The sequence below is a fragment of the Myiozetetes cayanensis genome, unplaced genomic scaffold, assembly GCF_022539395.1.
Source record: "Myiozetetes cayanensis isolate MyiCay16 unplaced genomic scaffold, myiCay2020 scf27, whole genome shotgun sequence".
In the NCBI taxonomy this organism is placed as follows: domain Eukaryota; kingdom Metazoa; phylum Chordata; class Aves; order Passeriformes; family Tyrannidae; genus Myiozetetes; species Myiozetetes cayanensis.
This window is the reverse complement of record NW_026087488.1, coordinates 7,135,606-7,408,915: the sequence shown is the minus strand read 5'-3', so window position 1 is coordinate 7,408,915 and position 273,310 is coordinate 7,135,606. Positions and strand designations below refer to the sequence as shown.

General features: G+C 50.1%; 10 protein-coding genes across 14 annotated transcripts; 7 read left to right on the top strand and 3 right to left on the bottom strand.

The window, feature by feature from the left end:
• The first annotated feature begins 24,159 nt into the window (after positions 1-24,159).
• Positions 24,160-74,110, top strand: ATP2A3 (ATPase sarcoplasmic/endoplasmic reticulum Ca2+ transporting 3). Of its 4 annotated transcripts, none has more exons than XM_050321921.1 (22): positions 24,160-24,356; positions 42,547-42,564; positions 43,001-43,083; positions 44,252-44,356; positions 45,086-45,224; positions 48,014-48,094; positions 48,480-48,565; positions 49,082-49,546; positions 54,094-54,182; positions 56,794-56,896; positions 57,102-57,233; positions 58,034-58,159; positions 59,234-59,452; positions 59,887-60,222; positions 60,305-60,525; positions 61,251-61,453; positions 61,557-61,642; positions 62,256-62,389; positions 62,811-62,928; positions 63,573-63,721; positions 65,619-65,691; positions 69,599-74,110. In XM_050321921.1, exons 1-22 carry the CDS (start codon positions 24,239-24,241, stop codon positions 69,620-69,622), a joined length of 3,108 nt encoding a protein of 1,035 aa, XP_050177878.1. In that variant the 5' UTR covers positions 24,160-24,238; the 3' UTR covers positions 69,623-74,110. The 4 variants fall into 4 exon arrangements, with proteins under 4 accessions (XP_050177878.1, XP_050177877.1, XP_050177879.1 ...); XM_050321920.1 differs by having other exon boundaries at positions 24,161-24,356; positions 63,573-63,690; XM_050321922.1 differs by lacking the exon at positions 65,619-65,691 and having other exon boundaries at positions 24,161-24,356.
• Positions 74,111-79,833: 5,723 nt separating this feature from the next.
• On the top strand, positions 79,834-91,183 carry P2RX1 (purinergic receptor P2X 1). The gene is given in 14 exon segments (XM_050321934.1): positions 79,834-79,976; positions 82,974-83,121; positions 83,621-83,692; positions 84,117-84,186; positions 84,735-84,831; positions 85,072-85,127; positions 85,130-85,151; positions 86,403-86,544; positions 87,535-87,665; positions 88,304-88,394; positions 89,106-89,171; positions 89,778-89,870; positions 90,386-90,433; positions 90,733-91,183. Coding segments are annotated over 13 exon segments (1,170 nt in total). The 5' UTR covers positions 79,834-79,839; the 3' UTR covers positions 90,431-90,433; positions 90,733-91,183.
• A 7,827-nt stretch (positions 91,184-99,010) lies between these two features.
• Positions 99,011-188,653, top strand: CAMKK1 (calcium/calmodulin dependent protein kinase kinase 1). The gene is given in 17 exon segments (XM_050321927.1): positions 99,011-99,304; positions 134,562-135,103; positions 142,880-142,927; positions 144,601-144,654; positions 151,596-151,647; positions 152,176-152,309; positions 152,901-152,937; positions 154,242-154,263; positions 156,157-156,245; positions 167,032-167,192; positions 167,194-167,232; positions 167,909-167,962; positions 168,877-168,950; positions 173,031-173,118; positions 174,911-175,039; positions 175,346-175,449; positions 183,463-188,653. Coding segments are annotated over 16 exon segments (1,599 nt in total). The 5' UTR covers positions 99,011-99,304; positions 134,562-134,662; the 3' UTR covers positions 183,536-188,653.
• Positions 188,654-191,776: 3,123 nt separating this feature from the next.
• MIS12 (MIS12 kinetochore complex component) lies at positions 191,777-192,951 on the bottom strand. Its single transcript, XM_050321932.1, has one exon. It carries the CDS (start codon positions 192,781-192,783, stop codon positions 192,151-192,153), a length of 633 nt encoding a protein of 210 aa, XP_050177889.1. The 5' UTR covers positions 192,784-192,951; the 3' UTR covers positions 191,777-192,150.
• Positions 192,952-193,225: 274 nt separating this feature from the next.
• On the top strand, positions 193,226-197,491 carry DERL2 (derlin 2). The gene is made up of 7 exons (XM_050321933.1): positions 193,226-193,342; positions 193,788-193,853; positions 194,120-194,193; positions 194,614-194,707; positions 195,123-195,318; positions 195,860-195,950; positions 196,629-197,491. Exons 1-7 carry the CDS (start codon positions 193,250-193,252, stop codon positions 196,732-196,734), a joined length of 720 nt encoding a protein of 239 aa, XP_050177890.1. The 5' UTR covers positions 193,226-193,249; the 3' UTR covers positions 196,735-197,491.
• A 1,185-nt stretch (positions 197,492-198,676) lies between these two features.
• On the top strand, positions 198,677-208,615 carry DHX33 (DEAH-box helicase 33). The gene is made up of 12 exons (XM_050321926.1): positions 198,677-198,911; positions 199,565-199,725; positions 200,816-201,043; positions 201,962-202,132; positions 202,772-202,957; positions 203,599-203,710; positions 204,122-204,281; positions 204,671-204,759; positions 205,041-205,168; positions 205,727-205,930; positions 206,556-206,642; positions 208,119-208,615. Exons 1-12 carry the CDS (start codon positions 198,719-198,721, stop codon positions 208,425-208,427), a joined length of 2,028 nt encoding a protein of 675 aa, XP_050177883.1. The 5' UTR covers positions 198,677-198,718; the 3' UTR covers positions 208,428-208,615.
• A 1,054-nt stretch (positions 208,616-209,669) lies between these two features.
• C1QBP (complement C1q binding protein) lies at positions 209,670-213,812 on the top strand. The gene is made up of 6 exons (XM_050321928.1): positions 209,670-209,907; positions 210,548-210,698; positions 211,055-211,142; positions 211,715-211,810; positions 212,616-212,738; positions 213,389-213,812. The coding sequence occupies exons 1-6, from the start codon at positions 209,670-209,672 to the stop codon at positions 213,536-213,538; spliced, it is 846 nt and encodes a 281-aa protein (XP_050177885.1). The 3' UTR covers positions 213,539-213,812.
• A 195-nt stretch (positions 213,813-214,007) lies between these two features.
• RPAIN (RPA interacting protein) lies at positions 214,008-216,945 on the bottom strand. 2 transcript variants are annotated; one of them, XM_050321929.1, is made up of 7 exons: positions 216,835-216,945; positions 215,924-216,106; positions 215,369-215,432; positions 214,793-214,907; positions 214,589-214,652; positions 214,349-214,483; positions 214,008-214,225 (listed from the first exon to the last, which is right to left on the bottom strand). In XM_050321929.1, the coding sequence occupies exons 1-7, from the start codon at positions 216,910-216,912 to the stop codon at positions 214,196-214,198; spliced, it is 669 nt and encodes a 222-aa protein (XP_050177886.1). In that variant the 5' UTR covers positions 216,913-216,945; the 3' UTR covers positions 214,008-214,195. The 2 variants fall into 2 exon arrangements, with proteins under 2 accessions (XP_050177886.1, XP_050177887.1); XM_050321930.1 differs by lacking the exon at positions 216,835-216,945 and adding an exon at positions 216,690-216,715.
• A 146-nt stretch (positions 216,946-217,091) lies between these two features.
• Positions 217,092-226,239, top strand: NUP88 (nucleoporin 88). Its single transcript, XM_050321925.1, is given in 18 exon segments — positions 217,092-217,200; positions 217,203-217,327; positions 218,055-218,224; positions 218,817-218,942; positions 219,132-219,218; positions 219,480-219,656; positions 220,567-220,750; positions 221,151-221,301; positions 221,900-221,998; positions 222,127-222,217; positions 222,555-222,656; positions 223,386-223,544; positions 223,955-224,080; positions 224,571-224,636; positions 224,735-224,815; positions 225,085-225,211; positions 225,565-225,683; positions 226,045-226,239. Coding segments are annotated over 18 exon segments (2,163 nt in total). The 3' UTR covers positions 226,109-226,239.
• Positions 226,240-226,463: 224 nt separating this feature from the next.
• Positions 226,464-271,537, bottom strand: RABEP1 (rabaptin, RAB GTPase binding effector protein 1). The gene is made up of 18 exons (XM_050321924.1): positions 271,334-271,537; positions 254,322-254,450; positions 252,279-252,482; positions 250,919-251,079; positions 245,625-245,744; positions 244,151-244,286; positions 243,283-243,461; positions 242,232-242,357; positions 239,990-240,457; positions 237,971-238,075; positions 237,146-237,262; positions 236,224-236,322; positions 234,712-234,852; positions 233,837-234,026; positions 233,482-233,537; positions 232,950-233,048; positions 232,102-232,218; positions 226,464-230,266 (listed from the first exon to the last, which is right to left on the bottom strand). Exons 1-18 carry the CDS (start codon positions 271,365-271,367, stop codon positions 230,165-230,167), a joined length of 2,583 nt encoding a protein of 860 aa, XP_050177881.1. The 5' UTR covers positions 271,368-271,537; the 3' UTR covers positions 226,464-230,164.
• Between the last annotated feature and the right edge of the window lie 1,773 nt (positions 271,538-273,310).

Genomic DNA, 273,310 nt, shown 5'->3' with positions numbered 1-273,310 from the left:
TGTTAAGATTGTTTTTCTTTCAAAAGATGAGGCTGCAGGCTACTTTGGAGGTGGGTGACTTCTTAAAATCTGCTTTTAGGGCAAGGCTGAGCTGTGTTTAAAACACAACTGGCCCCATCCCTGAGTTTCCCCAGGCCTTGCACCTCTGCAAACACAAGGACAAGCCCTGCCCTTTTATCCCATTTCAAAGCTGGAATGACCATCCCCAAATCCTTGGGTTGCCCTGGCAGGGTCAATTAAACCTGGGCAGGGTGGGGCAGAACAAAGCCCAGCAATCTGATTCAGCCCCTTCCCTTTCCAGTGATCCATCAGCCACAGCTGAGTTGTGTTGGGAGTCTGCTGGCCAGGCCACCTGGGGCCAAAACAACCCCAACCATGGCAGCCTCTAAAACCGTGACCTGGCCTTTAGGTAGAGCTCCAGAACGTTGGAAAACACATTAATAAATGTAAAGAGGATGGTTTTCAACACTGGCACAGTTTGTAGGAGGTCAGGCTGGGTAATGACTGGAACAAGGAATGAGTGTTGGTAAAATGGCCTGGAAAAACAGGAACTGTGCTGGGATCTGGAGGGGGAAACCAAAATCTGGCCCATCTCACCCCTGAATTTAAAGCAAAGAAGTCAATTCCTATTCAAGTGAACACAAGAAATCCACTGTGAATAAGGAAGGAATTAAGTAAGAGATGAAGGAAGTAAGATTAAAGCTCATTCTTTCCATGATGGTCAGGTCTAATTTAATCAGGTCTGTTCTGCAGTAAAACCTTTCCTGGTTTTTACCTAAGAAAGAACAAATAATAAAAAGCTGGTACCCAGCTCCAGGTTACAATGGTGAGGAGCTCAGATGTGGGTATGCAGAAATAAACACTTTAAAAAAACCCCAAAACCTTATTTCCTCTAACTGGAAACATCAACAGGCTCTCCTGATAAATAGGTGGAAATCTCAGGCAGTTTTGTAGCATTTAGAGATTCATTCTTTTTATATGCAAGGGCTGGGAATGTTTGGATTTAGGAGCATGGGGAAAAGAAGTGGAGAAGGGATAAGTGGACTGTCTTGGAGACAGAGCCCACCCAAGTGCTGGGCAGTTGGATGGGGAGTTTCTCCCACTAAAGCTTTTCTGACAGCTGTGATGAGTTTTTTTTAAGCTGGTTTCTTCCTTCCATCCCCCACTTTACTGTCTGACTTTCCATCATCTTTCTGCACAAATCTTTACTGCACTTGTGGTATTTTTTTCCTTAATATTTGCAGTGCAAATAACAAATATTTAAACTTGGGTTGCATGGAGTGTGTGGGGAAATCAGTTTTATGAAAACTGCAGAAATGTGACTGGAAGTGCCTGCAAATATTTCTCAGCAGTATTTTCTCTCACGGGCTTGTTTCCAAAACACTCTGTTGGCATCTCCTCACAGCTGGATCATCACAGCTGGTGGCTCCAAGCCATTTCCATTACCTGCACCTCCTCAGGAGTCAGTGCTGGGGGAGATGCTCCACTTCACAGGTTGGTGTGGGCCCTGCCCAGCAGGGAATCCTTCTCCTCCCTTCACAAACATCTGAAAACAACCCTTGGCTGCTCTCAGATGGTGTCTGAGCTCGTCCAGGAGCTGTTGGTGAGGTCAGTGCTGAACATCCCACCTTTGTACTACCTCATGTCCAGTATCTGACACACTGAATGCTTTTTAGTTCTTTATAACCAGTCATTCCCCTGGCACAGGTTGCCCAGAGAAGCTGTGGCTGCCCCAGCCCTGGAAGTGTCCAAGGCCAGGCTGGAAAGGGTTTGGAGCAACCTGGGTGTCCCTGCCCATGGCAGGAGGTGGGATGAGATGAGCTTTAAGGTCCCTTCCCCCCCATATCATGGTGGGATTCTCTGATCTCTGACACTCTGTGGAGGTGGGTTGGTACCTCAGCTCTCACCTCAGGTTTTAACCTCCTCAAGCACATAAAATTTCTAAAAACCAACAAAACACCTGAGGAATCCCAGGAAATGCTTTTCCCTTATGAGTTCATATTTTCTAATCAGTAAAACCACCCTCTGCAGATTCTTCTCTCTCCAGTGGATCCCATCCTACGGTGTGACCCCTACAACAGCACTTCAGTATGTGGCTAAACATCTCCTGGGGCTTCAGTTCATCCCTGTGCCTATCTTAGACCAAATTAAATATGGAATTAAGGTGTAATCGTAAGCACATCTCGTTCAGCATGGAAAGGTAGGCTTTAAATTGGTTTTGTTGCCTTGGAGCCTAAACAGACCGTGCTGTTGATGGGAAGTACGTAAATTGTGCAGCTTTCCCTTGCATCCAGCAGGATCTGCACAGGCACAAAACAAAAAGATGAATTCTTGAGTCAGGAGAAGTGTTGAGTCAGGAGACCTTTATTCTCATCATCTTGCTTGAGAACAAGTCATGTCTGCGTTTCCTACCCTTCTCTCTACATCAACCACCCACAGAAAGCTCATTAATCAAAAATGTCAATGGTTTCACAGAACCCCCCTCTCACACTTCAGGGTTTATGTTCCTCTGAGTAGCAGGTTGGGCTCTTTTCTCCCCACCAATGCTATTTTTCTTTTTTTTTTTTTTTAATGTTTTTGTTCGTCACACTGTGTTAATATTTAAAGAGAAAAGAGCGTTCCATCCCCCGTGGGGTCAGTTTTGGATGCGCTGCTGGATTTTAAATGACATTTTTTTTCTTTTTTTTTTTTTTTCCCTCTCCACTCGTTCTCCACTTTCAAAACGCCCCGTGATGCGTTCGATCTTTTGGCACCTTCTTTCCTGCAGAAGATGCCTCAGCCTCTGCAGAGCTGCTGGCACCTGGGAGGGTGTGCTCTGTGCTCCCTCCCCACCCTGGCTCCTCCTGCCTTTACCTCCGCTCCAGGGACTCAAACCTGCGCAGGCAGGACCTGGGCAGCTGAAAAGAGTTGTTTTATTTACCAGAAACTCAAAGGCTCGCTGAGAGTAAAGCAAATCCCTCCCGAATTTTGCACTGATAATGCTGAGCGCCAGCAGAGCTGCTGCTGAGAGGTTATAGCTTCTTGTTTATTAAACCCCCCCGAGTCGAGGGAGGGTATCCGTGGATGAGGAGCGTGGACTGATGTTCGGGAGGTCCCAATGCCTGTCCTTGTGCTTGCTGTAGCAACTGGAGATGCTGCTCTGCTCCACGAGGCCTCCTCCCATTCACAGCCAGTGTTAGAAGGGCACAAGAAAGATGCCTCCAGTTCCTGGGGGATTTTCCCTGCTTTTTCCCCAAACTCTGCTGCGAGGCTGCTGCAGAGTCGGAGCCGTCGGTGGCCTCGCCTGCCGCAGGGCGAGCGGCTGCTTCTCTTGGAGCAATAAAATCCCACTTCCTTCCCAGCTCGTTGCCTCCAGCGCTCCCCTCGCCAGGCAGCCGAGATTCCCAGCTGGGAACGGCGAGTCCCGCCGCGGGAAGCGCCTGTTCTTGGCACCCATCCCCGGCGGGGCTCTCGCCCCCGGAGCGGCTGCCGGCTCTGCCCGAGCTGCCCACGGAGCGGGGAGCGGGGAGCGGGGTCCTGCCCGGCTGCCGGGGGCCCGGCCCAGCTGCAGATTGCTCCAGCTCCACGGCCGAGAGCAGCTCTGCAGCTCCTCGGATTGCAAACCCCGCGTGTGACACGGCGGGGACAGCTCTGCCTTTGATTCCCGGGCTCCTGAGCCAGAGGAACTCGCGTTCCCCGGGGCAAGTCCTGCTGTCTCCCGGAAAGCAGCTCACTACCCCTCTCCTCCAGGAGCGGCTCCTGCACACGAGTGACCCACCAGCCCTTTACTGCCCCGATGGACACAGCCACGATGCCACCATGGGCTGTCGGTGCTGGTGGCCCGTTGTCTTCCCCAGGCAGCCTCTGGCTTTTTTTCCTTTTCAGACTGTTCCTCCTTGACGTGGCTGTACACGAGGTCACACCGATCTGTGGCTTTAGGTACAAATAGTCCTTTGGATGAGTTAAACCAGACGATTGCAGCTCAGCCCCAGCTGCTGAGAGGTTCACTGGACGATTCAGGAGCCCTCACCTGGAGCAAAACTTGACCTCAGCGTGAATCTGTCTGGACAAAGACTGGTGTTTGTGTCCCACCACCCATCCCACACTGGCATCCCGAGCCTGCCCCCTCTGTGGTGCAGTTTGGCCCTCTGAGCTTCTCCTCTGGTGGCACAGCCAAACTCCTGGCTCAGATGTGCCTCTTCTGGCTGTGCCAGATCTCCCAGGAGGATCTGGCTGTGCCAGAGCCCCCCTTCCTGCAGGGGATGTAGAAGAAACAAGGCAATTCAGGGGGCTGGGGCTGTTTGGGGATGCTGCACCCCCAGACACCGTGTGATGGGTGTTGTTCTGACCTGCTGCTGCTCATGGGTTTGCTTTGGGTGCTGCCAGCAGGGCTCTTGGAGCAGCTTCTTGCCTCTCCCACTGCAGGTGCCTGGGATGGGAGCGAGTGAGCCTTGAGGGTGTGTCCAGCTAAAGCACCGGGCAGGGCACCAGCCTTTGCAGAGCTCTGCAAGCCAGGGAGCACAAGCCCCAGGCTGCAGCTGCAACAGGTGACACTGGAAGAGCAGCATCTGGCAAGCAGGGCTGGGTGATCCCCAAAATAACCCATCCCTTTGGGGTTCCTGCTGCAGAGCCGGGACCCTGCCGTGCTGCTGGGAGTGACGGAGCAGCCCTGAGCACAACCAGCCGTGTCCATGAACCCCCAGCCCAGCTCCAGCCCCGGGGGACGCTGGAGGGGACAGGTTTATGCTCAGTGCAGGTCCCCCTGTCCTGATTTTCCAGCAGTCGCCTCCCACGGCCGTGATCCAGCCCCGGCGCCTTCCCGGGAAACCCTGCCAGCTCATAAACCACTTCCAATCTCTCAAGAAGGTCCTTTGTGCAGCCTTTTGTCAACAGGGCCTGTCCCATTGCTATAGCTACGGCCCCTTTGCTGCCGGACACACCTGTTTGTTTTTCCAGCTCCTTTCTGTTGCCCTCAGATTTCTCTGCCACCCAAACAAAAACACTGAGAAAAGCCCTGCCCTGGTCCCGCGCCCTCCTCGCCCTTCCCGGGTACGGAAACTCCGTGCTCCCCTGGGACCGAGGAGTTTTCTGCAGGCAGTGGCCCCAAACCAGCCCGCTCAGCCCCTCAGCAAAGCTTTGTTTGCTGGTTTTTACCTTCAAAACCCCTGTTCGTGGTGGGGCAGAGCTGGGGGGGGGGGGTGTTTGCAGCCAGATTCCTTGGGCAGGGTCAGGAGTGGTGATGTCCCCAACGCTCATCAGCAGGAATTCGACAGACACACCACAGGATTTTCTCACTGAATACTTCCCCCCTCGTGCAAAAACCTCCCCAAATTAGTGCTTTTGGAATATCCACCTCATGTGTCCACTCGGGCAGCTGGAGCTGCCCCAGCCCTGGGCTCAGCACGGTGCGGAGGCTTCTCCCCCCCCGGACCCTGTGGTTTCCCTGGCACCAGGAGCCTTCCCAGGGGTTTGCACTGCCTTTCAGTGAGCCTTAAAAGGGGAGAATATTCCACATCCATGAGGTGTGGTTGCTGTGTGCCCAGAGAGAAACATCCAGCTGTGGAAACGATCCCAGGGGAATTACCCTTCCTTTGCAAGGTGTTTCTCCTGCCCCAGCCTGGGTTTCAACAAAAAAACTGAGGGCAAAAAAGGCTTATCATGACCTTTATCAGGGTGACCTGACCACAGGGATCCTGCTCTTCTTTCCCCATGTTTCATCCTTCCCCTTCCAGATGTTGTCCCTGGCACTGGGGCCATGGGATCCACTGTTTGGGCACGGCCGAGCTGCCGGTTTTTGCTTCCCTGCTCCCTCCATCCGACCTCGTGTGCGTGGCTGAGTCAAACTCTCCGCTGCTGGATGACTCACCAGGATCACCAGGAGATCTCTGGAGAACCTCTGGAGCCGGGAAGAGAAATCCACCCCCGGGGCTGCCAGGTTTAATCCCAGCGTGCCAGAGTTCCAGCGCTTCCCGCTGGGACCTGAAGCAATGTTGAGAAGGAGCAGGGAAATTCCTCGGGATGCAGAGCCCCAGCTGGACATGGAGATGTGATGGTCCTGGTGACACGGGTGGGCCGAGGCAGGGAGCAGGTGGCCAGGATTTGGCCCTACTTTTGGGCAAGCTGGCAGCGAAATAATCAACCCAAACCTCTTTGTTTCACCCAAACGTTTGTGCTGTTTGTTGTCCTGCAGCTTTGGTGTCACTTCTAAACATTTAATGTGCTGGAAATCATATTTTTGATTAACAGGATGCATTTGGGGTGTATGGGGGGGGGGGTGTTGTCATTTTAAAAAGCAAACAAATGACCTTTAATGCTCTTAATTAAAGAAGGCTGGGTCACAACACCACTGAGGTCTTGCACCTCATCTGACCCTCACCCCCTGTGCAGGAGCTGCCCCTGGCACTGTGTTACAGCTGTCAGGTCTTGCCTGAAATGGCAGATATTTGGGATCTGCTCTGCCAGGAGCCGTGTCCCCGATCCCAGCCCCGTGGGGACTCTCTGCACATCTGGAGCCTGAGCACATCTGTGCGGCTGCTCCGGGAGGGACGGAGCAGGGCTTGGAGTGCACAAGCAGGAAGCTCAGCAGAACAGCTGGAGCATTTTGGGGATGTCCCAGCTCTCCCAGCACTCGTCACCACGCGGGGAAGACAAAACCAAGCTGCTGTGGGGTGGAAAACGAGGTTTTCGGGAGGAGATCAGTCACGCTCGAGCTGGACGTGCCTCTAACCCAGGGCAGGCGGCTGCTCCTGCCCCACGGTCCCGTTTGCCTCGGAGGAAAACATCCAGTTTGGATATTTAAGGTTTCCAGCAATGGAAAATTCCCCGTGGCTGCGGGCTGGGGAGCCAGGCGCTAATCGGCGGAACTTGTAGGAAGAGCGTCCCTCCAGCTCTTTTCCATCGGAAAATCCAAGAGCTTTCTCCAACTGTTGATTCCTCGTAAAAACTAAAGCAAAACATGCTGGGTGGGGAAGCAGGGGGTGAGGGAAGATCTTGACAGTGTTGGAGCAGCCCTTTTCACTCCGTCGGGGCAAATATTTACATTTTTTGGTTGTAAAGTTACTCTTGTTTGGAAATAATTTGTTTTATTTTGCCCTCTGTTACCAGCTTTGACAAATCACAAAGAAAACAAAGTGACTCTGCAGAAATACAATGTTTTGGCTGAAGAAGAACAACTTTTTTTTTTTTTTTTCCTAATTTTCCCTGGGAACGTTGACGTTTTGGGGCCTTTTCCAACTGGGAGAGCTCTCGTCCCCCTCTGTCCAGCTGTGTCAGACAACAGAATAAAATAATTCTTGAAGGGTTAATAAATCTTTTAGTGATTTTTTTTTAATCCATCCTGCACTGCCTGGTTCCTGGGACTGGAGCCATCTGTGACACTTCCTAGTGCTGTGCCCAAACCCACCCGCAGCATCTGCTGCTCCCGGCAGCGGCATCGCTGGGATTGAGTAAATCAATTAGAAATCATTAACGAACAAGCACTACAGGTACCACCCAGAGATCAGGCAAACAGCACTTGAGAAAAAAAAAAATTTTCTCCTTTTTTTGCGAAAGCGTCTCTGGCTGGGTGGGCACAGCTGTGTTTTCTCCCTGGCCAGAGGCTGGAACAACCCTCCAGGTGTGGGAATCCCTGCAGGTTCAGGTAATTGGTGCTGGGAGTACAATCCCAGCTAATGGGGCCAGGTGAGGGCTGTGGGGGTCGCATCCCTGCCCACAGTGGGAGTGGGTGCTGTGTCATGCGTCTCATGGAGCAACGGGTGATAGGGCAGGGATGGGAGAGGTCCCGGGAAGGCTGCGGGCTCAGATGCGGCTTTTAATCAACCATGTGACATCCCATCACGGCAAAATCCAGCCTTAGCTTGCGGTTTTCCTGTGGAATTGGATTTGGGACCCACTGAAGCACTCCTGTCCCCACAACCCTTCTGGGCGTGCAGCAAGGTGGACAAAAGCACTTCAAATCCAGCACTGCAAATCTTGCCATCCCTTTCCTCCCCCAGAGCTCCCTTGGCTCCCGCGTACCTGAACTCCTCCAGCCCTGCCATCTCCCCGCTGTGAGCAGAGCCTGTTGTGATGCATCCCAGCACCCATGGGTGCAGAGGGGCTCCGTCCCCTTCATCCTGCAGAGCCATTCCCACTGGGAGCTTTGCTGCAGGGGTCTGCAGGGCTGCCAGCCCCTTCCCAGCGGCATGGAACGCTCGGGAAGAGCCCCCATGGAGATGCTGGGCCCTTCCCACAGGCAGGAGCACAGCTGGGAGTCACGGCTGGGGGTGCCCCGTGCTCCCCAAGGCTGCCCAGCTCCCGAGGAGGCTCCTTGGCTGCACAATTCCCTTGTCCCAACCACGGGCAAACTGGTCCTGACAGCAGAGCTGGCTCTCGGCTCACCCCTCTCCCAGAGCTGGGGGGTTTGTGTGGGGTGCAGGGGGTGGACTGGGGGACAGGCACCTCTCTATCCACGAGCTTTCTGCTGGAAAATGTCCCTTTTGGTGGCACTGTGGCCGCTGTGCAGCAGGTGGGGAAGCTAATCCGGGCTTGCAGGTGTGTGCAGTTGGTCCAGGTGTGTGCAGTTGGTCCAGGTGTGTGGACCAGGGCTAAGCCCTGCCTAATCAGTCGGGATCAAAAAGGGCCAGGTCCTCCTTTCAAAGCCCTTTGCACGGCCTGGGTGAGCTCTCCCTCTGCTTCCAGCGGGTCCAGCGCCCCCTCCCACCCCGCAGCTCCCGTTCCTGCTCTCCCGGTAAGCAGAGGTTGTTCGGATTCTCGGCCGTGCCCCTGCACTGCTGGGGGGCACCCTCGTGTCCTGTGGCACCAGTGCTTGGGGCAGGGACAGGGGCTGCTCCAGCCCCCCTTTTCAGCCAGGGCAGAGGCTGGAGGGGACACTGGGGTGCCCTGGTAGCACTGAGGGAGCTCGGCTCGGGCAGGGCTGGCAGCTGCCGCCTGTTCCCCGCTCTCCTCTGGCACATCCCCTCGCTCAATCACTTCCTTCCTCCCGTCCCGTTTTTCCAGTGATGCTTCTGCCGCTGTCTCCCGTCCTAGCAGCTGTTTTGTAGCACCAGCTCTGTTGACTGCTCAGTTAACTGTTTATCCAGAGGGAGCGGGGCTGTTGTCGTGAGCCTGCCGTGTTTTTTCCATATACAAATTCTGTGTCAGAGCAGAGAGGACAAACCCCTGCTATCTCCGGAGCGTGGGACGTGTGTGCTTCGGCCACCCTGAGCATCCCCAGGTCCCAGCTCTTCTCCAGCCCCTTCAGATCAAATCTGGGGGGGGTTTGTCCTCCCCATCCCTGCTCTTTCCCTCATCACTGGACCTCGCCCTGGCCCAGCTGCAGTGAGGAACTGGCTGCCTTTATTTTCCTTGCACTCAATCTTAATCAAATGCAAATCCCAAACACTTTGGGAGCCCGGTGACCTGTGCAGATGTCAACTGCTCTGCCTGGGGGTGCTGTTTGCTGCCCTGGGACCCCAATCCCGGGTGGGGATGGAGGGGTGAGGTGGCCCCATGGCCATTCCTGACTGTGCCCAAAACTGAGGTCCCACAGGGTGCCCAGCCTCCCATGAGGGGGCTCAGGGAGGATTTTGTGCATCCTCCCAGAGCCCAAACGCTTTGACTGGGCTTTGGAGCTGTGTCTCTGCAGCCCCTGTTATGGCACAAACCCTCTCAGCTCCCAGATGTGCAGCTTTTCCACCCATTTCTGCTGCTGCATGAGGACTTTTGGCTTACAGCTGCCCTTTCCCCAGCAGGGTGGTGCAATCACCTCTGGAGCCCCCACAGCTCCCCATCTTCACTAGGGACAAGAAATGGCTTCACCTGAGCATTTCCCTAAGCAAATTCCTCGGGGGATTTTTGCCTCCATCCCATCCTCCAGCTGGACTGAGGATTTCCCCAGGAGCCAAACCCGTGGCCTGCAGAGCTGAGGGTGCCTGTAACCCCTCCAGTCCTCTGGAACACTCCAGAGCCCAGGTTTGGCTGCTCAGCAGCATTTGCATTGAAAATCCCAACTTTGAAATGCAAAAAGTGCCCGGATGCCACAGAAGCCGTTGCCACGAGGGAGTTTGCAGCAAAGCATAAATATTTATCAGAAAACATTGTTTTCCCTCTGCTTGTGAATCTCAGGATAATTATTTCCTTTGCTCCCTCCTGAGTTGGGGACGAGCAAGGGGATGAGCAAGGGCAGCCCCAGCTCATGCTGGAGGGGACATTTCTCACCATCTCACAGAAAAACCAGCTGAAATTCAGAAAACCATCCCAAAACTTGCTCTTCTGGCAACGTTTCTTTCCCTTCCAGCTCTTTTCTTTGCAGGGAGGCTGAAGTTTCTGAGTGCACTTGTTGCTCGGAGCATGAAAGGAAAGTTGGCAGCAATCTGGGCTATTGTCAGGGCCCCTTCTGAACCTCAAGGATTTCAGTTACGTTTCCTCCACGCCATCCTTATCGAGGTTTTGCATGTTTTTGGCTTTTCTTCATGTGGTTGCAGGGTGCAGAATACTGAGAGCACCAGGCACCTGGCCCCGATGCCTCCAGCCCCGCTGTGAGGGTATTTTAATGGAGGTAAATATCTCCCAGCACAATTTATTTAGTCAATCCCCTGTTATTTCCATTCGTGAGCTCATCAGCCAAGGTTTGTTGAGGGGTTTGAGCTCATGTGTGGTGCTGGTTGGTTGCTGGAGCCTTTGCAGCTTGGGGTGGGAACTCAACTATCAGACCTCACGCGCGGCCGGGGCGCTTGGCGAGGGTGTGCCCGCCTGGAGTTGGGTGATGTAGGAGTGAGATCGGCTCAGAAATGTTTATTTTCAGTCTGTCCCTGGGGGGTTGTGCTGCCACCCCAGAGGCAGCCCCAGCCAAGCCCCGCGTGCCGTGGTTGTGTCAGGTGGGGTTGTGTCCGACACGAGAGCGCCCTTGGCCGGCGGCCACCGAGCAGCAGCACGAGGGTGTTCAGCTTCCTCCAGCCGCCTGGCCCTGCAGATAAGTGCTGGGGCAGGAAATGTCTCGCTCCGTGCTGGGACAGAGACAGTCTCGGCCTCCCCCAGCATGAGGGGGGCTGGGGCTGGGAGGGGAAGATCAGCACCCCAGCCCCTCACCAGTGGTGGGGATGCCCCTGGGGTTTGTCTGGTGCTTTCCTGTGAGATCCTTTCCTGAGGGTGTCCCACTGTGGGTCTGGTGGGATTGGAGGGTGCAGGAGGCAGGGCAGCACCTGCCAACATCCCCATCCTACAGCCACATAACACCCTGGCTGTGACCCTGTAGGTCACATCGTGGCATGAGCACCCCATGGGCTGTTCCACACTCACCCCAACAGGAAAAGCTGGGGGTGACAAGGGAGAATGGCTCTAAGTGGAAAGAGAGAAGACTTAGATGGGATATTGGGAAGAAATTCTTGAATGTGAGGGTGGGGAGGCCCTGGCACAGGTTGCCCAGAGAAGCTGTGGCCACCCCATCCCTGCAAGTGTCCAAGGCCAGGTTGGACAGGGCTTTGAACAGGCTGGAACAGTGGAAGATGTCCCTGCCCATGGCAGAGGCACTGGGACAAGTTTTGGTTGGAAGGGACCTTAAACACCACCCAGTCTTTGATTCCATGAAGTCCCCCCATTTCCCAGGGGAATTCTGACCAGATACAGAACCAGGGACCTCTCCATGTGCTCGGTGTCCTCAGAACTGTTGTTAGAGCCCATCTGCCTGGGGAAAGGGAGCCTAATCTGGCTCAAAAAAAAAAAAAAAAAAGCAAACCAGCCCAAAGTTATCTCCACAAAGCAAGCCTGGAAAGGCAGGAAGAATTCCTGCACCCTCTGCCAGCAGCGTGTGCCCTCCTCCTTGCCGGGGATAATTGCTCCATCTCCCAGCAAGCTGCTCCTGGCAGGGCTTGGCTGGGACTCAGTGTCCCAGGGACCGGCTGCTTTCCTGGGGCTGTGAGCGCTGCAGCAGCCCCCAGGCATTTGCTCGCTGCCATTCCCTGGGATTTGCTTTGGGAGAGGGGCAGGCAGGGAGGGGGATGGAACAGTCACTGGGGCTGGAGGCTGCTGGATGGTTTGCAAAATAAAGCTCTTAATAAGGCGCCCTAAATATTTCATAGGATCCTAAAATCGTGGGCTGGAAGGAACCTGAGGGACCATCTGGTCCAACCTTTCTTGGCAAAAGCGTGGTCTAGACAAGATGGCCCAGCACCACATCCAGCCAAATCTGGAGAGTCCAACGTTGGGGAAACCACCACTTCCCTGGGGAGATTATTCCAATGGCTGATTGTTCTCATTGTGAAAAATTTCCCTCTTATGTCCAGTTGGAACCTCCCCAGGAATAACTTGTACCCAGGGCAGGGTGTGATTTTTTCCTAAAGGGTTCTTGCACACAAGCTTTTCCTGGAGGGAGAGGGGAAAAAAAAATTAATGAGATTAAAAAAATGAAAGTAATTGGAGTAATCAGGTGGGGGTGCACATAGGGCTGGGCATCAGCGAGCCCAGCATGTCCCCCAACAGCAGCTCTGCATCCTCTTTTCTTTTTTAAATGTGGGAGAGAGCAATGGTTTGGCTCAGCAGAGCCAGAACGATTCCAGTTGTGCCTGGGGTTGGATCAGCGCTGAGCTCCGGGAGAGGGACCCGGCTCAACCAGTCGCTAGCGGATCGTTGAGGAGTTTTATTTCTTTACTGGTGATTAATGGCAGTGTTTCGTTTCTAATGGAAGGAAATAGGGAGGAAATGGTTTCTTGCCTTCATTTGTCAGGGGTTTGTTTAAACGGGCGCTCGTGTTCCCTGGAAATAGGTCAGGGCTGTGTATTTTCAGGGACGAGGAGCTGCTCAGGCTGGATGTCAGATGTTTGGACGATGGAACGCTCCAGGTTTTCCTGTGCAAAGCTGTTCCCCCTGCCTTCCCCATCCTCTCGGCCCCGCGCCAGGGACGCCCCCTGTCCTGCTGCTGGGAGAGGGTTTGCAATTCCCAGCTGGAGCAGCCTCGTCAGACAGACCCCCTGTGCTCCCCCTGCTCACCACTAACCCATGTCCCCAGTGCCACATCCACCCAGCTTTTAAATCCCTCCAGGAATGGGGATTCCACCAGTGCCCTGGGCACTCTGAACCAGCACCTGAACACCCTTTCTGGGAAGAAATTTTCCCTAAAATCCAGCCTAAACCCAACCCTTACTGATGCCCTGACTTTGTGGCTGGTCTGGCACTGGGAGAGAGTTTTAGGGGTAGATAAGGATGTCTGGTGTTTTATAAATACAGATTTCTGATTGTTTTGTGCTTTGAGGTTGAGATGTTTCCATGAGTTCAGGGCTTGGGGACTGGGGCACAGCACACTTGGGGCACTGGGTCACTTGGGGCTTCCCAAACCCCTCAGCAGACCCGTGCTGGCACCTCCAGGAGCCAAAAGCATTATTGATAACTGAGCTCTGAGCCATTTCAAAGTGCATTTTGTGCACTGAGAGGACTCAGCCTCAGAGCAGTTACTCATCTTCCTCTTCATCTGAAATAACACCGCTCCTGGTGGCCGTCCTTCCCCAGCACCGCCGTGCGCTCCCAGCCTGGCCAGCCAGCCTGAGCCCAAAAATCCTAGCAACAATGACATTGTTTTCTATATTTGCATCAGTCAGGGCTGAGCAGGAGCGATGACACACCGTGGAGCTGGCAGTGGAGCCGGCACTGATGCCATCTGCAGAAGCCGCCTCCTCACCCTCTTCGGATGACGCTTTCTCCGCTGTTTGGTTCGTGCTGCTCCAGGGCCGGTGTGTCCAGGGGTGCTCGTGGTGGGCACCACAGAGCCCAGGGGTGCCCCAAACTGGGGGGTTGCTCTGTGCATCTCACCAAGCTTGGGTGCTGGAATGTCACATCTTCCTTGGCGCACACTGTGTGCACAGTTCCTTCCAGACATCCCGCCCTTCCCAGGAGCGGTTCCAGCAGCAAATGTTCCTGTGATTTTTCTTTTTTTTTTTAATTAATTTTTTTTGAAATCTTTTTATCACAAGCTGCTTTTGATGTAGGAGACGAGGGCCCAGCTCTGCTCCATCTCCAGAGACGTGCAGCTCGGTGCCTTGCAGACCCTCTTAGTCCGGGTGCACCTGTGGGTGCTCGTGTTTTAAATGTCCATTTGGCTCTTTGTGTTTTCCTCAAAGTGCACTTGGGGACTCCTGAGCTCGTGTGATGGGGTTGGCTGAGGGGAGAGAGCTTCTGGCTTCACAGGGAGGCTGGAAAACAGGCACGTGTCATTTCACAGAGTGGGATGAAGGAAGCCAAATCCTGCAGTCACCTCCCACGAGCCCCAGGAGATACCCTGCATTGTCCTTCCTCCAGAGCTGTGAGTTTGGGCCTTAGAGCAATGATTTCTTTTTTTTTTAAATGAATGATGGATTCTAAATATATGAATTCTGGGTTTTATATTTGGAGAGCACTTAGTGCATGTCTGCAGCTCGAAACTTGGAGTGTAAAAATAACGTAAGAGCCAAGATTGGTGTGAGAGACTCCAGGAGATGAGGCAGGCACGCCACACACCTACTGCCCTGAAACCACTCACCCCACACACACAGGGGACACTGTGCAGCCCCAAAACCTTGTGGGGGCTGTGGGAATGGGGACAGGAATGGCAACAACCAGCTGGGAGGGGGAAAGAACCAGGAGGTTGGGTCAGCTCTGTTAAACCACTGGGGTCGTGCTCAGTAGCTGCAACACCGTGGGCAAAAGGAGAGCCTGAAAATCACTGACTGCCCCTTGCTGCTGGGAAGGGTAGCTGGGCCAGCCAAGGGGGCATTTCCCTGCCTTGTGCTTAGTACATGGTGAAGATTTGTAGATACTAAAAATAATCCCTGTAATCCAAAGCCATTGTGGCCCTTGGGGTCCTGGGGCAGGCAGCCCTGGGTCAGGGCAGCCTCAAATGAGCCCATTTTCCTTTGACAGCATTTTCCTCATTCCTCAGCCTGGTCCTGATGCTGGTCATGCCATTGGCTTGCTTTTCCTCTTTGCAGGTTTGCCCAGCACTAAGAAAAGTGGCTTTGGGAAATGGGTTATCCCAAGGAGCTCCTCTTTTTCCCTTGAGCTGTGGGGTTTATTTTCCTCCTGAGCCCAGCACAGTGATGGGTTGATGGGCAACTTTTCCCATGGCCACCTTGGAAGCAGAGGCCATCCCGGCCCAGTGACATTCTGAACCCCATTGGGATTGGCTTTCCCACCCCACCAGGTCCGTGCCCAGCAGGGGAGCCGCTCAGCATCCGCAGATTTGGGGTTGAGCAGGATCAGTGGCATCCTCGGTGATGGAGAAGGTTTTCTCGACAGCGGGTGTTTCTGCCACCTGGGCTGAGTGTGGGAGAGTCCTGCTGGCTCTGTGCTGATTGGCAGTGGCTGTTGTGCCCCACGAGGACAGGGCTCAGTTACTGCTGCCAGTGTTTTACAAGAGGGTCCTTTTTCCGCTCCTGCGGCGAGGGCAAGAGCCAGGAGAAGCCTCCACGTCCGTGCCAGGGCTGAGTCACCCTGGTCGTGAGGAAAGGAGCGTGTGTGTGGTGGGGGGGAGGGAATTAAACAGTCAATCATGCTTTCAGCAGGCCTGAAATCATCGGTGATATTTTTATTTTCAGATTCCCGGCTTCGATTTTTGTGGGAAGGTTGTTCCCGACATCCCGACCGCGGCGACGCCGCGCCGAGGGCAGTGCCGGTGCCGGGGGCAGTGAGCGAAGCCTGGCTCCATCCCACCCACCCCAGAGCTCCCCTCAGCCCTGCCCTGTGAACTGGGGGCACATTTCAGCAGCCACTTTGCTTTGCAGCCCCTTGATCGCCCAGGGCAAGGAAAGCACCTTTTCCCCTCGGCCTCCAGCTCTTCCCTTTCATCCATGAACACCCCAGGGCTGCAGCACCTCAGGGATCCCTGGGAGCCACTTGCCATGGCAGGGAATGGTGTGCAGATGAGGACTGTTGTTTGGGAAAGCCTGGGAATGGAAGGAGCCTGATGGGATGGAGCAGCCACATGAGCCCCTGTGCTTGGGTGAGGAGATCAGAGCAAGCTGTGCCTTTATAAAAAAAATACCTACAATAAATAAAGTGCAATAAAAGCAGTTGGCTCATGGCTGGAGAAGGATGAGATGTGGCATTTCCCCTTAGAGAATCTGTGGCTGACCTATTCCTGGAAGTGTCCAAGGCCAGGTTGGACGGGGCTTGGAGCAACCCGGTCTAGTGGAAGGTGTCCCTGCCTGTGGCAGGGGTGGAATGAGATGAGCTTTTAGATCCCTTCCAACCCAAACCATTCCATGATTTTAAAATTTCAGGAACGTGTTTTCTCCCAAACCCTCAAAGAGGAGAATTTCAAAAGGTTGCTTTTTTTCTGGGTTGTTTTCTTTATCTTTGCCTCCTTAGTCCCTGGTTTCTGGCCACAGGCACAGCCTGAACCCGCCTGGCCCAAGCCCAGCAAAGACAACTCAAGCAGCTTGATTTGGAGCGATGCTCAGGCATGATGTCTGAGCTGGGAAACCATCACCAGCTCCTCAAGCTGGGGGGAAAAAAAGCTTTACATCTCCCACAGAGGCCTTTGGTGTGAACATCCATCAGTGATTCCGGGCTCGGGATCCAAACCGAAACCAACTGAGCAGTCGCACTCGTCCTTCCCTCCTGGAGCCAAAAAGCTGTTCCTGTCAGGGGATATATTTGCTCTCTGATTAATATAGGAGGTTTTCTTTCTTTCTTTTTTCTTTTTTTTTTTTCCCCAGGGTAGAGAAATGGAGAAGCCGACAGCAGCATGTGAAGTATTTGGCAAACAATTTCTTTTATGTTGGGCGTAGGTAGCGCTCGATATATTTGCGAGCTATTTATAGCCCGATACTTTATGTATCTCCCTCCACATAACGTTTCTGCTTTTTTTTTTTGCAGCCTACCTGCAAAACACAGCCACCCTCCCAGGCTGTAAAGACAGTCATTACACCGACAGACAGCCCGCTCTCTAAAGGGTTTTTTTTTTGATGCAAAACACCTCTGTGTTTTCCAGGGAACTGGAATGTGGTTGCCCCCCGGAGGGATAAGGTGTCCCCGAGCTGTAGGTGTGTGGTTGGTAACTCGTGGTGAATTTTCAGATTGGTTTAGGAATTTGTTCTTGGTGGTGGTGGCTTGGCTTGGCTTCTCCTCCCCAGACAAAAAAAACACAGTAAAAATTCTGGGAAAGGGGATCTACAAGAAGTAAACCCTTTCAGTTTGGCCCCTCCAATTCAAACCATGCTATGGTTCTATGATTTTTATCGGTTTGGGTTCCTCCACGTGTTATCTAGAGCTAAATGTGTCTCTTTCAAGGGAAAAAAAAAATCCCATTTATTTTTTTCTTCCAGCAGTGCTGGAACACTACTGAATCCCCCTGGGATTTTGGAGGAAAAAAATGCTGCTGCCTTCTATTCCCCCCACACACACACACACAAACCAGTCCCTTTCATGCCTGGTTGCGATTTTTTTTTGCTAAAAACCCACCCGTGTTTTCCCAGTTCTCAGCCTGAACTGTCCAGCCCGAAGCTGCACAGGAATGTGCTGGCTTACCCTTTTTTTTTTTGTCTCTCGAGGGCTTCCCTGCCTCAAAGCAGAGGGTTGGGGGAGGTTTATCTGGGTTTCCTTTGTTTGGTGCTCACCAAAGAGAAAGAGGAAGGAAACCCTCCAGGCCCGGCCTGATGCTCAGTTAAAAATAGCAGTGCTGGGGCTCCCGGCCTGCCCGAGGGTCACTTCCCTGAGCCCCATCGCTGAAAACATGCCACAAACTGCCCATTTCGGCACATTTCTGATGGTTTGGAGACAGGGAAGAGGCTGGAGGAAGGTGGGGTGCTCATGGCCCTGCACATGGGGGGTTATTTCTCGTCCTGGGTCCCCTCTGGGAGATCAGGATGTGACAGCTCTGGTGGGATCTCCACAGCTGGAGAGATGAAGCTGGAACATCCTGACTCTTCCTTCACTGCAGGCTGGTGCACAGGGCCCAGCCACCCAGAGGCTTTTAATTTTTTTTAATTTTTTTTTTTTTAACGCTATAACATTTTTAAATTTTTTAATTTTTATTTTTTAAAAATATTTACGTTCTAATTTTCCTTTATAAAAAGTTTTGAAGTTTTATTTTCAAATTATGTATTTTAAAATATTTATTTATTTGTTTATTTGTTTGTTTGTTTGTCCCTGTGCAGCTCAGCTGCTGCCCGAGATCAGGGCACTCCCAGGTCTGACCCTGGGGACTTGCAGGGGGAGATGGTGCAGGACGGGGCACCAGCTCCAGTCCTGCCTTCAGCACGGCTCAGTGTGGGCAGCCAATCTCCTAGGAAACTGTGGGAAGGACTCACGCAGACAGAACCCCCCCAAATCCCCCTTTTCCCACCCTTCAGACCTGGGAATCAGCCTCCAGAAGGAATGCCATGGTGAAAACCAGCTGCAGTGAATTATCCCCCGCGGCGTGCCGGGTGCCGATGTCCCCTTGGATTCCAGAGAGGCTGCTCAGTGCTGGGATGGGAATCCTGCTCCTGGTCCCACAGCACCCACCCCTCCACGGACCTGGGGCGCGGGAGGGAGGAGGGATGAAGCTGCTTTGCACCACTGGTTCCATCCCCACCTCCCGTGGGCATTTTTGGCCTCAAAGCCCCGGTGCTGTTTGTCCTCTGTCAGGGCAGATGAGCAGCCGGAGGGGGCGGGGGCCTGGAGCTGTGATATCCTGCAATTCCTGCTTGGTAAGGGAGGAAGGGGCTGTGGATGTGAGAGAGAGGCAAACCCTGGTAATGCTGGTCCAGCACCCAGCGTGCTACCAGCCCTTCCCCTCGCGTTGGTGAACATCACATCTCCATGGAGAGCCGGAATCGTTCCTTCTGCCTCATTAAAACCAGACGTTTTTCCATTCGGGGCTCGTGCTTTTGCTGGAGGGAAACGTGGAGTGAAATTTTGCCTGTAGTGAGAGGGCTGAATGAACCACCTCAGACATCAGCCCAGCCCCAGGTGTGTGCAGGACTCTCCCTGGAGCCTCCTGTTGTGTTGTTTGTTTTTGCTGTTTCCCAAACTCCAGCAAAATCCTGGGAACGGCACGCCACAAAGGCAGGGTGTTTTTTTTTTTTTTTTCCAGCAGGCGTTTTGCATCAGGGAAAATCCCATCTGAGTGTCAGAGCGAATGTCACGGTGTTCCCCCTTTGATGGATATTAATATGTTTTCCTACCTTTGAAAGGGGTTGGAATACAGTTTGAAAAAAAAAAATAAATAATGGGCCAATATAGGTCTGGGTTCATAAAGAGAAGCTCCTGAGTGTGCTGCTGGGGGAAGATGCCAGGGAGTTTGGAAATACCATAGGATCTTTGCTCGAATGCAGTTTGGGCAGCCATTCCAGACACTGCACTCAGGAAAGCCCCATTTCCAGCTTGGTTGTGGACAGAGCCGTGGAAGGAAAGGCAGCCTCAAAACATGTGCTCTGGAGCTGCTGCTGTAAATGCCTGGCATGGAGAATCCTATTTCTTGCAGCCATTTGCAGTGGGAGCAGAGCTGGGAAACGGGGCAAGTGCCCTGTGCATCCATCACCTCCCACAGAAAAGCCTTGTCCGGAGAGACCATTCCTCTTTATTTTCCCTGGATTTAACATCCTGCCTGCCTCAAAATCCTCTGCTGGCCACGTGTTCCCAGGATCTCTATCTCTCTGCATTCGTGGCTCCAGGTGGGCTCTGCAGCTTTGCAGCCCCCGTGCTGCAAATCCACATCATCCCCTGCGTCCTGGTGGGATGCGTGGCAGGGCTGGGGCTTCCCTGCCGACCTGCATTTATGCTCCGAGAAGCCAAATCCCGATGGTAACCACACTCCTACACCACCTGAAGGTGCCCAGGGCAGCACAGGATGCACAGCCAAGGGTGTATCTTTCCAGGAAGGATGGAAACACCGGAGCTCTGGCCCTGAGCTTTGTGGCAGTGAGGATTGACGTTTGAGCCCTCGGGGAGCGGGACTGACCCGCAGCTGCTGAAAGTCCCGGCTGGAGGATTAGAAATAAAACCCCTAAGCCCGGCTCCAAAAGGTCAGCTGGTGTGTAACATTTAGAAGAGCCTCAAACTGTTATTTCACGAGTATTATTTTTTATTTCTCCGTAGGAAAAGCAAATATCTAAGCTGCTGTGGAAAAAGAAAAAAAAAAAAAACCCACACACCAACAACCAGCCATTCCTGAGTCTCCCCTGTGCATGAGGATTTGCTGCCTGTGAGCCGGGGTGTGCACTGTGAGGTAGCCTGGCAGCGGAATGGCAAATGGCAGTGGCACTGTCACCTCTAATTAATTAATGCCCCCGTGTGTGACAGCCTCGCGGCCGGGGGACGGTGTTGGAGCAGGACACGGGGCAGCTGCGCGTCACCCGGCTTCATTTAGGAAGGTGAGAGCTGTTGACAGAAGAGATTTGCACCTCCTGGTGCGGCGTTAGCCGCTCTGTTCGGGGTGGTTAACCCTGAATTTGCTCTCCTTGTGCTCACAGCTCCTCTCCTGGGGGCCGCCACTGCGGGTGTGCAGCCGCGCTGAGCTCGGGGGTTGGCAGAGATCCCCAAAAGGGTGTAAAATGAACACCCACGGGCTGGCTCCTGCATCTCTCACCCACCCCTAACTCCCTTCCGAGATAAACTTGACCCGAGCGAGGAGGGCAGATGTGGACCCTAAACCACGTTGGGGCAGAAACAAAGAGGATTAAATAGTTGACTGAAAGCCCTGTAGGTTTTTTCCTCCCCCCCCCTTCAAGCCCTAATTGCCGCTGACAGCCCCTAAACCCGTGGTTTGCCCGCGCTGCGTTATCCATCGGTACTTGGCGTGCCGGAGCCTGGGGCTGGTTACCAGCACGCAGCCTGCTCTCGCAGCCTTTCCAGCAAACATAATTTTTTCCCCCATCTCAGAGGAACAAAGTGGAGACAAAAGATTAATCTTCCGCGGACTGTAAAATCCTTGGGGTGAGGAGCGTGGCGTCGGTTCAGCGTCTCTGGCAGCCTCTCTGCTGACTCCGACAGACTCTGGGGCGGCTCCAGCCAGCCCTCGCCCCCAGCCCGGGAGCACAGCAGTGCAAATCCACAGCTTTTGGGAGAATTATTCCCAATTTCCTTTTGTAGAAACGAGGTCAAAATCAAAACTGGCTGTGGAGTTCCCCGTCTTGCCCAGCGCTCACTCAGCACTGGCTGGGTCCTGCTCTTCCTCCCGCACCGCAGCCTGGGAGGTGTTAAACCCTCTCCTTTCTTCTTTTTATGGCCTCTTAAGCTTGTCTACCTCCAAAAATTATTACCGCGGGGGAAGCCAAGGTAAATAAGGAGGTTTATGCTTTGTGTCAGGGTTGACCTGCTACAGAAGGGAATCCCCCAAACTCAGGGGCTGCCAGGGATGGAGCCCCACTCCCCCCTCCCAGTCCAGCTTGCTTCAGTGTTTGCAGACTCTTTGCTTGCAATGTTAAAGGTGCTTTCACTCCAGTCCATTTTCCCTCACTAATTTACTGCTCCCAGTCACTAATGGTTTTCATTGATTGCTTAATTACAGGTAGGGTGAACGGTGCTGCCTGTTACCAGGGCTGCCAGATGTCCTTTGGAAACTGTTCTCAATTGCTCCCAACTTTGTCAAACTTTAACCTCTGGAGCTGCTGGAGTGGCTGCTTAGAGGGCGGTTCCCAAGTTTTGGGGATGATCTATTGCACCAGGTCCTCTGTGCCCCTTGTTGAGAGCACATGATGTTTTAATGTTATCAGATGACATCAGTTCTCCACAGGCACCTGGTGGAGATCTCTCTTATGAGGACAGGCTGAGGGAGCTGGGCCTGTTCAGCCTCAAGGAGAGATGACAGAGAGGGGACCTCACCAGTGTCCATAAGTACATGAAGGGGGGATGCCAAGAAGATGGAGCCAGCCTCTTAGTGGTGCCAAGAACAGGACAAGAGGCAATGGACAGAAACTGATGCCCAGGAAGTTCTACCTGAACACAAGGAAGAACTTTCCTGTGCAGTGACCAAGCACTGAACAGAGACAAGAGAAGGTGTGGAGTCTCCCTCACTGGGGATATTCCAGAACCATCTGGACACAATCCTGTGCTCTGGATGACCCTGCTTGAGCAGGGAGGCTGGAGCAGATGACCCTCTATGATCCCTTTCAAGCTGAACCATTCTGAGGTTCAGTGAAATGCTCAGCCCTGTGACCCTGGGGCAGACCCTGGCTGAGGGCAGTGCTATTGCCTGGGGGCTCAGCAGCAGAAACACCACTTTTACCCCCCAAAATACTCATGAGAGGCAGATGAATACGATGACAGAACTTGAAGAGAGGCCAGACCACAGGGCTGGGAGCGGTGCTTCCTGCAGGAGGGCCTGGGCTGCAGCTCCGGAGCACCCCTGCACCTCCCACGCCCTCAGCTGCGGTGAACCGAAAAAAAATGAGTTTATCAAACGCAAAAAAATGAACCTGCACTTCCTTCAGGACCTCTGCTCCTTGGGGGAGCTGCAAACCACTTTCTATAAATGAAGCTACATAGGAATAAACAAGCCAGAGCTCCTCCCCGAGATGTCTGCTGTCACTTCCTCGTGCTCGCCGCTGTCTCCGGGTTCTGCTTTGGGGACATTTCCGTAGAATTTGGGTGTCTCACCCCCCAGCTGTCTCGCCTCCCCCCTCTCAGCTGGAGAGCAGTGCCAGTTGCCATCAGCCACAGGCTTCTTCTAGCGACAGTGGGAAAACTGGAAGTACCTGAAAAGTCAGAAGTTGGTGTTCACACGGGACAGTCTTTGGGAGCAGGTTTGAGCTGGGTCGTGGAAAAACTGCTGGATGAGGAGCCGGGTTAGGTGCACTATGTGGAAAAGTCCTGCAGATGTGGGTGGTGTGGTTACCCTCAGCTATGTTGTACAGGGGATTTTGGGGGCAACCCTCCTTCTCCAGATCAGGGTAACCCCTCAGGGTGCTGCTGCACGAGGGAGCTGCTCGAAACAGCCATTGTGCTTCTAGGAAACAGTCAACAAGTGTTGCAAAGAATGATGTAAAGCCCCTTGTGTGGAGCAACAGGGCAGCAAGATGGCTCGAGGCCAGTCCTGCTGTACTGGATCCTTGCAAAAACATCAGTGCCTCCAGAATGAGCCCATTCCCTGAATACAGATGTTCTGCCTTCTGTGTGGGGACGAGAAGCACTAAGCAGTGAGAAGTGTGATGTCCCAGGGTGTCCAAGACATGCACAGTGAGACTGGTGGTGCTCGGGTTTTACCCCACATGAGGTGCCTTGGTTCCTTCCTCCATCTCCCTGCAGGGACATTTCACGTTTCCAAAGCACAGCTGCCTCTCTCTGGACACAGGGCATTGATGAGAACACTGTTGCTGGTTTTCACAGATGTCAGGCAGGGATTTGTAATTCCAGGGCTCCTGTTGCCATCATACAGTGCCCCTGATGCCACCAAGGTCCATGAACATGGAACTGCTCTGCTTCCATCAGGGTGTGAGGAGCAGGGATGGGGCATGCTCATCTTCCAGCTGAAAGTGGAGTGATGGAGGGGAACCAGAGAGCATCACTCTTTGGTCCCCTTAAGCCCCTCAGCTGAGCTGCACCCACGCACCTTTCCCAACTCCTTCTATTACTCCTAATATTATTTATATTATTTTTGTGATGGAAACATTACCTCTCCTCTTAACTGCCTAAGACACAGCTATTTCCTCTGGACTGTTTCCACTGCCCACAAACCTGCCCACTCCTCAGCCTGGAAATCTGCTGGAACACGGACAGGCTGGGAGAGCTGGGGTTGTTCAGCCTGCAGAGTGGAAGTGTCTGGGAGACCTTAGGGACCCTCTGAGTACCTAAAGGGGCTCCAAGAAAGCTGGAGAGGGACTTGGGACTAGAGCCTGGAGTGACAGCACAAAGGATGGCTTTAAACTGAAGGAGGGGAGATTTAGACTAGATATGAGGAAGAAACTCTCCCCTGTAGGGTGTGCAGGCCCTGGCACAGGTTGCCCAGAGAAGCTGTGGCTGCCCCAGCCCTGGAAGTGTCCAAGGCCAAGTTGAACGGGGCTTGGAGCAACCTGGGACAGTGGAAGGTGTCCCTGCCCATGGCAAAGGATGGAACCAGATGAGCCTTAATGTCCCTTCCAGACCTCGTCAGAGGGGACGGTGCTGCAGCCCGGGGGTCCCCGCTCTGCCCCGCACCGCGGTCCCGGTCGTGCCGGGGGGGCGGCGCTGGGCGCGGGGCCCCGGGGGAGGCGGGGATGGAGCGGGGCGGTGCCGGGGGAGGCGGGCCCGGCGCCGGGCGGGCGGAGAGGTGCCGAGGCGGTGCCGAGGCAGCGCCGTGCGAGCGGCGCCCCGTGTGCCTCGGTGCGCCCCCGGCCAGCACCGCCCGGGCCGGGGCATGGAGGCGGCCCACAGCCTGCCGGTGCTCGACGTGCTCCGCCGCTTCGGCGTCAGCGAGAGCTGCGGGCTCAGCCCCGAGCAGGTCCGCCGCCACCGCGAGAAGTACGGCCCCAATGGTCAGTGCGGCGGGACGGGAGCGCGGGGGGATGCGGGATGGGGCAGGGCTAGCGGGACACCGGCATCTCCAAGGGGACTGCGGCATCCCGGCTGGAACCCTCCGTCGGGACCCTCCCCGCCCGTACCGGCACTGGGACCCTCCCCGCCGCCCCCGGGATCGAGATGTGTTCCGGGAGCCTCCCCGCCAGCACCGGGAAGGTCCGGGGTACTGCCCTGGGTCCCCTCCGGAGTGTCCCCCCACCATGCCCCGGGCGTGCGGAGGATCGGTGGGGATGTGCCGCGGGACACCTGTTGATTAGGACAATATTTGTTGGCTTTAATCGAAGGCTAATTACTGCGGGGACGGGCGGCCCGGGGCGCCGGCAATTAGCGGGGTGTTAATTCCGCTGGCGGAGCGTCTGAAAGCCGGGAGGGATAGCGGAATGTCGCCAGGAAGGAGAGGGGGAAGGTCCCATTGCCTGTGCGTGACAGAGGGAAACCCCAAAAGCGGGGTGAGGGGTGTTGTAATGGGGGGACCCCACTCTCGGCTCGCCGCAGCTCTGCATGGGCTGCGGGTACTGCTGTGGAAGAGGAAGGGGGGGTGGAGGTACATGGGGTGACAGGCCGTGTGCTGGCCTGGCTGTGTGTCACACTGACACAGGGGACCCTGTGCGGGCAGCTGGGCATCTTCGTGGGATTGGGGAGGGAAATTTTTCCCTTGTGTTTTGTGAGTGTTCAGTGTAGCCGCGGTGTCTGAACCTACCCAGGTGATTTCAGGGTGACTGTGACCGAGGTCGGTCGTTAACTCTGAACACGGAAACAGGAGGGTTTAGGGTGAGTTTGCTCCAGTGCTTTGGAGTATCAACTCTTTTCTTGAACTCGTGCAAGGTGATAAGTGTGTAAACTCTCTTCTGGGTTGGAGCTTGTTGCATCTGCTTTTTGCTTGATGCTCACGGCTGAGGCTAAGGAAAGCCTGAGCAGATGCTGACAGGGTTGCTGTCTGCATCTCTGCTCCCTGGCAGGGTTGTGTTAGGTAGGATCAGAGGGCTGTGACTCCTCCAGACGAGCCCTGCGAGCAGCCCTTCTGTGCTGGGCTGTGCTCGGGTCCCCCACCCCCTCCTGTGCTCCCTGTACTTCAGCTCCATCCCCTGAGCCGGCATGGTCAGGGCTGGGCTTGGGAACTCTTGCAGTGGAGCATCACACCTGGCCCTGTTTGCCCTCATTTTGGAGAAGGGCAGCTGGGGAACTGTGTGGTTAACTGGGAGGGGAGGGAAACCCTCTGCTTCGGGGGCTGAAGGCAAAATACATCCTCACTGCAACATCCTCATCAAACAGGTGCTCGGGCTGCTTTCAGGGTCGAATTGCTCCCAGTTTCTGTGCTGTCCCCTGGCCCCACGGGGAGCTGGGGATGGTGGGTGTTCTGTGCTGTGCAGCAGCGTGGCACTGATGGGGCATCGCTGTCGTGGGGCTCCTGTTTGCCCGAGTGAATCATCGTCCCTGAGGCAGGCACGGCGGCTGCTCGGTGGCACCGGGCTCTGCCTTGGACAAGGTACCTCGAAGGTGTGACGCAGGTGCAGAGCAAAGGGTTAGTGGTGGCAATTGGTTTGCCTTTTTATTTTTTTCCTTCTTCCTTCCTCCTCTTGCAAGCAATGGCTCCGTGCTCGCCTCGCTCGGCAGTTCTGCCTCCCGTCCAGCCCAGCGCTGGGTTTCTCTTGGTTCACAAGAGCTTCTGACTTTGGGATGTCCCGTGGCTTTTGCCTTCCAAGCAGAGCTGTGCATCTCCTGCGCAGCACAGCTCACAGTGATGTGCCTGGACTGCCCATGTCACTGTTCCCATCAGTGAAACATAGTTGAAGATTTTTAGGAATTCTGAATTTTTTGCAATCTCCGAGCGGTATTTATGTTTTTCTCATGGTGCAGATGAGATGTGGACAGGTTAGAACAGCTTTAACCCGTGCAGAGTGGGGGTAGGAACTTGCAGGTTGTGTTGTGGCAGCAGGCACTGACTGAGCTGCTCAGCTGTGCTCGGGTGCCCCGTTTGGGAGAGCTGCTCTGGGTGAGGGTGCTGTTCTTGGACATAGCCTGTATTAAACTGCGTTTTAATTTAGGCTTAAATTAAACTCTGCCAGCAGAAGTGGGGGGCAGTTTGGTGACTCGCTTGAGCTTGCACAGAAGGGGAAGAACACTCAAATCTTGCGTGGCTCGGAGCGCAGAGCAGACCTTCAGCTCCAGCTACTTTCATTTTCGCACCCTTGCGTCTCACATTCATTCATTTCCTTCTAAACCTGAACTCCAACTGCCAGTGTGGTCGTGAATCACAATCTAAAATACATCATCTTTCTGAAAAACTGCCTCCTGACACACTTCAGAGAGCTGCTGGCTGCTGCTTTTTTATTGCATTTAAAAAAATATGAGCTGCAACGAGCTCTGATGTTAAGTGAGAAGCAGCAGCCACTGGTGTGCCTTATATATATAAAAATATATATTCTTTTGGAGCCTAAAATTGGGGTTTTTTTTCAGTTCCAGTGCCCACATTTACATTTGCAGGAGGAAACAGAGAGCAATACTGATTATTTAGTATCTCCAGTTTGTGGCTTGGGAGCCAAGCAGTGCAATACAGATTAGTGGAGTGGAAGAAGATATTTCTCCGTTAGGAAGAGCCCGTGTTCTCCTTTCAGCTCTGTCATCAGTGCTGTCAGCATGGCCTTTCGTTTGCCAAGGAAACTGGAGAAGCCACAGAACATTTAGGTCTCACCATGGCGATTCTGAATCTCCAAAGCCGATTTTAATTAATAAATGCTTTGGATGTTCCACGTGTACCGAGCGGGTCCTTCCCTATCCCTCATCCCATCCCCAAGCTCTGAGCTCCACAGGTGGCTTTTAGACCACAAAACTTAAAAAAAAAACCAAAACAAACCCAAACAAACAAACAGCAGTAAGCAAATGCACGTTTGTTATTTTATATTACACTGAGCTGGAGGATATAGGGGTGCAAACATTTGTCTTCCTAAATGCAAAACCAGGGATGCGATTTCCCCCGAAATGATTTCAGTTTTGCCAGGGAATGACAGATGTAAACAGGAGTTGCCTCGCGGACAGCCAAGTGATTTTTCTGTTTTAAATATAGCTCTGATTTCTCCCTTCTAAATGGATTTCTGAGTGTAAATGAGCATACATTTCAGGCAGGATATTGCCAGTGTTAATGCATATGCATAATTTTATTTGCTTCATCCGTAACCCAAATGGGCTGTGAATGTCAGTGGAGTCAAACTCGGTGGCTGCAGGATAGGGGTGTTTATCTCCTCGTGCGTTTCATCTCTTCTGACTCTGGAGCAGAAGCCCTGCTGCCGGCTGGGCTTGGAAATGCTGCTGGGCAAGATCAGACCCTGCCCATCCTCCCTCCTCAGGGGCTCCCCCATCCTCTCCTTTACCCTCCCCGCTCCAGGGGCTGACCCCCATGCTCTGCAGACCCTCCTGTGCCCCTCTGCAAGGTGCAGTGGTAACAGTATTCACAGGGTGACTGGTTTGGGCGTTGTTCAAACCATCTTTGGCCCCGGGTGAACTCCGAGCCCATGTGCAAATTTGCTTGTCTTTTATGACACCCCTCCCTACGTCTCCATAAGCCTTATTTCAGGATCCCCGAGTCCTTGTGTGTATTTTTCCATGTGTGTGCCCCAGCCTGCCTGAGGGGAAGCTGGGGAGGAGGAGACATCCCCAAGCCCAAATCCAAGACGGGATGCGCTGCTGCTCTCCCAAAACCCCACCAAGGCTCGTCCTCAAGGGAGCTTTTTGCTCTTTGGCTAGAAAAATCACCAATACTTTATTACTATTATTATATTTATTTCCATGCTCTCCCAGCCTGTCCCAGGGCTGCATGTGCGTGTGCATCCCTCAGCACACGCGTGTTCCCGTGCGTACTCCCGGCCGCCGAGCGGGGCTTGACGTCGGAGGAGCTGCCGGCGGTTGCTAACGAGCCAAGGTTACGCTCCAAGCTCTCTCTCTCTCTCGACAATAATATGAAACACCAAAAAAAGAAAAAGAAAATAAAATTCCTGTTTCACGCTGAAATATTTAAGATGCCAGCAAGGAGAGGAAAAGCGGCGTTTTCTGACTCATCGAACTCTGCGCTCTGTTCCTCTGCGCATCGCCCACCTTTTCCACCCCCGAAACACACGCTGAACAGGCTGATTCATAAACATGCTACGGGTTGTGGGGCTTTTTTTTTTTTTTTTTTCCCCTTCCCTCTCCTCCTCCAAATCCTTTTCCTCAGGAGAAGTGCTGAGGCATTCAAACCTTGTGAGTGCCTTCAGGTTTGGGGAGAGACTACACAAAGTTTTCCTTACTGATGAGAGGAAGCTCGGGATTTTCATCCCTGTGCTGTCCTCTGAGGTTATCTGCATTCACACCCACCTCTAAAAAATTTGTGAGTAGAGAGGAATTGATATATGCTCTCAAGATGCTGCAGGAAGCAGGGAAGGAAGATTTCCAGGGCAAGGAGAGGGGCAGAGGCTGTGCTGTGGGTAAAGGGATTTTGCTTGCCCTGTTTCCCCCTGGGCTCGGCCTTCCTGTGGTACAAGTGTTATTTCATGAATATTTTTATTACATTGCTGTTTTTAAGGCTGGGGGTGCTGCAGAACACTTGATTTAAGAGGAGCTGGATGCGCTGTGGATGCCCAGATGTTGGCTTGGGATGTGCTGCTTCCAGTAAGGGGCTGGAGCCGCTCCTCCAAATACACCATTAGCAGCAAAATATCCCCCTTCTCCCAGGCTAATCCTCTCCCTCAATAATTTAGGTGTCTCTTTTGATCTCCTTACTCCAGCCAAGCCATCCTAGTGCCATCCTTGCCATCACCACACAGCCACACATCTGCCCTTTGCCATTTTAGTGCTGTTGGTCTTTCTTCGTGTCTTAAGCCTTTTCTTATCTCCAGATCTGATTTGAAGCTCTTGAATCCCATTTCTGTGGTCATCTCCCTCCAGGGTAAATCCCTGAAAAATCCTATTGATTTGGAAGTTTTCCTCTTTAAAGCTTCCCTCAAGCCCTTTTTTTCTTGACTAAAAAGCATCGCCCAACGCCTGGTGTTGCTTTTGCTTTCTTCCTCCCGAGGAGAATTTTAATTTTTGAGAAGCGTCCAAGTCGCTGCCTTTTTGCTCTGCTCTTGATCTGCTCCTGCAAGAAGGGATGGTGTGAAAACAGGAGGCTCCTGGCTGTGGGTTGGGTCTGTCCTGGCACAGCCACAACCCCAGGCAACGTTTCTGGCACGGACTCCGTGGGACATCCCTGCTGGAGGCCCAGAATTGCAGATGCTGGCATGGAACAGGGCTGAGCATGGGCAGCTGAAAGCAGATGGTTATTTCTGGTGCTGACAGCTGCCCTCTGCAGCACTCGAGACCTGGGCTCACCCCTGCCCTCCTGGGTGCACAGACCCTCCCTGGAGAGCGGCGTTCCCTGGTGATTTGCACCAGGGGTCTGAACTGGTCACCAGAAGGCACCAGAAGCCTCGTGGGCCTGCACACAGCCCTGGGATGCTCCTGTTTTCACAGTCCTGAGAAATTAGGTTGGTGTGATGCTTTTTCGTGTGTTCAAACCTCTGGAGGAGCCAGCTTTGATTTGTCTCCCACACACAGCATTCGCAGAGTCAGTCGGGATGCTGATACCCCTACAAAATGGTTTTTGTGGTTTGGTTGTTTGGTTTTTGGTTTTTTTTTAAGGTTGTTTTTTGTAAGCCATGAGCTGCATGTGGAGTGTTTGCACCCTGTGCCTTTTGCCCAGCTGGTGCAGCCCCACTCCTGGGGAAGGGGCTCCTCCTCCCTGAGGCATCGCTGTGTCCACACCTGCCACAAAACCCTTCTCTTGGTCCATCGAGCTCAGGTGGGGGGTCAGTGGATAACCCATCCCTGTTAATGTTTTCAGGGCTGTTAAAAGAAGGTTTGAGAAGTTATGAGCAACACCTGAGCTGTATTCCATGGGGACTGGGGCAGTAAAAGCAGAATAGCAAACCTCTTCTGTCAGGTAATGCCGGGTGTCTGGGTGCTGGCGTTGCACAAGGATGCTCTAGAACTCCTACTTAATTTTTTCCCTGGGAAAAGCCCATCAGGACTCTCTCTCTGCTGATAGATGAGGCTGGCTGGGGTGATGTGGGTTAGTGCAGTAACCAGCTGCAGAGTGGTTCAGAGGGGAGGCATTGGGAGTGGGATGTGGACCAGGAGTTGAGCTGCTGGACTGATGTTTCCTGGCAGCATTCCCGGCACTCGCAGTCTCAGTTACAGGGTGGAAATATTAAGGCAGGTCATGATTATCAGGAGAGGGATGGGGTTTTCTGCTTGCTATTTTATATTTTCTTTCTTTTTTTTCCTTTTTCACCCTTCTTTTTCCCCCCTCCCCTTCCCCTGGTTCTCATGTGGCACACATGGATGAGCTCCCTTTGCATCTCAGATGGGGTAAAGGCAGCCCTTCCTGGTTAAACCTTGGCCAGGAGAAACAGCTGATGCTGAGGAGACTGGGAGGAGTGGGATGGGGAAGTGGAAGGGATGGATGGATGGAGAAGAGTGGCCTGTGCTGGGTGGGTGGGTGGCAGCAGGACTGAGCTCTGTGGGGCTTCAGTCCAACCCAGTGCAATATTAATACCCAGAAAGAACCAACCTCCCTAGCCCACCTCTGTTTATTATTCTGCATCTGATAATTAATTTTTTTTTTTTGCCAGCCTTGTGACTCGTGATCTTTTTTATATCTCGGTGTCGGTAGTAATTGGGAGCAGAAACTATAACAGTAACCTATATTAAAAATAAATTCCCAGCTGCTCAGCGGAGCTGCTGTCGGCACCAATTACCTCGCTGGAAAACAGGTAGCAAGAGATCTGGGCTGGAAGTGGAGAAATGTTGAAAAACCGGAGCCAAAAAGCAATAGAGAAAATTGTGGTTACTTGAGTGTTTCCATGACGTGAGTGTGCGCCAGAGGCTCCTCCGTGGGCGGTTAACCCCTCACAGGCAGGGCTGCAGGCAGCTGCCTGCTCTGCCAGCACCCAGGAGCAGAGCTGGGACAGGAGGCTCCTTATTCCCGTGGGGATTGATGCTGATGGCTCAGTGGGTGACTCGCCTGAGCCGAGCCAGTCTCTGTCGGGTGTGAGTCCAAAGGGTTGCTCTTTTGAAGGCGAGTTGAATTAATCCTTGCCAGCGATGAACCTTGTGTCTGTAACTGGTATTTGCTGGTTTTCTGTGGGAACCTCCCAGTTTTTGAGGTTTGGCTGCTCGTTATCACTCTGTAAAAGCCTTTTCTCTTTCTCACCCGCAGAGGTGGCGAGTGCGAGGTCAGGCTGTGGTTTGGTGGGGATCCCATGTGCAAGCCTGGTCCAACACATCCCCAGGCATCAGGTGCTTCAGGGCATGTGATGGCATCAATTTGTGACCCGTGTTGGTGGCTAAAATCTAAAATGTTGCACCTCTTGTTGAAGTCTAGACCTATAGTAGCCCTAAATGTAGGTTCCACTGCTCTGAGCATCAAAATCCTCCTAAAATTTAAATGTTCAGAAATCTGCTGGATGTGCTGATGCAAGTCCTGGCTTCTACCCTGGTGGTCCTACATGAACCCATTTGAGATTTTATATATTTTATATATATATAAATCCCCATCTTATTTGAGATTTTTTTAATGTATGTATCATGTCCCATTTGGGATTTTATATATATGTGTGTTCCTCTGAGATTATATATATATATGTGTATGCCACTCGAGATTACACATATATGCTCCATTTGAGATAATGTCTTATTTGAGATTTTTATATATATATATATCTCCCATTTGAGATTTATATATATATATCTCCCATTTGAGATTTTTATGTCTTTATATCCCATTTGAGATTTTATATATATCTATATATGTCTTATTTGAGATTGTACATATATATATATATAATCCCCCCATTAATATTTGCAAGTTACCTTTGCACAAAAGACTCCTTTATGGGGGAAAACGAACCACAGACAATAAAACTGTTTTCCCCATCCAGAGCTGAGGGGTGAAGGCACTCGAGGACGGTGACACTGTGCTGGTGGCCCGGCCCAGCCGCGCTCCGGGGTCACCGTCGCCGTCGGAGGTGCGATGTTTTGGGGAGGAAATCCGCTTCTTGCTCTTGCGTGTCCCCTGTGCCCCTGGGTTCCTGCCCGCGGTATTTTTGCTTCGGGTGTTTCCTGCTATTTAAGCACTCTGCGCGTTCCGAAGCGGCGCGGGGGGAGGCGGGGAAGGGACGGGAGTTCGTGCGGCCCGAAGGGCTGGGCTGGCTCAGGGGGGATGCGGGGCCGGAGCAGCCCCGGCGCTCCCGGGTTTTCCCCATCCCACCGAAACCACGTCCCGTGGTCCCCAAAGCGCCGGCCGTGGCTGTGCCGCGCCCAGGAGATGGGTGGGAAAGCTGTTCCTTGTGCAGGGACCCGTCCCCACGGCTGGTCCGTGTCCTCCGTGAGGGACGAATGGCCAAAATGCCTTTTTTTTTATCCCCCCCCCCCCTTTTTTTTTCCCCTTGTCTTTCTGGAGCGCTTGCAGCCTGTGTGTTTTTTGTGTTCGATATTTGCTTTACTATATCGGGGGGTGCGGTTGGGGGTTTTTATTTAGTTGTTTTTCTTCTTCTGGTTTGGAAACAGTTTTTCTCGCGCTTGTGGCTGATAAAATCAGTTGTTTTTTGGGAAGGCTGTGTGGGTGGGGGAGATTCTCTCTTCTGCTTCCTTTGCCGCGGGGAGCGAAAGCTCAGAGCTCCTGGAGGAGGAACTGAGCCGAGCGGTGACTCCAGCCCCTCTGGCAGTGGCCGAATCCCCAGGGATTGTCCCTGTAAAACATCGGCTCAGCTGGAGTTCGCCGAGCAGGCACCGCCTGTTCCCGGGAGATGACGGGCAGCCGGGGTCGGGATAACCCTCCCTTTACCTGCCTGTTTGCACTTTTCCTTTCTTTTTTTTTTTTTTTTCCATTTTGCAACCTCCGAGTCAACAGAAGGGCTAAATTAAGGGATATGCGGGGAGTGAGTGGAAAAATAAAACTGAGAAAGGCTGGCTCAGCAGGGCAGGGCGGGAGAGGGGAAGTGATGGAGCTGTGCTCCTGGTCCTCCTGCTCCGGCCACCGCAGAGGGTTCCCCTCAGGTCACCGTGTCCTTTGGCATTCTGGGCTTTTCCATGTTTAGGAGGCCAGGGATTTTCTCTGCTTCCCTCTGGAGGGGGGTCCTGCATTGACCAGGGGGAGATGGGGCTGCTCTGCTGTGCTGGCTCAGACCTTTTTTTTGGGTTCCTCTTCTATTTACAAAAGCCTAATTCAAATTATTCTTCCCTTTTCCACCCCTTTTTGACATAAATATATATAGATATCCCTGTGTGTATACATATATAAAAGATTTTGTCCTCATACACAAGAGTATGTAGGTATCATGCATACATATATATATATGTAATATTTCATCCTTATAGACTTGCACACAGATATTACACATATTTGGAAGGAGATTGTGGAAAAACCCTAGCTGGGACTCATGTTTCCAGGGATCCCTGAGTATCTCACTCCAGGAAAGGAACTGCTTCAGTTACACAGAGATGTGTGACCTTAGAGAGTTCATCCATGAAAAGTATTAATTGTCCAACTCACCCCTCTTTCCCATCCAGAAGAACAGATCTTTTCTATCCTACAGAAATTTTTTTCTTCTGATATAATCTAAACTAAGGGCAGTGTAGACTTCATTTTCCATGAAAACCCATCCAAGAGGATTGCTGAAAATAGACTGTGCTCTGAGAACAGATACCAGAAAAAGCAAGGGGAGGGGTGGGGGCAGGTCAGCTGGGGCAAGGAGTTCTGTGAAAGAAATTAATGATGATTATCTCAGTTTGAGTTAAAAGCAGCTCATTAGCACCGTGAGGGCCGGGAGATGCACTGCCCTGTGGATACACTGGGTATGTTTTATCACCCTGGTTTTATTTACCAGCAGATGGGAGATGGGTTGGGACGTGATGCCACGTTCAAACTTCCCAGTTTCCCACAGGTCTGCCGTGGCAAAGGCATTTCCTCCAGAAAACAAACCAATGGAAAAAGGACTCCAACCCCCTCACTCCTCTGGCACTTTGAAGGTGGAGTTGGGTCCCTTCAGCCCCAAGCTTGGGGCAGTGAATCCTTCCACCCCAGTGGGCAATATTTGGGTTTTCCTGATCCATAAATACCCAGGTGGTAGCAGGATTGATTAGAACATATTGATTTAAACAGAGCAATTAAAATATCAGCTTTTGGAGGGGTCAGAGTGAGCAGATCCCTCATCTTGGCAGGAAGGGAGAAGATGCTGTTTGGGTTTAAAAGCAATATCCTGCAGTTCTTTCTTTTCCTTTCTTAATTGTTGTTACAGGTTTGGGGCTTCGCTTCAGCAACTTTGGTTACATTTACAATAGAACTTATAATTTATTTTTCTTACTCATGTTTATTATTTATTGGTTTATTTTCCATGCCATGCAAGTGTGATATCCTTGGTGATTGCTTACAGCCTCGTGGAAAATGCTTCTCTCAGTGTAAAGGGATGTTGGAGCTGGTCCTCAGGGAGGCAGTTTTGGGGGATGCTGTTCCGCCCACTGAGCACTGGAGGGGTCACAAATCCACCATCACACCTTGCCCTGGCCTGGCTGGAGCTTTTCAGCCACTCTGCTGGGTCGAGGTGGGTTTTGGCTCAGGATGGCATCGGGGCATCTCACCTGGGATGTGGGGAGCAGCCAAGGGCTGCAGCAGAGCCCAAAAGGATGAGAAAACATTACTGGCCCAAAATTCCCAATTTACTTAATATTTACAGTGGGAAATTTGGTGAAAAAATAGGCTTAGGGGAATGAAGCAAATGAAATGATATCTCTAGGGTGGAAAAAGAGAGTGTATTGAAGTTGGGGTTGTGGCAATTCTGCCAGAAGGTTCCCAAACATGCCAGTGTCACTCCCTTGCCTTTCCCTGTGGTTATGGAAAGGGTCTGCTTGGAGCAGAGGTGAGGAGAAGCTAAAAAACCCCAACACAACCCCAAAACTAAAAAAACCCACCCCACCTTTAGCTTTGTTTTATTCCAACTCCTGTAGTGGTTGTGGGGGTTTCGGTTTGTTTTCTTCTTTTTCCAAAACCGTTACTATTTAAATGCAGATTTTTAGCTTTTCCACCCGGGAGCCGGAGCTGGAAATTCTTTCCACTGCGTTGGTGCAGGAGGGAACAAACCACTGCTTTTAGTTTGCTCAAATAATCCATCCCTGGCTGGAGCCATGGGTTTCCTCCGTCCCGCTCCCTCCCACTCCCAAAGCGATCCCGGGATCCACTGCGGGTGCTGATGGGGACAGGGATGAGAGGACACCACTTGCCAACCCCATTTCCCCAAGTTTTTCCTGCAGAATTTCCACAAGACTTTATTTTTCCCAGCTCCAGGTGGGCACTGGAGTGGCAAGCCTGGGTGGCAGCTTCGTTTTGGGGGGCAAGACGGGTAAAATCTTCTCTCCTTATTTTCCTGGCATTAAGCGAAGGAGGTGGGATATTGGCAGGGAACTGATGTGCTTTTCCTTGTGTTGTGGGAGGAGGATGCTCAGAGGGCCAGCCAGGGTTTGTGGCCCCATGCTGGGACCCCCTGCACCACTGCAGAGGAAAACTTGTGTTGTCCAGTGATTTGGGGATGAGCCATTTCCAAGAGAAAGGAAGGGAAGTTCCAGGTGGGATTGGTGAGGTTTTCCTTATTTATTTCCCACAGCTTCTTGGACCGTTGGTCTGATGCCACACTCCCACCCCCATTCCTGATTCCCTCTCCCTGGACAGTGGGACATGGTGGTGGTGGCTCAGCCTTCAGCATGGGGACATGCTGATGTTCTGGGGAGAAGGAGATGGCACTGGGCTGGATTTGGGTGGGTCTTTGTCCCAGCTGAGGGGCACATCCAGGATAACCCTGTTTCCTATTCCCTGACCTGCTGAGATCGGCTCAGCTGGCCAGAAAAGGAACAAATGAGCCTTTCAAGCGGGGCTGTGGGTGCCTGGTGCTCCTGTTCTCCCCTGGCCCCTGTCCCTGTCCTGGAGGTGGGGCTGGGCTGGGTTCAGTCCTGGTGGGTTTGGAAGAGCAGCGGGAGGGCAGGACGAGCACTTGGCCCAGAGCCCCGTCTGCCACGGGAGGCCTCGTGACCCAAACCAGAAATGTTTGGGGCTGGTTTTGTTGCCAGCTATTGACGGTGTCCAGGTGCCAGCAAGGAAAATGGTTGGATCATTTTACCCTAAAGCATGGCCTGGAAAGCAGCAAGGATGTTTCTGGCCCTTAAGCCTCTGCTATCCGTCCTCGTGTGTTGCTCACCCACCCCAGGCTGTTACCATCCCCTGTGCTTCCTCTGGCCCGAATTTGCTTATTTTGGGGGCTGTGGATCCCCCAGCCAGGAGGATTTGGGGCTTTTGCAAAGGGCAGGGCAGGGCTGGAGCAGGGATGAGCGCCGGGGAGTTACGGGAACAGCACAGTGCTGGTGTTTGCCATGGGAGGGGGGTTGTACCTCCTTCCTTTTATCTTCCTGATGCCTTTTGAAGCAGCCCCAGTGAGAGGCTGTCACTGGTGTACCCAAACCTCACCTGGCACACAGGAAAAGCAGCTGTGAGGCAGTAGGCAAATAAGGTGCTGGGGCTGGAGGTGCCTCCCCCACCCATGGCACACCCAGAGCCACCACTGCCTTTGCTCCAGAGGGGAAGGCACAGGAGGAAAAGCACTCATGGCTTTGGGACCAGCTCACTGGGGGTGCTGGAGGACATGGGAAGGGCTGGATCATCTGGGAGCAGCTTGTGGTGCAAAGCAGAGCTTGGCTGTGGTCACCCAGCACAAGGATGGGGATGGATGCCCCATCCACTGGCAGAGGAAAGGTTAGATGGGATATTGGGAAGAAATTCTTCCCTATGAGTGTGGTGAGGCCCTGGCACAGGTGAGAAACTGTGGCTACCCCATCCCTGGAAGTGTTCAAGGCCAGGTTAGACAGGGCTTGGAGCAAGCAGGTCTAGTGGAAGGAAGGTGTCCCTGCCCATGGCAGGGTGTTAGAACAGGATGATCTTTAAGGTCCCTTCTGACCCAAACCATTCTGTGATTCTTTGCTCCCAGTGCTGTGCCTGCACTCAAAAGGTGCTTTTTAATGCAGGGTTAACTCCTATTTTCCTTGGGTTGCAGGGGCTCACATGGCACACACTGACCCACTGCAGCTGTGCCTGCCCGGGGATGACATTTCCATGCGTGGGTGGTTGGGGGCAGTGACCCCCCTGCCGTGGGGGTGCCCCGGGGCAGTCCCTTACCCTGCTGGGCTCCAGGTGGCTGCCTGGCTGCTGGGCTTTATTGTATGGGGCTCTTTGGTAAAAGGCTAATTCAGCTCTGGGCTGTGTTTGACCCCATCTTGGTGCAGTTACTCGTGGTGGCTTTGGCTCCAGCGGGCAGGGGGTGAGTGAGGCTTGGGCAGGAGCTGAAGCAGGCTCAGCACATCCCTTCAGCTGCACCCTGAGGGTCCTGCTCTTCCCAAGTGGAGCCACCTCTTACCCCAGTGTGTGTCTGGAGCCCAGGTGAGGCAGGAGGTGCAGGACAGGCCCCAGGGGTGCAGCGGTGTTCAGGAAGCTCAGGGATGGAGCTGTGGATAAACCATGTGGGTTAATTTAAATCATACACAGCCACAGACACTTAGCTGACTGTGTTTTGTCCTCTGGGAACACCAGGGAGCATGAGCACTGTTAGGCTTTGAGAGTTTATCATCCCAGATGACGCTAAAACACCCAGGGTTAATTCACAAACGCTGGTTTTCACCCTCAGGCAGCTCCAGTGCCACTGTGCAGGGTGAGGAACATCTTCACACCTTCATCCCTGGAGGGATTTACACTGAGCAGGTGCTGGGCTGCTAAAACAGCCTGGCAAAGCCTGTCCTGGTGGTGCAATCCAATCCAATCCAGCAGTTTTGTGGAGCACTGGTGGTGTGTGGTGCTGGCTGTCACCAGGGATGAAGCAGAGCAGACACCCCTCCAGGATGGGATCCTTCCCGTGCAGCCGGCCCTGGGAAAGGCAGCCAGTTAAAATAACAGTTTATCCTGCCTGGTGTCTTCCAGGATGGTGGAAAGATCCCAGAGCAGCCCTGCCTGGGTTCCTGCTTTATGTCATGGAGCGGGGGCTGCTCTCCCAGCTGGGGTTGTTTTAGGGTTTTTCTTCCTCTTTTCACTACTTTCTTCCTGCCTGTCAGCAAAGTCTGGGAATCGGATGCGTCCCTTATTTTGCACATCCATTTCTTCTTCTTTGCCTATGGGAAAAGAAATTAAAGGCAGGGAAAAAAATTTAAATGAGTTTACAATGTAGAAGTGTAGCTTGAAGGGAGTTACCTGGAGCAGAAAGCTTGGCCTGGGTGTGATGCTCATCATTATCCCCCCACTGGGCATCGTGCTCGTACCCTTCCCACATTGCTTGGGGCAGAAGTGTTTCCCATAAGGGAAATCTGCTTTTATCCCAAGGAAGCTCCTGAAATTATGCAGGGAAATGGTATTTCAGTGCTCACCCTGCAAGATGTTTGCTGTTCTGGGTTGCACCAGGGTTTGATTTGCAGTGCACTGGCCCTGGAGAGTGTCACCTCGTGCCTCAGTTTCCCCCAAAGCGGAGTGGGATGCAATACCTCAGGGCATGATGGAGGAACACTGTCTGCTGTAGGGCTGTGCTGCTCCAGGGATTTTTGGTCCTGTTACAGCAGGAGGAACTCAAACATTTCCTAAAAGCGCCCCCAGTGCCACCCTGTCCCAGTCTGAGTGTTTGCTTTGGCCGGGGCAGCGGGGCCAGCTCTCCCTGGGGACACCGAAGCTGTCACAGCGCCCGGGGGCTCTCGCGCCACCTCGCTCGTGGGTGGCACCCGTGTTTATTTACCTTTTCATCACCTGATTACCGTGCCCTGCCATGTTGCAGGCGCCAACCCGTGGGCTGCCAGCCCTGTTTGAGTTGGCAGGAGCTGGAGATTAAACCTCCTGCTAAAATAGCCCGACGCCAGCCCCGCGTCTGCCCGGGGTGGCCAGGGCTGGTTGTGTGCCCTCAGAGCATCTTGGATTGGTATCTTGCAGCCCAGCATGGGCCCATGGCACCATGTGATGGCACAGTGAGGAAAGATGTTGTGATGTGACAAGCTCAGAGCGAGTTGCAAGTGTTCAGCATTCCCTGGAGCTGCGCTTTGTGCCCCCACAAGGCAAAGCCCTGTGGGGTGGTGGAGCTGGGGCTGCCTCAGTAACCTGGAGGGGACCACGCTCTTCTGCTGGTGGGAACGGCCCTGTGACATCCAGGCACCTGGTGCCCTGTTGGGGTATCTCCACTTTCTTGGCTCTGCTCTCCAGAGCTGTGATGCAGAAGAGCAGGAGCAGAGGAACCGCAGATTTTGGGACACTCTGAGCAGCCACCATCACCTTCTGCCCTTGATGGTGTCACTGCGTTTGTGCTGCAGCATCAGGGAGCTTGTGCCCAGGGCAGAATCTCCCTGCTGAGCCCTGAGCCACTGGCCAAAGAAAGGGGCTATTCAGGTGCCAGCCAGGACTTTCCATTTCAGCTGTTTGCGCTCGCCACGTTGTCCGAAGGGAGTTGCAGATTTGGAATTTCTCTGGTTCCCTCCCTGCGGTTTGCGGTGGGTTTCCCAGACGGATGGGACATGGCACCAGCTCTGCTGCCCTGCCTGGTGCCACGGGGCTGACTCACACTGAACTTGGGTTTTGATGAGTAGCAAACCCTCTTATTTCTAGTGACACTTTGGAAGTGAGAGGCGTCAGCCCCAAACCTTCCTGTTTTCTGTTGGGTTTTCATCGACTCAAACCCCAAAATGTGGGTCCATTGTGACTTTCCACCTTATTTCTTTCGGCATTTGTTGCAAAATGGGCACTGAGCTGCTGCGTGGCGGTGGAAGGAGCCGCTGATGGCAGGAACTGCCTGATTCTCACCATACACACACAGAACTGGGGTTCTTTGGGAGGTGCCTGCTGTTTGGGGTGGCAGCGGTGGTGTCACCGTCCCCCGTGGTGTTCCGGCTGGCTGCCCCACAGCGCACGTGTTTCCTGAGTTCACAGAGCCTGTGTTCGTGCTTTAATCAACACCTCATGCAAAGCCCCAGCTCTGCAAGCGGTGCTGCTCGCCGTGCAAACGCAGTGTGGGAGAAGCGCTGGGAGGACCCCACCGTGTTTCGGGCACCTGCTCGGGGGGAAAAGTCACCCCTGGGCACCCCCTGGTGAGCCAAGAGCTGTGGGAGCCCCAACCACCTCCCCCGGGGCACCCACCTGCCCCCAGCCCTCTTACCTCACACCGTGGCACCCTTAGAAGCAGAGCCTGGATGGAAATAGCAGCAGCAGATCTCTTCTGCTTTTAATTTCGGTGGCTCTCCGGGCTGGGGAGAGGAAGCCGGGGGTGGAGAGGAGCTGGCTGGGAGAGGGACAAGAGCCACCCTCCTCTGACACCCTCTCTAGAGCGATTTGAAGCGCTGAAGCTGCTCCAAGATTATATATGTTATCTTTGCTGTGAGAATAATTATAGGCATTACGTCCCAGTCTGTTTTTCAGGATAGCAGGGAATCAGGGTAGCCTTCTCTAGGAGGACGTGGGTTTAAAACAACTCCTAGTGAGTGTGTCTGTGAGCACTGAGGAGCTTGTGCAGTCTGAAGCATAAACATGATCAGGCTTCTTGTTTTCACTGCTTTGTTCAGTGAAGGTGGGCTAGGTTTGTTTTTTTTTTTTTTTTTTTCATTTCTCTGAATGAAAATAGGTGATGGAAAACAGCCGAGCAGGTTTCACTTCCTGCTCTTGCTCAGGGCCCCACGGTGGAGGTGCTTGGAGACAGCCACATGTTTGGTCCTGTGATGGGACACCTTGAACTTCATCTGGTCCCTTATTCCCTCCCAGGAACAAAAAGAGTTGGAGAAACATCTCGTTTGTACAATCGTTAAAGTCAGAAAAGACCTCCAAGATCATTGAGTCCAACCATTAAACCAGCACTGCCACCTGCCTGTTGCCACCCCATGGGGTGCAGAACTAGGCTGAGAGAGCTGGGGCTGCTCAGCCTGGAGAAGAGAAGTCTCCAGGGAGTGCCTAAGGGGCTCCAAGAGAGCGGGAAAGGGACTTTGGCAGGGGTCTGGAGTGACAGGACAAGTGGGAATGGCTTCCCACTGCCAGAGGGCAGGGTTAGATGGGACACTGGGAAGGAATTCTTCCCTGGGAGGATGGGGAGGCCCTGGCACAGGTTGCCCAGAGAAGCTGTGGCTGCCCCATCCCTGGAAGTGTTCAAGGCCAGGTTGGACGTGGCTTGGAGCAACCTGGGATAGTGGAAGGTATCCCTGTCCATGGCAGGGGGTGAAATGAGATTGTCTTTAAGGTCCCTCCATCCCAAACCATTCCCTGATTGTAGTGAGTGCAAATGGAGACAAGCACCCATCAGCTGCCAAAACCAGGGTGGTCACTCCTGAGCCCTCCCTGCAAGCAGGACCTTCCAGTGCTGGGCCCAGCCTTGCCCACAGCAGGGCCAGCACATCCATTGATTCCCAGGTGAGGATGCAGGAGCGATTCCCATGTGGATTCCAGGGTTTGTGCTTTGCCCAGTGGCCGTGGGACCCCACGGTGCACGTGGTGTGTGAAGGTGATGGTCACCTCATGGGGATGTGGGAATCTTGGGGGTTTTGCAGGTTGTGCAGGTGGCTGGGCTCAGCAGAGTGAATGGAGGCTCTGCACCCACCGAGGTGGATTCAGGAGGATGGCTTGGAACAGCTGAGCATCAGCTTTGGAGTTCTTTCCTGGAGCATTGCAGGCTGTAAAGTGCAGCTGATTAAGAGGAAATGTGGTCTGAAAGTTACAGTCCCCAGCGGGGCCGTGCTGGGTTTCTGGCAGGGCATTTTATGGGATGGTTGGACTTCTGTGTCCTGGATTTGGAGAGGGCAGCTGCTGAGGAGTATTTTTTTAGGCAGGCTGAGTGCAGGAATAAATGCTGCTGGAGCCACTTGCAGCAGGGAAATGATGTTTCCAGGCTGCTGACTTGGGGTTGGACTGAGAAGCTCGAGGCCAAGCTGCCTTGATGTGGGAATACGTGCAGAACAAGTTGCATTTTGGGGTACTGAGTGGAATGCTGGGCACAGGGGGAGAGATTACTCATCAAAGCCAAAATCAATAATTAATCTTTTATTTTTTCATTTTTTTTGCTGTGTTGCACTCGTTGTTCTGTCAATGAAAACCCACAGAGCTCCCTGCAGAAGAAGGTAAGTCGTGGGCTGGAGGTGAGAGCATGTGCCTTGAGCGTGGGTGGAGGGTTCTGGGGACAAGGAAGGGGGAATCTTTAGGGTCTTTTAATCCTGGTTTTAATCCCAGAGAAAGCTGGGCTGACAGCAGAGCTTTTCTGGGGTGGTGAGGCTACCGCTGTGAGTAGAAACACAGAGGATTTGGTTTCTGTAGTTAAAATAAGGCAAAGTAAAACCAGGGCAATGCCAGAAATGAAAGCTTTGAATATTAGAGGGACCCCCCCAGTGCAGTGCTGGATGTCCTCACCAGTGCCCACAGCCAAGGGGCACTGGAGCAGCCCTGAGGCAAGCAAGGATTGGGTCCAGTGGGTCTTTGGGCCTCGGTGGTCTAAATTATCTGCCTTCTGGGTTTTTGTTTTGAGCACTGACTTTGCTTGTCTTCGTGTTTTCCCCCCAGGAAAGTCCCTCTGGGAGTTGGTGCTGGAGCAGTTTGAAGATCTCCTCGTCCGCATCCTTTTGATGGCAGCTTTTCTGTCCTTTGTAAGTACCCTGGGCTTGAGGTGGGCGTTTTCCAGGGCACTTACAGTCCCAGGTGGCATCCAAACAGCAAAGGAACTGGGAGAAGGTGCCTGTGGGATGTAGGAGATGGAGCAGCAGTGCAGTGGTTTCCAGGGCACAATGACAATATCACTACATTTGCTTAAAGAGGGGCCTGGAGGATTTTTCTCTAATGCTGATCTAAAGTGATGTAAAGTGATACAGAACAACTCCCTGGGCTTCTTTCTGTTCACCCAGGGCTGTTCCAGGCTGATGATTTGAGCCTGGTTTGCAGTGCCCCAGCACTGAGCTGTCAGCTCAGTTTTGCCCACAGTCTACTCGGGGAGCACCTCTGCATGAGGAGACGTTTCCCTCGGAGCTGCTGGGGAATGACTGATCTTCTGAGTGCAGTGGGATGGCAGGGCTGAGACTCCTGCTCCCTCCTTTCAGATAGGACTCATGGGTAGATGAGGAAGGAAGGCTGGTCCCTTGTGGGGTTTGAAACATTCCCAAAACAGCGTGCAGTGAGGTGGACGCAGGTAAAGCAGGAGTGCAGCCCTGTGCCAGAGGGCCTCGTGCTGGTGCCCCTGCAGAGCAGAGAGGTGTTGCTGTGTTGACACAGCACAGGTCCATGAGCAGTTAGATGGAGTGGAAATACTTGTGTGTGCTTCATTTGTGTTACGGTATGAGATCTCAGTGGGATGGAGAAGGGGCTCAGGGTGGTAGAATCTGGGAAGTCACTCCCTGCTCTGCAGAGCTGCTCTTACTGCATCCTTTACTCAGGTGGCATTGCTGGCCTTCTGTCCAGGAGGGGCTGCAGTGCTGCCTGGTCTCCCCCCTCATCTGCTCATGGCCTTGGTGTCCTTGTGGATGCACTACACAAAAATAGATGTTTTCCTGGTGCAAACACCCCTGCAGGCATTGCATGGCTCATTGCTCCAGCCCTGCTCGTTTGATGCCTTGGGTTATCCCAGCAGAGGAGTGGAGGCACCTGAGTTAAGCACCAGCACTGGGATATGGCAGTTCCACACTTTACCCAAGCCGTGCGGGTCTGGCCCCCTCCAGGTTGTCTTCTCTCCAGCAAACATCACGTGTTGGTTGGCTCTTGTTTCCACTCTTAAAACGTTGGTCCTATTTGAACCCCACAGTGTGCTCCTTCTCTTGCCCCCAGATCCTGGCCTGGTTTGAAGAAGGAGAGGAGACCACGACGGCGTTTGTGGAGCCCATTGTCATCATTATGATCCTGATCGCCAACGCCGTGGTGGGCGTGTGGCAGGTGAGGCTCAGCCCCCCTTGGCACCCCCAGCCCTCTGCTCCACGTGGCTGGGACACTTCATTCAGAGGCAGTTGCTTCCTGCCACTGGAAACTCATCTCCCAAAGGCTCAGTTTTCATGTTGGCCCTGCTGCCCCGTGCCCCTGCATGGAGCTCAGTCGTTGGCTGCCTCTTGGCTCGTTCCTTCAGTCTTTCTTTGGCCACTTTTGCAGTTTGAAGCTTTATCTTGCACTTATCCAGGCAAATACTGCTTGTGTCCTGGCCAGGGCCAAATGCATTTGCCAAGGGAAGTTTTTTGCCCCCTCCACCAGAAAGCCATGGTGGCTACTGGCTCTTACCTCACTGTGCCCCTCCTGGGGGAAGAGCAAATGCCTCAGCCAGAGGTGCTTCTCTTTTGTGTACATTCACTTTAAAGCCATTTATTTATCTGCAGCTTGATCTGAGGTGGGGTTGCTGGATGGGGAAAAATACATCTGGGTGGGATGTGCTGCTTCCCAAACCAGGAATGAGAAAATCAAGCCCAAAGGGCCATGCACTGTCCAGGATCTGGTGTGGTTTAAGCCAGTGGGGAACGTTTTGCAGCAGCTGAAGAAGACACAGCCCTTGCCCCATCCACGGATTCCAAAGCTGGGGCTGGGGTTTGGGTGCTCCTGTCTTTGCACTGGGTGGGGAAGGAGCCTGCTGGCACCAACAACTCCACCACCACCAGCTCTGCCCCTCTCTGCTTGCAGGAGAGAAACGCTGAGAGCGCCATCGAGGCCTTGAAGGAGTACGAGCCCGAGATGGGGAAGGTGATCCGGGCCGACCGCAGCGGGGTGCAGCGGATCCGCGCCCGCGACATCGTCCCCGGGGACATCGTGGAGGTGGCAGGTAAAGCACCGTCACCCCAGGGCTCAGGCTCGGATGGGGAGGTGATACTGGCTCGGAGGGTCCCAAAACTGAGGCTTATCAGTCTGTCAGGGCTTCACTCTGATCATCAGGTGGTGGAGAACAGCAGAAAAGAGGGGGGAAAAAGCGCGTACATTTCTGACGCAGGTTCCGTGTCTCGGGAGGGTTTCCCCGTTTTCTGGAAGAACTGGAAGAACTTTTAATTTTCCGCCAAGATTGCCTCTCTCTGGAAGCGGCTGTTCCACACACAGCCCCGGCCGAGGCGTGGGTGAAGGGCTGGAGCTGGGTGCTCTGCCGTTCCGTGCTGTGTGGGAAGGCTGCCTTGGGAACTGGGGCTGCTCACCCGGGGAGGGCGAGGAGTGGAGAGGAACAGCTGTAGGGGGCTTTTACCTCCCTGGTTGGATTTTACGCCCCAGCCCTTCTGTTGGGATTGTTCATTCAGCACAGGATTCCTGGGGATCTGCCTCCTGCCCCACCGGAGCTGAGGAGGATGCATTCCAGTTATCCCATTTTGTTTGTTCCTTAAACGATGCCGTAAACCCCCAGAGCCACAAAACTAATCCTCTCCTTTCCTCCTCGTGGCCCTGCTGGTGGAAACATGCTGCAATCCCTCCTGCACCCGGCCAGCTCGCTGTTATTTATGTCTTCCAGTTGGGATTCAGCTGGAAGATGAACATAAAAATAATGCAGGGAGGATCAAGCGGAGGAGAGCCGGCCAGATCCTCAGCTGGGCGAGCTGGCAGTGCTCCCAAACCAGCTCCAGCAATGCACTCCAGCTGCTGACCTGGCCTTCAATTAAATTAATGAATTATTAATTCAATTCTGCCATCTCTCCCCAAATGGAGTGCACCCAGCCTGCCCATCAGCAGCCCGATATTACTTTTTAATGGCACAGTCAGCATCGCGACCGGGAGGGAGAGAGCTGAGCTCTCTGGAGGGGTGTGCAAATTATTAGCAAATTAATTAGCAAATTGTGGGTTGAGGAGCTTATGGCAAGTGGGGAGGATGCTGTCGGGTGCCAGATAGGAAAGCACACCTGGAGCAAAGGCTTTGAAGATGCGGTGGGCGTCCAGGTGACACCCTGGGGACAGTGTGACAGCGCAGGCAGGAGGGACTGGCTGCTGTCTGTTTGCATGTGCAAATGAAATAAATTTGGCAGCAGGGAGCAGGAAACCTGCTGTGTTAAGGCAGGGAGGGGAGGGCGTTTGGAAGTTGGCAGGCTGCTTAAACCCAGCTGGGTTTTGCCCTTCGGTAACAAGGCGGTGGAGGTGAGTCCTGCTGCAGGCAGCTTTTGCCTGCCCACCAAAAATGCAGGCAGGGCATCACCAGGGGAGCTCCATTGGTTGCTGCACCCCCTGCCTGCTCCTGCAGTGCTTGGGCAGTGCCAGTGGCTGTGGCCATGCGGTGTTGCCTCCTGTTTTCCTCTCTTTCCCTGGTTTTTTGGCATGGGGGACACTTGCAGTGCTCGGGGGATCAGCTCGTGTGCCGTAGCTGGTAATGGCAGTGCCAGGTCCATACCAGGACATCTGTCCTGTGCCATGCCCACCTCTTGGGATGCTATGGCACTGTCTTCCCTGGAGCAGGTGCCACCCCCATGGCACTGCTGTCCCTGGATGTTGCAGAGTCCTCCTCTGCAGGTTTAGCTCACGTTTTGCAAACCCTCCTGCCTTTCCCAGGGAAAAAGCGGAGCTCTTTGCTCCCATCAGCATCATCCAGCTCCCTTGAACAGATGCAAACTCTGAGCCTGTGTGTGAAGTGAATATTTTGGGAGGGCTGTGGGTACCTGTGCTTAGCACCCCCCAGCTCAGCCCCCCCAGAAATCGGTGTGAGGAGCAGCGGGGCAGGTCTGGCCGGATGGCAGCTGTTGCCTGTTGCATCCCGGAGCGCTGGGATGTGCAGCTGGAATAACTGGCCGGGTGGTGGAGCAGTGCCAGCCCCCTCCCGCTGCTCTTGGGGGGGGGGGGTTTACAAGCCCGAGGAGGAAGCGCTCGTTAAAGTGTGGGATTTGGGAGGATTGTTAGCAGCCAAGCCAGCGGTGTTGTGTAAGTGATGCGAGGGGCTGCGAGCCAGGGCTCGCTCAGCCTCACTGTTTCCGAAGCGTCGGAGCACGGTTGTGTCCAGCCGATAACAGAGCAGGAGGAAGAGCCAGCAGGAAGAAACCCAGCGGGAAAAGCAGCTTTAAATTGATTTTTTAAAGGAAGCACTTGTGCCTCGGAGGGTGCTGTTGAGTGGCTGGCAGTGGATGGAGAGGCTTTCACCTGTGCCCACTGTGCTGTGCCAGGAGACACAGGGATGGCTGTTTGTCTTGGACATGGAAGGTCTTCCACTGTCAACAGCTTTCAGTCAGCCCAGAGAACTCTGAAACAGGGTTAAAACTGGTATTTTAGGAAGCTTGGGCTGCTCCAACATGGGGATGTTTTGGTTTTTTTGCAGGGAAGAGGCAAGATGAGAGTGCAGGTGGAGTTTGCAGGGAAGAGGAGAGATGGGATTGTGGCAGGGCAGGTGACACTGGGCAGCAGGCAGGTTCTGCCTGGGGTTGGCTGGGGGAGGGTTATAAATTATAGACAGACAAAAATATGCTTTAATTAAGCTTTAAATGCAGAAAGGAGGTATCCCAGGGCAGGACCCTGCTTTGCCAGGGGATGGACCCTGGGTGCTGCCGTGCACCTGCACATGGTGGGTCTCTGTTTGGGGTTGGCTGTCCCTGCTCCCGGGCTGGCAGGTGCTGCCAGTCCCACCTGATGGAGCTTGTTCTGCTCTTGCCCTTGCAGTTGGTGACAAGGTGCCAGCGGACATCCGGGTCATCGAAATCCGGTCCACCACCCTGCGGGTCGACCAGTCCATCCTCACAGGTGCGAGTGGGCACAAGGGAGCAGGGGCAGCTTCCTTCTGCCATCCTCCTGGAGGCAGATTTTGGGCCTGATAGTGGGATAAGTGCTTTGCTGGGGTGGGAAAGCGGGTGGGAGAGCAAGATTTAGATGATGCTGGGGCCTGTCCAGGCCCTCAAAGTCACAGCACAGGTGAGGTGCAGCCGGTGCTTGGGCATCCCTCCTGCCAAACACAAAGCCTGGGGCTTTCCTGTGCCACATGTGGGGTTTGGCATCCCCGTGAGGGATGTTTGGATGGTTTGGTGATGAAGTGCTCTCTAGAATGCAGTGGGGGTTGTGACCTGGGCTCGTTGGGTGGAGGCTGGAGAGGAAACACAGGTGGTCCATCTGTCCCCTCTTGTCTCTGCAGGGGAGTCTGTGTCAGTGATCAAACATGCTGACCCCATCCCCGACCCCCGGGCTGTCAACCAGGACAAGAAGAACATGCTTTTCTCTGTAAGTCACACTCATCCCCACCTGTCACATGATTTTCAAGGTTTAAGAGGCTGATGGACATGGGAGATCTCTGAGCATGCCTGAGTGCATGCATGAGAAAGACCTGAATTCATTAAAAGGGCCCCAAATCCACAAAAATAAGAACCTGCTTCATTTGAACTTCGTTTTGGCTGTGGCACATGATGCCCTTAAATACCTTGGGCAATTAAAACAGGTTTTCCTTCAAGTAGGGTGGATGAGGAGAAGGTTTGTGGTTGAGCCTGGAGCTATTGCAAGTTTGGGTTTCCTCCTTGCTCGTACTCTTCTCAGGCAGAAGTCAAGCGCTCGAGGGCTGAGACCTCTCAGGAGGGGTCTCCTGCTCTTCAGAGTGGGCTTATATAAAACCCCAGGATGTCCCATTTTTTCCCTTAACCGGGATCTCATGTTCTCCTTTCACATCAAGCCCCCCCGTTTCCCTGCTCAGGCTGAGAGGTTTCATTCCCACATATCCACTCTGGCCCTTTCCTTCCCTCCCAGGGCACCAACATCGCAGCTGGGAAGGCCGTGGGGGTCGTCATCGCAACGGGGGTGTACACCGAGATCGGCAAGATCCGGAACCAGATGGTGGAGACCGAGCCCGAGAAGACGCCCTTGCAGCAGAAGCTGGATGAGTTCAGCCAGCAGCTCTCCAAGGTGATCTTCCTGGTGTGCATCGCCGTCTGGGTCATCAACATCAGCCACTTCAGCGACCCCGTCCACGGCGGCTCCTGGTTCCGGGGGGCCATCTACTACTTCAAGATTTCGGTGGCGCTGGCGGTGGCCGCCATTCCCGAGGGCCTCCCGGCCGTCATCACCACCTGCCTGGCGCTGGGCACGCGCCGCATGGCCAAGAAAAACGCCATCGTCCGGAGCCTGCCCTCGGTGGAGACCCTGGGCTGCACCTCCGTCATCTGCTCCGACAAGACCGGCACCCTCACCACCAACCAGATGTCCGTCTGCCGGGTGAGTGCCGGGGCCCTTCGGTGTCCGGAGGGGCAGTGGGGATGCTCTGAAGCCCCTGAGGACTCTGGGCTGCTCCATCCCCATCCTGGGGGTGATGGGCTTTGCTGCGCTCACCTGGCTCGTGTCAGGTTAGGAATGGGAAGGTGGGCAGGGAAGATGGTTTTTAGGAAGCCCCGAGGTTCCTCGCTGCATGGCCAGGCTCAGTGAGGATCAGAGGCTTCTCTTGGTGTGGTGGTGATTAACAAACCCATCTTTGTCAGCACGCCGGTGGACAGGTGCCGTGTTGCAGAGTTATTTCAGGGGGCCCTTCCAGGGAGTGTTTCCTCCTGCTGGAATGTGGTGTTGAGACAGATCTCCTGGCAATACCAACACAGTCAGTCTCCTCTGCTTCTCTTGCTCTTTCCCCCCTTATTTTTAAGCAAACCAGTGAGAAATCCATGCAAAATTACAAAGCTTGGACTCAAGAAAAGCGTTTCTGATGGAGGGAGCCCTGGGGCATTTTGGTGAAGAGAGTGAAGGCTCCTGGTCTGCCGGAGAGCTTTGCTCCCGTGTGCCTGGCCATGTGGAGAGGTGACTTGTTAGGAAAGCCTGGACCATCTGAGTATTTCTCAGTTTCCCCATTAATCCACAAGTGTCAGGAAATCTTTTTTCACGGCCTTGGCGTGCCGGTTTTATAGGAGAAGCTTGGAAAATGTGTTGCTGTGGGAAAAAATGGACCTGGCCGCCGGCCCTCCTCTCTGACACTCGGGTAGCCTGGTGGGAAGCTGTGACAGTGCTGCAAGCTGGCCATGGGCTTTGGCCACTGGTCTGCTCAGCACAAACTCCAAGTGACTGGAAATGTCTGGTATTTCTGCCCTGTAAATGATTTAGAACGAGACAGGGCTGGAACGAGGAGGTGACCAAGCTACCCATGTCTCGCACGAGGAGGAGCTTCCCACCAGCCCCATTTTCTGAGCCAGTGATTCAGGGAAGCAAGGAAAGGGTGACCCCAGTGCTTGGGATCTCTTTAGCTCTGCAGACTGCAGAAGAAGAGGGAGGAGTGACCATTTCTTCCCAAACCATTTCCTACCAGAGGGTCTGCTCGTTGAACTTGGGAAGAAGTGCCATCACCCCCCTCAGTGTGGCAGAGTCGGGAGAGGCAGGGTGGGTGATGCTGAGATGAGGCAGAGGGACAGAGTGGGGCAGTGGCACAAAAGGGTTTTGGCATCAGTCATCATCTTCAGAATGAACTCAGCAACTTTGCAAAAAAAAAAAAACAATTAAGAATTCAATGTCCCCTCCACCCCATCTCCCCACAACCCCATTCAGATATCTGTGTTATTCCCTTGGCTGAGTCCTGGCTCCCAGGGAATGATATTGTGATCCAGGCTGGCCCCAGGACACACAGCCAGGGCTGTTAATGTTTAATGGGCAGGGATTCCCGTGCTGACGTGGGCAGGATGAGGTAAATATTTGTGCTGGGCGGCCGTTGGCGTGTCCGGGACACGCTCCTGGGCTGAGTGTCTGGCCCAGGGGGTGAAACAGCCACCAAAACCCATCAATAACTGGGGAAAATGCATTAATTGAGTGTGATTTAATGAACTTGCACATTAATTTGGGTGAGCACAGCCTCTCGACTGCAGGGTGGTGCCTGCCACTGCTGGCATCAGGTCTGTGGAGCTCTGAGGTGACTCCTGAAAGGCTTCAGGCTCCATGGGACAGGAGAGAAGGAGTGATGGCTGGAAGTCCTTTAGAGCAAGGGGCACTCTTCATGAGGAGTGACATTTTCCTTCCAACCTCTCTATTGTAATAAAACCCCCGATCACTGGTGTGGTTTTAAAAGGTTCAGGGCAGGGGGAAGCCCTGGGGTGCTGCTGAAGGGGTTCCCCTTCTTGGATGCTGGAGCTGTGGCACTGCAAGAGGTCAGGCAGCCCCTCTGGGAGCATCATTTGTCAGCAGCACCTCCCCCCCAGCTGAGCTGCACCCACGCACCTTCCCCACCTCCTTCTATTGCTCCTAATATTATTTATATTATTTTTGTGATGGAAACATTACCTCTCCTCTTAACTGCCTAAGACACAGCTATTTCCTCTGGACTGTTTCCACTGCCCACAAACCTGCCCACTCCTCAGCCTGGAAATCTGCTGGAACATGGACAGGCTGAGAGAGCTGGGGTTGTTCAGCCTGGAGAGGGGAAGGGTCTGGGAGACCTTAGGGACCCTTGAATACCTAAAGGGGCTCCAAGAAAGCTGGAGAGGGACTTGGGACTAGAGCCTGGAGTGACAGAACAAGGGGGAATGGTGTTAAGCTGAAGGAGGGGAGATTTAGATTAGATATGAGGAAGAAATTCTCCCCTGTGAGGGTGGGGAGGCAAAGGTTGCCCAGAGAAGCTGTGGCTGCCCCATCCCTGGAACTGTCCAAGGCCAGGTTGAACGTGGCTTGGAGCAACCTGGGAGAGTGGAAGGTGTCCCTGCCCATGGCAGGGGAGTGGAACAAGATGATCTTTAAGGTCCCTTCCAACCCAAAGCATTCCATGATTCTCTGATCACTCCAAAGCCCTGCAGACACCTTTGCAGTGCCCCGTCCACCCCCACGCTCAGCCAGTCACGCAAGCTGCGAGCAGGCAGGAAATTTGATATAACCTCTGGTTGCTGTGGGTTACACAGCACCTTTTTTTTATTTTTTTCTAAATAGGCATGGAAAAATAAAGGGCTTGGAATGATTTTTTTAAATTTTTTTTTTATTATTATTTTCCCTTTTCCCTTTTTTAATAAGAACGTCGCTATTGTGAAAGTAATAATTGTTTTGTGGCCGTGAGCATTTGAAAACAAACAGCCCCATATCAGGCAAAACCATCAGTGGCTGGGGTGGGTGCTTTCAGATTTGTTAATGAATGAGCCTGGTTGTTGTTTCTGAGGGCAGGAGTCCACTTTATGAAGAGGTCAGGAGATTTTGGCTCTCTGGAAGGCCGATGGCATTGGATGTGTCAAAAAGGGATGAAGGATGTTCAGCCCTCAAAGATCTCTTTTGGTGTTGTCTCAGACTGGGTGTCCCACCTCACCTGCGGGTTCTGGAGTCTCTCAGCTCAGGGAGGTTCTCCAAAGGAGATAGGATATGTTTTGACTCTCTTTATCAAGTTCCTTCACACTTCAGTGTGAACTCTGGAGGCACTGGGCTCCTCTGGCATCTCCTTCACACTGCAGTGTGAAGGAGATGCCAGAGGAGCCCAGTGCCTCCAGAGGACCTGAGACATCTCTTCTGCAGCCCTTTGGCTCATGATTTTCTTCAAAACCTTCCAGGGATGCTCAGAATTATTCCTGCAGGAGATGTACGCTTTGAACCTGCTCTTTTGATTTGCCCAAACCTGTAAAATACGGCGGTGAGAAACCCCAGTGAGGTGTCCTGGTGCCCTGAACCTGCTTTCCTGAACGTGACCTTTATTGCTTGGCTTGGCCCTAAGCTTGTGCCTTCTGCGTGGGGAAGGCTCACACCCACCAACCAGTGCAGCTGCACTGATAAGGTGTCCTTGTGTTATTAACACTAATTAATAATAACGGTAAATTAACCTCTGTTTGTTGCCGGAGGAAGTGTGGAGGGGAGAGGAGTGGGTGGTACCTGGAGCTGATGCATCTCTGGTGCTGAGCTTTGCCTCCTGATTCCTCCAGCATCTACTGCTTCCCCCTCTCCTGGGGAACATCTCAAACAACCAGAGGAAAATAAATAGGGGGGGAAAAAAAAGGAATTATTTTGAGGCAGGGTGTAGGGGGACAGTTGTCCTTGCACCCACTTTCTGGAGCCACCAAGCAAGTTCATGGAGCTGAGGAGATCATCACCTCCCTGCAGCCAGGGCAGTGCCTTTGCCAAACTGAATTTATTTGTTTATTGTGTTACTTTTTGGCTTTGGTGTGGGTCGTAAATAGCGAGGAGCAGAAAGGAGCATCGCGGAACTGTCGGCTTGGCTGGGGTCGGGCACTGCTCCTGCTTCCAAGGGAGGCTGCCCTGAAACAGGGGGGACGGGGAGAGCTTGGGGAGAGGGGAATTTTTATTGTATTTTAAGGTTTAGGGGGGGTTGTTGCTCTCATTGTAGCAGCAAGAGAGAAACTGGAAGGAGCTTGAAAGGCAAAAATCACTAAAAATAGAGCACGTGGGACTTTTTACAGCTCGCTGGGCTGAGCTGTGAGCCCAGTAAGGCACAAGACTGGTGGCTGAGAGCTGGCTGGGAAGGGGTGGCAGAGGCAAATGCTGGGATCCTACCCCACAGAGGCTTTCCAGGGCAGGAGGGGAAACCTGGTCCAAGGTCCTTCTCTGCTCCAAGAAAAACACAGGCACCTTCTTAGGAGCGGGCTCAGCATCACTGCTGTCTGCTGGAAAAGAAGAGCTGGAGGAGGCAAACACGAAAAGGCAGGGCAGAGCTGGAAGGATCTGGGGACAGCCAGGAGTGGTGGGTGACCAGGGAGGGGCTGAGCCTGGTGCCAGCAGGGCCAGCTGGTGGGTTTCCAGCCTGGGCATGTTGGCTGTAGCAGAAATTTACTGCCTAATAGCTCTGTCTCCACCTCTCCCCCTTGCAGATGTTCATCATGGAGAAGGTGGAGGGCAACCAGTGCAGCCTGCACGAGTTCAGCATCAGCGGCTCCACCTACGCCCCCGAGGGACAGATGTGAGTGAGGGTCCCCTCTGCTTCACGGGTGACATGGGGTGGCCCTGGGCTGGCAGCACAGCTGGGGGAGCTGGGAGGGTCGAGCTCGTGGCCATGGCTGGGGAGAAAGAGGATTTTCTGTGGTGGTTTGCAGCCCTCCTGAACCCTGTCCATGGGGAGACACACTGGGCACTGGTTTTTGGCCACACTGGGCTTGCAAGGGTCAGGCTGCTCTTCACTGTCCATGGGGGCCAGGGCAGTTGTTTCACTGTCCCCTGTTCTGGCTCCTGCCTGGCACGATGTGGGAGGCTCTGCCTGTGCCCTCCCACTGCTCAGCAAAGCTCATGCTTGGCTCTCCCTTCATTAGCAATCCCACCTGTGGAGCAGAGAAGATGGCAAGTGTGGGAATAGTGATGAACGAGGCTTTTCATGGTGCATGAAGGCTCTCCAAATTTCTGGAGCCTACACAGTTTTGGTGTTGATCAGCAACTCTTGTTCTCACCCCAAGCACAAACATGGGGCCAGCAAAGGGACTTGCAAACAGCTGAAAAGCCCATCAGGAAGGTGCTCCCTGAGCGCTGTGTCCTTGGCAGGGATGGCTCCTGTGGCTGCTGTGCCCAGGGCATGACCCTGCTGATGGCAGGATGTGTTCTGGGGGACATGGGCTTTGCAGAGCTGCAGCTCAGGGCAGGAGTGGAAGCTGGGGGCTTTGCCCTGCTGTGTTACCACACACATGGGGTTTTCTACCCTTGTATTTGTTTATTCCCTATCCTTTGAAAGGAGGTGATGATGCTCCCCAGCATCCCCAGCAGTGGGAAAAGTCTGGGAAGGAGGAAGATGAGAAGCTCAGCTGGTGGTGGGAGCACTCTTCACATCTCTTCACTCTGTGATCCCAGACACATTCTTCACTGTATCCCTTCTGCTCATCTGTGGAGCAAATACAATTCATCCCAGCCTCAGACTTAATGTCATGAATATTTATAGAGCCAATTTGATCCTTGGCTGGGAATCTCCATTAAAAAGTGAGCCAGGTCATAAGCTGGTGTCCATCAGTGCATTTCAGTTAAAATTAAGGAGGACTCAGGGGCTGAACTTGTGTCTGCCAGCCTCTGAAGCTCAGTGTCCCCTCTCCTCTGGGGACTGCCTGCAGGACAGGGTGCAGTTCATGTTGTTTTTGAGTTTGGCTTCAGCCCCGTGCCTGTCTTGGGTATTGAGAGGGGTGTGAGGGCTCACTGAGGTGTAATGGAGGGTCCCACCAAGGGTTGGTGGCACTGAAATGCTTGTCTTGCCTCAGCCTGGCCTTGGCAGGGGCTGTTGCATGCTGGACCTTGGCTTTGCTCACATCCCTCCCAGCACCCAGACAGCAGCACCTTTGCTGATGTTTTCCCCAGCACAGGGGTCTCACCTGGCTCTGTGCAGGGACAGCCAGCGATGGGGCCATATCCTCCCATCCCTTCCCAGTGATATCCGGGGGACCACACGCTGCAAAAGCCATCCTTGCTATTCCCACCTTATCAAATTATTATTATTATTATTATTATTATTATTATTATTATTATTATTATTCCCACCAAATATCAAAGCCCATCCCGTGTCTGCAGCTCCCTGCTCCACCCCCTGCTGTCCCTGTCTGTGAGCTGGGGCTGGGCAGGCTCCTCCAGGCAGGAGGCAGTGGCTCTCCCTTCCCACTCACAGCCCAGTGCAGCTCCTTGTCCCTCAGCAAACAGATTTTTCAGATTTTCTTGGCTGCTCCCCGTTTTCCGCTCCTGAGCTGTAACAAGGGCTCCAAAATGTTCTTTCCACTGGGAACCAGCAGTGGAATAAACTGATCCTAGTAAATGCCTGACAAATTATTTTTCCAGTGAGCAGATGACCGGCTGGGTTTACACAGCTCTAACCTGCAGTTACCTCTCCTGGAACCGGGATAATTTTTTATTTCCTTTGAAAGCCACTGCTGCCATTCCTGCCACCAGGCAAGGAGCGGTATCTGGCTCGCCTGGAGTGTTCAGGGCTGCTCCTTTCCAGGATGTTTGTGCTCCTTTCCATAGCAAAGGGCTGCTATTTAGGAAACAAAGGCCACAGTTCACCACTTGGTTGGAAGCAGCCACAGCAGTGCAGTTGTTAAAGTTGTCTGCTGCTCTTAAATGCTCCCTTGGGTTCCCTAAGGAGTGCAAAGCAGCACTGCAGGGAGGGGAAGAGCTTGCTGCTGCTTCCACAGCTTCTCTGGATCCCCAGCAAATGGAAACCCCTGAGGAGCAGCCATTAATGTGAATTTCTTTCCCCCTTTTCTGGCCCATCACCTTCATCATCAGCCTATTGGCAGCCCCTGTTTGCAGGTCCACTGCTCCTTTGAACTCCTCTGCAGCCCCCTTTATTCTGGGCCACTTTCAGAGTTTATTATTTGCCTCCTGGGATGTTTTATTTACAGTTTAGTCCTGTCCTGTTGCATAAAGCACACAGTGTGAACCCAGGAGTTCATTGCCAACCCTGGGTGTTTAGCTGGGCTCTTTCTCCCACTTGTACCAGAGTGACTTATAGGATACACATCCCCCTACAAGGGGTATGGGATAAGCTAAGTGTTATTTGAAGGTGTGAGCTGATGGGAGGCTGTGGGGGGGTGTTCTGCCCACAGCCTGAAGGACGAGCAGCCGGTGCAGTGCGGGCAGTACGACGGGCTGGTGGAGCTGGCCACCATCTGTGCCCTCTGCAACGACTCCTCGCTGGACTACAATGAGGTACAGGGGCTCCAGGGCGGGGGGGATGCTCTTCCCTGTGCTTTGGGACAGAGCCAGCAGCAGAGATTTGTCCCTTGGGATTCCCTTCCCTGGCTTCAGCTCGTCCCAAGGTGGGGCAGTGGGGGACAGCAGGCTTGGTTGGAGCAGCAGCTGGAGGACAGACCCTAAAGCTTAAGCTCTTATTTTTCCCCCCCCTGTCCTCTAGTCCAAAAAGGTCTATGAGAAGGTGGGGGAAGCCACTGAAACAGCCCTGACGTGCCTGGTGGAGAAGATGAACGTCTTCAACACGGACCTCAGCAAACTCTCCAAGGTGGAGAGAGCCAACGCCTGCAATTCGGTGAGCGGGGGAGGCCCCTGCGAGCTCTGGCACGGGGGGTTAGGAGGGAGAGGAGGGCTTTGGGATGGCTGTTGCTGGAGGAATAACCACTTGCAGTGATCTAAGGGACAGATGTGGCACAAGGATGCGATTTCCTGGCTCACAGGGCGAGAGCTGTTTTTGGAACGGAGGGTGCAGGGGCCTGGGGAGGAGGGTGCTGGGGCCGTGGGGGCCGAGCTGGGTCCACGTGAAGCTGTGAAACAGGTGATCCCTGAGTCTCAAACTGCTCAGCCAGGAGAGACTCCCTCAGTGATGGCCAGAATTCCAGCTACAGGTGAGGAAGTCTGGAGTTATCTTTAGGTGCCCAGTTTGCACTGAGCAGCTGCCCTCCAGCGTGAATCAAAGCCATGCCTGTCTGAGTGGCACTTGGAAACATCTAATTTTAATGTGAAAATATCCCATGTTGGCAATTCCCCTGCTCCAGTGTTTCTCTAGAGTTTCCCTGTCCTCCTGGTGAAAATACACTTTATTTCATACTTGCATTTACTCAGCTTTGATATCATGCTGTTAGATCTTATAAGGTCTCAAAGCTGCTCGAAGCTGCTCTCTGTTCTGGCATTTCTTCCCCAGATGGGTCTGAGCAGGTCAGAATAAATCCCCTTTTTGTGCTGTCCCATCCCCTCCTGGCTCCTGGGGCTGCCTTTCTGCTCACATCAGCGGTGCTGTGCTGGCTCAGCAGGGTTGTTAGCTAAGGTGGAGAGCACTGGTGTCCCTGTCACGTCCTTGTTGTGTCCTGGCTCAGCCCAGTGCTGTCCCCACAGGTGATCAAGCAGCTGATGAGGAAGGAGTGCACCCTCGAGTTCTCCCGTGACCGCAAGTCCATGTCTGTGTACTGCACACCCACCGGCCCTGGCAACAATTCCACCGGCAGCAAGATGTTTGTCAAGGTAGGGGAGAAGGTCCTCAGCACCCCCAGTGTCCTCTTGGCACATCCCAGCAGGATTGGGCCCTTACTGCAGCAGGCAGTGATGCTCTGCTGTTCCTTCCCCCTCTCACCTGTCTGGTGGTCCAGGATCCAGCAGGTAGGCTGGTGGGGTCAGGGTGGAGGGTGAGTCTTTGCCATATTGATAGGAAAAAAAGGAGATAAAATGATCTAGAGGGTGGAGAAAGTGCTGAGTGGGCTGGGGCTGGGGCAGGGGAGAGCTGCCCCTGTGCAGAATTTGGGCACTTGCCTTTATTAAAGGCTTGGACCCTCTGGATACCAGTAATGCCCAAAGGTTACAGCTTTCCACTGTAACCAGAAATAAAATAGTGTTTCAAAGGGCATTTTCTTCCCAAGAGAAGAGATGTGGCAGGAATTTCTCCCCGCTGACTCTGAGAAGATTTGTGTATTATTGTTCCCACTGGGAGATGATCCGGGTGGGTGAACTCTGTCCTCCAGATCAGGCTGGGACCTTCCAAAGCCACCAGATCTGTAGCCCCAGGCAAGCTTTTTAAGAGGTACAAGAGAAGGATTGAAAGTTTCACATTAAAAAGCAATGTCAGGGTAATTTGTAAGGTCAGAAGGGCTGGGGTGAGATGCTGGGATGCTGAAGGACATGTTTCCCTGAATCACAAAAGCATTACAAGCATCTGCTGAGCATCCCACGTTTTTTTCCATCGGACATTTACAGCCCCCATTCCTCCTGAGAGGTCTGAGAGGGATCTGTGGGGTGGGAGTGTGTCAGACAGACCTGTAGGTTTTGTGGGAGTCAGCTGGATCCCCTGCAGAGCAGATCCTGCTCTTGGTGACCTGCTGTGGGTCCATCCTCCCCGGTGTGATCCCGGTGCTGTCGGTCGGAGGCTGCCATCTAGTGCACTGAGCCGCAGGGCCGGGATGTGCCAGCTGCAGTTTTGGGCACATTTCCTTCTCTTTTGCCCGTACTTGGTGCCTTCCCTCCCTCTGGCACTTCCCGTGGTGCTGGCAGGAGATGCTCATCCCCCGGGTCCGCTCCAGCCCCTAAACCCTCCGTCCTCCCCAGGGCGCCCCGGAGAGCGTGATCGAGCGCTGCACCCACGTCCGTGTGGGCACTGCCAAGGTCCCGCTGACGGCCCCGGTGCGGGAGAGGATCCTGGGCAGGATCCGGGACTGGGGCATGGGCATCGACACGCTGCGCTGCCTGGCCCTGGCCACGCACGACTCGCCCGTCCGCAGGGAGGCCATGCAGCTGCACGACTCCGCCGCCTTCGTCCACTACGAGGTACAGCCCGGGGGAGGGCTCTGTCTGGGAGCTTTTTTCCTTATTCCCAAGGTTTTCCCACACTCTTCCAGCTGATCCAGCAGTGTCATCTCTTTGGTTTCTCTGTGGGCAGTGTAATGGCTCAGCTGCTCTGCAAACCCTGGGAGGTCGGTACTAAGGATAACAGCCCCATCTCGCTGGGCATCTGTCCCTGTGGGGTGACTGCTGAGAGGGGCTTGGGGACCACTGAGAGGGACAGGGAGGAGGGGAGCGAAGCGAAAAGGTTTGAGGAGCAGCAGAGGGAATGGGAGCGTCCTGTTGCACTGGGGACGTAGAATGTGTCCATGGGGCTGTGGGGAAGAAACCTGAAAGGTTCCTCCCAGGGGAAATCCCAGTGCCCAGGGTGGTTTCACAGTGGGGTTAATATGGCTCTGGGACACGTCCTCCCCTCCCAGAACAACCTGACCTTCGTGGGCTGCGTGGGGATGCTGGACCCTCCCCGCAAGGAGGTCACCTCGTCCATCGAGATGTGCCGCAAGGCCGGCATCCGCGTCATCATGATCACCGGCGACAACAAGGGCACGGCCGTGGCCATCTGCCGCCGGATCGGCATCTTCTCGGAGACCGAGGACGTGGCCGGCAAGGCCTACACGGGCCGGGAGTTCGACGAGCTGTCCCCCGAGGCGCAGCGCCAGGCGTGCCGCCACGCCCGCTGCTTCGCCCGCGTGGAGCCCGCGCACAAGTCCCGCATCGTCGAGTACCTCCAGTCCTTCAACGAGATCACCGCCATGGTGAGCCCCCTGGCAACACCCTGCTCCCCTCCTCTCTGCCCAGCTCAGCCCCTTACACCCTGCTAATCACGGCTTCGTGCAGACGGGTGACGGGGTCAACGACGCCCCGGCCCTGAAGAAGGCGGAGATCGGCATCGCCATGGGGTCGGGCACGGCCGTGGCCAAGTCGGCCGCTGAGATGGTGCTCTCCGACGACAACTTCTCCACCATCGTGTCGGCCGTCGAGGAGGGCAGAGCCATCTACAACAACATGAAGCAGTTCATCCGCTATCTCATCTCCTCCAATGTCGGGGAGGTCGTTTGGTGAGAGTCCCCCACGCCGGGGGAGCGGTGGGGACGGACACACATCCCCTGGGGCAGGTGACCTGCAGTCCTGTCCCTGTGCCCCTTGATCCTGGCAGCATGTGGTGTCCACACTGGCAACCTGAGCCACCCAGCAGAGCAGCAGTGCCTGGTTGTGTTCCCAGGGGCAGGGGGAGTTTTCTTTTATACTTTTACAATCCTGCCATCCCCTAGGACTTGTTTTGTTAATTAATTGCCTGTTTAAGCTCACACCAATGCTTAAGACAGATGCAGGTATTTGTTGACACCAGATCACAGTGGTGCCCTTTGCATCAGGTCCTGGGGCAGCTCTGCATGCCCATCTCTCCCAGTAAAGCAGCACCATCCTCAGCAACATGAGCATCACTTGGGCATCCTTTCCCCTTTGCATTTCAGCAGCATGTTTGTGCTGGGAACTGGAACCTGCATGGCCATGGGGACATCAGCGGTTGGGTTTCAACTGCAAAGCCAATTTTAATAGCAGCAGGAACAAGTTTTACCTGCAAAATTCAGTGCTGGGCTTCAGATTCCTGATCAGGGGCTCTGCAGGTTCACCTGCAGGACTTTGGGTGAATATTCAGTTTGGGGGTTTGGATCCAGGTTGCCTGCTCTCTCTCCCCTTATGTGACACAAACCCTTTCTCTGGCTGCCCAGAGCTTGTCTGGCAAAGAGAGATCATTTGGCATCTCTGTTTTTGCCCCCCCCAGCATCTTCCTGACAGCCATCCTGGGCTTGCCCGAGGCCCTCATCCCTGTGCAGCTGCTGTGGGTGAACCTGGTGACGGACGGGCTGCCGGCCACTGCGCTGGGCTTCAACCCCCCCGACCTGGACATCATGGAGAAGCAGCCCCGCAACCCCAAGGAGCCCCTCATCAGTGGCTGGCTCTTCTTCCGCTACCTGGCTGTTGGAGGTGAGTCCCGTGGGCGGAGCTGAGGGTGGGCAGGGGGTGCCCTGGGGTGTGTGTGGGGGTCTCTTTTGGGTGCTGGGGGTAAGGGTGTCTCTCTCGGCCGCAGTGTACGTGGGCCTGGCCACGGTGGGAGCAGCGACCTGGTGGTTCCTGTACGACGCCGAGGGACCACAGGTGTCCTTCCACCAGCTGGTGAGTCGGGAGGGGAACAGGCTGACGTGCTGACAGATGGGCGAGGGCATGGGTTCAGGTGCTGGGGTGTTTTCCTCTACCTGTCCTCTGTGGTGGTTATAGCGTTCCCAGATTCCTGGTGGAGAAGGCAATAGTTTAAACCAGAAGCAAATTCTCTCCCTCAGGCTCGTGCTTCCAGTCTTGCTTCTGCCAGTCACCAGCATGGTGGGGAGAACTTGACTCAAAGAAGCTGAAAGTGGCTCCTGTGCCTGATCCCACATTGAAAGGGATCTTTTGTCACATTACTGTAGGTCTGAACAGGGTGGTGGGAAGGTGGGTGCCATCCCAGCCCAAGGGCATGTGGAAAATGTCTTTTTGATGGACATATGTGTGCTCAAACACCTTGTTAACTGCGCTTGGAAGTCCCAAAGCCACTCTCTGGCCATAACCCTGAAGCCCAACCACAGCAGGACTGGGTCCCTTTAGACAGTTTGCTCAGTTGCTGTGAACTGTGGGATATTTAACAGCAACCCCAGTTCATCACGTGCCCCCCCAACCAGCCGACTCTTCCTCCTCTCTCCTGCCTTTCCCGCTGCTCTGCCGTGTATTTACCAGCGGTTTCCTGTGCCGACAGAGGAACTTCATGAGGTGCACTGAGGACAACCCCATCTTCGAAGGAATCGACTGCGAGATCTTCGAGTCCCGATACCCAACCACGATGGCTCTGTCCGTGCTGGTGACAATCGAAATGTGCAACGCTCTGAACAGGTGAGGTGGCTGCAGGATTGCTCTGTGCCTGACTGAGTCTGTGCAGGGTCTCTTTGAGCCTCTGTGGGTGGGCTGAGAGCTTTGCTTTGGCTCAGCAGAGCCATTCAGAGCATCCTCACAGGGGATCACTGGGTTTTCCATAATCAAACTCCTCCAAGGCAGCTGCTGCTGCTGATAGCAGTGGAGGAAGGACTGGATCCACACTCATTAGTGATTTGGTCATTAGTGATCGGTCCTAATCCACAAAGGCTGGTTGTGTTGGGTGTTCAGATGGAATTTGCAGCAAAGCCTGAAGCTGAGCAGTGTGGAATACAGGGATGCAGCATGTGGCCCTGCACCTTGGAGTGGAATGGAGCTCCCAGCTTGGGCAGGTGTGGGAGCAGGAGGTCACTGGGGCTGACGCTGTCCCTGTGCCTTGCAGTGTCTCTGAGAACCAGTCGCTGCTGCGGATGCCGCCGTGGCTCAACATCTGGCTGCTGGGGGCCATCATCATGTCCATGGCTCTGCACTTCCTCATCCTCTACGTCAAGCCCATGCCTGTGAGTGCCCTCTGCCACCTCCGCCCCCTGCCCAGAGGGATCCTGTGGGCAAGGACATCCCTGGGGCAATCTGTGGGTCTGGAAGCTTTTTGGGAGCATTGTCCCCAAAAGGTGCCCTCAGGTCCAGGTCCTGTGACTCAACCCAGCTTGGGAACCAGGAGTCACCCTGCCATTACCTAAGTCAGAAGCTCTCCTTACGGGCAGTGCAAAGGGTTGTTGGTATCTCCAGAAGGTGGTTCAGCCCCTTGTGGTGTGATCTCCTCCCTTTGCAGTCCAAGGCTGGTGGTGCCTCAGTTAATGCCCAAGGTGCTAAAGGTGAAGTGTGTCTCTGTGCCCAGGTGACATTGTCCCTTGTCCCCTGCTAAGCACCTGTGAGCACACAAACACACAGTCCTGGCTCGGCCTCACTTTCTCCATCTGCAGGAGAGGGGAAGGACATAACTTTTGACTCATCTTGTCCAAGAGCCACTTGGGGATCACGACAGACCTCAAAGAAATCCTGTTCTTTGGGCTGTCGGGATCCTCCCTCCTTGCACCTGGGACGACCCTTTCTCAACCTGTGCCATCAGGCAACATGCCCCTTAAAACAACAAAACATCCCCCCTCCTCCCCTCCTGACACGTCCAATCCCTTCCACCTTGCAGCTCATCTTCCAGGTGACCCCCCTGAGCTGGCCGCAGTGGGTGGTTGTGCTGAAGATCTCCCTGCCCGTCATCCTGCTGGACGAAGGACTCAAGTACCTTTCCCGCAACCACCTGGACGGTGAGCACGGGCTGCGCCACCCTGGCTTTAGGTTTGCTCCATGGGGCTTTGCCTGGGGGTCACGGTGGCTTTGGGGACACCTCGCTCACCTCCTCTGCTCGTGTGATGTCTGCACCTCTGTGCCCACCCTGCTTTTCCTCCTACCCAATTCCTTCCCAGTGCCACGCCTGGCAGAGCGGTTGGTGCTCACACTTGCTTGAAATGCTCCCTTGGGAGCTGGAGCACCAGGTAAACTTGCCAAGGATTGTTTATCCAGCTCCTCTCGAACCTCCAGGAACTGGATCCCTTCACTTATAAAGTAAAATAAATCAAACCCTGGTTTCTAACAGGATGCCTTTCTTTTTTCTCTCAAGTTTTCCACCCCTCTCTGTCCATCCTTGTCTTGTCTTGGCTGCCTCTGTGCTAAGATCAACTGAGAGCTGAACACCTTATAAAGTGGTTTTAATGGGGCTGCCCTTGGCCGGCACCGCTCAGGATCTGCCCCGTGGCACACACAGAGGAGAAGCAGTTCCTGTGACACCGGGGCAGAGATTCCCCTGTGCTCCTGGGCTCTGTGCTGTAAATCACAGCAGGACTTTAGGCAGCCCTCCAAAGAGATGATATCATCTTTCCTTTCATTTCTTGAAAAAAAACAAACCAAACCAACCACTTGCTGTGGGGGATATCTCAGTGCTGAGTTAAACCTGCAGGTTTTCCCAGCAGTGGCTGCGGGCCCAGGGCTGCCTGGTGGTGCTGTGCCTGCCACGGGCTGTCCCCTGTCCAGGAAAACATTTTTTGGGCTGTGCTTGCCCTGACAGTGATAGCAGGGAGAAGAAGGGCAGGAAAGACACCATATTTGCCTGGGGAAGCTCTGGGGGCAGATGAACAATCTCAGTGTGGGGACTGGATGTCCTTCCACAGCATCACCTTGCTCAAACCTTTTTTCACCCTTAAGGCAACTGGTGTCCTATCAACCCCCACCTTTTACCTTCCCCCTGTAATAAGGATCCAGGAAAACTCTGCAAAGCCACTCTTGCCTTTCAGGGCTGAAGGCAGGTCTGGCCAGGCCTGTCAGGGAGTTGTAGCAGCTCTGTTTGGTTTCTCATGGAGCAGAACCCTGCAAAAAGCTGGAAATATGGGACAGGAAATTATTGCAAGCAAGAAATGATCCCAGACTGGCTGCCTTCCCCATTGATGAGTCCTGGTGTGGCATGGTGCTCATGTCAGCCTTCCTTTCTGCCTTGAGCTGATGCATAAACACAGTGATTGCTCAAACAGAGGTGCAGGGGCTCCTGCTTTTACAGACCAGATAGAAATTGGTTCTAGCTTATTTTTATTTAATTGTTGTTTCTCTCACCAGACACCCAGGTCTGTTTTATCCCACAATTACAAGCCTGTAGCAACAATTCCATGGTGTGGCACCTGGCTGGGGTGTAGGAGAGCTGGTTGATTCCTGCCTGCTTTGCATGCCATGCATGCCCTCAGTCTTCACGTCACCATCTGTGATCTGGGGACGAGTCTGTCTTTCTCCCACACTTCATATTTCTCTATAAAATCTCGGCACTGTTGGAGGAAGGGCTTTTCTTTGGCTCTGTCCGTGCAGCTCTGAGCACAGCGAGGTTCCTGGTAGGCATGTGATCCTCCCAAGTGCCACCCTGCCAGCTCAGAGTGTTTCCTCCCAGCGTGCTGGTTCCTCTGAGCTGCCCTCATGCCCACGGTCAGGATGCTGCCGATGCTCACGGGTTTGCTCTGTGCCTCACCCAGCCAGGGTTTCCCCTGCAGTTACTCAATCTCAGCTGTGGGCCAAAATCACGCTTAAATCGTCGGATTTGAAAGAAGTAATTGAAATTCTTCATCTTCCTAATTCCTCTGGGCTTTGAAAAGCAAAGGGTAAAAAACCTCCAAAAGCCACTTTTACGTGTGGTCTTGTGATTTTTTTTTTTTACCAGGCATTCTCAGGACAGTAAGACCCGAGTGCAGCGGGGAGCACCAGTTGAAAACCTGCGAGACTCCAGAGCAAGGGTTGGCTTCCTACATGTCTCATCCCTGAATGCAGTATCCCTGTGCTTCCTACAAATCCTTGCTCGTGTGTGGTGGGGACCTGCTTGGAATGTGTCTGGGTGAACGTGGCTTAGAAAACCAGCCAGTAACAGAGCCCAGGGACCCTGTACCCAGACAGGATCCCCTTTCCCACAGTGGCCTCTGTGTTTTGCTTCAAAATAAGGTCTAAAAAGCCTGTGAAGTAGCTTTTTGATGGCAGTTTTGGCCAGGGGCCAGGCTACTGCTTGATCTCTGCGAGGCAGCGCTTGGGGATGGTCTCCAGCCTGGGACCTTCTGAGGGATGGCCAAGGGTGCTCAGCTGAGGAGTGCAAATGTATAGCTGTGAGCAGAATGTATATCCTGCTGATTCAGGTTTTGTGTGGAAAAGTTTCTCCTTTTGATGAGATTTAGATAAGTTGTGTTTCCATTACGCTGGATTTTCCTCGTCCTTGAAGTGGCCGAAAGCTGAGACTCTTCAGCTTTCACAGTGGTCTCAGTGCTGTACATTCCTCTCCCCATCACCCTGGTCATGTCCAGCCTTTGATCTCACATGCTTTGCATGTCTGGCTGCCCTCTTCCCCTCCTGCCCTCCCTCTGAGGTTTCTGCTGTCTCAGTTTTGGGAGGCGATGGGAGTGTGAGAGCAAGTGAGTGTGCACAGCTGAGCTGGGCTGGCTTGGTGGGAGCTGCAGATGTTCTGGTCAGGAACATGGAGGGTCTGTCACACAGATACACACTGGCAGGCTCACAGAGGCTGACCACCCTCAAGTACCTCTTGCTCTGGTATCTTTAATATTTTCCATGCTCTATGCATTGAAGTGTTTGTTCTTTCTGAATCCTGTGGCATGCAGGGGGATGGTTTCCAGGCATCCGTGCCAAGACCTTGCAGAAATCTCTTTTCTGAGTGGTTCTCAAAAGGTACCAAATGTAGAGAGGACACTGAGATAACCCTGCTGCTCCTGTAGCTCTGTGCACCCTCACCCCACTGCTGAGGCCACACTGCTCCCCTCCTGCACCGTCCCTGGGCCTGCTCATCTTCACCGTCTTGAACCAAACCCATCAGAGCTGGTGGCGTTGCCACTGTGGTTGTTTTCAGCACATGAAGCATCAGGCTGTGCCTGGGTGCTCGAGCATCACCATTTCCCACCTGTGCTGTGATAAAAGCAGGGGCAAATCATGGAGCAGGTGCTTTTTGCAACACGACTACGCACCTGCCCCAACAGCAGCAGCATCACTAAAAATCGGGAGTTTTGATGCCCAGGAGTTGACTTTGGTGTGTTTTGTGGCACAGTGGCATTTATGCAGCCATTTGTCCTTGCACCTAGTGAGCACAGAAGCCCCTGGGGTGATTTTGCAGGAGCTGCAAGTGATGACTGCCCTGCTTGGGTCTCTGTTCCCTCCCTGCTGGGCAGCACAGTGCCCCACAGCCTGCATCCCAAAACCCACCAGCAGCAGTGAAATAGAGCTGCTCACCCTCATCTTCCTTAGTGCACCAGGGGATGAAGGAACCCCCTGACACTCCCCCAGGAGCAGAGGGGCTGCTGCCTGCCCGTGTTCCCTGCAGAGGAGGCAGCATCCCTCTCCCTGGCGCGGCCGAGCCGGGAGCGAGCGCTGCGCCCGTGGCCTGCCCTTGTAGGGTAATCTCTGCCTGGAGCTACCTTGGCTGGGCGCTGGCAGAGGAATGTGTCCCCAGGGGCCAAGTCGCTCCCTTGAGCTGTGGGATGCTCTGCAGGAGAGCAGCGCTGCACCTTTCAGTGCTGGAATCTCTGCTGGAATCTCTGGCAGCTCTGCTGCCTTGCTCTTTGGTTTTATTTCCCCCTCTCTCCTGTTTTATTGTGTGTGGCAGTGTGCCGTGCTTTAGAGATGGAAGAGCAGAGGGAAGCTGACAGCGCTGCTGCCCCAGGATGGGAAAGGGATAGGAAAAGGATTTCCCTTTTAGTTTTCTCCTGGGGTTTGGGCTCTCGGATGAAGCTGGGGGTGCCCTGGTGCGATGGATGAAAGGTGCAGTTTTCAGATCTACAAGGGCTGTTGGTGTTTCCTTTGGTGGAGGAAGTGATCCAGGCTGGCAGCTGGAGCCTGCATCCCTCCAGCAGCACCTTCTACGGGAACCTGTTAAGAGGAAAGTCAGAAGCAATAAGGAAAAACCTCCACAAAAGCCTCAGCTGTGCTGGGGGGAGTAGATCTTGCAGAAGCTGAGCTTGTGTTGTCCAGTTGCTGGTTTGCAGGTGTTGAAGGGCTGTGACTCCCCTGGGAGGTTTGGTTGTGAGGTAGGATCCAGATGGATCACCACTGCTCCATTATTCATCATTCCTGCAAACAGGTCCTGCATCCCCCTGCTCCTGTCACCAGTGTGAGGGGAGGACAGACAGACACTGGCATGCAGGGACCTGCATCCTCCCAAAGCCGAGTGGGAGCCAGACCCCCAGCTGTGGCAGAGCTCATGGAAACACCTGACTCGCTCTGTGCCAGGATTGTGTTATTTAGAGGCCTGAGAGTAGCATTTTGAAGAGCATCCACCGTGGGTAAACACTGCAGCCATGTCCCTTCCCTGTCCCTGTCTGTCCCATGTGTGGTGTGTCACCTGGTGGGGACTGTTCAGCTGCTGGAGCTGCTGAAGGGACACCCCTGAAATGGGGAGGAGATGAATTCTGATCATTGCAATGAGATTTAATGCAGTGCAGTCACCAGCATCCCTGCTGTGCACCGAAGCCCACGGTGCAGGGGTTCTCTGGAGGTGTGGGGGTCACCCACAGGGATGCTGCCATTGCAGCAAACCATTCTATCTTAGTGCAGCTGGGCTGGGCTCTCCAGCCAGCACTGCAGAAAGTTTTGGCAGAAGTTGCAGAAAGGCTTTTTCCCTCTCTCTCTCCCCTGTTATTTATTAATTCCCCTGGAAGCTTGTCGGCACCAGGGTTGGCAGCGGGCGCGGAGCTCGGGGTAACCCCGGGCAGGACCCCTATTTATCAAGAGCACAGTAACAGCAGTCCCCTGTGAGATGTGTTTGGTGATATGTGCGGCGATGAAAGAGAGAGAAATGCAGCTGAAAGATTCCTGATAAGTGATTTCTTAGGAAGTGCTGCTTGTGGGTGGGTTTTTTTAAGAAACAAAACCTGTTTCTGGGCAGACTGAGCTGCCCAGGGCTGGAGGGCAGCTGCTGCCTCGGGGGGTCAGGGACACTCCTGTCAACTGCTTGAAAATTGAGGATCTGGTTGATGTGAGTCAAGCTCTGGCAGGGATTTTGAGGCTGCTCACATGGAGTTCAAGCTGAATACTGTAGCTTTCCTTCAGGCCATGTGTTGCCTGTTACCTTCCATGTCCAACCCCATCCATCTGGAGGGAGGGAGAAGGGAGGAGGCAGCCCTGGGGCTGGAACGGTGGCTGTGATGAGCAGGTTGGTCCTTGCTCATTGTTCTATGTGTACTGTTTGTAAGTGGTGTCAGCCCATGGAGCAGCATCCACATATATCTGGCTGTGGCAGGGACAGGGCTCTGGAATGGCTGATGGGATGCAGTGACTTTCCTTTCTCTCTGAGTCACTGCCTTTCCCAGGGTCATGCCTCATTAGGAGCAGTAGCAAGGCATCCTGCCTGCTCATCTTCCCACTGTTCCTGTGCCTGCATGGCTCTGCCTCATCCCTTTTTCCTGCCTCCTGCAGGCTGAGTGTGCTAAGCCCTTCCTCACCCAGGGACCGGCATCCTCCTCCTCCTCACACAGCCTGAGCTGCCGTGGCTGCAGTAGGATCATCTCTGTGCAGACAGGATCCCAGGTCCCTTTCTGGGATCATCCAAGAGCTGCCACTCTTGATGACAAAACCAGGGAACTGATTTGCTTTGAACCCTCACCGATGCTTTTCCTTCTCTTTTTCTTTTTTTTTTTTTTTGCTTCGTTTCAGGAGAAGAGGACAAGAAGTGAATGACACGAAGGCAACGCTCCGAACTAAAGGATCCCTCACTTGTAACTCGGACTGAAGTCTTGCATGTGTGACCATCACTAGAAGCCAGCGGGACATGCATGTGTCCGACTATCAGACAAATGCGGGTGAATCGTCGAAAAGAAAAATACCGATTTTGTTCTGTTTCGTAGCTTTCTTTTTCCTGTACATACGAGTGCAATTACTTGACAGCTGGCGGTGGGTTTGGGGATGGAGCTGTGTGGACCTGGGTCGTTGCAGCGTGGTTCCTTGGGGATTTGTTCCTGCCAAAATTTGAGATCCTCTTTCCGGTTCTCGCCCTCGCCGGGTGAGCTCAGGCAGGGCGTCCTTCGTGGAGGGGGGGATCGGGATTTTAGGTGACACGCCGAGCACAGACGGGAGGCTGCATCCCCCAAGGGGATGGGGTGGATGAGGGCAGCTTCTGGGGCCAGGAAGGGCTTGGCAGGGGGTGAGGGCAGGGAGAGAGGTGAGGGGGCCGTGTGTTGGGGTCACTGACCCTTGATGATTTCATCACTGCTGCTCCGCTGGCCGCTCCGGTGGGAATACCTTCCGAGTGTGCCTGACGGTGGTGTGGATCTCACAGACGTGTGTTTGTACATTGAGATCGGGTGCCTGTGGTGGAAGGCAAAGTTCTCCCTATTTATCATGCTGTCCTGTTTGATCCCTGCGTTGTGGAAAGCCCAGCACCTTCTCAGGCTCATCCAACACCAAAGCATGAGGAAGCCTTGTCTGTCCTTCTCCATCCCACATCTTCTGAGATCCCATCTGCACTATATGAACCACCCTCCTCCCAGTAGGGGCAGCCATGCAAAGCAAAGCATGGGGACACCCACCTTTGCAGTCCTCACATCCACCACTCCCTCCTGGTCACACTTTCTTCCCTCAGTGGATTTTTAACTACTTCCCTAGAAGGAGTAGAGCTTAAGTCTTTAGGAGTGTGTCCATGACTTCTTGTCCTCTGCTTTGGAGAACATCTCTGTCTTGCACGGGGCATCCTTGCCGAGGGATCACGATGGGAATGAATGTATGCTTGTACATAACGTGGTCTTTCTCCGTGGGTGGTGTTTGTTGTGGCATCCCTTTTTGTAAGGCACCGAGTTTATTTTGCCCTCTTGGGATTTTTCCGCAGCAGGAGCGAGACCGGCTGCAGTGAGGGTTGGTAGATCAGGAGGGGATTTGGGATGCAGGAAATTGATCTGTCTCCATTGAACCACATCAGCTGAGAAGCTGACAGTGGGTGGTTTCTTCTCCAGCTCTCCAAATCCTCCCTCCTGTTTTCCTCGTGGTCCCCTGGGATCCATCCTGGTGATATTTAATTAGCCAGAGCCTGCATCTTTCCTTTCTCTTACATTCCAGCAACAGCACTAGAGCCAGGGTTTGGGGTAGCATTTTGCTCCTTTGCTGTCGGGTTTTTATTTCTCCTTTTTGCCTCTTGAAAGCTTCCAGCACTTTTCTGTTCCACCTGGGCAAGAGCTACTCTTCTTCTGTACAGTAGGTGCCAAATATCATCCCTCCTTTCTTTTCTCCATCACCAGCATTGAAGATGAGCAGAGCCCCCAGACCAATGGGAATGTACAGAATTGTTATACTACTGAGCTGATTTATTGTACAGAAAACCTTGCATGAAATGTTGTTACTGTATTTAATATATAATGTATTCAAGGAATTTTAATATGGAGCTCTTTAAAAAGATCTTTATAGATACTCTGTGGTTAGAAGATTGTTGCTGATTTTTTTTTTAATCTTATTATACTTTGTCTTGAAGAAGTTTTATTTTTCAAATGTGTTCTGTCTAATTGATTTAATTAGTTGATCCCATGGGACAACCAATTCCTCTGCAAAGATTTTCACCGTGGATGAGGTTCCCCCTGGTGCAGAGGACCAGGGTATGACCCAGGTACTGCTCAAGCCTTCAAAATAAGGCTTCAGTAAGACTAGTGCTGTAGACATGTGATTTGCCCTTCCCCAAAAAGGTGGATTTCACCTTATTTTAATACACAATAGAATTGTTTAGGTTGGAAAAGAAGTCCAAGATGATTGAGTCCAGTTCCGTCTCTCCGTGCAGAAAAATAACCAGTGGGAATTTAATCCAGTACCAGCTCGGGGACATCAGAGGAAACAGCTTCTGTGTTTCCCTGAGGCTGAAAATCAGTTTGGGAGAGTCTGGTCTGGATTCAGAGGCCAGACTGGATTCAGAGTGTCCCAGCCCTGTTGGGAGGGTCCAGCAAAGCCTTCAGCTGCCCGATGGCATCTTCCTGGGACACTGTGCCCACAGGAACCTGCTTGGCCCATCCACTGCACCTCCTGAGTTGACACTGTTTTCCCTGGACTTGAGGTGCGCTGGGGGGTTATTTATTTTACCCAAATTTGTGTATGATTTGTGTGTGGAGGAGTTTGTGGTGTAAAAGCCTGGGCAGTGTCAGTCTGTTCGTGCAGTTGTTGGGTTCCAAGTGTGAGTTATCAAACCCTGAGCCTTCGAGGGCAGCAAACCAGAGCTGGGTCCCAGCAGCAACAAATTCCATTTGGTTTCTATTGTGAGCCTTCAGATCTACCTAGAAAATAGCACAGGTAACCTGCAGGAGTCCCCCTTGCTTGGAGGGACCATTTTGTCACATCCTTTCCCCTTCTGAATGGTTGAGCACATCTCTCTTCCCCCCCATCCTTTAATTACTTGGAATACAGGTTTCACTCCATTCTCTTTGATTGTTGAGGCTTGTCCTTCAAATATCTTAATGAATTAGAAAGATATCCATAGATGTAATTATTTTTTCCTTTATTCTTCAGTGAAGGGTTAGGATAAGTCACAGAGTAGTTATTTATTGCATGTGTGCCACCAGCAGCCTGCTGGGCTGGAGCACTGTTCTCGTGGAAACGTGGAGATCCTAAAGCCAAGACCATCCCTTTGGGATCAGGTGTTCGGTCTTACCAAGGCATCTGAATGTGCAATACAAGGGAGATGGGCACTGGGTGGCTGCTTTGCCAAGGAGTTTGTTTAAAAAAAAAGCAGCTTGGGGGCAAACCTCTGGGCTCCTTGCTTTTTTTGGCAACGGAGTTTAGGAATTATTTCCTTTTTAGTTTTACTTTGATGGTGCTGCCTGGCATATTCGAAGGCTTTAAATAACACTTGGGTCTTGCCAGCAGGACCTTTAGCATCGGTGGGCTGCTGTGGCAGACCCTCCACGAGGTGCAGGGCATAGGATGTGCTGGGAGGGCAGCATGGGATTGTCCATGAGCACTTTATACTCCTTCCTCAGGGGCCAGGCACCTGCTGGGGTACAGCCAAGGTGGGAGGGGAGGGTCCCGTGTCCCCGGGGGATCAGCTTTGGGCAGCGGCTGTGGAAAGTGTTTCATGCTGTTTTGGGATGTTGTGTCATTGTGGGCAGTTGCTGGATGAGCTCTTCCCCCTGTGGTGTGTGATCCCACGGGGAGGCAGGTTGGAAAAGGAAAAAGAGCAAAGTGCTGCACCCTGTGTTTTGTTTGTGTTGTGTGGCTGCCATGGGGCTCAGGGTCTGGCTGAGGTTTGGGATTTGTGTGTTGGAGGCTTTGGCACTGTGGAGATGCCGTGTGGGTGTTTCTGATGCCAAGGCTGGATGGTACCACCAGGCTCTGGAGAGGTCAGTAGGAGGGACAGGCTCTACTGGAGGGGACTTTGTTCCTGTAAGAACATCAAATCTGGGATGGAACCAGAGTTTCTGCTCACGGTGGGGATGGCAGAAGTAGCCAGAGGAGCAATAGGAAAACTCAGCATTAATTTTTGGTTCTTTTGTGCAGCAGGTTGATAGTGCTGCTCCCCAGGCAGGGTCCTGCCCCACCAAAAAGCCCTCAAATAATTTCTGTGCAGGGGCTCAGGCTGGGAGATGTTCATGAGGTTCAGTGGCATCACATCACTCCTGAACCTCAAACACACCAGAGTCCCCAGTACCAACTCCTAAGACTTGTTGTGAGTTTTGGACCATACCTGGCATGGCCATCACCTTCTATAAATGATGCCAGAGATTCAGGCCCACCTGTTTGTTTGGTTTTTTCCCCACTTCTGCAGTGGCATTTTCTGTCAGAGGAAACAGCGTGGACTCAGGTTTTTGGGACCAAGGAGAAGGCTTCACCCTGTGCAGAGCTGGGGTCAGGGTTTGCAGGGCTGCAGGGAGGAAAGGGACACACAGGGTAAATTGTGCTCCCTGGACCTGTCCTCGTGGTGCCATTCAGCTTTTGGTGTGGGTGGGGCATTAAATGAGCCAAAATCTGTGTGTGCCTGGAGCGGTGGGGCTGTGGGTACCTCCGGGGGTGTCTGAGCTGGCTCAATCCAGGCACTTGGGACCAAGAAGAGGGTGATCACTGCACTGCCAGGGGGTGCCCTCAGTGGCTTGGGTCTGGGAATATGTTGATTTTTTTTTTAATATGAGATGCCTGAACAGCCAAATCTAGAAATCTCTGAGTTCGTGCTTCGTAGCAAAAGATAAATCGTTATATCTTGGGGGAGGGGGGGAATGGGGGGGTGGGAGGGTGTTAACTGAGGGACAGAACTGCAAGAAATGAGGTTTCCTATTTTATTATATGAGAGATATTTTTCCACTAAATTACCACTTCCTAAATCGTGTCCTTTGTCTGACTGTAAATAGCCAGGTGTGCCGGGAAGACGTGGGAAGGCTCCTCGTGGTCACATCCATACAATCCACTCTGTTCACACAATATTGGGCTGATTTGTTTTATACTTAGAAAATTACAGAAATAAAAGAGATTTTACTGGATGACTCTTGGTTTTTTTTGTCTAGTTGTTGTTGTTGTTGTTGTTTTTACTACTTTTTTTTGCTTTTCTTGCCCTGTTTGTGGCTAATTTGGGGGACATTTGGGAGCCCATGGAGCTGTATGGGAGTGCCTGAGGGCATTTTTCATCCGTAAAAGGAGTTGTGCTCACCAGATCAGGATTTCTTGTGGGTTTTCAGAGGAGCCAAACTAGAAATGGAGCTGAGCTTGTGCCTGGCATGGGATGACAAAGGCAAAATGAACGGAGTGGCATGATGTGACTGTTGGGAATTTTTTAATTCACTCTTGGGGCACAAGAATACAAATAACAATGCTAATTTTGACCGTGTCCAGAATAGTCATCACCTTTTCTCCCCCAGCTGAGAGGGGAGGATTAAATAAGCCCTGCAATGACCTCCACAAGCAATAATTATGAAATAAATGATAATTAAGTAACTTGGCCTCCTCTGGGAGGATGGCACAGGGCTTGAGGCCGTGCATTCCCATCTCTGCATCACCCGGAGCTCTGCCCGTGGTGATGTTGTGAGTGGAAAATCCTGATGCAGCTGTGGATGGTGTTTTGGAGCAAATCTGTGTTCATGGCAACGTCCGCCCTTGGTGCGTTTTTGCCGGGATGTGGCCCCATGTGCCCCTTCCCAGTGCTGGGAGCAGGGGAAAGCTGCTGCAAACAGGGAAAGCCAAAGGCTCTGTAACCCACAGTGGGTCACAGAGAGGCACACGGGATACCCTGGCATGTGCTGGTTTTGGGAAAGGGCCATTGCTTGGCCTCCTCTTTCCAGATGTAGACCGTGTTCTTTCCAGTGTCGGAGTGTGAGGATCACCCCTGCCCGTGGCTGAACGTGACCCTCAATGGGCCCCCAGACCAGCCACCCCTGAGGGTGCAGTGCTGTCTCAGGACACAGCTGTGAAGGTAAAACCACCCCAAATTCCCCACCTGATGTTGCATTGGTCCCTAGACCCCTGGGGACCATCACCACTGGAGCCATGATTCAGAAAACAGGGATTACCCTCCCGAAAAAAACAAACCCAAGGGTCCCTGTACCCCGTGGCAGGTGTCAGCCATCCCATGGGATGTGCATCCACACTGCCAGCGGCCTCAACGGCCACAGGACCACTGAGGCCCTTTTCCCCCAGCATCTCGTGTTCGTGTTTGCTTTGGCGTTGGCTAAACCACCACTGAAGTATTTCCAGTTGTCACAGCAAGTGGGGGTGGAAATGCCACTTCTGAGGGGTGAGTACCTCCAAAAACATCTGCCTGTGCCGGGGCGTCGCAGCACGGGACAAGCACAGAGCAGAGCCAGCCCTGCTGGGAAGGAGCGAAGAAGGGTCAAGGACAAGTTAAAATTGGAAAGAAAACTGAACATGCTGTTTTGCAGGACCTTGCTTGCTCTCAATTTGCCAATTTTTTTTTCCACCCTCCCCTTCCCGTTGCCAGCGGGGCAGTGTCACCATCTCCCGTGGCTGGTGAGGGCAAGGGGTCAGTGCCAGCCAAAATTGTTGGGAAGAGCCACCAGCTCTCGGGGGCTCTTCTTGGCAGCCTCAGCCACAGCAGGTCCCCTTTGCACCCGCTGTCATATTTTAAATCTCCTTGCCTCTGTGTCACTCCTCCCCAGCCACAGATCTGAGCGTGCCGCACATTTTTGTGCTGAAATTCAGAGCTCTGTGCTGGACTCTGCCAAGCATGAGTCTGGGTTGTGTAATGAGCTTCATCTCTTATTTTTGGGTTTCCTATCCACCCCCCCGCCCTCCTCCCCCAAATAAGATTTTGGAAAAGCAACGTCTGAGAGCCCAGAAAGACCTGTCAGCTTTTATGCCTTCCACAGCTTTGTTTTTGTGGGTGTGGGTGGGGTTGATCCCCATGCAGAGGCTTTCAGAGTACCCTCTTTGTGTTCCAGCATCTCCTCCATCCTCTGTGTCTGTATCCCAGCTCAAAGCAAGGATGCACTCACATTTCCAGATGTCTCCCTTAAAAGTACCAGTTTTTTGCAGGGTGAGCCTCTTTAATGGGCAGGGGGAAGGAGCTGCTTTGGCAGCCGTGGATGGAGCCCCGTGCTGACCCTGTGCAGAACTGCCAGGGATACCCTCAGAGTGTCACCAGCCCTCATTGCCTTTGGCACCTGGCCCAGCTGGGGCTGGAGATGCTGGATGAGGCCAAGATTGGTGCTGAGGGATCAGTCAATGCCAGCTGAGCCAGGAGAGCATTTGGGCAATCGGGTGCTGGGGCTTTGCAACCCCGGACACAAACAGATTTTAGGACCTCATTTGCTGTAGCTGCTTCCATATTCCCCTGTGGTGGGCCGTGGAGCTTGATGGGCTCATTTTCTTTATCTCTACCTGGTTTCAGAATCAGAATCACCTAGTCTGGGGAGAAAGGAACCTTAAAGACCATCTTGTTCCAGCTCCCCTGCTGTGGGCAGGGACACCTTCACTGGACCAGGTTCTCAAAGCCTCATCCAACCTGGCCTCCAACACTTCCAGTTTTACCCTCTGTGTCCCTGTGTTGTCCCATTTGATCCCTTGTTTTCGTGCTGCTCAGGTCAAGCCTAGCTCAGCACTGGGCCCAGGGGAAGCCCATCCTCAGTGCCCAGAACCTGCTGTGGCCAAGCTCAAGCTGCTCCTCCAGCAGCAGCCGCGGTCTTTGCACCTCATCAGTCCAGGCAGAGCAACCCCAGGGCCTCCCGCCTGCTCTGCTTGGAAGTGGCCAAGAGATACAAAAGTTACTCAGAGGAAATGACTGTGGGTGCATTGACACCATCATACGAGTTTGTGTCTGTGGGAACCCGAGATAAACCAGCCCCGAGGTCCCTGCTGCGTGTGAGTGCCAGTGCAGCGGGTCACGGGACCCCCCAGGAGCTGCACTTTACGCAGTAGGCTGATCAAAACCTCTTCCCTCTAATTCTGTTTTTATTTTTCATTTAGGTGTTGCAGTTAAATATTTATTATCACGACAAACAGAAAACAAGCTCTGGCCTGGCATCAGGACAGCCCAGTTGCCTGCACCACTCCTGAAAGCATCACAGCCCTGTGACCTCAGCATCTCCAGGTTGGTAACTGTCCTGTCTGGGCAGGTAATTTAACAACTGAACAGCCCCAGCAGAGCACTGTCCCTCGATAACCAGGTGGCAGATGCAGGGAGGTGTGTTAGCTGGCACACCAACCACCTGGCACCACCAAGGCACCACTGCAGGGCCATGTAGGTGAGCAATGCCAGCCCAAACCTGCTGAATTTCCTGTTATAAAGTAACGTAAGAGTGGCGATCCCAGGGATGGTGTGGGCATGAGCAACGGGGACGTGCAAGCCCACGAGGGTTTGAACTGTGGGGTTTTTTTCAAACATTTGGGTGCTGTAGCCAAGAGGGTGTCTGTGCTGGGTGCTGATATCAGCCCAGGAGGAGACCCAGGCCCTGTGGGTGCTCCCATGGTGGGGTTCCATGCTCCCAGCATCGCTCTGGACACATCCACAGAGTCTGACCTCACCCATCAACTGCAACACAGCTCCAAGAGATTATAAAATGGGAGATGCCTAATATCTCCCAATGGAAAGTATTTCAGCTAAATCCATGCTCTAACCATTTTATTGACTCCAAGTACCAGCAAGGAGGTTAGAAGTGGCTCTTTTACAAGTCATTTTGCTGTTAAATTTAGCTGTCCTATTTTCATTATCCCCATGGCTTTGGCAAGGGTGAGCAGCCTTCCCTAAAAGGCCTCGTTTCATACAGTAAGTTATTTGCTTCTCTCCTGACAGATATCTAAGCTTATAAGGTTTGTCTGCTCCACTCAATAGCAGTATCAGCCTTCAATCTTGTGTGATTAGCATCAGCATTTCACATTTGCTTTTGGCTCCCTGTCTGACAGCTTTCCATGTTGCTGAGGGCCCGGGCGCTGGGATTGCATCATGTCACTTGCAACGTGGGATCATCTGATTTTGATTCCCATGCTTCATGGTACGCCCAAAAGATTTGGATAACTGGTCCAGCTGCTTTTCCCCCAGTTTTTCCTATTGGCCAGCAAAGATAATCGATTTGTTCCACTCACTTTGCGGTTGTCAGGTCTGCAATAGATTGAGTCGAAAGGTCAGCGTGGCAGCAAGTGAAGGGCGGTTGAACTTGAGAGGTGGTGGTGCTAAAAGAAATGTTCCAGAAAGGAAAGATTTATCTCAGCAGGTTAAGCTTTTCCATATTTCCAAACCCATTTCCTCCTGCAGGGAGGGCCCTTGTCCCAGGCTCGGTGGCTGCAGAGAGCCAGTGACTCCTTCGAGGTCTCGGGAGGCAGAGATGAACTGGGGCTCATGGGATGGAGCCTGTCCTTGCAGGAAGTGCTGAAGTGGCTGGGCTTTGAGACTTTGGGGGGAAAAAAATCCTCTGTTCCCCCCAAACAACCTTGCTCAGTCTTTGTATTCCCCTCCTCAGCAAAGAGCTCACCCCTGTGGGGCTGTGCCCTGGTGCTGCCTGATGGGATGCAGTGGGGACACAGGGTCCCTCCTCCACAGCCTCTGTGCTTTCCTCCCTCCCTCACCCAAACTTCCCCACTGTGGTGATGTTGGACCCCAAATTTCAGTCTGGCATGTTCAAATCCAGCCCCTTTCTCGGTGATATTTGCTTAAAGTGGTGCCTGCTGAGCATCCCTCACTGTGACCCTGGCTCGCCTGGCCCTGCTCCCTGCCGGGCCTTTCAGGAAATGCTGGGAATGCTGAAAATGCTTCGAAATGCGCCCAGCCCAGCCCAGTGCAAGTGCTGGGAACCAGCCAAGCCCCAGCTGTTCAGCCTCGCCATGGGAGGGGGCCAAGCTGGGCACCCATCTGCCCGTGGGTTGGCTCTGAATTGCTGGGATGGGTTTTCTGTGCTCCCCCTCCTCTTTCATGACCCTTTTTCTGGAGCAGCCTTTGGGGGACAGAGTAGGACATGGGTTTGGGACACTGATGGGAGACCCACAGCCTGAGGTGGCTGCTGGGGTAGGAAAGATAATACCCCCATCCCTAAAATCCTAAAATCCTTTCCCAGGACCCCCACCATCTCCATCCCACTGTTGCTCCCAGGAATGCCTCGTGCTCATCCCGAGCCCTGCCCGCAGCCCCTCCATCCCCAGGGAAGGCCCTGCCTGGGCGAGAGTGCATCCCCCGCAGGCAGACAGCTTCATCCTGCTGGCACGTGGGCTCTGCAGCGGGGTGGCCCTGCACCCTCCCGCACCCTGTCCCACCCCCGGACCATGTAGGGCACCCGCTGCTCCCAGCCCAGAGCTTATAGGAAGAGGAAGCCCCATCCCCGCGCAGAGGAGGAAACCCGCCAGCCCAGATGTGCACGGAGCCACGCCGATAGCACTCTTACTTTGGTTTTTTTCTCTCTGCTCTGCAAACAGAGGAGCTGCCGGGCCAGCGGTGGGCACAGCCCGCACGGGCAAACAGCGGGGCTGCCGGCAGGCTGCGGCACAGCCCTGGCGCAGCCATGGGGCAGAAGTGCATGGACAAGGTGTCCTCCTTCCTCTTCGAGTATGACACTCCTCGGATGGTGCTGGTGAGGAACAAGAAGGTGGGACTGACCTTCCGGCTGATCCAGCTCATTGTCCTGGCGTACATCATCGGGTAAGGCTCCCCGGCGCCTGCCTTCCCTAAAATCAGTGTTTTGCCACTGGGTTAAAAAGCAACGGAGAGGAAAGGGCTCCTATATCCCCCATATCCCAGTGCAGGGGGGTCATTGCTGATGGCATCGCATCCCTCTGGCCGTGGCTGCTCCCGTGCAGCCCAGTGTCCCACCGTGGCTCTTTCAGGTGGCTGCTTGGTCCCCACATCCTCCCCAGAAGCTGCAGCGTGTGCGGGCTGGAGGCTCATCCTTGCCCAGCCCTGCTCCGCACGCCGGGGCCCCGGCTCCTCGCTGAGCCCCGTCCAAATCCTGCTCGAGCTGCTGGACGGTGGCCTGAGAATCTGTTGTTATTTTTATTTTCATTTATATTAAATAAGAGGCATGTGGGGCCAGCGGGGTGATTTGTGAGACCCAAGCGGCTTGAGACAGGGCCATAAATCTCCCTGTCCACCGCCCTGGCGCTGGGGCCGAGACGGAGCCTGGCTCCAAATTCCTGGTCTGCTTTGCTTCTGGGAGGCAGCTCCAAGAGCAGCAGCGGTGCAAGGGCAACTGGTTAAAAAAGGCATCGAGTGGAGCAGGCGGGATCAGAGCAGGATGAGGATGTGTATCCTCAGGTGCCCTGGGGTTGCTGCTCCTGACACAGGGATTCGGTCCTTGTCTCCTCAGGGTGGGATGATGCAGCATGGTATGGCATGTGATGGTTGATAAGTCTTTGCTGTGGCCCCATGGCTGCTGTGGGCTCAGTCCTAGAGAGAGACCAGCGCTCTTTCATTGGGAAGGGCCCCACAGCAGAAGGTTTGAAGGGAGAGGGGGTGTCTGGCCATGAACTGGAAAATCTGGGTATTTTTGGGGTGCAGGGTGTCTCATGTAGCACAAAGGAAAGGCAGTGGATCCCAGGGCTCAGTGCAAGCAAGTTGCTGTGGGGAGAAGAGTTGCCCAACTCTGCTTTTAGCAGATTTCCTGGGAAGGGAGAATGTGGGACCCCCACATCGCTCCCATGCTGCTCATCAGCTCATTGCTCTGTTGCACAGGGTTTTGCACTGGCCCAGACTGGTGTTGGTGGGAGCAGCTTTATGTCTCCTAAGGACTCAACCTGTGAAGCCCCAGAGCTCCAGCAAACGTGGCTGGGGGTGGTTGGGGAACAGGCACAGATGGTTGCTCAGAGCAGGACTTCCTAAGGAAATGTGGCTTAAGCAACCAGCTAAACTGAGACGGGCAACCAGCAGGGAACAGAGAGAGAATCTTGGGGCGACAGCCAGGGGCAGGGAGGAGGAGGTTGACTGTAATTCCCAAGTTTTTCCTGGTTTGGTGGGGTTGGGCACCTCTAGCAAGGGGCTGCCTGTGAGTGCAGCTGCCCACAGCCCCACCAGTCCCTTGCTGCCCACAGCTCTGTCCCCAGCTCTCTGCCCACAGCACTGTCAAAGCACAGATGTGCTGGACAGACATGGGCAGTGCCATCAGGGCACAGATGTGGGGCCAACCCCACCGAGAGACCCTGTGTCACCCCTGGGGAGCAGCTCTTCTTTCCTCTGATGACAGATGAGGTGGTGTCACTGCTGGCCAGACGATGCCAGGCGCTTTCTGTGTTTCACTTCCTGAAACCTCGCATGCAAGGAGCCTTGGGCTGAGCCACAGGATGGGGCTGGCAAGAGGAAGAGTGTTTGGTGATCCTGCCACATCAGGAAGTGACACCAGGGGACATTTACCACCTGGGCAGAGCTTGCTGCAGCATTTACAGCTTCACTGGAAAACTGTGTTTTGTTTGCTGTGACCTGCTTTGCAGCAGGGTGGGGGCCACATCCTGCCCTGCCATGTGTCCCAGTGGGGTGTCCAGCCCCGGGCAGTCACCTCTGCGAGGAAGGGATGTGGTGACAGTGGCAGAGGCTGTGCTGGAGGCAGATTTAGGGAAACACTCTGCCACGGTGCTGCCCAGCTCAGAACCTCCTGCAGCCCCGAGGGCATGGGGAAGATGCCCAGTGTAACCAGTGTAACCCAGTATGGTCTTCTGCTCTCAGCTGGGGTGACAGCAATGCTGAATTTCTCCTCCCATCCCCATGCCCTTGCCCTCTGTCCCGGGATGCTGACGGGGCTGCAAGCCAAAAAGCTCTGTCCCCAAGAGGTCCCCGTAAGGTCCAGCAGCCACAGGGAGTGCCTGGGGTTGCCCCATTCTCCTCCCTGCCCATCAGCCAGGTGCCAGAGGACAGGTTGATGTGCCAGGCTGGTGTCACGTGCTGCCTCTGCCGTGGCCAGCGGGACCGATGCCCACGGTGGTGGGGACAAAATCCAGATCGCTCCTTTTTTAGTGCCGGGAATGCTCCGCGCCGCCGGCAGCGCTACCCGAAATGGTTGCTCGCCCGTGTTTACAGTGTCCCCGAGTCAGAGTTAATCCAGCGGCAGCTTGTTTATGCCCTAGGTTAAATAGTGTCAGGAGCCCGCCCTAATGGCTGAGTGATGGGCTGGGAAAGGCAGGGAGAGGCCTGTTCTGGCCACAGCAGTGTCCCTACCCCTGCTCCTGCAGCCCTCTTGCCCACAGGGCCACGGCTCCACATTCCCTTGGCTGTGTGGGGAATGGTGACCCTGGATGTGCGCCATGCCCAGACCCAGCTCCGTGCTGGACTTGGAGGAATTGATTTTTTGGGGAGTGCCTTTGCAGTGGATCAGGAGGATTCGGGTGGGTCACTGAGCCCAGCAAGCTGCAGAATCACCGGGCTTTAATCCCAAATTGCTGACGGCCATCCTGCCTTCACACTCAGCAACAAAACATGTCGCAGTCCCCAAAACACATCATCCCAGTCAGGGCTTGCAGCTACCACACGCCTTGGGCAAAGGGTGGGAAAGTTCAGCGACACATCCCTCACCCAGCTGGAGGAAATTTGGCAAATGACCACCTCCAGGTGAGACTTGGCAGGAAAAGCACCAGTCCCCAGGACTGTGCTGGGAACTGGGCTTTTCTGGAGGAGGGTTGGTGGCTGTGCTTACCCTACCACTTCCCTCTCCAGGTGGGTGTTCCTCTACGAGAAGGGTTATCAATCTCAGGACAGCATTGTCAGCTCGGTCTCGGTGAAGCTGAAAGGGCTGACTCTGACCAACGAGAGTGTCCTGGGCCCTCACATCTGGGATGTGGTGGACTATGTTTTCCCACCCCAGGTAAGGAGGCAGGGTGGGTGGGTTGCTTTTGTCCCAGTGGCTGCTTTTCCCCATGTGCTGGGGTTCAGGTGGGTCCTTTAGTGTAGGCTTTCTGTGGGGCTACCCAAGACATGGTGTCCCTGGGGTGGAAAGCAGGTTGCTCCTGCAACAAAACTCTGCCCATATATCACCCCGGGGAGAATTTGGTGCTTGGGACCCACCATGGTGGATGGGGCATGTTAGAGGCTGCCTTTGAAAAGACCAAGGCTCCTCCAGACCATCTCAGGCAGCAAAGGGGGTCCTCCACTGTCCTGGGGCTGGTGGCACTACATGTCCTCAGGGACACCACCAGCTTCCTGAGCTACAGCAGAGAGGGTGGAGGACCTAAAGTTCAGGAAAAAGGTGCCATCTGCCTGGATGTGTCCTGGTGGGTTGGGTGCCCTGCACCTCGCCCCGGGGACAGGCTCCTCACAGAGGAGGCACTGTGCTGGCTGTGAGCTCGTTGGCTGTGTCTCCACAGGGGGACAACTCATTCGTGGTGATGACCAACTTCATTGTCACCCCTGGACAGAAACAAGGAACCTGCCCAGAGGTAAACACACCAGCTTCCTTCAGTGGGCTCAGCTTCTGTAATTCAGGGTAGTGGCACTGGGGAAGGACTTTTCCTGCCATTGGGAGGTTTAGTAAAACCCTAAGCCTGACCCCATATTACTGTTCCTGACTTGTGTGTTCTATGTGAAGGCTTTTATTCTGCTGAAAACCAGGCAGCATCCATTTAACTTTTCTTCCCTTTTATTTCTTTAAATAAAAGCATCTGCCTGAAGTTGAAAAACCAAATTTCCCCCCCTCCTTTTCCTGTTTAATCTGAACATCCTTGGTTGGGAAGGATGGACAAGGCTCTGGCTGCAGCTCAGCAGTATATCCCTCAAGGGACGTGCTGCCTGGTGAGGCAGGAGGGGCAGAGGGACCAAAGCTGCAGGGTGGGATGCTGAGAGGGGGCTGCTTTCTCCAAACAGCTGCCAGACGCCGGGCTCTGCACGCGAGACAACGACTGCGCCAAAGGGAAATACAGCCGGCAGGGACAAGGTACGGCCCCGAGGCTCCGGCACCGGGGCTTGTGGTGAGACACTGAGCAGAGCTGCCTGGGTGGGGTGTCTGGCAGGGGAACATCATGGCTGGGCTGTCCAGTGGGGGACCTGCTTTGGACCACTGGTTAACAAGATTTGGGGAAAGCCTTTGATGTGCTGGGTGAATGTCCCACCTTGGCTGGTCCTGCTTTCCTCTTTCGAAAGACACCTGAGCTGCAAAAAGCTCTGCCAGCAAAAGGTTAATCCAGACTAAACCACTTCTCCCAAACTGCTGTCCTCTGTCTGCTTGGCATTTTCTGAGATGTGTTTTAGCATGAGAAAGGCCCAGCTGCTCCCCTGTACAGCAGTGCAAGAGAAACCACTGCCCTGAGCTGAGAGGCCACAATTAATTACCCTTTTTACAAGGGGGCACCAAAGCCCTGAGCGTTTAGTGCCTTGGGATACCTGTGGCAGAGCTGAAACCTAAACCAGATCCCATCCACCCCAGTGTGAGGCTGGGATTTCCCGGCATCCAGGGGTGTGAGCAGCTGTTTCTCTTCCACACAGGGCTCATGACAGGCAAGTGTGTGCCCTTCAACAGCTCGGTGAAGACCTGTGAGATCTTTGGCTGGTGCCCTGTTGAAGTTGATGAGCATGTTCCCAGGTGAGGAATCCTGTTGTTGCCCTCTTTCCCACCCCATCAGCACTTGATGTGGGGCAGAGCAAGCCCAGGCTCTGTGGGATGTGGCCAGGACAGCCTGTGGAGTGAAAGACCAGAAAGGGAAGGGATGAGATCACCATTTCTCTGGGTCCTGCTTGTCCCAGTTTAAATCTGAATATCCACCAAATGTGGCTTTTGATATAGGCTGGAGAGCCAAGTGATATCAACACTTGTGTATTTCAGCCCTGCCCTGTTGTCAGAAGCAGAGAAGTTCACCTTGTTCATCAAGAACAGCATCACCTTCCTAAGTTCAAGGTGTCCAGGTAAGGGGAGGTTTGGGGGAATGGTTTCTGTTTGGTTCCTCCAGCTGTGTCCCTCAGGGGAAACCATCTGTGTGGCTGGATGCTCGATACAAAGGATGGTGTCCCTCATCAACAAGCCCAGGACTACTCTAACTGCTGCACTGATCCTCAGACTAGCTCATAGAAACTAAGACATTTCCCTCCCAAATCTGTGCCACCTCAGCTGCCAGCTGTATTTACCAGAAAGAAGGTTTCTGGAATTAAATTCTCCTGAGTTACCCCCACACGATGCACATCAAAATACAGTTACTCTGATTCTTCCTTTTTCTCCTCTCTTTTCCTCACTGAAGAAAACATTAAAATAACTATGTGGCACAGTGGCTGTGAGCAGCCAGGACAAGAGTGGTGCCAAAAAGGAGCAGAAGTCCCTCTTAACCATACAGTTCCCACCTGTTTCTGCAACGGGTTGTGGGGTCAGCTCGTTCCAGGCAGTGCTGGGAACAGTGCTGCTGGCTGAAGGAGCACTTGTAAGAGAATTTGTGATGGCACTGACTGTATGTGATTTGGAACAAACTAACAGAAGCTGTTTGTGCTGAAGACAGCAGATTCTTCTCTCTAAGCCAATCATGTCCCAAGGTTAAATGTCCTGGCAGCCAGGACGTTTGGAAAAGCCTTGGGCTGAGCTCATGCTGCTCCCAGAGAGGTGGCTGGGAGTGGGGACCTTTTTACCCCCAGCAGCAAGGAGAGGTGTCCTGAGCCAGAGCAGGCTGGAGGGACACAGTGAGGGGAGCTGGTTCTCAGAGTGAGGGTAACTGGACTGGCTGCTGTGGCAGGGGCTGCACCAGACCCCGCTGGGTCATGGGGAACTTCCTGCCTTTGATCACCCCTGACAATGAACTGCTGAGCATCGATGGTGGGACGTGGTTGAGCAAGACACAAGTCTTACAAAATCATCTGGGGCTGGGAGGTTCAGAGAAAGGCTATTTTTAAGTGAAAGAGCAGAGTGGAAGGCAAGAGGTTTTTCCTTTTCACCCTTTCCAGAGGAGATAACAAACTCCAGCTAAATGTAGAAGTTGTAGGATACACTTGCTATCCATGAGCTGTCCCAGGTGAGAATTGTTGGTGCATGGAGCAATTGCCTGGCAGAGCCCATGGACAAGCTGGCATGGGAATGGGAGAGGGCCATTGTTTGGACAAGGGACCTCCAGAGGTCCTTTCCCACCCAAATTATTGGATTATTCAGATTCTTTATCACTTTCTTTTTGTTCACAGGCGCAACTTGGTTGAGAGTGTTACCAAACAGTACCTGAGGAAATGCACCTATAACAAAGCCACCGACTCCTTGTGCCCTGTGTTTGAACTGGGATACATAGTGAAGGAATCGGGTCAGAATTTTACCTTCCTGGCTGTTAAGGTACTTGAATTCTAAATGATGTTCCTTGCTGAAGTGGGGAGGGGGACACTGGCAGAGCAATCATCCCCAGCTGTTGAAATGATTTTCTGTTATCTCAAGAATTCTTGAGAAAACAGAAGTGTCAGAATTAGCTGTTAAAGATTATGAATCTCCTTGGACATGGCCTAATATTTATGCCTTCCTTGGAAACTCTTGACAAGATTTGACCCGCTGGCAGTAAATCCAGGGTTCAGTTTGGTTTAATTTGTGCAATGAATAACCAGAGCTGTGTGGCCAAATCCCATCCAATTGAGCTTGGAAATCCCAGCTGGATGGTCAAATATCGGTCATTGCACAGTGCAAACTGCGGCCTCTCCCCAGGCTCTGAAATGCAGCTTTGCCTAGCACTTCTCAGGCTGATGTGCAAGAGTATCTGCTATTTCTGGGCTGCAGAGCCTTATGAGAACTTTGCCAGGCATTGAATAAAACCAGAGGCTTGCATATATTGCATATATTGAAACACATATGCACACAGAGAAGCTGTGGCTGCCCCATCCCTGGAACTGTTCAAGGCCAGGTTGGATGGGGCTTGGAGCAACCTGAGATAGTGGAAGGTGTCCCTGCCCACGGCAGGGGGTAGAACCAGATGGTCTTTGTTGCCCCTTCCAACACAAACCATTCTATAATCCTGTATACTGAAGGTGTAGAAATATGAGCCTCTGGGACACAGCTAGTTACGACCTGGAGTGAGCTCAGGACTGACTGCTTCATTTCCTGAGCAATCCCCTGGGCAGAATCAGGCAATCTGCACTCAGGGCAGAAGCAAGAGCCCTCACAAAGGCACAAAGCTGAGGTTGTCCAGGAGGGCTGAGACAGCAGTGAGCTCTGTGCACCTGGAGAGCCAGGACACTTCACAGCACTGAGACAGGACATGAGTGAGGAGGGAAAGCATTTTTCTGTGTGGGCCAGGTCCAAGAAAGGGCAACCTTGTGACTCCCATCTCTGCTGCAGGGTGGAGTGGTGGGCATCACCATAGACTGGAACTGCGACCTCGACTGGCCTCTCCGGTACTGCAAACCCATTTACCAGTTCCATGGCCTTTACAATGATGACAGTAACGTTTCACCAGGCTTCAACTTCAGGTAAGGAAACACCTGTTAATTCTCCAGCATAATTTGGAGGTGACAGCTCTCAGGTTCCCACAGCACTCAGGGGATGGTGGAAGGTCAGGGACTGTTCTCCAAAATACTCTCTACCTTTGCAGTACCAGACAGCAGTGCTCTTTTTAAAACAGCATGAGAAAAGTGATAGCACAGCCCTTGGCCTCAAAATTACCCCATTTCCTTTCCCTGCACATCTACCCCCCCCCCCCCTTGCAGACTCTCCTGCTCGGCTGAGCTCTTGGGAAGCCCCTTGAAAGCCTGGACATGGTGCAGTGTCATCTCCCGTGTTCCCACACTTCAAAATACTCTCCAACCTCTGCTCTGTGTGACAATCACTAGTGCTGCACCAATATCTGCTGTCAGCAGCACTTGGGGACATCAGGTCAAACAGCACGAGCAGGAGCTGGAACCCCAACTTGCAGGTGGGGAAATGGAGGCACAGAGAGGAGAGGTGCCAACAGCCCAGCTCCTTCAGGGGGTTTAAGGACAAGGTCAGGAGCAGGCCTGTGATAGCACATTCCCAGATCTTTGTCCCCCCAAGATCCCCATGCTGCTGGTTTGCAGGGGGCTGTTAGACACCCTGACAGGCCATTAACGCTCAGCATCCAATTGCACAGATATGCCAAGTACTACAGAGAAGATGGGATGGAAAAAAGGACCCTCTACAAGGTGTTTGGGATCCGGTTCGACATTTTGGTGAATGGCAAGGTAAGGGTGGCCAAGCACCAGGATCATCCCTGGATTCCCTGGGGAGCAGAGCCATGGCTGTGTGACGGTACCAGATCTGCAAGGCAGCACTGGGGTCCTGTGGGGCCAGGAAAACCAGTGAGAGGAGTTTTCCTTGGGTGCTGGCCCACCCACAGGAGCCCCTGGGAAGTACCAGGGAAGGGAATATAAGAGGAAAAGCCTGTTTTACAGGGCACATCGATCAGCTGCAGTTTGGTCAGTGGTTTTGTCCAAAAAACATCATGACTGGGGGGCAGGGGGGGAAACTGTGGAAAGTCAAAACGTTTTACTGATATGTCCAAAAGCTGGACATTTTGCTTTTTTTTTTTTTTATTTATTTTTTATCTCTTTCTTCCCAGTAGAAGAGAAGGCTTCCTCACTGTGTTCCCACTGGGAATATTTACAGGGTATACTTTTTTGGTTTTGTTTTTTTTTTCTTTTGTTTGGTTTGGGTTGGGTTTTTTTAATTAAAAATACAGGAAGCAAAGTAATTTCATTTTATTTCAGCCTGAAACCAACTATATTTTTCTGTTTGACCAGCTCTGTCCCAGCTCCTGTTTCTCTCTGTGCTGTGATTGTGGTTTGGGTTGCTGCAAGGCACTTTTGCTGAGCCCCACTTACAGCTACACCTTTCCTCCCCCTCCCCCCAAGGCTGACTGTAACTTATCACCTATTTTCTTTGACTTTATTCAGGCAGGCAAATTTGACATCATCCCAACCATGACCACAATTGGCTCTGGAATTGGTATTTTTGGAGTGGTAAGTTCAGATATTTCCAGCCTCTATATGGAGACTCTCAAATTATTCTTCTTGCCTGTGACATCCGTGGGAAGTGTCCTTGCTGCAGTGAAATACTGGCTCCTGCTCAGGGAACCAGGGGATGGGCAAAGTGGGAAAGGAGATGCTCTCCTGCCTCACTAGCTCAGGGAAACAGATTCCTGCCGACTGATGAGGGGAAGGCTGGCTCTCCTGACAGGGCCATGTCTTGATATCCTGATAGCTTCAAGTTAGAACTGGTGTTGAGGGAGCTTTGGAGGTGATGGGCAGTATTTTGTGCAGCATGGCAAACCAGTATCCTGTTTGGTTATGATTGTTACAGGTTGGCCGTGACCCCGAGGGTGTTGTGCTCTGCACTTACCCAAAGTGGAAACACTTCATTTCTGTTGACTTAAGTCACCCAGTGTTGAACACAGCACACTTCACTTCTGTCCTAAAGGGACAGTTGGGGACCCTATGTTCTTTAGCAACTGCCACGTTGTGGGTTGAAACACAGGTGACCCTAAATTGTGGGACAAACTGGCAAGTGCACAATGGTCCAGGTGAGCTTGGAGGGCAGCCTGAACCCTAACTGTGCTTTGATTTAAGGCCTCTGTCCTCTGTGACCTGCTCCTGCTGCATTTCCTGCAAGGACGGGACTATTACAAGCAGAAGAAATTCAAATACGCAGAACCGGAGCCCGTAAGTAACAGCGAGTCCCTGCCCTGCCGAGGCTCTGGCGGGGGTGTGAGTGTGGCTGTGTGCATGAGTAATGATGCTGTAACACAAACATCCATGTTGAGGAGCAACCAGGCGCCTTCCCGAGCCCTTGGGACTGTCGGAGACTGGGATCCATGAATCTCCTCTCCAAAATTACTGTGATCTTGTGTGACTCACCGTTAATAGCTTTATTCTCTCCCTTTAACCCCAGATATTCTGATATCTGGCAATGCTTGCATTGCTTTAAGGGAAGTAGGGGCAGACCAGTGCTTTAGCAAACTGGGAAATGTCCCCTTCTCTGCTCTCTGAGAACATCTCCATGACCGTGGAATGTTTTAAGGTCTTTCATAGGACACAGACACAGCTCCCCTCAAATTCATCTGAAAATATGCTTATACATTGGGGTTTAGAAGTTGCTGTCCAACCACATTTTCCCCTGGCATTAGAAAGGAGCAGGTCTGTAAAAGAATCCTTGTTTTCTCTCATTTAATCCCCAGTCCAAGTCACACAAGAAGGAAAAGGAGCTGGACAACACGCAGTGAGAGGTGAGTGGTGTTTCCCCAGCCCTGCTGGCCTATGGCTGGCAGGGAGGGCTTTGGGTTTCAGGGCTATGCCAAGGCCCCCGGGAAGACAGGAGGGCTACAGGGAAGGCATGGAAGAGATCTCAGCTAAGGACAACAATGTCTAAACCAGAGTCAGCATTTCCCAGCCTAAGCAATTGCTGAGGGCAGCACTGGGTGTGGGGTGTGGGACTGACATCACATCTTTGATGGCAGCATTGCTTGAAGAGGGGTAGTGGGGTGCAAGACACCAGAAATCACTGTGCACCTCTCTCTCTCGGCAGAATCCACACGGACCGACAAACCTGCACCCTCTTCCTCCTCCTCCTCTCCTAAAACACAGTCACCATCCCCTGTCACCAGCCTGTGCCAGCCCCAAGGTCAGCAGGAGCAGTGTCCAACACCAGCTCATGGGAAGGTGGTGCCCTGCAGCCAGGGCAGGGGCCGGCCGGCCCGGCACCCAGCTGTGGGTGGGCACAGGGATGCTGTGGGTGGGCTAAACTAAGGGACTCGTGGGGCCCTCTGCCAGCCCTGCTGCAGGGCACCGGGGTCTGCTGCCATTGCAGACCCTTCCAAAGGGCTCCCACAGCATCCTGCCTGGTATCCCAAAACCATGCCAGGGCACCTCTCACCTAAAGCCCCTGAGGAGGCCACTGCTGCCTCTCCCTTCCCAGTGGCACCTTTGGACAGCTTCAAATTGAGGAGAAGGAGAGGGAAGGAGAGCTGGCAGGAACCATGACCAGTCCCCTCAGCATGGGAGAAAAAGGGTTATTTTGTAAGGATGTATTTTGTTTTAAAAAAAAAAATAAACCTTTAGTTTTTCTACTACATCCCTGGGCAGTGCCCACACTTGCCCCAGGGTGTGGGGTTTGCTTTGTTTTCATCACTGGGGGGTTTGTGCATGCAAGGCAATCCCATAAATCAGGCTGGAGTGTGGGGCTCAGTGCTGGCTCCTCCAGCCTCTGCCTTCCCCTGCAGGGCCCCTGGGCCTCTGGCCACGAGCAGGGGCTGTTATCAGTGTTGTCACTTCGGTTTCCTCCTCAGACAGCCTGGTTTGGGGGGAGTGCTGGCTCCCAGCCCAACATCCAGATCCGCTGCCCTGTGCCAGCTCTACCTCAGCTGCCCTTGCTGGTCAGTGTTAGCCTGTCAGAACTGACCTGCTCGGCAGGAGCCTCCCAGAACAGTTCTTTGCACCCAGGAACGAAACTTTTCCTCTCTGCTGGAAGATTTGCACTACTCGGCATGTGCAGCTGGACATCATGGACTGTGCTCAGACCCCACATCCCTGCGAGCAGTCTCTCTCTGAATGAATGTCATTTTGTACCTCCTGGGGGAAATTTTGGTCGCTTCAAAAGTGGATTCCAACTGCACTGTGCAAGTCAGTGAAAAGGCTGTAGGGGTTGGTGGGGCTGGGCCTGCAATGCTGCTGACAGCAGTGGGGAGTGTGAGCCAGAGCCTGTGGGATGGACACACCACGGTGGGATGGCAGGGACACAGGAATGTGCCACAAATAGATGCAGGTGATATTTGGTCATAAGTTCAACAAGCACTTCAAGCCATACATTCCCTGCTGGGAGATCATTTGCTCTTAGCGGGATGCCTCAGCTTTCTCAGGCAGGGTGGGGTTTTGTAAGTTATCCATGGTTAAGTTTTTCACCCTTTCTCATCCTGCTGCCCTGTGTAAGAGGTGCCAGGTGCTTACACTTAAGATGCAGAGTGGGTAAGGGAAAGCTCCCCGCTCTCTGAAGGAGTTGGTGCCTGTTCAGCGAGCACTGGGGGCGTGGGGCTGGGGGTTTCCCCACGCCACGGGGGCTCTCCTGCAGCGCCCATCGAGGCCGAGCACTGTGCACCGTCCCGGCTGGTGCGGCTCCCCAGCAAGCTGCCGCCAGCAGAGGGGACTGCGAGACCATTTACCACAGACACGCCTGCGGGAAACCCTTTTACCAGAGACAGCGAAGCGATGTTCAGGTAACCTTTCACACCCACTTAAACTGGGTCAATCTCCGGTCAAACCCCAAAATAACCAGCGCGAGGCTGCAGGTAGAGCAGGGGGGTGTTTCTGCCTTCTTAATCTTTCAAGCTGCTTGGAATGTAAAGCGTCTATTCTTCCTTAGGAAGAATTAAAAGGCAGAATAGGAAATCAGGAAAAATGCTATTTGTAAATGATCCAGTGTAGCTGCTATCCAAAACTTCTGAGCTGGGATCCATAAAAGTCCCAAGACTGCTTTAAAAATCATGTCAGGGCTTACTTGTGTTTCCATACTTGTTTTTTAAAACACACAGTCTTTCGGAATGCTTTTCTTTGCTTTTCATTCACCATTTCTGCAACCAGCAGAATAAGGGAGATATTGCGATTTTTTTTTTTTTTTTTTTTAATTCTTTCATCCAAACAAGCTCCTCCTCTAAGCCAGAGCCCCCACGCCCTGTGGTTCCCAAGCTGGACCAAACAGAGCGATGGCTGTCTGGAGGAAACTGAGAAGTGTCAAGCTGGTCCCCTCTGCTGTAGGAAGCATGAAAAGGCAGGGAAAACCCATGGCAATCGTTTAGGTTCTTCTTTTTGCCAGCGGGGTGGAGAGCAAGGAAGAAGGGCTGGTGTGCTCAGCTCTGTGGTGTAGATGTTCTGTTTCAGCACTGCAGCTCCCAGCGCCTTCTCCCAGCGCCTTCCAGTTGGCCAAAATTCATGCTAAATTACTGAATGAGGGATAGGACACCACAGTTAAAATCTTAGAGCTAGAGACTCTCAAATGGAAATGCTGGCAGGTTAAGACACCCTGCAGTGTCCTGGTGTTGCTACTGAGCTGCTTTCAGCACGAGTCCCTGGGGGAGGTGTGGATGACCTGCGGGACTGTACTCCCGTCCTCTTGGTTTGACCTGAACTTGCTCTGAGGGTCACGGCAGAATTTACTGTGCTTTGCCAGAAGAATTTCCTTGTGTTGCATCCAGAAAATGACCGTTTTTGAAGTTGTAAAGATGCAGGCAGTGTATCCTGCTGCTCTCTGACCTCTGAGCAGCAAGGCAAAGTGTCCCAGAATCCCAAAGGGATTTGGACATTATATGAAGCCCCCTCAATGACAGGTTTCTGTGCTACTTCCTGCTTATGCTGTGGCCACCTGAGGATTGGGTTGCTTGTGGGGGTTATTTTAAGTCCTTATTTCATTGCATTTTGGTTTTTACACAGTTAATAACTAATAGAAAAATGCTAATGGAAAAGGACCCTTCAGTAATTCAAACACTGCCCCAGAAAACACACAAGAAAGAATATCTATTCTCCAGCTAATCCCTAATCTTTGCAATCAGCACTAACAAGCCCCTGTATGTGATGGTGTCAGTGCTCTAAGGACTCTTACACTGATCATGGGTGTTAGATGACGAGAGTGAGCTCTGAGTGCAGTGTGATTATTCCCACTTTGTAGAATAGAAAACCAAGATACAAGCAAATAATTTCAGAACGTGGATCTAAATGCAGTGAGAATTTTCTGGCTTTGACCAGTTATTGTTATCTGTGAAGGTTACCAGGTTCAACCTTTTACAAATACATCTTTTCACGTCCCTCAGGCATGCTTATTTTGAAAGAATCAAATAGCACAGATATTCCAGAAGAAAAATCTTATTTGGCAATAATTATGCTGGTTAGTGATGCTGCAGGGATGAGGAATTATATTTCAACCTCTGCAGAGCTGGCGACATTTAATCATTATGTTTGCGCCCAATTCCCAGCACAATGAGGCCCTGATTTCCACCTGGTGCTTCCAGACACTGTAACAAGGCAAATTAAATGAATAACACTCAAAAAGGAGATAGCTCCTTCCCTGTGCAACCACTCCTGCCTCTAACCCCACTCATTCTTCCCCTGGCACAGCAGACTCCCTGTTATTTTTAACCCAGTCCTTCACTTAGGACATTCTTGAATTTTTCCCTAAAAAAGCACCTCCCTTTCTGGTTACACTAACTCCCTTTCTTTTTTTGATGTGGAAGCATGATTTCAGTTAGATAGATTGTCTGGCTGACACACAGCGAAGGACTGGCAGGAACACACATGTTCTCCCAGCTCTGAAGGATGCTTTTATTTCTTTCTATCCTGAAGTGGGGCATTCTTGGGCTGGGTGGCACAAGGAACTTCTTGGCCATTTGAGAACTAGACATCTGGAGCTCAGCCTGCAGCCACCTCCCCGGGCCCAGTGTGGTTCTTACAGCTCATTTTCGCTGCTGCCAGCTCTGTACTAATTATGCCAGGCTATATTCTTTTGCTTTCTCTGGTGAAGTGCTCTCTCCTTCTGTTATCTATTTCTAATTGCTTTATTGCTCTATTTTAGAAAGAGTGAAGCCTGAAGTGTCCAAGTGGGTTCTGAATACAGTGACAACTCAGTCAACCGATGGGCCCTTGGGCAGGGGTGAATGAGGATCCCTTCAGCTGACAGGGCTCTGCCTACCAGCACCAAGCATAGATTCTGCTCAGTTTTATGGCTCCATAAAGAGATCTCTTAAACCAAAGGATGGCTTCAACTCTCTTTTTATCTAAACATACTTGTGAAATGACTGGGGAAATGTAAGCTCTTTCCCTTATGACTGTAACTCTAGGACAGGTTCAATAAACACCTTCCCAGTCACTGCACCCAGAAAACATGAAAAATCAGTTACCAATCAAGGACACCCAATCATTATTGAACAGAAACATCAAAGTCTTATTATAACACTGTTATAGCCACCATGGTCTAAGCAGCAGACAGACATTATTTGGGACTTCCATTGCACTGGTCACGGTTGCTCTGCAGTGTATTATGAAAAGGGAAACTGAGGCACATGGTTTGTTTTGTTTTCTGGAAGAAACAGCAGCTTAGCTAACCAGGTTATTTCATTAGGTCAGGTGCTGGCAGTCTTTGCCAGAGGGGATTGTTTCAAACCTCAATGCCAGTGCTAAAGCTGTGCTTCAGACATCACTGGTGATTTGAACTGTCTGGTGCTAAAGGATAGAGGTCTCTAGGGGACAAACATCAGCCCTTTCCAAACCATCAGTATCTCTTAGGCATCTCAAAGCCAAATGTGAATTAGCCTAAATGACTTCTGAAATCCTTGCAAAACCTCCTCAGCAGCAGTGAGGGCAAGTGGAGCAGGAGGCTGAAAGGTTTGCTCATTTCTCAAGAGAAGCTGAGTTGGCCCCTGTATGAGCAAGGCCTTGTTTGATTGAATTGACAGCCGCTGTGAAACAGGTCAGTGTTTTGTCTGCTGCATGATATGGTCTTTCAGAGCATCTCTCGTGCCCTGGAGCCACAGGAGCACAGTCCCTCCACAGGCACAGCCACATTCCTGGATCCTGGGCACTTATAGCCAGACATCCAAGAAAGATGTTGCTGGGGCTTTCACTGCTCAGGGCTGGGAGGTTTTGCTTTTTCTCGTGGGCTTGTCTTACTTTTCCTGAGAGCCCACCATGGCAAACAGGCAGCCCGGGAGCTCAGGCTGGTGGCTGCCTTGAGGTGATACCTAATCAGTGTCATCAGCTAATTTCCAGAGCTGCTGGAAGAAGGCAAAAGCTTTGGAAGCACAAACTCAAGGTGATGAGGCTCTCTCCTGTCCTGTTACAATCACAGAATCACTTAGGTTGGAAAAGACCTCTGAGATCAAGTCCAGCTGCAAACCTAACACTGCCTTCACCACTAAACCCTGTCCTCTCTGCCATCCTCTCACTGCTTATCACACTGCTGTTCACCTGCTCCAAGAGTCCTTCTCTGCCCCAGTGTTTCCTGTTCATAGAAAGTCTTCTCTGCTGGATTTTCTCTGTGATGAGCTGAAAGAATAACCTCTTGTACCTTTCTAACAGGGATCATTTCACTGAATGTAACAACTCATTAGTAGTCAAGCTTCAAACCACACAGCATTTCAGCTCCAAGTATTTTTGACTGGAAATTGGCAAAGGGACTGCACAAATATTTTAGATGGAAGTGAAAGGGCATTAGCCCTGAATAAACCTGTTCATCCGTAGAGAACTGCTCGGCTGCCTGTGACCAGCCAGGGTGACAAAGCACATTTCTGCAGGAAACGTAAGATTTTGGATGCACATAGCAAACTGCAGAAGGATATGTCTGAGTACAATAAACATACCCATAGAATGAGTAAATGAAAAAAATCCATGGGCTTTGCTAGGCTTGCAATACAACTTTGCTGTTTTAATGATTAGTGTCTCTTCATTACATTTTGGTACTTCTCTCAACACAGTGACAACCTGGGGAAGATGGGAAACAAAGTTGGTAGTAAACCACAAGCTGCGTTTATTAGTATGTTGAGTTATTTCGAGTTATGAAACACATAGTAAGAAAATTTGTTTCCAAAGCAGAGGATTATTTGAGGCCCACTGGAAGCAGGCACAGGCATTTCTATCTGCCTGTTGTCACAGCGGGAAGGAGCAGGAGTTTGCAGCGGGTTGAGTCAGGATGTGGATTTAATCCAACTCTTGCTCTCTGGCTAAGTCCAGGATTCCTGGTGGGGACCCTGACTGTGAGTGGAGCCAGAGCACAGCCCAGCAAGCCCAGCCACGAGTCACTTGTCACAAAATCAACATCTTTGAGAATCCCACAGGAAACACACTTCACTGCTGGGTGCAGTGAGAACCCCTCGACCCGGGGTCATGGTCAACTGTGAGCCAAGAAGGTAAAAGAGAGTGGGAGGGAAAAACAAAACCAAAGGATGAGTCATAAACCATAAAGGGCATCTACTCGTAGGAATTCCTTGAGGGAGGGCAGTGGAATTAGCTGATGTGCAGCATTTTCCCTCACTGCTATAAGAGTTCAGAAAATGTATATGGTCAGGGTTGGGTGTTATTACTCTAGAGACAGAGCCTGGATAAGGAGATACTCCTGTGCCAGGATCCCAGAGAACCTGGCTGCCCTGCCTGGGATGTGGGCTCCCACCTTCACCTCCTCGGACCCAGGGGAGAGCAGGAGCACCAGGAAAAGGTCCCACAGTTTGGATGCCTGTGACCCAGGGAGCAGCCAGCCAGGGGTCCCTCCCACTGTGTCCCTCTGCCTGGAATAACCATCCCCTGGGGCTAGCAGACCCTCTGCTCCCTGCCCTGCCAGCTCCACTTTCCTTGATTGTATTAGCGAGTATTTAGGGATAATTTCTTCCCAGAAAGGGTGATTAGACACTGGAAGGGGCTGCCCAGGTGGTGGAGTCACCATTGCTGGAGGTGTTTAAGAACAGATTGGATGTGCCACTGAGTGCCATGGTCCAGTTGACAAGGAGGTGTTGGGTCATAGGTTGGACTCAATCTCAGGGGTCTTTTCCAACGTGATTCTGTGATTAGCAAAACGCCCCGTGTTTTCACCCAAGAGCCCCCTCCCAGATGTGCTTATGGTTGGACACCACATGGCCACATGCTGCCGAAAGAAGTGGGGTTTTGCCTCAAAACCCAGTCGGGACTGAGGAGGGCAGGGAGAACTCGGTGCTTCTCCCTGTCCTCCCTCACAGCCACATGGCTCCCCATGGCTCCCCACAGCCACCTCCGAAAAAGGAGTTTTTACCTCAAAACCCACCCAGGGCTGAGGCAGGCAGGGAGAAGCCGATGCCTCTCCCTGTCCTTGTCCTGCCTCCCCCTGTCCCTGTCCTTCTCCCTCACGGCTACACGCCGTCGAAGAAAGCGGGGTTTTGCCTCAAAACCCACGCGGGGCTGAGACGAGCAGGGGCAACCCGGTGCCTCTCCCTCACGGCTACACGCCGCCGAAAAAGGGTGGGGGGCGGGAGGGGTTTGCCTCAAAACCCACGCGGGGCGGGCGGGGAAAACACGGTGCCTCTGTCACACGGCCACACGCCGCCCAAAAAAAAAAATAAATAAAAGGGTGTTTTGTGTTTTTTGCCTCAAAGCCCGCCCGGGGCTGAGGCGCGCTCGGGGAGTGACAATCGCCCCCCACCTTCGCCCCTGCCGCTCTCCCCTCAGGGGCGCACGGGCGCGCGCCGCGGGGGGCGCGGCCGCCGGCAGCCAATGGGCGGGCGCGCGCGCGGGCGGGGCGCGCTCCGGCCCGGGCCCCGCGCGGCCAACGCGGGGCGGGCGGGACGGAGCGGGCGGAGCCGCCGCGCGCAGGTGAGACCCTCCCGCCCCGGGCACCGAGAGACCCCCGCGCAACGACTGACCCTCGGGCAGGGACCCGCACCCGCGCAGGGACCCGCACCCGCGCAGCGGCCCGCGGGCTCCGCCGCCGGGCTGCGAGGCCCTCGGCGGCCGAGGGACAGGTGACCCACGGGGGATAATCCACGGGGGTAGCCCATGGGCAGCGTCCCCGCGGCGGTGGGGCGGGCGGGCGCGCAGGCGGGAGTGGGTGGCGGGTGAGCTCCGGCAGCCGCTGCATCCCGCGGGCTGCGGGAGCCGCCGCCGCAGCGGGGCCGGGGATGTGGCGATGCGCCCCGGCAGCCGCAGCTCCGGAGGTGTTGCTTTTACCGAGCTCAGAAATAAATGGGGGAGGAAAAAAAAAAATCCTTCTGAAAACTGGGATTTTGAGCGGTTTACTCATCACACGAGCTTGTCTCTCGCCTTTTTCTAGAGGGGGCAGAGGAGGAGGTAAGAAGTGCGGCGAGCTCCGTGCAGGTTTGTCGCTGCTTCCTAAGGCTCCTTGCTGCCCTTGGGCTCAGCCTGAGCTCCTCAAAGTTTGGGTTTTCTCAAGGATCAGTGCCTTGGTCTGAGCTGTCCTGCCCTGGCCGTGTCTCGGAGCACACACCTGGCAGCCAGGCTGGCATGAGAGGGGCTTATCTTCCTCTCTGCTTACCTTGGCTCTGAGGGACCATAACCTGCAGCTCCCGAAGGCCTGTGTGCGGTGAAGGAAAACTGCTGATCCTGCAGAGATATCACTTTATTCAGCTGCTCTGTTAAAGGTAAAATTACAGTTCTGTTGTAGTTGTAACTTAATGGAAAAGGTTTTGTTCAATAGGAAACTGTTGCTTTTCTATTTACAGCGGTTTGGGGATCTGCGTTAAGCTGACAGTGCTTCCCATCATGTGTTAACTTCCTCCCTGTGAGGCATCTCCAGCAGCTTCAATTTGTCCCGGCGGTTGACATGGGATGGCTTTGAAGTGTTGCTTTTGAAAGTGGATAAGGCAAGCAGAGAGCCCTTATCTCAGTTGCTCGCAGAGAAACACCAAAGCCAGAGTGCTGGGGCTGTGCTGCAACTTGTTGCTGTGCTGCACCCTGTGCTCGGGCTGGGGTGCCTGGTGTGAATGGGATTATTCTCCAGGCAGAGCAGTAAATTGTCTCCCTGGGCTTGCTCCCTTGGCTTTTTCCTGGAGAAGGACAGATCTTAGCAACCAGGAGCGTAAGCACCAGGCTCTTACCATTCCAGCGAGGAGTTCAGGCATGTTGCGGTTTGACATGGTATGAAAGGTTGGGTTTTTAGTCAGGGTAGGTGCTGGGCCACTGGGTCCTGATGGTTTTCCTCTTTTTTTGAGGAAGCTCTGTCCCCTGGGATCAAGTGCCTTCAATCTGGAGCTGTCTCCAGCTATTTCTTCTTGGTTTTGAGATATGTGTTGTGGGTTGGAGTGGGGTATGTGTGGGTGCTCCAGGACAGCTCCTGGCTCAGAGAGGGTGGGCAGAGCTGCTCGTCCAGAGCTGCTTCTGGAGCAGAGCTGCAAGGGGACCTCACCTGTCCTGGCATTGCCCCAGAGAGCAGTGAGGTGCCCCATCACTCCATGTAGCCTGTGTGGTGCTGTACTTCTGCCATGGCTTCCAAAGCCTGTGCTGCTGCCCTGTGCTCCTTAATTAATGTGTTTATTAAGCCCTAAATGTCTCTGCCTGATACAATTAATTGTCCTTGCACTAACCAGACGTTCAAGGCCCAGCTGCTCTGCTGGGAGGGGCTTGTGGGATTTCTCTTCCCTTCTGGGCTCTTGTGGGATGGCTGCAGTGGGAATGCTCTGAGCATGCAGCAGGGGAGATGTTTGGAAGGGTAATGTTGCAGTGTTCAGTTTGCTGGAGGATGAAGCAGTGTTTAGGCAGTGGTCACCACAAGCACTTATGTGGTTTAAAACTTGGCTGGGCATGAAGAGGTGCCACAACACTGAGTGTGTCACTGTGCTTCAGCCAAGGGGCTGCTTGCCAGAGTTCTGCATCTCTTTTTGCTGATACTTGTTCCCTGAAGTTACTGAAAGATGCATTAACCCTGCATTTGTGGCAGCCTCTCACAAACTGTGGAAAGAACAGTCCTGTCTGAAAGCCCTGCCTGTGTCAATGCAGACCTTAGAAGAGCCTTTACAGGGTCATTCCAACCCAGTGGGGAGCTCAGTGTGAGGATTTTGTCAGTGCTGGAGCTGTGGAAGGCAGTTTGGTAGCATCTGAAATCAATATGTGCAATTACTGCGCCTTGGGAAGATGCCTGGAGGGAGGATACCTGTTACTGCCCTAAAGCTCAGGTGGATGATGGGCAGGAAGAATGTCCAGGGGTCTGTTGAGCTGCTCACAGCACTGACAAACACTGGGTGTAGGGGAGGCAGGTTCTGCTTACGTGGGAGATCTTTCATCCCTGGGATGAAAGCAGTGTAAAAGCCCAGTATAAACCTGGCATGAGTCAAAATGTGACCGGCTTGTGTCTTAAAAGGTGAGCAAAGCAGACACCTCTGGGTGTAGGCATGCGGTGACCCCATCAGAATTCTTCATCTTACGTCTATCTCTTCATGGTTTCTTCTCTGATTTTCAGTCTCTCTCTCTCTTTTTTTTTTTTTTTATTATTATTATTATTTTTTGGCACAGAATGTCGCTTGCTTTGAGAAGGAAACATCCAACGTGCAGGGAGGTGACCCAGTCACCAGAAAAGATGTGGTTGGAAAAGGAATGTGCGTGGCTGGCTGTAAAAGCCGCGGGGATGATTGAAGTGTACAAAGCAGTTGTTGACGCAACGCAGTCACCGTGGCAGAGCTGAGGGTTGGGAAGTGTTGTTTGTGATGGATAAAGCAGCAAAGTGTCAGGTACAGCAGGTGAATGAAGGATACCAAATAATGGCATGTGGTCAAGTGTGTTGTTTTAATTAAGACAGTGGTTAAGCTTAGCAGGGTTGGGGAAAAATATCTGAAACCTTCTAAAGAGAAGAAATCCTGATAACTGATAAATTGGAGTAGGATGCTAATCTGAAAGCTAATGGTGGGAAGAAGCTGCAGTGACTTTCATGGATGTGTGGGAGGGTGGCTGCTGATTTGTGGTGGTGGGTGAGGTGTGAGTACACTTGTTCCAGCTCCTCAGAAACTCAGATGTTTCCCAGGCTTGGGGGGTTGGTCACAGGTGATGACTTTTAGGATTGAGTCTTTAATCACAGAAAAACGTTTTATAGACTTCATCGTTAATGCTGAGGTGCAGTCAAGGACTGCAGAACTTGTGGGTCTAACTTGCTTAGGAGTTTGCAGATGGGATTTGTCGGTCACTTTTTCTACTGGTTTTAAGTCTTTAGAAACATTTTCCTGTTTTGTTGCAGTCTTCAGTTATATACTCTATATATTCACACATATTTTATATGTTAGATATTCAGTTTATTTTATATTTTTGGCACAAGTGATTTGGATAGAAACAGAGGGAGAAGCACAAATGTAACACATCAAGTTCATGACAGTGGGGAAATTTTGGTTTTTGCTTTTATGTGCTGGTGTCCCTGGATAGGGAAGTTTTCCTGAAGGGTCAAATCCTTTTGAGGACACATCATCTCAGTGGGGGCTGAGGCTTGCAGCTGGGAGCTGCATATCCCACAAACCTACTGGTTGAGTATGAGCCCCTGTATTTTATTTCTTGATGTCACCCAGTGCACGAGCTGAGTCATGCCTTGGATAAGGTGTGGTTTGTTGAGGGCTTGTTTCTGTTGGGTTGCTGCCCTGGGCAGGCATTATTTTAGGGCGAGTGCTGCTGAGACAGTTGTAGTTCCCTTTTAGCCGAATCCATGTGGGATTAATTTAGGCTGCTCATCTCTGGGGTGGCTTCAGTGTTTCTGCAGAGCGGTGGCTGTGTTTGGGGAAGGCTGTGAAATGTTGTGATTAATTCTTCAGCATTGTTCAGAGAGTTGATGATGAAGTTGTTAGCTAGTTAACAGTGACTGCTCTAATTATTCTGGTGTAATGTAAACAGCGAGGCTGTGATGTACCACTGTCTGCTGGAGCAGCACTTGACTGTGTGTCTTTCTGAGACACAGACATCCTTCCCCTTTCTCCTGTTGCTGTGCTGTCCTCTCTGCAGAGCAGCCACGTGTATGCCTTGGACAAGCAGGGAAGCCACGCAAGTCCAGCTTTAATTTGGGCTGCTATTGGTGCTGAGTGGCAGCTGCTGCCCTGAGGTCAGCGGAGCCAAATTCATTGCCTCACTTTTTTCTCTCCCTGCTGCATTTCCCTGTCTCCAGTAGTTCCCCCTCACTCACACCACTATAAGTGAGGGCTGTGTCCCATCCTTTTCAGCTGGCAGCAGAGGATGGGACTGGGGTGGGAGTCCTTGTTGCAGAGCAGAGATGGGGCAGCGGGGTCTGGACTGAACAGTCATGAGCACAGAGCTGAGTGCCAAGGAGGGAGGAAGAGAATGGCTCCCTGAGGGCTGCAGGTCCTGTGCACTATCCCTTGAATGTTTCTGGGGTGTGCTGATTGTTTTTCTCAGCCAAGTGACACTGTGATTTTGTGACCTTGTTAGGACAGAGCATTAATGACACATTTTGGAGGGATGTTGGGTCCCTGTTCCCATGAGGAGACTTCAAGGCAAGACTTGTGACTTTGAACAGCTGTGCAGATGACATTTTCTTCAACTTCAGAGGAAAAAAAAATCTTAACTCTGGCACTCTTATTCTACAAAGATTTCTGGTATGGCTGTTGAACTTCTAGTATGTTATGTAGAAGGAAGTCCTACAGACCCAAGAAGCTTTCAACTGGAGAAGGAATTTGATAAGAAGGATGTTAAATTAAGACTCATTCAGTTGTTTCCTCTGGCTACAGATTTCCGTGGTAGGCTGGAGCTCCAATTCACAGATAGAACTAAAAATTGAGTGCTCATCATGAGTGTTAAACTAGAGGCTCAGTTGGGGTGAGAAAAGGAGGAATAAAGAAGTGCTGAAGAAGCCCAGGCTAAATAACACCTTCTGAGGACATGTTAGTGTTGGATTTGTGACTGATGGGACTGTGGTGAGAGTGTGAATCAGTCGTACCAAGGGACATGAGATCATCCTACCCTGGTGACCTGGACTGTAGTGCCAGTGTTTGACACTTTGGTCCTGTGCTGGAGCAATGCTCTGAGTCAGGTGTTCCTCAGCTGTCCCTGTGCTGCAGAGAATAGTCACAATTTTATCTTGCAGCCCTGTGAGTGCAAGCAAAGATTGGACCATCCACCCTGCAGTTTGTCTTGGTTTTGCTCTGCTTTTGTTTGCTGTACTGATTAACTCAAAGAGTATTTTGCTCTCATGAGGGACTTTATCATGAGTGTCTGTCTCTTCTTCCCCCACTCTGGGCAGTAGTTCAGGTTTCTGTTTATTTTATGGGGTGGATGCAAGTCCTAAAACCACAAAAGAGCTGGTGAGGATGGATTTGCTGTATACAAATAGCATGGGCACAGCCCCCTGCAGCCCACAGCTGCAGGCTGTCACATCTACAGCAGAGAAAGCTGAAGGAATCAGGCAGCAGGAGTTAAAACCCAAGCCAGCCCAGCTTTGCAGAGTACATTCATGTACCTACCTACCTGAGGCTGGCTCTAATTACCAGCTCCTGTGCTGTCCTGCTGCTGCACCAGCTCTGTCAAGCTGGTCTAAACCACCTCCTGCCTCTGTGCTTCCTCTCCATGGTACTGGCAGCACGCAGGCACTGCTTGTGAAAGCCACTGCTTGTGCTCCAGCTCTAATGCTGGAGCTTTTCTCCTGCCTCTGGACCTCATGTGCTGGATGCAGAGCTGAGGGTCTTGTTCTGCTCTGATATGGTGTCTCAGAGAGAATTTGGGATGCTCAAAGGGCCCCCTGCTAGAAGAGGATGTGTAGCTGTTGTTTTGTGCTGGGTGTCTGCTGCCAGACCCTCCCTTCCCTCCTTCCAGCCCAGCACGTGGGGCTCTGCCTGTTGTGGACAAGAAGCTGTGGAAGATGTGTGAGCTGCCTCCTCATTAGGAGCCCGGGATGGATGTGATCTGGGGATGAATCACAGCTCCATTGTGGAAGGAGGCTTCCTTCCTGCAGTGTGGGAAAAGTGATTGATGGTAACATGAAAGAAAAAGGACGGATTTGCCCCTCAAGGGAGTTGAGTGCTGCCTTGGAAAAGTGTATTCTGCTGCTTCAGAGCTTCCTTCCCTATCTTTTATCAATGGTTACAGATCAGTGTGGGAAAACTGGGAGGGAAGGAGAGAGAACTGGGTTTGGATACTGGTGACATATAGAAGGTGGTAGCCCTGTGCCAAAGAAATCACAATACTTGAAAGGCAGCAGAACCTGGTGCAGTGTTTCTGTGACAAATTATTACTGTACACATGCATAAGCCAAACACTTAAATGAGTCAAGTCTTAATTTTGACACTTTCTAACACTTCATTTTGATAATGGTGTCTGGATATTGCTGTTCTAGGATGTTATTTGTGCTGGAATCAAGGGCTTGAGTCTGCTTGTACCTGCTTCAAGTGGGAATATGAGGACAAGAGATTCATCTGCTGACCTCTTACTGGTGAGGGGCTTTGCTGAAGTCTGGATTGACCTTTTCTGTAGCTGTCAGGTTGCTTGACTGACAAAGGTTAATGATATCTGAGGCTGCCAGCTCTGTGAGGCAGAGTGTAAAACAGACCTGAGAGGAGTCTTTTCCCTTTTTGTGTCAGCACCTCATTCCCAGGCTGAGAGTTGGGCCTGGAAAAGTGGAAGATGTCCCAGTGCAGCTTGTCAGGCCAACCTTTGCTGAGTGCAGAGGGAACAGTAATGTGTGGCTCTGCTTCAGGGTGTGATTTGTTGGAATGGTGGGAACAACATCCTCTGGCTCAGCTTGCCTTTGTCCCATGGTTGTGGTCATGAACTTCAGTGTTCTCAGCTGGCAGGTCAGGCTGTGTTGCCAGTGTGCACTTCCATGTTAGAGGGATCAGGCATCCCTTCCTCTATGCTTCCACACTCTAATCAGGCTTCTGCTTTGTCCTTTCTCGTGCAGTTTGATGTGAGCAGTGCTTGTAATTTGCCTTGAAGCAGCAGTAAAAGGCATGGTTTGTTCACAGCAATTGCTGGGAGTCCATTCCTTAATGCCAGATGGATTGATTGAAGTCAAACTGTCTGCCATCCAGAATGACTATCACAGGTGCAAGAGGGCAGTATGAGATTGTCCCACCTGTGGGAATCAGTTGTTCTGTGGCACATCCTCCCAGCCACCAAAGGAGTGAATGAGCACAACCAGTACAGCTTTCCTGACCCTCCTCCAAACATCTGCCTCCTTTCCTCATTGTTTCTGGTGTTAAGAGCATAAACTTCACAGCAGGGACCAGTGTTTTCTGTGTGCAGCATCAGGCTCAGGTGACAACAGTGCCTGAAGTGCCACAGCAATGGAGAATAAACCTCCAGATATGGGTTGAAAAATGGCAGATGCTCTGGGGATGCAAAGAGCAGTTTGCTAACTAAAGTGATGTCTGATCTGACTCCAGAGCAGCTTGTTGTTGGGCTGCCTTTGGTTCAGTGCCTGCCCAGCATCCCTGGGGAAGCCCCTTCATCCCCAGAAGGGTCCCTGGCTCTCAGGGCTGGGGCTGCTCACCTTGTTTGCTGCTCACAGTGGGTGCATCAGCCTCCTGCTCATGCCATGGCTGCAATGCCAAGGGGTTTTTGAGTTTTTGCTGGATAAAACCACCTGGATTCCTGGAGGGTGTTTTGTGGTTACTGCAGAGTGCTGAGTCTCATTCCACTAAGGTCTTGTGGAGGAAAGGAAACCTGGAGTCTTTAATATTCCATGCTCTTTAGGCATGAATAATTTTTTCCTTGCCCTGAAACCTTCTCCTGCTGTGAAATCTATTCCAATCTCTTTGTCTAAGACAATCAGACTCCTTCCTTCCCTCTCTCCTCCCATGCCCCAGCTTTTACTAACCTAGAAATGTGCTGACACTTCACCATCAAACTGGTTTCTAGCATGTGAGGGGAGCAGAGTGTCTTTGCAAGTTGTCAGTGTAGCTGCATGCAAAAGAAGGGCAAGATGGCTCAGAGTTCTTCATCTCCTGGGGAATTTGCTTTTCCTGACTGATGGCTTTCTGCAGAGATGTCTGACAGCCCTGTCCATGTCTGTCTGTTCCCCTCTAAAAGAAGGGCGTGGGACTGGGGGAGTCAATGAAGAAAGAGCATCATTGTGCATTAATACATTTATTTTGGCACCGCTCTCTCCTGTAGAGAATTCCTGTCCCACTATGCAAGTGTACTGAGCTGAGCATTCCTGAAGCTGTCCCTTCCAGTGTTATGTCCTGTGGATTAAAGCCTCTGCAGTTCTTGTTCTTTCTTGGCAAGAAGCCTGAGACTCAGACTAAGCCCCTTCCTGCTCCACTCCCCAGGAGGCTGAGCTGTCCAACACTGTCATAAAAGTGTAGTTCATATGTGGAATTTCCACAGTTACCTGATTTCATGGCAGATGTGGCTCCTGAAGGGCCTGAGTGAAGTCCCTGTCTTCCTCAGGACCAGATACAGGTTCAGGATGGACTGAGCTCCTGCTGGCAGCTGAAGCCAGCTTGGACAGTTAATACCTTGAAGCAAAGTCATCCCAGCCACTCCTTACTTGCTGGCACCATTTCTAGCAGCAACTTGGCTATTCCAAAGACCTTGACCTCTCCTGAACCTCTCTGTGGCCCTGGTATCTCCCAAGGTGTAGAGATGCCTGCCCAGAAGGGACTCTGAAGATCTTGAGGTCACTATTAAGTCTCAAGAGCCACAGCATCACTCTGTTGGGAATCTGACCTGAAAAACCTGGAGCCTTAAAGGATGTGACAGGGAAAGGAGTGACACAGCCCTCTGTCATGGTGAAGACCTGGGCTTGTTCCTCTGCACAGCTGGGGCTGTTGGATGTCACTGTCACCAACTGGAGCTGGTCAAGGAGTAAGTGTGACACCAGCAAAGACACTCTTGAGTCAAACCAGGCCCTCTACTTTGGCCTCCTCTGGAAGCTGCAGTGGGAACAACTCCCAGGCCCTGGGGAGGGTGATGATGATGAAAGGAGGTTCCTCTCACTGAAACCAGACAAACTGCAGCTGCTCCTTCATGTGTGAAGCTGGAAGTCTTTGGGCTTGTCCTACATTTCACAGGTGCTGGGAAGCAGCTGCTCCTTCCATGGTGCCAGGGAGGTCCTTCATCCCCCTCTGCAGTAGTATTAAACCAAACCTGCTCTGGGGATTAGGGTGGGCAGAGTCTCTCTCCAGTCAAACTGTTTGTTCTGGCTACAATTTTGCCTGCTTGGAAACTTGTCATTTTCTAGCCTTTCAAGCCCACCTCCCAGTGAGCATGGGAATTGTAAGTATTTAGACATATAATAAGAATGATGTAATTAAAATCCTTGATTTTATTTTTCTTGTTTGAGTTTAATTCCTTTGATTTAAAGGGTGGTAGTAGCTAATTGGATTCTGGGCCAGACTTGCACAGGCAGCCAGGAGGGAAGGGACTGTAAATGAGTCTAGCCAGGAAATTGCACATTTAAATATAGTTCTTTGTAGGGTCAGCAAAACACCCAAGGGACAAATTAAGAATAAAATTTCTGCTCCAATGTGTTCATTTAGCTGCAGAAATCATCTTAGGGGAAGCAGAAAGGAAGTTTGGGAGTGAGAAGAGCAAATTCCAGGGTAGGTGTCCCTTCTGCATTGTGTTTGTGTACTGCTGCAGGTCCCTCCCGGGCAGTAGCATCGTCCTCCTGGCTCTGTGTTGTCTGGTGCATTGGCTGATTCCAGGAAGGAACCACTGAAGGGACTTTTGGGTTTAGGAGTGTTGGTGGCATCACTGGAGGATGTAAATCCATAGTTCAGACAATGCTGTGGGGCTGCTCCTGCTGTTACCAGCTTTGGCACAGACTGCCTGGGTCCCACTGTTCATCAGGAGTAGGGAGATGGGACCACCCACCTCCCTTGCACTGTTGGGTTACTGGGGGACATTCCCTGTGAAGCTGCTGCTTTCTCCCCACATGGGTGGGTGGGATGGTGCTTCCCACTCCTGTGGCTGCTGCCCAGCTTCTTCTGAACTGGTATTCAGGAAGGTGGTTGGAATCCGTGGCAGGTCATGGATTCAGCCTGAATAAAGGGAATTCAGGGAACTGAAGCACTGGGTTTGTCCCAAATCTGCAGCCTCGTGTTTTTCCTGCAGGGATCCGTGCCCCTTTCAACAGAGGTGCCCTGATGGGGACAGGAGTGAGGAAAGCAGTGTGTAAAGCAGCCAAAGCCCAAGATGCAGGACATGGAGCACATCTGGAGTGACCTCTGGCTGAAAGCCAGCACTGCTCTCAAGTCTTGACAGCCCCGTTTGTCTCTTGATTTGGGCACGGCTGGTGACATGCACAGCAAAGCTCAACAAGCTCCTTGGTGGCACTTTAGGAGCAGCCTGAGTTAGTCCTTGGCAATTTGAATTTCCTCCTAAATCTGAGATAAAGAAAAGCTGCTAGTGATGGGAGATACAGAAGAACTGCTTGTTTTTTGTTTCCCAGGACCTCAGACCAGGCCTTTGGTGCTCTCCCTTTCGTTTTGACTGGCTCCCCAGGGGAAGGCCACGTGCTCAGGGAGGCAGAACTTGTTGGGAATGAGGCCTGACCCTGCGTCCTCCCCTCTCTGGAGGGCTGCAGAGCTGTTGGCTCTTCATTCTAGCTGGAATAAGATTTCACAAGAGCTGGGGAACTCATCATCCCACCTCACCTGCAGTACAGCAACTGGAGGGGAAGCTGGCTGGCATTCATCAGTCAGCAGGTCTGAGCAATAGAATTGCATCACTTGTTTTGTATATTCTAATTATTTTAAATATTATTATTTTATCTTCTCTTTCTGTCCTATTAAACTGCTTTTATCTCAACCCACAATTTTTTACTCTTTATTTCCCTCCTGACTCTCTCCCTGATCCCGGGAGGGGGAGCTGAGCAAGCGGCTGTGTGGTGTTTTCCTGCCTGCCAGGTTAAACTACAACATTTAAGCTCTGTTTTTGAAGCCTGCTTTGATTCTAAGCTCTTGGAGCCAAGGCTTGCCTTTCAGTGTGCCTTACAGCACCGTGGGGCAGTGAGCTCTCTATTAATTGGTGCTGTTGCCAGGCTATTGAAAAGTTGAAATAACCTGGCCAAATTTTCGAGTGTGGTCCAGGCTCTCTGCCTGGATGTCAAAAAGGGAAAGATAATTACAGTGTGAACCAAGGAGAACAGGCTGGCCTGAAGGAAATGTCATTAAGGTTCTCCTCAGGCCCCAGGTCAGCCCATGTCAAATCACAGCTTCATCAACCTCTAAATTTCTTCCTCCTTTAGTTAAATCAAGTGATTTCTTGCAAGTGTAACCACGTTTTACACCGAGAGAATGGATACTGGCTGTTATCTCTAAACCCAAATAATAGAGGCTGGGCTGGGATTGCAGAGACAAGTAGGAGAGGGCAGTTTCTTCCCTTGCCCCTTTCCTCCCTGTTCTGTAGCACTGGACAGAGTATCTGTGTTGGCTTCCTGCTGACCTTGGGGCAGTGGATATGTGTTTTCATCCTCTAGGATGGTTCATCTTGGAGTGTGGTCCTGAGCCTTTCCAAGACCGTTTTTCCCTTTAAAAGTTCACATGGGCCCTGAATGTGGAAGAGAGAAATCTCTGTGGTCTGGACACAGAATTTGTGGTGCTCCCTTTAACGCTTCATCATCCTCCCGTGGTCTCCAGGCAGGCAGTGTTGAACCCTCTTGCACAGGGGAAGGAAGATGCTGTGTTTTGAGCTCAGGGTGAGCTGAAGTGTCAGATCAAGGTGCAGATTTATCTCCATGTCCTGGATCACAAACCACTGAAGGATTTGGTGGGATGTTTTTTATGTAGGTAGGGAGTGGGCAAATGCAATCTGACTTGAGTGCTGGCTAATAAAGAGTGTAGTACAGAAAATAAAATCCTCAGAGGAGATTTAATAACTGGGGAGAATAATTGTAAAGTACTTCAGAATATTAACCAATGGCTGAATGCATCTAATTAGCTTAATGAAGCTGGGTGGTTGGGTTCCTTTTTAATCAAACAGATGGGCAAAACATTATGCACAAAAAATGAGATCTGAATACAATGAACACATTAACAAATAAAAGCCAGAGAAAGGGTTTGTTTTTCAACTTGAGGAGTGAGAGTTCCTTCTTCACCAAATACTCAGAAAAGAGCCTTGAACGTTATGGTTTCTTGGGAGTCTTGGACTGTTACATTTATTATTTGGAATGGCTTGTGAGTTTGAGATGGGGGCTGGCTGTGCCTGTGGGCAGGTGAGTGGGTGCTGGAGGCAGCAGTGCCTTGGCAGGGAGCGTGGGGCTTCTTGGTGTGGCAGTGCTGCTTAACCCTCTGCTCCAGAACCTTTCCCCTGCGTGTTGGTGAGTGATCACCTCTGCTCTGCAGGAGAAAGCCAGCAGCCCGAGTTCAAGCAGGGTGTGAGGTCAGCGTTGAACATATGGTGCTGGTTAAGGTATCCCCAGTATTCAGGACGCCTGTGGAGTGTTTCAGTGATGGCCTGTGCTTGTGCTGTCCCTGCCTGGAGTTCCTGCAGCCACCCATTAGTGCTGCTGACCCCAGTCAAGGAGATCTTTTCCCCCCACTGGTTCCCCTGGCCTTGCTGCAGCACAGGCCCTGCTCCCTGTCGGTGCTCCTCACAGCACACACCCTGTTTTGTCAGCTGTTTTGCTGTGCCATGGAAGTCTGGTGCAAATCAAAGCCTTGCCTGTGCAGGCAGGAGACTCCCCTCAATCCAAACCTGGAGTGCTGATGTAGGTGTGTAATGCAGAGCTGTAATATCCGAGCCTTGCCAAGGCTTTTGCTCCAGTCTGAGAAGCTGAACAAGCCATTTTGATATTAAGCCTATAATAATAACACCTTGTAGCTAAAGAGTGTGTTTGCCCCCACTGGTGGATTACTCAGCCCTGTTCTTTCTGAGGCAGTGTTTAACAAAAGCAGAGACTTTCCCAGACTATATTGAATTAAACAGAGCTCGGAGATCTCTTCTGCCTCATTTCAGTGCTGATGATGCTCTGCAGCCTCATCTCCGGGGCAGTTGGAAATGGAGCCTGTGCTCTGCCAGTGCCACAGGCTGGGCTGGGCACTGTCCCCTGCCCAGATGTGCCTGTCCAGATGTGCCCAGGGGTGTGCACAGTGAGGAGCTCATGTGCACAGGGACCAGGGGCTGCAGCTGCTCTTGGGTACCATAAGGAACGGGGCACTTGGGCAGCCCCTGAAGCTGAGTGGGGTCTTGGGCTGAGCCACGTGGCCCGTGCAAGTGGCAGCTCAGTTAAAATGCTTTACATTACAACTAAGATACTAATTTCTACCTTGTTCCATTTTTTTTTGTTTCTAATGTAGCTCCAGGAGCATTTAAAGTACGATGGCTTGGTCATCAGCGAAGGGTTTAATTTGAAAGCTCCTCATTTCTGCCTTAGGAGATATCTATGAGCAGATGGTGATACGCTCTGGTTTTGCTTATCCTTGCAGATTATTTGCCAGATAATTTTTCTGACTAATCCTTTGGCCTGTGTTCTGTTTATAAACCTGGAGTCAGGTTTCTGGTAAAAACACTTGTGTTTGCAAATTTGAAAATCTGTTCCTGTGACTGGCTTGCTGATGTCACTGTGAGCAGACTATTCTCTGGGTGGTAGATGCCCTCTGCTCCATGGGAGAGGGGCAGTTCCTAAAGCAGATCCTCCTTCCCAGTGACAGGATGGGAAGTAGCACCTTCATGCCTGGCTTTGAGTTGATTTTATTTTAAAGCATGATGTGGCTGAAGTCCTAAGTACTATCATACTGATCTCCTCTGAGGTCTCACTGCTGTTTCATTCATTTCTGCTGCTACAGAGCTTGTGTCTTGTGCAGGTGATGCTGCATAACTTCACCTGTGCAGAGCAGAATTTGGGACACTTGCCTGTAAATAGCTGGGCAGGACACTGGGAGCAGTGAGGACGCTGCAGCCACTGGCACAGCTCTCCTTCTGCTGAAAGGCTGCTGTGATTTTATTATTAATAATAGTATTATTAATATTATTCCTTTCCCCTCATCTCTTGCCAACTCTCCCTTTTATAAAAAAACAGCTCTCTTGGACGTCTCTGGAGAGCTGGCTATGGTAACTGCCTGACTGATTTATTCTGGTGTTTTAACATTTACTGGATTTACATAACAGCCAAACAATCTGTTTCAGGAGTTTAATATAAACCCAACTCTAGTGAGTCACATCCATGTCAGCAGTAATGCAAAAAGAGGCAGCTGGGGGAGTGAGGAGGGGACTTTTTCTGGGTTTCTGCATGGGAATATCTGGCTGCCTGAAATATCTCTGACACCTCATAGCCGAGTGATGCTGCCTAGAGGGGATTTGTTCTGAAACTTTGAAAGATCAGCAGTTGAGTCACATCAGTGCTCCTGGATGAGCCTGGGGTCCTTCCCAGAGCTCCCCAGGCATTGCTGTGTGTCCCTGGTGCTCCACAGCCCCGTGGTGTGCCAGACACCTTTCCATGTATGCGTGTGCTTGAAAGAGGGAGTGTAAGGGTGAGAGTTGCAAGATCAAGCCTGTAGTGATTTGCTGCTTGCTTTTTGAATTAAAAACCTCTGTTTGTGCCAGACCTTTGTGGGCCTGGTCCTCGAGAGGTGCAGGCCAGCTCAGCTGAGATGAGCTCAGTTGGTTAGAGCGTGGTGCTCGTAACACCAAGGCTGTGGGTTCAAATCAAGAGTTGGACTCAATGATCCTTGTGGGTCCCTCCCAACTCAGAGTATTCTGTGTGCTGATGTGTACCAGCACATCCTCCTGGGGACAGAGGTTGAGCCCAGCCCTGTTCCCCTGGGCAGCCACAGCAGGGTGTTGGAGCTCTTGGGGACTCCCTGCCCGTGCACAAACCAGGTGGGATCCAATCGTTCCCTGGGAAAAGCAGGAGTGAGCGCCATCAGGACAGTTAACAGCAGGAGTTTCCCAAAGCATGGTGTGTAGCCTGTGGCCTCAAGTCCTGTCCAGGCAGAGTAACTTTGGGATTCCCTCAGTTGTCTCTTAGATTCATATACCCAGCAAATCCCTGGAGCAGCTCTGCCATGGGCAGCCTGGCCCTTCCTGCTCCAGAGGCTCTTTCACCTCTGTTAAGCTGGGATTGTAACGTGGTCAAACAAAACAGGTCTCCAAGTTGAGTTGTCACTTACAAAAACCTTGAGCAAGATCCAGCAGGGATGGAGCAGCCAGGTTTGTGCTGCTGCCCGAGTTAGAGGTTGGCTGCTCAGCTAAGCAAGTGCTTCTCTTGCTGCAGCTTATTTGAATTCTTGTCTTTAGAATGGAAAATAAATGCTGGCTGATGAGATCTATTACAGCACTAATTTTAGAGTGTGCCAAACACTAGGAAATTGTTTTCGATCCTGAGCCTCATTTCTCCTTTATTTCCCCCCTCTATTTGGGAAGATGGCCTTTGTCATCCTTCTAAATGCCTGGTGATGTTCCTGCTCTCTGATACCTTCAGGCACTCTCCTTCCAGCTCTCTTTTCTGATATTTCTTGTTCAGCCACTTAACACTGGTATTAGAAAAGCTCTGTCCAGGGCACAGGCAGCCGTGTTGGCACAGTGCAGGCAGTGACTGCTCTGCCAGCTGGTGTGAGATGCCAGCAGAGCCCCTGTGAAGCTGGGGGAGCGGGGAAGGCAGAATCAGAGTGGAATTTCTTATCCTTGGGTGCCCAGGGCATTGTAAGACTTTCCAGCCCCACCCCAGCCTGCTTTCTGATGAGCAAGAGGGAAAATATGAATTCCCCTCTAGTCTGCTGAAGAGTTTAGGAAGCAGTCCCAAAGCTTCTGTGTTTGTCCTTGGCACTAACGTGAACCTGAGTTGTTGCTCAAGAGGTTGGAGCAAGCGGCAAGTTAGGAATTGAAATGTTTGAGCGATGCCAGAGGGAACTGCGGTGCACAAAACATAGATTTTTCAGACGTGATTCCTCTTCATTGGCTGGAAGGTTTGAGAAGAGCCTGGATGCCTGACTGGTGGTCTGCTCTGAAACCTTTGGGGTGGCTCAGACACCTCCTTTAGTCCTGCTCGCAGCACTCAGCAGAGCCTGACTGAGCTCCAGGTTAAAGTGGGTGGCACAAGTCCAGTGGTTTCACCCCGTGCAATTTTCGGAGGCTCTCTGGAATACATTCCACGGGTTTGGCAACCACGTGTCCCTGTGGCAGCTGCTGTGACCATTGGCATAGATTGACAAGACTTGGTGCCTGCCTTGAGGGGGTTTGAAAATCCCCCCTCTCCTGCTCCCGGCTCCCTCACCCCTCCTGCTCCCTCACCTTCCTCTCCTCCCTTGCCTGGCAGCTGGTTGTGGCTGTATCCCTCAAAAAGAGCTGTGTCTTGCCCTGGTTTCTCGTGCTGGAGACGTGAAAAACTCCCTGCTCCTACCAATTACCATTCCATGCCTTCCCCGGGTGTGCTCCGAGCCCTGGGGCTGCTCCAGGTGTCAGTTCCCGGGAATTCGGCTGGCAAACGTCTTCATAGTCGGCCTTTGTGAACATGGCTGAGATAAACCCTTTACTGGACTAAATGTGGTAACAGCTAATCCCTTGGAAACAGTCACCTGGGCCCTGCACGATGAAAAGAGGCTTTGCTGCTCTGATTAACGGCACTGGCAAGAACATTAGCTCGCTTTTCTTTGGAAATGAAAAGCACCTCTCCACGAGAGTTTAAGGGATTAGGTGACAGCTGGAATATTAAGGTAGGTTCTTTTTGCACCTTCCTCCTAAATATGTAGCTTAAAAGTGCGTTCAGCCCTGGTGGGGTGGGGGATTATGGCTGAGTGTCCCCGGGCTGTGGCGGAGCAGACTCGGCTGTGGTGCAGAGCCAGCGTGGGACCCGTGTCACCCGAGGAGCTTCCCTGGGAGGACAGCAGTGGTGACCAGCTTTTGGCACCAACTACCTGTGCTGGGGTGTCTTGCAGGGCTCTGGGGCTCAGTATTGTGAATTAACCCCTGTCAGACTGGCCATTTTCCCCCACAAAGGCTGAAACTCATTTAGACTTGCAAGGAATTGAATGACACTGACCTTTTCCAGCCCCTTTGAGCAAATGCCGGAGGCTGTGGAGAGCATTCCAGCTGTTTTGACAGCTCCAGTTTCCCTTTCTGGAGGAGATTTGCAGTGATTCCTTTATTGTTATTATTTTTTAACACAACACTTTGTTTCGAAAGCCTGAACTAGAAATTCCATCCACGTTAAAAGCAAAGCTCCTGTGCTCCAGTGAAGGCTGCCTGGGCTGTGTTTTTGAGGCCAGGCTTTTATCTTGGTGCTGATTTCCACGAGGCTGAATTCCCAAGGTTTGCCCTGGCAGGAGTGCAGCCTGAGCACTGAGCATCACATGTGATGTTTGCTGATGAAGGCTGTGGAGCAGCAGCCTGACTGACCAAAGGGATTAAAACAGGTGTCTGAACTTTGACCATAAAATAAGGTAAGACTGAGGAAAGTTTAAACACTTGTTTTAAGTATTTGTTGTTCAGAGCAAATTTGAGTACTCAAAGTACTTCCAAAATTCTGTTACCTTTCAACCTGTTTTTCTCCTGCAGAATTTTCTATTTTAAGTAAATGGCACAGAGTTAGCTCAGAAGGGAAGAGATACAAGTGTCACTGTTCAAAGTGTGCTTTACTGGTTAGGTATTTATGGGAGACATCCAGGAAATGAGCAAACACTTGAAAGTATATGTATTATTTATTATTGTAGCTGATGAATTACCACTTTAAACCTTTTGTTCGGTGTTAGGGCTCTGTACACTCTTCACCAGCAGTGCTCCAGCAGAGTGCACAGTGGCATTTGTCCCAGTTAAACACTGCAGGCCATGCAGGTGCTGCAGTTGATTTATGGACGTTGGGAGTTTGAGCAGTGGAAGATGATAGCGTGGCACTTGGTGCAAGCACCAGTGGAAGTGAGTGGGATCTGCAAGGACCCTTGAGATGTTCAGTGGTGGCTCAGTCCTCCCAGTCCCAGCAGGAGAATGTGCTGGCCCTGGTTTGTGGAGAAGCAGGAAGGTGGGGTTAACGTGTCTGACTCTGTCTGATGAAGTGATGACAGCCAGGAGTTAAAACTTGGCTCCCAGTAGGGACTTCTACACTACTGCTTGACTGCTTATACAGTGGTGATCTCTCTTCTAGACTAGGCATAAAAAATGCTGGGTAGTTGCTTGAAAAAACAAAGTGACTCTTCCTGTCCTACACATGCAACTGGCTCTGGATCCATGGGCTCTCAGGGCACACAGGGCAGCATCCTGCTGGCTCCAGCGTGCTCCCTGGCCCCATCGTTACATGATGCTGTGTGTAAGACCATTCACCACCATCTCTAGTCCTGCCCAGATTCCTGAGCTGTGCCTGGAAAACCTTGAACTCCTGTGAAGCCACTTGTGAGCAGAGCACAGACCCCAGCCAGCAGTGCTTCCCGGAGCAGTATGTGCTCATAAGTGTTTGCTCAGCTTTAACAAGACTGAAGCACACGAGGCATGTGTTGAGATACTTATTTAGTTCTAATCTGCACATCTTGAAGAATGATATGGTGAAATCACAGTGGAAGGAGGTGGTGGGATTCCCTCTGCCTTCAGCAAGTAGATGTGATGCTCAGTGGCAATGGGAAGAATCCCCTTCCCCTCGCTGTCACCAGTGTAATTGGAGGTTTGCCCTTTCCTCTGGCATCAGCCATCCCTGCAGGGATATACTCATTTAACCCTCCTGCAAAAAAAACCCCAAAACAACTCAACTTTGCAGAGTGCTGCAATGAGAAAAGTTCCTTCATCAAGTGACTCCTCTGCGGGAGAGGAGTGAGGGGGCCTGGAGAGGAATGGAAGAGTCATAAGAGAGATGTAGGAAAATGCTTTTTATGGAATGAATGATTTTTGGTGCGGAGGCGGCAGCGTCGTGTTTAGTTCTAATTCAGGGGATTTTGGGGAGCGCGTGACTGACGCCCAACGAGGGGTGCAGGATGCTGCTTCTCAGCAGGGTGTCATTCCCAAGCTTCATTTACCTGCCAGAGCTCTCCCAGAGGCTTCTCCCTCTGGCTGCCATTAACCCATTTCCCACAGCACATCCCCGCAGCCTCTCCCAGGAGCTGCTGGCACATCCAGTCCCTGCAGCTGCAGGGAACCACCCTGGGGTCATGTGTGGCTTGTTTTCCATGGCTGTACCTTTGCTGCACTGGTGAGCAGGAGCCTTCCTGCCCTAATTCCATCTGTGCCTTGTTGCTGCTTCCCAGCCCTGAGCTGGTTGATGCCCCATCAGCTCCAGGCTGGCTCCTGCCAGCACAGTGTGGTTTTCCTTGCCTTGCATGCAGGCATCCCAGGCTGCCCTCTCTCCCTGACCTGGCTGCCACCTCCCTGGGGAAGGACTGGCTCTTGCTGTAGGTGAGTTAGGTCCCTGCACAGCATCATGCCCGGGCTCTGCTGGGTCAGGGGAAGTGATGCTGGCACTGGGTTTCTGTTCTCTCCCATACTGGCAGTCCTACCTGTATAAAAAGGGCCATCAAGACTTTTGTTTTGCTGCAGTATAAATTTCAGCCAAATCCTTCCTCTTGTCCCTGTCACCTTAATGAAGAGTGTGTGTGTTAAATGCTGTGACCCCGAGCAGAGTCTCATTGCAGAGTAAATGGAGAGCATGGGACTTAGGAGAGTCTTTTGTTACTGCTGTACAGGCCTTATGCTTATAACAGCAGCAGAGATTGAACCCAGTCCCTGATGAGCTTTCCAGGAGTCTGATTAATCTGTTCAACAATGGATCTGGGTTTTTGTTTTGATCTTTCTCATAGGAGTGAAATTTTTGTCCCTTTCAGAGTAGCTGTGGATGGTGTAAGCACAGCAGTGTTGCTTTCCTAATTGGCTTCAGGTTTATCTGTGTCTATTATATGAAGGGTTTGCAAGAAGCACTCGTCACCATGGCATCAAAATGCTTCCTATGCCAGAAACACTTGATAAAAACATACATATACGTGTGCACACACTTTTTTGGGGGTCTGTTAGAAAGTGAAAGGACATTTTGCATGATTGTATCCCCCAAATAGTGAGCTTTGCAAATCGTGCTTTTCTGCTCATTGTTATAGCTCTGGTCCTCGTGCCATTGAAGAGAGAGATGTCTTTCCAACCAGCTTTGGACCAGCCCTTGTACAAGCAGAATTTTGCATTTCTAGTGTTGATGGTTCGTGGTTGATGGGGAATGGGGCTGTACAGAGTCAGTAACAGACCCTGACTGAAACTTATTGTCTAAGAGTCAAGGTGTAGCAAGGGCAGGAGAGAAGGGTGGGGAGGCAGGGGAAAGAGTATAAATTCTTAGCCAGACTAGTGTCTCCCTGGTCAGACCACAAAAGCTCCAGCTGGCTTTGACTTTCTGAAAAATACAGCAGCAGTATGGGGAAGTGAGGTATTTACAGTGAAAATGCAGATGTTGAAGGTGACAGGATTTAAAAGGCTGCATGGCACAAAATACAAGAAATGTTCCACTATTTATAGCAGAAGGTTCTTCTCTCTTGATTTCACCTCTTTTAGAGTGCACTCAGTGATTGCTTTTCATGTGTGAATGCTTGTAAAAACGGAGCTCCCTAAACAGATGTGAAATGTTTGTATGAGTTAATGACTTCACCGAGCTCTGGTGGTTTAAAAGCAGCGTGGCAATGAAGTTGCTTTGGCCATGGTCACTGCTCCTCTGTGGAGCAGATCCAGTGGCAGCTGCGCTCAGATCCATTCCTTGGGGAGCTCTGTTCCTGATTTCACTAAAAAATCAGTGGGGTGGGAAGGAGTCTTGCCAGGGGCTCAGAAATCCGTGTGAAGTGTGCAGCCTCTCTGGGATTTGTGCTGTCCCAGAGCAGAGGGTGAACAGTACCTCACCAGTGATTCCCAGTTGGATCAGGGTGAAATCCTTAGCCTGAAACCAGGGGCTTGTAATTGATGGGTCTTTATATATAAAGTGTTTTACCCTGGGTGTTTTTTTGTTTTCCTACTGCTTCTTTGCTCCCCACAGTCCCCTTTGAATTCAGCTGCCAGGAAGAGCTGCAGCTTTGTGGTACCGGTCACCTCGAGGGCAGACCTGCCTTGTCCATGGCTCAGATGCAAACAGCTCAGGGAGTGTTTCCAGGGGTGAGACTGTCCTTAAGCCTCTGCAGTGAACTCCCAGAGAAAGAGATTAAGGAATACAATAAGCTCCTTCTTGCCTGCCTCTCTCTTTCCATGAAGTACAGCTGTTTCTCTGCTGAGAGGATCTGTCTTTGGTCTCCCTTTTCACCAGTGCCAGAGGCATGAGTTCCAAGTGCCATGGCTATCCTGCTGGTCTATAATCCTCCTGCAGCCATCGAGTGCATTCTGTGGTGGCCAGAGGAGCTGGAGGTGGCTGGTGAAGTCTTTCTACCTTGTCAGTGCTTGGGAGAGTGGCTTGGACAGAGACAGACACACAGAGTGGTTATCCCAGCAGGGAGCAGACAGCTCTCATGACATTATAAGCATAGCAGAAGAGCTGGTAATTTTATTTTGAAGGATGCCTTTAGTGTGTGAGAGAGGGGACGTGTTTGCCTCAGTGTGAAGTGGATTTGTGGTGGAGCTGCTGTGCACTCTCCTGAAGGCTGATGGGTTTTCTTCCCTCCTGGAAATTTCGTTGGTGCGTCCGATGTGATCCCCGTGGAGGGCAATAGGTGATGATGTGCTGGTGGGATGGGAGCTGTTTGGCTCATTTTGTGTGCACACACATCTGAAGGTGTGTGTAAGTGCCTGTGCCATCCTGGGAGCAGCTGGGCTGTGGGCACAGCTGAGCTCTCAGTCCAAGGACCTCCACCCAAACCCTTTTGAGGGTGAGTGTCAACCCACCTGCAGCTTCAGCAGTGTTTGCTGTAACGATGCTGCAAAACAGCTTGTCCTTTGCTGATCTTGTACCTGCACCTGCAGGCAGCTGTTAAGGAGCCTTTGAGGAGGTTTCCAGCCTTTTCATCCTTCTTTGTCAATGCTGGCAGCTGCTGCTTCTGCTTCTTGGTAACGTCCAGGTTTTTCTGGGCTGTTTCTTTGTGTCTAAGTCTCTTCATCCTCAGGCCAGCTTGTTGTGTGGGTTTTCTTCCCTTCTGCTTCCAGAGGTGGGTGGTTTTCCATGTTAGTAGATTATTTCAGTGGTGAATTTGAAGTTCTCGGAGGGAAAGGAGATGTGGAAAAGTGGTCAGGAGGCATGGACACATGTGTTGTGACATTTGAGCTGAGGAAGATCACTGCCACACTGCAGCAGAGCTGTGGAGCCAAGCCTGACAGTGTTTATGGGCTTAAGTCCTGTTATTTGACCTCAGTTTGGGTGAGGTTGAGCTGTGGTCACTGGATTTTGTGCAAAAGGATGCAAAGTTTTCCTCGGTGCCAAAGGGAATAAAGGAGGCAGAGCGGCCTCAGCTCCACAGAGGACAGCAGGTGGGTGTTGACAACCATTAACACCTTTAGTCCAGCACAGGCAAATTGCAAACTTGCTTCCAGGTGAGAAATCTCTGTTCTTTTACATTTGGTTATGTAAAGGCAGATGCTTGCAGGGCTGGCCACTTAGATGGAAACCCTGGCTGTGTTCTGGGAGTCTGTTGAAAGATTCGGAAACCCTAAAACCTGTGGAAATGCAATACCAGGACACTGGTCATAGTGTGATGCCAGTGGTTTGGTGTGGAACAACTTAAGTTAGTTCTTTGAAGTTATTCCACTTTCGAGTGTAATTTTTGTGCTGTGCTGATTGAACACAGAGAAATCAGCAGCCTCAGAAAGGCTGTGCACTGGGCTGTGAAACAGACTGAACAGACTCCTCATTTTGGGGGGTTTGCTGGGTGCATTTCTGCTGCTGTGCTTGGGGCTGCCCTGACACAGCCCAGCAGTGTGAGGGGACCAGGACCAGCTCACTGATGTCCTTGCTGGGATTTTAGGAAGAAGGCAGAGGGACATCTGCCATAGATCTCCTGTTGGATCTCAAGCTAGCATTTCAAAGGCTTCAAGGTGTTTGTTGGGGTCTGTTAAGAAGCATTTGTAGGAATTACATCTGCTCCCTAGTGCTGTTTCCCTGCCTGTGGATGCATCCCACGGGATGTTTGTGAAGATGCTCTGTGAGGTGCTCACACTCCTCCAGAATGGAGAGATATTTAAGTACCACAAATGATTTAACATAATGCTTTTGCAGCTTCATAAAAGAGCTTCTGCAAGAGCAACAGAAGGATGTTGGAAGCGTTTGGCTGCGGTCCTGGCACCTGCCTGTGCCTGCCTGGATCCAGAGCCAGGCTCTGGCATCCTGCTGCCAGGAGCAGGGCTGGTGTTTGCCTCTGCAGGGGTGCTGAGCTGCACCAGCACCTGGTGCCAGCAGCTGGGACACGCTTAACTCACGTGTTGGCTGAGCTTGGAGGCGTCTCCAGAGTTGGCTTTCAGATCACTGTAAATGCAGGCTCGCCGTGTGCTTCTGCTCTGCTGTTTCAGCACAGGGGTTTCCTGGCAAGGCTCTGTCTGTCTCAGCATGACCAGATCAGCAGCAATTACACTTTGAAATGAGAGCCCCTTCCTGGCCTTGGAGTGCTGCTGCATTAATGTATAAAATGGATAAATGGTTTAGGTAATGAAATGACTTGGATACGGTAATGGATTGAATGAGGCTTCCAGAGCCAACGTGCTGACTCATCACATGAGTCACATCTTGGTCACTTTTAGAACAAATGCTTCTCTTTTTGGGTGCTTCCAGAATGGGATGGGTGGAGATGAGCTTAAAATTTCCACCCCTGCCTTTGATAATTTTTTTTAATAGCATCTAGATCGGGATGGGATGGTTTATCAGACAGAAGAGGAAACAGCTCTATCTTGCAAATAAGGTGCATCCCAGGAGATTTGCCTGAATTCTCCAGCACTGCCAGACTTTAATTTTTCTGTTTGCTTCCTGGTCAGGCAGAGTGATCTCATGCTTCAGATCAGACTTCTCAAGCTTTTTTTCTCTGCTTACTGTATTGAGTCCCTGTTGTCTGCAAGTCTGAGCTTGTTGTCAAACTCCTGTGCCACCAGCAGTACGTGAAAGCATCCTTAGATGGAAGCTGCCCCCTGAAACACTCATCATTACTATGCAAATAAAAGCCTGCTATTCTCCACTTTAATTTTTATGTAATTATATTTTTTCATTACTAAAATATTGAGAAAAATGGACTTATGGTTGGTCAGGAAAATGCACATGTGTAAGCAAGAGAATAGCATGTCTGAGAGCCTGGGGAAACACTGAAAAATTCCCTTGTAATCCAGTGTAAGCTTTAGATAGCAAGTAAACCTTCTGGGTTTTTCTTTTTCTTTCTAATCTTTCATCTTTCTGATCTGACAGTCATCCTGCAACAAACACAGTGTAGGCAGTTCCTGATCTACCCATGTTCCTGACGGACCAGTTGAGCTCAGTGGCTCAGTGTGTCTGACTTGAGCTGGGCAGGGTGTGACATGGGGCTTTGCTGCTGGCTTGGGCATAGGCTTTGCTAGGCTGGATGTGGTTTAAACTCTTATCACTGCTCCAGATGTTAAAAAATGGGCATGCACTGACTGCCAGAAACAGGCCTGAAAGCACAACTCCAGTGCAGGCATTCGGGTTTGTGTCAGAAATGATGATGTAGTATTGTTACAAAAATGATGCTGGTGCTAGAGCTACTCCTGTTTCATTACAGGAGGAGTACAAAGGCACATGAAATAGCCAGAGGTCAGGAAGTCTCTTACTGACCATTATTATTCTTTGGGATTCTCTTACTGACCATTGAGGTGCTGTCTGGGTGACCCTGGGCAAGAGTGTCTCTTTATAACTCCTCTGTGTAAATGTGTTTTTAGCCCTTGGTGAATAGGCACCACCTGTAAAGCACAGGTAGGTCATGGCAGGTGACAGGTACTATGTAAATGATCATTTCCCTTTGAAATGTGTTAGGCTGCAGCTTCAAAAACAGGGAGCTGAAGAACTGGGTTTTATTGTTAAACAGAACTGGTGAAAGGGAAGCCAAAAATAGTTTTCTTACGAGTGCCTTTTGTCAGGTGGTAGAGACTAATTCACAGGCTTGTAGGTTTTCAGGTCTCTGTAATTGTCTTTGCTAGATATCCTGGGTCACAGCTGTGGAGGATTTTACCAGCAGTTCCTCTCAGAGAATTCAAGTCAGGAGGAGTGTATTGCTTCCTCAAGAAGTTTTCTAGTTTGTTTTACCTGTTTTAATTGCAGAAGAAGGAGGATTTTGTGTGTTCTGAGTTTTAAAATGTATCTAGTTTAAAAGGCAAAAAAATTGTGTTAATGCACGATGATGATATAATAAAAATGTTAATGAATTGGTGTTGTTACTGCCCAGAAAACCTTCCAGATGAGGTTAGTTCATGTGCAGACAAAGCTGCCTCCAAGTGAGTTACCTTGTGTGGGTTTATTTGTGCCTCTACTCCTTGTCTGGTTGATGATTTTGGGTGGTTTTGGCACCCCTTTCCAAATGGGTGTGAGTTGTGTGAGCCTCCCAGACACCAACAAACAGTGAGGCAAGGCATGGAAGATGCCTGTTGTCCTCCTGGGAGAGGAGCCCTGGGTTGGCTCCAGAGGACCTGGGCAGCTCTGTCATTCAGACACCTGTGAAACACATTCACCCTGACACTCATACAGCATTTCCACATTTTTGAGGCTGAGATTTTCAGCCTTGTTCACGCTTCAGCATGTGGATGTTATCCCTTCTGATGTCCTGAGACCACAGTTCAAGTTCAAGTGTGTGCTTTAAGTGTTTTGCTGGAGCAGAGCCCACGTCTCCATCCCAGAGAGGAGCAGCGTGTTGGGGAACTCTGTGGCTGCACACAGACTAATTGTTCTGAGGTGCAACCTGGAAGGTGCTGAGCACCCTGGCTGGCAGCCAGCAAGGCTTTTAAACACACGCTCTGCTTAGTGTTTTTTCACGTTGTTACCAGCCTTGTTCTTTGATTTCTTTTCCCAGGGCAACTGGAGAAGGATATCTGAGTAGCCAGAGCGGTGTAATTCCTTTGCCACAGCGATACCCTGACCTGTCCCACAGGGATTTCTCACAGGACATGGGGCAGCTGTTGGGATCAGGTATTGGTACCAGAGCCCAAGTCAACGGGCTTCAGTTTTCCTTCTCTTGTGTTCCTGGGCACAGGGCAGGCCAGGCTGCACAAATGATGCTCAAACTACATTTGCAAACCACTTCCCATCTCTCTCCACATCCTGCTATTAAAATGCACAGATCATATTTCCTTCACCCCCGTTCCTCTTAGACTGTGTTCACCTTTCCCCTCCCTTGGAAATTTTGGCAGCAAACTGCCAAATTCAGGTTTTAATTGGAAGTGGTGTCATCTGCAGTGGAGTCCAGGGCAGGGCAGAGATGAACCTAAAAATCCTGTGCAGGTTGATGGATTCTAGCAGCTCTTAGGTTTTCAAGGTGCTGTTCTTTAGCAGGAGGAAAATGCTACAGCCCGGGTTGGGGACTGGGAAGGAGCTTTGACTCTGCAAAGAGATGGCCCTGTGTGTGGTGCCATCAGTACTGGCTGTGTCTCTTCTGTCTCTTGTCTTCAGCTGGGGCAGCTCCTCCTGTAGCTCAGCTGTGCCTCACTGGGGCATGTGAAGCAGGACTAAACCCTGTATTGCTGTCAAAAAACTGCCAGGACATCTTGGCAGCATATTTACCCTCTGTTTTCCTCCTGCACCTGCTGACTTGATGACCAGAAAGCTGCCTTTGCCCACTGCTCTTGTGGCTTTGCAGAAATGACAGGGCATTGAATAATTTCTGACGCTTCAGAAAGGGTCCAGCTGGTTGAGTATAGTGCACAATCCTTGTCCTGAGACACAACAGGGGCACTGCTACAGTGTCCCAGGGCAACCTGAAAACCCAGCCATGGCAGCCTAGTTTCAACCCTTTCACTGGGGTGAAATTAGGGTTGCCCCAGGGTGGCATTTTCACACTTGTTTTTTAAAGCAAAGCTTCACCTGGAAACTTTTTTTTTTCTTTTTTTTTTTGGTCCTTTGGTGCTGCAAAGCCTTTTTCATGCTCTGACAATCACCCAGATTTGCATCAGCCTGAATTTCAGGGATAGCATTGCAGAGACTCAAAAGAACATCTTTTTCCCCAGCCAGCCTTTGCCTGGATAATCTCCTGTCGTTGACCTTGGGGCTTTGAAAATACATTTTTGACTTAAAGAGCTAAAGCTTAAGGCTTCAAAGGGAGTGGGAAGCTGCTCCCCTTTACATTTCCAGGCAGTGGGGGTTGTGTGTGCACGGACAAGGGTAATTGTAGGGGCAGTGTGCCTGGTTCTGACTCCTGTGGGATCTGTTGCTCATCCCCTGGAGCTGTTCCCTCTGTTCAGAGCCTCTCTACTGCTGCCTTTGATATTGTGCAGGTCAACTGAGGACATGTTTTCAAGTCCCGGGGTTTCTAAAGATGTGAGGATTATCAGAAGATGGGAGTTATCCATGTGGAAATAGAGCAAATACTTTGAGCTCTGAATTTGAAGACCATTTGTCTTGTCTTGCAGAGTTCAACGCTTTTTTTGCCTTGCCCTGTGTGGTTCTGTGCTTTGCCTTTTGCCTGTGGATTGCAGGTTGGCAGGGTTGATGAAGACCTTCAGCCTGTGGACACTTGGAGTTGGGTGCTGGGATCATTTCCCTGGTTAAAACTCTGCAGAGATCACCTTGAGTAGAAATCTCTGCCCATATTTGAACTCCTGGGAAGAAGAAAACCTACTGTCTTCTGTGCTGTGCACTTTTATTGCAGATTGGCAGTCCTGGAACAGGTGGAAAGACTTTTCACTGCAGCTGGCTTACAGAATTTAGCAACTTGATATATATCCCCTGAAATACCTGCAGGTCCCTCAAAGGCAGCTGGAAGCTTTCTCCTTATCTGGGAGAAGAGATAAACCTCTGAGACTGACATGTGTAAATGTGAACTTGTTCTGCCTGGTGGCTTGTTCAGCTCGTTGTGGATGCTTTTCAAACAACCCTGACTTCAGTGCTGGTCTGTGCTGTGAGATCTGAGCCTGGCAAAGGTATCTGATGCTGAATTCTTTTGCTGTGTTGATGATCTGTAGATTCCACTTTGCTGCTCCTAAGCTGTACCAGCGTTTTCTTGCAGTGCTTTGCTTTCTGTCATTGAATTCTTACATCTTGTGCAGCACCAGGAAATCTGGGAGCACCTGAAAGGCAGAGTTCCCCGTGGCAGTCGGTATGGAAGGTGCTAATGGGTGCAGAGGAGGAGGCAGGCAGGACTGAGAAATGTGCTGGTGGAATAAATAAATGGGGAAGGAGGAAAGAGGTGGCCTGGAAGCGTGCAGGCTGTCTGCTGGCTGCTGATGTGCAGCTTGGGCTGAGACTCTGCTGCTGAAGCAGCAGCCTGTCTGCACAATTCCAGGTGGCTCCTCCTGATTTATTGAATTACTCGTGTATATCGTGGGCTCCACTGTGGAGGCAGGATGCAGTCCCACTAGCTCAGCTGTTGTGTACACTTGATTCCTGTTCTTCAGGGTGACAGATTGGTGTGTGAGAGCTGGTTTGCCTGGCTGGGAGGCTGCCCTGCTGCTTTTGGAGCTTTTGCTGCAGGCTGGGCTTACCAGCCTTAAAAACCAGACCTTACACCAAAACCAGAGGGCAGGTGCCTTGTGCTCTGTGTGTTCACACAAATCTGTCCCTGGGCTCATGCACACGAATCTGTACACTCTGGTTTTGGTTCTGTTTCTCTTATATTCCCTTTTCTTTCTCTCCATGCCACAGAGATGCTTTCCACAGACTTCTTGCTAGTGCCCTGTGTGGATGGGAGGAATCCCCCAGAGGCACTGTGACAACTGCAGTGGCTTAGAGACAGCTTTGATTTGAGTGCCCAATTCCATTCCTGTGAGATCAGAGGGGATTTGGCCATTGTGGAATATTAGGTTTCACCCTTGCAGACTGATAGGCTGTTCAGGTCCTCTTGGTTTCTTCATTTTTGTTTTCTTCATGTCTGTATCATCTTCTGTGGCAATTCTGAGGTATCATTATAGCTTGCAGCAGAAGATGGCTCACCTGAGATGAATCCCTTTCCCTTAGCACAGCTGAAAGCCTTTAGTTTTTCCTTTAACCTGCCATTTACCTTGGCATGGTACAAGTATTTGGAAAATTATTTTTTTGCAATGAAGACCCTAAATGTTAAAGCCTCCCTCATTCTGAGTTAGCTGTTTTTCCTCATTAATCAACAGGGTCTGGCCACTGCCTTGCTTGTTAATATTTTTACAAATAATCTAGTCCTTTCAACTTTGATGTAATCTGACATTCTCAGTTAATTTTTTTTTTTAAGCACCCCCTCACTGGCTGTTTAAATCCACCTCCAGCAAGCTGTGCTCCCTGCCACTGCTGCCCCCTCTCCTGGGAATCATGCTGCCTCTCAGCTCAGCAAGTGACAGCAACTATGGCACTTCTCCCTCCTCCTCCTCGTCCCTGCTCAGCTTCAGCCCCAGGATTCTGCTCCCTTCATGCAGAGGTTCTGCACTGACCCTGCACAGGACCTCTCTGGGAGCTGGTGTTGTCTGTGCCCACCTGTGCAGCCTCGGGCTGTAGCACCCTGTACTCTTACAGGTGGTGGCCAGAAGGCTGCTTTTCCATGGGATTTATGGGGCTTAGCTTTCCCTGTGCATTGTGCAAGTTGCATTTGGGGTGTTTCCTTGGTGGGTGCTGAAGAGGAGGTTGGGGTAGGCAGGCTCTGAGGTCTGAGAGCAGCTTTGGAAACAGCATCTCCTGAGTTTCTGCTCTCCTCTGACACCACACTGAGTAGTGGTTCAGGTGTTGTCCAGGCTGTGTGTGCATATTAACATGTATCAACATGCCCAATTCCCTCATATTGCTTCCTCAAGGGTCTCTTGGAGGTAACCAAACCATCCAGTCAGACCAGGCTCGGTGCTCTCTGCCCACACCAACCTCCTCCATCCTCCCAGCCCTCACTGCTGCGGTGTCAGGAGCTGACACCAGGCAGGCACAGTGGCCAAGGGACCTTCCCCTGCAAGGCTTTTGTGTCCCTTGCCACAAGGGCGAAGGGGATTTGTTATAATCCGAGCTCAGGTTGTCTGCAGAGTCCATGTGGAGTTGGGTGTTGGGATCTGCTGGTTTGTGGTCACTTCTGAACTGTTGCAGTGGTGGGTGAGTCACAGCACTTCGCATCACTGCAAGCAAAACCTGTGGGATGTGTGGGCTGAGTGCCTCTCATTGACCATTCCCTGTGCTTTCCCAGCTGTAATTTGCAAAATAAAACCATTTCTGATGCTCATAGAGCGATAAACAGCTTTAAAAGATTAAAACAGAAGCAAATATAGTCCAATATCAGGGTCTGATGCCTACAAGTCTTGCTGAACCTCCACTATGAAACACAGCAGCCAAACCTGAGGTACCAAAGTTGTTTGTAGCCAGGGCTTGAGTACAAAGGAGCACAACTCCTCTTCAGTTCTTTGGTGTTGTCCCCACTGAAGATGTGGTTAAAATGTGCCAACAGAGCTTTACCCAGGCAGATAACGCTCTCTCAGGGCTCCTGTTTCACCAGTGTTATCTGGAGCCTTTATTGTTAATATTGCTCTCACTTAGACAGACTTGGCACTCCACTCCTCAGTGTTTTCTTCTTACAGGAATTTCCTTAAGTAGAAACTTTTTTCTTCAGAGTAATTTTTGGTTGATTATTGCTTATATATGCAATTAGTGTAATTGCATCTGATTATGCAAATGTATTTAATCGTATAATTAGAACATGGAGGGGTGAAATATAATGCAGTTGGGAAATCTTTTGTGAAACCTTCTGAGCTTGGGACTGTGCACAAGGTGGTTGTTATTTCTCATGCTGTAGGCTGGTAGAATGGAGATTTTGGTTCAGCATGCTGACTAGTTTCAAAACGTGTTTAAAATATGCTGTTAATTGCTCTTAAAACTGGTAACATGGCCTCTGTGGTGGGAAGGAGTGTAACTTATATTCTTGAAACGAGAATACCAGAAGCTGGCAGCTGAGTTCAACCCCTCTGTCTCATGTCTGCATCCACACCTTACACCCAGGGGCATGAAAGCATCAGTCCTTCATCAGATCCAAGCCCCAGATTCTGCCTTCAGATGGGGTCTGTCATGGGAACGAGAGGGAGACCAGGAGAAGCACAGAGTGCTGTGCCATGGGGTGCTCTTTGTCTGTAGCTCTGGGGCTGAACTGGCCCTAAAATCCCTTTGGAAAGCACCCTGTCCTGGGAAGGACTAAGAAGGATGAGGTAGAATGATGCATTTTCCAGACCATGGTGTGGAGAAAAACCTGGCAGGAGCAGGGGTCTGAACCTGCTTTTGAAATTTCTCGCACAGTGCTTGAATTGCAAAAACTGCTGCTCTTTGTTGTTCAGTGGTTACTGTTAAAGCTGTGCGAGGAGCTTCACAGAAGCTTTTAGATCTAATTTTCAGCTGTGGCACAACAGCCAGGCTCACTGCCAAGAGCTGGGGAGAGAAGAGGGAAAGGGACTGGGATGATTACAGCAGGATTGAGAGATTTCTCAGCTAGACATGCTTCATCTGTGCTCTGAAACAAGAGCCTTGTGAGCTGCAGGGCAAAGCAAATGTGTGGGGTGTGTGCAAAAAGCACCAACCAGTATACCCTTATTTATTATTTGGATTGTGTTAATGACTTGTGCTTTTAGTCAGGAAGTAGTACCAAAAGTGATTACTGCCCAGGGAGAACACATCCCACGTGGCCAGCCTGGTGTACACCTGCCTGGATTATCCCTGCAAAGGCTGCAGGGATTTGCTTCTTTTCAGCTTCACAGAGCTGCAACTTCTTGTCATCCTTTGCCTCTGGGTTTGGGCTGCCTTTCAGACAGTGATGTCTGAAAGTGGTTTTCACACGTGCTAGGAAGCTCCTGTGCTTCTCATCACAGCAGCAGTGTGAGTGGAGGTGGGCACGAGGCAATCTCAGCCTCAGGTGCCCTGCTCGGTGTGCCAGGGGCTGGCAGGGCTGGAATGTTGGCCAACATAGTCATACAATCATGGAATGTTAAAGGGTTGGAATGGACCTTAAAGATCAGCCAGTCCCAACCCCCTGCCATGGGCAGGGACACCTCCCACTAGACCAGGTTGCTCCAAGCCTTATCCAGCCTGGCTGTGAGCACTGCCAGGGTTGGGGTATCCAAAACAACCTCCCTGGGCAACCCATTCTCAGTGTTTAACCATGTTAATGTGCTCTGAATTGAATTGCTGCAGGAAAATAAACCCTCTGGCTGTTCTCCCACCACAACAATGAGACCCATAAGGGCTTGGCACCTTCTGTCTGAAGATCCATGTGTTGCAAACCACTTGTGGGGTTCGTGGCAGCTCAGATGTTGCTCCAGTGCGTGGCTGTGGGACCAAATCTCCCTTAAAGCTTCTCCAGACCAAAGGTGTTGGAGTGAGCTGGCTGGACTTTGGGCAAGTGCCTCCCCTATGTATGAAAAGGTGATGGGGTCAGGATGGGGTGTGTGGAATTACTTCCCTCATACTGGGGCAGCAGAGTAGCACTGAGTTCTTGGGGAGGTCCTGCAGAACAGGGAGCACAGGAGAGACTCCAGGATGGAAATACTCCTAGGCTGTAGTGCTCGCTGTGGGGAGACAGCTCGGGCTCTGGAAGGGACTTGCTGGCCTAATATTTCTAAAATGTCATTCGAGGAGCTGTCCAGGACTTGGCAGCCCAGCCCAGGACGTGCTGCTTCTCTCCTTAAAGGGAGTTTGTGCTGCCAGTTGACAGCAGTCAGAGCAGATTCTTCACCGTGGCTCTGCTGCTGGGGGCAACATCTGAAGGGAACACACGCAGGCACTGGTGATACAGGACAGGCTGGATGTGCTGCCAGCCCTGCCCAGCCAGGAGGGAGTTCCTGGTGAGGGGGGTCTCACCTGAGCTGATGGATGCTGGTGATGGAGGTGAGCATCCCCTCTGCAGGCAGCCTGTCCTGGTCCCTGGATCACTGCACTGCTCAGAAGACTCGGCCTGATTGCTGACCGTGGCAGTGTGCAGTAAAGCACAGACTAAATCCTGCTGGGAGCTTTGGGACCTCTCTCTTGTGAGAGTGCCCGAGGGACTTGTGTGGTGAAGAGGCACCTAGTGGATGTGCCTGCAGGCAGGGTTTCAGTGTGACACCCCTGCCAGTCCCCAGGCTGGCCCAGAGGATGCCAACCATGAGCATTTGGAGTCTCTGACCCTGAGCAGCGGCAGAATCGCTGCCTGAACGCTTTCTGTGCAAATTAAGAGTTATGATTCAGTGTGATTGTTTTACTGCAGCGGCCCTTGGTGCCTCAGAACAGGGCAGATATGTTCTCAGGGACACAGAGGGGAAGCAGGATGAGGTGGGCTGCGGGCAGCATCCTTTTCTTAACCTGGGAACCACGACAGATGAAACTGTAAAGTCACTTTTCTGCATAGCCTGTAGCAAAATCGGGAAATGAAGCTGGATTTGCTGAGACCCAAGGCCTTTTAACCTCCCTATCCTTTTCTCATAGGAACATTTCTAAATAGCCAAAAGGATGCACCAGGCAGTAAACTAGATTTACAATTTTTTATTTTTCAAACAATGCTCTGAAATACTTTATCGAGCAGCAAAACTAATTGCATTCGCTCATCTCCCACTCCCACGTACAATACAGAGAGATTTTCTCCAGGATCATATTCCTTTCAAAAGGATTTTTTGTACCATGCTCTGCTCAGTGCCTTTCTGGGCAACATGTGCAGCCATTTGATAAATATATCGTGAAAACCACGGTTGAAGTGGCAATCTGCCTGCAGCAGAGGAGTAGCTACGGGGGAAAATGGTAAATAAGATATCTGTAAGTAAATTAATTTTGCTCATATAAGCTTGTTTGCAGCTTTGGTTCGTGTCTGCAGCATAATCCTGTGATCTACAGGAGGTGTTGGGCGTGGTGGGGGATCAGCGAGGGGAACATCGGGCCCAAAGCTGTGCAGGAGCTGGGAGAAGGAGCTTGTGGAGTTTGTTCCGTTGGGGTTTCCCGTCCCAGCGAGCTGTGGTTGTGTCCCAGCCTGACAAACTGCAAATCCACCATTGGTTTTGCCTCACAGAAGTTGGTGATTGCCTTTTGTACCGAGCTGATGCACAGTGAGACTGGTCTGTGTGTGTGACGGATTTGCTTATTCGCAGATCTTTGCTTTCCAATATGGTTTTGGAGGATTTATCAGTGAAGAGGAATCCTTCAAAACAGCAGAACCTGAAACAAAGCCCAGTTCTACACATGAACAATTGTTTCCTCTAAAGTCTGCTGGATTTTTTAGCCTACTTTTAGCAGCACTGCATTATTTTTGTGACGCCGTGCGGGTCTGTTTGTTTTGATCGGATAAACTGATTTATGGGGTTTATCTTCAGTTTATCTATTTAAGTTGTCAATTAGCTGCAGATTTATTTTGCAGCCTGTGCTGTGAATTAGAGCTGTGCTTCAGCTTTTGAGGGGGGTGACACCCTGGGGTGCCTGGCTTGGGTGATGAGGAGCTGTGCAGGTGGCTGATGGGGTCATCGCTGTTTGCTGGGACCTGGCTGCTCTTCCCAGTGCTTCTGGCCTTTCTTTCCTGTTGGCTGAGCAGCATGAGATGCCCAGGTGTTTTGAGTGAGTGACACTTCTGTCAGTGTGTTTTGAGCAAGCCTGCAGAAAAGATGGGAGAGAGGGAAAAGGGGATGAGCAGTGGGATGCAGGGAAGGACATCTCAGATTTGGATATTTCCTTTCTGTGACACCCAGTGCCCAGGGTGCCTCCCTGTGACTGGCACATCACCTAGGGGAAAGCCTCCCATCCAGATCTTAATCTGGTTTCTTTCTTGATATTAAAGGTTGCTTGAGCTTGGCTGCTGTGGGGGACAGAGTTCACTGCAGTGTGTTTAGCTGAGCATTGCTGGGCAGATTTGGGCCTGGCTTAACCTGTGCTCCTTGCCAAGTGTTGTGTGTGTTCCCAGGCTGATGCTGGAGGGGGCTTTTTGGACTCACCCCCACCCTTTCCTCACGTAAATGAAATGTAGATACAAGTTGTCTCTTGGCTTGCAGGGGTTTTATGCCCAACATGCTTTGCCTACGGAGAACCAAAGGTTGCAATATTTCAGGGTTAAGCCTACTCTGGAATTCTCTGGATGCAGGCCAGGATGCTGTGAGTAAGGCTAAGTTCTCCCCCACTGTCCCCAGAAACTGGGCAGAAGGATGAGATGATGCAGTGCTGCATCTTCAGAGGTGATTAAGGGTTGAGAGCCATGTGCTGCAGAGGATCATTTCCTGCTCTGGACTGTGCTGGGGAGACTGAAATCTGTTTTAAATTGAGACTGAAATTAGCATCCAGGAAACAGTGATTTTATGCAGCAGTTTTAGCTTTGTACTGTACTTTTTGTGTTCTGTAGGTCCTTTCCCAGGGAAAAGCTGATTCCCACATGCTGGAATCACTAAGCATTGTTGATTTGCACCTCAATATAGATTTTATACATGGTGGGCAGCAAGGTTAACGTGTGTTTGCACACACAAACTGTAACTGTGTGGGGCCAGGGGCGACCCTGGAACCAGGTTGGCTTTTAAATTCTGCCTTTGCTGTTGACCACATTGCAAATTACAGTGTGGGAGTCACCAGGCATGGCTTGACTTCCAGGCAGTTCTGTGACACTCTCCAAGGCCCTGCAGGGCAACAGAGAGACTACTGGGGAGCCCTAAATGGCCGTGGAGTTGTTGTTGTGCCTGCTGGGTTTGGGTACATGCCAGGAGCTCTTGTATCCTATAAATAAGAATTCAAGAGGTCAAGAGTTCAGTCCTTTACCCTCAGCTGCAGTTCCCCAGTCGCTGTGAGCTCCGGTTGGTTGTTGGTCTGGCTGCAGAAGGAGAAGTTCTCTTTAGCTGTGTCACTTGTTGCACATCAGGTAAAATCTCATCTTTATCACTTCCCTATCAAGGTCAGTGCCTTTTGATCTGAGTGTTTGCACCTTGTTTACAGCCTGCCAGTGTTTTGCCTTCCCTCTCTCGTGTGCTGGAAGAAGCCAGAGATGGCTGGCTCGGTGATGTCTGTGTTGAGTGAACATCAGTGCTCAGTTTAGCTCTGTTTGTGTTTCCTTTCAGGTGTTTCATGGAGCCTTTCCTCCATGCCCCATGCTGCCTGTGAAACTTAGTCCTGCTGCTCTCCACGGGGCCATCTGAGAGCACAGCAGCTGGACACAGCGATGGGGGACTCTTCGGGAAACGCCATGGATGGAGGCACGGACACACCGACTGAGCTGGCAGAGCGGGTCGCAGCCATAGATGTGTGTGTTGTCCCAGACAGAGGAGACCAAAATGGTGAAGATGATGCTGAAGAGAATGACACAGTGTTTTCTGATAATGTAAAGGACATCCAAAGAAATGGAGTCAACAGTGACGTGGGAATCAATGAACTTCTGCCTTCCCCGCAGTCAGAAGATGCCCAGTTGAGGCATGTTCCCAAGAGACCTCCCACTAGACCTGGTCTGTCAAGTAGGAAGCTGTCCCTTCAGGAAAGATCATCAGGAGGTTATTTGGCTTCTAGCAACACCCCAGGTTGTGGCCCTTATGCCACAGGACCGTCACCACGAATAATGAGGAGACCAACGATAGAGTCCAACCGGGTCTCCATCTCAGATTCTGAGGTAGGCATGTTCTCCCCTGCAGTTGTGGGGTAGAGATGAGCTCTTTCTTTACTGGTAATGGGAACAGTCTTTTGGAGCAGTAGATCTGAAAGCACTGTTATTTCTAAGGAGGAAAACAATCCCTGGAACCGTATTAGTTTGGAATGTCTCCAACCCCCAGGTCCTGGTCCTGGTCCATCCAACCCTGGTCCAGACATTTGGCTCCTTCAGCCATCACCTGCTTGGGATGGTCCTGCTAAGGACTGTTGTGTCATAGTAGAAGGCAGAAGGTCTTTCAGGTTGTTCAGAGAAAGGGCTGTGGCCAAATGGCTTTGCTCTCCCTTCCCTGCTGTGTGTGCCCTTTGGGAATTCATCAGTCACAGCAGCTCTGCTGATGGTATTTTATGGAATTAAACTTCTGGACATCATGTATCTCCTATTGTGTTTTGCCATAATTGAAGGCATGATTTAATTTTATAAAGAGCTTAAATGCACTGGAGTTTCCTGCTCCTGTCAGGGTTTTCCTTTGTCTTTAAAGCACTTTGTAACAGCAGTGGTAGCCAAGGGCTGTGACCCTCCTCTCCTTCAGAGGAGTGACTGGGGGGGCTGTGGTTGTTCCTGCCATCCATCTTCCAGCTGCTCTCCTGGTACCACACCTGTCCTGGAAGGTGTGACACACTGTCAGTGGTCGAGTGTGTTGATGGAAGCAGCTGCTGGTTGCAATTCCCAGTGCTGTGAAATGCTGTCATGGGGAGGACAGGGAGCAGAGAGAGGGGCTGCTCAGAGCACACTGCCCAGTGTCACGATAAAGATGCTGAGCCTGAAGCAACACAGGGACCCAGATCACTGGAGCTCAGACTTTTATGTGACCTGGAGCTTAGATCTTAGTGTGTGGCTTAGTGTTTCCCTCCTGAGGAGTGGGTGATTTCTCCTTGCACATCTGAGAGGATGGGGCTGTGCATGACCAAATCAGCCACTGTCCTCTGGGAAGTTGTGCAAGTCACATCAGCAGTGGGATGGGTTGTACATCCCCAGCTGATCAGAGGTTACCTGCAGAAGGGGCACTGCAGAGACTGCAGCTTCTTTGACAGCAGCCATATGCTTTAATAAGGGAGGCAGGGAGGGAAAGGAGCCAGGTCTTGGAAGCAGGACGTGACTTGAGTGCCAGCTCTCCCATCCTGCAGTGCTGTGACTGTGCCAGGAGTGAGGCTTGTCTGAAATCTTTCAGGGTAACTGCGGTTGAGTGTGACTGGCACATTCCCATCTGCAAGGAAATTCAAAATACTCCATCCTCTCCCACAGCATCTGCATCCTGGGGAGCTGCAGTTACTGCCTGGGGCTGGGAAATGCTTAGCTTGAAATGCAGATGTGGAGCCTTTGTGTTCCTCCCTGCTCCTGCAGCAGCTCTTTATGCAGTGCTGCCTTTCTAATGGTCACTTTGATATCATTTGATTGTTGGAGCCCTGCTCTGGTGCAGCCCAGCTGCTCAACAGAGCTGTTCTCATTGGAAACCATCATTCATATTTATGGGGGATCGCTGTGGTAGGAGGGGAGGGGAGCCTGGGAGAGAGCTGGGCTTGTTCTGAGGTGGGTGCTCGCCCTCACAGAGGTGCTCCTGGGAGTTGTGCTGCTTCTTCCCATACTTACAGGGATAGTACCTGTATCCTGTAAGGAACAGCAGAAGGACTAAGGAAGATGCATGTTTGGTTATAGGGTAAAGTTTGAGGCTGGGCACTGAGTCATGAGGAGAGAGTGTCGGTGTGTGACAGCAGGGCGAGTGTGCAGCCTGCACACAGCCCAGCTCCACGTCCTGCCTGTGACTCTCCAGGTGCTGCTGAGTGGTTTTTGTGTTCGTGGCTGTGAGAGGCACTGCCAGTCCAAGCCCGAGCTGTACAGCTGGGATACAGCAGGGCACTCAGAGAGAAATGGAGAGCAGATCGTCTGTTCTCTGTCAGGGCTTCTGAATTACCAGGGACTCTGTGTTGAGGGTTTTGGTCCTGTTGGGGATAAAATAAGCCTGTGAGGAGAAGTGCAGTCACAGTGCACTTAGCAGCTGCTGGTGTGTCTGTTGATCACTTTGATGCACAGATCCTCAGTGAGCAGGGAGGGTGGTGGGTCACTCTGACAGGATCCAGCTCACCGGTCACAACACTGCCCTGGCCTGCCTGCAGATGACTCTGTGACACACCTCGTTCTAGGCAAGCTGCACATTTGTATTCCAGTATGGGTCTCTCACCTGCCTAAAGCCCTTCTGGAGTTGCTCCTTTCTCCTTGCATTGAGTATCCACCACCATCAGTCAGTGCCTTCCAGGAGGCAGAGCATCCATCACTCCAGCTCGTGGCTGCTGCCTGAGTCAGTTACAGGCTGTGCAGAATTGGAGATGAAGCTGAGGAGCATTTGGGCTTTATCAGTGGCACCCGAGCAGGGACCATCCATCAGGAGCAGGGATGGATGGCACAGCTGCCTGTCACAATTTCCTGTTACGCCGATAGCCATCTCGGACTGAATCCGCTTCCCTCTTCACCCAGAGATAGCAGAGTGGCAGCTCCCTGCCTGCCTGTCAGTGATGCTGTACCCTGGACTGATCTGGAGAAATGATGGAGAGGTGTGATACGGGGCTCCAGCAGGAGGTGATTGTTCTGTTGTTCACTGATGAATTATGGAAGAACCCTGTGTTCTCTGGGAGAGATGCTGCTGAGCTTTTCAATGCTGCTTTAATACTTGTTCACGGGCTGGGAGGAAAACTTCTATCCAGGGATCAAGAGGGCCAAGAGCTGAGGGGAGATTCATCCAGTGCCACCAGCAGGCAGTGAATTGGGCTGTCCCATCACTGGCACTGATACCACAGACACCCTCCTTCCAAGTGCTTCTTGGGTTTGGCTTTAGGCAGATGGTGGCTCCTGGGCTGGCAGGGCTGCAGCAGGGCTGAGGATTGTTGTATTGCACAAAAACTGTTCCCTGTCAACCAGGGAGAGCCACCAATTAGCCAGTTGCCCCAGGACAAAGGTTGGCAGCTGCTGGTGTCTTGCAGCCACTGCTAAATCTGGATCTGGATCATTAACTCTGCAGGAGAAGTAACCTCTTCTGCTCTCCTGGCAGCGTTATTGTGTGCTTAATTAACCCCATCTGTCATATCTCTATCAAAAATTCATCTGTAATTTTAAAAATTCCCTGTTTGTTCCCCTCCTTTCTTAGATTATTCATGGGCTGTGGCCTGGAAGGTTCTCTCAGTGCTGCCTTCTCTGGCAGGAGTGCCTGGTGGGATTTCTTGCTACCTTTGCTGCCTATCAGTGCTTCTCTCTAACAAGGGAATGGCTTTGCCTTTAGCTGTGGCACAGAAGTGATTAGGCTGAAGCCATTAAGGGTACATAAAGCTGCAGAGCTGAGGCACAGGCCCCAGAGTTTAGGCTGCTGGCCCATTTTGCCTCTGTTGATGTGATGTTCCCAGCTCCTGCTCAGTGCTGGCAGCAAGGCAAGGGGAGAGGAGTTTCCTGAGGCTGCCAAAAGCAGCTTCTGCTGTGCTGCCCAGATGATGCCCCAGTGCTTGTATGTACTAGGAAAGGGCTGCAAAGGTCTTTGTGCAGAGTGGTGGGTGTTTTGTCACTGTGTTTGCCAGAACTTGTCCCATCTGAGATGGCAGGGCTTGATCTGTGAGAGGGCAGAGGTGCTGCTTGTTGGAAAGTGGCATTTGAAAGTGCAGTGCTGGTGTTTTGTTGATTTTTTTTTCTTTTTATTCTGTCATCCCAAACTAACCTCTTTAGGCAGCCAAGAAAAGTCTTACTTGGAGAGTGGCTAGGAGAAAAATAAAAGTTGTCTTTTTCTAGGCTTTCTCCCCAGACCTGCCAGCACAGTTAATTGCTTTATACCGTCTTTTCTCTGGTCTTTTCTGGCTGAATTGTCCTTTCCCTTTCACATGTTCCCTTTCTCTCCCTGCATCCTCCCACTTCCTGGCATCCCGGTTGCCCTCCCCCGGTGTCCACGTGGTCTCTCCACCCTCTGGGATCAGCAGGAGGCTGTTCCAGTTCCCCACTGCCTGGGCAGGTCGTGGCCGTGGGCTGGAGCCGTGTGTGCTCCAGCAGGGGTGGAGAGGATGAGTCAGGCTGGTGTGTTCTCCCTCCTGGATGCAGATGCTCCTGGCCTGAGCATGCAGGGAGGAGGATGAGCTGACAAAGGGAATTTTCCTAGGCTTGGTGTCCGTGGTTTACCGCAGAGGCATGGAAAATAAATCACTTCCTTCTCCTTTCTTTCCTTTTCTTTCCATAGCATTGTTGTAGCCCCCTGCTTGTTTGGCCAGCTGAAGGTTTGAAGGAACTGGTGGCAAGAGCTGAGAGGCAGTGCCTTGGTGCTGGGCTGATCCAGGTCTCAAACTCCTCCAGTCTCTGGGAGCTGCCCAGCTTTCTTCATAAAGTGATTTTCTTGCTGTGCACGAAGCAGAACTCGTGTGGGACCAGGGCTGAGCTCCTGCTCAGCATGGGCTGAGAGCTTCCCCTTCCCAGCCCCACGAGTCCCTCAAAGGAACTTCTTCTAAAGATCTTACTGTGCTGCTCAAACCTGAGCTCTCCTGAAAAGATCAAAGATACTTGCAAAACATTTCTTCAAAAAGACTTCCCCCACAGGCATTGCTAATTCCTGTTCCTTTGGTTAATTAACCTTTAAATAAAGTTACATTTCCAACTCCTCCAAGGGTAAGGTTTGAGAGGAGGAGAAAGCCCAGAGCTGCAGTTGGAGAGGGGACTGCCTTGCCCCCACTGATCCCACTCCCCCTTTTTAGCCACTCTCCCAGCAATATTCCAGGGAACTGGTGAGTGCCCAGGATCCTGCATCCAGCTCTGGGGTGCCAGGTGGGTGCTGAGCTTTGTGCCCAGCCATGGCCAGTGCTCCTGCAGCAGTGCTGGGCTTTCTGCTTTGCATTTGGGTTTGGATGTTGTTTAAAAATCTGTTTATTTTTCTTAAACTCCATGAGGTCTGGCTTTCCTGTCCGTCCTTCTCTGTCCCTGAACAACTTTCTAATTTGTATTCATTGCTGCCCTTAATACCCATTTTCTGGTCTTCATTTTCATTTTGTCTGGTTTTAGAAGCTCTTTCATTTCCCCTTCCAGGCAGGATGAGTTTAAAACACTATTCCTTCATTACTGGTTTTAGTTCCCACTTTTTTTTCCTCCCATGCTTCTCTTTAATGTGTATTTCTGAATTGCTGAAAATTGTAATTCTTTTCAGATTGGTGAATTTAGCTGCTTTTAGTGGGCAAAATTCTCCATTATACCTGTACGTGTGTAGGCAGTCTGATTGTTTTCAGAAATGTCTTATTTTGGATATCAGTGCTGGTTCTTCCTTCCAATCCCTGCATCTCCCCCAGGACAGCAAAGGCTCAATTCTCAATTTTTCAGTGTTTCTGTCACCCAGTGGTAGCCACAGTGGATTTATGGAGTTAGGCCTGAGCTCTGGACTGAACTGTGCTTTATGATTTTTGACCAATTTTTGTTTTCTGTGGCATTAATTGCTCCTCTTCCCCTCTTGACTAGTACCTTGGGCATGTTAACAAACGGGGCATCTTGTTTTTTAAGACAAAACAATTATTGCTCACTTGGACGGACTGAGTCTAATTTGCTGTCAGCTTTTCATTAAAGCATCTCATTAAGGTTCTTGCTCTGTTTGTATTTATCAGCAGTTGGAAATACATTGGCGTGATGAAATCAGGAGAACTGTACAACGTTATCTTAAAGAAACACTTGGCCCAGAGATAGGTGTTCCTCTCTGATAAAGGAATTGTACAATTATCCCACTTCCTGCAGGAGAACCAAGGAACATAATAGCAGCCCAGCCAGTCTGCAGCAACACGTGGCAGGAGCTGCTTGAGCTGTGAATTATGATCTTTCAGCCAGGAAAAAAAAAAAACAACTAGGTAGGAAACACCTATAAATGTGGTTTGATTTTGCTGTGCTCAGCTCAAGTGCTGGAAGCAGGGCAGAAGCTGAAGTGTGATGGTGCTTCTCACCAGGAATTACCTGAGTGGAGAGGGATGGAGGTGAGGACCAGGTTGGGATGTGGTGACAGTGTGAACTCTGGGAGGTTGTGCTGCAGACCCTGACACCCTCTCTGGGTGTTCCCCTCCCAGTATTTACCCACCCCTTTCAAACAATCATCCTCTGAAAACGGGTGGCCTGGTGTTGCTCACAAGCTCCTTTTAGCAGTAGTGAAACACCAGAGAGGTGCTTCAGGTGATCAGTCTGGTGTGGGATAAGAGTGGTGATTTCTGGTCAGAGGTAAGAGGGGTGGTGGCAATGTGATGGTCAGAATCAAAGGAATTAGACAAAGGAACAGGGCACACTCCCTCCTCAGTTGCACTGAATGCTTTGTGAGGGGCTTTGTATCCAGCACAAAGGACTGTGATCCTTGAGGATGAAGGGAAAAGATGCCACTGTGGCTGCCTTGACAGTGTGTGGGCAAGAAGCAGCAGCTCTTGGTGTTTAGAGATGCCACCTTGGCTTGAAACAAGGTATTGAGTGCAGACCAAAAACTCTATGGCTACGTGTGGAAGGCTCCATTTACTCCTGCAGATAATCCCTACTCAGGGGAACAGGTCTGATGACAGGACCTGGTCATTGCAAGCTTGCTGGTTTGAAGAGCAGGAGATGTGAGGTGGTTGGAGTTTTCCTGGAGGAGTGGTTGCTTTTCCTGCCTGCCCCAGCCTCTCCAGTGAGCATTTCCCCATCTGCAGCACTGCAGTTTCCACAGGACAGGGGAGGGATACAAAGCTGAGCACAGGGAAACCAGGGCAGGAGGAAAAAGCTTCTTTCACTGGTGACAAGGTGGATTTAATCATTCCTTGTATTCCTGGCAAGCCACTGCTTACAGGCTTAAAAGGTCATCAGTGCCCCATTTCTTTATTCTTCACTGTGATGGTCATTTGTGTTAGGAATGTTTTCTGGTTGGTGATGGGGGAAAAATCAAATTATCATCTACCACATCCATGCTGCATCCCAAGAGGCAGAGGAGTGTTGCTGTCAGTGGGAATGCAGCGTGGAGCAGGCACTGTTCTACACCCCTGTTCTTACAAATGGACTGCAGGCATCTGGCACTGCTTTTACGTTGTGGTGAACCCCATCATGACACCTCTGTCACAGCTTGCTGGGGGTCTGCATCTCCCACCCCTTGGGGTTTCAGTGCTGGATGCCTCACCAGCAGAGATCAGACATGCTCAGGGGTGATTTATCATAGCAAATATTCCCTCAGCTGAAGGGAATCCACTCTTGTTTGTGTTCCATGGCAGAGGAGCTTGGCTTCGTGTGCTGTCCGTGAAGAGAGCCCACCATCCACTTGAGGGTTCCTTTGGGTGCAGCCACACCCACATTCACGGCTCCAGAAGGTGCCTGTCTCTGCCAGGCTGATGTTGGGAAGGGCACAGGCTCATGCTGTGACCCTGGGGTTGGGGTGTGGGAATGCCCTGGGGAGCTGGGCATGGGGTTTTCCTGCTTGGTACTGACACAGTGCAGTAGAGAGGGTCAATGTAACCAGGAATGGGGCTGCTGTCAGGCTCCCTGGGCTGAACCTGGAGCCATGCTGGGGAACTGGGGTGGTTTTACACCAGCACAGCCTAAATCACAACTCAGCCCATGATTATTTTGTAAAAAAAAAAAATAAAATTTAAAAAAGCACAGTGCTTATAGTGTCACATACACCAGTTTAAATAAGATTAAGTCTTTCATTATTTAGCACTCTGCCTCTACTTGAACCTGATTCAAACTCAGTCATTTCCTTTACCAATACTCTAATTATGTTCTCCTTTTGATCTGCAGGACTGTGTGCAATTAAACCAGTACAAGCTGCAGAGCGAAATAGGCAAGGTAAGGACTGGAGCTTGTGTTGGGCACAGGCAACCTGCGTGTGCACACACAGGTGGGAAGGCTGTGCCAGCCCAAGGGACCTCACTGACCAAGAATCTTTGCAACTTGTGTTTGTTCTGGAGGGGTTTTGTTTGGGTTTTTTGGGTTTTTTTCCTTGTTAGTTTGAGCAAGCTTTATTCAAGGTCAAAGTGGAGCTACTTCCTCTGAAATCTAAATTTATTTTTCCTCCCTCGGAAGGTGGTTAAGCTGGCTCCCTTCCAGGGTGTTTGCTTGCCAAATGTAACACTAAGAGCCTTTGATGCATTAATACAGCACAACAAGGAAAGTTTGAAAAAGAACAACAAAAATAAGATGAGGGCAGGTGTTTGGTCCCCATCAGGACTAGGTAAAGTTCGTATGTCGTATGAAATGCTCCTTTAATACCAGTGCATGTTTAAAAGCTGCAGAGTGGTTCAGAAGAGATTGCTCCAAAGTTATTTAGAGGTCTGGGCTGGTGAGCAGCTCAGACACCTGCACATTTGGACGTCTGCCACCGTTGCAGATGGGTCCAGGAGTGGTGGTGCTGCCTGGAAGCTGTGCCTGCCTTTGCAGCTCGGGATGCAGTCCCTTCTGACTGCAATGTTCCAACTGCAGAGACCTTCACCAGCAGTTTCATCAGCCCAAACTCCTCTCCAAGACGAGAGGCAGTGGGAGGAGGAACCCTTTCCATCTGTGTGGTGGGCTGTGCTGGCAGGCAGCGAGTAAGGCTGGAGATGCCACTGCTGCTGGTACAGCAGGTGCCATCCCAGACTCAGCTTCAGACCCATCTAGGGCCTTGTCATTGGCTTAAGTGCGAAGGAGAGTGTGAGACCTTCTCTCAGGTGGATTTGCACTTGCCTCCTCCTTCCCTGAGGATCACAGTGAGGTTGGTAGAGGGTCTGCTGGCCCTGCAGTGTGTGCTCCTGGACCAACCAGATGGCTTACTGGTCTCCTCTGAGACCAACACCTTGTTCCAGCTTTTAGTGAAGTCAAGAGAAATGTTTTGAAGGCTCTGGTGTTCATCCCACTCGTTTATTCAACAGGCATCTGTCAGGGATGGTAGCTAGCCATGGTGTCATGTCTGGCTTGCATAAAATGTTTAGTGTTGACACAGAACTGCGAGAAAACAGTGATTTGGATGGAGTTTGGCTTCAGGCTATCACTGGAGCTGAGGATGCAGCAGCAGTCCAGGTCTGCACCTGCCTGGGCAACATGTGGTTGGTGGAAGGCAGGCAGGTGGTCATCACTGAAGTCCATTTGCTGTCAAGGGATGGAGAGGTTCTGTGCTGAAGGTGGTTTAGTGCAGCAGTACGGGAAAGGTGTTTGTGCAGACTTTCCGAATTTGCACAAAAAAATATCGACTTGAAAATTGTGCTCCCCACCCATGTTTGAGTGCAGACAGACACAGTGGCTTTGGCTCAGGGCAGGAGGTGATGGGCTAACAGGAGATAATCCTTCAGTGCCCAACAGAGCTGCCAAAATGTACAACCTCGCTGTGGGGTCACGTCACCTGCAGGCTTTGCTCAGGGGTCAGCGTGGCCTGGGGCCTCAGAGTTGTTTTTTACCCTGTGTAAAGCTGTGTTCTACCAGCCTTGAGCAGCAAGAGGCCAAGGTGAAGCTGCTGAACTGACTGTGCAATTGGTGTTTATTTTTAGGGTTCCTACGGCGTTGTGAAACTGGCCTACAACGAGGACGACGACAAGTATTACGTAAGTGTGTCCCTCCTCTGCTCCTCTTTGCTGCTGCTGCTCCTCACTCCCCTTCACCCCCCTGAGAGCTGGGTCCCCTCTACCTCGCTCCTTTTAGCCCGTGCACTTGTGATTGGTGTGGAGTGCGAGGAGCTGAAGGTCCTGCTGGGCGTGGAGCCGCTCTGCGCGTGCGGTGCCGGGCGGGAGCGGAGCGGATCGGGTGGGCTGCCTTATGTAACGGGAGGGATCTCGGAGGCAGGAGCGTGTCTCTGATTTGTCTTGACATTTTCTAGCTATGAAGCAGGTCACCTGAAATTAGAGGCGTGTGGGTGGTGGTATTCAGCACCTGCTGTGCATTGGAGGGTTGGCCTGGAATGAGCAGGCGTGTTTTGTGAGGAAACGGGGGCGTTTATCAGAAAGATGCTGAACAGCGTGGCCTGGCTGGGCAAGGCTCCCTTGGAGGGGGATCTTACCCCCTTGGGTGGTGACTGAATGGGGCCTCACTGTCAGGGCATGAGGTGCAGGGTGCAAGGCAGAAGCCAAACCTTGTTTAGCTGAGAGCAGGAGCTGGAAGGAAGGAAAAGTCCCTTGCTGTGTGTGTGGCTGTGCCTGGAGGCTTCTGGAAAGAGCTTCCAACAGTTTCTGATGAATCCAAGGACAGGAATTAGATGAGCAGAGCTGGGTGGTTGCAGTGCTGTTGAACCTGAGTCCTGCTGCTCCCAACACAGCCCTGCCAGAGCTGCTGCTCCACACTGTGTTTGGTGGGAGGGTCCTGCTGTCGCTCCCATGCTGGAGTGACCTCACGTGGGTGAATTTTCCAGTGTGGCCCATCAGAGCACCCAGGCAGGTTCATGTGCTGTTCCCTGTCCCTGCTGGCTTTTGTACAAAGGGGAATTAAGATATGCTGTGGATTGTAAAGCATCCTCATTCCCTGCTATTCCCCAGTGGGTTTTCCTCCCCGACTCTTGGATTTACAAGTGACATCCCAGGTCGAAGGGGTCAGGTGGAATTATATGCCTGTGGGTATTCCTTAGCCCTTCTGTGCTCCCAGCAGGCATGACATTGCAGGAGGAATGTCTTGAAATGAGGGATGGAATTGTTGAGACAGAAATCTGGAGAAGGTGCCCTGGAGCTGGCCAAGCAAGGGAACCACAATTCTTTCCATCTCCTGTCCTTTCCAAGCTGACTCACCACTGCACCGGAGCGGTTGGTGTTTCCAATGGCTCCCTGTCTCTCCTGCCCTCCAAATCCTCCTTCCCCTGCCCTGCAGCAGGATGATCTGTTCTGCAGGGAGTGATGGTGCCAGCCATGGTTTCCCTGACCCATCTGTCCCACCAGGACCAGCAGCACAGAGTGGGAACACATCGCATCAATAATCACATTGACTTCCAGCTGAAAATATTTTCGCTTCTAAAATCATAATACTTGCATTTTGGCACTGCCCTTTTGATCTGGGAATCCTGTTGCTGTCCCTGTGGGCTGCCCAGAGTGGGCAGGGCAGCTGGCACAGCTCGGCAGGGGAGAGCTGGGGTTGGGACAGCACTGCCTGCTGCACTCCTGTCCGTGTTTTGGGTGCAGATTAACGCCGTGGATGTAGATTTAGCTGGTCAAATCCAAGCCAAAAGTGAAAGCCTGTGACCAGGGTAGCCTGGTGTGTGTTAGTTAATCCCCACTTAATCTCTGTTTCTAATCTGAGCAAACACTTTAAAGGTACTGCAGCCCGGGAGGGGCTCCCGTGCCTGGGCGGTGTTTCAGCCTCGCTACCCAAAGCAGGGCAGGGCATTGCAGACCCCCTTCGTGCCAGCACTGCAGGGATGTGCTCTTTGGTTTGCCCTGATCTTCCCTTTGGGGGCTTGAGGCAGGGTCTGAACCAGATCCCAGCTGGCTGTGAAGGTGATCCTGGGAGGTGTATGGAATTCTCCAGCAGATGGAGAGGTGTCTGCCTGTGCTTGGTTGCAGTGGGTGTCAGCATGTGGGAGAGGGGCTGTGCTGCTGCCAAGAGGCTGAAGTCAGTGTCTCATGTACTTGCTACCCTTTCATCTGGGGCAGTGGGACCTTTCCCAGCTGCAGTCACATGCAGACAGCCTGACCCCCCTAATCCTCCCAGGTGCCCCATGCCTGTGTTCTCTGGGAGTGTGAGCTGTGATGGAGGCACCTCTGCTTCTGCCGAGACATTAAACCAGCTCAGGAGCTGGCAGACTTTTCAGAGCTTCAGAGAAACAGTGCCAGTTGCATAACTTGGCTAATGGTTGCTGAGCTCCCCAGGCTGCCCGATGTGCCTGACCCTCGTGCTCTCCCAGGGAAGGATGAGCAGAGCAGGATGGAAATTGTCTCTGGGAGAGCTCTGGGAGAGCTCTCCCAGAGACAATTTCCATCCTGCTCTGCTCATCCTTCCCCTGCAGAGCTGCTCCACAGCAGTGCACCCCGACCCCACAGGGGGTACCTGATGGACCTGCCTGGCACCAGCAGCTGGCAGTAGCAATTTTGATTCTAATAGCTGGAGAGGGCCTTTTCTGTGTGGGTTTTTTTACCCCCTAAATTTAGCTCTGGGACAGTGCTTTTTGTCTCAGTTGTGAAAAGCACCATTGGAAGAAATCAACCCTTGGTTGGTCTTTAAGTGAGCAAGACCAGGTTGGACAGGGCTTGGAGCACCCTGGTCTAGTGGAAGGTGTCCCTGACCACAGCAGGGGGTTGGATCTACATGATCTTTAAGGTTCCTTTAAGGTCCCAAACCATTCTATGATCTGATGATTCTGTAACTGATTGATGTTTGCAGTGGTTTAGCATGAGGCCAGGGTGTTGCTGCCTGCTTTATTGTCTTTAAGCTGGTGTGCTGCAATAAAAAGGAGCAAAATGGTAAAGAAAGCAGAAAAAACTTTATTTTGGCATGTAATTCAGAGTGTGGCTCCTGATTCATGCTGAGGTGTGGGGGCCCTTTGGTAGCTCTCTCCAAAAAGGCAGAGTTTATAGGTACCAGGGACTGAACCTGGCTCCTTCTGAAGCAAAAGGAAAGGTTATTGCTGCTTTAATGAGTTTTGGATCTGGCCTAGAATTAGGAAAAACTCTCAAGAAAATATCCAATCACTACATTTGGGAAAAATGTAGATGGGTCATGTTTACTTAGTGGGTTTTTCCCCTTCCATTAAAGATGAGAGAGTGCTTCTAAGAGCTTCACCCCTCCTTGCTGTGAACAACCCCAGTGCCAGGGAGGGCTGTAAAAGTGTGCTGAGTCGCATCAGCAGATGCAGGGAATGTGTCAGACCAAGGAAATGGAACTTTCAGCACCAAGTACATGACCCAGTGCTCCCCTCCAAGGAGGAGACCCCACTGGAATGCCGAGCTGGCTCCCAGAGCAGAGGACCCTGCTGCTCCTGGGGCACACAGAGCTGTTCCAGCAGCATTGGTGGGGCTCTGCCAAGGAACCCTTTACACTGGAAAGGTTTCAGTGTGTCTCAGTTTGCAGGAGATGCTTTGAGAGTGACTAGGAGGGGAACAAAAAGAGAAGCTGAGCTCTGGGAAAAAGCAGCAAATAAAAAGCAAAGGCAGATGTGTCCAGGCAGAGATCTAGTTTGGAGTCATTGTGCTGATGGAATTTGATTCTGTGATGCCTCGGGTCATGTCTCCCTGCAATTTTCAATCTCTAAATCAGCTTGCAAAGAGAGGTGCTTATGATGGACATTTGTTATGCTACTGCAGGAATAAGACATTGTAGGTTGTCAGTGGGGTTTCTTCTTTTTTTTTTTTTCTTTATCCTTTTTAAATCTGGTTTCCTAAGAAACAAGATTTGTGTGACTGTGCTCTCTGTCTCTGTTTGTACCTATGCATGGAGGGCTGTTTTCTACCAAGTCCCACTGATGGGGAGAAATTCCTTCCAAGTTTATGCAAGCACTGGCTGAACAAAGTGCTGCTGAGGAGAAGGTGGCCAGCAGCGAGCCTTGAACTTTCTAGCCCCTGGGGAATCCACTTTGGTCGCCATCCAGGTGGGAAGGGAAGGCACAGCTCCTGTGTTTCCCGTCCTCTTGCTCACATAACAGCTGCTGAACCACTGCCAGCTGTGCTCCGGAGTGGTGAGGACCTGGAAAGGGATCTCTGGCTTGTCCAGCACCCTGTGTTGTTCAGCTCTGGGGTTGTGAGAGGGGCTGGGCCACCTGGAGTAAGAGCAGGATCTTCTGGGAGGCAGCTGGAGGCAGACAAGCGTGGCCACTCCAGGAGGCCATCCCTGCTGTGGTGGCACAGTATGGGTGGAATTCTGCTGATGGAATTCTGCTGCTCTTGGGGAGGAAGGTGACAAATTCAGGAGCAGGATTTTAGGGTCATGGCAGCTCAGCCTGTCTGGTTTAGGGTTTTCTTTCAGTTCATAACACTCCTCTCTCCCAGCAGAGCTTCCCTCTCAGCCACTTTATCTGAGGGATGTCATTGTGAGGAAGGACAGGTGAGGAAGGGCTGGGAATGCTCTCTGTTCTGTTCAGCATTCCCAGAGTGTGCCCTCATGCACTAGCAGAGGATTTAGGTGGTAACATCAACCTTTGAGTATCATCCCACTCCCCTGGGAGCTGCAGGCAGGGACTGTGCCCAGGGCCTCTGCCCTTGCAATGCAGGTCTCTCTGTTAGCAAATAAAACGACATCCTAAGCGCTGTGAGAGGACCACAAAGGACAGGTGGGAAGTTCCCTTGGTTCAATCACGTTGTCACCCTTCCCTCCCAAAACTAATGGCCATTTTCTGGTTGTCATCACCAGCAGCTTGTGGTCTCACTGTTGTGAAAGCTGCTGTATGCCAGCTGCTGTATCCCTTCTCTCCATAAACCTGGGATCTCCTTTCCCTCAGGCTGCCCCGTGGTTTCCAGCTGTGAGGCTGATAGGAGGCGAGCAGTAAACTTAAAGATAACAAACATACATCAAAGAAAAGTACACAGTCCCTGCTGCCTCTCAGAGGGAAATGTCAAGGCCTGTGGTGTCCACGTGTGAATAGTCGGAAGGAAGATGTTTGCAAGGGCATGTGTGGAGGAAATCTCCAGGCTCCCTCTTTTCCTGAGGAGGCTGAAGCAACACCTGCCTGTGCAAAGGGAAAATCCCTCAGCTTGGCTCCAAGCTGGTTCTTTGTCAGAAAGGCATTATCTGGGTAATTAGCTCTGCCTGGGAGTGCAGATGTCTTTGGCTCTGTGAGCCGGGAAGGAGAGGATTGCTGGAGCATCCCTGAGTGGCTCCTGTCACACACAGCCACCATTCAGGAGGAATCCTGGGCCTGCCAGCTCCCTGCAATTAGACTGAGGCTTCACAGCCCCGTGCTCTCCTCTCTGCTCTTGTGGTAATTAAGTGGCTCTGGCCTGTTGTGTGATGAACTTTGCTTTTTTTGTCCCCTCTTTGAGTTTGTAAGTGCAGTGGGACAGGTCCTGTCTTGTGACCCAGCCCTGCTTGTGCAGTAGCGGGTCCTGGTGCTTTGAAACTGGTGTAAACCTGTCCTGGTGCTGCTTCTCCAGCAGTAAGTGGTGCTTTACACTCAGCTCACCTACAATACAGTAACCCCCCATCTCCCCTCATCCTTCCAGGAATTTGGGTGACACCAGGAGCTCTTGTTCCCTCCATTTCTGCCCCTGAGAGCAATCCTTGTCTTTGCTATTGCTCCTCTCTGTGCCTTCCTGCTCCTTCCAGCCTCTCCCAGAGCCTGTCCTGGGAAGGACTAAGCTGATGTGGGCATAGCTGGTGTCAGTGGTTCAGTTCCTCAGGCTGAGTCCCCCAGGCACTGATGCAACCTGGGAGCTTTCAGCAAGCAAATCACATCTTCATCTATTTTTCCTTCTTCCTAAAGCTCCTTGCCGGAAGGCAGGAGGACTCGAGATGGAACTGGAGCAAGGAGAGCCTTCTCCTCCTGGGTTGGCAATAGTTGAAAGGGAAATGGATGTATCAATTCCTTTGATTTTTCTCATAAATTTTCATTATGGAGAGATAAAAGTGGGGAGTGTAGGAAGGCCTCCAGGCTTGGTCCTGGCTGTATTTGGAGGTGGCTGAGCAGATCTTGGATCCTCTTTCAGCAGACCATGACTCATTTGGCTCTGTGTTGGACACAGTGCTGTGCTAAGTGAAAGATAAGCATTTCTGAGTCTGTCTCTCAACACCATCGTTCCCAACAGTTGGCTTGGAGCTGTCAGGCAGGATTGAGAACCACACAATGTCTCTTCTCAGTTACACGGGTGCAAATCCAGAGGATTTCACTGGATCACTACCAAAAATAACAATCCTGCCAGCGAGCCATGAACCTGGCTGCAGCAGGAGCACTGGTGGGAGGTGGGGATCCCAGGGCATGTGGTGGCATCGCTGCCAGGAAAAACAGCTCGGGAAGGAGCTCCCTGAAATGGTTTTGGTGACCTGTCCCTGGTGTAGGTGTTAAAGCAGGGAGTGTGCACTGAGCCTGCCTCTGTGGTATTAATGCAAAATTCCTTGGCATTTGACTGTGTCCTGCTGGTTAATTGTATTTTGCTAGGATCACTCCAGTGTGAGTTACAGATCTGGAGGCTTAATTAGTAGGAGTAACTGCTGGTTCTAGGGGAAGGAGTGAGTGGCCATCCCAGCTTCTGTAAGCGTAGGCTGCTTTCCTAAGCAAATGGTTCCATGAGCTGCTTCCTCATGAAATATTTATCTGCTGGGCCACTCGGGGCTGTTTGAGTGGCCCTCCAAAAAGGTTATTAATGCAGGGAGCAGATGGAGGCACAGAGACTGTTTATTAAATTCGGATTGCCTTTTGCCACTGTGCTGATGCCAACTGGACGGCAGAAAAGGTTACCCTGAGCCCCTCCCACGCCTCAGCTGCCCGGGTTCACAGCAGTGCCAGCCTGTGATGGGGTGTGAGAAGGGAGGGAAGCCTTTGGCAAAATCCAGTCCCTGATGCCCAGCACACTCCCAGCACTCAGCAATGTGCACTTTGGCTCTTGGTCAGTTTTAACGCTGCTTTTTCTTCTTCCTTCAGGCTATGAAAGTCCTCTCCAAAAAGAAGCTCCTGAAGCAGTACGGATTTCCACGTGGGTATCTCACATTTGGAGGTCTGCCTGCTGTTCTCAGCCAGGAAAATCTCTCTGCAGAAGCGTTATCTGCAAGGACTGCAGACCTTGGCCTCACCTGAAAGCTGCCCACGTAGTTTGGGGCTGGTTAAAATGCCATTCTGTGTAGTGAAGGGGCAGATTCAATACTCTCAGTAGTTTGAGTCCTGGCTCTGATTTTTGTGAGTCTCTTTGAAATGGTGACTCTTCCCATGCTCCCCATCTATGAAACCTGATTAAGTGCTGGAAGTTAGGCAGGGTAGTCCCCCTTCTTCCAGAGGCTCTGCTACCCCCTGGGATAGCACCTGGCTGGGCCATGGGACCCCCAGACCAGGCTGGGAGGAGCTGATCTGAATGAGGCTTGGAAATCTCAGTTCCAGGTGGGAGATTGTGATGGTTTGGGATGAGAGCAAGGGGATGAGATGTGGCAGAACAGCTGGAGGTGTCTGCAGAGGGGCCAGTGGCTGCCCATCCTGGGAAGGGTTCTTCACTGTGTTGTCACACTTGCAGGTCGGCCTCCTCCCAGAGGGTCGAAAGCGTCCTCTGGAGAGCAGCCCAAGCCCATGGCACCACTGGACAGAGTCTATCAGGAAATAGCCATCCTAAAGAAGCTGGACCACATCAACATCGTTAAGCTGATAGAGGTGAGCAGCTCCTCCACCCTGAGCTACGCTGAAACGAGTCTGGTTTGTGTTGCAACAAGAGGATCTTTCTTCAACTGCCCCTACTGCAGCCAAAATTGGTTTCACATAGTTGTTCAGAAGTTCAGGCTGGTGATTCCAAGCAGGATCATACCAGTTATGAAGGACAAACTGACACACTTACCCTGGGCTGTGGGCTGGTGCCCAAGAGAAGGCAGCTCTCTCTGCTGTTAGAAACAGCAGCGAGCTTTGATCACTGAAACCTGTGTGCAGACCAGCCTGGGAAGGTGCACAAGTGCAAGCTTTTGGTGCCTTTTTCATTGTTGACTGAGGTCAGGTTAGGACAAGCAGTGCCTTTATTGGTAGGCTGTTTCTCCAGGCAGAAGCCCAGATTTTTCTGGAGACAGGAAAATCTGTGTCCTTCAATGCCTCTCTCTCTGCAGGACTCTCTAAATATTGGTCTGAGTTGTTCTCAGTGCTCTGCAGTGCACAGTGTGCAGGGAGCAGTAAAACCTTACTCCATTAAATATCTCTTATTTTTCCTGCTGTTTTTCTTTTTCCCCTTCCCCCTTATTTCTCTGTTATCGATTACAGGTCCTTGATGATCCTGCAGAGGACAACTTGTACATGGGTATGTGAATCTCATAAACTCACAGAACCATCTGGGCTTACACCTAGTGCTGCAAGTGGCACATACCAGGGCCCAAACCTAACCCAAGCTCTCCCTGAGGAGCCAGAGAACAGTCCCAGCAATGGCAGCAGGACAGGTGGGGAATCTCTTGGGGTTCTCTGCCTTGGATCCTGTGAGTGGTTCAGGCAAATCAAGCTCCTGCCTCTGCAGTCCCTCAGCAGAAGGGGAAGCTGTGGGTGCTCAGCACTGCTCAGGACTGAGACTCCTGCAAGAGGCTTCCTCCCTCCTGCTGCTGACCCAGGGGATGACAACTGCACCTTTCTCCCTCCAAAAATGCCCTCCCACTGCAAAGCAGATCTAGAGGAAGTGGTGTTTGTTCTTTGTTAATGATTGCTGGCATCAAATACTCCTGTGAGTGCTTGGCTGCATGGGCATGGGAAGGAATCTGGGATGGAGGGTGTCTGTAGGCACTGAGCAATCTGCAAAGATACAGGATGGTTGAATAATGAAATGTTGCCACAATCCACAGCTTCTTCAGCCTGGAGGGCAAGATGAGCCAGTGCAGGCTGCCCTGTCGTGTTTGTACCTTCAGAGGACCTAACACCCCACCACAGGGCTGCCTGGTGCTTTGGGGAGGGGATCTGCTTGGATTTCTTGGGAGATGCAAGAAAGCCCTTTGTAACTCATGAGGAAAGAGCTCTCCTACTCTATAGAATAAAGGCAGATCCTTCTCCTGTTTGCACAACAGGTCAGACCAGGATCACAAAACCACATTGCCACTAACCCCCTAAACAGACACACAAACTCATGTGCTCTGCAAACCTTACTCAGCTCACACCAACAAATCCTCTCCGGTTGCTCCTGACGGGGAGTGTTTGCCTCTGCCAGACCTGTAGCTGTGCTGCTGATTGACACAGCAGAAATGGAGCAACGTGTTCTTACAGCATCTCGTTCAGTATCAGCAATTTAGCAGAAATATCACACCAAACATCCTCCCTGAAGGTACTGAATGCATCGGGGCTCAAATCAGTGAGGGCTGACAGCGGGAGCAGCAGGGTTGATAAATTAGCCCCCGCTGTCTCTCTGTGCAGAGCTGGCAGGACGGGGGAGATTTGTCTGTGCTGAAGAGATGAATGTTTTCATTTTGCATCCTCTGGTGTCCTTGTCATGGGTAAGGGAAGAGAGATGAGTGGAGGGTAAATTGATTTTGTAGATACAGGAATGGATGTGTTTTTGTAGGTGGTGAATAACGAATAAGCCCAGTCTGCTCTTCTTCATTCATGGTTTATTTCCTTTTCTTGCAGTGTTTGACCTCATGAGGAAAGGGTAAGTAGCCCTCCTGGGATCCTTTTGGTTGAAATTTTTGATGTTCATCATTAGCTTCCCAGGTGAAATGGAGGTTTGATGCATCCAGTGGGGCAGACCTCTGTCTGTAGGCCCAGGGGAAGCAAAACCCAGCTGTAGTTGCCTTTGCTCTGCTACAGCCTGCAATGATGTGGTGAATAATAATGGGCTGGGAGGACATGTCCTGGTGTCAGGCTCGGATTCAGAAAACAAGTTTGATGCCAATTCCCCCATCAGGTGCCTGGAAGGAAAGGTTTTAATGGGAATACTCTGCTGGGGCTTCCCCTGGCACAAGGGGTGTGTGGTTGCATTGAGATTTACTTGCCATCCACTACCTTATTTTGCCCCCAGCACTAACCTGTCGTGGGAGGCTGTTTTGTTGACACATTTCCATAGCAGGAGAAGTGATAAAGTGGTGGGAGGCCCCTCGCTGCTTTTTGCTGCACCTGCACTGATTCTGCAGCTCTGCAGAGTCACAGCGAGGTCGGGAGAGCTGTGCCCAGCATGAGGGAGATTCCCAAAGGGCTTGTTTTTCTCTATATCCCCATGACTGAGGTTGCAGGCTGCCAGCTGCTGGTGAGAGGCTCCCCAGTCTCCCTGGTGATGCCCATCCTGAAGGAGAGGGAGCTCCTGTAAACAACTGTGTCCAGGGAACATGTGGCTCGGCCGAGAGCAGCCTGGCTGCCTCCAGCAGAAGGCAATTAGACTCCATTAGTGGCTCTGCCAGTCCTGCACTCACATCATTTCTCCCTGGTTTCAGCAACAGGAAAATGTGTTTGAACAGGGAGGGAAGGCAGTGGCAGGAAAATGCAAATGGGAGATGAGGGTCATCAATCAAATGGGCAGCAAGGGAGAAATAAAAAGTGCTGCAGGAAGGATCTGCTGCAGGGTGCTGAGGGGAAGAGCTGCAGAGCCTGGTTTTTGGTAATAGGCTGTTCCCTGCCAGGGTTTGGCTTGCCAGGACAGTGTCTCAGGAGCACTCACTTAAATCCAGCTCGAGTCAGTGGGCGTGCATCCAAATGCAAGGTCAATCTGCTGAGCACAAGCAGGATTAACCCCCAGTGCAGTGAAGTCCTTAGCTCCTGCCATTTATCCTCTGGGGAACAGAAGATTCTGACTAGCTCTTACAGCCTCTTTGCCCTCAGCTTTCAGCAGGCACAGGCAGAAGAGGGGCTTTTACAGGAGCCTGTGCATCCCTCAGGGGTGGTGGCACACAAAGGACAGGAGAGGAGAAGCTGACCAGGTAACCTTGGCTGTTCAGGGCCAAGTGGCTGAGTTCTGGTGGTGGCTGAACCCTCAACAGCTAAATAGGTTCTCAAAGCAGTTTAGCACAACACACTGAAAATATTCCCACTTCACCTTTGAGCCAGTGGTTCCTGTCCAGATTCTGCTTGGTGTAGGCCAGCTGTGTGCTGATGATGCTTCAGGACTGAGCCCCAGCACACCATGGGCACTGGCACTGTCTCCACTGCTGCCTGGGACCTCCTGGAGCTCATAGCCAGGAGCAGCTTCAGCAGGAAAAAGAAGGCCAGGTCCAATTTTGTTCTTTTCCCTTTAGGACTCTCGGTGAATAGTGTTTGCCTGATTTTGTGCAGACATCAGCAGTTAATCCTGATGATGAGGAGGGCTCTGTGGCTCGTGCTGTCTCAGGGACTATGCAAAGCCACCCAGGACTGCTAGCCAAGCTCACTAATCAAGGTGTCACCACTTCCAGAAAGGGTGGGCACGCCTCCATCCTGGGTCACAGCACCCAGAACCTCTTGGGAGCCAGGCCCTCCAGGCTGGGGCATGGTGATGGGGAACATTCTCCTCCTGCAAGGGGTGACACTGCCATTCTGCAAAGCACTGAGTTGCTCTCCCTCCTCTTCCCAACAGGCCTGTCATGGAGGTCCCCAGTGAGCAGCCTTTCAGTGAGGAGCAGGCTCGGCTCTACTTCCGAGACATCGTCCTGGGCATCGAGTACTGTGAGTACCCAGCACTGACAGTGCCCTGCAGAGCACCTGCCTTGGCCCCCTGTGCAGCTGGGGGGGAGCATCTCGACTCTGGTGGGCTCTCAGATGAGCCAGGGAGGTCCCCTCTGTTTGCTTGTGATGGGGTTTGCAGTTGGAGGTGGCCCCCCTCAGCTCAGGCAGTGTCACAGATCCCTTAGAAAGGACATTGGGAAGGAAAATAGTGGCTTCCTTTTTCTTCCACGTGTCTCTCTCTGAGGGCAATAGCAGAGCCAGAAAATGGGTGTTTGCAGTGATGTGGACTGAGTCAGGCAACTCCAGCTGGAATAAATTTCTTCTTTCTGGGTTAGCAGGGCAAGCAGTGGCCATGGGGAGAGCTGGCAAGTGGCACTGGGAGGGTGTCCTTGTCCACTCCCTTCGCAGAACCCATCTGAGCGACTCCTCATCGCTCAGGGCTGTGGGGTGATGAGAGCCCAGCACTGCTGTGCCCTCCCAGGGAGATGCTGACTCAAGTGTGTTCCCAGGCTCTGCCCAGAGACTGCAGCAGCAAGGTTCCTCTTTGCAGCCTATTGGATTATTGTCACCTTTCTTAGTGACACCCTCTCCCACTGTGGCTGAGGCCAGATTCACTGCTGAGGGCCTGTTCTGCAGAGGACCAGGAGGCCACAGTAGGTCTGTAGATGACAGCAGGGGTTTTTCTGGCCCCATTGCAGTTGACATGACCCTGCTGGCCTGAACCTGGCGGGAGTGGGAGAAGAGGTGTCCCTGAGCTGAAGGCACGAGGTGGAGTGGGCTGTGCTGGCATCCTGTGAGCAGTGATGGCTGGCAGTTACTACTTCTGGACCTCAAGCTACTGGAGAGCTGAGATTGGCTCTGTGCCTGTTTGATCCTGATGTTCTCCTTGCAGACAGCCTTTTGTAGAGTTCAGTGATGTCACTTCACCACCAGCTGTTTTCTCTTCACACTGACAAAGAATTACCTGTGGTCAGTATGGAGAGGAAGAGGCAGTACAGCTTTTTCAGAGGCAATTCACACCTTGCAGATCTGTTTGGTTTTGAGAGGAGTCAGCAAATATGTAGATAAGCTGATCCTGTTATTACACAGTGCTTCGATTGCCAAACAGCTTTTGATTAGATCCATTAACAGTAGCTCATAAAGAAGCTCCTGAGCCTCTTTGGTTGGATGGGCTTTTGTGAATTAATAACCAGACAATCAGGAAAGTTGTAATACAGCTTTCATGGTGGAGAAAAGTCGTACATGCAGTTAAAGAGAAATCTATAGCGTGGGCTGAGTTGTTCAATACATTTCTAAATGACCAGAAAAAGGATAGAGGACAGTAAGAGGTTGGTGATGACACCGAGTTATTCAGGGCAGTTGTTGTTAGAACTGACTGCAAAGACTGGCAGGAAAATGCCATTATAGCAAGCATGAGAAAATGACAGATAAAAATTCATGTTACTGACTGCAGGGTAATACATGAGGGGGAGAAACAACACTAAAAATACATACAACGTGATAGGCTCTAAATTATCTGCTCTCACTCAGACTTTATTCTGGATAGTTCTCTTGAAAATGCCAGCCCATTACTTAGTGACATTCAGCAAGGATAACAAGATTTGGGGAATTATTAGGAAGGAAATAGAGAAGAAAAGAGAAATTGTCATTATACAGTTATTTGGGTCTCTAAGAGCTCTTAGGTACAGGTAAGGAGTATCCTCAATATTTTGTGCAACTCGGCTCAGCCTGTCTTAGAAACAGCTCTCTAGAACTGAAAAAGGGCCAGGAGGGGTGATCAGGATGGTCATGGAACATGTTATGTGCAGAGATAAGAGCAAAGCTCTTCAGAATGGAAAGTTATCATGGCAAGGGGTGATATTACAGAGGCTGATATAAAATCCTAAATGCGAGAGAAGTGATAGAACAGGGAATGAATCTTCTCTGTCTCTAAAAACACAGGGACTAAGGGGTAGCAAACAAAATAATCGGGCAGCCAGTTTAACCCAGGAGAAATTATTCATCTGGCTTCAACCACCCAGAGAGAGCAAGTCTCTGAGTGTGATGGGCCTTGCTGAGGCAGAGGAAGGTGGTTTGCAGTGCCCCAGTCCATCTCCACATTGAAATGCAACACCACCTCATTTTTTGTCTAAAACCAGCAGGAATAAAATCAGCGTTTACAAGTCTGACAGTCCAGAACCTTCCAGGTGCTGCCAAAATCAGTCGGATCACTCCAGAAAGTTGGCTGAAGATATGAATGGGAAGCTCAAGACTGTCTTTGAGTAGAGTTTGAAGGGCGAAGAGGCAGCTTTTTATATTCTCATTAGCATTCATATTGTAGCAGAGCCTGTGTGCCTCAGCTGGGGGATCCAAGCTCTGCTGTGCTGGATGCTGCTGGAACAGTTCCTGCTCAGAGGAAACTTTGAGTTTAGAAGATGGAGAGGAAAAAAAAAAAAAAAGAAATGTTGATAGTCTGAGGCAGAGGGAGTGAAACTCAGCAATAAATTATAGGATGCCCAGCAACAGGAACAATAGGATGCTTTATTTTGGGCAATTGAGTAACCACTTATTTTATTAGGGAATGGAAGTTAAAAATGGTGTTCTCTCTGAACTGCTGGGTAAATGCATGGCAATTATTACATAATTAAGAGGAAAAGTGCACCGTTTGTGCATGCTGAAGGAAAAGTGTTGCCAGGCAATCCAGAGATTGCAAGGTAATTTTAATGTAAGCATCCATAATTGTTGTGTAATTTGGGAGGCTCAATAACCGTGCAGCTGTTTGAAGCTCGCAGTCATCACAGCAGCACATGCACCATTGCTGGTTGGGGTTTATCAGATGAGGAGTTGCAAACTGGAGTGCTGTTGGAGCCTGCAAGGCTTTAGTCCAGGCCAGTGCTGATGGGGAGCAGGAAGGGGCTGCAGGAGCCAAGCTGGGGACAGATGTGGGCTGACCTTTGGCATTGGTGGTGGCACTTGGTCCGTGGCTGCTGTTTGTCCCTGGGGACTGGACTCACTGGTAATTCGTGATGTTTGCCTGGGGTGGAGGACTCCTGCAAGAGGGCTGGCTGTGGAGAGGAGCAGTGGTCCAGGTGATGAGAGCAGAAGCATCCCATGCTGGATGGGAAGACTTGGGCGTGGTGGGAGGCAGGGGCAGTGCCCTGGAGGGAGCCAGGAGCTCCCTCATCCAATGGCACGGTGCTGCCTCACTTTGTCGACTGCTTTTGACTGGATTTCTGGGTTTAGTACCTTTATTACCAGGAGTGCACCTTGATGCTCACAGTCCAAGCCTTGTTCACTGAGCAGTGAGGAAACAGAGGCAGGTTGAAGGTGTGAGAGTCAGGGAGATCTGTCCATGGTAGAGTATCCCTTCCCCTGGCCCCTGAACTGCTGGGAACATACTTTGAGCTGGTCTTATTACTGATTCACACATTCTGTTTTAGTACACCTGCCTTAGAGCTGGGCTCTGTGGTGTGGGCAGTGTCAGGAATTGTTTAACCACATGAAAACTTTTATTGGGTCCCTGCAAAAGAAAGCACTTTTGCTCCCATTCCCAAGACTTTCCCAGTACTGCTGACACTGCACACCCCCCAGAGGAACTGGGGAGGCCTCTGCATGTGTAAGTACCACCAAAGAGGTAATTCCAGAGTGTGCTCAAGTGCTTTGGATGGGAAAGTTTTGCTGGATGATTTGTGTCATTAACTAAAGCGTGTTCCTGAGCGTCTCTCTGAATTAGAGATATGTGCAATTACCTCCCTTTCCACTTGTAACTCCCTTCTAGTGGTGCTTGTCTGGGGTTATTTAAGCTTCAGGCTCCCTTCTAGTAAGGCAAACATTCCTTTCCCAGTGATTCTCAGCAGAAATAAATGTGCAGGATAGTAAATAGGGCATACACCCCCCAAAAGACACGAGGGATATGCCAGGCAGGTATCCCAGTTTGATTTTAGGACTGGGACACGAGTATCTTCATTTAGTAACAGCCTGAGCAAGGACCAGGAGTAAGCAAACAGAAGGGCTGTCTGGGCAGGTGGCCTGGCTGTGACACTGGCCAGGAGCAGCCACTTAGCACAGAGCACGCACGCCAGTGGGACCCAGGGGAAAACCCTGCTGACTGGCACAGGATGAAGCACAGCCACTGCCCCTGCTGCTGTGGAGCTGCAAGCCCAGTATTCAGGTCACAAGAAGCTAGAACAGTTGCTGTCAGTGTGGCTGAAGAAATAAAAACATTGTTTCCTGCGTTCTCTGTGGAAAGTCCCCGGTTTCCCTCCTGTGACTGTGTCCAGGGGATCTAAGGGTGGTGGGTCTGGTCCCCTCTGCAGAGGAATGCTCACCTCATCTGAGCTGATTGGGTTGAAGGGAGGGTCATGACATGCAGCTAAAGCCACTGGGAAATACCCTTTGCAGCAGCAGTTCTCTGCAGGGCACCTCTCCAGATGCCTGCAGTGCCCCAGAGTCCTGCAGGCTGAGCCTGGGGCCACGTCATGTGCAGATCAAAGCTGGCTTTCCTGAGGTAAGGCTAAATCTACTTGGTCACCAATATGTGGGTATAATTTCCTTTATCTTAAAAGGAAATTTAAGCAAATAAATCAACACAGGGTTGTCTCTCCTGAAGAACATCTACAGCAATGTAAGCCCAGGGTGGGTGTGCTGAAGCATCCCTGGTGTAGATGGGTTTGATCAGGTTTGACCCTTGGCAGAGGTCAGTCCCTCAGGCTGGTGTGGGCCAGTAGAGCTGGGACACGAGTCTGTGGTGGAGCTGCTGCCTGCTCTGCTGTGATTCCCAGCAAGCTGCTGGCTCCATCTGTACCTTCATTCCCATGTGGGAAATAGGGAACTGCCTCTTCTCTGCTCCTGCCTCTTGCCTGTGTGAGTTCAGAGCTCCTCAAACAAAGCATGCTGAGGTGGGGGCTGCAGCTGCAAGGTGCTGGGTGTTATAAAGGAGAAGAGAGGCTGGTTTGTGTTTTATCACATGCAGACAAGCTCTCTTTAGATGATAAAAACCAAACAAAAAACCCTTTCGTGAGCTGCAAGTGTTTCTGATACTGATAGATAAGAACTGTTGTACAAGAGTGAGAGTAATTAGCTGATGGAGCAGATCAGAGAGATGTGCTAGAGCCTCTTCAGAAAGATCAGGCACTTTGATTTTTGTTGTTGTTTGATGCAGTTGTGTGATTGTGCTCGGGGCTGGAAGCAGCCCCTGGCGTGGGCTGTGCAGGTTGTTTGGGCAGTACTTGCTGCACATACCCTGCTCCCCCCTTTCCTTGGGGTGCCTTGGGCACTGGCAGGTGTGGAACCACGGCAGGAAGCCCTGCATGACCCCTGTGACTGGTGGTAAATGTGCTCATATGAGCTGGAGGACAAGTGCAGAAGGACAGCCTTAGGCAAGGTTGCCTCTTTCCCTCTTCCCTGTTCTTCCCACACCTTCCCCTTCTGCCAGGAGCACGACACAGAGAGAAGCTGAGCTCTTCCAGAGGGCTGGGCAGTGCCGGGTGTGGGATCCCCCTTTGTAAAACCCAGGCTTAAGCAACAATTCCACGTGGCAGAGGCTCGATGGGTGCAGCAGAACAGCGAGCAGGGCTGGGAACATCCAAGCTGGGATCCTCACCTGGCCACTGCACACAACACCCCTTGCAGTGCCCACCACGTCCCTGTCCCCCAGCTCTTGCTCAGGGAGCACTGCAGATGAGTGCAGAGGCTTCCTTCAAAGAGCAGCCCTGTGTTTTGAGCTCTGGGTGGTGGTGCAGCAGTTTCCTTGGGAGGGTGTTAAATCACATCTTTGCTACAAGGGCGATGTGAGAGCCATACTAAGCAGGCTCTGCAGTAGCACCACATGGATTGCTTTTGCCCTTGAATGGGAGTGGGATTCTGGTTTTAATCAAGTAAAATTCGGCCTCAGTAAATGGGAGAGTGTGTCAATGCACTGCAAAGTTTTATATGCATAATTTTTAAATGAGCTTTTTAGCAAGTTGGTATTAACCTGCTGGAGCTCCAAGGTTTCCAGAGGGGGAGTGCAGTGAAAAGCACCTTTTTGGAAAGGAGTGAAGCACAATATCTCTTTCTAGCACTTCTGTCTCTGGCCCCTCTGGGTCTTCACTGCCTGTTAGGAAGTGAAGTTGTAATTAGACAGTTCCCAGGCATTTGCCTCTGAATGAAAGCAAAAGCCTGTGTAGTCTTGGAATAGCCAGTGGGATTTATAGAGTAATGATGGAGCAGGGAGCAGCAGAACTGTGGAGAGCCAGATAGGAGCACACAGACAGGAGCCAGCTGGCCCAGCAGCAGAGACCCTCCCCAAAATCTACCCCTTTCTCCAGCCCCACCTACTGAACCACAGCTACTATTACCAGCTCAGTTCAAATACATTGTACTGAACAAACAAATAAAAGCCCTAGAAATCCAGATTTTCAGGGAGACCTTTTATTTTGGGCAGTTGTTTCATAGGGGCTCGAATTTGAACTCCCAAGTGCAGGTTCATGCCAGCTGCTCTCAGCAGTAGCTGCACTGTACCTGCTACAGCTCTGTCTGAAATTCAGAGGGACAGGGCAAGATGGTCCTTTCCTGGGTGTTGCTCACACCCTGAGTGCTCTGAATCCTCTTTTAGGTCATATCTCTCCACCACATACCATCAGCCTGCAGCAGGCTGTTCTTAGGTGATGCTGCTCCATGCCCAAAATCAGGAAACAGGCTAGACTTTTAGGCATCATTCCAATGTTTCTGAGCACCCTGAGGTCTGGGTTTTGTCTAACTCAGACTTCAGATATCCCTGGTCAGGCAGTCTTAACACAGGTTGTGATAAAATTTAGTATGCAGACCCTCACCTGCCCTGCCTGCTTTGTTCATGAGGTGGCTGTGGGGTTTAGCAAACAAGTATTTCTAGTGTATTTTGGGATCTTTGCCTGGATGATGCTCCAGGAATCCTTGAGATCGTTATCCAGATGCAGATAGGCCTGAAATACCTTTCCCATGAAAAATGGGTCTAATAATGGAGTGCTGCATAATCAGACTTTGTCCTAAGGGCCCTGTGATGTCTTGTGTGATTTCCTTTTCATTATGAAGGAGTATTGATGCATGCTTTGCGTTGGGTCTGTCAGCACAGACAGTGCAGAGCATCCTGGAGCCCAGGGAGGACATTCCAGTGAGCTGCTGAGCAAAACCCTTCCCAGGTGAAACCAACGTGTGGAGCCATTTCGTGGGTTTTCTGAAGCAGTTTCAGTGAAGTGCTCTGCCTTGGCCAGCTCAGCGTGGATTTTAACCTTGGGAGGGATGCAGACAGGTGCATTTGTGTGGGAATGAGTGTGTTACAGCTGTTGGTGTCCTCTTTGTGCGTGGCCTGGGAGGGAGGAGACTGAAGGGATGGATGGTCCTTGCCAAGGCTCTGTGCTGCCATCAGCCACATCCCTGTGGTGGACAGTGTGGGTCTGAGGGCAGGGCTGAGGTCTGCCTGCTTTGTGGCTCTTCCTGTACTGTCCCAAGCAAAAAAAAACAACTCCTTGCTTTATCCAGTCTCTGGAGCAGGACACAGAGTAGCTGGAAGTTCCCTCAGAGGCATGGACTCAGCTCAGGGGTCCCAGTTCCTCATGAAGGGGACTAAGGGGGGGTAGTGTGTTTGTCTAAAAGAACAATAATCCCCAAACCCTCATGGAGCAAGTTGAAGTGCAGTGATACAGATCATTACTCTGATTATGTTTCTTTAAAGCACATTTAGGGATTTTATTCAGAAAGTGCTTTTCCCTCTCTGCTGGGTCTGATGCAGCCCCGCTCGTGTTTGGAAGTGTCTGTGTCACAATGTGTCCTTAATCCCAAGGACAGGACGAGTGTTTTGTCTCTGGGACTTCTGGGCCTGGCTACCAGTGAAGCAGCTCTAACCAGGAAGCCTTTCCTACCTGCTGCTCTTACATCTACAGAGGATCAAACTCGCTCCCAGACGCTTCAGGCTGGTGAAATTAGAGAGTTAGTTTATGCTGGTGATTGTGTTAGACTGACTGTGGCTGTCACCTGCTCCCCTTGGGGTGGCTCTGTGGGTTGTGTGCTCCTGGTGCTGTTCTGTGCAGTCATTAGCAGTCTGGAGGGCGTCATTAGTGGTAGGCTTTTATTTCCAAGATGCTTAGCTCTCCCTCTGGAGTTCTGCAGGGATAACACCGTCTTTTTCCTTGTGTCTTGTGCTTTAAGACTTTAAGAATTCTGTTTCATCAGAGCAGAAAAGGGATTTCAGGTTGCCCTCATCAGGTTAGCAGCTCCACACCAAATCATTTCTTGGCAGATATGAGCACTCACTCTTAGAGTTTTTGTAGCTGGGATGTTCATTTACACCAGCTGGTGCTCAGTGCACAATCCCTCTCCTTCTCTCTTCATGGCTGTTGGCTCTGCATGAGGCAGCTGGATAGGGAAGGGGATTTGGAGTCAGCAGAAGCCTTTGGAGCCAGCTGGCACAAAGACTTCCATCACTGTCACCCAGAGCAGCACAGTGTGTGTGTTGGACACAGATCCCAGAACCACTGCTGGACCTGCCCAGTCCCTTCACCCTGCACCTGTCCCCTTCCCATCCCGGTTTAAATCATCAGGTGTGCAGGAGTCCCTGGGACATGGCATTGCAGAGCCCTGGGACATGTCAGGCTCACTCCTGAGGGCACAGCCTGGGCTCCTCAGCCCCAAAGGCTCCTGTGTGCTGATTTTTCTCCTCCGAGCAGTTGAGGTCAGACCGTCACTGTCCCCAACAATCGTGGGTCTGGGAAACCCAAATATTCATTGGCCAAATGAGCCATTGTTGGATGTCTTTGATTTTTGCAAAAGATGTGTCTCTTATTTCTTTGTTCAACACTGATATTGCTCCTGTGCCCAACAGGCAGCACTGGCCAGACCTGCTGGAGATGGGCACTGAGCAAACACAGGGCATCTGGCAAACTGCCCGTGGTGTTCCTCTGCTTCGTGAGGCTGTGCAGGGACAAGGACTGCACTTTACAAAATAAATAGTTATATGGTAGGGAAAATGGTTTGTGGTTTTGTTTGTTTTGTTTTTTTGTTTTTTGTTTTTTTTTTACTTTCCTGTGTGGAAGAAATAATAAAAAGCCTGGAATACCTGCTTGCCTAGTGTAATTCCCTCAATTTTCACAGATCCAGCTCTGGGATGTACTTGTATCACCCACATTTGTGGCCATATTTGTGACCCCCCTTTTTTTTTTTTTTTAGAGGCTTTGGGAATCTTAGTCCTGTGGTAAGATGACAGACACCTGCCTGAAAAGGCAGCTCATCATCTCCTGAAAGAAAACTTCACTCTCCCCTCACTTTTTTTTTTGCTCTCCCTATATTACCATAATGAAATGTCAGCTTTACTGCTGAGCAGATGTCTCCTCCTAATTACTGTTGTTGCAGGGTTTCAGTGTTTATCCTGACTGTCTAGCCAGGCTGTTCCAGCATTAACTGGCTCACATCACAGCCTGGCCACGCAGTTGCTGCACATCTGGAAGAGGAGGGAAGTGCTGGTGCTCTCCAGCAAGTTTTTGTCTGCTGGGTCTCTTTAATGTGCCAAGGACAGAGTCCCCCAACGCTGCTTTAAACTAAGAGTGGTCCTTCTAGAAAAAATATCTGCAAGTGTGACTTCCCTTCCCCAAGCACGGCCTGGTGGAAAGTTGGCTTGAAAAGAGCAGGTGGTTAAGAGAAATTTGTTCTTTCTTGTTCCTGACACACAAAGTGGGGTGCTCTGTAGGGCAGGCTGCCTTGGTGGCAGTGTATTGACCAGGTTTGTAAAAGCAGGAAAGGGTTGGACCAGCATTTTCCTCCACCCAATTGTGTATTTCCTAGGAGATATGAAAAGAGCTCGTGGGGAGGTATAAAAACAAACATGGTCTATTTGCAAGAAGGAAATGTGAAAACAGTGGCTAGGGCCAGGGGAGGAGGGAGGCTGAGAGGTCCCCTGGGAAGGGCAGAACTAGAGAATTTCCTCTCCCATTCAGTAAAGTCTCTTGTGTTTTCTCCAGTTCTGCTTTTGGGGCCATTTTATGTTCTGAAAGTTGAGGGGGGGGTATTTTTTAAAGTTGCTCTCCAAGTTCCTGAGGAATCAGCCACTTTCCTAGAACTTCCTGCTTCGCTCTGTGGCCTGGAAATGTCTGTCTTGCAACTGCATTATCACATGAGAGTGGTTTATTTTTGTTGTTGTTTTCAGTGCATCTCAACCTCCAAGCTCTTTGCAAGGGTTTTTCATTTTTGGGCTCCATTACCAAGCTTGGTTAGGTAGAGAGCACCTTCTCAGGGTGCTGGCACCAAGCAGCTGGTGATGGCTGCAAGGTTGGAGCTCCATTATTCCATCTTTGGGGTTGGAAATACCCACTGATTTCTGAGCTGTTGGCTGGACTTGGCACCCAGCTGCTTGTCACCTGTTTCATTCTACCTGTGGCTCTGCCCCTTCTGATCAGCTTTGCAGCACTGCAGTTTCAAAATAAGTAAATTAAAAAGGAACCTCTTTATCTGGAACACATAAACATTTAATACAGCAAGTTGCCCAACACATCCACAGGCTTTGAGTTGCTTCCCTCTCCAGCAGCTCTGCTTGGTCCCCCTGGTTGAACTTTCTCTGAGTTTCTCTTTCTTTGCTGAATTCCTGGTGACAGCTGTATTTCTGAGGGTTGTGTCCCAGTGAGGCACCAGGAAGAAATGTCTGTAAGGAAATGGCATTTCTTCTTCGTTGTGTTGTGTCCCCAGCAGCAGCTTGGTGTGGAGTGCCTGAGCTTGCACCTTTATTTTCATCCTCCTGGAAAGGTTTCCCCTGTGTTGCTACCAGGACCAACCATGCTCCTGTTTTGGGGTTTTTTATTTTCAGTGCACTACCAGAAGATCATCCACCGGGACATCAAACCTTCCAACCTGCTCCTAGGAGATGATGGGCACATCAAAATCGCTGATTTTGGAGTCAGCAATCAGTTTGAAGGGAATGATGCCCAGCTCTCCAGCACGGCAGGGACACCAGCCTTCATGGCACCAGGAGGCCATCTCACAGACTGGCAAGAGTTTCAGTGGAAAGGTAGGTCTTTGCTCTCAGCTCAGGTGCCTCCTGGGACCCCCAGGCATGGCACAAAGGGCAGCACCACACCTGCATCCTCTCCTGTTGCCCATCCAGCGATTCTGGTGCAAAATTGGGTTGTTCTTTACTAAAACTGAAGCTCTGGTTCTGTCCGGTCCAGGCAAAACTCGTTCTGTGCAGTGGGCAGACACTTTGCTGTGGATTCCTGCCCAGGCAGCAGCCATTTCCCTGCCCAAAGGGAAAGGAGGAAACTCTTGGTTCCGCTCCAAAATAATCAAGAGGCACAGGGGGCTGCTGGGCACCAAGGTCATATCTTGATTCCCTGGAAGGCACTGCCGAGGGTGGTAATGCAGACATGGGGGCAGGGTCTAATGGGGATTTTTTGCCTGGAAGACCTTTGAGATTCAGCCCTGAATGGTGTAATTTACTGTAAGAAGGGGCTGCTTTCTGGTTCTCCACAGCAAGGGCAAGGAAGCAGTGCCTGGCCCAGCCCATTCCTCATTCCCCAGGCGTGCTGCTGATGCCTTCAGGAGCCCAACTTCAAAGAGACCCTGCACAGTGACACAGAAACTGCTAAATCCATACAAACAGTGTTCTATGAATCAGTGGGAAAATCCACCTCATTCAGATCATCTGTGTTGCATCTCCTTGACTGCCTGTACCTGCTTTTTTTCAGGCTCTGGATGTCTGGGCCATGGGAATCACCCTGTACTGCTTTGTTTATGGGAAGGTAAGCTGGCTCTCAGCTGCTGGAGCCCTGCATGGCAGTGTCTGTCTGCCTGGCTTTTGACTCATTCCTTTCCAAATAAAGGCAAGTATTAGAAACAAAGACCTACCTTCTGCAAGCTCCCAGATCCCCCTGTGGATGAGAAGGGGCTGACATTGGGATCTGTGGAAAGGATCATTTCCACCATTGGTCCCTGTTTGCAGGGACATTTTTCGTGCTACAAACCCAGAGCAGCATCAGTAGCACCAACAACAGTTCGTAGGGGGCATTATCCACATTAGAAACGAGCCATTTATTTAAAATTCTCTGTTTAGAAATTTACACAGAGCGTGGAGAGAGGCATGGGATTGATCCCAAGCTGCTGCAGCACTTTAGCAAACCAGGTTACAGAAAGCCCTGTCTGCCAAAGCTGAGCTGGGCCAGATGGAGCCCAGTCTGGCAAAGCCTTCTGCAAACTGCACCTCCTGTCATAGCTTTTCCCTTGCCTGTGGCCAGAACCCCCTTCTCCCACCCACACTCTCCCAGCAGGTATGAGTGCAGGAGTGCAGGAATATTATCTGAACTCCTGCCCAAGCACAGACCACTGCAGATCCCACCACACAGGCATCAGGCATCCACCTCAGGGGTAAGAAGTGGCCAGGGAAGATGGCAGAGCCAGTTCATGGTCACCAGGCAGGCTGGATGGAGGGAGGATATCCCAGTCCAGTTATATATTCCCTAGATCCCTCTGCTGTTCTTCTGCATTTATTTTTTAATAAGGAACAAATCAATTTATTGTGTGTGGGAAGATTGTATTTATTTCCATCTCTGTGTAAAATCGAGGGATTACAGGGAGTGCACTTGTGTTACATGAATGACAAATGCCTGAGTTGTGCCAGGATCTCTGACAACTGGAAAATCTCTTGTTTGTTTTACAGTGCCCTTTTATAGATGAATATATTCTGGGTCTTCATAACAGGATCAAGACCAAGCCTGTGGAGTTCCCAGAAGAGTGAGTAAACTTTACTCTGCTACTGTGCAATAAAGTTCAGTTTTCAGCATTATTCTCTGTGCAGCACAAATGCCAGTGGGTCACCGTGGAGGGGCAGCCATGGGTGGGTGAGGTGCTCTGTGTTCTCCAGGGTCCTTCACGTGGGTTTTGTGCTGGTGATGTTGTTGAGGTATTACAGCTGCCTCTGCTGATCCTCTGTCCTTGTTGTGCAGACAAGGACTAGGGGAAATGGCTCTTGAAATCTTTGGAAGTGAAGGGATTTCGTTATGGGTCTGAGAAGTTCTGAGCCAGGTGCGTGGTTTGGTTGGGTGGGTTGTGTTTCTCCCCACGTGGCAGCCACTGGAATGACTCAGTATATTCATTTTCAAAAGCAGAGTGGGTATAGACCTCAGTCTTGGTCTAAATAAATGCATCCCTCTTCTGTGGACTTACCTTGGAGCTGGGAGAAGTGTCTGATGGAAGGATGTTTGTCCCAAGATACACAACCACAGCTCGGTGAATCCCACTCCTCTGCCTCCTCCAACACACCACAGGAGAACATGGGTTTGTCTTTTGCACTAGCAAACTGAGGCTAGTTATGGAAAAAACACTCAGAAATCAGTTTACAGATGTGATATTGAGGGGCTGCCCCCACCCTCCCTCAGCCGGTGAAGGAAACCCACGCTGGGCACGGTCGCAGCTGCTGGGCTGTGCCAGCTGGGATGGCCAGCTGTGGTCACGGTGCTCAGCAGGGCAGGGGGACGAACCAGGGCCACTCACATGGCGTTTGGGCAGTGGGAAGTTCAGTCCAGAGGTGATGAGTGTCTGTTCTTGCCAGAGGAGTCTGACAGGAGGTGAGTACATTCCATGTGTGCTCAGCCGTGGTGGCTCGGTAAAATTACTTGATTTCAAGCACAAAGAAATTAAAACTCCAATGAAAGGCATGTCTGGTGTTAGAGAGGAAGGGGGAGGGATGCTGTCAGGCAGCCTGTGATCCATGCATGTATCCACCATCCATGCCATGAATTTTGTGAGATGCTCACTGAATTTTCAAACACTGTGGTGAAGGGCTGAGCCTCTGCCTTGGCAGTCCCAGGCTCTGAGTCTGCAGAAGGTGATGGGGTCCTCAGGCTGCCCTGTTTTAGTCATCTGACTCATGGCCTGGGCTGCATGGGCTGCATTAATTACCTCTGCATTGAGGGAAGCACACCCACTGCAGAAAGCTGAGCCAGAGCCATCTCTGCCCCAGCTGGTGGAGCTCACACCGGGCTCTGTGGATGGGCCACAGGGTCAGGCCACTTGTTGGACAGCACACACAGACCCCAGTCCTGGGTGTGGAGCAGCTCTGGCAGGACCAGGTGACCAGGATTCAGGCATCAGGAGCACAAAGGCTGGTCATGCTCCACTGCCACGTTCCCACCAGTTGCTCTGCAGATGGGGCAGGACTTTGTCTTGACAGCACTGCAGCAAAATGTTTGTGTTTCCCTGGCAGCCTTCTCCCCTTGCTCGGGTCCTGGCAGAACACCCACCCTCCCTCAGCCACCCTGTATTTGGGTTAGCAGTCAGTTCACAAGTGACTGTTCCCATCTGCCTCTGCAGTAAGTTATTAACATTTAATGGGCTGACTGGGTTGTGCTGAGATCCTTTCCTTCATTCAGGCATTTCCTTCAGCGATAATTGGGCTGCCTGATTTATGTGGATTCCTCAGTGACCTGCTCTCCCAGTCTAAAAAAAGCTGTACCCCTGGTTAGTTTGCTGGAGCAGAGGGTTACTGGGTGTTGACAGCTCTCCAAACCACATCTACTTGTTAGATAAAGGCAGCAACAGAGACGCACATAAAGCTGGAATTCACTGGAGCGGATCCACCCTGACCTCCCACAGAATTAGCACCTCACTATAGTTAGGGGTATTTTGGGTTCAATTTATTTCACCATGGCTACAAAAGACACACTGCTGTTTGCAGACAGCCCATGGAAACCCGTTGCCTGTTTCCTGACAGGCTGTAGGACAGATGGAGCTGACGGTACCGGCGTCACCGTCCCGTCCCTTCCCTTAGAGACACCGGGATAAATATTTATTGCACTGCAGTTCTCATTCATGTCACTGAGCCCTTGGTGTGGCACGAGGTAAATGGGGTTAGCTCACACACCCTGATGATCCTGGCATGACTGAAAAACAAGCTGGAGCAGTTTCTGTTTAGATGTGTATTAAGAGAGTCATAAGCGCTGCACGGTCCCTCCTGGTGAAGTCCAGGGCAGTGTTGTCTGACCTGCAGGCACCCTGTAAGGTGATCTGAGGTGCTGGCAGCCCTCCCAAATGGGCACTAAGCTCTGTGGTGCTTGGCATTTTCCTGAGAGCTGTTACAGGACTAGGACTGTGAGAAAACCCAGATAGCACAGGCTTTTCAGAAGAAAAATGCCATCAGTTACAGCCTGCACCTTACCCTGACACACTGGGGAGAAGAGAAATCAGGGACAGGGTGATGTGATCTGTTTTGTGGCCATAACCCACCCACCTGACACTTTGTGATCCTGTTTACAGGGCTTCTCCTTATGACATTAGTCCTGTGTTGCACAGAAATCAGTCTGGTGCCCAGAAATGTTAGGTGATCATATGTTCTATTTCTTGTGTCTTAAAGCAAGCTGTTGACAGTTTGGCACAGAACTGATGTTAAGTGTTTTAAAAGCACCATCTCACCTGCATCCGTGTGGTCTCTGGGAGGAGCCTGTTTATTCTGACCTGCTAAATGCCCTGTCACTGCCCAGTGCTGTTCCTCTGTGCCTGGAGCTCATCCCAAGAGCAGCACCATTCTTCCCATTCCCACCTAAATTGTCACCTGAGTCTCTGAGGACTCATCCTGTCATTCCCCTTGTCTGGGCTGTATTGCTTGTGTACTGCACACCCTTGGGGCAACTCTGAAAGTGGTTAGACTTTATTTAAACTGAACCCACTTCATGCCCCTTCCCACTGAATGACCAGCGTTTCTTTGGTTGTTTGGAAAGATCCCATAACCAAAGTCCACTTAAAGATTTCATAAATTATCAAACAGCAGCTCTGCTTTCATCAGACTAAAATATCCCTTGTTGTGATGCGGTTTTCATGTTGGTTTGTGATAGTTTATTCCCTTCTCTGCTTGGGGCAGTGCAGAGGAGGTGGGCACAGCACCTGGTCCTCACCAGCGTTTCCAGTCTCAGATCCAGCCCTGCTGGGCAGTGATGTTTTGTGCTGCCAAATTCCTTCTCTGGGCAGTTCTTCAGGAGTCATTCGTGACACAGACTTTGAGCTGCCTAATGTGATTGTGTCACATGCTGGCATTTTAATGCAGCAGCACTTTGATCACACAGATCTGGAGTGTTTGGAAGATGTTGCCTGTATCATTGGCCACAGGAGTCACTGCAGCCTTTGGGCTGGAGGAACAAACTGCAGGACCAAGGGCTCCATGTGAATAGAGTGGCTTCTGAGTTCAGGCACTGTAGCATTTAGATCTTGGAAATAGTGTTAAAAATTATGTGTATTTCTCTTACACCTGTTCATTCCCTCCTTTTGTTACTCCAAGGCTGAGCTGTACAGGTAGGAAATGCAGAGTTACTGTCTGGCTGCCATCAGTGTTCGTGGAAGCAATTTAATTAACACAACCTGCAGGCTTAGCTGGGAATTTGAATATCATGTGGGGGAGGTTTCATCCAGCACACAGCTGCTCACGATGCAGGTTCAGCAAATCAAGCTGTGCCCTTCTTGACATGTTCAGTTCAACTTCATTTCTCTCAGGAATGTTTTGTTGTCCCAGAATCTGCCCTCTGAAATTTCCCTATGTTGTGCTGTCTTTAAAAATGTTCTTAAATCCATTCACCTGGTATTTTTTTGTGCATTTTGAGAGGGTGCCTTTGTGTTAGTGGGCAGGACAGGATAACCAAGCTCTGTAACTGTGGTGCCTGAGGAGGAACCAAGCCAACAAGACCTTCCTTTCTCAAGCCAGGTTTGCAGAGCAAATATCTCCTGAGTGGAGCAGGTTCCCTACCAAGTAACTGCAGAAAGAACTGGGCATGTCTTGAGCCCTTACAATTCCCTTGTTAACTGCCTGCTGCTGTTCTCTTCACTCAGAGCACAGATAAGTGATGAGCTCAAGGAACTGATGCTGCGCATGCTGGATAAAAATCCAGAAACAAGGATAACAGTCCCAGAAATTAAGGTAAATTGGACTTTGATATTAGAGTTTTCAGTCTCAGCTGATTTTGTTGTTCCTGTGGTACCTCCTAACGAGGCAGAGCTGTTCCCAGTGTTTGTTTTGGGAGCTCTCCCTGGCACGCCGTGTGGGAAAGGGAGGGTGCTCATTTTGCAGCATCCCACAGCTCTGTCGATGCTTCTTGCTTGGGGAATATTGACAAAAGCTTTCTTGTTTGCTTATTTCAATGAAAATTACTCAAAAGCTGGCTGAGCTCAGTGAATCCCTGGGAGAATCAACACTGTCAGGGGGACTGCAGAGCCTGTGCTGGCAGTGTGGGACCTGTTACAGGGGCTGGATGTGTGTTCCTCGTGTGGTCAGTGGCCTCAAGGCAGAACATTTGTTTCTCTCACCATTACTTGGGAGATGCTTATGAACAGAAAGAATGAATAGGGCTGGCAGAGCACAGTGCTTCACAGGGTTTGGTTTTATTCTGGTTTTGCATGGGCTCGCTGTCCTCCTGTCACCCCTTGCTGAGGCCTCAGACCTGCTGGAGGATCTCAAGATTTCCAAAGGGATCCATCAGCATCCTCTGCAGGGCACACAACTCTTGTTTGCTTTGTCTTGGGCCAACACCAGCACGTTTGCCACCAAAGCTTACAGTAGAAAGGTTAAACTTCAAGGAAAAAAAAAATGTGACATCTCTTCCCTCCATGCCCAGTAGGTCACAGCCAGTGATGAGGGAAGTCCTTTGGAGCTGTATTTGTGGGATTTCACTCCACAGTTCTTGCAGGGCATTTCATGTGCATCCTATAAGATGCCTTGGGTAGAGGAGCAGAGCTGGGTGCTGGCTCTTGTCCCTGGCCATGCACTGAAGGTGCTTGTTGTGCTTGGGGCCTTGCCTTGGGTGCTGACAGAGCACGTGTCCCCAGTGCCAGGCTGGGCTCTGGGCTCAGCCCCTGCCCTGGGACAGAGCTTTCCTCATGTTCACAGCCAAGAAAGCATCTCTCCCATGAGAGACAGCAGGAACAGGGGGCTTCCCTCTGCTGCATGTGAGAGAAAAAGATGAAAACGCTCTGGATAACTCAGGTTTCCAAAGCGATTCAGGCCTGAGTCAGAGGGCACCGGGTTCCTCCCAGGTGCCAGTCGGTGGCAGTGGGTGGGACAGCACTGGGCATTAGGGGATGCCATCTGCCCAGGCACCAAAATCACAGAGTGACTGAATATGCTGAGTTGGAAGGGACCCGCAAGGATCATCGACTCCAGCCCCTAGCCCTGTACAGACACCCCAACAACCCCACCCTGTGCCTGAGAGCATTGTCCAAACCCTCCTGGAGCTCTGGCAGCCTTGGGGCTGTGCCCACTGCCCTGGGGAGCCTGTTCAGTGCCAACCACCCTCTGGGGGAAGAACCTTTTTCTAACATCCAACCTAACCTTGCCCTGACACAGCTCCAGCCATTCCCTGGGGGCTGTCCCTGGTCCCCCCTGAGCAGAGCTCAGTCCTGCCCCTCCTCTGCCCTTCCCTAGGCAGTTGGAACTGCACTGAGGTCTCCCCTCAGTCTCCTCCAGCTGAACACACCAACTGCCCCCAGCTGCTCCTCACACAGCTTCCCCTCAAGGCCCTTCATCACCTCCGTTGCCCTCCTTTGGATGCCCTCTAAAGGCTCAACACCTTTCCTACATTGCGGTGACCAAAATTTCCAAGGAAGCCGCTTGGAAAGCACTGCTGGGAGTGGAAAATGGAGCAAGCACAGCTCAGCCTGTGTGCCCCACTTCCCTCCCACCCCAGCATCCCAGAGCCGTGTCTGTCCCTCCCCAGGTGCACCCCTGGCTGACGAGGGGCGGGGAGGAGCCGCTGCCGCTGGAGGAGGAGCACTGCTCCGTGGTGGAGGTGACCGAGGAGGAGGTGAAGAACTCGGTGAAGACCATCCCCAGTTTGCCAGCTGTGGTAGGTACAAACCTCTGCACTGGGCAAGGGTGTGGGGCTCTGCTGAAGCCTTCAGCTGGTGGGGAGGGAGGTTTGGAGAGGGGGCACATGAGCTGCTGGCATGGAAAGCTTGGCCTTTGCACCCAGTGTGAACTTGTTGTGTCAGAGCACTGCAGCAGCTGTTCTGTGGGTTCCTTCACTTCACGCTCTTTGCTGTAGCGCTGTTAAATGTCTGTTGAATTACTGAAGAAGCTGTTGTTACTCCTCTGAACTGCCTTCAAGGAGTCGGTCCTGCTGTTCTCACTGGTCTGTTTTGCTTCCTCAAAGATCCTGGTGAAGGCCATGCTAAGGAAACGCTCCTTTGGAAATCCCTTCGAGGTCCAGACGAGGCGGGAGGAGAGATCCATGTCTGCCCCGGGGAATTTGCTGATGTAGGTACCCACAGCCTTGCCTGGCAGAGCAAAGGTGCCTGGGGAGGGTGGAGGAGGCAGTTTGCAAATCTTTTCTGTAGCATTCAAGGATAAAACTCCTTTCTAAGTCAAATACTGAAGATAAAATCTGCCTCAGATTGAAATACAATGCATTAATACAGTCTAAAAGCTCTTTTTTTTATAGATGCAATTCTCTCTGTAAGATGGGTTTGACCTAAACACACATGTAAGGTGCTAAACTTGGGTCTGGTTTTTTTACCTGTTAGTTTATAACACTCTGTGATCAAAGATCCATTAGAGACTGGTGAAGAAAAATGAGTTTAACCAGAGTTTAGTCTAGATATATATCACAGGGTTTAATTCTTCTCTCCTTTTTATGGACAACAGAACTGGTACCAGATGAGCAGTTTATGTGCTTTTTAAACTCAAAATGAGATGATGGGGTTTGAGTGTGGTCCGGGGCCCAAGTCTGGGCAGAGACACATGGGCAGAAAAGAACACTTTGAAATTGCTTTTTCCTTTGAGAGCACATACAGTATTTTTTCCACACTGACAGTTATGAAATAGTGGAACATGTTGCAGCAGGATATTTTGGAGGCTGGGTATAAATGGCTATATTGGGATTAAAAAGGGAATAGACATATTAATGACTAATAGGTTCATCAACAGCTTTTGAACATGATGTTCTCTATGTACAGGGGTGGGGAGAGAATTCCTCTGCCCTTTACTTGGTTCTTACTATTCCTCCCTCATTTTTATCACTGACTCCTTTCAGAGACAGGATTCTGGGCCATCAGTCCAGTAAGTACCAGCTGGACCATTAGCTTGATCTGGGACAATTATGTTTGTATAAATAAAGTTCTCACCCCACGGGATCTGCAAGGCTTGGTTCACAACAAAGCTGTGTCGTCCCAAAATGATGCTTTTTCCACCCAAAATCCCAGCACCATGCCTGGCAGACTCCCCTGAGGGTGTGCTGATTCTCACTGCACCAACTGACAATGCCGTTAGAGGAGTCTCTCTCTGCCTCTCCCAGGTGTGTGGGGATTTGAGGGCTCAGCTCAATTAAGGGTGATAATGCTTTAGGTCCCAGCTGTGTATTGGAGACTTTACTAAAAACTCTGCCTTGGAGTCCAGGGCCAGACCCTACTTTAACCCCTTGCACACGAGTGCTGCTGGGGGACATTTCTGGAGCGTGGCAGTCACAGCTCCTTTGCCAGCTCAGCACAAGGGATTTGTCCTCATTTGTTTCCCTTGGCTTATTGCCTTCCAAATTAGTTATTGCTAATTGGGCACACGTCCCTACCCATATCTTCACTATCACTCCTGGTCCCTGCATGGTGTTACTGTGAGATGGGGAAACATTTACTGAATTTGGAGAAAAATGTATTGTGTTCTTCCCAGTGTCCCAGACAGCTCACTCAGAGCAAGGCAGGATTTCTTCTTTTCAAACCCTGCCTGAACTGATATTTCAAGGTGATCACGCTGAGCCTGCTTCCAAAAGGGACCTGTTCCCTTCCACTTTCACTTGAGATGCTTGAAAACCTGTGCCACCAACTACCCATCTAGTGGGAAAACTCCTTAACCCTGTGGCTGGTTCCTGTCTGGAGCTGGTGCTTTGTTATCTTCCCAGATTAAGTAAAGTTCATTTGATCTCACATAGCTGTGAAGCTTCTGATCAGCCACATAATCAATGTCTAATCCTTTTAACATCATTTTAGGCCTCCAAGATGAGCTGTAAGCCTCCACTTTTATTTGCCTCCTTTCTAAAGTTGCTGGTCAAATTCTTCTCAGCTTATACAGACCCAGCATCTTTCCCTGTCTCTGCTCATTCCACCCCTGTTTTATTCAGGCTCCTTGTACAGACTAAAAGGGGGTTTATAAAAGTGTATAATTTCCACTTTTGTGCTGCTGTGTCCGGTGCCCTTAGTTTACAAAAACATTTCAGGCCAGGGATGGAGCTGTGGCCATGCTGGGTTGGCCTCTGCCCTGCCAGTTTAATGTCCAAAATTAATGTGAATGGCCTTTGAATGTGCCAGTTCTCCACTGCACTAATCCCTGCTCTTCATTTCCCAGTTTCGTGCCACCAGTGCCAGTTTTTGGCAGTAACAATTGACTTTATCCGAAATTAATTCATGCACAACTGGAGCTTTGAGAACCCATCTCAAACCCCTCCTGTTTAAAAGGAAAAAGCTGGCCAAGTCTCTTCAACAAAGTGTTGTATATTAAACACTCCAGCAGGGATGCTCCTTTTAAGGCATGTGGATTATTATTATTTCAAACTTTGGAAAATGCTTTACTGGCTGAACCTAATGAAAATTGCTTCAAATTTAAATAGATGTGCTGAATCTAATGACATTAATTATAAGTGAACCGAGTCTAAATGGGAATGTTCATTGTTCAGTGAGTTATCTCTTGATTACAGTGTTATTTCCACAGGGACAAACAGAGTAGACACTGAGCTCATCCAGTCCTTAATTCATAGTGGGTTGTTCCCTAGAAAAAAAAAGCCTTAATACACATATAAAGTATAACATCAGTGCCAATGTTATGAATAGCACTGTGTTAGTTAAAATAAATTTCAAGTGAGTCTCCATTGCCGTAAATTTTTAGGACCTTGCAGGAACAGAGCATATTGTTGTAGTAAAGGCAGCATTTCTGCATGTCCAGCACCCTTGTGGCTGGACAGGGGACCCCAAAAGTGGGATTTGGCAGAAGAGCAGTGCCTGCAGCCATCGCTGCTCTCTGGACATGTGGTTGCCCACCAGGAGCTGAGACAAAAACGAGCCCCACGTTCCCAAGCTCTCCTCCCCAGAGCTCCTCCTCCCCAGTGGCAATGTCTTCAGAGACAGCTAAATCAGCTTTTGTAACTGCATCTCCTTCTTTCCAGTTATAGGTAGGAAATAACTCCTTGTGTTGCTAAGGAAAAGAAAAAGAAAAGCAATTAGAAAACCCCAGTTTCACATTCAATTTATTCAATATTCAATTTATTCAACTGGGCTGCATGTGAAGTGCCAGAGCCCCACTCACTGCTGCTTCAAGCATCTTTTATCTGTGCCCATTCTGAGGATGTGTTTTGCAGGAAATCCTCTGGCAGCTGAGCCTGCTTTCTGGCATTTGATGCCTAATTGGTGATTCTTAAAATGGAGCTGTCCTTGGGATTTGGAGAGGGGGAAGCTGAATCATGTGGCTGAATCTCTTTTCATTTCTCCCTGCATTACCTACACAGTGTGCTGGGCTCTGCTGCTGGAAATGCTTCGTGCAAGAGCAGGGGGGGTGTTCATGTTGGTAGCCTCGGCTCCTTTAGAGGACACCATTAAGACACCAGCGATTTGAAACAGTTCTTAAGTTAATACTGGGAGGAGAGAAGGCTTTTTTAGCACTCCTTAGACCTGGAAGAAGCAGACCCTCTCCTGGCTGTTATTTATTGCTCTGTTTATCAGCACTGAGCAGTTTGAAAGGCAGCTGTGAAGTGCAGGCACGCTCAGCAGGTGGAGAGGAACCGAAATGAAGATGCCCCCATTTAGCAGTTCTTGCTTTGCACACCCAGAGCTGTGTGAGTGCTGCCAGCTGTCACCTTACCCTGTCACCTGGAGGGTGTCCAGGTGTCCCTGGATCCTGCCCTTCCTGCAGGATCTCCCAGAGAGGCAGTGATTCATGGAGCCCTGCAGGTCCTGCAGGCTGTGCCAGGTTCAAGCCCATCATTAACAGTGGCTGCAGAAGCAACTGATCCTTTCTAATTTTCCAGTTTCACGGTATTTTTTTTTTAAGCCCAGCTGTTCACAGCTGAGTTCTGGGTTTATGTTTGCTGCATTTCTTCTGCCTGCTCCAGACTTCTCCTAATTGAGTCAGCACTGGCTTCACCACATTTTATTGCTCTCATTTATTGCAAGTACTACCTATCAAATTAATTGCTGTGTTTTGACAGACCCAATTTACTTTCCCATTATGGCTGCTGTTGCTACTGATGGAATGTGGTTGTCAGCTCCTATATGGGGGATCAGTTGGTATTTAAAAAGCCTACCCTGTTTCCAGCCTTCCCAAAAAGAGAGCAAAAGAGCCATCACTGCCCTTAAGGCCATATTATCCATCTAAGTGAGGCATGAGGAAGCCAAGGGGGAAAAGGAGATAAAAAAAGTGTCTGACCCAGGTCTCCAAGCAGAAACAGCTTCTCCCAAAGCAGCCTGGGGGTGCCTGCCTCGCAGGGACTCTGAGCTGAGAAAGTTCCAGGGCTCAGTGCCATAGGGCTGCTCAAAAACAGGCTGCAGAGGTTCTCCTAGGGCAGCCAAGATGACAGCATCAGCTTTGACAAGGGAAGAACTGCAGGCTGGGTTTAAATTTGCCAGATGTTTGCACTAAAGATGCTCCCTTGGTCTCTGGTGGTGCTCAGTGTCTGCCTCTCCAGAGAGAGGAGATTTTGGATAGGGACTGGTCAATGCTGTCAGAACTGAGTGAAACCCAACCAAAAGCCTTATCAGTTTTCACTGCAGAGAGAGCTGCATGTCTTGTGGGAAGAGCCATGCCCCACATGCAGGTAGGTATCCTCACAGGACCAAGGCTGTGGCACAGGATTTTCCTCTGGAATGACCCACTATCCACAGGTCCCTCCAGCGAGGCCCCACTGCTGCTGTGGCTCTGCCCCACTGCATTAGTGGTGATGCCAGGCCATGAGAGGAGACAAAACCTCCAGAGGAGCCAAATTACAAGGCCCAGGGACACCAGCAGTGTGCTGGAAGCTGTTTGGTGCTTTCAGCAGTGGTAGGGGCTGGAGTGGGTTTGTGCCAGTGCCCATCCTCATCTGTCTCCCAGGCTGCAAGTAAATGTGGCTGGTGCTCATTCCTCCATTCCACTCTGCTCACTGGGCTGGTTAAGGCACAGAAAGACAAGCTCCTTTGCCTGCTGCCATCATCTTCATGATCACTTTCTTCCTTTGTCTCATTGTTTTGCTCTCAGGGACAGATTCCTCTTAAACACATCCGTACATTTGCATCCATCTTTAAGGTAATTCCGTGTCTCTGTTTCCCCTGGGTGCTGTAGAAACCCCCTCAGCCTGTGTGTCCCCTCCTCAGCCTGTGTGATTTGTGTGGTAGTGAGAACATTTGGCTCCATCCTTCCTTCCTGTAGGAGCAGTTCTGCTGCACTCATTCTCTGTGTGTGTGTGACACTAACGTTTAGGAATGCTTTTTATGATTATTGCTGTTTGTGATTCTTTGGCATTTCAACTGCTTTAAGGGAGGGAGGGGTGAAAAAAAGCCAAGGGGGTGTTAGCAGGAACTGGTGCTCAGCCCCACGTTTGAGGAGGGAATGGCTGCAGAATCTGGGAAAAGCTGAGCTTTGGAATTTGGGCTCAGGTTTGATATTTAGTGATGATGCAAAAGAAACAGGGCTGGAGCCATCTCTGCTCCAGGTGCTCCTCTGTTCTTCTGCCTCTGGTGCAGCACTGAGAAGACTGAAATTGGTTGCTCCAGGTGACCACCCAACCCCACCTCCACCAGGACTTCATCAAATCATGGTCATCTGTCCAACCACTTGCACAGACCCTTCTGGGAAGTGGTTGGGCCACTTAATTCTGTTAAATAACAAAATAGCATTAATGCAACCCTTGACAAGCTGCTTACAAGCATCTTGGTGTGAAGTCCCAGGATCCAGTGCTTAGGCAGGACACAGCCTGCAGCCAGGCCTGGGCAGATCTGGGCTGAGATGGGGCACTGGCAAAGCTCTGAATACCTTTGGGAGCAGCTCTGGAGACTCTGCCTGGCTCCTGGTTTATCACTCCGAGACAAATGGATGAGCCAGAGCCAGGATGTTGCCTGCTCTGAGTGAGGAAGGACTTGCAGAGATTCTCCAAAAATAGTTAGGGGAAGGCAGGGGAGGAGGATGGCGACTGGCACAGCGCCGGCAGGGACAGCTGGTGCCACTGCCTGCTCTGCCTTTTCCTGGGGAGGAAGGGATTCCAGCAGCTTGGATGAGGGGCAGACTGCTGGTGTTTAGTGGGGGCTCAGTGGAGGAATTAAGCAGGTGCCAGGGGGGTGTGTTATGCTGTGATTCTTTAGGCTGTCCCACTCCATCCCTGTCCCGTGTTTTGGAGGGTGGTGCTGTGAGGCTCATTCCCTGCTGGACACAGAACACGGTGTGAGCCCCTCAGTGTCTGTGATCTCCCTGCAGCTCCCCTGGTGAGCAGCCATGTCCTCTCCTGGATAATTGCACAGGTCAGGCTTTGCTCGCCGGTGGCTTAGAAAATGTAGCAGAAATACACTCTTATTTTTTACAAGGAGTAATTTAACAGAGATTCTCATCCAGCCTCAGACCTCGCAGCAGGAGCGAGTTTCCAGTGCAGACTGTGGAGTGCTGGTGTCTGATCTCTGCTGCTCCAGGGGCAGCCCGAGGCTTTTGGCTGGTGTTGGCCAGCCTGAGGGTCCTTTCACCCTGACATGAAGGTGTGTGGGGAGGCAGGGGCTGCTCGGGTGGTGGGGGAACATTGAACACACCCCAGGCAGGGAGCAGGAGCAGCAGGATATGCTGGGCTGTGCCAGAGAGCAGAGCCTCAGCTGGTAAATGTGGTGATCAGTCATTTGAAGAGGGTGATGACAGGCACTGAAGGCAGAGCTGTTCCTCAGCCTCCCCCGCAGGGAAATGGTCCCTGGGTTCAAGGTCAGGTTCCTTGCAGGGCTTTGCTGGAGCAGAGGGAAAAGGGAACGTGATCTTTGATCGTCTCTGGTTTCTTCAAAGATTGGTTTAGCCTTGTGTGTCCTTTCAGTGTTGTTCCCAGACAGAGCTCCAAACCCACGTTTCCCAAACGCTGTGTGCTCCAGACACTGTGCAGCAGTGCTGATGCTCCCCTGCAGGGCTGGCTTGTCCATGCAGATTCTCCTACAGAATTCCCTGGAGCAGGTTGCCCAGGGAAGTTGTGGATGCCCCACCCTGGAAATGTTCAAGGCCAGGTTGGATGGGGCTCTGAGCAACCTGGTCCTGCCCACGGCAGGGAGGTTGGAACAAGATAAGATGAGCATTAAGGTCCCGCTTCCAACCCAAACCATTCCATGATTCCCTGATGCAACCAGGCTGCCCTGAGTGAGGCTGGACACGCTGGGAGACAGATTCTTAGAGTATCATCAGCTCCTTGATGCTGTGGATATCTTCATGGTGGAGAAATGGGTGTTTTAGGCGAAGGCATCAGCCTGCCATCAGTCACTGCTGTGGGATGTTGTGGGTGGCACCTGGAGGTGTCCCCTCTTCTCCATCCAGTCCCGAGCAGTGACAGCTTTCTCTGGTCAGATCTTGGCCATGGGCTGTCTGTGGATGGCTGGGCTGGGTGGAGGTGTTGCTGCTCAAGGATGCCCCAGAGTGCAGGTACAGCTCAAGCCTTCTCCATGAGAAAACAGCAGAATTTAGGAGTAGGAGGAAAAGGCTGAAGGTATCGTGGTGAATGTGCTATGCAAGTAAGTTACTTTGGTTATAATTCTATGACTGCTGCTCTCAGGATTTGGGTGCTGCTGTTCTGGGGACCAGACAAACTCACAGAAGCTGAAATCACAGTTTTTGTGTAGGACAAACTGAGCTCTGGTGGAAACATTTAGTTTTATTGCCATTTACAGCGGGGCTTTGGAGAAGCAGTTAAGGGATGAAGCCATCCCTCTGATCTTTGTGAAAAAATCAGATTAAAGCAAAGCAAGCCAGAACTCTCCAAATACAAACTGGATAATTTGAAAACATTGCTGCTGGTCTGCAGGACTTTCCCCAAGAACCAGATACCTCCTTGTGATGCTGCAGCTGGAGAAAGGCACTCAGGGAAGTGCAAAGCTCAGCTTTTGGGGTGCAGAGACCAAGCAAGTATCCAGGCACAAGCTGCACATCACTGCAGGGGTATTGCTGAGGTGTTCTTGTGGTACCAGCACAACAGGCTGGTTCATTGCTGTTCCTCCTTAATATTGATATTGCTGAGTTGGGTTGGACAGAACACCCCCTGCCTTGCTCTGTGCCTATAATCTCTTTGTTCCTTCGCCCTTCCTGTAGAAAACAAGGGAGCAGAGAAGGATCCAGGGACCCCGAGCTGCCTGATGTGTGTGAAGACGAAGCCACGTCCTGAGGCTGCCCGGCCGGTCCCGCTCGTGCTGCTGCTGTTGTGCCCATCGTGGTGTTGTGTAGCACCATCGCCCTCATCACCCCCTCTGGGGCCTGCAAAGCAAAAAAAAACAAAACAAAACAAACCACGACCAAACAAAAGCCACCAAAATGGGACCCACCCAGAAAACCAGGCGGGAGGAGCAGAGCAGCCAGAAGGAGCAGAGCGAGTCCTCGGGCGAGGCGTCCGTGCCCTCCTCCGTGTGTGCCTTGCTCTCCACTTGTGCTTCACCCCTGGGCTCTGTCCCCTGGGTGTCTTGGCTGAGGAATGTGGGTTTATTTGTAACGTTGTCTCAGGGGTCCCTCGCCCCAGAGGCCTTTTCCTTGCGTTTTTGTGTTCTCTCATTTCAAGCATCAGGAGGAAAAGCGACGTCGGAGCCAGGTTTTGTGTCAGAGAGCAACTGTTTTATTGAGTGCACAAGTAAAGCACCTCTGTTTGTCAGGACACAGTCCTGCTCCTGCTGTGGAGCTGAGGGCAGAATTTGGGTAGCAGTTAAATGAGGATGAGATCTTGCTTTTGGAGCGAACACTCTCCCTCCCAATGCCTTTCTTTCTCTTTCCTTTTCCTTCTCCTCTCCCCCCTCAGTTTTTCACAGCTGTCAGTCCTGCTTGCTTCAGCCAGTGCAGTGTTGTGAAACAGAGCTTGCACCATGCAGTGAGCCTTGGGATGTCACAGAGCTCTGGAGCAGGGGGATGTGCTGCTCCCTGGAACAGCTCAGTGCCCCAGGGACACCTGCTGACCAAGGCTGCTCTTCCCACAGAGCTGGGAATGCCCCCCATCATCTGCACCCACTCCTGCACCCACGGACCTTGTTCTCAAGCTGGAGAGAGCTGCAGGTTTTGGGGTTATTTTGTTTCATTCGTTTCCCTCACTCATCTCTTACCTGATGCTTTTAAACTTTCGTTTCCTGAAAACCACCCAAACAGGGAGAGCTCCCGGGGATGGAAAATGCTGGTGGAGGGTTTTTAGACTGAGGAAAGCTACAGAACACAAGATCACAACTTGATCTTTTGGTTTATTTTTTTAAGGCTTTAATTTTTAATTTTATTTTAAGAGACTGTAATTCTTATGCATGTGCTGATGCTGCTATTTTATCCATAGATTGCTTCTAAACTTGGGATTAGAAGCTTCATCTCTACAGTTTGACAACAGGTGAGAGATTGCACTTGAAAAGGAAATGCAGCCATTTCCATGGCTGTTGACTGACTGGACTTGTGTGGATAATCAGGAATTCCACTCTTGCATTCAGAGAGTAAAAAGCAGTGACATCAATTCATCAAAATATATGTCATTATTTTCCCTTGAGCTTTATGGGGTCTGAACGTGCCCCTGGGAAGCCAAAGGGATTGGAATCTTATTTTATAGCACTTAAATAAAGGACATGATTACATTTGGTTCCTACACAATCATCTTACTGTCTGTTTTTTTTTTTTAAGGTTTAATCCTGAGGACTTTGTTCCTTAATTTTTTTTGTGCAAGGAGATACCTGCACAGGGGTTGTTGGTAGTGACTGGTATATTCTGGTGTTCCTGTTCTGTTTGCTGTGATCTATCTTGGTGGTTCCCAACGTTTTCATAGCTGGGCTTTGCTGCCAGTGCCTTCTGCCTGTCCCCAACCTGTCACCTCCCCTCCCTCATCCTCAGCCACCTCGGTGGGATGCCCAGCAGTCACATCTCACCTGTAAATACTGGCAAATTGGGAAATAATATGGCATCTGATGGATTTCACCGAGGAGACCTTTAATATTTAAAGCTGGCAGTGATGTTGGATCCTGGAAAGGTTACTTGCTGTGGGCCTGAGCTCTGCACTGCTGCATCCAGCTGCTAAACCCTGCTTGTCTGTGTGTCTGCCTGTGCTCAGCATCCTCCAAAGAACCCTGGTCCTGCACCAGCTGATCCATCCCACCGGGACACTGCACCTTTTGCTGGGATCCTGCTGCCCTGTGGTGAAGATTTAGGTACCCAGAGACAGGGGGTGAAAGTGGAGGTGGGGACTCAGCAGGTCTGAGGGCACAGGGGGCTCTGCAGATGGAAGAGACTGGCCAGGAGGATCCGCTGCCTGAGGAAGGGAGCTGGGCTGTGCTGGGGTGCCACAGCTCCTGCTGCACACCAGGGGCCCAGCTGGACAAACTGCCCCCCAGTTTGGGGCAAAAAAAGGACTTTCTCCAACTGGTGTCTCCAGGGCAAGGCCAGGGAGCGACCCTGGGACAAGGTCATGTCTCAGGAAGGCCCCTTACCCCTGGGAGAGAAGGGAGAACTGATCATCCTTTACCCCTGTGGGACTTCTGAGGTCTAAGCAATACTTGGGTTGAGCTCAAAGAGCTCCAAGAATGCAGGCATGGGGTTAGTTCTTGTATTTTTAATATGTGGGAAGAATAATTTGCTAATCCAGGCAGCTGGGGTTATTTTAGTGATGCCCAAGGGGTGGGAGCTGGCAGGGCAAGGCTGCAGGAGGGCTCTTCTCAGCCTCAATTAGTACAACCAAACAAATTATGATTTACAAATTAACTCCATGTCCTGTTCCTTCAGTGGTAGCTAAAGCATCACTTCAGGTTTGGAGGGGGTGGATGTTTTTCTTACCATTATCCCAAAATGTACTTTGAAATACCTGCCCTTTCAGCTGAAAGAAATCCCTCTGGAGCTGTTCCCACAGGTCCAGGAAGCAACCAAGAGCTGAGCTCGTGTCATACCTTGCTTCTTCAGCAGATCTGCCAACAGTCTTTATCCCTCCAGAAATCACCCCATATTGCATCACAAACAGCAGCCTGAAAACTTGCACGAACTGAGATGAAAGAGGTGCCCTGGCAGCAAGAGAAACACTCAGAGAGGCAAAAATAGGCCCTACTTCTCACTCAGCTGTGGTGAAATCCTTGTTTGGGTGTGTGTTAGAGCAGCTTGGAGCAATGCTGGTTCTGCTCTGAAGAAAGGAAGAGACTAAAGAGAGTGTTTATTCGAAAATAAACATCTCTGGTAAGGCAGCACTTTCAGCTGTTGAGGAAAAGGATTCTCTTTAGCTGGATGGGTAAATATTTGTCTGCTTCTGTCTGTGATTGAGGGGATGGGGTTCGGTGTGGGCTCCAAGAAGCAGGAAGAGCTGGAGTGGGCACGTTGTGATGCTTTTGTGTGTGCTCTGTATTTGTCCCCTCCAAATCCCCACTTGCCTGTGCAATTCCTGGAGCACCAGGGTGATGTGAACTGTGTTAGCTGGGCTCTGAGTCCCAAGGAGGGCTCCTCTTCCCCCCAGCACAACAGCACCATTGGCTCTGTCAGCTTTTCCAGCTTGGGAATGCTGAGGGACTTGGAAGGAAGTTTCTCTTCAGGGGGAAATACAGGAGGTGGATTTCTTTGTCTTGCTCAACCAATAGCTCTAGGCCTTCAGTTTGGGGGATAATGCTAAGCAAAAATCCTGGTTTAGTCTCTCCTGTCTGGCAGGGAGGAATGGTCAGTCCATGTCTTTAACCCTTTGGGCAGGAATGTGTTGCTGTGAAGGTCACACCTGCAAATAAATGAGGTTTTCAGCATCAGGGCTGGTGGTGGGAAGGCTGACTTTGTGTCCAGCTGCATCCAAAGGGAGCCCGGCAGGGGACAGTGGAGCTGCTCCGTGCAAAGCAAATTGTGACTGAATAAAACAACTCCCAGGATGGGATTTAATTCCTTATTTATTGCCAGACTTGCGAGGAGGAGCCAGTGGGGGGAATTTCTTGTTCCTTCAGCACAACTCTGTGTCCTGAGGGCATCGGCAGCGCTGCCACAGGGGCCAGGGCAGGATTTCCTCCCTCTGAGCTGTGTGGCTCGTTTGCCCTCTCCAGCTCAGTGCTGTCCCTGCCCAGAAACACCAGGAGCTTTGTCCCACCAGGAGCTTTGTCCCACCAGTCCAGGGGTTTTGTTTTCAGACCCAGGTGCTCTCCAAGGGTTGTGGCTGCCCTTGCTCATTCCCAGAGCCCCTGCAGCAGCATCCCATGGCTTTGGATGTTCTCACACACGTGAGAGGCTGGTGCAGGACTGCAGGGTGTCCTCTGATGGTGCAGGCAGTGCAGGAGCTCCAGAGCAGGGACAGTCAGGGTGGTTGTCTCTGGGTAGATGGGCAATGCAGTCTAACAGGATCATTTATGGCCTTGGACACCTTCCTCCATGATTCCAGGTGCAGAGCCCCCATCTCCAGCTCTTGGGGAGCTGCTCAGTGTTACTGCCCTGCCACAAGCAAAGCTGGTGCTGGTTTGGGATGGGTGATCCCAGCTCTGTGTGGGATGGCACTGGCAGGGGAGGCAGGATCCTTTCTGCCCCCAGGGGATGGGGATCTCAGGGAGTGTGAAAACATTTCCAGAGGCAGGAGAGCTGTGCTGGGGGGTCCCACTGGGAGCACCACTGTGTCCAGTGTCCAGCAGGGAGACTGGAAAGCAGGTAGTGGAGGTTTTGTGTGTAAATGTAACTTAGTTTGGGTGCCAAACTTGCCTGCTTTACCAGGGCACGTTTCCAGTGGAGCTTGCTGAGCACAGCAGTGGAAAGGATTCCTTTGTGGCCCAGAGCCTCCCACAGAAGACCATGCTCTGCTTGAGTCCCTCCCAAACTGAATTAACCTGGATTATCCCATGGCCCTGTTGCTCTGAATGCAGCCTTCCATAGGATGAGGGAAGCAAAGCAGCTGGACAGTTGCTGCCTTGCTCCTCCCCTTCCTGAAGAAAAGCCATGTCCTCTCAGAGCTGCTGCCCAGGCCCTCAGTCAGTAGCCACAAGCCATCAATCAAAGCTTTCCAAAAAAAAAAAAAAGTGTAAATTCAAAAAAAAAAAAAAAAAAAAGATTGCAACTTCTGAGGGTGTCATTCAGATCCTCTGTGCCGTGTTTTTGCTGCTGTTTCCCATTTCTAGGCCTGTTCTGATTTAAGTCTCTCGTTCCACTCGGTGTTCGATTCCTGACCCTGTGTGTGCTCTGCTGTGACTCAAGCATGATGTAAAAATGCACTCAGAACTGTAACAGCACGTGGCTGTTACACTGTAAATATGTACCATGAAGAGAGAGGCTATTTTTTGCATGCTTTTGTACTGTAGAACTGAGGAGAAAACGACAATAAAGTCCACAGAGATGACATTGGGTGTGAGTGCAGTTCCTAGGGCGGGGCTGGGAGATGCTCTCGTGTTCTCTCTGCTGTTTAAACCTCCCCCAGGGAGGGGCTTGGAGGGCTTCATTTCATCCCCCTTTCCCTCCTGGGTTTTTCCTGGATGAAGAGGCTCAGGGACACATCGTGCCCAGTGACACATCCCCAGCTGTTGCAGCCTCTTGCTGCAGTGGGGCTGGGGAAGTTTTCTTGCCCTAATTCCATTTACTTCCAAAGAAACGTGCAGTTTGCTTTGAAGAGGGGCTGGGGCTGGTCTGGGTTAGAACTCACATGGCCTGGTTGTGGAAATCACAGCAAATCCTGGGGTTTTCTGGTGTCATGGGACAGGACTGGCTGGCTGACCCCACACTTGCTGGGGACTTGATTTGGGTTTGGATCCAGCCAGGTAAATGGCTTGGAAGCCGCTCCCCCCTCATTTTCTTGCAAATCATAATGGATTTCTTGAGCAGTAAATTATAATTTTGTGCTTATTATAATATTCATTAAGAGCTGCCGTCTGCTACACCAAATACTAATTATTGGAAATTAGGGTGACAGGAGGGAATAATACCCTGAATTGTGGAAGTGGGAGTAATAAGAGCCCAGGAGGGATAAGCAGGCGAAGCAGTGGGAGAATTGCATTTCAGCTGGGAAAGCAGAGGGAATAAAATCCCTAGGAGCAGGAGCTGGAGGCACAGCTGCCTGGACAGGGGGCACACAGGGGGTGTGGGCAGGGGAGCTGCTGGGGAAGGGGACAGAACTACTGGTGGGTGTGAGGGCACCAAGCAGAGGGGTCACAGCTGTGGCACCACTGGGTCCAAAGTGTTCGGGTTTGGGGTAGGATCCATCCAGGGAAATGACTTCTTGCCTTGATGTCATTTCTCTAATTATTTGCTTAGTTTATTATAATTTTTTTCCTCTCTTCAGGCTGAAATTCAATTTCCTACAACAATTTCGTAGCAACCTGGTCTAGTGGGAATGAGAGCCCTGAGCCATTCTGGGATGGCAGAGGCAGGAGCTGACCCACCGGCAGCTTGAGGTGAAGCAATTAAAGTGTGTGGCTGCCCCCAGCATTTCCTGCCTGTAATTAAAGCTTTTAATGAGGAGGCATATGGTAACCCTCCCTCCCCCAGCCCCAGGCTGGCATTTTGCCAGGTGTGGGTTCATTAACGGCTGCTAATTACACGATCACTCAGTGTCTGAGTCAAGGAGGACTGCATTGCCCAGCCCCGAGTGCTCCAACAGGCTGTGAATGCTGCCAGAAATTATTCTTGATTTTATTCTTCTTTGTCTCCCCTTACACTGAGGACTGAACCCCAGGGGTTTCCAGGGCATTTTGGGGACACCACCACCCCTGGGACACAGTGCTGGCTCCTTCCCTGCTTCACCTGGCCCGCTGCAAATCCAGCTGCAAATGCTTTTATTCCCTGGAGTGGGTTGTGCTGGAAGCCTGATAGTCCCAGTAGCCAGTGGGGCTCAGAGCTGTTCCCCATCCAAAGGTGTATCCAGCTGCCAGGACATCCCCAGCCCCGTGGAGTTTTGGGGTTCCTGCATGTCCCCGGCTCAGGGCTGTGTGTTATCCCAGTAGGAAAATCAGTGGCTTTGTTCCCCTCAGCCCCCAGCTCTGCTGAGGGGGGTTCCTTGGACCAAGTGCCCACCAACGAGGCTGCTTCCCCTGCAAAAGGCTCTTGGTAACATTTTAACAGCAGCTGGTTGTGTTTCTCACCTCGGCTGTTACATTCACCTCATTCCCAGCCTGGGGCTCTCTGAATCTTCCGGCTCCGCACGAGCACGGAGGGAAAAGGAGCATTAAAACCATCCATGTGGAAGTTCTCCCCTTCCTTCCCGAGCCAGTCTCAGGTGCTGCCCCTGCAGCAGCCTGGTGCCACCCGTCCCTGCTGCCACTGGTGGGACGTGTGCCGTGGGCACTGCTGCTCCAGTGCCTCCGGATCTGCCTCTGGAGCGACGGGAGCCTGCAGAGAGCGGGACAACCACGGACACAGAGGCCACTCAGGATGGGGTCGAGGTACGTGGAGCTGCTCAGAGAGGTCTGAACCTCGAGGGGCACACGTGGGATGTGATTTGGGGTGGGAAATGCCTCACCAGTCCCGATGGGAAATGTGGATGTGGCGCCTGGGGGCACGGTCAATGCTGGCCATGGCAGTGCCGGTTGGCCTCGATGATCCCACAGGATTTTTCCAGCCCAAACGAGACCTGCTGCCTGAGGGGGGTGGGTCCTGCCACGGTGGGAGCTGCCTGGTCAGGAGAGGAGGAAAGAGTGGAAATGGAAATAATTCTTCTTTAAAGGAAAATACAGCAGTGGGGGGTACGAGCTCAGTAGGATCCAGCTTCCTGCAAACGCGTGTGTGGTCACTCCTGGCAGGAAACGCCCAGGAAAAGTGTCTCCTGTTAATTAAGGAGAAAAAAAATTGATTCCTCTGAGGAGACACGATAATTGGCGCCCAGGAAAGTTACACAGAGAGGGAAAAAAGAGACCAAACCTTTGTGGAGCCGGGCCGCTGGTGCCCTCTGCTGCCAAGTGGGATCTTCTGCGTGTTACTCTGCCCAGTTCAGCATTAAATGAAACAGTAGCCATAAATTTCCATGCAATTTACAGACAGCAGCTGCTTGATTTGGCAACAAAACTGATGGTAGTGGTAGAAAAAGACGCAATTTTGCAGTGAGATTCTCTACAGTGGATTTTGCATTAATCACATTTTTCTGCTCTTCAGGTTAGGGAATTTTGATGTCATAAAGTTGTTTTCTAAAAAAGCAAGTCAATCTTAACCTTATTCCCTATTTTTTTCCTCCCCTGAACAATAATTTCCACACACCCCAACATTCCTGCAGAGGTCTGGAGCTCAAGATCAGACATTAATTCCCTCTGGGAGGATTTGAGGAGTGGCTGCTGAGTCATTTTTTTATTTCATGAATTGACAAGTCCCCAGTCCCACACCAAGGCAATAATGGCTCCAGACTCTGGTTTTATCCAGCTGAGGTCTTCAGACATCAGGGAAGAAAGAATTCCAAAGTGTATTTTATGTCTTTAATACATTTTTTTTTATTGCAGTCACTCCAAAACAATTCAGAAGTTTAATGCCTTTCAAACCCCTATGCTAATAAAGTATAAATTATTAGTCCCCTTGTCCTCATGGCACCATCACCTGCACTGCCATCAGGCTGGAAACCCACCTAAACATTCCTGCAAGTCTTAATGAGACTGGTTTTTATAATCCTCAAGATAGGCACGTGCAGTGTTGTGTTCAAAGGAAACGTTCAGTGGCCAGGAAGGCACCTTCACAGCCAGGTTATCCAACCCAAAGTTTATTCCAGGTCACCAATTCTGAGTTACATTTTACAGGATTTCCTCCCTAGGGAGGTTCAACTTTTAGTCCAGCTCCTGGCAGGATGAGAGGAGCAAGGGAGACAAGTCTCAACCATTTTAGCAAGCTCTCCACACGACTTCTGTTGCCTTGCCAGCACTTCCATTACAGTAACTTCTCATCCTGCTCCATTTTTTTGCTCTTCTCCTCGACCTCTTTGAGCGCATCCTGCAGCCTCTTCGAGTTCTGCGTCAGGAAGGCAAAGCTCTCCTTGAAGTTGCCGGTCCCGTGCTCCCTGCAGATGTTCTCGAGCCCATTGAAACACTGCACGATCTTCTCCAGCTCCCCCAGGACAGCCTTCTGCTCCTCCAGCTCGGCCCTCAGAGCCTCCCCCGCGGCCGCCTCGGCCCTGCACTGCTGCTGCAGCTGCTGCAGCTCCTCCTGCAGCGCCTGGAATTCCTCCTTGCTGCAGGGATACTGCTCGTGCACCTTGTCCTCGGGCAGCAGCACGTTCTTGGGGATGTTCAGCACCAGCTGCAGCAGCACCTCCTCCATCCTGCCGAAGAGTTTGTCGAAGTGGTCCTTCATGAAGAGCAGGAACTTCTCGGTGCATTTGCGGATCTGCGAGGGGCTGATCTGGCAGCCGGGGATCGCGTCCAGCTTCTTGAGGATCACGCCCTCCACCACCAGCATCATCTCGAACAGGTAGTCCTGGAAGGCGATGTAGACGCGCAGCATGCACGTCTGGGGAGTGAACCCGAAGAACTGCGCCTCGTAGGCCATGGGGTCCACCGACATGGCTGAGGGGAGCCGGGGGCCGCTACCGGGGCAGCGGGGCCGGCCCTGCCGCTCGGGGGCTGCGGAGCGAGCGCGGTGTGGAGACCGAGGCTGTGCCCGGTCCCGGTGTCCGGTGTGGTGCCCGGTGTCCGATCCCGGTCCCGATCCCGATCCCGATCCCGATCCCGATCCCGGCGCTGCCGCCTCCGCCGTTTCCCGCCTCGCTCAAACTCCCCCCTCAGGGCGTCCCCACCCGCAGCCAATCAGCGCCCGCGCGGGCACCGGCACCACCCAATCACCGATCGCTCCGACCCTTTGCCCGGCGGGCGAAGCGCGCGCCAATGAGGGCGCGGAGCGGCGGGCGGGCTCTGGCGCCTCGACCAATGGGAGCGCGCAGCGGCAGCGCGGGTTCGGGCGTCTCGGCCAATGGGGGCGCGGAGCGTCATGCCGGGCGCTGAGGGCGGCGGGGCGGGGCGGGGGCGCCAAGATGGCGTACCAGACGTTCCGGCAGGAGTACCTGCAGGTGCCGCCCGTGACGCGGGCCTACACCACGGCCTGCGTCCTCACCACCGCCGCCGTGGTCAGTGCGCGGCCACGGGCACTCCCCGGGGGGCCGCGCCGCCTCACGGGGCGCGGGGGAGAGCGGCGGGGAGGGGCGCGGGGAGCGGGGCGGGAGGGTGCCCGGGAGGGAGGTCGTGAGGGGCAGCGGGAGCCGGGTGGGGTTCTCTGGGCGCTCGGGGCCGTGGGAGGGGCAGCCGAGTCTGGACCCATCAGGGCTTCCCCCCCGAGCGAGGGGATCCCCAGTACCCGCCCCGGGAAGGTGCAGAACGCAAATAAACAACAACAACGCGGGGGGGTGTAGGAATATCAAGGTTCCCACTCGCCACAGAGCTCGCTGTGCTGATGGAGGACTTGTTGGGCTCTTCCTGGCACAGAGGAAGGGGTTACTGGCGATCGGGTGTGTATTTATTTTTTCTGTTATTTCTGTTGTATTGATCCCGTCGAAATGTTCTCTTCTCTTTCAGCAATTAGAACTTATCACGCCCTTCCAGCTGTATTTCAACCCCGAGTTAATATTTAAGCACTTTCAAGTAAGTGTTCTCTGAAGCGTGGGAGGTTTTAAAAGTACACTGTAGAGTTTGGAAGTGCTTGTCTTCTCAGAATTGGGTGTTAAGGCTTTTTGCATCAGAGATATACTTTTAAAAAAGCTACTGAAAAGCTGCAAATCACTGTACCCTGGCACAGGTCTTAAAATTGTCTGTAAAGGAGATTTCAGTTCCACTGTTACTCTCTTATCTGTTTAGACAATAAACACAAGCTGTCACGCTTAAAGTCCTTGTATTTGTCTTATTTCCAGATATGGAGGTTAATCACAAACTACTTATTCTTTGGACCAGTTGGCTTTAATTTTTTATTTAACATGATCTTTTTGTATCCTTCGTGGTGTTGGTTGGGTCCCCTTGGGCGAGCAGAGCTCTGGAGTGCAGGAATGTTGCTGGACACGGGCAGAGGTTCAGTTCTGCCTCACCATGGAATTCCCTGGAGTGCAGCAATGCCAGCCTCACTGGTGCCATGGTTGGGAATTCACGGGATCTCCTTCCTTGGAATTTTTCCAGTTGTTTTTGTGGTGTTAAGACTCGCACAAACCTGAACCTTCAGGTTGGTGCTGCCGTACAGGCAAAAATTCCAGGTAATTTCTTTGTCGCCCTCTCTGCTGAGGTGTCCAGAAAGAGCTGATTGATGCAGTGAGCGAATAAAAAAGTTTTAAGGTGATGTAAAATTGATTCCTTTTCCTCTTGGATCTGTCTTTAAACTGATTTGCCATGAGATTTTCCTGACCTGTGGCCTCAGATACCGGTACTGCCGCATGCTCGAGGAAGGCTCTTTCCGGGGTCGGACGGCAGATTTTGTATTTATGTTCCTTTTTGGAGGATTTTTAATGACTGTATCCTTTTTGTTTCGATTCCAAACTCCTCTGGTAAAGCGAAAGATGTGTGAGTGAGAACTGAAACCGTGATTTTAATCTTTTATCTTAATTCTTAGATGAATGCATTTTGTTTGTCGTACAGGGAACAACAGCGTCGGTTAAGGTGGTTGTTGCTGGTTTTTACTGCTTAACCATTGAAGTGAGGTTCTCAGGGGACTGCTCAGGTGTTCAATCATGCTCAGGTTCTCTCTGATAAATTAAATTATACTTTAATGAGGTTATTCATGCTGCAGGTACCCCACCCAGCATTTGATCCACGCGAACCTGGGAAGGTGAAGTTACCGACTGCGTGGAAAACATGGGATTACAGGCTAAGCTGTGAACTCCCTCTCGTGCTTGACCTCATAACTGTTTCCTTAATGATCCATGCCAGCTTTTTGGGCTGTTTGTGAACCTGGTTTTCCTGGGCCAGGCGTTCACCATCATGCTGGTGTACGTCTGGAGCCGCCGCAATCCCTACGTCCGCATGAACTTCTTCGGGCTCCTCATCTTCCAAGCCCCGTTTCTCCCCTGGGTGTTGATGGGCTTTTCACTGCTTCTGGGGAACTCCATCATTGTGGATCTCCTGGGTAAGCAGTGGCAAGAAGCACAAGGATCTGCTCCTCCTGATGTTTTAGGTGAAGCACCAAATGTGGAAAAATCCAAGGGCTAAATGCCCTAATACTTGATGTTAGTTCATCGAGTGTGTTTATACCAGGCTTTTCTGATTTCTAAACATTGTAGCCTGTTCTGTGCCATCACAAGGATGGAAAGAGCTTCTGATGCTTTGGCTTTTTATTGCCTGGAATCAGCCCTGATGCATCATCTGATTGTAGCATCAGTCTGCTGAAGTAAAATAATTTATATTACTATTTTATCAACTAATAAAGCCCAAACATCAGTATGTTTAGTAATGGCAAGCAGTTTTCCTTGTATTAACATTTTATACCGTAAGTTAAGCTTTTCAGCTGATGTTAGGTTGCTTCCTTGGGTTTTGTATCTCCATATCATAATATTTTCTCTGAAAGAACCAAGGTGTGTTTTAATTTCCTGAGAACTCTAGTGAAGCACTTGAAAGTTGTGAAGGAGAAATACTGAAAAATCACCATTTGGCTTTTGTTTTAATGCCAGGCATTGCTGTTGGGCACATTTATTTTTTCTTAGAGGATGTCTTTCCCAATCAGCCTGGTGGTGGGAGGCTGCTGAGAACACCATCTGTCCTGTGAGTATTGGTGACTGCTTTGGAACAGACACGGAAAAAGTGCTTGTCTGGAAAACTGTGTGTCACCCAGTCACATCTGCTTCTGGTCAGTTGGGCAGAGGCAGAATTGGGGCGTGGCTGTAGCTGATTTTTTTATTGAACTTGTGTTGCCAAACAAGGGAGGAGGATCTGGCATTTGTGTGAGTGGGAGCTAATTTGGGAGAAGGGCTAAAGGGTTTTCCCTCTGGTTTCTTTGGCTTTGCTGGCTGAGCTTTGCCTGTGGTGGCACCAAAGCTGCTGGGTGTGAACAGACTGAGGTATTACATATAAGATACCTCATAGTTTCTCTGTAAGTCATCCTCACTTCAGAATTATGGAGAAAAACCTCTTCAGGGTTTATTGTGTTGAGTGGTGCTGCTCCTGCTCAGTTCCCTCTTGTGCAGAGGCTCTCCCAGAATGGCTGTGATGATCATTTTATAGAATCCTAGAATATCCTGAGTCAGAAGCTGAACCTCCTCAGCTTTGGACACCCAATGCTGAACCTTCTCCCCAGTGAACTGGAGAGCAAGTGTGGCTGGGGTGTAAATCCCAGTGCTGTTCCTGAGGGAGGACACTCTTCCACGTGCAGAATTTGAGCAGTTTCGTCCTCACTGTGAAACATTTTAAGGGGGAAGTTAAGAAACCTTTTATGTTTTCCAGGAAAGCAATATTTGACACCCCAGAGGAGGATCCTAATTACAACCCCTTGCCAGAGGAGCGGCCAGGAGGATTTGCCTGGGGAGAAGGTCAACGGCTCGGAGGGTAAATCGGTGCCTGTGCCAAAATCCCACCACCCCTGGGACAGACCGGCCCGGGGCAGGGCCCACAGGGGCACCCTCCTGCCCCACCACAGAAAGGACACTTTCTGACAGCTCTATGGTTTTGAAGACAAGCACTTTATGAAATGGCAGTCTCATCCAAGACAATTCCAGCGTCCTTCCCAGTCGGGGAATTTATTGTGCTGGACGTAATCTAATCCAGTGGAGCCAAAAATTTAAAACTGGAAACCGTTTCCTGTCAGCTTCAGTTAATAAGACCACGAGTACTTGTTCAAAGTGATTTCTAAAGCATTTTTTTCAAGTTATTTGATACATGAAACTCTCTGGGAAACTTTACAGGGGACAAACCCAACTTTTTGGGTTTTAACTCGCTTTTTTATTCTTGGATAAAACAACTACAAGACAGTTGAAAGTCTAAGTCACTATTTCAATGGCAAAAGGTTTTTTTAATCTGAGGTGCTGTTGTCTCCAGTCATCTTTGAATCATAAGGAATACAACACGCAGCTTTTCCCCTCTGCCACTTGGGTTTCTGGAATGTTCTGCCAGCCAAGATGGCATTTTGGTGGCTTTTCAGGTGCCCAGGTGTGAGTCTGACCGGTGGGTCTCCAAAATCCACCCCCACACGTGCCCACTGCTCACAGGTATTAAATGACCAGCAGCGCTGGGGGAAGCACAACTTGTCTGGAGCCAGAACTGCTTGGAGTATCTCAGATGCTGAGTTGAATAAAATGTCTTGTGGATAATTTTTGGTTAATCCTTTGTATAATCCCCTGGTCTTGAGGCAGCAGTGAAAAAGCAGAGGCTGGGAAAAGCAAGTCCTTGAAGGGGCAGGGTTAGTGGAAGGCCTTTCCAGGAAACAGGATTGTGTGCTCAGGATGTGAAATGTGGGGTCTGTGTATGAAGTTTGGGGTGGCACATGTGTCCAGTGCAGGCCAGTGACACCGAGTGGGATTTAGCTGAAAGTTGTCTTGATTATAAATATCTCTGAGGAGCCACGTAAGGAATTTGGAGCTCAACTGTTGCTAAATTTTATGGACTGGTCTGGGTGGGGTTCTATTGATTACATCGTAATAGATAGAAAAAGGATTGAAGCTGCATCTTCCTCCTAAATTTTGGAGAATGGGCTTGCCCCAACACATGTGATTATCTCATTTATTCTCAGATTTTGTAGTTTTTAAAAACTGGCTGTGGGTTTTAACTTGTTCACAGCCCAGGGCATGAACATGCAGGAACCTCAGGGGAAATGCTTTGTCCACAAGCAGAGTGTTTAGAGCCTGATAACAAAATGGGTGAGACCACTTGCATTTTTATCTGTTAAAGTTTATAAGAACCTAAGGGAGTTTTGAGGGGTGGTTCTTAGGGATGGGGTTTTTTGGACTGATTTGTTTTGTGGGGGTTTTGGTTGTTTACAGAGCTGGCTTTTAGTACTTGTAGAGAGTAAGACTTAAAGCGTTTTGGCCAGTGTTGCTTTGGCATAGCTTATGAGATAGGAATTAGATTAAAACCTTATTATTATTTTCTTCTTTTTAGTTCGATGGATAGGAATTAGATGAAAACCTTATTATTATTTTTTGTTCTTTTTAGTTCGATGTTTAAGAACCCCTTTATACGGGTGTTACTGGGACAAGTTGGGAATCGGCCTTGCCTCTGTAAGGCACTGCCTGCAGGCGGCTCTTTACCCGTTTGGGATGGATTTACCAGCCGTTTGTGGACCGAGGGTCCCGACGTTTTGGTTTTTTATTCCCGAGTTGTTTTTTCCGCGGGTCCCGAAGGGTTTTTCCCGAGGGGCGCCGGGACTCTGGAGCGCTGCAAATGGCGGCGGCGCCGTGGGTGTGCCAGGACTACAACTCCCGTGGTGCTCCGCGGCGGCGCGATGACGTCACGGCGGCGCCGGGGAGGCTGTGGAGGGTATCCCCGACGGGACGGGCCCGGCCGGAGCGCCGGGAGAGCCCCGGGAAGGGAGCGGGGCGATGGCTCCGACCCGGGAGGGGCCGCCGGGCCGGGACCGGGACCGGGAGGGGCCGCCGGCCAAGCGCTTCAAGGCGGCGCAGCCCCAGGGCCACGCGCCGCCCGCCCACGTGCAGCGCCGCTCGCTGCCCATCGCCGCCGCCCGGGGCCCGCTGCTGGCCCGGCTCCGCCGCCTCGACAGCGCCGTCCTCATCGGTGAGCGCCGGGGGCACTCCGGAGTGTGGGGAACGAGTAGTATCGGTATTCGTGAGCCTCGGCTGGTTGAGGCAGCCGGGGACTTCGTTTTTATGGTGTTCGGTCAAAGCCAGAGGGCAAAACTCTCCTCTTCAGAAGTGTCTCATCAGCTATACGTGGGGTGATGTTTGTGTTGTTTGCTGGTGCTGTGTGGGTGGAGAAGACATTCCCCTGGGCTTGAGGGACCATCAAGCCTGCACTCCTTTCTTCCTGTTGTGACCAAAGCTTGGCTTTAATTTGCTTCCAACTTTGCTGAGACACTTCCCAGTGTGTGTAGATTTGTGCATAACCCAAATCAGTGTCTGTCCTTGCTCTGTGTGTGTTGGCTGTGTCACAGACACTTCATCTCCAGACAGACTGGAATATGTTTCTTTCCCACAGTGTGGCTGGAGAGCACTGGAGTGGAAGGAGCTTTGTAGGAGCAGCAAGAGGAGGGCGCTGGGTGCTGCCTCTGACCTGCCACTGCTTTGTGGTGTGACTTTCTCTTCCTGCCTTCAGCCTCCCCCTCCTGAATTAGAGTTAAAAGTAAACATGAAAACATGAGTCACAACCTTTCATTTGATGATGCTATAAAAGGGGAAGAAAACCCACCATATTCCCTTGTTGTTCCTCAGGAGAAACGGGCTCAGGGAAGACCACTCAGCTCCCTCAGTACCTGTACGAGGTGGGGATTGGCCACCCCGGCCTCATTGCTGTGACCCAGCCCCGCAGAGTGGCAGCTGTCACCCTGGCTGCCAGAGTGGCAGAGGAGAAGAGGACAGAGCTGGGGAAGCTGGTAGGTTGGTTTGCAGGTTGACTTCAGAGAGATGGTTTAGTGCTGCAGCGTGGATGGGGCCAAATCAGGGCTTGATGGGAGAGAAAAGCTTGTCCAGCTGGAGGAGAGGAGACTGAGGGGAGACTCATTGGGGCCTGCAGCTTCTTCACAAAGGGGCAGCTCCAATCCCTGCTCTCTGTGAGCAGTGACAGAGCCTGAGGGAATGGCTGGAGCTGTGTCAGGAGAGGGTTAGGTTGGATCTCAGGAAAAGGTTCTTCCCCCAGAGGGTGGTTGGCACTGAACAGGCTCCCCAGGGCAGTGGGCACAGCCCTAAGGCTGTCAGAGCTCAAGGAAAGTTTGGACAACGCTCTCAGGGACAGGGTGGGATTGCTGGAGTGTCTGTGCAGGGACATGGGTTGGACTGGATGATCCTTGTGGGTCCCTTCCAACTCAGGACATTCTCTGATTCTATAATTAAATGAATGGAGAAAAATGGCTCTACCTGCTCGAAGGGAGGCATGGTTTGTCTCTGTGGTATCTTACTTCTTGATTATTACTTCTTGATTATTATCTGTGTCCTTCCAGTTGAAAAAGTACTGCTTAATGAATAAAACAAAACCCATTGCTCTCCCTTCCATTGCTCCCTGTGTCTAAAGTCACTGTCAAGGAGGGCAGAGTGCTGAATCTGTGCAGGTCTGGGAATCTATGAGAGAAAAGTGGAGTGGAAAGACTTTCCCTTACATGAAACCTTCAGAGAGCACAGAGTCTCCTCTAGCAGGGGAGGAAGGGAAGGAAATGGTTACTTTATCTAGAGATGAATAAATTAATTAGGTGAACATGGGGTAGGTTATTTTAGCATATTCTGTGATTCTCTGACACTTGGAGCGTTTGTGATGTAGTTCTAGTTGGGGAGAAGCCAACTGGGAGCATCCTTTGGCTGGGTTATTATACTGGCAAGGTTAAGAGCTCACAGACAGCAAATTCACTGCTCTGCCTCCCAGGGCCTCCAGGCAGTGAGCAGGGGGCTCTGCAGCCCTTCCCTGTGGCACAGTGGCAGTGGGAAGGGCAAGGCTTGGTGCTCCCTGTAAGTCCTCTCTGGTCTCTCCCACAGGTCGGCTACACCGTGCGCTTCGACGACTGCACGTCTGCCGAGACCAGGATCCGCTTCCTGACGGATGGGATGCTGCTCCGGGAGGCCATCGGGGACCCTCTGCTGCAGAAGTACAGCGTGGTCATCCTGGATGAGGCCCACGAAAGGACAATCCACACGGATGTGCTCTTTGGAGTGGTGAAAGCTGCCCAAAGGAAACGGAAGGAACGGGGCCTGAAGCCACTCAAAGTGTGTAAAACTGGGGTGGCAGCGAAGGGCAGGGCGGGGCTTGGGCTCTGAGTGCTGTGAGCACCTTCCAAAGTGGTTGGAATTTCAGCCTTGGCCATTTCTCTGTTCCTGAAAAGTCCTTTTAGATCTGAATAGTTAAGGGTGTCCAATTTATGACGTGTGGGCCTGATATGGCACCTGAACAAGGTACCTGGTCACCTCCATGTCGCTGTTTTTCGGTCAGAGCCCCTTGGGTGTGAGCTCTAGACTAGACCTGGTGTTGGGGAGGTTTTGGTGCTGCTGCTGAGAGCGCTCTGGGAGCTCTGGCTGATGGGACAGCTGTGGGATATGGGCGCTCCTGGAAAGGACATTGCACATTTGTTTGGACGTGTCATGGATTTGTGTGAGAGCATGTTGGGATTGCTGTAGGGCCTGGCAGGGTCCTCACACAGCCTCATTCCACACACCACTGCACAGCCCAGCTTTGTGGCTCGCTGCAGACCTTCGTGGGCCCCTCTCCTGATCCTATTCATTGACGAGCACAAACGCAGACCAGGGCCCTTGGGTAATGCTGGAGTGTGGAATTTGAGTGGATTTGTCTGCTGGGGCTCTTACAACCTTGGAAAACATTCCTGCTTCCCTCCCCCATGCACAGGATGGAAGATGTGTTGTGTTTTGGGTACTCAGCTCTCTTTTCAATGTCAGAAAATAATTTTCACGCATCTTCACTCATACCACACCAACATGTTATGCTTGTGTTAAAGAGCTGATGGCTTTAGCAAGGGGAGATCACCCTCTTCTGTCCCAAACTCTGTGAGCTTTTAGCTGTTCTGAGCGTGGATCTCAGGATCCAGAAGGTGACTTTTGACTAGTCCTGACTTACCAGTGTCCAGCTGGGTGGAGACTGCAGTGCTAACCCATCCTGTGCTCCCGTTGAAGGTGATCATCATGTCAGCTACGATGGATGTTGACCTGTTCTCCCAGTACTTCAATGGAGCTCCTGTCATCTATTTGGAAGGCAGACAGCATCCCATTGAGATCTTTTACACCAAGGAGCCTCAGAGTGACTACATCCAGGCAGCACTGGTGTCCATCTTCCAGATCCACCAGGTACGGTAATCTCACCAGGTGTGTGTCTCTCTGGGACCAGGGATTGGCATTTTGTGCCAGGATGTTTGACTGCCAACCTGCCAGGGGGGTTGTCATTTAATTAAACTGCATTTAATGCTTTGAAGATGCTGCTGCTGTTGGGATTTTGGGACCTGCACATCAAGGCTGGAGCTGAAAGGAGCTCGCTAAGCAAAGCTCTGTGATGTTGTTTCATACCTAATACCTGAACATTGTTCTCACCTGAGTGCTCTGGACCTGAGTGGTTGCTGATTCACTCTGCCTGTCCTGGACAGTTGTTTAATGGCACTGCATTTCCTCCATCCTGTTAAGACTCAGTCCCACAAAATGTGATTTACTCTTCACCTCTGGTGAATCCGCTGGGAATTCAGGCTGTTTGGACAAAGCTGTCAGGCACGTGATGTGATTCTTGGCATGTCCTGCACAGGGCCAGGAATTGGATTTGAGGATCCTGATGTGTCCCAACTCATGATTCTGTGTTGCCTGCCTGACACCACATAGGTGTCTTTTCTTTCTGCCTTACCTGCTTTGCTGACTTGCTGCCAGGACCACATCTCATTATCATCCCAGTTCTCCTTCCCTACCCAAACCCTCCTAACTTTCTTTTTCCTCTGGCTCCAGGAAGCACCTGCATGTCAGGACATCCTGGTTTTCCTGACTGGTCAGGAAGAAATCGAAGCAATGACCAAAACCTGCCGAGACATTTCCAAGCATCTCCCCGAGGGCTGCCCACAAATGATGGTGTTGCCTCTTTATGCTTCTCTGCCCCACCCTCAGCAACTCCGTGCCTTTAAACCCACCCCTGAGGTGAGGGAATATGGTGGGTGAACAGGGGCAGTTTGTTTGCTTGCCTGAGTGGAAAAAACATGGAATTTAAGGCATTAGAGCAATCTGTGCTGACATCAATAGTCCCTGCTGTCCACTGACTTTGGGCTGAATGGGTCCAGTGTGACGTAAGACAGTGATGGTATTAACAGGTGCATCTGATCATGAAAAGAAGGAAGGATTATAGGGAGTGAAAAGGGCAGAGGAATCAAAATTTGACCCATTTCATAGGAATTTTATGTCCATATCACAAAAAACTGCAGCAGTTAATGGGGGAAATAGTAAGCTGAAAACCTGGGCACCTTTGTCAGGGCTGTAAGAAAAGGGAATTGTGCTGCCTCAAGCTCTTGTGCCTACTCATCCAGAAATGAAACCAAAATTGTTGATAAAGATATATTGGTAACAGCTGTTCTGGTGGTGGGTTTTGTTGCAAGTGTAAGCACATATTTTGGAAACCAGTCTGAAAATGGAGATTATTTTAATTTATGAGAGCTGGCAGAGCAAGCACAATGTGCTGCAGGGTTAGGTAGGCTTGGCCTACACTGGCCAAAAGCAGCAGCATTTCTTTGTTGCAGCTACTCTGAGGTGGATTTGGGCTGGGTTTAACTCGTCCTTCCTTGCAGGGCTGTCGCAAAGTGATCCTCTCCACCAACATTGCAGAAACCTCCATCACCATTTCGGGGATAAAATTCGTGCTGGACACAGGAATGGTCAAAGCCAAGAAGTACAGTCCTGGTGAGGAATTCTGAGGAGCAGCACAGAGATTGGGTTTGGGTTTGTACGTGTTCCTGGAGGCCGTGAGCCCCACTGAGAGCTGATTTCAAACTCCCTCTGTGCTGTCTGAATGAATGTCACAAGTTTTGGGTGTGGGGTTTGGTGGTTGGGTTTTTTTGTTTTCTTTTGGGTTTTTTATGGGGTGGGTTGGTTGGTTGGTTGGTTGTTTTTTATTATTATCAGCCATGTGGGGGTAAAAATCCATCAAATACGAATCTTCTCTTCACGAACACAGCGCGGGATAATTCGCTGTGCTTCAGAAGCTAAACCAGGCAAACTCTGAGCAGTATTTGGGTGGCAAAATCTTTACTGTTAACCCTCCACATTTCTCCGAGCTGTGCATTGACTGAAGTGATGCTTTTGCATGCACAGACACTGGTCTGGAGGTGCTGGCAGTGCAGCAGGTGTCGAAGGCCCAGGCCTGGCAGCGCACGGGGAGAGCAGGGCGGCAGCAAAGCGGCATCTGCTACAGGCTCTACACAGAGGAGGACTTCGAGAAGTTTGATGAAATGACAACCCCTGAGATACAGAGGTGAGGACACAACTTGCCCACACCCCTTTGCTGCGCTCTCACAGCCGGGGCTGTGTGCAGAACTGAGCAGCAAAACTGGATCTAGGGGCTAAGAAAAATGAAGTGTAGAGACTAAGCAGAACATCTAGGAATTGTTTGCTCAGGGTGGACAGATGGGCACTGAGTCTCCAAACACACAGGGCAATAGTTCTTTTGACTGTCCTCCAAATCTTGGACTCACCTCTTCCTAATTTACTAAGTAGGGCTTCACCAGCAGCATCACACTAGTCTCTGTCAAGTTACAGCACAGACCTGTTGACTCTTCATCAGCTAATAGGGAAATAAAATTAAAAAATAATTAAAACTTAAAAAGAAGAGAACCATCCCAGTTGTTCTTTCTGCCTCTGCAGGTGTAACTTGGCCAGTGTGGTGCTTCATCTCCTGGCCCTGAAAATTCCCAACGTTCTCACCTTTGATTTCATGTCCAAACCATCTCCTGGTAAGTGGTTACAAAGGCAGCCTTAGGGGTAAAAAAGAGTAGGGAGCAGTTTTGAGTCATAAAGAACAAAAAGGTGTGTCTTCACTGCCAGGGCAAATGGGAAAGAGTGCTTGTTCTCCTGGGTGGAGGAGGATAAACCACATTTTTTGACTCTGATTTCTCTAAATGGAAAGTGCTTGTCCCTCTGGCCAGGGGAGGAGGCAGTGGTGGTACCAGGTGATCCCTCCCATCCATCAGGGAGAGGCAGGAGCCTCTCAGCTCCAATGTCCTTGTTCTGGCAGAGGCCATTCAAGCAGCGATTGATCAGCTGGACCTGCTGGGAGCTGTGACACAAAAGGAAGGGCAGCTTGTCCTGACCCCCCTGGGAAAGAAAATGGCAGCTTTTCCTCTGGATCCAAAGTTCTCTAAGGTAAAAACCGCAGACAAATCAGCTGATGTTTATCTCATGTACTCATCTTGGTAATTTTGGCATTTCTCTTTCAAACTGCTTCAACAAGGTGTGGAATTTCAGGTGTCTGGAGCTGTACTGGTGTATTTGCTGTACATTAATGCACATTATTTACAGCCCTTGTGTTGGTTTGCTTGTTATTTGTTGTTTAATTCGGGGAGGTTTTTTTGAAAGAGAGTTTCTTTTCTCTGGCACCTCTGAAGCTGAAAGGAGGTGAATTTCCTCACAGTTTCCAGGATTGTTTAGCAGGTCCATGAAGTGTCTGCTGCTGTAGTTGATTTCAGTCACTGTGTTTGTACTGAATATGCACTGGCCAGTCTCAGGAAAGAGCATGGCAACTGCTGTTGAAAGATTCTTGGTGGGCCCAGAAGGATTTACAGTTATCCCTAGTTCCAGATGTTTATGGAATTGTCCTGAGCAATGTTTGGTAGAGTTCCTGTCTTGCCATGGAGGAGAAAAGTCTACCCATATGAAGTGAATTTGGTCAACCCAGAATGAGTTGTGTGGTGTGCTTTGCAGGCCATCCTCCTGTCCCCCAAGTTCCACTGTGCCGAGGAGATCCTGAGCATCGTGTCGCTGCTGTCGGTGGACAGTGTCCTCCACAACCCCCCTGCCCAGAGGGATGAAGTGCAAGCTGCCAGGAAGAAATTCATCTCCAGTGAGGGGGATCATCTGACCCTGCTCAACGTGTACAGGGCCTTCAAGAGTGTCAATGGGAACAAGGTGAGATGCTCTGAGGGTACCAGTGCTGTCTGGGCTTGTGGGGGCGAGGAGCTTTGGGCACAGGACAGAGGAATACCTGCATCCTCCCTGGCTGGTGCAACAGGCATCCCCAAAGCTGTGAGGAAAGAGGACTCATCCTTTACAGCTGGGGAATGGGGGGAAGCTGTTCAAGTGCCAGAGTTTCCTGCAGAAAGCTGTAGTTGGTTATCAGAGCTTTGTGAGACCCCTTCTGTAATCAGAGCCAGATTCCTTCCCTCTTCCTTCCCTGGTTCCAGCTCGAAGCAGGAGGAAGAGTGTTGAGACTTGATAAATACCTAGACATGCTCTGTGACAGAATTAACTGCAAAATACTGAGCATACCTACGAGCAGATTTGGATTTATCCTGCCCTGTCAGCTCCTCAGTTTGATTTGTGGGTCTGTGGGTTGGTGTACCCCATTCCTTGCAGCATCTCTCACTCTGACCTGATTTGCTGTTTCTTAGCACTGTGGGAGGGAATCTAAACAGAGGGGACTAATCAGGGGTAGAAATATGACAGATTGTATGGGGAGATCCTGCTTTTCATGGCTGTCATGCTGCTGGGGTGAAGAAATGTCCCCTTCTAACTCCTGGCGTCTCCACTGCAGGGATGGTGCAAAGAGAACTTCATCAACGGCAGGAACATGAGGCTGATGGCAGAAGTCAGAGCTCAGCTCAGGGACATTTGTGTAAAGGTAATTTGCTGACTTGCTGTGCTTCTGTTTCACCTGTTTATATTTTCCTGTTACATGTTTCCTGATGTCCCTGTGCAGCAAGTCCCGGGAGTAAGAAAATGTGGGTTTGTTTTCAGTCTTCCAGGAATGGTCAGGTAAAACTTCTGACTGTGGAGTTGCATCCCAGAATCTGAGAGCTGCAGGGGCTTAATGGGTCGAGGAGAGGTGAAGAGACACAGGGAGCTCTGGGAAGGCTTCTCAGGGAGAGTACAAATTTCTTAAAATATTTTAATATTTTATTTTAATATGTACTAGCAGATGTCTTAGTTTTGAGAACAAGGGTTTCTGTGGCAGAGCAAAAAGATAAGAGAGGTACATTATGACATATGAGATTCTCCCAGAGAAAGAAGATTCATCAGATCTGGGGCTGTTAAAGGGAAATTTGGGAAATGGGTGTTCACAAATGACCCCTGAAGACCCTCAGAAAACCCCTACTCATATGCAAATATCCAAATAAGTTTGCAGAAATAATTAGCATATATGCATTATTCAGGAAATGTAATAAATAAGTAATAAGAATGTGATGAGTGTATATTAGTGCCATGAATTTAACCTGGTGGTTTAGGTTGCTGGGTGTGCATGCTTTGTGGAGCTGTCAGCACCATTATGGATGCAGCCAGCACCATTAATAATGTTGGCTTTCTAACCTAACAAACTGGTTGGAGGGTTTGTTTCCTGATTTTTGGTGACAGCAGGATTTCTGAGCAATGCTGCCTGATCTCAGAGCCCACTGAAGTGGGGCTGTGCTTGCTCATTCCTGTTGTTGGGAAGATCTGTAATTGTAACAAAGAGTGCTTTAGTCCTGTGGATTCCTTTTGCTTTAGCGGACAGTGCTTAGTCCTGTATCTTAAAGCCTTGTGGGTATCTTAAAGCCTTGAGCCTGAACAAGGCTGATAAGAAGGTATCACAGTCTACAACTTCCTTGTCAGGGCCAGAGGAGGGGCAGGCCCTGAGCCCTGCTCTGTGGTGAACAGTGACAGGACCCCAGGGAATGGCCTGAAGTTGTGTCAGGTCAGGATGAGGTTGGATTTAGGAAAAGGCTCTTCCCCCAGAGGGTGGTTGGCACTGAACAGGCTCCCCAGGGCAGTGGGCACAGCCCCAAGGCTGCCAGAGCTCCAGGAGGGTTTGGATGATCCTCTGGGGCACAGGGTGGGACTCTAGGGGATGGCCCTGTTCAGGGCTGAGGGTTGAACATGATGATTCTTGTGGGTCCCTTCCAGCTTGGCCTGTTCTGTGGTTCTGTCTGTCTTGGCCATGCCACAGAGCTGAGCTGCATTCAAAGGGAAAAAACTGGGTTTTTTGAGACCCGTGACCAGAAAAGGGTAATTTGAGGAAGGACTGTGCCCCAGAGACCCTCAAGAGACCCCTACTCTAATGCAAATGATGAAACAAGTAAAAGAATCCATGTTTTTGGTGTCACTGTGTCTCTCCGAGCAGCTGTCGGTTCCTCTGGAGTCGTCCCGCTCGGACACGGGGAATGTCCGGCGCTGCCTGGCCCACAGCCTGTTCATGAACGCGGCGGAGCTGCAGCCGGACGGCACCTACCGCACGCTGGACTCGCACCAGGCCGTGGCCATCCACCCCTCCTCGGTGCTGTTCCACTGCCGGCCCTCCTGCGTGGTGTTCAACGGGCTGCTCCGCACCAACCGCTGCTACATGCGGGACCTGTGCCTGGTGGACGCCGACTGGCTCTACGAGGCTGCTCCCGACTACTTCCGCAGGAAACTCCGGACAGCCAAGGACTGACCCCTGGCTCTGCAGCCAGCAGGCTCAGGGCTTTCAGTTTTGCCTTAAAAGACTTATTTTTGTACTTTTTAGTGAATTTACGGATGGGCACGTTTTGTTCAGGTGGGGTAATTTAAGTGTATCTATTCAGGATGGATTTATATTTTTTATTTTCCTGCAGGATAAAGAAGTTATTGCAAGAATCCGAATCCTGCTGTGTTGGTTTTGTGAGATACAAAAGGTGATGAACAAACCGTGGTGGGGCACTCAGGGACCAGCCCTGGTGGTTTCAGTTCTGAGGGAGCGTGTTCATCCTCAGCAGCGTGAGGTTAAAGAGAGGTGGCCGTGGGTCAGTGACTCTGTGCTCGGTGTGCAGGATGGACTCTGCCATCACAGGTGCAGTGTTCAAACCTCTGGGGAGTGGGAGTTAAACATTCCAGTGCTTTGCTGGGGTGGGACAGTCCTTATGGGATGTGGTGGCGTCGCTGCTCTCCTGCTCCAGCCTTGCAGAGAGCACCGAGTGGGCCTTCTGTGCTTCTCAACAGCCTTCGGACAAAGGGAACACTTTATGCCAGGAAACATTGCCTTGGTCAACCTTCCCTCTAAAATATTCATTGCTAAAGGAGCAAAAACATTTATTTTTCTTTTTTCTGAGGCGGCTGGCACGGCCTGGCCTGAACACTGACAGTTCATATAATCTCTATATATTCAATATATATCTCTATATTCATATCTATGATTATTCAAGTATATATATATATGACTTTTCATATATAAGTATATTCCTGTAAATATATAGAACTATATAAAACATGTATAAATATGTATACTTATAGAGACATATGCACACACATATCTACACATAAATATATAAAATATATAAAATATGTCTAAATATAATATACACATATATATAAATATACATACACATATACATTAATATATATATTTTTTAATATATAATATTAAAAATAGAGGAGTGGGATCATATCTGAGATGAAGCCTGGGCATGTTTCCTACATCCCTAAAGTTCCCCCTGCGTTTTCACCGCAGTGACGGCCGCTCGCTCTCTCGTGCCATCCCCTCCCCTTCCATTGGAACGGTATCCCAGGAATGTGCTGTCCCGTCGCTTCCTACCGGGGGCCGGGACTCGAACCCGCGTCCTCAGCGCCGCGTGGGGCCCGCCGGGGCCGGAAGGCCGGGGCTGTTCCGGGGCGGTTCCGGGGCGGGGTGTCCGCTCCGCTCCGCGCCGCGTCCCGCACGATGCTGCTCGCCCGCTCCCTGCGCGCCGTGTCCGCGCTGCGCCCGCCGCTGCCCGCGCCCCGCCGCCGGCTCTGGGCCGCGCTGCCCCGCGCCCTCCTGCCCGCGCCGCTGGCCGCGCCCGCCCCGGCGCGCTCGCTGTGGCAGCTGGGCGGCGGCGCGGGGCGCACCGCGCTGCTGCGCCCGCGGCGGGGCTCGGCCGGCCGCGTGTCCTGCGGCTGCGGGGGGCTGCACACCGAGGGTGAGCGGGGGCTGCACAGCGAGGGTGAGCGGGGAGGGCTGCGGGGGGGACGGAGCTGCCGCCCTTGGGAGGGCGCGGGGCGGACACGTGCGCGCCCCCCCCCGCCCCAACAGCCCGGGCAGCACGTGGGGCCGGGGGGGCTTTGGCACCCATTCCTCTTTCCCCTACAGCCCCTTTCCCGAACCCCATTCCCTCTTTCCCTAACTCTCGTTCTCCCTAAACCCCCCATTTCCCTGACCCCTCTTTACGCTGACCCCTTCTTTCCCTACTCCCGCCTTTGCCTTCCTCCCTCCCCACTCTCTACCCTCTCCTTCCCTAGTCCCCCCTTTTCTACCCCCATTTTTCCCTAACTTCCTTTTTCCCAACACCCCTTTCACTAAGCCCCACTTTTCCCTAAGCTCCCTTTTCCCTAATTTCCCTCTTTCCTTAACCCACACCTTTTCCTCAACCCCCCTTCCTTATCCCCACCCTTTTATTAACCTCCCTTTCCCTAGCTCCCCCCTTTTCCTTAACTCTCCCTCCCCTTTTTTTTAACACTTTCTCTAACTTGCCTTACCCTCTCTTTCCCTAACCCTCCTTTCCCAACTCCTCCTTTCCCAAATCCCCCCTTTTCCCTAATAGCCTTTTCCTTCCCCGCCAGGAGACAAAGCCTTTGCGCAGTTCCTGACGGATGAGATCAAGGAGGAGAAGAAGATCCAGAAGCACAAGTCCCTGCCCAAGATCTCCGGGGGCTGGGAGCTGGAGGTCCACGGCACGGAGGCCAAACTGGTGCGGAAGATCGCCGGGGAAAAGTGAGTGGGATTTGGGAATGGCCCATTCCCAGTGCCTGGGGTTCTCCACGTGCTCGTGCCCCACAGTGGGTGGTGCAGAGGCCCTTCATTTTGCCACTTCGATGCCAAAGGCACTTTTTCCCCCACCAGTTTGTATTTCGTGTTACAAAGTTTCACTGAGTCTTCCTGCGTGAAAAATAACAGTTCAGTAAAACGTGGAGGTGGTTTGTGAGAGCACTTGGAGGGAGCAGCTCCTCCCGGGTGTGTCTTTAACTCCCTTTGCTCACATTGTGTGAATTCTGAACAAAAGCTTCAAATGCCCACTCTGGTGGGTGGTTTTTTTGGTTCAAGCTAAGTGTTTGTGTTTCTTTCTGCAGGATAACGGTTACATTCAACATCAATAACAGCATCCCACCCTCTGCTGAAGACGACACACAAGAAGGGCAGAAACCTGATGAGCAGGAGGTAACTTGACCTTGGTGTGCCCTTCAGTGAAGGGATCAGAGGGGAGTTGGAATCTTTCCCTCAAGTGTTGAGGCTTTTTGCCCTCCTCAGTTGGTATTTGGGAGCTTTAAGCAGGTTTTTCAGGCCTGCCTGTCACTTGGCCGTGACCTTCCTCTTTGCTGCAGGAAATCAGAGCAGGGTGAGAAGGCTCTACAAAGAGAAATTTGAGATGCTCTGAGACCTTCTAGCACCTTCCAGTGCCTAAAGAGGCTACAGGGGAGCTGGAGGAGGACTTTGGACATGGGCATGGAGCAACAAGATGAAGGCTTTTAACTGTCAGAGGGCAGGGTTAGATGGGATATTGGGAAGAAATTCTTCCCTGTGAGGATGGTGAGGCACTGGCACAGGTTGCCCAGAGAAGCTGTGGCTGCCCCATCCGTGGAAGTGTCCAAGGAAGGTTGGACGGGGACTGCAGCAACCTGGGATAGTGGAAGGCATGAGGGAATAATCTCTGCTGGATGGGCTGTGTGGTTGTGCTGTGATTGCATCAGCTCTTCAGGTTCCAGTGCTGATTCAACTGTTCTCTTTTTTAGCCTGAACTTACATCAACTCCAAACTTTGTTGTGGAAGTAATAAAGGATGACACAAAGCAGACCCTTGTTCTTGACTGCCATTACCCCGAGGATGAGGTGGGTATCACTGTGTGTCACCTCTGGGCTGGGACTTGCTCACATTTCCTGCCTGACCGTGGGGTAGCTGTGCCCCCCTTGGGGTCTAACTGGTCTTTGTAGTCTCTTGCTTTTCTGAATCTGCACAGTATGCACTCTCCTCTTATCTCTGGGGGGTTTTTTAACCCCAAAAAGAAAAAGGTTTTATGTTTGCAAGAACACTGTTTGGAGAGATGTTCCATGGCATTCCTCACATCCTGCCCTGGTGTTTCTGATCAGCTGCTTGTTGGGCTGTTTATTGAATTACATTGGAGCAGGGAGGCAGGGCTGAAATCACGGCAGCTTGGGAGGGGTGAGCAGGAATGGCAAAAAGAGGTGATTTAATACAGTGTGTCAGTAACTTGCCAGTCTCAGTGCTGTGAGGTGTCACAAGGAGAAGTGGGGATTAAACAAAAGGTGGAAAGAAAATGAAAATGTTCACGCTGAACTCTGTGGTTTGCTTTGTAAATATTAACAGGTATTTCTGCAGCCAGTCCTGGCTGACAGGGGTGAGACAGGCATCAGTGGCAAGACAGATTTAGAACCACAGAGGTTTTTATTTGTTTGTAAAATTCAGGCTGTTGATTTACATCTGGAGCTCAGGGAATTCCCTGTGTTCTCCTGGGTGTCTGTGCTTGTCCTCACAGGCACGTGTGGAGAGGGGAGAGGCACAGCTTGTCTGGCCCTGGGGTTTGCCTGCAGCATTCCCAGCCTCAGGATGGGTTTGGCTGAGCGTGCCCAGTAATTGGAGCTCATTGTATGTCTTACATCTCTTTTCCTGTTCCAGATTGGGCACGAAGGGGAGGAGGAGAGTGACATTTTCACCATTCGGGAGGTCAGCTTCCAGCCCACCGGAGAGTCCGACTGGAAGGACACCAACTACACCCTCAACACGGATTCCCTGGACTGGGTAGGTGCTGCCAACAGGCTACAGAGGGAACTCTGTCCCTTGCCTCCTGAGCTGGGAGTGAAAGTGGATGTCTGAGAGAAGGATTTCCCTGCTCTGCTGAGCTTTCCATGGGGGGTTCTGCTGCAGACTGGGGGTTGTTACCTGGTCCCACGGCCGTGCAGTGCCAGTGACATTCCAGACACAAACGTGGATTTCCTTCTGTTCCCCAATTTATAGGCTGATTTCAACATTGGAGGCACTTTGGCACTCACTCAGCATCTTTTGATCCACATGTTTGACTTATATTTGTTTAACAATGTAGCTTATCAGATACCATGTGTAGATAAAGACACCCGTGGGGGGTATCTGATAAGCCACATTGTGTCCTGGTTTTCCAGGTGTGTTGTTACAGTTTTAACACTAAACATTAATATCCCCAAGGCTCTGGCATCTGCTTGTTATGTTCTCAATGCCAGGCTTTCAGAAGCTTAAATTTTTAGTTTGTGGCTGTCTGTCATATAGTTCAAACTTAATATTCCTAGAGTGGATCCCTCTGGGAAGCACTCGTGTTAAAATTGGTTGGTGTACTCTAGAACATCCCAGGGACGTTTTAAAAGGAGCCCCTATGCAGGTGCCCTCTGTTAAGGAAGTTTCCTGTTCCTTGGTTCCAGGCTCTCTATGATCACTTGATGGATTTCCTGGCTGACAGAGGAGTGGACAACACATTTGCTGACGAGTTAATAGAGCTCAGCACTGCACTGGAGCACCAGGAGTACATTAAATTCCTTGAAGACCTTAAAAGCTTTGTCAAATGCCAGTAGGGTAGGGTAGGAAACTTCCCTTCCAAGTGTGGGTATTCCACAGTGCTGCTTCATCCAGCAAAGCCCAAATGTATCTTCGCAGTGGATGCAGAGAGTAAGTAAGTTGGAATTTGGAGAACGGGAGAACGAGGATTCTCACTTGTATTTGGGGATTTGTATTTATGTTGCAGCCCAGATCAAGTTCACTGACGTCACAGTCTGGAATTGCCTTGCCCTGCGTGGTGGGTTTTGTACAATTAAGAATGAATGTGAAGAATAAAAACTGTTCAACATATCACTGAAAAGGGTGGTTTCTCTTCTTCCCTGCCATGAAAGTGATGCCAGTGTGTTTGTCAGCTGCAAACTTCCACTTTTAACTGGTGCTTTCAGTCGTTGCCTCAAGTTTATTTAAGTTCAAACAGAAAGCTGAAGTCCGAGATGAGCTGTGAGATCACTGGTGCAGAGTTCAAAGACAACACAAAGGCCAAAATAAACTAAATATATTTATTTCAAAATAGGTACTGTGCCATTAAAAGTGCAGGTCAAGGCAATACTAATGCCTTCTAAAGTGTCTCTCTGACACAGCAGGTACAAGTATATACACAACAATCCTTAGCAGCTCTGTGTGGATTTTAGTATTGAAGTCCCTCCAAGAAGCCAAGCAGCAGCTGAATCAGCCTAGAGGAGAATGGTCCAGGAGTCACAGACCTTTACAAAAGGTAAGAGGAACAGAGAAACCCCTGGGATCAGTGGACTTGTGGTTTCTGCCCCTGTAATTGAGAAGTGGATCCAAGCAGAGATCCTGTCCAGGATCCTGACACTGGGACTCACCGGGCAGCTCATGAGAAGAGTGGCCTCCTCCTCCATGCCACTGGTCACCGTGAACTCTGGGCTGTGGAAGCACCTCTGACTGTGCTCTGTCACAGTGCTTTCCAGGAGGGACCGAAGCTTCCCTTCTGTCATATCCTGGGAGTAATGGATTAAGAGTCATCTGAAGTTGCCCTGTCACTTAAACCTCCTCTTAAGGCAGCAGCAGAGATGTCACATGTAACATGTCACAGCTCAGCTTACCTGTGTGCTGATGTACAATCCACACTGGCAACAAACCATGTGAGTCTTCACGGTCAGGTTATTCCTGGAAAGAGCAAAAACCCTGTCAGATTTAGGAGATCATTGCTCTGGTGTTTTTATCTTGTTAAAATGAACAGCAGCCTCTGTCTCTCCACTCTCTTAGGGGAGTGGAGGATCTCATTCCAATGCCAAGGGCTTGCTTACTTCCTGCACACGGGGCAGATGATCCTGTCAGTAGCATCCAGGCCCTCCAGCATGGCATTGAGACACTCCTCATCGAACCTCAGGCTCCGCTCATACTCCTCGATCACCAACTGCTCTGCAACAGCACAGCAAAACACCCTCAGGGACTGTCCTGGCAGCACAGGCAGAGCTGCTGGGCACACAGAGCCTGGGGGAGAGAGGAGTTTATAGGAACTTTTATCCCTTTGGATCAGATTTCTACACTTGCTGAAATAACTCCTGGTAATCCAGTTTTTCCTGTGTCTTGGCTGTTCTCACGTGGGTGTCTCTCTGAATTGATTTATACAGCTCCCAAACACCTCACTCCTGCTTCTCTGGCCTCTCTCACAGACCTTAAAATGTCACTTAAACCCTTCAAAGGGTCTCAATAACTCAAACCCTCAACAGAGAGGTTACCAGGAATTCCAAGGAGGCTCTTCCCCTGTGTCACGAGGTGTGCAAGAACCAAGGAGTGCAGCCTCAGCAATTCTGCATTATTAGGAAGTCTCCTGAATATTTCACATCAAATAGGAATCAGAAAACTTGTAGAGCCCTTACCTTGCAAGATCAGTTCTTGCTGGATCTCCTCCAGCACTGCCAGCTCATCGGGGTCCTCCGGCATCTGAAAGTGAATCAGTCAGTGACTCTCCCATTCCAACCACTCTCACTTAACTTACAGCACCTGACTGCGCTGTCACTGCAACATAAATTCAGTCTGTGTTGGCAAACCCATGTGCTGTGGAAGGCAATCTATACAGTAATCACCTGTGCACACCCAGCCAGAACAGATCTGAGCACAGCCTGTCCAAGAACCTGCTTTTTAAGTTGCTTAAGTTTCGTTTCTGAGGAGAGGGAAGTGACACAGCACAGATGAGGAACCCACCCTTTTGCTGTGATTCGCAGGCTGTTTGTGAAGGAAATCAGGAATTCCCCGCTCATGGGCCCGGAGGCACTTTCACAGCTCAACACTGCACTAGTTGTGGAACCAGGAAAGCTGAGTTTATGAACTCCAGTGAGACACTGAAGCCAGAAGGGCAGAAAGATGTGTTGATGCTCCTGCTCTCGCACAGGCAGTGTGTTGGTGCCGCAGACCCAGCGGGAGCCCTCACTGACCTGCTCCAGCGGCTCCTGTCCCCGCGGGCCGGGCAGGCTGTCCCGCAGCACCTGCCACTCCTGCTCCATCACCTCCTGCACCAGCAGCGCACCCGGGGCCGGCCCGGGGCGGGCCCCATCCCCGGCCCGGCGGTACCGCTCCAGCAGCTTGGCCCGGCTGCTCCTCAGGCGCTCCAGGCAGCGCTGGGGACAGGGGAGAGAGCCCGTCAGAGCCGGGGAGGACAAGGGGGGCTGTGCGGGGACGTGTGAAGGCTGCGGAGGTCCCGGAGGGGCTGCACGGGAGCGGGGTGACAGCTCCCATCGGGGGTGGGCGGCAGCGCTGGGCCTCACAAAGGGAGCTCGGGACAAGGCTGGGATGGGATTTGGGATGGGGTGTAGGACAGGGCGTGACTCGCGCCCCGGAGGGAGCAACCTGGGCGGCCTCAATCCCCACTGCGCCCCGTCCCCCCTGCCCCGGCAGTCCGTCCCTTCGCAGTCTCGATCCCACTGACCCGGCGGCACGGCCCCCCCAGTCCCATTCCCTTCACCCGGTACGGGTCCTTCCCGTTCCCCTCACCCCGCGGTAGGTCTCCCCCATCCCCGCTCCCTCACCCTGCAGTAGGTCTCCCTCATCCCCGTCCCTCACCCTGCAGTAGGTCTCCCCCATCCCCGCTCCCCTCACCCTGCGGAAGGTCTCCCCCATCCCCGTCCCCTCACCCTGCGGTAGATCTCCCCCGTCCCCGCTCCCCTCACCCCGCGGTAGGTCTCCCCCATCCCGCTCCCCTACCCTGCGGTAGGTCTCCCCCATCCCCGCTCCCCTCACCCTGCGGTAGGTCTCCCGCTCCTCACCCTGCGGTCTCCCCATCCCGTCCCTGCCCTGGTAGGTCTCCATCCCGTCCTCACCCTACGGTAGATCTCCCCGTTCCCCTCACCCTGCGGTAGGTCTCCCTCCAGGCCGGCCCGCCGGGGCTCTTGTACCGCGCTCGGTGCCGCTGCAGCGGCGCCTCCATCGCGCCGAGTGCTCCCGGCGCGGGGCACGCCGGGAAGTGTAGTCCGCGAGGACGAGGGGAAAGCCAGGCGGCCGAGGCGCCGATTGGCCGCGCGGGGGCGGTGACGTCACGCTGGGCGGTGGCGTCCGGCGCGGCGATTGGCCGGGCGGGGGCGGTGACGTCAGGGCGCGGCGGGGGCGATGGCGGCGGAGTGCGGCCCGGCCGAGCAGTGGCGCGCGGCGCTGCCGCAGCACGCGGTGTTCGGCCGCCTCCGCGAGCGCGCGCCCGCCGGCGCCCCCGCCCGCCGCGGCCCCGGGACCTCCTGTGCGGGCTCGGCGGGGACCTCCTGCTCTGGGACGGGCCCGCCGCCGCCCTGCACGCCATCGGCCTGCGCCGCCTCGGCGGGCCTGACCCCGCCGCGCTCGGCCGCTACCAGGTGCGGAACGGCGATGGGCGGAGGGGGCGGGAGGGATGGGGCCTGTGAGGGAGGGATGGGGGCTGTGGAGGAGGACGGGGGGCTGTGGGAGGGGACGGGGGCTGTCTAGGATGGGGACTGGGGGCTGTGCTGTGGAGGACGGGGGCTGTGTGAGGGGACGGGGGCTGTGAGTGAGGAGGACGGGGCTGTGTGAGGGGACAGGGGCTGTGTGAGGGGAATGGGGCTGTGTGAGGGATGGGACGGGATGGGGCTGTGGGAGGGGATGGGGGCTGTGTGAGGGGATGGGAGGGTGGTGTGGGGGGGTTGTGAGGGAAGGGAGGCTCCGTGTGTGTGGAGCTGCGTGGGGAGGGCGAGTCGTGAGGGGAAGGGCAGGTTTTGGGGGTGTGAGGGGAGCGGGGAGCTGTGGGGGGTGGTCTGCGAGAGGAGAGGGAGGTGACGGCTGTGGAGCGGGGATGAGGGGATCGGAGGGGGTGTGGGGAGGGGGCGTGGGGGTGTGAGGGGATGGGGAGGCCATGTCAGGGAGTGAGGGGATGGGGGTCCGTGTCCATTGCAGGGCTGAGGGGGGCCGGCCCCCGAGAGCCCCCAGCCCGCCCCCGGCGGGTCTGCCCTCAGCGAGCCCGTGGCCGTGGAGCCGCGCCGTGGAGCTCACCATCCAAAATACAGGCGTGCCCTGCTTCTGCAGGCGCTCTGGGTGGCTCGCTGTTAACTGTGACATTGGTGCTTTCAGACCCTCCTGTGCATCAACCCGCCCCTCTTCGAGGTGCACCAGGTGCTGCTGAGCCCGGCCCAGCACCATGTGGCGCTCATCGGCACCAAGGGGCTCATGGTGCTGGAGCTGCCCAAGCGCTGGGGGAAGAATTCCGAGTTTGAGGGGGGGAAATCCACGGTGAACTGTAGGTGGGTGAGACCTCAGGTGGTTAATGACACCCTTGTCCTTGTCCTGCCACTGTTCCTCTATGGCCTCCCTTTCTTGAGGCCAGACAGATGCAGAATACACTGGTTGTGTCAGGGTTGGAGGGACTCATAAATGAAGTTATTTTGGCTCGGGAGCTTCCTGGTTGTCAAGTGACCCAAATAAATTACCTTCTAAACTTCTTGCAGTTGATGAGGAGCAAAGTGCTCCTCTGTAGTATTCTGTAGCCTTTCATAAAATCATAGAATGCCTTGGGTTGGAAGGGACCTTAAAGGCCACCCAGTTCCACCCCAACACCTTCCACTATCCCAGGTTGCTCCAAGTCCCATCCAGCCTGGCATTAAACACTGCCAGGGGTGGGGCAGCCACAGCTTCTCTGGGTGGTGGTAGCCAAAAGCTCAGGTCTGGGTGGAAATAACAAAGAGCTTCAAGTTAAAGCTGACCCTCCAACTTCCAGAATAGCACAGATAAAGGCTGTGAAACCTTTTGTGTCTTTAGCTCCTCTTGCCCCCACTTCCCCTGAGAAGTAACTTGTGTGTTTCTGGTAACAGTGCAAGTCTCTGCTCTGTATTCCAGCACCATTCCTATTGCAGAAAGGTTCTTCACCAGCTCAACATCCCTGACTTTAAAGCATGCAGCGTGGTACCCCTGTGACACCTTGGAGCCCCACATCGTGCTCTTGACTTCAGATAACACTATAAGGTATTTCAAGTGGGTTTGTTGCTGGGTTTTTTTCATATCCCTAATTTGTCTTTATAAATTTACATCCTGCTGTTCTAACTGGGGTTACCACTAGAGAATACTTCAGTGTGAGAGCAGCTGACATTCCCTCAGCAGGGAATGTGCAGCACTGCCAGCAGAATGAACACAGCTGCTGTTCCTTCCCTCCAGGTTTTACAGCCTGAAGGTGCCTCAGACACCCATCAAAGTGATCACGCTCTCGGACACTGAGGAGGAGACTCTTACCATCAAAAAAGGGTTGGTGTGGCTTCTTGGACTTTGAAATGCCCGTGCAGAATGAGCTCTGTATTCTCAGTGGTGCTTTTAATGAATTAAGTGATAAATCTACCTGAAAACCTGATAGGAATTCTTCAGTGCTAGGACTTCTTCCTTGCACTGTACTTGCACTTTTTTTTCCCCTCTCGCCCCTCCCTCATTTCCCCCTTGGCCTGGCTGGGAAGGAGAATCTCGAGGGTGTCTGACAGTGCCATCCCAGAGTGTCCTTGTGCCCCGTCCCAGGAGAGCCTACACAGCGTCGCTGGGCGAGACGGCCGTGGCCTTCGACTTCGGGCCGCAGGTGCCGGTGCCAAGGCACGTGCTGGGGCAGCGGGGGAGCGAGGAGGTGTTGGGGTACCCCCTGTACATCCTCTACGAGAACGGAGAGACCTTCCTCACCTACATCAGCCTGCTGCAGAGGTAGGGGCATGATCACCCTCAGGGTCACCACGGGGTGCTGGGGGGTTTGTACAATGTACTGCAGCCTCTTCTGTCTCTGTGGCAGTGCTGATACACTGGAATCCAAAACCAGCAGGTCGTCCTTTCTCAACCAGACATTAAGGGTGCAGTTTTCACTGCTGAGAACCCACTGTTCTCGTTATTTACCGTCAGAGACCTGACACTGCTCTGTGAAAAGATCAGTGGGTCTAAGGCTGTTAAGTGTGTTTTGGGGCCTTCAGGTCACAGCACAGACATCCTTTGGATGAGGCTCAATAAGCCAAGGATACCTTAGTAAAAGAAATATTTGAAGAGCATAGAGGGTTCACAGGCATGTTCTGGAATAAAAAGAAAATTAATCAAGAATATAAATGTGATACAAGAAGAAATTACTTCAGAAAATTGAGAAGATGGTGGAAGACTTACCAGTTAGAGGTGAATATTAAAATGTGTGGTGCTTGGGTTAGAAACAACACTGTGCCTCTGCACGAGAATGGATCAGCACTGAGCAGATCCTGACTGCAGGCAATGAAATGGGCTCAGTCCTTCGAAAGTTCTGCTGAGGGAAATAGCACGACACAAAATGCTGCCTGTGAAGTGCAAGAAACCAGTTAACTGATAATTAACTTGAGCTTTCCATGAGTACTTTGTGTTCTCATATGAAAAGGTTTCCTCATGAATGTTTTGCACTGTAGCTTTGGTTGCTTTCCAAGCATAAAATGTTATTGCTGAGCTCCAGTTTCCTCTCTGAGATCTCCACCAGGGAGGTGCAGGTCAGACTGGTAATCCAGGGAAGTCTGGCTTGCTGCTGTCTAACAGGAATTAGGACTCGGAGCCCCGAGGTTGTTGGACAGTCGTGGTGTTGTGAGCAAACCCCTGCTGTTTATTGCAGTGCTGGCAGCCTTGGGAAGCTGCTGGGTCCCCTGCCCATGCACCCAGCTGCAGAGGATAACTATGGCTACGATGCCTGCGCTGTCCTGTGCCTGCCCTGCGTCCCAAACATCCTGGTGATCGCCACCGAGTCGGGAATGCTGTACCACTGCGTGGTGCTGGACGGGGAAGAGGACGATGAGCAGGTACCTTGGCTGGGTTGTTTTCCACAGGCAGTTTTGTGTCTTTAGTCCAAGTTCCCGGTGCAGGGTGCCTGGAAGTGTGTGCCAAGTGCCAAAGCTGCTTTCTTTGGGAATGAGGTAGTGAGTCTTCCTCCTGTTCCAGCCAGTCCATGTGGTTCTCTGATGCTTTTATTTTAAATCTCACTCCTGTGTGCCCTGACAGGAGATCAGATCAAACTCATTTAAAGATCTTCTAAGAAGAAACCCTGAATTTGAGTTAATTTTTTTTTAAGTAAAAAAGAACTACTTTCCCTGACAACTAATACTCTAGCCTTGCAGCTGTTTCTTGATGCTGTTTCTGTGGGTGTTTGTTTGTATTTGAATTTAAACGATGTCTCACAAAAGAATTCAATGCTCTTTACAGTCAGAAAAGTCCTGGGACCCAAGATCCGATCTCATTCCTTCCCTGTACGTGTTTGAATGTGTCGAGCTGGAACTTGCACTGAAGCTGGCAACAGGAGATGATGATGATCCTTTGGAGTCTGACTTCACCTGCCCAATCAAACTGCACCAAGGTGGGGCTGTCATTCAGCTTGTGGCTTTTTCTTGCTTTAATTCAAGCACTTAGGATCCAAATTCTTATTGGTGTCAAACAGAGAGGGGGATTAGAGTTGGGATTTGCCTGATGTCCTTGGGAAAGCTGTGGAAGGAGCAAGCCTGGGAGGGGCTATGAAGTAGAAGTTGTTGCATTCTGTGTCAACTTGTGTGTGTAAGAGTGTTGTGGGGAGAGTGATCCTGAGGGAAGGACCAGTACCTGCTTATCATCCAGCGTAATTGTGGGGCAGGACAAAGTGTTTGGGTGTCTGTGGACAAGCAGCTTGTCAGAACGCTGCTCTGCTGGCTTCAGCTGAGCTTCCCTTTAAACCCCAGTGGATTGATACAGATGTGGTGTGATAGGCAACTCATCAGGTATTTCAAGTGCAGTTTGATTTTACACAGAACTCTAATAATGTGTCACTCCTCCAGCTCAGGTGCTGGTGCAGGTTGGTGCTCGCACCAGGATGTCACAGCTGACTGGGCAATAAGTTGATACCTGTGTTCAGCAGTGCAGGTGTGAAGGATGAGCTTTTCTCAGCTCAGTGCCTTCTCTTACCTTTGCTGTTCAAATTTCAGATCCCAAATGTCCCTCTAGATACCACTGCACACACGAGGCTGGTGTCCACAGTGTGGGCTTGACATGGATCAATAAGCTGCATAAATTCCTTGGATCAGGTGAGTGAGAGAAGGGAGCAACAGCTGAACACCTGCACTTTGCCAGCTGCAGGTTGGGGGATGCAGGTAGTACTGAATTCCTTACCCTGCCAGGTGGATCTGATGCATTCTGACATGTCTCTCTGTAGATGAGGAAGACAAAGACAGTTTGCAAGAGCTGGGAGCAGAACAGAAGTGCTTTGTTGAACATATTCTTTGTACAAAACCGTTGCCTTGCAGGTAAAAACCAAACCCTTTCTCAATTGCTTTCAAATCAGGGAGTTGCTGGGGAAAATATTTATGATTTGTCACCTTCTGCTGCATTTTTGCCATTAAAAGTAATAAAGTTAGCTCAGAAGAATTCAAATAACACAAGTAAGCAAATTGTGTGTCAGGATTCCTAATGCACAGTTAGGGAAGTAGCTTAAATTCCTGTGATACTGTCTGAAAATCACCTCTCAGACCAGCAGAAATTTTCACTTCCATTTCCCTGGAGCTTTTCCAAGAGTGAATGTGCACAACTTGATGAACAGAGAACTCTTCTGACCAGGTAATTCTTGTGTTTTCTTCCCTTCAGGCAGCCTGCTCCCATCAGAGGATTTTGGATCGTTTCTGACATCCTGGGGCCCACAATGATCTGCATCACCAACACCTATGAGTGTATTACCAGGCCTCTCTTGTAAGTGGCTCTGAATTGGTTTGAAGTCCCTGGCAGCTGCACATGGAAAGGACCTCAAGACATTGCTGTTTTTCACTACTCTTTGATTCTTTATTTTCGTTTTTATAATAAGGAATCTGCAAATCAAAACCTCGTTTACAGACAGTGGTGTGGAGATTCCTAATGGGTACCAAGGTTGTGTTTGCATGGGGGGGGTGGGGAAGTGGGATTTTAGTATGTGCTTCCAAAGTTGCTTTGTTTGGAGGTGGTGGCAAAGATAGAGAGTGGTGTGGTAAATGTGCATTTGCACAACTAAATATACACCTTGAGGGGAGGGCACTGTTTTCAGCTTTTAATGCAGGACAGGTGCCATCAGCAGAGCCAGTATTAATGTCAGGTTCTCCTACAGACATTCATTTATTTCACTGTTTCCACACAGGTGGGCAGTGACCTGGCAGGCTCCTTTGCAAAGTCAGGTCACTGCTGTTCCAGCACTTGCTTGCCTTGTTCTGCAACTTCCTGATCCTTGAGTCAAAGGATATTCACGACTCCTGCTCCAAACTGGGAGCTGTTGGGGTGGGAGCTCCACCAGCCTTGTCCAGGGCTGGATTTACCAGGGAATTGAAACAGTTTCTCTCAGAACCCCCTGGTGTGACAGGATGGTGGATGAGTCCCTCCCGTTAGCAGTTGAACTCTGCCGTGGTTTGTGTTTTGGTTTAACTGTGCTGTCCCTGTGCTGTTCTGTGGCAGGAGCACAGTCCATCCTGCGTCCCCTCCCCTGCTCTGCACCAGGGAGGACACGGACCCGGCCGTGTCCCCGCTCCGCATCGTGGCCGAGTCAGAGCATTCCTTCGAGAAGCACATCCAGGGCATCCTGCAGCGCAGCTCTGCCAACCCCCTGCACCTCAAGTGAGCAGAGATGTGTTCCTGGGCCACCTGCAGAGGGAACAGTCTGTGTTCATCAGCTCCTGCTGGGTGTGGCAGGGATGGGGTACAGCTCCTGCTGCCTCTGTCCATACAGGAATGGCATCCAGTCCAGGGACGATGTTGCTGGGAAGGAGATCACCTTGCTCCAGTCCCCTGCCCCAAGCAGGGCTACCCTCAGCTCATCAGGCTGCTCATTGGGTTTGGAGTATCTTGGGATACCCCAGGATTTCCTCATACAAGAAAAATTACTTCTAGGGAAGGCATTTAATTGTAATCCCTCACTTCCATAACCAAATTCCTCTGAGCTCTTACTGTAAACACTGGAAGTGGTTTAGCCTTTCAGAGGAACATTTAGAGTAAGATTGCAAAAACCTCTCTCTCTTATTCTTTAGGTCTGCAGATAAAGATGCTGCCCCTCCCCCTGAGGAATGCCTGCAGCTCCTCAGCAGAGCCACACAGGTGTTCAGGGAGGAATATATCCTGAAACAGGACCTGGCAAAAGAGGAAATCCAGCAAAGGTGATGCAAAACCCTCAGAAATACGTGTTGGGCAACCTCCCTGTGACACAGCAGCACAGAGTGCTGAGCACTCACCCTGCTGAGGGGCTAAGCCTTGGGGATGAGGAAATGTGCTAAATGCAAGAGTAACACTGGAATACCAGAACTGGAAATTGAGTTACCAGGGAAAGCAGGGGGGAGTGGAACACTTATCTCTGTAGTGGCTCATAGGGGAAAGATAATTAAATACTGCACTGGCTGTTGTCAGTCTGCCAGTGCAGGGGGGCAGGAAATCTGACTCAGCACTAATCCTGACAGAGGAAAACTGCCTTGAGCCTCTGCTGGTTCAAATCATAGTTATGCTGTACAGTTAGGACAAAATGGAAGAGTTTGTTCCCACCACTGCCCCTTTTTCAGTGTCTGTAGTTCTTCCTACTCCCAGCATTTTCTGTGTGCTGTAAATCCTGATTCATCTGTCCATAGATGGTTTATTTTTTTTGTTTATATTCAGAGTGAAGCTGCTGTGGGGACAGAAAAAGAAACAACTGGAAGATCTGAATTACTGCCGAGAGGAGAGGTGAGTGGAACCTGTTGCTTTGACCAGGTCCAGCAGCAGGAATGATGCACCTTTGTGTGTAAATGTGAAGGAAATGAACGTTTGTCCCTTGCATTAAGGAAAAGTCTGCGGGAAATGGCCGAGCGCTTGGCGGACAAGTACGAAGAGGCCAAGGAGAAACAGGAAGACATCATGAACAGGTGAGTGCACACAGGGCTCTGGCTCAGCACCCAGCTCTGCTGCTGTGGCAGGGCAGAGGGGGCAGAAGGTGCTGCGCTGGTTTGTCACGAGCCTGGGCCTCTCAAAGTCCCTGCAGGCCCAGCCTGAGCCAGCTCACAGGTGCCACGTGAGACCAGCTGAGCCCTGGCACTTGGGCACTGGGAGGATACAGCACCAGGCTGCAGTGGCTTAGGATAACTGGGCTACCAGGGAAGTTAATTCAGCACCATTTCTGGCTTTGTTCATCAAGGATGAAGAAAGTCCTTCGGAGTTTCCACTCTCAGCTTCCTGTTCTATCCGACACCGAGAAAGATATGAAGAAGGAACTGCAGACAATTCATGACCAGCTGCAGCACCTGAGCAATGCCATCAGACAGGTGAGGGGAGGATGGCCCTGCCTGGTGGGTTACTGACAGCTCCTCACTCAGTGCTGACAGAACAGTCCTGCCAACAGAGCAGTTTGTACTTGTGTTAATTGCCAGCAATGCACTAAAGGGACTGTGTGTCTTGTTGGTAATAGAGACAAACCCTCAGAGAGCTCCCCCTTCCTCAGCCCTGGCAGGGACATTTCTTCTCTTTGCAGAAGGAAGAGTGCAAAAGCAGGCAGATTTTAACCCCAAAAGAATCAGGTCATTGCAGCATAACACACCAGTCTGTAACTAAGAAGCTTTCAGCGTGGCAGGACTGACCAGCCCTGACTGGGGCCTTCCTTTCTGTACCCGCCTTCCAGGTGAAAATGAAGAAGGAATACCAGCAGAAGCAGATGGAGAAGGGGCTCAGCCCTCGCAAGCCCAGCATCAGCCTCAGTGCCTACCAGAGCAAGTGCATCCAAACCGTCCTGAGAGAGGAGTAAGTTCCACTTGGCTCCTGCGGAATCCAGGCCCCAGCACTGACAGGAGCAGTTCAGGTGTCTGGGGTGTCATGGGAGCTGTGCTTGAGGGGCTGAGGAGGGGCTGAGGCACCAGCTGGGGCTGGGGGAGAGGGGCTGAAGCTCCTGGGAGCAGCACTTGAATACATCTGCTTCAATACATCTGCTGCCAGTGATGTTTGCCCCTGGATTCTGGGCCCTCTGTATCCAGCCTGGGATCACAAAACAACTTGCACCAGTGCTCCCATTCCCTCCTTCTACCACCTGAAGAGTTTCCCTTCCTGATTAGTTTTGAGCAAACGTGACCTGCAGAGTTTTAACTTGGATTGTTTTCCCTTGAAGGGGAGAACACATCAGGGAGATGGTGAAGCAGATCAACGACATCAGAAGCCACGTGAACTTCTAACACGTCATCCTGCACCGACAGGCTGGAGGAGCTTTAACTGGTATTTCCCCTTGTATATTTGCCATTTGTATGTTGAACAATACGCCTTATTATTTTGTAAAGAACTGTGAAATAAAATACTTTTGATAAGACTCCTTACGTGCCGTGGTGTTTTGCTTTCCTCCTGGGAAGGGGATGGTGCAGCAGGTGCTTTATCTTCAGTGTCACACCTACAGCTACCTCAGGAGCGGGGCATTGCTGCTGCCTTCGGAAAGCTCCCTGGAGTTATCCTGGGATAGTCTCCCAACCCTGCTCCAGGAGGGCTGCCCAGGGGAAGGCCTGTGGCAAGGAGGCAAAGACCAGAGCAGTGCACACACACACTTCAGCAGCTTTTTTTAATTTGGAACACTTTCTCCATAGAGGACACACCTTCAATACAGTTAACAAATGGTTACACTGGAATCCTGGAGACAGCAGAATTCTACACCCACGATTGCACAGGACACCAATGGCTTGGCTCACTGGAATGCAATATTAACTTCCAAACAGTTTGCCTTGAGCAAAAGATGGCCCTGGAGTCCCTCTCGCCATTGAAAGGCCAATTCAGTATCTGCTGTTGACAGACTCTAGTGGACAATAAATAGTTGTTGTCCCTCCCCCCTTCCCCTTAGAAAAGGCGACACGTCAAGCTCAGGTTTGAACAGGAGTTACTGCACTGCTGGAACGTGGCACAGCAGGGGGTGCCGGGGAAGCTGCTGGGGAGGGAGGGAGGGCTGGGACAGCCGGGGAACAGGGTTACCTGACATGCTGCAAGAACACTTTTGTACAGAGTAAGACTATACAGGTACAGGAATGCAGACAGACCTCGATCTCGCCCCTGTCACAGCCCGCACCACCAGCTCACCCCCTGGATCGCAGCTGACCTGGTTACAAAGCACTGCCTGAGCGGAAGGAACCCACCCCCCGACCCCAACCACGCTCCAGAACACCCAGAACTGGAAGGAAGAGCATCTGTTTTCTCATGTCCATGAGCAGTAACACCGTTAATCCACCACCCAGTGAGTATCGACACCAAGAGCTTTCACTACATTTACAGTCTTTTAAATTTGCTCTGCACATTTGGCACACACTGTACTGTTTGGTTTTTAAAGGCCCCTTCAAGTTTCTGCAGTTCGAGTTCAGCAGAAGCTCAGAGCTGCTGCTGAAGCTGTGCTGTCCTTCCCCAGGAGGGACAGCTGTTTGCAGGGAGCTCATCTCCCACCACTGCTGGGAACAACCAGGCTTCCAATTGCAACAGAAACGGTTTAAAAGTCTGATCTAAAGTTAAACACCAGCTGGTGAAGAAGCTGACTCGTGTTCCAAAGCTAAAATGGCCACAGGTACTGACCCAGGAGCACTGGGTGTGCAGGGCGGGATGGAACAAGGTGGTGAAAAGGAAAACAACCGTGCAGGAATTCTCTGCCCGTCCTCTCCAAACAGAAAGAAGTTCCTCCACAGACTCAAACTGTGCCTGGTTCACAAGCAAGAAACACCCACACACCCCACACGCTCTCACACTCACACCCCAGGCAGGCAGAGCTGCGTTTGGCAACAGCTACGCTGGTCCTGTGGCTACGAAGGAGCCCAAAGCACCTGCCCACTCACCTCCTTCCCCACAGCTGCAGCCACCACCTCACCCTGACACCCCCCTGTCAAACAGCCTGTAAAAAACACAGCCAAGGAACAGCCACACCAGCCCTGGACCATCTGAAATCATCTCTCACACTGGGACAGTCCAGAAACTCAGCCAAAAATCCTTCTACTGTGCAAGTCCTCGAGGTGCGGTTCCTCAAGGGCTCAGTTGCTCAAGAGGGTACAGGAGGGGGTGCAGTTTTACCACACAAGAGGCCTCCTCACCCTGCTACAACAGGTGAAGTGTCACCAGGTACAGTAACCAACTCAGCAACCAGTTACACCTCCGTTTTTGGGAAGGGAGGGGGAGAACAGAGGCAAAAGCTTCTCATTCTGCAGCTCCTACCAAAGGCCTGTATTTTTGTCTCCAAAGTTGACCCAGCACAACAGGACCCCAACCACTGGAAAGCTGAATGCAGAACACCTGGGACTGGATTTCTGCATCAGGACCCAGCTGCTGTCACCCTCAGCTCAGCACAGAGTGAGAAAGGTTAAAGAAAGCATAATCTGGTAATAGCCAAATACCAAAGACCCAAGTCACACTTCACTGTCACTTTTATGTGAAATTAAGTGTCATCTTAAGAAGATGACAGCCCTGCCATCTGTTAGTCTAGTCATTGCTAAGGTGGGACAAATGGCTTTTGGGTGTCAGGATTATGAAGGGGATTAATCACTAGGGTGAATAAAATGCTTTAATTCTTGCAGGGAGTGACAAGGAATTGAGCTGCTTTTTGGCTGCTTTTAAGGCATTCCTCTTCAAAACCACCACTTCTGACTTTGTGTCAGTAGCAGGATATCCACTGCTAAAAATAGGATTTAAGCACTTAAAATACAGTCATGTGCATGGCAGTTTGGAGCATTTTCTGTCACTTTTGAAGGTGATGAAGAAAAGCAGATCTGTGACCAAGGACATAAAGAAAAAACAGTAAGGAATGGAGGAAAGTCTAAGAAGTTTTGGACAGTGTGATCTGCTCCTCCAGCCTCCTCCTTTTAAATGAGGTTTAAGTAGGGACCATTCTGAAGAACTGGGTTTGCACCACCAGCATCAACACCTGCAGCCATAGAGGAAACCATCCAGCTGTGTGCCTGGAACTGCAGCAGCTGGAGGAGGAGGAATGCTCACGTTACCCCTGGACATTTACAGAACAAGAAACCCAAGCCTGGCAGCTGAATTCTGATCACCAGAATTCCCTGCCCCTGCAGTACACGGTAAATGTCTGGGTACAGAAGGGTGGGACAGTCCCCTCTGACACCAGACCTCCCCCAGCAGCTGCCCTGAGCCTGCCCAGCTGCACCAGCACAGTCCTGCAGCTCCTGCACACCCGAGCCCTGAGTGGGAGCGAGGAATCCCTGCCTGCAGGGGCTGATCCAGCACAGCCCCTTCCCCTGACCCCTCCTGCCCTGCTGCCGGTGTGACCCCCAGCAGAGCAGCCCTGCATCCCCTCGTGCCAGTGCTCACACACTGCACAGGGCTTTCACCAGCTTGGGTTGGCTGGATTTGTTTGGTTTAATGGGTTTTTTTCCCCAAGGGAAGGGATTCCAGGTACTGCTCAGCTTTAGAGATGAGAAACAACCGGTTGTAGCTCCGTATTCTGAATTACATTTGTGAGAAGAGATTACAAAACAGTGCATTTCTTGTGCTTTTCTCTCAGTATCTGAATTCAACAGAAAAATGGCAAGGAGATAAATTCTCAGTACAGTTTTCATTTTTCTTTTGGATTAGCATTTATCTGTCCAGGAGAGACACAGCTCACTCACATCCACGTTTCAGCAGCATTCAGATTCTTCACAGAGCCAATGGTTTAAAAAAAAAACAAAACAAAACAAAAGAAGTACTGAGTTATGAAATAAGATCAATATCCAGTGTCCTGCTAATAAAGTCATATTTTAATATAAAATATTCATACAGCATACTCTACACCTCATCCTCTCTGCTAGCTGAATACTGTTACTGACTATTCAAACAGAAAAACTTCAACCACTTTGCTCTTCCACGTTTTGGAGGGACAATACGGTTTCCAGCAGCTACTTTGATCACAGTAGTGGGGGAAAGGACAGAGGGAAAGACAGGGGTAAATGTTCCAAAACTCTATATTAGGTTACGAAGTCGGCTGAAAGAGGGAAGTTTTTCAGAATGTAAGGACTGATCCCACTCAGTGGAACACGAAACACCGCACTCATTAGTGTTTCCATTAGAAAGTTCTCCTTCCTACCCTGCAAGTCACCCTTGTGCTCTCTCTTCCTGCCCAGTACGAAACCTTTTTTTCCCCTCTAGAAACAAAACTCAAGCCATTGCTCCCCTCTGTTGTCTTCTGCTCTTTCGGTTAGAGTTAAATAATAATTAATGTCGCTATAAAGATGAGTTAAAAACCCCCGCCGCGGCCGCGGGGCTGCCCCCGCAGGGTGTCATGTTTCGGGGAGCTGGTTAATGTCCGTCAGTTTTGTGTCGTTCAGGATTGCACGGATTCTCTCCAGGGAATCTGCCTGCCGGATCCGCTCCAGCTGCACCTGCAGGGAACCAACCAGAGGTACTGCGGTGAGCAGAGCTGAGCGCCCCGAGCACAGCCCGCCCCCAGGGAGCAGCAGAGACCATACTGGCTGAGCACGGCACGGCGGGAGCTGAGCCCCAGCTTAATTTGGGCCCAAGGCACGAGGCAGTTGTGATTTTACAAGCAAACCCTCCCCATCATTCCCTTTTGCCACTGACCCCGCCCTGGCAAACTGGGAAACTCTCCCAGAAAAGAACGTAAAGGAGGCTCAGAGCAGCCTGATGTGTGCCCTGGAGCCTCCCCAGCCCACAGCCAAAACGCTCGTGGAGGAAACATCCCGCTTCCAAGCTCACTCCTGTTACTTGCTCTGCTGATAATCCACCTTTAAGCTGTTTCTTATATGCTGAAACCGTGCCCAGCAGAACTGTGGTGAAATGAATGCGAAGAGCACAATTTATTTATGTATCACATCCAAACCTTCACATTCTCTCAATTAAGATCTGGGCTTTCAGTTATAAATTCCCACCTAGCATTTAATTGATTTTCAGCCCTTCCTCTGCACTGCTGATTCCTAATTTGGCCAGTGGGCCCCTCACAGGAGGGGTACTTGCCCAGGATCTCCAGTGACAAGGCCAGGGAAGGGGATAATCCTGCCAATAAACCCCAATCCTCATTCAGTGGCAATCTCACACAGCAGATCCTGTACCAGGTACATGGAGATGGCACAGGCCACTGTTTAAACTGGAAGCACAAACTATTGAGACACTGATGTGCAGTAAGTGCTTAGGGCAGAGAGAAAGCACCAAATGCAGAGCTACAGCCCTCACTGAGCTCGTCCTGAAGTTGTACTAAACTACCTGCAAGTTTTGGAAGGGTCCACCACACACCTTCAAAGTGGTGGATATGTTTGCCATAAGAACTGCAATAAATAAATTAACAAAGAGAGGATGATGACAAGCAAGAAGCAACTTCCCAAGCCAGGACAATTCAACAGCCTCCTTTGTCCTACCCACTCCTCCTCCAGACACAGCCAGAACAAGAGAGGACAGATCTCTATTGTCCACCCAGCTAAACTCTGTCTAGTAAACAACTTCCCATGTTCTGGTTTTGGTTTTCTACATAAACCTGAATGCTTGATTTAAAAACCTGTGTTTTTCACTCTGAGCAGCCTGGCCAAGGACTCAGCCCTTCCTCTGTGAGCAAAACAAGCTGGGGCATAAAGGGGGTGCAAATCCTGCAAACACAGACCCTGAGGGTGAGACCAGCCCAGCCTTGGCTTCCTGAGGGACAGTCAGTGACTCTGCAAACACAAACTGCAGGTCCCTTCATGTTCTGACAAAGTGACAAACCAAGAACTGGCCTCCAGGAATACTCCTTCCTCTGGCATCTCATCATCCACCACAGCTGCCACTTTTTGGAGGGAATACAAGGAAAGCAACAGTGACAACAGCAAGGATAAGACTTTTAGAGGGTATAAACAAAGCAGGAACTCTGACACAAAGACCCCTTTCATCCATTCATATCAAACAGTGCAAGTTCTTCACTTTGTCCTCAAATATTTGCACTCTAATGATTTACTATGAAAAGTAACACAGGAGATGGACAATGAAAAACAGGGATCTGAAGGTACCATCCTTTATGGCTCTTCACAGTTCTTTTAGCACAATAATTGTGTATCTTTGCTGCTTAGAATCAGCTGGAATTAAGTAATCAGAATAAAACCCCAGTTATACTATCAACTTTTAAAATAGTCCCTGAACACCAATGTGAGAAAATTACCACTGCTACTTCTCATTTTACACAGAAACAATGAAACTAAACTAGCACCCCACAAACTGATCACACTTTCCTTACCTGAAGTGTCTGAGAAAGCTTTACAAAGTCTCTCTGCACTTGCTCACTGACATCCAATTCAGTCTGCAAACGCTGGGCTTTGTTCTTCTCCTCAAACACCAGCTGCTCCAGGTTGGCCTGCAGAGAAAGAGACTCTTTATGCCATGCTTAAACTGGATAAAAAACAGTAGAAGCTTCTATAAAGTGATTAAAGAGTGACAGCAGAGCAAAGCAGCAGGTTATTCTCAGAGTCCTGGCAACACATTAAGCCAGCCTTTCTACAACTCAGTTTTCCCAACTGCACAACCAGGGCTGATATCCACTGATACCAGGGCTGATATCCACTGATACCCACCAAACCAGGGCTGATATCCACTGATACCCACCAAACCAGGGCTGATATCCACTGATACCCACCAAACCAGGGCTGATATCCACAGATACCCACCACCAAGTGTCCTTAGGTGGTTAAAGCATGAAAAGCCCAGTGGCTGTTGTTACCAGCTGTGACCAAGGATCTTCAAACACAGAGTTCTGACTTTTAATGAAATCTGATCACAGATAAGGGCAGTAATCTGCTGCTGAAAACACAACTGTGGCCAGTTTTAGTCAAAAAAGTATTTGGGGGAAGGAAAAAAAACCCAAATGAGGGTGAGAAGGCAATTCAGCCCCACTGCTTTATAAATCCAAGTGCTAAGGGGTTGGGTGAGGATTTAACCCACACCCAGGGGACACTGTTTCTCTGCCAGTTTTTTTACCAACATTCAAAAGCTTCCTTTTTTTTTTTCATTCTTGTGTAGTGGCACATTCTCTGGCCACAGCTGACCAGCACTAATGATGCAGATACACCCCACACCCATCACAGCTACCTTTGCTGCAGTCTCCTTCTTCAGCTGTTCTTCTAGAATGTTCTTTGCTTCCTGCAGACTCTCAAGCTGCTGCAGGTTTTCCTGTGAAGAACTTTCCAACTATATAATAATAATTAAAAAAAAAAAAGTTATTAAATAAAGCTCCCCAACATTTCAATCTTCCTCCAGTCCCTCCACAGGGAAGCACAGCCCAAGTATCTTCCTGGGCCTCAGAAATACACCTAAATAAACCTCTTCCAGGGATAAAGAAAATACCTGAAATAACATCTTTCTCTCCATCTATCTCTTTTTGCAGCTGGAGAGAAATGTTCAAAGGCAACATTTAGGTTAGAACTAGGTAGCCTTGTATTAGTTAGGAATTAGTTAACCCAATATTTAGGTTATAGATTAATAAACAGACCAAACACCTTCTAAGGAACAGAACTATGAATGTGTCCCAGTCCTACACTGGCATCAATACAGGAAAAAAAAGAACCCTTTGTTTAAAAAACAAAACCAAAACCAAAAATCCCACAGTGAAAGGGCTCCTTACCTGTTCTTTTTCCACTTTTATTCTTTCCAGTTCAGCTTTTAAACTGGAAATGGAAGCTGAAAAACAAAGAGTATTAAAGCTTAAATGCAGGAAACACAGAAAATTATTCACACCCTGTTTACTGCCATTAATATTTAAAGGAGGATTAAGCCCGTGTTACATCAAAGGTACCTCAAAAGCAAACAAGCACAAAAGATTGTACTTTTGTTTTCAGAAGCACAGTTTGGTGTATCTGCTATCAAAAGTGGCCAGCATTTAGAATTCAGGTAAGTCAACTCATCACAAAACCAAGTCTTAGTGCATCTCCTGAATTTCTAATATTCCTATTCCGAGACTCTTTCACCCCTGGCCTCACCTATTTCCTCTTTGCAATTCTCTATTTCCAGCTGCAGGGTTTCTTCTATATTTTCCTTCAGATACTGTTCAGCCTGAATCTGTTCTTTCAGGAATAAAATCTCGGCCTTGAGCTTCTCCTCGAGGTGATCTGCTGCTGTCCTCACGCTGATGATGTCCTGCCGGTACTTCAGGATCAGCTCCCGGAGCTCCTGCGTTGGGAAATGTGGGGGTCAGGCTCTTCAGCACTGTGTTCATCAGCACCCAAAGCAATCAGAGACAAAGCTGTGCTGCCCTGAGGTCTCTCCCATCCTACCACACCCTGCATCTATCAAGGTATCAGAGCAAAAATCGAGGTTTTTAAGGTTTTTTTGGCCACAGGAAACGAAGAAAGTGAAGATTTGTGTCCCCACAGGCTTATGATGCTGCTCTCCCTGCCCTTCACCTCCCCCAGGGCTTTAATCTTGAACAAAGGGAGTGGCCATGGAAGGGATGATGAGGTTTATCATTATTCAAGGCTCAGGATTCTTACTGGTCTTAACTGGACAGGAGTGACTTTGCCTGACTCATTGAATCAATACCCTGGAGCCCTGGGGACTGAACACTCGTGGGCCCAGTTGCAAAATACACCTTAAACTGGCTGAGCTGGGATAAACCCACACTCCACTGACGACAGAGCAGCCATCAGGCCAGAGTTAACTCATTTTAGTATCATTTATCCTCACCATGAGCTGTGCCAATGGCATAGTGGGATTAGGCTGCTGGTTTTGCACAGCACAGACTTACAGGGTTAAAAATCCCAATTACTGCTCACTGACAGCTTTTTGATAAAGAACAACATTCCAGTGAGATCCAGCCACATGCACTGTTGGTGTTAGTGAGTTGAAAATGTTTTACCTCTGCTGCTTCTGGTAGGATGAAATCTTCAGCCTGCTGTAAAGACACGTGCAAGCTGTGCTTGCCTTGAAGACTTTCATTATCTTTTTGCAGTCTCACCAGCTCTTCTGAAACCTGCTCCCTTGACTGTGTCAGGACCGCCTCCAATGCAAAGAAAAGCATAAATTCTCACTTAGGGTCATGCTTAGATCTCTTCTGCTCCATTTACCATCACCGGCAAACGCTTTCAAAAGTCTGGGGAACTGATTTTCTTGGTGAAGGAAGGAAGTAAAGTGATGGTGTGGATCAACATGAGCCTCTTGCCTGGCCTGTGCACCAGGAATAAAGGCAAGATCAACTTGAACTGTGCAGGCAGAGAGGAGGAAGCAAGTGATGAGCACAGCATTGCTCAGTCTCCCACTTTTCTGCTGGATTTATCCCTCAACTGGCTGTGCTCGTGGAGGGGTAGGAGTGGGGGAATCACATGTGGTTTCAGTGTGATGTTTACTGAAGTGTTTATTAAAATGACAGCACTCAGCTGTAGGAGCAGGTTATTAAAAACCCTGAAGCATTCCTCCTGAAACTTTCCATGGGAGGTGTCTGCCTCCCACTGCTGTCTGAGGGAAACATCAAAACAGGTGATGCCTTGTAAAGGAAAAGGATTAAGGGGACATGCTTTGCCTGCATTATAAAAGGGAAAAAAAAACATCAGTGAACTTTTCCAAGAGGAATGGTTGCTTTGGAATGGGGAACCAGGGACTTGAGCCCTGACAGGAACTGGGCCATGGGTGGGCAGCAGGAAAAGCAGGCTCACATTAATGTATTTTCTGGATCTCCTGCACCTCCTCAGACGTGCCCTCCCACACAACATCTCTGCAAGCAGTGCCCTGATGTCCTACAGACAACCCCAGAAATACTGGGATTTATTAGGATGAATTCTCTCAGTCCCCCAGAAATGCCAGGGAGGAAAAAAGAACCACCTTGATTCTAATACAGGAGGGAATGAATTGCTCTAAGGAAGCCAAGCTTAGTTCTAGAACACGAGGTCCCACTCCTATTCTCTGGCTTAATTCCAACAAGATGCTCAAAAATAGTTTACAAAAATTAAGTTCCCATCCATATCTCTTCTGGGTGTTAGGGCTGACATTTTAAGTCTGACCTGTAAAAAAACACCGAGCATTCATCTCTAAAACTCAAGGAAATATTCACGAGTGATGGTGCTTGTGCTGGATCCTGAAAAACTGCCTGGAGAAATTCTACTGCCTTCAGATTGGAGGTAAAATTGAGATACTAAAAGGGCATGAAATGTAGATAATGAATAAGGGGAAAAGAAGTTACCTAGGGATCTCCATGCACATAAATATGCATGAACACACCATAACAGACCCACACAAACTGCCCCAGGTCCAGGTCTTGCCATCACAGCTCACTTGACCAATATCTTTACAAGTCAAAGATGCTCAGCTCTCTGCAGCCAACTGGGCAGCAACACAAAGTCTTTTACAAACACTTTTGGGTTTCACCTGCCCTTACCATTTGCTCCTGGACACTCCTCTTGGCTTGCAGAAACGCCTGCTGCAGTTCACTGAGGAAGTTCTCTGACTTCTGACACTTGGCCATGAGCAGGGAGATCTGAAAAGAAGAAAACCCGCACAGACATGCTAGAAATAAAGCATGAAACACATTTTGAAGAAGAAATAACCCCCAAAGTCTTCCTGCCTGTTATTAGTATTAAATGCTTTGACATTTCAAACTAATCCCCTGAGGTTTATGCTGTTAATTCCTCCTTCAGTAAAACAGGAGTGCAGCTCACGGCAGTAAGGAGAGATGCTGTGCTTCTATGCCTATAATACACTTATATTCTATTTACCAAACTCTAAGCAACAAACAAACAGTTAATTCTAATCAAATTTAAAAGTAAGCCAGTTCACAGACACTAAAAGGAAGCTGCAGAGGGTTTTTTCAGTTTTCAGCATTTTTAAGGAAGCTTTTGTACTTTTTCCTGAAAGCACTCACCTTCAAAAAGTTCACTTCTATGGTTATTTACTTTATTGTCTTTTACAAAACCAATAACTTTTAAGTTCTTCTTATTGTGTTATTATACACCACCACAAGACAACAATAAGATTAAGCATTACTTAATTGAGAGTATGTTTGGGTCATTTCATACACAGGGCACTTCCAAACTCAAACACTACCCAAATTCCTGTTATCACTCTGTAACGGATTTCAAGATTAGAGCTGACATTTTAATGCCAAAATTTGGTAGCATCATATTAGAGACATGTCAGATTTATCCAGAAACTGTGCAGACTCAGGTGGAGCAAAACTAACCTAGAAATTCTCATTTGTGTTGCCTCCACAGTCCCTACTCCCTCTGTATCTAACACAAGATGAGTTCTGGTTTCAGACTTCTGAAGAGCAAGATTCCCACCACCTCAAGTACCAAATGTACCTGATTAGAGGAGTCTTCAGCACTTTGTTTCATGTAATCCTCCAATTCCTGCTTCTCTTTCATGGTCTTCTCCAGCTGGTCATTCGCCTGCCTCAGCATCACCTGCAGCTTTTTCACCTAGGTGGGCACAACCCAATCATTTCATTTCCCATTCTCTCAGGGAGCATTTATTTCCTGAGCCACAACACACCCCCAAACCATAAAACCAAGTCCAGCAACCCCAAAGATCCTTTGCTGCTCTTCTGAAACACCCCCCAGCACAGATTATCCCTCTGAGGAAACGTGGGACACCAAACTGCTCTGGCCCATTGCCAAGGAATGACTTCAATCACTCATTTCAGAGCAGAATGTGACTCATCTGAAAACTGTTCCTCAGTACATGGCAGGAAACAAAGATCCTCCAGGACCCTACAGTCATTTTATGCTGTTAGGATGAGGTCCTTTTCTGTTAACAGCTCTTCCAGTATCAAAGATAATAGAATTTAATGCATGACAAGCATTTTAAAATATAAATTATGAAAGACACTGACTTCAGCATGGGCAGAACACTTTTTATAGAACAGGGCCTTTACTGCAGGGTCTTGTAGCACCAGATAAAGTGGTCCTTGGAGGTGAATCCTTCAGAAATACGTACACATTGGTGCCCATGACCACACAAAAATAACAGATTATTTCACTAAAATGAATGTCAGGCGTTATCTAGATTTTAAGTATGTTGACACTGCTCAATTAAAACCAAAGAATGGCTCACTGTTGCATCTTTAGCAGTTCAAACAGCTGCAAAAAAAAAAAACCAACTTTCTAAAGCAAGAAGAGAAATCCCACCTGGTCTCTGGTCTCGGCCTCCTGGATTTGGATGCCCTGCAGCTGCTTCTCGTAGTTGGAGCACATATCACAGCGCCTGCCCAGCTTGTTCCCTGCATTCTGCACCTGCACAACACACAGTTATCATCTTCCACAAATGCCATGGAGGTCTTCAAGGAATGCAGGAATGCCACACACCCTCAGGTGTGCTGTGTGATCACAGAATGTTACAGGTAAGTGTGTAATGGCAGGATTAAGCTGCTCTAAAAGGAAGGGATAACGTGAATCAGCTGTGGGACATCAGCCTTTCCTGGCCTGAGTCCCACTCTCAGCACAAACACAGTGAACCATGACATGGAAGAGCTCACCAAGTCACTCAGTGTGTCCTTCTGACACCAAGAAACCAAACAGGAGAGAAGAAAATAAAAGTGTGCAGCAGGGAAACAAAGAGTAAACCTGCTGCCAGTTGGGAACTGTAATGGTTTGGGGACAAGTGGAAGTTCTATCAAAGGCTCAGCTGCAAGTCAGGTTTGAGCTGAAACTGTGTTTGTGTTTGCTGCTCCACGTCCCACCCACGCTGAGTGGCATCCACACACCCAGGCTGTGCTCCTGCCTCCAGAAACACGTGGGAAGCAGCACATTTCTGCTCGGAATTCCAAGAAAGGGTTGGAGTAAAGCATCATCAGAATGGCAACAGGGCAAGGAAATACTCAAGAGTAGGGGATTTCACTCAGCTCTGAGATCAGGGGGCTGTCATTTCTCCAGACACAGCAAATCATCAGGAAAACAACAATAAAAAAGCAACTTTGCAACAGGTTTGGAGAAACCTCCTAAGTTATGATTTGCACTTAATTTGAACAAGTTAAGGAAATAAAAATATCATTAGTTCTTCATTTCAGCTGTCCTTTATCTGGCCTCTTCTTCCCTGTATTCTTACACTCCTTTTTTCCCCCCCATCTTGTCTTTCTTTCCACCTAGTATGGATTGTTATCTTCCCCCCATCCTTCCCTTTCTTCCCCTTAAAGTGCTGCTCCTTGGCCTCCCTTCCTCTGAAAGAGTAACCACAGGAACCCCCAAATACTCCCCTTTTCAGCAAGAAACCAAATGCAAGCTGTGAACTGGCATCCCATAAAGCTGCTGAAAATGGACAGGCAGAACACCCAGAAGCAACAATTTCCTTGGTCATCCACACTCAAACTGGCACAGGGCTCAGTCTAATCTGCTGCTTGTCGCTCTCAGAAATGGCTTTCTGATGATGCAAGTGCCTAAAAATTTCCTGAAGCTCCCTCTGTGGTAGCTTTGTGTGTTATGCGTATTTTGGATGCTCTTTTCCAAATTGCAGCCCGTCAGCAGCACTGTCAGCTTTGCTCCCTCCTGGTCATCCCCAGTTCCACTGTTCCCTTTCCTTAGGTTCCCATTTTCCCCTTCTCTTTGAGTTCTCCCATCTTTTTTCACCCTCTCCCACAATCATGAGACCAACAGCCATTCCTGCCAGACCCTCCCCGAAGTGAAAAGCATCCTGTGTTTAGTACAGGTGACTTTACTCTCTCCCACGAGCAGAGCCAGGTAACACTGTTTACATCCAGTGTGCTTCACCTACAGAAGCATTCCAAGAGGGAAAAGGGAATGGCTGCCTATGGCTCTTGCCCAGAGAAGCTGTGGCTGCCCCATCCCTGGAAGTGTCCCAGGCCAGGCTGGATGGGGCTTGGAACAACCTGGGCTGGTGGAAGGTGTCCCTGCCCATGGCAGGGGGTGGGACTGGATGGTCTTTAAGGTCCCTTCCAACCCAACCCATTCTGGGACTCTGTGATGATGCTTTCCAGGAGCTTCATTTCCACCAGCTCCCTGGAGCCCTCGGGGAGTGCTGCTGGCTGTGGTTTTCAAGGCATTTGGGAAGAGCAGCTGTTCTTTAAGTGATGCTGAGACAAAGGGAGCAGGTTATGGTGTCCTGCTCTCTCCTTTCACAGCTGGCTGTGTGTAAAGCAAAGGAGGCAGAGCTTTGCCCCTGGCAGGGCAGTGACAACAGCACTGGGGACTCACCTCTTTCTGCAGCAGGTTCCACTCGGTCTCGCTGACCAAGCGATACCCGCTGGGAGACACATAAGCACTCTCCACACCCTGGGTGACACTGGAAAGCAGGGAAGCAGTCTCTTCTTGCTCTGGTGTCATTGCTTTGATTGCTTTTTCCTGATCTTTGGTTAACATGAACCCACTTGGCATTTGCAGAGATCCAAGGGAAGCAGTATCAAAGTTCTCAGACACTGAATCTGCTCCAACGAGCGGTCCGAAATCCGACTCATCCAGGTTCCCAGCAGATTTGGCTTTGTTGTTGTACCCTAAAGCTTTGGATTGTAAAGATCCAGATGTCCCCAGACTGTCTGTTGACTGTGCTCTCCTTAGTCCATCTTTAAACATATCAGTGTCTGATTTATTGAAAGACTCTCCAGAAGAAAGCAGCAAGTCTGCATCCAGGGAATGGACTGAGCCGTGGGTGCTGTTCACCTGCACCTGCAGTGGGAAAACAAGCAATCCAAAATCACACACTCCACCTTGGTGAGGCACAAGAGGAATGCTGGACACCAATATCACACATGGTAAAGGCAAATTTAAATTGGCCTTGCCAAGAACATCTGATGGCAGAGGAAAGGACAGAGAACTGAAATGTGCCAGCTAGAATTAAAAAAAAAAAAACAAATAAAACAAGGAAGAGTCCTCTGTTAACAAAATGCTTTTGTAAGAACCTGTCTTCCTGCCAGACAAGCAAGGACACAGTCACCTTCCATCTTCCAATATTTGAGACAAGATGTTTCTTCCCCTAAAGAGATACACTTGCAATGCCCCTTCTACAGCTGTAACCTCCACAACAGAAGGCAAATACTGCACCTTCACTAGTAAATTCACCAGTCTTTATTCATAAACCAAGAAACTTTACATTAACAAAAAGATAAATAAAGAACGATACCCTTAAAAATCTACTCTGTACTGACAAGGGAATGTTGTTGTTCTGTTTCTTTCTTCTGCTTTGAGTGTCTCACAAAAATACTGACATATTTTCTTCACAAGATTATTTGTACATAAAATAAAACGCAAAGGGAAAAAGGTTGGGCTTGAACAGAAAGGCATCCCGGGGAAGGCCAGCACCAAAAGTCACACAAACTGTCCTGTGACGTGTCTGAGGCACATTAAGTCTCTTGATCTATTTTTATTTATTTTTGTAGCAGGGAAAAGAGAGCAGCAAGGCTTTATTTAAAAAGCATATGACTGCTTTCAAAATACCTTCCAATATATTATGCACTCCTGCTTTGCCATCAGACACAGGAAGAAAATAACACTGCAAAGCAGCCTCTTGAGAAAAATGATCACTTCTGAAATAGGTCCAGCAGAGACCAGCAGGCTGCTGGCACTTCATATAGATAATTATAATCAATATTATATATAAAATATATATAATATATATATATTATATATACACTACAGGATTATGACTGTTGTAAAATGCCTCGTTTTAATTGGTTTTTTTAGGTAATAATGTTTTTATTTGCATTTATATATAGGAGTTTAAGTTGATAATAAAAAAGTCAAGAGAATACAGACTGATATAAAACTGTATCTTCAGACAACAATTGTTTGGTGACAACCAAGAAAAGACCAACAAATCATCTGTCTGTGCTGCAAACTGCCCAACAGAGAAGGGCTCAGAACTCAAATTATGACAAGTTGTAAGACATGATGGATATTATGATTCATTACCAGAGATCAAACATGTTCTGTACAGTTTAAAAAGGTCACAAATAACAACAGAACCAAAGACATATGGAAACCAAAACACTTTGGAAACTAAGCTTCTGCAGCACAAAAACTTAGTGGGTTTTTATTAATTTTTCCTTATTTTGACCTACAAAGGCAGAATGGACCCTGTGAAATGGTAAGTCCAGAATTCAACACGTAGGTTGGCAAAGCAGCCACAATACCACTTGCTGAATGTTCAGATATAATTGGCTTAATTCTGAATATTTAGGTGTGCTAGAACATGGTTATAAAGCCCAAGAGAAGGTAACAGCAGTTCACATCCAGAAAGCAAAGTGTAAATTACCATTTTTAATGGCACCTCTCAGGGTTGTACAGTGTTGTCTCCCAATCTTTATTAGAATTTATATATTCAAGTACACCTCCAAGGATTTTTTGATTGCTTAATAAGAATTAGAAGCTACAGAGAATGAAGGACACTAACTCTGCATTTGCACCCTCAGGAATGTGCAAGTGAAAGATCCAGTGGTTTTACCTCTTCATTAGAGAGCTGGGTAAGGGTTTCCTCAGGGGCCAGAGAACATGAAGCTTTTGTTTCATCATCTGAATCTTTCTGCTTCTCCTCCTTTGTCTTGCTAAGCCTTTGCTGATCATCTTCTTCCTAGAAATCAGTGGTCAGTGGAGAACACATGTAAAATGGGATTCAATTTACCACAGTAGAAATTACATCAGTTTTCAAGATAAACTAACCTACAAAAAAGACACTGGGAAAATATTATTTTGGTTAAAATCCCCAGTGTTTATCACATAAATATTCTTTTAGTTAAAAGATTTAGTCTTGTTTTCACAAGGCACCCAAACTAACTTAAATGAGAACTCACTTTCCAAGCTTAGTGGCCGATTCATGAACAACTTTATTCAAAGAACAAATTACCGAGCTCAAAATTCTCATTATAGGTATTAACAAATAAGGAACAAAACCAGCTGCTACACTGGCTTTTGTACAGAATATATATATATATTTGCATCCCTAAAGGCCCATTAACAGCCATTTACAAGCATGAACAAGTGTGAAAAGAGGAAGTGCCTTGAGCACTCTAAAAAATGAAATATAAGGAAAAAGAATCCAAAGAAAGACATCATAGATCATTAAGTCATAAAGTATGCACACAATCATTGGCATATGATAAATAAAAACCAAGGTCTTAATTTATGCCTAAGATATGTATTTGACCGAGGAAACCCTGAAAGAAGTGAAACTTGCTGTCCTGCCATCCTTACCCCAGTTGTTTCCCCTCGTAGATTTCTTCCTTCAAGATTAATTTCTGGATATTATTACCTATTTAACTATTGGCAACATTACTTTTAAAGTTACTGTATACATTAATATTAAAATACTGGAGAGTTTCTGTTATCAAACTGTCAGCTGTCATTCAAAGGGAAGATTTCTGTTCAAACTGTCAGCTCTCAACTTTTGAAATACGAACACACTTATCTCCAACACGGGATTTCCACACCTGTTACACCACATTAAACCTACAGCATCCCCAAAAAACAAAGAGGAAAAGGGGGAAGCAGCCAGTAACCTGATCCTTTTTTTTCAGTTCTTCCACCTGCCGGAGCTGCTCCGAGGTCAGGACGATCTCCATCCTCTGCATGTCCCTCATCAGCAGACGCTGGGACTCCAGGAACTGGTCGTTGGCTTTTTGCCACGTGTGTTTCAGCTGGTTGTGCTGCTGCCTCTCTTGCTCTAAGAGGTGGCAAACTGTGCAGAAAGAGAGTCACTCTGAACCAGAAGTGTTTTAACAACTTTGCCAAAGAGATGCACCTCGGTGAATGAAAGTAGTTATTGTTCTAATCAAACAGTCAACCGCTCAGGATGGAATAAGACATTTTCTTAATTCCCAACCCTGGTTCGTGATTAGGGATGTATTACTGACAGTTTACAATTTCCCAGTGAGGAGACCAACACCTCAACTCCATTCATGAGTTCTAACAGTTTACTTTTTGTAGTGCTGGTTTTAAAAGACAGGCTCCCACATTCCTATTTATTTCAGCAGCAGGCTCTGGATTTCATTCCTCTGCACTCCAGCACCAGCACTGACACCCCTCAGGGAGCCACATCAATACATTATGGAAATAATGATCATAATTATACACAAATGAGACACATATAATAAGAATCAAGCTTACAATACTTTAAGAACTTAGAAATTCAACAGCATCCCTCGAGAAAATGAATGGCTCTGTTGATTTTCTCTGTCATAAAAGAACTCCACACATTCACAACTCTTCAGCAAACATTTTAAGGCCTTTCACATTTAAAAACACTGCTTCCCCCTCCCAGTTCCTTTAAATCCAATTCAAAGAAGAGATGAGGAAATAATTAACAGCTATGCTGGGGTTTGCATCCTTAAGTGAAAAAGAAGGAGAGGTTCATTCTCAGGGAGGTACCTTCATGGAGTTCTTTCCGAAGCTTCTCAGCATCTTCCTGCAGGACTGACTTCTGTGTGTTGAGAACAGCCACATACATCTCCAGGTCTGTCCTGCACGACTTCTCAGCTTCCAAATAATGGTTCAGTTCTTTAACCTGAACAAAAACAGGGGAAAAAAAATCAACCATCCCAGTCTGGGGACACTCTCAGGAATTTCCTTCTTGTTCGAAGTGACAGCGTCGCCTGTTCAGGTAAGGGATGGGTGCTGAAGGGGAAGTTTATTTCTAGAAATCACAAATATTCAACTACCAGTGTGCAAAGCAGTGCTTGTATTTATTTCTGAACACATTACTCACTAAAATTCTGCTCAGTCAAACCTATCAGTGTATCCCAGTTCTAACAGCTGGATCACAACAGCACTGAGATGGTAAAGGGGCAAAATATCCCAGGAAAGCAGACAGAGAGGCAATCCCTTAATTAGTGCTGATAAGCCAACAAATAAGTAGGATGTGGAGATGGTTTAAAATGCAGTAATAACAGTAGTCAGAAGACAGGACTATGGGGCAAGCTCGAACTAAGCCTAAGAAAAGAGAAAACTTCAGGATGGACAAGAAAAGGAACATTAAAACTCATGAAATATTCTTTCAAAAAGGAAATCTGTCATTCAAGAAATACTGAAGAAATATATCTCGATTTTTTTTCATCTTGTTTTTTAACCAGCAAAGCTAACAAAGAACTAACAAAGTCCTGCAGAGGCTGCAGAAGCTCTGGTGAGAACCTTTCAAGAGAGGGTTACATAAACCTCTGTCAGACACGATGGAGAAACAGATCCCATCTTGGAACAAGGAACAAGAGTGAAAGATCTCTTTATGGCACTACTCAGTTTTATGGTTTGCTGAGTCACAAATCATAGGAGGTTTTATCCTGGAGGAAACAAAAGCCTTCAGGCAGCTCCTCCCTGGCTCCACAGAGCTGTTTATCTTCCTCACCTCAGGCCGGGAGGCACCGACGCCAGCCTGGAGTTCAGGACAGCCCTTGGGCTCTGCCACTGATGGTGGGACAGCTTCTCCAGCCCCAGGACACCAAGTCTGCCATCTGCTAGAGCCTTTAAGCCTTTGAGATGGAAAAATCTGACTCCCAGAGTCTCTGTGGCTCCAAGTGTGACAATAATGTGAAGGCCAGGCTGCTGGAGAGGTGCAAAGCAGGTATTTTTTCTAGAGCTTTTTCCATTAAAGACCTGAAGCTGTGCAATTTACTCTGAGCACAGATCACACACACACACTGCCAACACCCAAAACAAAGACTGAAATACATATATATATATATATATATAGGCTAAATATGCCATTGGAGCTCCAGGAGACAAGATGTAGGGGGCACAAAGAGTTTCACAATATACACTTTTTTTCCTCTACAAAATTTGCCTTTACTTATCTGCACCAAACTAGCACATTGCAGGATACAAACAGGACCCAGTTAGAGCTCCACCTCACCTTGGATGCTTCCAACTCTTTGATTTTTTCTTCAGCTTCTCCCAGTTTCTCCTTGAGGGCTGCAATCTCCTTCTCCATGGGCATCACAACCGAACGCAGCTTCTCGGCATCTTCCTGGGCCTGCAGTTGAGGCAATAAATTGTAACTCATCATCATCATCATCATCAGTGTTCACCACAGCAGTTTCCATTATTGGAGACACTTGGAGGAAAATCCCTACATCAACCAAAAAAGCTGACTGAACTTCCACCCTCACTCCCACTTACTCAGTTCAGCAGCCACCTCAGTGACAACAGGCTGATATCACTCCATTCACAGAAGGCAACTAAATTTTAAATCCATGTATGGATTAGGCCATGAGTATCTGCTTTAGAAGAGAATGTTAGCAAATCTATCACTGCTGATACCTGAGAGAAAATCTATGGATCAAGCATTTCACTTTAATAACAGAAAAGGCCCAACTGTCCTGCAACACAGCACATAGAAAAACCCCAAAAGAACTGCATGCTGAGGTACTGGTCATGCAGCTGATTATTCAGGAAATTAAAAGGATCTGCAAATGACACACAGTTCAGATTGGTTCTGTTTTGGAAGATCATTTCTCAGCTTTAAATTACTCCTGATGTAGCATCGTGTTTTGGTGCTACTGTACTAAGTATTTCAAAATATACAGAGACAATTTATCACAAACCCCATGATTTTTTCAAATAGTTCTGAAAGATCAAATGGCAACAGAATTAAAGGACTGATACAAAGAAAGAGAAAAAAAAAAGAGAAAGAGCCAGGTAAAAATCATGAGAATTAAAATGAGAAATAGCACTCAGTGTTCAAATCCAGAACTGCACAGGTCAAAGGGTGGCCCTGACATCCCCATTTCTAAAATGCTCTGTCTTTCCTCTCCTTTTCCTGTCATTTCCTGTCCTCTGCTACATTTTGTCACTGCTGGAGTACCAATAAAATCCATGAGCAAAGCAAGGGACGTCACAGGGTAGTGAATCCAATACTGGGGACATGTGACTGTCACATGCACAGCCAGACCTGTCACTTGCAGCCAGCAACTCATCAGTCACAATTTTTGAACAGATGGGAGCAGGAGTTCCACTTCAAAGAGTGTTTTATAGTTCATTTATTGTATCACTTCCATTCATTTAATGCTACCTCGAGCTGGCTCATATAGACTAAAAATAGCCCAACATTTTCTGGACTGTTGAACGTGCTCTTTTCTAATTATTCTTGATAACTGCAGGGTTATTTCACTGCCAGTCTGGTTTCACATGGTTCAATACTCAACACAGAGCAACAAATGGTGGAACTAATGATGGAACTAAGCAGTTCAGAGAAACAGCCAGAAAGTTCTCTGAAACCAAACCAAACCAGACTGTGAACAGCAACCAACTGGAAAGAAAAAAAACTATATCAGCTTAAAGAGAAATTACTCCAGCTTTTACTGCTTGGTAAACAGAGCTGAAGTCTGACACTGTGGTTGCAACATATTGTAAGGATGCATATTAAAGGTCAGAGGGATACTGAGCTGAGAACTCAGAACAGCCAATACCTGCCAACAAAAGGAGTGCTGGTCACTGGCTCTGCTCTTGGAGGTGAAGTAGAATTACTGAGATGCCCAAATTGAGGTTAAAATTCCCACTCAAGCTTTTAATAAAAGGAGAGTATCTATCCTGTTGAAAAATGCTACTTCAAGGTTCTGTTACACGGGGCAAGAGGTGCTGCAGCATCACATTTCCTGTGCTAAAAGGTGTTATTATTCAGGCTCTTCCAGACGTGTGATCCTTCAAATGTTTATTTCCTTCTAACATTTTGGCAAACTAACTCAGCTGTCCAAGGCCATGGTTTTACATAGGATCATATTTATTCACTCCTTAATCAAAAAGGCAAGAGCCCAAAGCACTTCTGCCCCAGCAAGGACCTGCTGCCCCCAGCACAGCAGCTGCAGAAGACGCTGGGAGGGAGCTCCAGACCACAGGATGAAGATGATTCCATGGAGAGAACGTGCTAAAAATGAGGCCAAGCCATTTTCAGAAGGACAAAAACCTGACTGGAGAAACCCCAGGTAACATTCTACCTGAGTTTGTTCCTTAAAAATGGAAACACAGACACAATTTGAGAATTTCTCTTTAAAGCAAGACTAAACCATTTATTCCACTGTTCTTTATCATTACCAACTAAAGTAGTTTACTGTGTATCAGATTTTATGGCCTGCTCTATCACAGAAATCAGATTACTGTCCCCTTTCCAATTTCCCCTCTCCTGAGCAATAAGCACAACTTCAGAACAGGAGGTTTGTCCCTTCTTGCTCTTCTCCTGCATGGAAAATACCTGCTCTGCAGACTTCTGCTACTCAGAGTTTGACACAACTGTGCTAAGAAGAGTATTTATATCCATCACAGCTCCAACAGCAAAACAGATCCTTTCCTGAACAGAAAATGAGGTCTGACTTTTTCAGAAAGAGTAGCCAAATTTTGCCAGCAGGCAACTCATCCCCTCCACGTCATTGTCCAGAGGGAGCCCAGGCATTCCCAGCAAAGGACTTGCATGGAAGTACCTGTTGCTGTGGTGGATTGCTTTTAGCACCTGTAAAAACAAACAAAAAAAAACCCCAAACCTATGTAGTATCACAGCCCAACAGGAAAACAGATTTTTATAAATCATCAGTAAGTTTTCTGAAAGGTGAGTGTTAAGCGTGTTAATCACTAGGCCAAGGTATTTACCTTTTTTGACTTGGGAAGGGAGATGAATAATACAAAGTTTTCAGCATAGATTTCTAAGAAATCATTGCTTTATGATAGAAAGAATCCTTGAACAGAGTTTTTCCACAGAAATTAGCAACCTGAAATCTGAAATATATTTACATGGAAAAGCAAACCAGTTGCTTCCAGACAAGGGCAGGTGTCCCACCAGACATGCTCCTTGTGATGCTCAGGAATGCCAAATATCAGGAGAGGCTGGGATACCTCTGGCAAAGTGGTCACATCTAACAAATAACAGGATGCTCACCAAAATATTGCCCATCCACTCCAAGTGCTCCCAAATCAGGACAAACAACACGTACCCTGGAAGTCTGAACCCCCCAAATCTGTGCCCTCAACCAAATAAACTAACTTGCAATTCAGAGAGATATTTACAGGATTTATAGATGTATTTGTTATCATCTCTTTTCAGGGGAAAAAAGTCCGCAGACAACAAGCATACCTGCTAGCAAATATGTGGGCAGAGTATTAAATGTCATGGGTTTTCTTTGTAGTTGAAATGAATTTCATGGTCAAATTGAACACAACTGAACAGAGATATTATCCAGTGCCCTGGACTGAAACACATGGCTCACAATCATGTCTCTGCTCTGCTCCTTCCTCTCACCTCAGCTCCCCTTGAGGATTCCAGACAATGGCATGGTTCTCCTGCCAGTTTTAAGAAATGTGATATATTATGTGCTGCTACAGCATCTACTTTTAACCCAGAGAGAAAAGTAGTTTGTTTTATTTTTACTCCTTTGGGATGTTCGTGGATTCCTCAGAACTGGCTACAAGATGATGATATTTTTAAAAGCTCTCTTCAAGTTTATGCTTTGCTTTGCCATAAAATAAATCCACCCTTACAATGGAGCACAGGAAGATGGAGGATAAATAGAACTCTGTTGGCTGGAAATGCCATTTTGCAGGAGGAATTGATCACAAGTCTTCAAATAGCACATCCCAAGTGATCAAGAAAACTCCTCTTTCCACACTGACTGCCGACACATGAATATTCATTATTTTGCTGGTTAAACACAGCTTTTTATGGGCTTGGGATTTGCTTGTTCGTTTTTTAGGTAAAATCAAATGTCCTTTTCCTAATTCTGATCTAATTCTTAGTCTCCCCGAGGAAAAAACCTCACAGGTTTAATAATGACAAAGAAGATTAAAACCCCATGCAAAGCAGTTTAAGCAATTATTTCAAGCTGTACTCTGAAGACCAGATTTCCCCCTCCCCCTCCTATTACATAAAGTACATGTTCCTCTGCTTCCCAGGCCTAGAAAGCTTTCCAAGCTTTATTAGCCAGAGATCAATAAACTGATCACCTTTTCCTTTAGGACCACCAGGGATGTTTAGCTCACTTTTAAAGGGGTATGGCTGAAAATGTTATTTATCTGCAATACTAAACTTCTGTACTAAAGCCACTCAGTTTAGGTGAGCTGTGCTGTCACGCCAGCAACTTGCAGTTCCAACTTACACGATCAGTGAATTCAGATTAAAAATCTGAATCAGTTGAGAGATATTGTTTTCTGAAAAAGCTTCCTGGCAGTCAGTTGGGACTGCACTGCCAGGACTGGGTTGTTTCTCCAGGACTCACCACACTGGTCCCACTCTGAACCTTCCTTCCAGCTTCAACCATAGTTTCTTTTTTTCTCTTAATAAGGCTGAAACCTTCTCTTAAAAACAGTTTTTGTCTTACATTTCCTTGTTGAACATAGGTTAATTCATTGCTTTAAAATTGTCTTACAATAGCTTGAAGGCTACTATAAGCTTACTGGGAAGACAAATTCACTTAAATGCAAGTTTTTATAACAAGATAAACAAAGATTACAAACCATTGACCTATTCTGACAGGTTCACTTTGCTCCCTGCCTGAAACACACCAAATCTTCAACCTCAACAGAGCAAATAAAACCCAAACTCAAGGTAAGGCACCTCAATCTACACCTATGAAGTTTTCTTAGTCACAGATCTTTGAACAACTACAACAATATGTGTCCATACTCCAGGGCAATTATTTTTCATCATCCAGAGCCTGTTGTTTTGTCACAACACAGTTCTGTACTTCACAAGAAGCCAGCAGTGCTGTGATGTACAAAGATGGCTTAATTTAGAGAAAGGTAAAAGGCATTTTAGGTATTTTGAGTTTTTCAATGGGTACAGTAAATTTATAAGGGCTCAGAAAAGGAATATATGTGCAGAGGTGTAAATGGAATTTTATACAACTGCAGTCAACGCAGAAAAAACTGAAGGTGGTTTTACTTGAGCTCTTCTGACATTCTCACAGGGACTTCACAAGCCCAGCTGCTTTTACAAGCTGAAGGCAAAACTTTGTCATCTTCTCAGGTACAATCCTCTCACTGAGCCCACATAACTGGGTACAACACCCTTACGGACTCAATGCAGGATTAGGTCATGGTGACTTCCATGAACAAAGGCTGGAAGTTGGCAGAGCTGAGGAATTGCAGCAGGCGTGGAAATGAACTCATGGGTAACACCACGAGTGTGTCCTCAAACAGAAACCAAAGAACCAGATGTCAAGGTACCTTTTTCATTTCATTTTCCAGGTTTTCTTCCTCCTGCCCTTCAGACAGGCGCCGTCTCAGCTCTGCTATTTCCCGCTCCACGTTCTCCCGGTATTGGTTCCACTGAGCCCGTTCCTGCTCCAACCTGTGGTGATACTGGAGCTCGTAGTCACGAACTGTCTCTGCAAAACAGCATTGGCAGAACTGCTTTTCAATGTAAGTTAAAGGACAGAGCTTTAGGAGCTTCATCTCCAACCAGTCAGTGATTTATTATAATTAGTCAAAACCGGGACAACCATGAACTCTCCCTTCCCTTTGATTCTTGCCCCAAAACCCAAATACTTAAGTCAAAAATCCAAAGGAACTGAATCTCAATTTGTGCCAACACTAGAACACAAACAAGCCCTCAAATCTGTGTAACTCTTAATTTCAAAGTAATTGTAAAATGCAAAGTAAAAGGAAAAGTACGTGACTATCATCCCATTTAGCAGCACATTTTGTACCTCCAAGCACATCGTGCAAACAAACCACCAAAACCTTACTTATTTACTGCAAAATGCAAAGACATTAAAACTTCTCACATGGCTTGCGTTTCCTGATGATTAACAGTTCCCCCTCAGGTAAGGAGCCGTCTGTGTTTACACAGGGACAGCAGCTGGCACAACTGAGCCTTAATCTAGGTTCATGTATCTATGCAGATCATAAATAAACAGACTTTTGTGTACTCAATATACATGAAGGTTTGTCTTTTCTGGGTGAAAAGCATCATCAGGTGATGGAAGAACTGCCTACAGCCAACAGGCTCAGGGCAGTGTGATCCTGTTTGTGAACCTTTAAGAAAACAGACAGCTGTGGCAACAGTCTGTCCCACTTTATATCCTGCCTTTTGCTCCTTGCACTTTGTCTCAGAAATGTCAACAGCTGTACAACCTGCAAATGTAACAAAGAACAGAAGCCAGGACTGACCCAGAGCAGCATGTGCAGTCCCCAGCCTGGGGAAAAGCCCACCTGGGTGAGAGAAGAACTATGTTCACACAGAAGAAGAGAATCGTGCTGTCAGCCCAAAGCTGTTTCCAGACTTGTCAAATTACAAGCATCACACTTCTATATCTTCATGGAAGGATGAAGTATCACATTCATAGTCCCTCAAAGATGCTTTGCATATACATGAGAGTTGCTATTGCCATGATTACTTCTAAATTCTATCCTTATGTTAACAGAACAGAAAGCAGCAAGCTCCTTTTCACACTCCTGGGAACTACACTGCAACCGGCACTTCTGAGTTTCCCCAGCCATGACAAGCAGTTATCCACATTCCCTGCAAAAGCAGGCACAAATCCCTGAAGGGGTGGCTGATCTCAGCAGCCTGCCTGGTTGTTACCTTTCATAATGGCCTGTAGTGAAGCTACTTCTTCTTGCCACTGTCTCTTCACCTCGTCGATGGCCTCCTGCTTGGTGGTCTCTGACACTGTGGCTATTGCTTTGATGTTCTCCATCTCGGCATGAGCTTCCATCAGCTGGGTCCTCAGCTGGCCCAGATCATCCTGGGCTGCCTGCAGCACTGCATTCTGTCTTTTCAGGTCCTCTGGAAGAAGGATTACGTATCTTTAGCTTGATTAATAAATTCAGCCTGAGGAGTATCCCCAGTTGCTATGGCAAAGAACAGTGCACTGATATTAAAACATCTACCACAATAACTGAACAAAAGTTGGTAGGTATCTTTAGGGAGTGCTAGTTCTTGACTTTGTTTGCCCTTGTTTTTATTAAAGGAGTATATTCACATGGATACAGCCACAAAGCAGACACTGCAGATATAACCTAAGGCCCAAGGTACCTGATGAAAGTCAACTGCTTTTATTTGGTTATCATTATTTAACTCGTTCTGGTAAAGAATCTTGAAAAGGTAAGAAAAATAGACAGGAGGACAGTCTTTCCCCCACTTCTGGCACCAACCTGGTTCTGAATTTGGATAGAACACTTCATATTTCTCCAACAGAAACTCTCTGTGAACACTTCATGGAGCCCACACAAGAAAACCATCCAGACTAATCTGCTCTTTACTGTGACTTTGCTAACAGGGAGCTTCTGCTAATAAAAGGATATATTCAGTGGAACACCCACTATTTCTCTAATTGTTGCAACTACAAACAGAAATTAAATTAATTTCATTTCATCCTCCTGAGTTATCAGTTCATCTGAAGCAAACAGCTCTGGGAGATCTATATTATATAATTAATTCCAAAAGCACTGGCAGGAAACACAGTTTTGTGTTAGCCTGTTCCACTTCCAGCTCAAACATCTGGCCAGTGCACAACGAACACCAAGCCATCTCCATGTATTTCCCTCACTGCCAAAAAATCAATCCTGGTGCTCCCACCCCTTGATAGAGAATATGGAACCCAGAGCTAAGCAGGTACTTAAAAGGGCATTAAGCCTTCTGTAAAAAAAACAAGTCTCTGTAGCATTTCTATTATTTAGTTTTCAAACAACTCTATTTAAGGATGGGTTGCAGCAGTCCCAAAGTACATTTAGGAAAGGGTCTGGGAGACAGGGAAGCAAAAAAAAAAAGGAAAGTAATTGCTTGTATATTCTCCTCTGGTGTCCCTTCATTTCAGTACATGTGAAAGTTGTTTTTGTTTTCTTCCCCTGGCACAATTTATTTTTATTTTCTATTTTTTGACTGTCCCGAAATGGGAGAATTATTGCTGATCTCATCAGCAGTGTCTTGTGTATCTTAAAATTTCCTTTCATCCAGCTGCTAAAACACCAAGAAACAGGCTTTCTGTGTGATCTGATCTTCATTATGCCTGTTGTATTTCTGCTCTCAGAAGCTTATACAGCAGCTGCAGTCTTAATGCATTATTTTTTTGGCTTTGCTTTCATATGTTAAAGACAGGAAAATGGTCAGAAATAGAAATAAATCAATTTGGCTCTCAGAGCTCTACTCTCCAATTCTTCATCAGATATTTGAGCTCATATGGTTTGAATTTTCCTATAAATTGTGTTATCGAAATAGATGCCCTTGGCTGGTATTAAAACTTTGATGATGTTTGCCTGCTTACAGCCTACCTCAGATGGACATTTAAGACAAATCAATGCTCCACAGAAAAGCTGGCCCCAAAGTACAACCAGCACAGCAGCCAGATGTCTTTCCACTTCCCAGATCAGCTGCTGCTCAGAGAAAAGGAGCTCACAATGAGTTCAGGCAGAATTAAAACTCACTGGTGGAGTTTCACGTGGCCATCAAGTTGCTCTGACTCCCGTCCATGCAGGCAAATCTTTAAATTTAATTCTAAAAATCCACTCCAGGAAGCTAAACAGCCACCTATTGAATTTTACTCTGCTTCTCTCTCATGTTCTTATTGCACCTGTTCAAAAGCCTGTTGTTCCTACAGAGATTATTTCAGGAGAATTGAGGACTTACCTTCCTTAGCCAGGTATAGCTCCTTAAATTTTGCTCTCTTTTGATTAAATTCTTGCTCAAGTTGCTGCTTTGTGCGCAGAAATTCTGCATTGACCTTTTCCAATTCTGCCACCCGTTGTAGAAGAGCAACTAAAAATAAACCAGAAGATAAGGTACGTCACTAACAGTTATCCAGGAACCCAAATCTGCAAGACTGAGGTTCAGGGCTCACTCTTTTTAAAACATCTCCATCATTAGCTCAGCCACTGCCCCATGATATATCAGGACAACTAGTCAGCCCTCTGAGGAACAAAGAAGGATAAGGGAATTCTGCAGAAAACAATCTCCCAAAGAAAACCACAATTTCCTATATAGGGAGAAGGAAGAAATAGAAATAGTTCTGGTGATTTTTTTTTTTCTTCCATTGGTGCTTCTTTCCAAAACACTGGGAGTTTAGTCCTGAGGCACAGGAGCAGTATGTGAGGGCTGAGTAACAAAGCACCAAGTTCCCAGGGGCTGAGGTCAAAGAAAACAAAGTGACAGCAGCTCAGCTCACAGCCAGGGAAAGACAAAGCACAGGAAAACCCATAAGCTAAAAATTAGGTGCCATTATCTATCCAGGCTTCAGTTCTGCATGTTCACCAGAAGATGAACGAGATCACATTCAGAGAAGTTTGCCAGGAGATGACCACGACTGAGGGAGAAGTTACTGATTTTAAGAACAAAGTCTTATTTCCAGCAGGTAAAAACCCTCAAGGACACACAAACATCACACTGTTTTCCAGAGTTTACCACATTAGCAGTACAAGGAAAGAGGGAAGAGCAAGAAGTTCACAAAGCACCTAAAGACTGTTACAAAATGCTTATAATTGAAAAAAAACCCCAATACCATTGTACGATGGTGTAAAGACCCCAGACAATGACTGACCCTCTAACACCGTCCTTCATGTGCAAGAGCAATTCCTTTGCACCTCAAGAGGCACAGCTCTGCTTTAGGTGGCAGTTTCACCTTGCACAGCTCAAAACTCAAACACCAAACAGAAACAAGAGCCAGATGAGCCAGGGCCAAACCCCCCTCCCTGCTGGGATGCACTGGGGGAAAAAACATTCCCCTCCACGAGTGTCTGTGACTGTTCTGCAAAAGCACTCTGTGGCCATGGGCCAATTCTGCTGTGCAAAGCTGAACCACTTCAGCTCAGCCTGCCCAGCACGGGCTGGACACGTCAAATATCGACCCCCCAGAGGTGTTTCCAGGTCCCACCCCACGCGCTGCCCACCAGAGGAGAGTCCTGAAAACGGAGCACAACTACAACACAGTCAGACTTCAGCATCAGACACTCAGACTGAAAACCAGCTGGAAGCAGCCCCAGAGCTCACAGTGGTAAATCCCTGCACGGTCGATGCCTCTGAGATGGGGTGAGTTATGTTTATTTTTAGCACCAGATGACGTAGAATAAGAACAGACACAAACAAAAGGGCTATTTAAGAGCACAGGTATGTTTTACTGATTGCTGCTTGTGAGGGCTTATGGTGTTACAAAACACAGCACTTAATGTGCTCAACTTTGTACTGAATAAGATATATGTAGATATAATATTAAATAATAAAATATATATAAAATAAGTAACACAATAAATAATAGAAGATATATAAGAGATATCTTTATATCTGATATATCTTTATATCTTATTATATTTTTATATAAAGATATATATATGAAATATATTTTAAATGTATCTGATATATCTTTATATCTTGATATCTGAATAAAAGATATATGTACATACAGGATTGAAGACATTTTAACATCGCTTTTTTACCAAAATCCTGGGGGTTTATCACCTTAAATACAAACACATGAATTTTTCTGGCCAGCAACCCCCTGTGTGGAGAGTTCAAACCAACTGCACAGGAGTGTTCTGAAAAGCTGAAAGCTGAATCAACTGCAAACATCACTCAAACCTCCTGCTCCCAAAGACAATCCAAGACAATCCAAGACTCTGTTTACTTGATTTCCTTCCCATCTGCCTTTAGCAAAGAGCAGGAACTGCTGGGCAACACAACAGAGCTGCATTTCTTCCAAAAGTAAGAGTTGCATCTGCTGAGGATGGAAGGACAAGAGGACACCACAAGACAGAAAGTTCAAGTGCTTTAAGCAGGAGAAAGAACAGACTCATCCTTTTTTAATCCTCCCGCCCAAACACAAAGAGGGAGGGGTAGAGTCACCAGGAAGGAAATGAAATTTAAATATTTACATTTTTTACAGTATTCCCCCTGTCTGCAGCCTGGTGGGTATGTCTAAAAAGTAATAAATAAATAACTAATCAACCCCCACCACAACTGAGCTCTGGCAGCTGTCGGGACCAGCTGCAAGCATTCAAAAAAACCACAGAGTTTAAGATCTCAAACTGCAGGTCATGCATCACTGCAGCTGTGCATGAACATCCTTCTTTCTGTTCAGATACTCGGTTTAAAGTGGTTTTACCACCTGTGCTACACCAACAGCTCGGGACAGACCTTGGCACATCCCCACCACAGTGGTACAGTAAACATCAACCCCCTCAAATGCACGTGCGTAAAAAGCAAAAGAAAGTTTATTTTCTAAGGCTGGCAATTGCCACCTTTCCCATAAGTGATTAAGTTTCAAAAGGAACTGTTTTCTTTTTCAGGGGTATAATTTGTACCACAGCAATACAGACACTTCCCAAAATGATCCCAAACCCAGAGTGCCAGCCGCAGGTACCCAAAGGCTACCTGGCATAGATTAAAGTCCAGATGGAACTGCAGTCATTGGCAGGAAATGGGCTCATTCATAGAATTCCAATTAGCCCTTTGTCATTTATCACTCACTTCTTGCTCTAAATTTAGGTCCAACTCACCCCAGGCCTGTAAATGGAGCTGAAACAGAAAACTTCTTTGCCATCACAGGGCATCAACCGAAAAACAACCCCAAAGCCAAACACACATTTTGCAGCGTCAGCACTCCCTGCTTTTCCAGGCGCTGTCCCCGTGCTCCCATTCCCAGCACACAGAAGGCACTATCAATGTTTAACAACACCAGTGAGGGGCAGAGTAAACAGAGCTGGGCAGTGCTGGGGGAGCTGTGCCCGACTGCAACAGGATCCTGTGTTACACACGGCACCAGGACAGGCAGGGAACGCGCTGTCATTCCCAAGAGCAGCGCCCTGGGAGACCTAAAATCCTATTTAGGGCCCTAAGTCATCAAGAAACAAACAAACACCCTGAAGACCCACTTTCTGAACTCCTGAAATAGCACCGAGGAAAAAAAAAATTAAATTGAAATTGATGAGCCAAACTAAAAAAAAACAAACCAGAAATCCCTTTGGCCAACAATTTATTAGCTGTAAATGGTACTTTTCCCCCAGATTATTAGGACAAATAGAATGCTGATGACAGAATTACACACAGTAATTAAATTACCAGCTTTGTTTCTAGCTAAGAACACAGATTTTACAGAGACACAATAGGTCAGATGCAGGAATGCCCATCCCCCTGACACTACAGCAAAGCACAGTGTATGTTATCGTGTGCCTGAACCCAAGAGAAAGGCAGCAAAATTCATCTCAGAGCAGAGTCATCAATCTACAGGAAAACCATTAAACTACTGAAATACACACAGAGAAACTCTAGTGAAAAACATACAACTTTCTCTGAACCTCCTACCCAGCAAAATTCCAATTCTAGGAAAACACAGGAACAAACACACATTACTTATTGACTGGTTATTTATATGCTGCTCCACTGATCAGCTCCAAAAAGGATTAAATTTTATGTATGACAGAGTTTCTGTTACACAAACATGGAGGGCCCATTCCAGAACCAAGACAGACAAAGCTGATTATCAATGAGACTATTTTTGAGTACTAGGTCTATTTATAAAATTAATGCCACAAAGCCTCCTGCTCAATATTTAAGGTATCAAACACGACATCAAGAGTTCAGCCCTACACAGCTGAAACAGGAAAACAGATCAGGAAACAAAAATCTATAGGTACAATAAATTTTCTGTCATTTTCTACCCTTCTTTCCCCATCATGACTGCTCCAGACAAAAAGCAAGATAAAATAAAAATATATGGCTGCTCATTTCCTAAGGGTACTAATTTTCCTCTGTTGTGACATCACACTGGAGCCACAGTTATGTTACCATATAAATTTTTAATCTAAGTCTGCCACCACGACATGTATTTAGACTGCAAAAAGCTTTTCTTTACTTTATTCAAAGAGGGTTTGAATAAAAAAAGAACAACCAACCTCCCAACCCTCCCCACTCTTCCAACAACTCCAATCCAGCTGTTTGCACCAGGCACTCAGAAGCCAAGGAACAGATCGTGGTTCTTTGAATAAAAACGTTGAACGGAAGCAATTCCTGACTTAGGAAGTGTGGGTTGCTCTTTCTGCAAGGAAAAACCAAGTTGCCCTGGCACACAGATACTGAGCAGCAGCAGCACAGCAAACCAAAAAGAGGGGAAAAAAAAAAGGAAGAAAAGAATTACTTGCTTTTCTCAGCCTTTCATTTGGGAGCTTCAAGCATTTCACTCACCAGGACAAGCGGCTCGAGCTCAGCGGTCACCGCGCGCTCCCCTCATTTCATCTCCCCCAACTCTCACTTGCCACCTTCCTTTTCAGAGTGGCAACAAACCCCTCTGGGCTGAGACTGTCACAGCTCCTTTTTCAGAGCATTTCACTGCCTGCAATGACGGTAACCCAGCTATAAAAAGGGGCAGAGCAGGTGATTCTGCCCCCAGCTGTGCCCCGGCAGAAGGGCCGTTGCAGCGAGTCCTTCTGCAGAAGTCACCCAGTTCCCCATTTGGGGTTTTCAGAGACACTGCTGCATTCAGCCAACCATTTCTGCTTTATTGTGCAGCTGAAGGTTATTTGACATCCACACTTTGTTCTCTGTTGACTGAACATTCCCAGGCAAACAATCCAGTACCAGTTGAACACCACACACAAACTCAGTGTTGCAGACAGCACAGAGCAGAACTAAGCCTTGCTCGCATCATATCTCTTAGAGTATATTTTTATTTACTGCAGGATTAAAAATATTCAACTGGGATGTTGCAAACACCCAACCACATTATAAATACTCCACTGGTATCAAGTGGAAGCATGCAATGTGCTACTGAAGTTTTAAAGTAATGTTATTTTTCATTGAAGTCGAATGACAAACACGCCTTTCCACTCTAACTTGTAGTCTCAGTAATGCCTATTCCCACCCTTTATTTCCCTTTTTTATGTTAAGCACTGCATGACATCCTCCATTAAGAAAAAAAAAGAAGAACCACCACATAAAAATAATTAAAATCTAAAGAAATCGAGGTGTTTGAATCAATGGAAAGATTCTCTTCTACAACACAACCAAGAATCACAGAATGGCTTGGGCTGGAAGGGATTTTAAGGACCATCTTTTTTCAACCCCTGCCATGGGCAGAGACACTTTTCACTATCCCAGGTTGCTCCAAGGCTCGTCCAACCTGGCCTTGAACACTTCCAGGGATGGGGCAGCCACAAGATGAGGACAAGAACAAAGGGCAGAGTAAAAAAGGGTTCTTTAAAAGGCCTAATTAAGCCTGCACGGTAAATAAACAGCCATTCACAATAATAAGTATCTCCTCCAAAGTCTGTTTATACAGCAAATGTCTTCATCCACAGTTAGATGGGGGGGAAAAAACCAAGACACTATTTCTCCTTCCCCGTTTTTTTCCACTTCCGCTTCCCGCTTTTTCTCCCTTTTCACACAACATGTTAACTACTTCCTTGCTTTGCTATCGCCTCCCTCATCTTCTTTCTCGGCCACAAATCCAGGCTGTTGCTGCTCTGGGGTCCAAATCTCCACGCCCTGCACTCAAGAAAAGGGGAATCACGCACCTGACTCCCAGTTTGGACAAGCCCAGGCCCTGGGACAAGCAACGCTCCTCACACATTTAGTCAGTCTGACCTCGGGGAACTCAAGTCTGGTTTGAAATTTACGCTCGGTTAAACATTATTTACATTGCACTGCAACGGAACAGCTCTCAGTCACGTCGAGTATCACGGGAACGCACTTAATCATGGGTGTCCACCGTGACAAAAAGTGAGGTGGAATTTTTTTTTCCAGCAATTCGTCTTTCGTTTGCCAAAAGCATCGTCCTCTACCTCCATCATCATGGCCTGGCTATTCCTGCATTCCTTACCAGCAAAGTAGCTGGTTTTTTTTTCCTTTTAACCAGCACTGCCATCAGATCTCTCAGTTCTGTGCACAGTTTTCTCCACAGAAGTCTCAACTTGATCCACGAAGGGGTTTTACTCTGTGTTTATTTAATTTCTGCCGTCGATGTTTTGGTGTGTGTGGGGAAACAACCCTCCCAACATTTCAGGGAAACACTACTGGTTAGCATTTTTTCCCCAAGAAATTCAACCATGCTTTGTGCTTCATCAGTTCTCAGAGTCATTTCAATAGGGCAGCAGTGGATGAATCGCAGCGTTGGAAAAGTCAATCGGACATCACCAGAGATGGAATCCTATGGAAAGCATTTTGGCTGCATCCTGCTGCTACCACCAGTGAATCTCCCCAGAAATGCAGTGGCTGCTAAGCCTGAATGCATATCAGAGTATTTCAAAAGCCAGCAGCAAGCTACAGTCTGGTGAACTTTGAATTCATCTACAGTGACACAAAATGGAGAGAACAGAGTTACCCACCTCATCACAATCACCAGCCTTTTCCCTGCTCCCTCAGTGTTTGTGTCTTGTTCCACTTGGCTTCAACAGTTTTTCTTTTTTATAACTGCTCTTTACAGGAGGATCAATTTTTTGATGAAAAGGATTGCAGGAACAAGCTCAGTGTCTCCTTGGGTTTATGGAGGGGGTTATTTACTCTCCAGGCTTAGAGCATTTACTCAGCCCAGTCAGCGCTCGAGCAAACAATGGGATGGCAGCACAGAGCTCAGGGAAGGAGAGATACCCAAAAACTGGGTAGATCTATCCAAAATGCTTCACAGCTCGTGCTGGATCACACCAGTGCCAGCACAGCCACCCCTTCCCCTTCCCCAGCATTTCAAAGCAAGCCCCCAGAAATGTCAAGTCACTTAAATCTCCCTGACCATAACAACACTGAAAATATGAATGAGTCCTCGTATTACACGGGGATATTCCTGCCAAGTTTGTCCACACTACCACCTCCCAGCACTTGCATGATATAACCAGAAAATCCAGACCAGCATTAGACTATTTCACGTGGCAATTACACTTGACTGGGAGGTTTGCAGCGTATCTTGCCAGAAAAAGAAAATTTAAGTTGAGGAAATTGTCTTAATAAACCACCAGAAACCTGCTGTTCTGATCAAATAAGAATTATTTCAGATTGACAGTTATTTAGGGAGAGGTCCTGATATGCATTTTACTATAAGGAGACCCCTTACACAATTTATCACTCTGAACACCATTAATATAACTGATCTTACAATGTAAACACTTGCTAACCCCAGACAACAGACTCAGGAGTGATTTTCTTTCAAGATAATTTAATTGCTGACTCATTTGCAGTGGGAGGGAGAAAAAAAAAAAAAACCTGTGACTCCTTATAATATGTTTATCACTTCACCTACAGATTTATTAAAGGCTGTCCTCTTCTGGGAAAAAAATGGGAATAAAGTATGACTCAACTCTCAGGTAAAAAAAATAAACCAACACGCAACAACACTTCAGCATTGTTCTCTTTAATGAAGTAAGTTAATATATAAAAGAAAACCATTACATTAATTCAAAAATTCCCCCAGATACCACCAGTGTGAGATCTTGGGTTGTTTGTCACAGGGACAAGAATTGAGGCGCAGCTTTGAGACCACCCCAAACACTCTGCTTCCCAATTCCTGAGCAGGAAGAGCAAATTAATGATGACATTTAAAAATTCAAAGGAAGGTGACAAGAAAATGATGCAGAGAAAAGCAGAAACATGTCAGGGTTTGTGGCTTCTGTTAATCTACCATTGTTACAAGTATGAGGGGACTGTCATTTAAAGCAAACCAGCATCTTGGTGGACATTTTCAAAAGCTGAAATAATCAATATTAGCATGGAAAATCACTTCCACATGCACAGCTACCAGACAGCACCACAGCAATTTTACAAGTACCAGAAAAGCTTCAGAAACAACAGCAATTTGTACCCAAGTTATGGATGTGAACTCCACAAAAGGGAGTTAACACCAGATTTCTTTCCCACTGTGGTTGCCCATCCCTTCCTACGTAATTTGGCCACCCAAATTGGTCAACAGAGAATAAAGAAGGAAAGGGAACAGGTGAAAACTCACTTTCAAGGAACAGCAATTTGAAAATGTCAGCTGTCAGAAGAGCAGGCTGCAGGCAGGAAAACATGGTGCCTTAGAGTAGTCCCCTAAAGGGAATAAATCTTAATAAATGGCCTGGAAAATATTGTTGCCAGATGTATTTATGGAAACACTGTGATGATAAATATAGTATGAGAAATAATAAAAGATGATTAACATCTTTATTTGATAAGGAACAGGATACAGCTCCCATCCTTTGGAGTAAGGTTTCTACAGCAATTTAATAGGTTCCCTGAGAACAACACACTAGTACTTCCCCAAGCCTCCATAATCTATTTCTTGACAAGAAAATACACTGCCATGATTCTATATATTCATATTTTTCGCTACCACTTGTCACCTAAATGAATTCCTGAACTGTTAAAAAGGAAGCAAACCCTCCTCCAGCATGAAATTCTCGAAACATTTTAAAATGTGCCAGGGTTACAAGCACTACAGAACAGGCAGACCTGGCTAAGCCTGCAGTGATGATCGCTGGAAATCAATGCATGTCCTGGTGCTCATGTGAAACTCAGCACTCCCACCCTCCTGTGCCTTTATTCCCATCATGCCACAGACCTTTGAGGCTGTGCAGGGACAGGATCAGAGCAGGAATTTGGGGGGTGGGAGTCGAACCAATCTTGAGTCAAACCAGACCACACTTATGACGTAGCTAAGCATATACCCAGGGCTCGTGTGAGCAGAGAGTGGAGGGTGAAAAAAAGCCACAACTGTACCCTTTGACACTCATTTTACCACTGTGTGGTCTTCAGCCTTCCTTTATACCAGATCTAACACTTCTCAGGCCTTTCAGGAAATGAATTAAACTAATTCAGCAGTGAGTAGTTCTCAGCTGGGTGTCTGAGCTGAACTGGCTCAGTGATGGGTCCACCGTGCAGAGCTGGCCCAAAGGAAACGATGGAAACACGACTGTGGGAGGAGGAAGAGGAGAGCAGGAACCCTCCTTTCAGCAGCAGCAACCTTCTAGACTGGCTTAGCTGCAACCTGAAACCACAGCCTGATAATCAGTTTAACCAAAGTGCTGCCTGCCAAAAAGAAGCACCCTCTTCCTTCTGTCCCCCACTCTCCCCTGTGGCAACTGGGATTGGTGTGGTCATACAGCAGAACTTACTTTTTAAGACCCGATGACTGACACTGGTCAGTGATAAATGACCTCCCTCAAATCCTGATTTCCATTCAGACTCTCCAGGGGAAGCTGACAGACTTAATGGGTATCAGAAAGCAAATTCCCAAGCTCAGATTTCCCCCCCCAAAGTGTTTGTACACGCCCGGGTTTTGGACAAGTGCAGCTGAAAGGGTGTTTCCAGGACAGATGGGTTTAGACTGGTGCAAAACCTAGGGCTGTAGAGGAAAATGTATCAGAAAGCATTTGTATTCCAGAACAAGGCTGGGCTCACATTTACTCTTACTTGAAAGCAAATGTGCTTGAACAAAACTGCAGCTTGATTAGACCCTGTAAAGTGCCACTGCAGCCCTTCCCAATGGATCATCAGCTCAGTGCAACCCTCAGTACCCTCTGGAACATCAACAGTTAATTCACCACTTAGAGATTGAGCATCTTTATCTCCAGTTTCATCTAGAACTCAGACAGAAGCTGTGAAGACCAGACAGACAGCTCTGATATTTTCACAGCTAGAAGCGTCACTCAAGCGCAGAATTCCGAGTTTGGCTAATTGCTTTGCCATTAATTTCACACACGGCTCCAGATACAGCACAAGGAAGAAGATATAAACAGACAGAGTGAGCTGGCAATTAAGAAAACCTCGCCTGAAACCAATCTTTAAAGGAAAATTTAAAATATGACATAAAGATGCCAGCTTGTCAGATGATTTCAACTAACAGAGCCAAATTTATGCTTCGTACTTCACCAAAATAAACCAAGTAACACCACAGATAAAATATCTCAGAGGGGTTTTGGCACAGGCCGCTGTTCATGTAAGATGAATGTTCCAATTCTTGTGTCTGAAGTCAATGGGAGTCTAATATGAACTCCAGTAGGCCTCAGGAAAGACAATTTCCTTAAAGGATACCAGCCATGGAAATTTATTGTGGATGGTTAAAATAATTATTGCTTGAGCAATAACTTCTAGCACTGCTCTGTGTTTCTTCCTGTGCAGATTAAGCCAATGACACTCAACATACAGATGTAAGGACTGTTTTATACTCTGCAGTTGTATCTAAGTTACTGTTTCAAGTTACTGCTCTGTTTGTGGTGTTTTTTTTTTTAAAGAAACCAACCATAGTGCTGCCTCCTCATTTTGCACTGATGGAGCCCAGATTAAAATAAATCATTTCTGCTGGGGAGGATTTCAGTGGTGACCACCCATGCAAATACAAAAAGTTACCCTCTCAAGGCACAAGTGGGGGGGTGAACAGTTAGACAAGGAAACACTCTGACAAAAACAGTGAAAGGGCTGTTCAGTCTTTTGTTTTCCACATTCCTCCCTTTTGTTGCCATTTAAGCAGCATTTCAAATCTTGTTGCAATTATCTGAGAGCTAAAAAACACGTATTGACAAAAGATGCAGCACAGGCCACACAGTCTGTGCAGGTCACAGTCTGAAAGGCGTGGGAACGCTGCTCTCATCCTCAGAGCTGGGCTGGGTTCATCCCCAGGTAATCCCTCCCTCCCACCTCAGCCCATTCCCTCTGGAGCACACACAGTTAATGCTTCCATCGTCTTCCCATCATGATCCTGATTCCCTTTGCCATGTATAACTCCTGTCTGGTACTGCATTTTTAGCTTTGCTAAAAAGCATTTTCAGAAACCACAAGAGATAAACAAGAAGATAAATATTAAGAAAATTAAAAAAACAAATCCCACCTGAATTTAAATTTCTTCTCGGTGTGACTCACCACAGTAAGGTGAGGTGCTTTTTGCTTGTTAAGTAACTAAAAATCAGGCTGCCTTTTTTTTTTTTTCTCCAAGATCTCGGTTATTTTTCAGTTCTTAGCTCTGCCAGACACACAAGACAAGACAGGGCTCTTCACTGCACACAGAACCAAAGAAGCAGATCTCAGCACTGTGTGTTTCCTGCCCTGCTCTCTACCTACAGCAACTTTCAGGACCCCTGCAATAGCAAAAAGATGGAACACTTATATCTTCTACCTTTCCAAGGGGCCTAAGTTAACTTCCAGCAATTAATTTTTGCCATCTGCGAGGCACTTGGTTTACAAATAAAGATACCAATGTATTGAAGAATTAGATTTCAGCCATGAAAACAGGTAACTGAAGTTGCCTGCCTCAAAATTCTATAATCTGTTCTGTGAAAGAACATGAGCATGTCTGAGGCAGGGTTGAAAAGCAGATGAGTGGTTGCTCTATACCAAGAATAAAGCACAAGGAGATCTTCCTTTCTTAGCCGCAGAACCTGGAGAGATCTTAAATAAAGAAAAATACGTTTTTAAAACAACAAACAAGCAAAGACTCGACACAGCCAGGGAGCCAGGCTGTTTGGAAAGAAAAAAAAAAAGACATTTTTAATAGAGGAAGTTTGTACAGTCATGAGATTTTTCTCTAGAAGAGGAAGAATGGAGGGATGGAGGAAACGCAGACCAGGGGTGTGATCCCGCAGAGCAGAGCAGCCAAAACAAGGACAAGGGACAGGAACACCCACAGAGGCTGCAAAAGGCAGAGAGAGGGACAGCAAGATTTAGAGAAGCTGAGGGGGTGGCTGGGAAGGAGGTCTGAGGAGAGCACAGGACTTGCTGAAGAGCAGGGCTTGCCCAAGACAAGGTCAAATGACTGGTGTTTGACTGGAGAGAGGGGGAAAACCTGGGAGCAAAGGTCAGGCAAGGCCAGGGTTCTGCTGCTTCGCTGGGTGGAAGCAGAAACTGCCAGGGGAGATGGAAACAGCCACAAAGGGAGCCTGAAAAGCCTTATTTTAACTCTTCATTGTATTTGGAGGAGTCAGGCCTGGGGAGACAAGCACAGGACAGGGACAGGAAGGGGAGAGGCACCACCACCAGTCAGCTGAACGAACGCCAAGGGGAGTTGTGGCTGACAGAACTGGACATGAATGGGAAAAAAATACATAAATGGACACAATTCCTCATTATATCCCCAGTCATGCTGCAGTTCTGCATTCTTAAGGTACTACAGGCACCATAATAGAGCAACAGGGCAACCCAGGAGTTTTTTTTCAAGCAATGCTCTTCCTTCTGAAAGACACAGAAATATTAACCAAGGGTACACTACTGTCCTTCCTATGTCAATTCATATAAAAATATCAAATGACTCAAATTTCTCCAGAGGTAATTCATCATCATGCTTAACTGACTGTGCCATGACTAAAATGACACCGTGCTTCCCCTACTTACAGAATAACTTGCAGAGGGCAGGACCATTAACTCAACCACCGAATCAGACACTGAAGCCAATTCTGAAAGTAAAACCTATGAATGATTCAGAAGCATCAGAGTTTGGTGTGAAAGATGTTCCTCTGAAATACACACACACAGTGGCTTTCACAGCAGTCTGGTTAGGAAGTGCTGCTTATCAAAGTTACCAGTTCTTATCTTGGGAGACTTCAGTCAAGAGCAAAGCCATAACCTCATCCTCAGGCTTTTTCTTCTTTTATAAGCTACATACTTGGTATTTTTTTTTAAAAGGAAAAGTATGCAGTTAAAATACCTAAATTTAGCATAGAAAACTTCACATCTGAGAAGCATTTTTAATAAAGTGCCTCGAGTGCAAGCCCAGCAAGTCTCCTATTCAACCATCAGCCACAATGAAGCCGATGGGATTTGGTCCACTCCCACGCTGACAGACGCTGTTTGGTTTAGCTTCTTAAAAGTTTTTAAACAAAATTCCTTCTTCAATCACTTTCAAGGGAGCACACACAAACTAGTTCCACCCACCAAGGGCTATGGGAAAGCAGCTCAGCATCCCGAGGCACCAGGCCAGGGAGGGAAGAAAACACTTAGCAAGTCCCTCATCTCTGTGACGACGGTGAAGTGGCCAAGAAGCAATGAAAATGGGCAAAGAATTTACATCTTCCAGTGTTCAAAATACAACAGAGAGTCAGTCTACAGGTTAAAAGTGTATTCACTGTGCCTTCAGGCAAATCAACAGGTGATTATAAAGATCAGGATCGTGGTATTTTTCAAAATTAAGACAGAAGTTTGGGACTTGGCTTAAACAGGAAAAGACCTCGAATGTGCACATTTCCACTCTGGAACAAACTGACCTGCTGAGTGGATCAAAACTACCTTAGAAATTCTAAAAGGTAGGAACATGTATGTTCAAGGTGTGTGTTTTGCTTTTGAAATCAAATTCAGATTTGTCCATTGACCTGACGTGGAAAAAGACACAGAGCCTAAAAACAAAAGTGTGAGAGTTTGTGGGTATAAATTCAAAATATATTTGCTACGTAATATCAGCAACTATTAATAATAGAGCAAGTAAATAATATTAAACCAAGAAAAACTAGTGTGAGGGAAGAAATTTTTGGAAAGTATCAACAGTTTTGAAGATACTCCCCGAGAGAGAAGGGTTTGACATCAGACAGTTACATCAACAATGCAGAGTTGGACATCAGCACTAACAGCAAGTCCCTTCCCAACCACACCTCGCCTGGAGATGAGTAAACAGCATTTTCAGATACTTCAATTTTACTGTAAAGTAACACACTTGCAAGGGAAGTAATTGGAAATATAAAAACATCTAAGGTTTAGTTCCTTAATTTTCTGACATCCCTGGTCCCTCACGCTCGGCCCCTGGGCTGTGACGAGCACGGCGACAGCAAGGCCCAGCTCCTTTTGGGATCCTGGATTATTGGCACAGGGATACAATGAGGATCATGGTGCTGCTGGTGGCACCAAAATCAATATGACAACGTCCTCCAATCCTCTACCTACAGCCAAGCAGTTCTCTCGGCTGAGAGCTGGCACAACCTCCCACCACTTGTACCGGCCTAAGCACAGGGGGAAGAACGAGTCACTCCAATACTGGATCAATTCTTTCTGCAAATTCTTAATAAAATATCTGATAGAGTGTGCCACTAACAGTTTATCACTGAATAATATCAATGGATATGCTAATTATCAGCCTGACTGTACTAATGGTTTCAGTTTAGCGCAGCAAGAGTGGAATAACTGACATATCGTTCCCGTTAACTTTGGTACTGAAGAATCAGTGTTTTATGATATTGCAGTTCCTTCACTGAAGCATTTTCCAAATATGAGAAAGGGAATTATACTAAAGCCTGAGGATTCTGAGAGGCAAAAGCTATGCCAAAGCATGTTGTTTGGTAACCTCATTTTCAGAGATGGCAAGCACCCAGATCCCAACTAAACCCAGGGAGGCTGGGAGGCTCGAATTTTGAGCATGATACTCAGAACAAAAATATTTTGAAAAATACAACATCACTGCTCTGGTCAAGCAATCCAGACAACACACATAAATTAAATCTTCCCCAGAAAGCCCCTTGACCGGCATCAGCAAGCAGCACACCCCCACTTGCAACACAGGTCAGCATCATGAGCTCACAGTTCACAAAGCTCCCCCAGCAGCAAGGACTCTGCACTTGGCCTCTCTGTGACTCTTATCATATAGAAACTGTTACCCCACACAACGGATTACAGGGTTATTAAGGTCTACACTAATCCAAAGTACAAACCCAGGGCAGCACAAGGCATCCATTCTTTTCCTATTTCATTGCACTATTCCTTCCCCTATTCTTGGGCCCATTTCCCATCCAGTATGGGCTTTGGAATAGAAGGCACATTCTGTGTTATATCCCTCTCATGTTGTTCCATATATATTATTTCTACTACAGTAGAAATTTTAGTTGTTTTATACTTGCTTTCCACAAAACAAATCCTAGCCGATGTGTCTTGCACAAGTAAAGAATGCATAAGGTATTTATAATCAATATAAGTAATTACAAAAAGCCATTATTTTTCCTTAGGGGAATATACTAATCCAGTTCTATTTTGTCACATGTAATCTTAAATCAGAGGTTACACTACTCCTTTAAGCAATAAATGCAGTGCAGACAACTAAAAATATTAAATAATTCATTTCTTCAATTTTCTCGACATTAAAACAGAACAGAGTTCCAAGGCACACTTTTGGCAAGTTACTTACAAATAAAACCAACACAGATGAGAACAACAGGATAGTACACAAAGTGGATCAAAAAAAAGCCCAAACTGGTCCTATTACAGCCAAAGGAGGATGGGGAGAGGAGCCATTTTAGGAGCTGTAATTCCTTAGTGTAGGAACACAGCAACCACTTTCAGAACCCATCCAACTTGCAGCCAGTTCCCCCTGCCACGTGTCTTATTTACAGCATCCTCATCTCCCCACAGCACCAGAAGGACATCAACCCAGACCTCCTACAAGACAGACTTCACCAACCTATCAAATCACTCGATTTCCTTGCACCTTTTTTGCCTTCTTTTTAAATGACAACAACAAAAATCTACCCCCCTAGCATCTTCTAATCTGCTACCAACACACAACCACCTTCCCTGGCCAAGAGGCAGCAAGCACACTGCACATCTGCAGTCAGGCAGCCTGCAAGAGCCAGGAAGAAATGTTGTTGGAAGTTGTTCTGCAGCTCTCAGAAGAACAGGCTAAAGAACAATAAACAATGGTTATTCACCAGAAGGTACACGAGAACAACCCACACAACGCTGACCTTACAAGCATGACAGCAAGGAAATCCACCTTCCCCTCAGCGCTCTCAAAGGCCAGCAAGCAATCACTGACCTTAGTGTAGGGGAAAACCCACAATCTAAGCACCTTCATCATTAAAAGTTCTAAAAGGCAGCCTGAAATCCTGAAATCCCTGAGGATAAGCACTTTCTCGTGTAACTCAACTAAAAAAAAAAAAAAAAAAAAGGCACCCACATAATTCCCTAGACATGCATAATTAAGAATACATCATTGCCCTTTTCTGGCAGAGTGCTTTCCCAGGGAAACTCAACTGCTCTCTAGAAGAGGAGAGCTCTGGCCTAGTCCCATGGCCGGGGAAGCACCAAAATCCTTCAGGATTCTGCACATCCCTCCAGTTCTCCGGTATCTACGTTATGCCCAGCCTCAACTCTGATTTCTTGCTTCCCCACCCCTTCCCATACATCCCACACACTGAACACCGTCCCTTCCATCCCACCTTCCAAGCTAAGCAATACCTACAGTATTTTTTTATTTTTTAATATGCACACAGTTCCACTGTAAAAAAAACCGCCTCTAATTCCTCCCCAAACCAGCCAGAAATAACCCTCCCGCAACAACAACCAGGGAAAGCTTGGCTTCCTTCTGCACAGGTAGAGAGACACCACCTTGAGAGAAGAAGACGTGTCATTTTTCTTTGTCTTTTCCCGCACAGGGACGAACCGAACGCTCTGAGCCCCCCCCCGAGGTGGGTTCCGAGCACACCCCAGCAGCACCACCTGCCGCGGCCGAGCCGGTGCCCGAGACCCCCGCGGGGATTACACCTGGACACATCCCCCGGCAGGGCGGGGAGGCCTCCTTATCCCCCACACCCCCGGGCTGGGCTCCCCTTCGCCGGCAGCACCGCGCTACCCTCGCTCCGCATTTACAGCCCCAAACACCACCCGCGGCCGCGCTGCTCGGAGCCCTCCCCGCTCCCGGCCGGCCTGGCCGCCTCCCCCGCCCCGCGGCCGGCGCGGCTCCCCAGGCGAGCCCGGTGCTGCGCAGGCCTCGCCGCCCCCCACGGTACCGTCGGCCGGGGCGCTGGGGCCCGGCTGGGCCATGGCTGGGCTGGGCCGGGCCGGGCCGGGCTGGGCTGGGCGGGCGCCGCCGCCGCGGCCTCCTCCGGGCGGAGACCGCTACGCCACGGGCAGAGCGACGGGAGCGGCCGGGCCGGGCCGCCGCCTCCTCCGCCTCATCGTGACAGCAGCGGCCGCCGGCGGCGGGAGGGGAGGAGGGACGGGCGGGAGGAGCGGGAGGAGGAGGAGGAGGAGGAAAGAAGCAGCAGCAGCAGGAGGAGGAGGAGGAGCCCCGCGCAGGCGCCAGCGGTGAGGGACGGGAACGGCAGCCCGGGCTGGGAGGGAGCGGGGTGAGGACGGGGACTGGGAGTGGGAACAGGGACGGGGAGAGGGAATAGGGAACTGGGAGAGGGACAGGGGCTGGGAACAAGGACAAGGGACAGGGACTAGGAACAGGGACAGGGCCTGGGAATACGGACAGGGAACAGGAGCTGGGAACAGGGACAGGGGATCAGGGACTGGGGACAGGGAGGGGGGACAGGGAACAGGAACTGGGAACAGGGATGGGGATCAGGGAGTGGGGACAGGGAGTGGGGACAGGGAGGGGGGACAGGGAACAGGAACTGGGAACAGGGACGGGGATCAGGGACTGGGAATAGGGACTGGATCCAGGGAGAGGGAGAGGGCCTGGGGACAGGGACTAGGAACAGGGACAGGGCCTGGGAATAGGGATTGGATCCAGGGACAAGGAGAGGGACTGGGAACAGGGACAGGGCCTGGGAATAGGTACAGGGAACAGAGACAGTGATTGGGATGTGAGAATAGTGAACAGGGACTGGGAATACGGACTGAGGACAAGGATGAGGAGAGGGACAGGGAACAGGGACAGGGGCTGGCAACAAGGGACAGGGAACAGGGGACAGGGACTGGAACACGGACAGGGTGAGGGTGGCTCATCGAGGGTCCCCACCCAGGCCGCTCCCCTCAGCACCACACCCCTGGGTCTGCAGCCTAAAGGCATAGTTAGTGTTTATTATTCAGGAAATTGGTTTAAGCAACGCTAAACAACACTATTCTGCCCCACAATCACAGACTCACTGAGGCTGGAAAACATCTCTGAGACCATCGTGTCCAATATTTGACCGATCGCCACCTTGTCGACCAGACCAGAGCACTGGGGGCCACGTCCAGTCATTCCTTGATGTGATGAGGAAGGAAGCACCTAAGAGTCATAAACAATCAGAAAGTTTTATTAGGAAATTATTAATTGAGGTGTGACCAGGGTGGGCAGTGGAAGGAGCCTGAGCAGCCACAGGGTCCCTTCCCCAGCACCCGTGGTTGGGCTTTAGTCGTTCCATCTAACTGGGAGAACGTGTCTAAACTTCAGGTTTTTACCAGTAAAATGGTAGATTTACATCATTTGAGCTCATGTAAAATCACAGAAAGCAGAGTTGGAGTGGAAATTACGATACCAAGTCCTGTCATGGGCAGGATCTCTTACGACTCACCTTTTTTATGGCTTACACACCCTAAAATCAGTCTCTTTTAAACTCAATCTCACTTATCACCACAGTTTTTCAGGCCTTGTCAAAACACATGGTACAGCAAGGCATGGGATTCTGCATTTCCTAATAAAATTTTGCTCAGTTAAACCAAATGAAAACCTGAAATAGGGAATCTCTGAAAATTATTCCGGTTTGCCCTTTTTGATCAGTCGAGGTAAATCTTCTCAAGTCTTTGCCATTTTAAAAAGCAGGCTTAGACTAAAGACTTAACTTTTCAGTGTTCCCAACTTGAGACATGCAGGGCTTGCTTTTTGTGGGTATTTGGAGAACCCAGAAGTGCCAACTGCTCACGGAATTGCTGACTTAGTGACAAGATGATCAAAGGATGAAGTATCTATCACTTGAGGTACATTTACACATTTCTTAGCTCCTGCTCAGGCTCTTTTACAAGTAGCTGGATATTACAAGCATTCAACACATAAA

Coding starts and splice junctions, on each gene's coding strand:
- DHX33 (XM_050321926.1), top strand. CDS start 198,719: ATGGCTCCGACCCGGGAGGGGCCGCCGGGCCGGGACCGGGACCGGGAG. Junction 201,044..201,961: donor GGGGCCTGAAGCCACTCAAA/GTGTGTAAAACT, acceptor CTCCCGTTGAAG/GTGATCATCATGTCAGCTAC. Junction 206,643..208,118: donor TCAGGGACATTTGTGTAAAG/GTAATTTGCTGA, acceptor CTCTCCGAGCAG/CTGTCGGTTCCTCTGGAGTC.
- RPAIN (XM_050321929.1), bottom strand. CDS start 216,912: ATGGAGGCGCCGCTGCAGCGGCACCGAGCGCGGTACAAGAGCCCCGGC. Junction 215,433..215,923: donor GACAGGAGCCGCTGGAGCAG/GTCAGTGAGGGC, acceptor ATTCACTTTCAG/ATGCCGGAGGACCCCGATGA. Junction 214,226..214,348: donor CTCTTCTCATGAGCTGCCCG/GTGAGTCCCAGT, acceptor CCTTTTGTAAAG/GTCTGTGACTCCTGGACCAT.
- RABEP1 (XM_050321924.1), bottom strand. CDS start 271,367: ATGGCCCAGCCGGGCCCCAGCGCCCCGGCCGACG. Junction 254,451..271,333: donor CCCCAGCGCCCCGGCCGACG/GTACCGTGGGGG, acceptor GTTTATTTTTAG/TTGCTCTTCTACAACGGGTG. Junction 234,027..234,711: donor TCCTACCAGAAGCAGCAGAG/GTAAAACATTTT, acceptor TTCCCAACGCAG/GAGCTCCGGGAGCTGATCCT.
- ATP2A3 (XM_050321920.1), top strand. CDS start 24,239: ATGGAGGCGGCCCACAGCCTGCCGGTGCTCGACGTGCTCCGCCGCTTC. Junction 45,225..48,013: donor GGACATCGTGGAGGTGGCAG/GTAAAGCACCGT, acceptor TTGCCCTTGCAG/TTGGTGACAAGGTGCCAGCG. Junction 48,095..48,479: donor CGACCAGTCCATCCTCACAG/GTGCGAGTGGGC, acceptor TTGTCTCTGCAG/GGGAGTCTGTGTCAGTGATC.
- MIS12 (XM_050321932.1), bottom strand. CDS start 192,783: ATGTCGGTGGACCCCATGGCCTACGAGGCGCAGTTCTTCGGGTTCACT.
- C1QBP (XM_050321928.1), top strand. CDS start 209,670: ATGCTGCTCGCCCGCTCCCTGCGCGCCGTGTCCGCGCTGCGCCCGCCG. Junction 210,699..211,054: donor CGGAAGATCGCCGGGGAAAA/GTGAGTGGGATT, acceptor TTCTTTCTGCAG/GATAACGGTTACATTCAACA. Junction 211,811..212,615: donor GCCATTACCCCGAGGATGAG/GTGGGTATCACT, acceptor TTCCTGTTCCAG/ATTGGGCACGAAGGGGAGGA.
- DERL2 (XM_050321933.1), top strand. CDS start 193,250: ATGGCGTACCAGACGTTCCGGCAGGAGTACCTGCAGGTGCCGCCCGTG. Junction 194,708..195,122: donor TTGGAGGATTTTTAATGACT/GTATCCTTTTTG, acceptor GATCCATGCCAG/CTTTTTGGGCTGTTTGTGAA. Junction 195,319..195,859: donor CATCATTGTGGATCTCCTGG/GTAAGCAGTGGC, acceptor TTTTAATGCCAG/GCATTGCTGTTGGGCACATT.